Raw genomic sequence first — 235,358 nt, forward strand, 5'->3', positions numbered from 1 at the left:
GTGCAAACACTTTGGGGAATTAAGAATGGGTGATTTGTTTAACGTATGCAGCTTAGTGCTGGGCCTAATAACTGCTGTTGTTTGTTTTTAAAGCATATCTGTGAAAGGGATACTTAGCACATACATGTTACAAGGCGGTTTAGGTCCTGATCAGAAATTAGTTTGGCTACTTGCAACTTTCTACTTCTCCGCCATTTCTTTTATATTACAATGTAAGGGTTAATGTAATGCTAAAAGCTGATTAAAGCTATAAGAGAGGGAACTGGAAGCAGTAAAGTCCATCGTTCTATAAATACAACTATGTGTCCATCATCTGTTGCACCCTGTCTTCTGTCCTGCTCCCATACAGCTACCCTTTGAGCCTGCTAGCCTGGGGTCAAGCACTGTCTGACCCTGTCACTTCACATCATGAAAACCCCCGAATCTGCTCCAGCCAAACCCTGTGGCTGAGGTTTACATATTTAATACATGTCCTTAAAAAACAGTTTAATTCTGTAGACTAATTTTCAGGAAAATCCTGATTTGTCTGACAATCTACAGACTAGTGTTTCTGCTACAAATGGTAGGGGAAAAAAAGTAATCCGAAGGCATTTAGGGCATCAATAAGCTTGATTAAGCAGATTTGCTGCTGAAAAAATAACATTGCAGTATGAGCAAACAACACAGGGAAGGCTGAGCAGCAGGAGCCAGGTGAGGACAAATGGACACTTGTTCACCTGGTCCTCCATCACACACAGATGTGCCTTGACAGCCTCACCTATCCTACAGACAGAAATGGACAGGCTAATACATGGAAAGACCACTGGTAGCCTGCTTGACATTATGCACTCAACCCATCAGAAACATTTAACAACATAACTGTAAATAGCATCTAATGCTGGCCATAGTGAAGAAAAGAGTTGTGCTCTTCCTGCTCTTCATTTCACATCACACCACTGGCATTTGATTTACTTTCCACTATTCTTCTGAGACATCAGGTAGAGAAGATTGAGAAGGCAACAAAAAGTTGTCATCAGAGTAACAATCCACTTTTTTTTTGCAAGTAAAAAGAAAAAAGTAATGAAAATCAGTGCAACTTACGGTCATCCTCTTGCTGACATCTGACCACGCATAGTAAAACAACTTGGGATGCTACAAGTAGCAGAACAGTCCTTGAGTCCACAAAGCTGAACATGTCTAAATATTAGACACGCACTAGCTCGGGTGAGAATTGAAGGGATGGAGACGAGTCCCGGCGTTCAGTCAGTGGCGTGTTAAAGTTTGTGTTCCCAGAGACTTATGGCACCATGCAGTCAAACCCTCCAAAATCTAAGTGGAATCCAACGCGGGGCCCCAGCTGGTACTCTGCACCCACGGCGTAAGGGCAAGCACCGCGGTTTTATGTCCACTGTGCCTTGTATGGATCTTCGTATATTCCAAAATACCAGTCCTTCCCCCAGACCCCCTGTCAAGCTGAAACCTGAACCTCATCTCCCTCCCCTCAATCCAGCAGCATCTACTCTCCCAGGGTGTTTCTTTTTTTTTTTTTAACTCAAGCCCTCCTTCCTTTCTTGCCCTGCTTGGCCTGGCCTGGCCAGGCCAAGAGATGCACCTTCACTTTCACATTAGAAAGGGAGCACAGGTCCAGATACTACTCCACCACATGCCATGGTGTCAGTGGATTCAAAAATCTCAAAGCTGACTGAACAAATGGTTGAAGAACTTTCAGATGAATTTTAAGGCAAATTCTCTGTGTTACAATGGTGTTATTTAATAAAAGTAATAGCTTTCTTGTAAAAAACTAAAGTATACATTAATATTGAGGTACATATGTACACATACATGATAACATTATGAAGAAAATTATGATTTACTGCTTGACTGGAATTTGGAAACTGTATACAGACCAACTATAGTACTGTCGAATGACCAAAACTATGTTGTACATCGCTTAACACAACTAACTAACTAACTAACTAACTAACTAACTAACTAACTAACTAACTAAACACAATAAAAAAAAAAAACTTCTAGAAATTCGTAGATGTTTTCTAAACCTGGTCTTTCAAGACTTGGGTCAGACTTTTCTAAAAACATAGCTTGATCTCTATAAACCAAACAAAGTATAAGAAAATAAGTATAAGAAGAAGTAAATACTCTTGCAAAGTCATTTTTTACTCATAATATTGTTTTAGTCTGTTAGAAACCTTAGTATGAAACCAATAGTATGTTGATTGCATACTATATCAGGTAAAATATTACAGTATGCAACACTGGGCAATGAGGTAGTGACGACAATGTTCATAACAGACGTAGACGGACAGCTTGTAACATCAGTAACGCTTCAACTGTAAGTATAAGATTTAACTTTGCTAGTCGTAATATATATTTTAAATGAATTCAGACTTTGATTCTGACAAACCGTTGTTTTGGTCACATGAGGTTGTCACGGGTTACCATAGTTTCACGTCTCCAACCGGCAAGGAGGCTCTCGGGAAGTGACGACATGAATTACTGCTCAGTGCGACCGAAAAGATGCATTCTACTGTTTATTCACACAAAAGTATGTCGAACGATAGTACACATATTGGGTATGTAGTGCAGCGTATGCGATTTCGGACGAAGCCTATAAGAAAAATAAGTGTATATAACTGGCAAAGTGATTTTTTTCACTCATAAAATATTGGTGAAATTATAACAGACACAAAATCATTGTGTGATTAAACCTAGTTTTCATCTAATTGCTGTGCACATTAATCAAAGTTTTACCTGACTGCTAGAAACCTTTTTTATATATGTATATAAGACATCTCAAATACTCTAGCAAGGACGAAAAAAAGAAATGTTAATTTTCCTCGAATAATGAGGTCCCATGTGCAGTTAAACTCTCAGGTTATGGGAACTCAACAATGGGTCAGCGGGTTGTTTGTTTCGGTCTAGTCTCTTGGATTATGGATTAATCCGCAGACTTTAGACAACCTTAAAGTGTTGAGCCAACCAATCAGCAGAGCAGTTATGTGGTGTTCACATGGCAGTCAAACTTTGTCTGTTTGGACAAAGACCACAGACAAGAGGTTGTGAGATCCCGATAAAAGAACAATCCAACTGTGGCTCACATAGAGGGGAATTTCCCCTGAGATAGAAGTAACATTCAGTAGTTTAATAATATATTCATGTCTGTATTTCAACTCCCCATATGCAGTGTAATTGCCCAGTAGGTCTTGATTTACCTTCATAGCAACACTCCTGACAAAATAGCACATACTGTATATGCCAGAATTATGTATTGTGAAGCTGAGCCAGAAAGGGGATGAAACGTCTGTGTGATCTTTATCATGTACCTCTCTCTAGATAGCCCAGGTGAGTGAGCTTGAAAGGGGGTCTTTGTCATGAGGAGAGGCACAGTAATTCCAGGGTCACGACCTTCTGGAGAGCCTCGCTCATTCCACATACAGGAAAGAAAGATTCAAAGCCACCATCTTAGCTTTCGACTACCAGGTACATTGGAATTATGCTTCAAGGAAGAAGTTGGTGGAAAACTACTGCGTGCTTTTTACTCCACTTTTCTTGCTGTCCTCGTCCTCTGTAACTATAAAGAGTGATCCTCATAGCTTTAGGCAACACAGCACAGTATCCTGGTTTCATAGGATCTTCTGATTATAGTGATCTCAAGTTGACCAGGACAGTGATGATACTGATGAGTACGGCAACAAAACATTTCAGGAATTTATACAGCCAGTTACCCAGCTGAATAAATAACCTGTGGCCTTTAGACAATACAGGGAGTATTCAGTGCCACACTGGGTCTATTTCGCCGTGTCAGGTCACGTCTTTGCTACTGCGTCACCTAAAGAAAGATGAAGTTGCAGTTCTGTTGGAAGGGGCTTTAACTTGGGAATGACTGAGAGCCTGTTATATTACAGATGTCAACATAGGTAGGCTTTAAAAGCTCCTCTCTTTAAATAGTAAAAATAGCTCGAGGAACCAAACCACCCAGAAATCACAGCAAGAAAGTAAAAGGAGACAACAAAGATCAGCTGATTATGCCTCATCACAAGAGGCAACACTGAGAAAAAACAGAAATCAAGATGAATCTAGAGATGCTAAAGAAATTACTGCCACCATTTATAGCATCGTACAAGTGCCGAGGATGTATAATCTCAAAACGACAGCCCAGTTGAGAGCTGTGGAGCAATCACTCAACATTCATCTGCCACTGCACTCTTTAAAACTATGTAACAGAAATGTCACTGAATACTGGTGCAACTACAGATCTGTGTCAATGTACAGCAGGAATACTGGGCTCATTTCAGCTCTACACATCCCTTTTCTCCGGTGCTCTGACTGTATACTGCCTTCTGCCGTCTCCCAGCATACACAATAGGCCTCTGTGTGCACGGCCCGCGGAATGCTGCGAGATGGCAGGGCAGTGGGATAGCTGCATGGTGAGGATGGGGGTTGGTGGGTGAGGAAGGGTGTGGAAGCTAGGAGGATGAAGGAGGAGGGGTTGGTTTGAGGGAAAGGGAAGAGATGGCAGTGTAGGAAGGAGGGTGGTGATGGGGGGGGGGCTGACCTTTCACAACTGTACGGGTGCACAGAGGCTCCAGGGGTCTAGAGGGTGTCCAGGTTTCGGCACAGTGACCGCAGCAGAGGGGTGGCTGTGGTCCTCTGTGTACACACAAACTGGTGACGGGAGGGTAGTCAGCCCACCTGGGGGAGAGGAGAGCACAGACAGACAACGTCTCACAATGCATCCCAATCCTCCTGAAAAACTAACTGTGTCTACATGTTCCGGTTGTAATTAACCAAAAGGCAATCATCAGAGGACAGATAATAAGATGCTCAAAGAGCCTCGTTGCTGTGATAAAATCACAGTTGTTGTGACAAAAGAAAAAAAAATACCTTCAAGAAATAAAACCACAATTTGATGATAAAAATAGAGAATATTTAAATACTGTGATTTACAGTAATTACCAATGCAACAAGAATAAATAGCCACACTAGCGCCCCCATGAGGCTGTACTGCTCATTACACACCTGAAATCACTTGTTGGATGAAAAAATGCAAATGCAAAAAACAACTTTGCTGGGGCAGAAAATGTACAGATTGACTTTAGGGCAGTGCAAGAGGAAGGGCCACATTATTATCTATATCAAAAGACTTTATCCATTGTGCATGCAATCAATGGACATTTTAGGACATCTAAGGCTCAATTTGTCAGCCTCAACTTTACCTTGTCAGATCTGGCTCAACTTTCAGCTCAACTCCTGAAGGAAATACCTGGCTCTTTACCTGCTAAATGCTCCACTATGTTCAGCAGCTAGTCCGTCTGCTATTGGCTGAGCAGGTAGAGTATAATGGGTTTTTAGAGCTTTTTCCTCTGAAAACAGCTGCCTGCTGCTATGAGAGTGGTGAGAGAGAACCAAAACAGTAGTTTTGCTGTCCGGCTTACTTTGCAGGCCGACAGCTTAACATTGAGATGAAACCCACTAAAGCTCCTGAATCGCCCAAATCTGCAGCTAGCCTCGGAGCTGAAGAGAATTCACACTGTCATGATACATTGTTATTGTGAAAATATTGCTTCTTCTGGTCACTTTGGAAATTGTTCATTAGTTGTAAAGGTAGGATTCATCTTCTGGGGGCCATAATTGTCCCCAGACAATGAAATCTAGACAGACAGACAGACAAATAGACAGATGGATAGATATATAGGAAGGTAGATTGATAGGAAGGGAGGTAGGGAGGAAGGTAAATGGATAGATGGATAGATAGATAGATAGATAGATAGATAGATAGATAGATAGATAGATAGATAGATAGATATATGGATAGGTAGATAGATAGATAGATAGATAGATAGATAGATAGATAGATAGATAGATAGACGGATAGACGGATAGAGATGATATATAGATGGATAGATATAACCTTTATACCCTCTCCCTCTTGCGCTCTGTGTGTATGAGTGTGTGTGTGTGTGTGTGTGTGTGTGTGTGTGTGTGTGTGTGTGTGTGTGTGTGTGTGTGTGTGTGTGTGTGTGTGTGTGTGTGAGAAGAGATTGGAATTCCTTTCTCTCTGGGTGGCTCAGGGATAATGGCCCTTACCCTTTCATTTGAGAGATGCATTAAGTAATGCATTAAATCTCTACAAGCATTTAACAGTTTCTAATAAGGAGCTTAGTCTCACCATGCACTGTTCTTATTTCATACCTCTACTTGGTGTCAAATTATTACCATGCAGACAGTCTTACATAGAACAGTGGAGCGGGTTTTAGGCTTAACGGAAGCTGGAAATGGATTAAATTAAGGTGTTTTAGGCGCTTTGTCTCTGCGGTGATAAAACATTCAGTCCAACATGAGTGGTGTGTGGTAGCCTGAGTAGTATTTTCAGGCTCAGAGGGGCTTTGGGTGATTTGGAAAAATATAAGCATAATCAATCCTATGAAAATGGCAGTGTAATTGGTGTAATGTGCATAAGTAATGTGTCCCAGTGCTTTCAATTGCTTTAGATCTAATAAATATATCTTACCATGTTTATTACAGCACATTTTCTAGCATAAACTGAATGTTCTAAATAAGCTTTGAGTAACGATTGATAGTCTACATCTTCGGCCATCTCATTTTAAGATGTTAACCAGTCTGTATCTTACATTTGTTTTATGATCCCAAAGTAGAATTGTTATCTCATTAATCCGAATGCTCATCCGACCATATCTCAGTAGCTACTACACCTTTTCCTTCCTAAAGTCCCCAAAACTGGCTGTCCAAAGCAGTGTCTAAGCCAGGTCTTTATCCAGACCTCCAGATTACTGAGCCTGAATCAAAGCACCAGACCCGGTATGTTTCTTTTCCTGTGTGAGGTGGAGGGGGGAAGAGGTTAAGTTTGTGCAGGGTTGGTGAGTGCAGCGAGGGGGGCTTTCTCACACAAGATGGAGGATGAGGGGACAAAGGTGGCATTCATTGGCCCAGGAATGGAAAACATTTTCGTCTGAAAACAGAGAAGCTACAACCGGCAGAGGTAGCGCAGGGAGGCCATGGGTTAGTTAGCATGCACCCATTTGGAGAAGTCGCACGCCCAAAAATGCAGAGACCACCAGAACCTAGCGAGGCCTCGTTTATTTGGTAATGGAGATAATATCATGTCACCCTCTAAGGTCTGATTGGAAATGAATAGTGCACAGTCTGCAATCATTAGGAGGGTAGAATGTGAATGATTAGCATGTGTGTGCTGTGAAAATGAACATGGGTGTGGTGGGCTATCAACAGGAACTCTCGATTGATTTAAATTGCTTTCATAAGAACCGCCTTGAAAAGAGTAGTAGGACGAAAATGAAAAATAGTTTAAAAAGTGAGATAAATAGCAAGGGATTCAAATTTCCAACCAATTAGCATGTCCTAAAAAGCCTCCATGACAGTCAGCCACTGTCTCACCGAGGAGCATCTCACACAGCAGCTGACATCAAAGACAGGAAGCCAGGGCTCAATCTCAAGAGATCACAAATAATACAATAAAGTGTGTTTGAAGCACCAGGAAACCTGCCAAAACACACTCTATGGAGAGGAAGGATCTCAGACGCATGACTGTGATGTGTCCTCTCAACAAAACAACAGTCAGAGAACACAGACTGACCTGAGAATGGGGTCCTGGAGTGAGTACGCCACCTAGAGGACAACACAGTAAGGTTTCAGTGTGTCAGTGTGGGAAACTCACCATGGGGTGTCGCCATCTGACGGCAACACCCCATGTTCTCTAGTGACTATCTGACTTACATTATTTACTACCAACAACCACACACGTTTACACCAGTCCATGTTTAGATTAAGTGACTAATAACAGATTAAATCTAACTAATGACACACTTCACACACTATCATAGAGGATTTTATAATGATTCCTGTTTTGATACCGACAACTGACTCACCGAGTGAATGTCACATTGGAGCACAGACATAGATCATGAAATATATGTTTTTTTAAATTATTATTATTACTGTCATCATTATTATTACTACCGTAACTATTATCACTATCATGACCATCATCATTACAATTATTACTATTACAGTTTTTCTCGATTGTTTACACACATTTTCTGAAAGCATGCCTCATACTCTCAGAACTCTACACACAAATCAAAAAAACACACACACAATGGGCAAAACCCCTCAATTCTCCTGCAAAATTAAACTTTACATTCAAAACAATGTAATTTCTTCTCAAAATGGTATTTTGTTTTCAAATGACACACACAAACCATCATATGAATAGACATTTATAAGAACCAGTTGAACACTGATGTGCTCAATGTAAAACACTATGATGAATGGAAAACACTTCTTCTCCATTCATCATAATGACTTAGGCCTTGTTTTTGTTCAGTGTTACACTTACTACAGACAGCACATACATAAGTGTGTTGTAAAATATTTTAGAATATTGTTTTTATACTCAGAACACACAAATACACGGCAACAAATATATTTTATTTTCCCCACAAAAACAATGTACACAGTGTACATCCCAACCAACACAAAGTTGCACATACAGTGGTCTACATACAAAACAACAGAAGAATTTACTGTATACAGTTACAGTAAAAAAAACGAAAAAAAAACTATGCTGCATCCTCTCTTCTGTTTCGGTCTGGCCACAGCACCTCATCCACATCACAAGCAATGTTTTCCCTGGCCAAGCAGCGGGGGAAATATCGCTTAGCATGTCGAATCCAGCCATGAAAAGCATCAACTGATTGCTAATTGTAACACTGTGTGACAGGTGTTTGCCCATGTGATGAGTCAGTGTGCATAGTAGGGCAATTGACTTTAGAATTTTGAATGACAGTGTGTTCCTTGTGAAAACGAGATTTTCTTCATGAAAATTGTGCCAAATGCAGAGAATTGTGTGTAGTGTTCTGAAAAAAGTGTGTTTTAGAACTGCAATTTGAGTGTAAAGCAGGAATTGTGCTTGTAGTTTAGCAGAATTGGTTCAGGGGGTTGGTGCATGAGTTACATGTTGTGGTCATTGTGTGTCAAGTACCAGTATTTGTGTGTAAACAATTGAGAAAAACTGTAATAATACTAATAAAAACAACAGCATAATGTAGTAGCAGTAGAAGTTCTGCTACAGCAAAAGCTTTGTAAATCTACATAATTAACAGCATAAAACGTCGCAGAAAGAAAAATACATACAAGAGCGACAATGTGTGAATATAAGTTAAATTACAAAACATGAAAAATTCCTAATTTCTAGTCATTGTAGCTGACATAGGTAATGTATAAAAAGGTAAAAAGACAAATGCATGTATACTGAATTTTGATGATTGATGCTCCCTTTAATATAGTGAGTGAGTGAGTGAATGAGTGAGTGAGTGAGTGAATGAGTGAGTGTGCAGTAGAGTGTGCAGAGAGCTGCGTTAGTCACGGGAGCACATAGTTTTTCTACCGTGTGACACAATGTAATTTGAAACTTGTTTCAGTAAACGTTTCTAAACTGGATTACATCTCACGTCATTCTCGTCAGACTGAAGTTACTGTGCCTACAGCTCGTTTGTGGCTCATTTTATGATCCATACGGAATTTCACTACAAATATAAAACAAATATAAAGATACAAGATATAACAAGATTTTCAAGTATACTGTTGACAGATTTCCAGGCGTTGAATGGTCTAATTTCTGTGTTAAGAGTTAAATAAACTTGTTTGCTGGTCCACACTTGTCCAGTGTATGTCCGTTTATGTTAAATACTGTAGGGCTGCAACTAACGATTATTTTCATTGTTGATTTATCCGTTGATTATTTTCTCAATTAGTTGTTTGGTCTATAAAATGTCAGAAAATGGTGAAAAATGTCGATCAGTGTTTTCCAACAACTCAAAGATATTCAGTTTACTGGCATAGAGGAGTAAAGAAACCAGAAAATATTCACATTTAAGAAGCTGGAATCAGATAATGTCTACTTTCTTTTTCTTAAAAAATTACTCAAATTGAATGATTATTAAAGTAGTTGCTGAATAACTTATAGTTGACAAATAATCGATTCATTATTCATTTGGAGAATAAAAATAGTTTGTAGATATTTGAGCTCTTTCCAGCATTTTAACCCAATTTAATCTCAGTCTACTTTGAAATTTGGGCCACAATTATCACAACAGTTATTTATATAGATACTGTCCAGAGTGACATTATTCATCTGTCCTTTTTTCTATGAATTTTGAACATTCAACATTACACAACACATTCATACAACTCTGTAAATCCAGAGGACAGATGGTATTTTTGTAATGGGTTATGTATGAATAATTGTGATGTGTTTTGTTTTTTGTCAGATGTGTCCTACTTGTCTGTCTGTTTATGGTAACAGTATGTATATTGTATGTGTACTTTTTCTCAAACTGAGCTGCCTATGGATGCAAAATGAATTTCAGTGCAAACTGACAATAAAGTTGTATCTTATCGTATCGTATTGTATCGTAACGTAACATAACACCCTGCAAGTTTTTTGAAAGAGCAATAAGTGAAAAAAAATCGGCCACCACCCAAATGCTGGTTAAAATATGCAAGTGTCTGCTAGATTTGCTTCACTCCTCACCCGCCAAAAAACAACAATGGTTATCTACTGAATGGCTGGTAGATTTTGGAGTCCACCAGCCACAGTGGCAGATGGACAAAAAAGTTAATTTCCAGAAACACTGTAATCAGAGACTAGACTAAACCCAAGTAGGAATATGCCTGAAGTATGAGCGTGATTTCCCCCCCTTATGAATCAGCAGCTGCAAGTCATACCTAAATCAAAGAGGGTTTGGTTTCAGTAACTGCTGGTTATTGACCCCACAGTCAACATGCTGTCTGTGTCACAGCCCCGCCTCCTGCAAGCAGCCTGTACTTGATCCAGTCTGTAAGAGAGCAGCTGCTATTAAAGCTCTGAGGACCAAGGGGGCATCGGTCACAAATATCTCTCTAGATCAGCTAGAGAGAAAAACAAAATAACTCTTCTGAATTATTAATGATTAAGCCCTACTTATCACAATGCACTGCCTGAAAAGTCTGAGGACAGCTAACCCGGGACTCTTGCAACTATTTAAAAATGCAGGGATCTCTGCCAGAGCTGGAGCTGACAACATTGTTCTGTCCAGGATGCAGCAACCTGTTCCTCCTCATCTCCTCCTCTCCTGCTGGGCATCACCCCACCAACACAGAGGCCTGCACGACCAGAAAGGCTCTGAAGTGGACCAAGTACACCCCAAGTAGGTCACACTATAGGCTGTCTCTAAACCAATACATCACCACTAATTAGTCAAAATATTATTCATAATTGTACACATATTATATTCTATATATATATATATATATATATATATATACTTAAATGTCTGTCTTAATACCTCCATGGTCTGACTGGGTTAGGACATAAATGGTGATAGTGTTAGTCAGTATCAATGCGTGTAAAAAACATTAATCCTAACCTCACTCCCCTCACTGTTTCTTGTTCAAAAAGATAAATAATTGTTTTTAAAGCCAGAGTTATGGTTCGTTTATTTAAGTTTGTGTTGTAGAAATGGGAACATAAGATTGGAAATGTACTAGTATCAAGAAAATGACACTGAATTTCAGAGAGTTTTGGAAACAAGCTGATATGCATTGGAAATAGAGGAATTGGTTACACCATTAAAGGGTTGGTATATCTAGTATGGAGTATAGTGACTGACTGGGTCAAGTAGACTAGGCTGTCTCTAAACCAATAAATCACCACTAATTAGTCAAAAATATTATTCATAGTTGTACACACATAATATTCTATATACATATACTTAAATGTGTGTCTTAATACCTCCATGGTCATCTCATAATTCATGCTGGTTACTAACTCCTGCTACCATATCATTCATCACATATTGTATATTGTGCAGTAAAAGCTTAAAATAAAGTTTTTAGCTTGAGCATGTGACTCTGAACTGTAACATGACTAATTATAACTTTTGTGTTAAATGTTTTGTGTGAATTACAATTACTATACTACTATTATATGTTATATATTAAGTTTAATTCATACACAAAGTAAAGCATAAAAACTTAAATTTGTGGTTTTAAAAGGTTGTTTCCTACTGACCCAGCAGTTGGTTGCCCCAGCAACCTCAGCTCAGGCTAATGCTAAGAAATAGCACATGTCCAGCCAGCAACACATGAGGTCACCATATTTCTGACTGGCTGTCATCAGAAAATGTGACCCCGCTGTGCCTGTGTAATAAATGAGGAAAATATGTGACAGAAAACCGCATAAAACTGAATTGTTAAAAAAAACATAAATGCATTTTAATATTTTTAATTTAAAGATATATTTACAAAAATCTAAAAGAAGAAGAAAAAGATAGCAAAGATGCTCTATCACAAAGATGACGCATTATAAGCGCCAAGGAGAGGAAAACATGCACATTCTCAAAATGTTTTGTGGTGCCGGGAGTAGATCCCCTCCAATATGTACTTTTAAAAAAAAATGAATTGCTCCCGTACACACTTTTCTCTGCCTTATTTGTCAACGTTTCGGTCAACAAGGACCTTCATCAGGACATTAAGAAGATAAAATTGTGGTGTGTGTGTGAGGTTAACAATATTTCAAAGTATATGTTTGTATGTTTAAGGTATGCCCAAGCAGTAAAGGGGCCTGAGACAACATGCTGTAAAGGAATCCTCTTTTGTATGATAGTGTTTTATAATCAAACAGTCATGGCAAATAGGCCATGGCCTCTCTCAAACACACACTTTATGATAATAACCAGGTCAATAGCTGGATATTTGCCAGTATTTTCACTCCTGCCCATGTTATTGACATAAACGTTGACGTACTGCTCATGGTTTCGGCTTGATACATTGGAGCCAGTCCAAATTCAGAGATCACAACATTGTGTGTGTTGCTTGTCTTGGCAGAAGTAGGTTGATGTCCAGTATGGAGGACCTACTTTTCTACACCATCACTGAAGGCAAAGAGATGATCCCCTTGTCCCAGTTCATCTCTGTGAGTCAACAACACACTCACGCTTCCTCTGTCACGCCAAGGACTGTTTTGACTTTCCATGACATATGTGGACATACACACAACACAAACTCTGACCTACAGCAGTATTGCATATCGGAAAAGCACCTGAACCTTGGGGAGTGATATAGGAGCCCACAACAGGAATCCAGAGCGTCTCCAGCTGAATGCAGGGTCAAGTTTAAAGGGACTTTCTCATGTAATAGGACTAAATATAGTAGGTGTGACACTGAGGTAATCAGTATCAGAGAACAACATGCATTTTCACAGAGTGTACTTATTTGTGGGGTTTAATTACGATAAGTATCTGTTGTACCAGCAGACGTAATGATAACCTCATTAGCTTAAAGGCTTTTCATTTAAACAACACAACCTAAGGACTTACTTAGTGACTACTGAAGAGATGTCAAGATTCTGTTAACCTGTGCCACAGTTGATACTTTCACAGTCCTATATCGTACATATATCAGAAGATGAACAGGACATAGACTGTGAGGTGTTTTTGTGCTCTCTGATAACTAACAAGCTAATGCAAATCATCACACCCTCATTTAGCTTCACGTGGTGCGACCTTTTAGACAGTCACATAAAAAAAAAAAGGCAGACATGGACATCTGGTAACCTCGGTGTCTATGGCAACTCAGTGATTTTAAGAAGGAGCATGCATTTAGGAGAAGAGACGTGTGTCAACACAAGTGGCTTGTTGTCGCGCCACGGATGACTGGATGTGTTTGTAGAGGTGACCGGGTTAGGACATAAATGGTGATAGTGCTAGTCAGTATCAATGCGTGTAAAAACATTAATTCTAACCTCACTCACCTCACTGTTTCTTGTTAAAAAAGAAATAATTGTTTTTAAAGCCAGAGTTATGGTTTGTTAATTCCAGTCTCTGTTGTAGAAATGGCAACATAAGATGGGAAATGTACTAGTATCAAGAAAATGACACTGAATTTCAGAAAGTTTTGGAAACAAGGTGATATGCATTGGAAATAGCGGAATTGGTTTATTCACCATTAAAGGCAGGGTTGGTATATCTAGTACAGAGTATAGCCACCGGCTGGGTCGAGAGTAGCGACCGACTGGGTCAAGTGTAGCGACCGGCTGGGTCGAGAGTATTGCGACCGGCCGGGTCGGGTATTGTGACTGACCGGGTCGAGAAACCGACAGAGTTGAGAAACCGACAGAGTTGAGAATAGCAACCGAATGGGTTGAGAGTAGAAACCGACTGGGTCGAGTATAGCGACCGACTGGGTCATGAATAGAAACCGACTGGGTTGAAAATAGCGACCAAATGGGTCGAGAATAGCGACCGTCTTGGTCGAGATAAGCGATAGACTGGGTCGAGAATAGCGACCGACTGGGTCGAGTATAGGTCAGATCAGATCATCATTTCAGCACTACATGACAATATATAAAGGATACTTAATTATTTCATTAGGTAAGATATATTAGGTAATAAACTCTACATATAGCTATCATTCTCAAGGCCCATCTATGTTTGTTTTGTGCGGTTATACAAAAACTGCTCACAAACCTAAAGAGAAAACCTTCTCGCACATTCAGTTGAAGGATAAAACTCTAAAATAAGCTCACAAAAAAACTATGAGGGCAGCCCCGACTTTAGCATTTCCTGCCCTGAAGCTAAGAATCACTCACAGATATTCAATAGCAGCAACAGCGAGCTCGCAGCCATGTGCTTGTTGCTCACTGAACCAGTTATCAGTGGAGATGACTCTTGAGCCTCTCCGGTCGAGAGGGTCGTGCACATGTTTTTCCCCAAAATAGATGCACATGGCTCATACAGTGGCTGTCAGCTTGATGTGTGACTTACGAGAAGGATCCGGTGTACACTTGTATTTCCCGCCTATTCCCACGTGGGCACCCCTGAGCCATTGAAGTCCCCTAACTATATCCATCTACACATGCTTGATATCCTGCCAATTGACATTACATACAGTACACACTGCTGTGCATGACACCAAAGTGTTTTATAAAGTTTGTCATGTACAACTCCCCCTTTTTCTCCCTTGCGTATTAATTTGCTCAAAACCACCTCTCCTCCAGGCTTTGAGAAAGACGGGTTTGTTGACATCTGACCCTCGGCTGCGTGACTGTGTCCGTCAGATGCGACAATCCTCACGTGACTCTGTTGGGCCAGTCATGATGGACCAGAAGCTCTTCAGAAGGTGAGAAAAGCTTTGTTTATTTATGAAGACACAGTTAAGCACACACACAGTTGAGTATTCAACTTTTACCTGAATGTGAAAAGCAGACACAACACCATCTGTTTGTTTAAAAAACACTTTAATGTTGTTCCTAATAGGCTTCTTCTTACTTAGAAATTACATAATCAAATTTGTTCGATGACAGCGTGCAAGGTTAGGTAAGGTGAAGGGTCTTTCACACTTTTTTTGCGGTAAAGTAACAGGTGTAACAGGAGGAGTAGTCTGGGGTCAGCGCTATTTGAGTCCAAGAGACTGACGGAGACATGTGTTTTATGGCTGACAGCTGCTATACACCAAACTCACATGCACACATGGCAGCCAAAGCAGTAGGGGGTGCAGAAAGACAGAAGGAAGAGCATCATTCTGGTTGAGCTCCAGACTATCGCAATTATATTAGTTTACTCAACAGATCTGTAGAGTAAGCTACAGTAAGCTCCATGCAGACGGTATCGTTTGTAGGTGTAGTTCACTCAATCTCATCCTTTGGCCTGGAACAGAAGAGGGTTACACAGTCTGGTAGTCTTCGTCGAATTTAATTGGCCTAGGCCATCTTTCTTTGCTTGTTTTCTTTGATTTGCGAGGTTATCCTTTCCTGAAGAACACTTAAGAGCTCACTATAAATAGGCTACTAGAGATAGAGAGAACTATTTTTTTTTAGGAAATGACCCATATGAATAATGTAAGCTCTCTCCACTCTCTACTCCTGGTGTCCCAAAACCTCACGCTATAGCATCGCCTTGGATAAGTGAGGGCTGCAGGCTAGATATTTTGGTTCAGACTAGCTGTGACAGAATGCACATTCCTTTCCTTGAGAGCATACAGCATTGCTGACAATTATAGCAATGAAAATCTATAATAACTATGAGGATCTGCAGATATGTGCAGGTGTGTTTGTTTACCCTTTTAGCTGGGTATTTATTGGTCTGAAGCAGGTGACTTTTATTCCAGTGTGATGAAAAAAATTATGAAAGACCAGTTGAGCATTTCAATTAGATATGAATTGATTGCGGTTTCAGTTATACAAACATTTCTCAGGCAGAACCAGACACAGTGATTGAGGCCGTAGTGTTTGCGTGTTTGAGTCAAATAAGCTAAATTCTTTCGACTTTGACTTAATTTCAGAGAGAAAAGGGGATATTTTCTCACTTACCTCTAGTGGTTTCTAGGGGTGTACCGATATATCGATATGTATCGATTCAATGATCAATGATCCAATATCATTGATGCATTGTAAAAACATCTATATACTGTATATCGTCATCTTTAAGATACGCCTTTATTTTGAAATTCTCATGCGCAGCACATCTCCTTCCTAAACATTCAAACAGTGCTTAAACATGAGAAATTTAAAAAAATGTATTCACTTTGTTAAAAAGAATACATTGTTTTTCATTTAAATGTTTGGAAGAGCCCAGTAATAAAATTGTCAAATCATATTTTTAGTTGTTTTTTGTGAGTTGATATAAATGTAACTGATAGTGTTAAATGGACATATGATATCATCTCATATCGATCGCAGGCCCCTCATTTGAATCAAATCAAAATCGTATCGTGGCAGACATTGTGATATTGGCAAATTTTGTGCCGTTGTCCAAAAAAATCGATATTGATATAATATCGTATCGTGATGATACTTGAGATTTACAACTCTAGTGGTTTCTGGACATGCAGATATGTTTTTACTTGCAGAGGTTTGAGATATCCGTCTCAGAGATTTCAGCCTCCACACCAATGCAATGGCGGTGAATGAAATATCATTTGAGATTCTCATAAAATTACATTTTAATAATCTACAGCATGATGTCTTTCCTAAAACGGTGTCCCTGTTACTCTGGATAATCTACAAGACACACTGTCAACAATTTTTACGGGGACTATTTTTTCAGTAGAAGGTAGTTTAAATGAAAACTAGAGGTTGACTGATGGTGGTTTTTTATAGGCCGATATAATAACGACAGTTTGAGGCAGGAAAAAGCTGATAGCTGATTAATTGGCCGATATCTTCTTTACTTCTGCAGCAGCCTACTCGGCTACTTTTGTCCCCACATGACTGGTGGCGGCTATGCAGCGGTCAGCCACTATCAAAGTCCAGTTCCGCCGATAACGAAAGTTTGTAAAACGTCCTATCGGCACCAATTAATCGGCCAAACCGATAAATAATAAGAATTGTATTAATCAAAGTAACCAGGGCAAAGACATCAAAAGACATTTCTTAAATGCACATTTTCAACATTGGACACCAAAAACTAAATTGAATTCACTTCCATGGTATCCAAGTGGCGTTAGAAATCTTAAAGGCTGACATCCCAAACTCTGGGTAAGTAAAACTAAAATTATCTGTGTGCTTATAAACCACTAGGGGTGAGAAGAAAATATGTTGTTTTTCATTTTTTTTGTTTGGTTTGGGGTATTTTTGGTAATCGCGGGATCTCTTGTTGTGAAGTTCTTTGAAATTCTCCTCATGATGTCTGTTTTATAACGTCTCCTGTGATAGGTGTCTTGGCAACAACATCATGCTGCTGACTAAGGCTTTCAGAAAAAAGTTCATCATTCCAAACTTTGATGAGATGACCCAGCAGATCGACAGGATGTACGACAGCGCACAACAGCAGGAGGCAGGACAAGTAAGTAACGTATTAACACACACATACTGACTCATTGTCTGCTCGTTCATTACAGCAACACTCACGTGTGTCTTCATGTAGGTAGCTGACTACATCCCTCAGCTGGCTAAGTTCAGCCCTGATCTCTGGGGTGTGTCTCTGTGCACAATAGATGGACAGAGGTACGGTAACATCTTCACTTTAATGTGTGTTTCCATTCTGAAAAAAACTCCACCGTGTGCATTCCCTCACTAACACTCCTCCATTTTTTGTTTTGTTCCCATGCTTCTCCATTACATCCTCATGCCATGCAGACACTCTGTGGGTGACACCAAGGTTCCCTTTTGTCTGCAGTCGTGTGTGAAGCCTCTGGAGTACGCCATCGCTGTGCACGAGTTCGGCACTGAATACGTTCACCAGTATGTGGGCAAAGAGCCCAGTGGGTTCAAGTTCAACAAATTGTCACTAAATGATGAAGGTAAGTGATGAGCGTAATGGAGACCTTCACTCCAGTTATCCTCTCTACACAGGAACAAGCACTTACAACTGTGTACATAAATGTATGATTAATCAGAAAGCAAAACTACCCAAAATTCATCTTCTCCCCCCCGAGTATGTTATTGAGAAATCTTGGCAAGTCTTGATCAGTAATTTCAACAGACTATGGTTGTTGGCAGAACAAAGATAGTGCAGCAACGAGCCCTAATTTTACTGGAAAAAAGCCATCCAGATGGACTTTTATCCAAATTGTGCACCATTTTATTACCTCACCTTTGTAGCCATTTGCTAATACATACTCCACTCTGAAGCAAACCAAATTGCACTTTATGTGCTCAGTTTATTAGCTGATGTTACTCTAAGTTCCCCTGATGAAATATCACCTCTAATCCCAGTAGTTTATTGCTCTGGTGGTTAGGGGCAAATTAATGATAAGATGCTCTCGTTTCTTGTGCAGATAAACCACACAACCCGATGGTGAATGCCGGGGCTATCGTCATCAGTTCTTTGATTAAGGTAAAATCAAAAGGCTTGTCAGCGACGAATACATTGATATGATAGTAGATGCAAATGTTTTCATTTTAGAATATACTCCCTAAACATACGACAGAGTTGGTTGTCATTAATGAGGATGTCAGGGTAAAAAACAAATAAATGCCCAAAAATAGGCTCTCTGTTTTTAAATCCAGACCTTGCTATGCACCGTAGCGTTCTGCTGCAGCCTCTCACTGGGCGTAAACACAGTTCAAAGGGGCAATCGTGTAATCCTTAAAAAGTAATGATGAAAAGCAAGAATCTAAACAGGATAACCAGACACAAATATACCTGATTGTTTTGTTTGCACACCGACAATATTTGCACTATCTGTTTATACCATGTTTATTTTATAGCTTATTTTGTAAATTGTACATTTTTATTCTTATTTTATTCTAACGTTTATCTATTCTTTGTTATTATACTGTTTGCCTCGCACCAATAAGCCAAAGAAAATTCCTCGTGTATACCCCTTACACCTGGCAATAAACACCTTTCTGATTCTGATTCTGATTCTGAAATGAGGCACTATAATATCAAGTATTTTTTTAAAAACAGCTCCAACCTACATCCTCACTATAAGCAGGAAATTGTGCAAAAACAAGCGCGAATTCACGATAGCTGTGACCACATACGCGCATGCATTCACACACCTCCCACAAATATAGACGTCAAATGGTTCATGATCTACACCAGTGAAAGAGGAACTCTTTGCTGAGTGCAATGATGCCTCCCACAAGAGGCTACGACAAACGGTTAATGAGTTTGAACATGGTACATGAATCCGTTTAGAAATTATACACCTATTTGTTATAGACCACTGCCAATTGGCATGAACACAAACACACATTTGCACACCCACGCCCTTGACCTGCCAAATTTTAGCCGCCAAAGGGTGTGAAATTTTTGTGGACCAACTGACTGAGCTATAGAGCTGCTGGCCGCAACTAAACGATGTACAGGGATCTGTTTCACCAAATTTGCTAAATGAAAGCTGCAATGGGCAACATGAGATCACTTCCTCTCGTTTTAATTTTGACACATTTCACTCATCAATTAAATGCTGCGCTTGCGATCAGTGCATGGGCATGTGAGAGCCCGGAGGGACTCACAAATGTTTTTGAAATTTGCTAATAAAAATCATTTTGAAACGTGACGCTGTCACTATTTGCAATCTGCGTGAAAGCAGAGCTTGCAAATCATTGCTTTGGATATGCAGGTTTGGGGTAAAAACCATGCAGTGCAAATATTTTTCATACATTCAGAGGATGTATGGCTTTTCTAGGTCTAGATTGACAATAAGGGGGTTTCTGAGGAGTTTCCAGAACAGAAGTGCTCGCCATCCAATCACCGTAAAATGCAATTCTTGCAGAAATCTCCAAATGTCAAAAGTTTTTGATACCAAATCACACCATGGCTTTTCTATGGTGTTGCTCAAGGTCTTGGTGTCTTAATGTGGTATTTTGAAGAGATTTTTATCAATTCTCAATTGGTAAAAAATTATTCAATTTAGCACCAAATCTGTGTAACAAATGGTATCAACCCAAAGAATGCTCTAACAACTTAAGAAACATAATAGAGCATTACAATGGCCATCATATACTTCTATCATAATGTTCTAAACCCTTTTACACTTTCACAATTTGTTTTTATTAATTAATTAATGTTTATTTCTGAATTGCATCTCAAATTAATCTTCAGGTTCCCAGCTTTCAGATGATGTGCACCACTTCTATGTGACATCTACTGTTGACCCGCTATCTACCCCTAAAGACCGTGTTCCCCCTAAAAAAGACAAAAACGGGTCTATAGTGCGCCTCTCAGGAGCTGAATCTATTGGTGATGTCGTACTATCTAATCACTCATCTATTGGCTGGTCACTTACCGCCCGTAGCAGCTGGACTATGGTCATTACCACCTGACTGACCAGCCATCAAAGTCATCTGTGAGCTTTGGCCTTATTATAAAACATGAAGGGGTGGAGTTTAGCCATATATGGTTGTTTACTTTTTTCCTCTGTGGAGTCCTGACGTCTCTCAACTGACTGAAGAGACACTCTGGACTTTTTATCATATGTGGGTCAGGTTCAGCAATGAGGGAGGGACTCTGTGTGGGAGCTTGACAGCAGGGGCGTGTGTGTGCTTCTGACCAATTACAGCCCTCAGAACAGAAGGAGTGATAGCCACCCTCGCTTGTGTGTGTGTGTGTGGAGGGGAACAATATTGTTTGAACATAGTTTGTTACGATATTTGCATATAATTTATATACATACTCAGGAGGCTTGATATTTTACACACAGGACAGAGACAAATACAAAGCTGATAAAAGCTGTTTTTCTACAATACTCACACCCCAGTGGGAACAGCTATACCTGCAAAAGTTTAAATGTCACAAATGTATATGTTTTGTTCAAAGACGAGTTGTCGGAGCACCAGAGAGCAACCGCCTGGAAAGAAATAACATCAACTCCCTTATTGGCCATGATGTTTTTCCTGAGGTTATCCCTCCTACTCACAGTAATATTTGATATGATCCTTAACATTTATAGGTAGAGTCATTAAATGTGAATGTGACTACGGCCCCCATTTGTCAACTTTACAACTTGGTAATAATAATCCCTTACTGGTCCGTGAAATTCAAGCACAGCCATAAACAGCACGAGGCCACAGTGCCACGCGGACTGACAGGCACAAAGACATCATGTCCATGTCATACCTCGGCACCCACCCAAGACTGGACTCAAAACTATGCTTCGGTGTCAGAGCACTCAAACACTGCCACCTATAGGGACTCACTGACTGTTGACATAAAACTGGCATCAGAAAGTCATTTGTTTCCTCTCTGTTGACAGCCTCATTCCAATAAGGCAGAACGGTTTGACTATGTGAGTAAATGCTTTTCATTTTCAAAGATTTTCTTGATTCCATGTATTTGTTTGGTCTTCCTACTGAACCATGTGTAAATATGACGTTATTGCAGGTGATGGATTTCTTGAAAAGCTTGTCTGGGACAGAGTATGTGGGCTTTAGCAATGCAACGTGAGTACTGTGCTTCAAGAAATTGTTGTCCTTTTCACGTGAAATGCAACTTTCCAAATACCTGTTATCTTCTTGCAGTTTCCAGTCAGAGAGGGAGACCGGTGATAGGAATTATGCAATTGGTTATTACCTCAAAGAGAAAAAAGTAAGTTTTTTATTTTTAACTGCAATCAACTCAAGTGCTTGTTCGGTGCTCAGGTTTTCAGAGAGTATGTGCTGACCCTAGGGCTGTCAAGGTTAACGCGATAATAAGGCGTTAAGTTAAATTTATTTTAATGCCACTAATTTCTTTAATGCATTAACGCAACTTGCGTTATTTTGGTTGTTGCGGGCTCAGTTTTAAAGCTCAAATGAAGATACTGGTATCATATGAAACTAGAAAACCTAAGGAATCCATTGGTACCAACCATGTCATACTAGTCATGAAGAGGAAGGAGGCTAAATAACGCTCCAAACTTAGGCTACATTTTGGCAAGGAAAAACTGGCATGGCCATTTTCAAAGGGGTCTCTTGACCTCTGACCTCAAGATATGTAAATGAAAATGGGTTCTATGGGTACCCACGAGTTTCCCCTTTACAGACATGCCCACTTTATGATAATCACATGCAGTTTGGGGCAAGACATAGTCAAGTCAACACACTGACAGCTGTTGTTTTTATCCCTGCAGTGCTTTCCTGACAATGCAGATATGATGGCAGCCCTTGACTTCTACTTTCAGGTAAGACTCTTTGTCTTTAACATATTCTATTCTGTGGATGAAACTTTTAAGGTTCAAGGAACAGTTCAACATTTTGGGAGATAGGTTGACTCACTTTCTTATCGAGAGTTAAATGAGAAGATTAATATTACTCTCATGTCTGTATTATAAATATGAAGCTAGAGCTGGGAGTCGGTTAGCTTAGTTACGCATAAACCGTCTGCTGGTTGGTCGACAGGACTCCAGGAAGTCACTGCACCCAGCCAAGAAATAGTCATGTTCGTGTTATTACGGTTTTCATATATTTCAATTTTTCAATATAACATGTTAATTCGCCAGGTTAGCTGTTTCCCCCTGTTTCCAGTCTTTATGCTAAGCTAACCTAACCAGCTGCTGGCTGTAGTGTGATTTAATGGCAATAAAGCAAACAAGAATATTTCCCAAAATGTCAATCTATTCCTTCAACTGCTTTTCCAGTTGTGCTCTATTGAGGTGACGTGTGAGTCAGGAAGTGTCATGGCCGCCACGATGGCCAACGGGGGTATTTGTCCAATCACAGGCGAGCGTGTGCTGAGCGCCGAAGCCGTTCGCAACACCCTGAGCCTCATGCATTCCTGTGGGATGTACGACTTCTCCGGACAGTTTGCGTTCCACGTGAGTCACCTGGAATTCAAGGATCTGTTTGAATGCTTGTTGCTCTGAGTGGTAGCATGTCATGAGATGTTGAGACTTTTTGCTTGCTCCTCTTGTTCAGGTGGGCTTGCCCGCTAAATCTGGCGTTTCAGGTGCTGTTCTGCTGGTCGTCCCCAACGTCATGGGTATGATGTGCTGGTCTCCACCGTTGGATCGCCTTGGAAACAGTGTTCGTGGCATTCACTTCTGTCAGGTATGCAGTCGCCGTCACAGATTTATTTATTTGTCTTTATCTAATTTGTCTGTGTCTGCATGCTTCAAATATTAATCAACTTTTGATTCATTAGGACCTGTTGTCTCATTTCAACTTCCACAATTACGACAACCTGAGACACTTCACCAGGAAACACGACCCCAGGAGAAGATCAGATGAAGATCCAGTAAGTGTAGAGGCTGCAATTCTCATTTAGGCTAGAAACATTGATCGTCTTGAACTTCTTTGGGTGACTTAGAAATAATGCAAAAGAATTTTTATGTGAAAAGTTTACGAAACAGTCCACTATCATATGGTCATGTTTGCCTTTTGATCATCAGAACAAGTCAGTGGTAAACCTGATGTTTGCAGCCTACAGTGGTGACCTCACTGCTCTGAGGAGGTAAATAAAATCAAAAACATTGCCTTTCATTTTTCATCACAAAGCTCCGAATACAGCTGAAACGGTTGGATGATGCAATCTTAAAGGAACAATCTGACATTGATATACTTGTTCACTTTCTTGCCAAGTGGTTGATAAGAAGATCAATATCACTTTCATATCAGGAGCCAGGAGCAGGTTAGCTTTGCTTTGAATGAAGACTGAAAGCAGGGGGGAAAAGCTAGCCGGGCTCTGTCCAAGGGTAAAAACTTAATCTATTACAGTATAGCTTGTTTTTTTTAATCCATACAAATGAAGTTTAAAAATGACAACCCTAACCCTAACCCTATTTTACGGAGGTTGGTCCAGGAACTAACCTCCCATAAAATCGCAACTTGACCAGTCCTTTTGTAGGCCAACCAGGAAGTTAGCATCGCTCTGGTTCCCTCGACAAAAAGCCAATGGGATTTTTCAATTGGGTTTTGGATTATTGCAGAAAATAAGCTCACGTTTATGATACTGACACATTTTGTTCAGCAAGATAATCTTCATAAATGCACACCACTTTTATGATTTGTGATTTGTGATTTGTGAAGTGTAAATGCAATCGCCAGAAGTAAAGAGCTAACGTTAGGCCATAAACAAACTACACCACGGTCGCATGAACACGAGTATACACAACGAGGCTGTAAAGGCGGACGAGCCGGCGTGATGAAGTTTTGTAGACTCATTTACTGACGTATTTTATACCGTAGAATAAAACGTTAAAATCTTTTATCAGAGATCTAACTAAAAACCCATTCAAAAGACCCATTGACTTCCCGACAAGGAACCGGAAGTGCTAAAATGCCAACTCATTTCCAGGTTTAAGGACTCATTCCTGCACATCTCTATTATTGAGCTTTACAGGTGTTGGAAGGCCCTCGGACAGAGCCAGGCTAGCTGTTTTCCTTCTGCTTCCATTCTTAATGCTATTGTAAATTAATCTCCTGGCTGTAGCTTCATATTTACCCTACAGACATGAGAGTGGGAACTCTTGGCAAGAAAGCAAACATATTCCCACAAAATGCTGAACTTTTAAGAGTTCATTCTCTACTTTTCAAAACATGTCTGCTTTCATATTAATAATCTCTCTGCTTGTGTAATTATAGAGCTACTCAGCAGAGTTTCTGACAGTTTGCCATCACTCGAGTCAACCTCTCCATGTATGCTCTCTCTCTTCTGTTCTCTTTGTTATCCCTCCAGGTTTGCCCTTTCAGCTGTGAACATGGAGCAGAGAGACTACGACTCTCGCACAGCGCTCCACGTCGCTGCTGCGGAAGGTGACACTTCATTATTAGTTCATTTATTCCTCAATAATCCCCGCTTTGATATGCAAACAAGAATAAATGAAATGTGGCGTTGCTCACTTTTGCCTTTCAGGTCACGCAGAAGCTGTTGTCTTCCTAACTGAAGTGTGTAAAGTGAATCCCCACATGAAAGACAGGTAGGGATTTTAGATATAAACATCTGATATTAGATTAAAAAAATGGTAGAAAAATGTGTCCATCTCCATATTACTAATCATAACAATCCATCCATCTCCATATCACATTGTGTTATCTATCAGATGGGGGAACACACCTCTAGATGACGCCATGCAGTTTGGACATGATGTTGTTGTTTCAGTCCTGCAAGAGTACCAGCGCGTGTGCACTGATGTCGAGGCGCCGTGCGACACAGAGGAGCAGAAGACCACGCTCGATACGCTGAAGAGCATCGTCTAAACCACAAGGGATCATAAGGGTTTGTGATGGAGATGAATCTGTTTTATTATGAGAGGACTGAAAGGGCACAGGACGACTGAGAGACCTGATGAATGAATGAGTTTATCTTAAATATGGTAATAGATGTTACATAATATATTTGTTGAAAAGCTATTCAGTGCAGGATGAAGTCCATTTGAGATGTTTTTTTCCTGCAGACTGGAGAAATTGCTCAACAATGTAAAGTATCAACAAAGCACTAAATAATCACTCAATCTGTTGTTTATGTGGAGGAAAGATAACATTAATTTAAGCCATGATTTGGCTTGTGTTGCAATATTAATGAACTGTTTTTGTGCTCAGCTTCTGATAGAAAATGCCACTGTGATGTAAATATCTGATATATTGTGCCTATTTATTGTTAAGATATGGAAATATATTTTGCTTCATCAGTACGTCAGTTAATCAGGGGATTTTTATGCCCCCCTGTGTAATAACTGTATAAATATTCCCAAAGCTGCTTCATTAATTATTCTAGCTCAACAGGAGGTGATTCAGTTGCACTGGAAGGACTGTTTCATTGTAGTTTGTGCCAGTTCATTGAGGCTCATAGGCCAGTTTATTCACTGCTGATACCTTGTTTTGATGTGGTTTTCTTTTTAGCTCTTTTTATTGTGTATCACAGAAACATCTGCATGTTTCTGGTGCTGGGAACAGTGCACATTTGTGTTACTCTAGCACAAAATATATAATTCAATTTATGCAAATGACTGTTGCAGACTAGACACACAGATGTGTTTGAAGTGACTTTTTGATATAAGCAAATTAAAGCTTTTGCTTGTTAGTATGCAGTGTACTGAGAAACTCAGACACAACTCAAAAGTCATGTGATAAAAATGTAATATTCTACAGTTTAATCATCTCAAATGAACGCATTTTATTCATTGTATTTTATTTCATTTAACTCAGTGAAAGGCAGTGAAACGATTCCTCAACATGACTTTAGTCTGTCACTGTAAATATGTATCATCCTGCTGTAAATAAAAGAGAAATAAGCAGTTTCAGTGATTTTATTAAACAATATACAGTATGAGCATGACACTGAAAAAGATTACGTGGGTAATACCAAACCACAGCATATAAACAAACAAACAAACTTGGCAGTTAATGTTCCTCTCAAAAACGACCACACATCCTTTTCACACCTGAGAGGTAATACATGAGGTACACACAAAAACAGCTTCTGTGATATGAATGCCTGAGGCTGGATGACATACTCAAAGTATGAACTTGCATTGTCATTATTATGAACCACCTGGACCATGGGAAATAAACAAACACCTGTAATTAAGCTGTAAATGACTCCCTACAAAGATATTACTTTCTTTCCCTGCACCGTTGTGATAAATGTTGCCACGGTACCAAACAAGCCCGCGGCCATCACTATCATCGCCATCACAGTTCATCCTGCTTCACTTCAGGCCTTCAGGCTCCTCCAGACCAGAGTGTGTGAGCAACTCCCCGTCCCAAAGTCCAAACGCGGGGCAGAGGGGACTCTTGAACTGGACCCTGATGGTGTGAATGATTGAAGGTTTTCCGATGTCCACCAGCGCCAGAAGGCCCGCTTCGTAGTCGAGCAGGATGCCTATGCGGTCCGACTTGCCCACCAGCGTCACAGGAACTATCTTATTGCTGTGCATGGCAAACCACTTGCGCTTAGCGTAGCCGAACACCCAGGAGGAGCTGTTGGTGCCCACGCAGTCCTCTCTGGGCATCAGCGCCTCGGCCACACCCAGACGAAACTCTTGAGACTTTTTCACCGTCACCTCCCAGTAGTGTCGTCCGCCGCTGATCTTCTCGTCGCCAAACACGACGGCCCAGTCCTGGAAACGCTCTGGGTTGTCTTGCACGCGGCTGAGGACCAGACCCAGCATGCGGTAGATGACGGCAGTGTCTTTCTTGAAGAGGTCCAGGCTGCTGTGAGCTGTCCGCTCATCCAGCCTGAACTGAAGATCTACAGAAAACAACAAAAAATTTTTTCAGTTTGATATTTGATAATGGAAGCCTCATCACCCAAATCTGTCTCTATGCTTGTACTCTTCTGTGTCTATAAAAAAATATTGGAATTTCTTTTACTTTTGGTCATGTTTTGGGCGGCATTTACAGGTTCATGAGACAGTGTGCAGTGAAGTGGAAGACTTGACACGCAGAGAGAAAGCAGTATATGACATAAGACAATGGCAACAAGCGGAAGTTGCCATTTACAAAGTAAGAGCGCGTATGAGGACGGTGCTGTCTTCCGCTCACAGAATATGAAAAAACGGGGCGTTTTTTCGTTTCTGTCTTCTAGTGATTTTAGTTTTAGTTTTTAGAAATACAAAATAAAAAATCAACCCATTTTTGAAGTTTAGTTCATCCCTGTTTTTGTACCCTGATAAAGAAAAACGTCTTGTATTTCAATATTAATTTTTGTATTTTAAAACGAAAATCAAATAACCACAAATGTTTTGTTTTTTAATTATCCGTTTGTGAAAGGAAAATCAAATGACCAAAAGATACACTGACCCCTCGGATATGTTATAAACCAAATCGGATCAGATTTAACGTGGAGTGGTTCTCCAAGAAATGACTAACTGTTAGCTAACAGTTAACTAACTAGTTAACTAACTACTTAGTTACCTAGTTGCCTACTTAGTTGCCTAGTTACCTACTTAGTTGCCTAGTTACCTACTTAGTTACCTACTTAATTGCCTACTTAGTTACCTACTTAGTTGCCTAGTTACCTACTTAGTTACCTAGTTACCTACTTAGTTACTTAGTTGCCTACTTAGTTGCCTACTTAGTTACCTACTTAGTTACCTAGTTACCTACTTAGTTGCCTACTTAGTTGCCTACTTAGTTACCTAGTTACCTACTTAGTTACCTACTTAATTGCCTACTTAGTTACCTACTTAGTTGCCTAGTTACCTACTTAGTTACCTACTTAGTTACCTAGTTACCTACTTAGTTGCCTACTTAGTTGCCTACTTAGTTGCCTACTTAGTTACCTACTTAGTTACCTAGTTACCTACTTAGTTACCTACTTAATTGCCTACTTAGTTACCTAGTTACCTACTTAGTTGCCTACTTAGTTGCCTACTTAGTTACCTACTTAGTTACCTAGTTACCTACTTAGTTGCCTACTTAGTTGCCTACTTAGTTACCTACTTAGTTACCTAGTTACCTACTTAGTTACCTACTTAATTGCCTACTTAGTTACCTACTTAGTTGCCTAGTTACCTACTTAGTTACCTACTTAGTTACCTAGTTACCTACTTAGTTGCCTACTTAGTTGCCTACTTAGTTACCTACTTAGTTACTTAGTTACCTAGTTACCTACTTAGTTACCTACTTAATTGCCTACTTAGTTACCTACTTAGTTGCCTAGTTACCTACTTAGTTACCTACTTAGTTACCCAGTTACCTACTTAGTTGCCTACTTAGTTGCCTACTTAGTTACCTACTTAGTTACCTAGTTACCTACTTAATTGCCTACTTAGTTACCTACTTAGTTGCCTACTTAGTTAGGTGTTATTTCGTTACAGCATTGTTTGTTTGTCGTGTCAGGACGTTAGCAGGTTATAACGGGGAGAGGTCCAGAACAATAACAAACATGAGTCACTAGCTGTCAGCCTGCTGGGACTCTGACTGACCTCTGAGCTGCTGAACTCAGAAGCTCTTTGTCAAACTCGTACTAAACATTGACTCACTGCTGCTCGTCGAGGTGGAGGTGTAGCATCTCCTCTCCGGCAGACGGACAGCCCGGCTGTGTCTGACTGACAGGGAGGCGACAGATCGTCCTGCCAGGAGACAAAGACGGGCTGCTTTAACGGGCATCGCCATGTTGTTCACTGCTGCTGCTGCTCACATGTTTTGGTTCTTTGTGGTGATCAGGAGGTATCAGCAGCAGCAGCTCACTCTGCTGCCTCCTGCTGGCCTGGAGAGGAACAACACAGACCATCCACACACCAGTGAGACCAGGGGTCAGCAACCTTTACTATCAAAAGAGACATTTTAGGCAAAAAAATAATAATAATTCTGTCTGGAGCTGCAAAACATTTGAGCATTGTGATGTAGGTAACACAGTTTATAGTCTAAGTATATAGTATATAAGTCTAATGCAGGGAGGGCCAAAGTGTAAAATGTACTACAGAGTATTAGGACCACATTGAGGGGAAAAAAATCTAAGATTTCCAGAATAAAGTCATGATATTACGAGAAAAAATAAAATAACATGGAAAATTACTACTACTAATATTATGACTTTATTCTCATACTAGTACGACTTTTTTTCTCGTTAACTTCTGGCTTTATTCTCATAATATTACGAATTTTTTCCTGTAAACTTCTGACTTTATTCTCATAATATTGCAACTTTTTTTCTCGTTAACTTCTGACTTTATTCTCGTAATATTATGACTTTATTCTCGAAATCTCAGATTTGTTTTTTTCCCTCAATGTGGCCCTAATACTCCGTCGTATCGTTGTATATTAGACCTACGGCAATGATGAATAAAAATTAAAATGTAAAGAAAAAAACGATTATTCATTTCCATTTTTATAAATCCACAGTGAGCCACTGGAGAGGAGCTAAAGAGCCGCATGCGGCTCCGGAGCCGCAGGTTGCTGACCCCTGAGTTAAGACACATCAGCACCAAGGACAGCATGAAGACAGTCTCAACATCTGCAACCGTTTCACTTTTCAGTAAGTATAAACCCCAACTGATCCACACAACTTTATTTAAAATTATAGTGGAGATGGAAATTCGGGGGAAAATGTGTATAAAATGATCCACAAGACATCTAGAATTCAATAGAACGGTACAGCCTTAAAGGGACTGGTTTGTAAGAATCAGAAATGCTTGATAACAGCGACACCTGTGGCCGTTAAGTCAACGAAAGTCAGCGTCAGGCTCGAGCTTGTTCTCGCTAGAGCAAGAACAAGCTCGAGCCCGACGTGTTGAGCGATGCTTGTTCATGTCTATGTAGACATAGACATGAACGAGCATCGCTCAACACAGTGAGGCGACACACGTCAGCTAAAACCACAATATCCTCCGTGATTTAATTAAAAAACCCTCAAAACCCCATTCCGTGCGTTCCAATACCCATACTATTTATGATGCCAGAAAAATATTTAGTATGTTCCAATACATAGTATGTTAAATGTAGTATGCCAATAAATACCAGGATGAAGTACGCAAGCCAGCATCCTTTTCTGGCTATTCTGACCCACAATCCTCTGTGCAGCAGATATATGAGCAAGAGGGTCAAAGATCAAGGTGCAATGTTATGACGAATTAGTCAATTGTCCCAATTGTATGCATACTGCATGCAACAGTACGTACTTTGTAAGGGCAGCTGCAGTATCTAATAAAAGTAAAAAGAAAATGTGATTTGGAACGTAGCCATAGAGTTGATGATCAGCATTTGGCTGTAAACAAAAAGCAATGGGGATCCATATTAACTAAGTGCCAGCTTCAAATGAGGGGACTGTGGGTTAGGACAGCTGTTGAATACTTAAACTTCAAACTCGTATTTGGATTCGATAACAAAAAGTATCTTTTGGTCTCTGCTATATTATTACAACTGTTTGTTACTCTACAGCAGTGTTGGAGGACGTGTTCAGATCATTTACTTTATACAGAACTTGAGTAAATGGCTTGGTTACAGTCACATGTCAAAAACCTTTGGGAAAGTTTGCTTCAGCTTCATAAATATATTAAATGTAATACAGATTTCTGCATTAGTAATAGCTGTTTATGCTGGATTTGAGATAAGAATTGCTCCTGGGCACAGTGGCAAATGTAGTAGGACTTTTAATGTCAAAGATAAGAATATTTATTTCATGCTGATGCATTTAAGATGGGTGATGCATCTTTCATGACATGTAATAAATATTTTGTCATATTAACAAAGCTCGGTTCAGCTTTGTTGCACAGCCAGATCCATTTTTCACAGCAGTATCCAGCTGGGGAATAAATGTCATTGTTTATTCATGGTCCAATCTAAACATGGCACATATCATTATTTTCCTTTGTGGTGCCTGATGATGACTTTGTTTTAGAGAGTGGCTGTTTAGACTCCATCATCTCTTCACACTTCTGATAAACATGTAGGGTCCCGTTCAAATCTCTCTCTCAAATTCAAGACTGAATTCAATTAATTCAGATTGTTCACCTGCTCGGGGACTGGGGATGAAAATTAGCTTTTAGCTATATCTCTGTATAATGCATCAGATTTCAAGTATTGAAGTTTATGTTTATTTTACATGGTCCCTGTCAAATAAACTTGTAAATAAATAAATGAAACAAGCAAAAAAGACAAGTGATGACAAAAAAAAACATATAGCACTACACTATACTGTACAACATTACTATTCTACATGGTACACTATAAGGAAAGAAACAAATCAATGAATAAATTGTAATTGTTTTAGCAAAACCAAAAAACTGTCGGACTGTTGGTCACACAAAAACAAGCTTTTTAAATATGTTAACTTGGGCTCTCACTGTTTTAATTTTATAGACATTTCATGGATCACATATTATAGATTTTATTTAGACGTTCTATAGACCAAACAATTACTTGATGAATCGAGAATATAATCAGATTAACCGATAATGAAAATAGTTATCAGTGGCAATCATAATATATATTACAAGATGGGACATAGTTTAATAATGCAATGCTAATGATGCCCATAGAAGAAAACAGATAACATATAAATCAAATCGAGAAGGCAGGCTTTGAGGGAGCTCAGTACAGTTTTGTGTGTTGTTTTTCATGTTGGCTGTGACATGCGCCAATAGAAATATATTTTCCCCCCAAAGTAAATACTGAATTATGTTTTGGTCTTTTGTATTCTTGGTATTTGAGTTTTATTATCTTTACAGGCTGCAGGGAGTGTTGCTCTGTCCCCATCTCTTATTGTTGGCATTATGTTGACACAGTCTGTTTACTCTGAGTTGCCAGATCTGTCTGGGTCCACCAGTCTCAGAGGCCAGGTATTGGTCACTCAGTCTGTTTTTGGTTAAAGGGACACTCCACCATTATTATTATTTTTACCCAGAAAGACAGATGTAAGATATGCTGAATGAGAGACTGTATTGAGTTATAGACACTATGGAACAGAGGCATGACGCAAGACATTTTTAAGCGACCAAAATGTTACAATTAACTTTCATGAACTGAAAACACACTGTGAAAGGGTTAATGTTGTAAGAAGAAAACACTAACAACACCCAGACCAGACAACACCGTGGTAGTGACCTGCCAATCACAAGGTAGCCACACCCTAAACCATACCCTGCTTTATCTGTCTATTTGACTCTAAATGGGACCATAATTTATCAAAATGAACATCATGCTGTATTGAAGAAGACTTGAAACTAGCGATTGAGACCATAAACTCTGGTTTACAATGTTTATTGAGGTAATAAATAGGCTCATTTTCTCATAGACTTCTATACAATCAGACTTCTTTTTGCAACCAGAGGAGTCGCCCCCTGCTGGCTATTAGAAACAATGCAAGTTTAAGGCACTTCCTCATTGGCTTCACTTTTCAGACCCAGAGGTTGCCCACTGGTTGAAAGACCTTATCAAATTGCATTATGGGAAATGTAGTAAAACAATTGTTTTTGTAGCTTATCTAATATAGTCAGGATATATCTGCCTCTGTTGCTTTGATTTTGACCTTTCTTTCTTTTAATCCATCGCTCATGAGACCAATAACTTTATGGAATCACAATACTACATTGTTGTTGTATTTTTTTTTGTATGTACCTATTGCACAATTTTCTTCCTCTGGGTGTCCCTCTCACTCTCTCTCTCTCTCTCTCTCTCTGTTTTGACTCTGGCTGCGGTTAAGATGTGAAACTACAGTAACTCAGGAGGTGAAGAGCAGCGCGTCAGTCCACCCTCCTCTTCTCTTCTCTCTCTCTCTCTCCTCTTCCTCTCCTCTGCCGTCCGCTGCTGCTGCCAGGCAGACACACAAACACGAGCGAAAGGAAAAAAGCTCACGACTCACCACCAACCAGACCAGAATAACAAACCATCTGACTTCCCAAACACGTTTATCTGATTCCTGAGTAAGAGAAGGATCTCCATGACTTGACCTGGAAATCTGCGGATTTAAACGGACGCGCGTAAAAGCGCAGCCACAGAGGAACTCTTAATAAATGAGCTATAAAGTGTCAAAAGGGATTTTTCTTCTTCTCCTCCTCCGGGTCTCCTCGGTTTCCTCTTGTTGGCGTGCAAGAATGATCCGTGCTTCACTGGACTCGAGCAGCGGATTCACAGGCTGATGAAACACTTTGTCAATCCCTTCTCTCTCTCTCTCTCTCTCTCTCTCTCTCTCTGCTGTACTGCAACCCAGTGAGAAACCTGCACAACATCACAGTATTGTGCAGTGGTGATGGACCATCTTGGTTATGCATGCTTTTCAATCAATCACACTGCTTTTGCATGAGTGCTTTTGTGAAATGCATCACTTGTGCTCGTAAATTGCTGCTCGTCTGACTTCTTTTTTAAGAGGATGCTCAAAATGTTCCTCCATCTGTCTGCATGAGGAGGGATGGCGACCAGACCAAGTCCCAGAGAGGTTTATCTCTGCACACCTGTTCAGATGGATAATGACAGTGGATGCTACAGGTGAATGAATATCAACTCAGTTTGAGTGTTTTTGAAGCTGTTTTTCTGACTCTCGCAATCGAGCTTGTTGCACACAGCGACGATGGATCTCAAAGTAGAAACCGAAGAGATGGACTCCAGTCAACCTCCGCCCATAGAAGTTTTTGCGCACACCTCGACTCTGCACGGGATCTCTCACATTTTCACATACGAGCGCTTCTGCATCAAACGCTGCCTGTGGGTGGTGTTTTTCTTGGGCTCTCTGACTATCCTGCTGTTCGTGTGCGTGGACCGGATCCACTTCTACCTGGAGTACCCGCACGTCACCAAACTGGATGAGGTCACGACCCCGATCATGACGTTTCCCGCGGTCACGTTCTGCAACCTGAACGCGTTCCGCTTCAGCCGCGTGACGCGCAACGACCTGTACCACGCTGGAGAGCTGCTGGCCCTGCTCAACCAGAGGTAACCACTATAGGCTATTTAAAACAGGTTTTTAAAAAAGTGCAAAATTTAGCTCATAATTCCTGTTTAAAGCTGTTTTCTACTGCATTCTACTGCTTATTCTTTATTATCTGTATTTTCATTCCCTTAAAGGGTAACTTCGGTATTTTTCAACCTGGATTTTCCAATGTTTTTGTGTCTTAAGTGACTAATGGGGACAACATTTTTTTTAATTTGTCCAGTATTGAGGGATAACGCTGTAACCGGCAGCCGCGAAACAAGCTGCGAGAGCAAATGAGCAACGTCAGTGTAACGTTACGTCCACTAAAAGTGCTTGATTTTGCCACTGACAGGCTCAGATTGTTATTATAAGTGTATGACAACATTATGGAAAAGGACCCTACAGAGAAATAAAATGGTTTTCTTTACCTTTCGCTTTATCCGTGGTCCAAAGTACTTAAATACTTCTGTACTTTAAGGATGACTTTGGTATTTTTCAACCTGGACCCTATTTTGCTACATTTTTGTGTCTAAGTGACTAATGGGGCAACCCTTTTTGAAATTGGTCCAGAATTGAGAGAAAACGCTGCAGCATGCCAGCCGCTAAACAAGCTGCAATGTAATCATATGGGGCAACTTGGCACCTTCATTTTCTACCACTGACACGTTCAGATTGTTATTATTATGGAAAGGACCCTACAGAGAAATAAATTGATTTTCTTACCTTTCGCTTGATCTGGTCTGTTTGTTATTATGTCCAAGTCCCGCTCAAGGAGGAGTCTCGTTGTGAAATCTGAATATCCGTATACTCTGACTCAAATAAATACGTGTGGCCATCAATTTCAAAGACCTCATCCACATTGTTGAAATCATCTAAATATTCAGCCATGACTACGCTTTCTGTACTCCAACACAACAAACTCTGTCCGGCCGGCACTCCAGACACTTATAATAACAACCAGAGCCTGTCATGACAAAAACAAGCACTTTTAGGATGTAAATGACAGTGCCAACTTGCCCCAATAGCACCATATTGCAGCCCCTGAGCAGCTGCCGTCTACAGCACTCTCCCTCAATACCAGTCTTAGAAATTGTTGTCCCTATTAGTCAGTTAGACACAAAAATATGGGAAAATAGGGTTGAAAAATAACAAAGTTACCCTTTAAGTTCAAATAATTTCCTCATAGAAAACCTCTACCCTCTCGTAAATATACAATATATAGGCTATATACAGTATAATAAAAAGTTTCATATTGCAAATATCAGTGGTGTAATGTAACTAAATACATTTACCCAAGTACTGTACAAACAGGTACCTGTGCTTGAGTATTTCCATTTTGTACCACTTTATACTTCCACTCCACTACAGATCAGAGGGAAATATTGTACTTTTTACTCCACTATCAGATTTATTTGACAGCTATAGTTACTAGATACTTTGCAGGTTAAGATGTAGACAGATCTTGGAATGCTCTTGTAAAATACTGTTACACATTGAGCTCAATAATCTAAAATGTAAAAAAATTGGCTCCACATCAACAAGCTACAACCGTGAAATGCTGCTTACTGCATCAGTAATATAATACTCTAACACTCACAGGGGCCAGCTTTCTGCATTTTGATAATTTAAATAAATTTGGCCAATAAGGAAAGGTACTTGTAATGGAGTATTTTGACAGTATTGTATTTGTACTTTTACTTTATTTTAGTAAATGATCTGAATACTTCATCCACTGGCAATTGTGTCTCACTCATGCAGCAAGCTCTAATAGTTTCTACCTTGTTGAGTCTTTCAGTGCTTGGAGAGCAGGCTTGTCAGGCTTGAATTAACTGAGGCATTATAATCAGAGAACGGCAGCCGCCTTGTCGGTGCAGATGAGGACTCTGGATGCGGGAGCTGGCAACCGCATGCACTGTGTATGCACAGGAGGAAAAGATGCAGGGAGTCTGCTTACTTTGATTACACGTGAAATGGCAGATGCTCAGGGTATCTTTGTCAGTTCATGTTTCTGTAAGTTCAGTGGAGCTGCAGAAAACACAACTCCTGCACATTAAATCCAAAGATTTTACTACTCTGGATAGTTTGAGTTGATTTAAGATCATGCACATGGCTGTCAAATGAGCAGAGGAGAAATATCTCACAGAGAGAGTGGCTTTGAAATATGTTTGATAATGTTGCTCTCCCTGTGGTGTTTTAATAGTCTTCAGGTCAACAGAGGCAGTGATAAAGAGACAAATCAGTAAGATGGTGTCATTTGCCACATTTTGTGACCAGTATCTGTCATCTGAGTGATCAAGAACTTAAAAAAGAAGAGTAAAAGCTCAGATGATTTGAACCTCTGACAGGCTGTCAGTTAAAGAGATCAAAGACAGGGCTCGCAGCACGCAGCGCTGTAGACCTCTGGTGACTTTGCTTTTATGAGGGTATCCAAAAAACTTCTATCCTAAATCTTTAATGAAGATCCCAGACTGAATACTAAAATTAGCAATTTTTTTCAGCGACGCTGGTGTGACTGATGATCAACACTTGCCATCTGGATTTTTTTTTAATAATGAATACATTTTCTAATCTCACATTTCCAGGCAGCGGTTCACAAGGATGCCTTTTCAAAGTTGGAGACCAAAGCATAAATGGGGCTGAGTTTCCTTCTCCATGTACTCATATCAACTCTTACGCTCTGAAGTAGGTTTAGTGCTCATTATCCTGCCTCCCTTGGCAAGGCATAGAGGTGATGCAACGGCACACTTAGCTGTTATACCGCCGGCCAGAAATGAAAGTGCCTGTGGCATGAAATCCATTTAAGACTGTTCTCCACCCACTTCCCATGTTTGGAGTCACTGGTCTGGGAAATGTCTTGTGGCATGATATTTAAGCTGCACACATCCTGAAGTGTCAGCCTTCGCCGATCCCGTCGGCTCATTCTTAAGGGATTCTATCTCATAAGTGCCTTCTTGGCAGGTTCGTCCACTACACAAACAGTGGGGAGAGAGTGCCTCTCCTCAATTAAGTTCTCTTTCAATCAAACAAAAACACTCCCCGCCTCTTCCATAATGAGGCTTAGCTTAATCTTAATGTAACAAATATAATCCATGAACTAGTTTCCAAACCTGAATGAGGCTATTGATTTGATGCTTGGAAGATTTCACTTAGACGATAAATGTCCCTTTGCCCTCATGAAAATTAAAAACAAAAGGATTGCTGCACCTACTTCTAATTTTTATAAGAAATTTAATAGTGGCGGTGTAATTATACATAATACATTACCAGCTCTTGTTTAAATAAGAATGTACCTCTTTCTTATTCACATAATACATAAACACACATGGGGTGCAGTAATAGTATGTCACAAAAATGATCAGTAGAAGGCCATATTCATACAAGAGTGGGTACATTCATATGAGAAAATTTCATTTGAGGCTGAAAAAAAGAACTCAACGCAATCTGCTCTTTGGTGAGTCCATTAAAATGGTGACATTTTTAATAATAGCGCAGTGGGAGATCACAGCGAGGGTAGGGGCTGGGTGCATTTACAGCTATTCTGCTCTCTTTTGATACGAGGCAGCTTGGTCAGATTTCTGTGAGCTCCATTAAATGAAAGGAAATTTCCCAGTGCCACCGATAATGCGGGGTGTGATGTGGGTTGTCTGGCTCCCCACTCAGCTACTCGCAGGCCTTTTATTCTTAATGTAGTGAGAGAGAAAAAAGACTACGGCTGATGATACAGACAAAATCAAATATCACAGTGTAACTGAAAACCAAGCTATCAATAATGTGGTGATATTTGGGGCTCAGCTGTTACCATGCAAGAAAACCATTGAGAACCAGTGGGCTACCATCGGGTCTGAGAAGTGAAGCCAATGTGGAAGTGCTTTAAACTTGCATTCTATTTAAAAGCAGGGGGCGACTCCTCTTGTTATAAAAAAAAAAGTCTGATTGTATAGAAGTCTACGAGCAAATGACCCTACTTCTCACTTGATTTATTACCTCAGTAAACATTGTAAACATGAGTTTATGGTCTCAATCGCTAGTTTCAAGTCTTTTTCAATACAGCATGATGTTCATTTAGTAAATTATGGTCCCATTTAGAGTCAAATAGACCATAAAGCAGGGTATGCTTTAGGGCGTGGCTACCTTGTGTGTGCGTTCCTTTTTTTTGGTCCTTTTTGGTCGCCTAAAAATGTCTTATTTAGCGTTCAGTTGTACTTAGTTCCACCCTCTCGTGTCACTGCTGGTTGCAAAAAAACAAGATGACAATGGCCAAAATGACGAATTTTAGGCTTCAAAATGGCAGTCCCCAAATCAATGGGTGACGGTAACTATGTCCACTTCTTATGTACAGTCTATATTTAGAACTTATCATTAGAGATAAATATATGATGAAACATTAGGAAAACATTCATTGTTCATTTCGTTAAACAATCTAATAATTAAGAACATTGTATCACTATTACTGTAAATACAACCTTAACATCTCAATATTATGATATCCTATATATACATGTATTTTAAATATGGATAACAAATATCCAAAACAAACCTTACAGTTCATTGTGAAGAATCTCTGACACACAAACATGAGTAACAGTCTACAGCCATGCTAGTTATGTTAACGTGTGACAATGCTAACAAGCTGATGTTCAGCAGGTGTAATGTTTACCATCTTAGTTTAGCGTGTTAGCATGCCAACATTTGGTATCTAGCTTAAAACGGCTTTATTTTATATTTTTTATTATAAATATGTATCAGATGACAACTTTAAAATAATGTGATAATGTGAAAGGCGTCACTTAGTGATAAACCTACAAAGAGTTATGACATCGGTTTTATGGAGCTTTATAGTGAGTTTCAACTCATTGTTTAGCTGTACGGCCCACAACTTTTCTGTTTTGGTTAACTCTCTCTACTCTCATAGCATCGTTTTCAGCAAAAAAGCTCTAAAACGGCACAGACACAGTTAGCAACTAGCTGGTGAACATAGTGGAGCTTTTAGCAGCTGAAGATCCATACATTTCCCTCAGGAGTTGGTGGAGACCAAAAACAGATCTAAAAAGAGAGTGAATATTGCGAAGCAGCCAGAAACATGACTCCATATGAATGATAATGTCGTTCTGTAAGTAATATATCAATGTTGTGTTCACAGCTTGTTTCCGCTGCTCCCAAGTGGCCAATAAAATATCAGTTATTGCAGGTTTAAACACAAAGTACAGCTGAGGCTGATGGGAATGTTATTAGTTTAGCAGGTATTTGGTCATAAATCAAAGTATTGGACAAAGAAATTATGGCCTGATTATTAAATTGGGGAAAAGCAAAGTGATTATAATTCATCCTGAGGGGGACACAAATGTCTGTACCAAAATTCAAGACAAACGATCCAACAATGGTGGCGCTAGATGTAAAATTCAAAGAATCATGAAAGTAATTAGAAAACATCATCTGGGAAACATAAATGTCTATGTCATAGATTTTGTGGTAATCCATCATGTAGAGGTTGAGATATTTGTCAGGATAAGTGAAAACTTTGACCTGCTGGTGTCAATAGAGGAAAAGCCAGAAGATCACCAAAGTCGCTAGGATTCATTGTCTGGGTACCATAAATGTCTTTACCAAATTTCATGTCAATCCGTTATGTTGTTGATGAGATATTTGTGTCTGGACCAAAGTAGTAGACCTTCATTGCCATACTTGGACCCACGCTAAAACAAACAGCATGAAAAACGTCTAATGCTACATGTTATTGTTTACTCTTTTATGTCGGATTTTGATCAAAGTAAAGCATGGCTTCATTTATGGAAATATATCTTTCTTGTATTGAAAGAAGTGACAGAAATGGTGAGCAGAGATACTTGTAATGATTGAATTCAGTCAGAGTCAAAAGTAACAGGATTCCCCTAAAAAAGACTCTTGAAAATTCCCTTTCTTCTTGCCCTACCTTTTAATATTTTAGTCAGACTTGCTTTTATGTTTCAGATTTCATATGAAAGTTTAACTAAATGTTGTCATGGCCAAAATAATCCAATCAACATAAACACAAACACATTTTTCTCCAAGTCTGAATCCAGTTAAGTGAGAGTTGAAGTGTAGCCTGCAGCTGCTACATCGACAGTGAATGGACGACTGTCTTTATGGGCCCGTACAGTTCTTGTCTGAACTTTATTATGTACTGTACAATAAAGCGTTACACTCTGGTTGTGCCATCAGTTCAAAGCCAGAAAATGTCACAGAAAACCATCTATATATTTTTACAGTCGGTTTCCTGTCTTTTGTGATTCATTCTGGACTGTATTAGTTTTAGCTTTGGTTGAGAGGAGCAAGAGTTCAGATAAAGACTCATAAACCTTCCTGAAGTGTGCAAAAAAATGTTTCAAGGCTGAAATTCACTTTATGTGAAGTCTACTTTATCATCAGGCGGTGATTATTCACTGTGAAGACGGCCTGCTCAAGGAAATTCATCCATCCATACCAACCTACGAGGCATAAAATTTGCACTAGAAATGTATTGAATACTTCTTTGACCTCTCTTTCTCTCTGTCTGTTCGGCCAGGTATGAGATCAGGGACATACATCTTGTGGAGGAGAGCGTCCTGGAGAGCCTCAAGGTCAAAGCCGATTTTCATAATTTCAAGCCGCGACCCTTCAACATGCTTGAATTCTACGACCGCACAGGCCACGACATCAACGAAATGCTGCTCGCCTGCCACTTTCACGGCACCGAGTGCAGAGCGGAGGACTTCAAAGTGGTGAGTTGTCTCCCGAGAACATTTGATCTAATCGTGATTAAAGGATAAGTCTGGTGATTGTCAAAAAAATCCCATTAAAGACCAAAACCAACAATGACAATTCATCCTGCTAACAAGTATTGTGTGTGTAGCCAAAGCCTGATAGAGCTTGTTCGTCTTTTGAAACATTTGAATTCTTCAAGCTTTTTGTGAAAGGAAATATAAACTACAATGACACTGCAGCCATTGTGCACATTTTTTTCCATTATCCAAAAAAGGATAAATCCTCTTTTTGGACATATTTGTGGAAACAGCGTCCAAGCTTCTGGCCTCTGGGTGGCATTTCTATAGCAACAGTTGACTGATATTTGAGAGCTGTCGTTGCTAGGATGTGGAGGAGCACATCATAGCCCTGTAAAGGTTACAAATGCTGATACAATACATTTCTTTTCCCTCTTTTTCTACAAGCCCAGGTAGCGAACTGAGGGGTAGGTAGTTTAGCGTAGCACTCCACACAAATAAAGACCGTTTCAACAGAATTGCATTAGTAGGCAACAACTTGGGTCCATGTTTACTTCCTGTCAGCTGATGTCATTCAAATACACTGCAACAGGAAATATGGTGCCTTCAAATGGGGTCGTGTTTACTGTGTTCATGAGAAGAGTCCATATGAAAGCCCCCCTCTTGTGGTATTCATGACCTCGTAAGTGGAAAGTTTCTGAAAGATCCGAGTTCACGAGTTCACCTTACTTCAGCGGCCCGGGTTCGAATCCAACCCAAAGCCCTTTGCTGCATGTCGTCCCCTTTCCTCTCTATAAATCTGTCCTATCCAGTGAAGGCAAAAAAAGCCAAAAATATAATCTAAAAGAAAAAAAAAGAAAGAAATGGCGGAGGCCATGGAAGTTAATATATTGCAATTTTTATATATATATTGTTTTTCTTCGTAATTTTATATCTCTGAGGAAAACGTTGATACTGTATTACTAATTTCACCCCTTAGCGATTTAAGAAGTCCGTCCCTTTACAACATTCAACATTCGGGAGGATGCGCCCTGCTGTTATGTTTGTATTCAACTATGAAAGATGAAGCAAGTGAGATGTTGTCAGTTGGAACCAAAATTTAATTATTTATAATGAATCAATTATTATTATGTAATTACAATTTTGACCAAATAAGCACTCAAGTCAAAACAAACACCAAGGATATTATGCGGATTTCTCACATCAATGAACCACAATGAACGTGTGGGCACTGTCGTTTATTTTGAGTTTATCCCATATACATGCATGCACCAAATCCGGCGCTGAAAATAGTCCGCAACAAAAGCACCGTTTAATCCTGTTTGAGTAACGTTTGCTCAAATTTACAGTGCCCTTTTCTAAAAAAAAAAAAAAATTCTGACCTGTTTTTAAAGATTTACGTCTTCGGTTGGAACAAATGAGTTTGGGATTTAGTGCCACAGACAGACAGATGTGGGGATGTACTGTGAGGCGGATTAACACATTGTTGACACATTGTTAGTTTTGGTCTTTTCACAGATTATTTTTTTAAATAAGAAAAATATAGAATATCACACCAGCCTTCTCCTTTATAATTAAGGTCATTTTTAAAACATACTGTGCATTTTATTCTGTGTTTGAATAGTAGAGTGCAGACAACACACACTGTATAAATCATAGGATTATCTATTTATAGTGAGTTAAAGAATGATGAACACAGCAAAGAGAGAGCAAACCGCTGAGCGAACTGAAGCAAAAGACATTTTTCTAGGTTAGTTTGATAACCTGGGGATACCTGCTGTGTTTTTGTCTGTGGATGCTGCTGGTTTCAATCGAAACCGTCTCTGGTGTAAATATGTCACCGCACATGTTGTTGTGTGAATGCGTATGTCTTTTATTCCCAGAACATTTATAATACAAAATCAGAAATGCACTTCTATGATTGATTCTGAACGTCAGGGTGTGTTTATCAGTCTGCGTATGAAATATGTTTTTCATCTGTGCCAACAAGTGCTTATTCAAATTTATGATCAAACATTCTTTTAAGCTTTTTATTTATTTAATTGAATCCCCACAGCTCCGAGTAAATGTTTACATCTACCTTTTCATCTTTTTTATTATCATTTTCTACTTGCAAAACAAGGGTGGGGCTGGCATTGTAAAGCAATTTCTTTTGAAATTAAACCCTTGTGGAGAAAAGATGTGGAATTATGCAGTGGAGCTGGTCAAAGAAATGTGTTTAATAAGCTGTGGGGGAAAAATCGATACAGCATAGTAGTGCGATATTTTCCGTGGCAATTTTGTATCGATACATGGACGTCATGTATCAATCTTTGATTATTCAAACTATTAACCTCTTACTAATCCGGTCGCTATTCTGTCTTTCAGAGGTTGTAGCGGGTTCAGTCTTAAAGTTAGAGTAAAGATACTGGTAAGATATGAAACTAGTAAACCTAAGGAATCGATTAATAATCATGTCATGTTAGCTTGTTGGGAAGAACGCTAAATAACGCTCCAAAGTTACATTTTGGAGAGAAAAAACTTCCATGGCCATTTTCACAGTGGTTCCCTGACCTCTGACCTCAAGATATGTGAATGAAAACTGTGAGATGAACAGAGTGAAAACTGTATCTTATTAGATAAAACAGATGTTGACAAACTGGATAATTTACAGTTGAAAAAAGGTAATATATCGTAATATACCGTATCGCAATACTCAGTATATCTCAAAATGTTTAAAATCGCAATAAGATTGAATTGTGAACTAAGCATCGTGATGATATCGTATGGTGGGGCCTCTGGTGATTTACACCACTAGTGTTTAAACAGTCCACTACATATGCTTGAGTGACTGATATTGACTGATAGTGACTGATACTGACTGACATGTAAGTCTTCCCTGCAGCAAAAAGCAGTGTCTGTAATGTCTCCATGCCATAAAAGCCGGCTGTTGCTGCTGGCACACCCAGACACTGTTGCCAACGGTCACTGGCATCAGACGTGGTTTTTAATTTGCAGCTGAACATTGATCATTCCACACAGCAGCCTCACTGAATAGATTGGATTAAGTTTAATGGTAGTTTATCCTTGCCCATGAAGATTCCTGTTTATCTTCAGTGGTTGTAGATCCTCCTATATATATTTATATATATATATTAAAGCATCAAATGGTTCTTACCTTGATTTAAGCAGCCGAGCTGGCTCAGAGCAGGCTGGCCTAAGAGATTTATTTTTGGTGGTGGGGAACATTAATACACACATTCATACACAATGACACCAAAGAGGAGCTCTACACGTGGCCACTTGCTGTAGCAGCTGCACTGAAGTAGCTTTGAAGTGATATTTCTGCTCAGGGGCAATTTTACTATTTTTCTCACTAACCCAGTGAAAGCAAAACTACTGGAAGCCTTTTTTATGTCTCTGTATGCAGTTTGAAGTAGTGATATTAGTCTGGATCAACTCAATTATTAGATGTCTCTGGTAGCAGCGACTCTGACTCTGTGTTTTGATTTCTTTGCAGCGGCTCCTCTATAAATTTAGAATTCAATTCGGGACTCTTGTGGTCTTTTTTTAGAGCTCTGCATGGTCAGAAACCTGCCTACATGTACACTAAAGGAAACAATGGCTTCGAGATTGTGGCTCCTGAACTGAACACTGCAAACACCTTTTTAAAATGCAGCTCAAGACTTATTGGTTTACTGCTTTTGTTTTGTAGTTTTGGTAACACTTCATTTTACAGGTCGGCAAATTTCATGGTAATCAGTTGATAATTAGCAAGTAACCTATTTGAAATTTCTTTGGAATTACTGCCAAATTACCCCAATATATTTACCTCAAAATGTATCGAAAATTAATTTATTATAAACATCATTTAATAATGATATGCTAAAATAGCATATAATGGTTAAAATAGGGCCCTGAGGCTTTAGAAGCGTCTGTGCGCTGCTCTTCATCGGAGGTGGAAAACCAAAACTAATAGAAGACACTTCTGATCTCACCATTGTGTGACTTATTGTCTACACAAATGTAACCTGGTAGCTAATGTCATGATTCAGGGAGTTTTTTAAGACATTTTCAAGAAGTTATTTGCTTATTATTATCTATTTATCAGCAGACATGGAAATAAAACATATCAATTAACTTTGTATTCTTTTCCTGGAAATGTATTAAATAAATAACCAGCTATTGGGAAATAGCGGAATATAATTATTAAATAATGTTTATAATAAAGTAATTTTTGATCAATTTTGAGGTAAATATATTGGGGTAATTTGGCAGTAATTCCAAAGAAATTTCAAATAGGTTACTTGCTAATTATCATCTAATTACCATGAAATTTGCGGAACTGTAAAATTAAGTGTTACCTTAGTTTTTTATCTACTTATTTTATTTTGTTTATTCACACTCATATTGTATCTGTAATATACGATCAGTACACTCTATCCTTACACCCACAGTTGATTGTCTTTTTTTAAGATTGTTTTTGGGGCATTTTTGTCTTTATTTGACATTGTAGAGACAGAGACTATAATGAGGGGTATGACATGCAACAAAGGTCCCAAGGTTGGAATCGAACCCGGGTCGTTGCAGTAATTTGGCATGCGCCGTAACCACTCAGCTACAAAGACGCTCTGATTCAATGTCTTTTGCTTTTGTGTTTTATTTTGAAGAAAAATTGCTATAGAAATAAACTTTAATTTCTTAATTATGTGATTGAAGGCATAGAAATACACCTCCTATAGTGCTGGGGGTCTAACTTTTTATACTCATATGTAGGTACACTTACAGCCTCATGCAAACTTATGTGATGATGATTCCAATTTCCGTATGACTCTCAGTGAGTCACAATTCTACCTCAATAAGCCCTGCAGAGTTGAGGTGTTCAGTACATGTACGGATATGGTACGAGCAAATCTTCAAAGTGAAGTGACTGAATCACTGTTGTTACTGAAAGAATCAGTAGCTTTTAGCAGTGGAGCTCCGCTCACGGGTAACTGACAGCACCGTTGTCAGCTCATTTACAGCTTATTAAAAGACTGTGATAGTTATTACTTGTTCTCAGTGGTTTTTATGGACGTATTTCAGATTTTTTATGGAATTATGGTTGACCGCTGTCAACCCCCTTCAGTCTTCCCCATAGTTCAACACAGTGGCAGGAAATTGCTTATCTGGACATCTATAACACTACATATTTGATTGAATCACCAGAGGTCTGTACTATGAAGCAGGATTTGGGGTTAGCGAGGTAACTTCAGGGTTAACCCTTGGTTTTCAGTCCTACGACGGTGGTTCACTTCTTACCGGGGCAGATCACCATTTTAACTTATGCTGAACACCTGGAGCAGGTTATGTTCGAGATAAGAGATCAACTCGTATAAAAGCACCACCTACAATCAGAGCTCGGTGATCGGATCGTCGGATTGGATAAGTCTGTTAATTTACACATTCACACATCGGCAATTTTTTCTTTTGCCAGCTGTCCTTCCTGCATTTGGCAGCTTCAACTGTGTTCATTTTAGCCTGGATTATGTGTTTAACTTCTTTGTATTTGTCTAATATTCTACTTTGCTCTTTGTTTGTAAAATCTGCCACTCTGCATACAGTAGATTTGTCTATATTTGTGATTGGTCATATGCTGCAAACACCGCCCCTATCAAATGAATGCGCTCATAGCCAGATTGTGAAACCCTGGGTTGACTTACTGAGTTGATAACCACCGTCGTTGGACTGTTAGCGGGATCACGTTTGTTAGGTTTAGTTAAGCCAGATAATGAGAAGATACCCTGGGTATGTTGAATTCACTTCGTAGTACAGACCTCTGGTATTGTAAGGCGAAGTGTTGTCTGTAAATAATCAACCTGTTAACAGCCAACTATTTGATCTTGAGGCGGAGATTTAGTTGGAGACGACAGTCCGATGTTGCTGTACTGCAGCAACCTCCAACTCAAGCTATAGCTAAGCTAATTTATCCATCAGAAGTAACTGTCACAACATCATTTAGCGATTTACCACACTGACTGTGAATATTCACTTATCATCTTATGTGCGTCAAGTCTCAGTATGAAAGCCCCGGTTAACCTGCTACACAACAGCTTTTCTCCCGTTTCTCTCCATCCCTCTACCTGTTAACCTGTTAACCTGTAAACTGGAATCTGTGCCTGCTTATGTGCACCTTTTCCCTGCCTCTTTCTGGTTTGCCAGTGGATTCTCAGCCACTTGTGTTTGGACTTGCTACCCTCACCAGTAAGCCTCTGTACCGACACTTTTGCCATTAAATCATTCAGCTGTCCTTATCTGCCTCGACTGTCTGCGTTCCTTCCTCTCCTCACCCTCGTGACAGTTTCTTGTACAGCTGTAACATGTTAATTTCCCCTCTGGAAATAGCATTGCACATACTGTATATTTTCACCGCGGCAAAGAGAGCAATGGTGTCGGAATTGGTAGTCAGATCTACGCATAGTATTTGGGTAGCGCTTATTATTTGTTAGCAATGTTTTTATAGCAGATATGTCATAGCAATAATCTACGTAATTGTGTGGAACTGCTGATGATCTACTCTCTGAGACTTTGGGTAAGTCTAAACTTGAGATAAATTCTGATTAATTTGTTATTACTTGTGATATTAGGAACTTAATAAATACATACATTACAACCTGTAGTTTAGTTATAGCAGCAGTCCATCTATATGGAGAAGTTTAAATGTGTTTTTGGTACCTTTTGAGCACACTAAAATCCAGTGGTGGATGAAGTACCTGAAAGCCACATTTGAGTAAAAGTACAGTATTTATAGTACACAAGTAGATATAATAACAGTAATATTACTTTGTTATTAGGGCTGTCAATTGATTAAAATAGTTAATCGTGATTAATCTCAAATTTAACGCACATTTTTATCCGTTACAAATGTACCTTAAAGTATTTAATACTTTTATCAACATGGGAGTGGACAAATATGCTGCTTTATGCAAATGTATGTATATATTTATTATTAGAAATCAATTAACAACACAAAACAATGACAAATGTTGTCCAGAAACCCTCACAGGTACTGCATTTAGCATTAAAATATGCTCAAATCATAACATGGCAAACTCAAGCCCAACAACAGCTGTCAGCGTGTCAGTGTGCTGACTTGACTATGACTTGCTCCAAACTAAGTGTGATTATCATAAAGTGGGCATGTCTGTAAAGGGAGACTCGTGGGTACCCATAAAACACATTTTCATTCACATATCATGAGGTCAGAGGTCAAGGGACCCCTTTGAAAATGACCACAACAGTTTTTCCTAGCCAAAATTTAGTGTGGATTCCGATGGATTCCTTAGGTTTTCTAGTTCCATATGATACCAGTATCTTCCCTTTGACTTTAACTGAGCCCGCTACAAGCTCCGGAAGATCGATTGCGTTAATGCGTTAAAGAAATTAGTGGCGTTAAAACGAATTTACATGAATTAACATGTTAACTTTGACAGCCCTATTTGTTACATTACACCACTGCTGAAATCTAGTAATATAGTTTTTTCACAGCAGACATTTTGACATGACACAGAAGGAAAAGCAGCAGGTGTAAATGATAAGATGAATTATGGCTGAACTGAGCTCTACTTAGCTGCTTCACTTTCAAGGTCCTGGTACTGTGCATGCCTGCTCACTGTCTGGGAACGGAGCCATCGTTTATAAGTTGTTCCTACTACAACAAGTCAAAATGTCTGCTGTGAAAAGATCTATTAAGATAACGTGAGCCAAGACCACCTTTCAACCCACCCACTAGAAACATAACAAGGCCTGCCATGAGTGTGTTGTCCTCGGAATAAGAAGAGAAAAATATTAAATCCTCCAAACAGAACAGTCTCTTGCTCTGAGAGGTGACGATCGTGGCTCTGTGGCGCTTAAATGATGCAGTAGTTGTTGGCTGAGCCGAGGGCTCTTCTCTTTAACCCAAACATTACATCATGACTTTTCCCTGACAGCCTTCTGGTTCTGAGCACATGCTCCCAAACCTTTGGTTAATGCTGCTTCAATAATTCATTTCAGCAGTGGAATATGAAATGCACACATGTTAAGCATGTAAATAGTTGTTTTTAGTGTATGTGTGTGTGTGTGTGCAGTCCTAACACCCACTCAAGCATCTTCTTGACCTTTCCGTGTTTTTGTCTACTTTGAGGGGGATGGATAATTTATGTGGTCGTTAATTTATGTAGCTCACAAGTCCAGGACAGGTTCTTAAACTGTCCCCCATGTCCTCCTCCTCCTCTCAGCTCGCATCTGTGATGGAGCAATTTCTCTTCTCTTTGAAGAGCGGCGCGGCGTTCAGGAAATTGCATCTGGCCAGAACATAGTGGCAGCAGAAAGGTGTTCCCCCTGGAGAGGTTTAAGGCCTTTATTTCTCTCCTCTCAACTCCCCTTTGTTATCTACATCACCGAACAGCTCCAGAAAACTGGAAAACGCTCTTCCTTTGAAGACCGTCTTTGATGCATTGCATTGTTAATCTTTTCATTGTTTCATTGCAAAGTGCATGATGAATAAGGAAAGAGGTATATCCCAGCTGACTGTTCCTTGTGAAAAGATCAAAAGAAGAAAAAGAGAGGCTGATAAGAAACTATTTCAGGCTGTATGTGATAAGAATACAGATTCAGCACTCAACTGAATTGACGGGATCACATCTTTAAAAGTCACACCATATTATGTGGAAAACAATAGAGTGATCGCAAGATGCCTAGAGGGTAGTCTTTTGATGGCACGTAGAGACGTAGAGAAAGTTGACAATACGTTTGAATCTCCTGTCACAGAATTACAAATGTACCTGTTAATTTTTCTGCATCTTCACCACTAATATTTCCTGTGTTTTAATATAGCGGTTTTATGAACAGTGGCACCAAAAAGGGAATTCGAATATTTGTTTGAACAACCAATTTAAACCTCTACCGCGTGCCAAGCGTGTAGGATAACTACGGTGGCCCATGTGAAAACGCAAATGGCCCTCTCTATGTGTACGTGGGAAGTGAGTGGTGAAGCAAGAGAGAGAGAGTTGTGGCGAATGTGTGTGAGGGAAAAGTGAGGTAGTGGAGCAGAAAACAGAGTTAGCTTAGCTCTGAGAATATCAAGTGAATGTACCGTGGAAGAAGCGGTGTGTGCAGAAATAAATGCTGCAGCTTCTCAAGACCGACAGGTTTCCCATTTCTTGTTTCCTGGCGGCTGAGTGGAGTGACAGGGGTTATCTTCGGAGCGAAAAACGTTATCGACTCCGGCCCAAGCAGGAAAAGTTAACACAGTGGTTTGTCCGTTCTGAACTAGAAACATGACGGCCGGCTCCGTGAAGAGAACCCACTCCCTATGTAGATATGAAGGGCTCATTCTAAGCTAATGAAAACACAACAACTCTTATTTTCAAGTGATTGTTCACTAAAGAAAACATACTATTAATATATTATATTATTATATTGGTATAATAACAGTCCATTTCTGCCTATTGATCCCCATAATTGTTACACACTGTTCCCAGTTAAAAACAGGATTCACTTGACTTGATTCTTCTGAGATTTTAAACTTCAGTTTAATTCCTTCAAAAATAATTCTTATTCTTCCTACCAAAATGTTTAAACCACCATCTCAGGTGATTTGGGGACAGGCGCTTGCACACGCACATACACACACAACCACTCCAGACAATTGGAAAGCAGACAATTGCTATGCCACCATGGAGAGGCTCAACATGCAACTCCCATACTGCAAACCAGCCTGTGATCAGCACCACGGAGTGGCATGATGTTCTGAGCTGAACTTTTGTCAGACGCCCAGCTGTTTCTATTTATTCCGGTCACTCACCTTGAAATCGCCTCAATGGACGAGGAGCGGCTTATTGGTGAAGCTGAAATGAGGAGTTATCCATACCAAAACTCCTCATCTCACTACAAAAACTTAAATAAAGTGGCAGCAGGCTGGAGGGAGATTGCCAGGAGATCGACTGAAAGTTTCCTATTGCTGGCTATATTGTAAGTCATTTCCAGTAAATATTACAATATTAAACATATATGTTTTCTATTTAAAAAGAGCAAACGTAGGATAATAAGTGGTTAGGTCTCCAGTCTGATCTCGAGCGCACAGCTGATAGGTAGCCTCCTTAGTTTGTTTACATGATGTAACAGAAGCGCTTATAACGTTGACACGGTGTAGGAAGGTGATTTGTTTTCCTCTCGTTGTTGATGTTGTGTTTTTCCATGATATTCCTTGGATAATTGAATTCAGTTCTATAAGACTGTAAAAAGGAAAACCAATCAGGCTCATGTGAAAAGTTATTGTTCCTTCACTCATTGAAACACTTTGAGAAACGGAGAATTGACTCCGGCAGTTATTACGGAGTTATCGAATGCACCCAGCGCTCCCCTTCTGCTCCTCAACAGTTGCAGAGAATCATCGCCGCTAATTGGACTCGGAGGCATTTCTGAAGTAGACGGCAAACTGCGCTTATAAAAACCCACTCACCAGTGAACTCCAGTAAAGTAGAACAGAGCGTGAATCCCACTCGTGACGAGCGCTTCTCTTGGTCTGATGCTTGGCCCTCTTTTGTTTGTCAAACTCGGGCTTTGACAGCTCTACCCTGGGAATAGATGTGTGTCTGTGAGCTCCCAGCACACTGCTACCGTGACAGTTGTGTTATAATAACTGTACTCTGATCGCTGCTGTCATGTCTCAAGAAGGCAACACGCATTTGTAGATTTTGTAGACAAAATGTGAGACATGCTGTGCCTCAGAGAAGAGACAAGACAGCTCGGTGGTATGAGAATTACTGCATATTGTATCACCTTTATCGTTGGCAAGCTGTGCAGCTGTAAATGTATAAAGGATTCTGTTTAAGAAATGCTGATGTAACAGGACCACTCTTCCATGTTTGAACCCGTTCACTAAAAAAAATCTGCATTACATTACGATCGACCATTTCCCAAAGCATTGCAGTTTTAAAACAGTCACTGCTCACAGTTACATAATGCAGCAGAGATAACTTTGACAATAAATAACAGAAGATTAGACTGTTGTCAGGCTATTAAATAGGCGTTATCAGTCGCTATAAGCCCCATAGATGTGGGTCAGTTGGGGCCTACTACACCCATTAGTAGGTTTTATCTTCTATTCACATGGTAGATCACCGAAAGAAGGTATGAAAGAACACGACAGCAACCTCTAGCGACCGTAGTAATTATGACAGGAGCAGAGGCCGAAGTCAGGTGCTGTAGTATAGACACCCTGAAACTCCATCAGGTGTCGGGGGCGATGGATGGGAGTGGGATACGAAACACAAAGCTTTCACCCAGGACGCCGGAGTTTGCATCCCATGTGAAACCACAGTGTTTTTCCCTAAACTTAACTGGTTTTTTTGCCTAAACCTAAAGAAATGAAGTTGTAGTTTTGTTGCCTAACCTAAAGAAGCCTTTTTGTTTGTGTTCAAAAGTTGACCTTTCATTCAGTTTCACAACATGTTAGAATGTGTTGCTTTTAAATTTCACTTTCACTTTTACAATGTTATAGCCGTGTTAGGCCCCTAATGACCCATCTATCGCGACTGATAATGCCTATTTAATGGCCTGATAACAGTCAAATCGGGTGCAGATAAATACGTAATGTTGACAAAACATTTGGATTACTTTTCTGAAGTTTCAATATTTTCAAACTATGTTACCATGAACTGAGTCCAATGGCTGTCTGAAAGGTGGGAAATCTAAAATGTATGGTATGCTTTGGAAAAATGGTCAGCAGTAATGTAAAATATATCCTAACCCTCTAGCGATGGAATAAAACATAAAACACCGCCACTGTGCTCCCTTGAAATCCCAAATACGGTTTCCTTTCTGCACTGTGATGTTGTCATTGGAGTGCAGGATTGCAGTTGCAAACACATCCAGTTTGCTTTCATGTCTGGTTTCCAGTTAGACTGCTGTAAAGTTCATGTAGCCCCAACCTGAACTCTCTAAAAGCAACCCAGAGGGTGATGATGAGCTTAGATTTCTCTGACAACTCCGGCCGTGTTGGGAGCTGGAAAAGAACCGGCGGGGTGGGGGGTGGGGGCATCCCTTCTTTCCCCTGGCAAGAATATACTTAGGCTTGCATTTCCTCCGGGTTTTGTGGCCTGAAGCGACAGATGTGAAGCACAGCCACCACCCACACTGCCCAGCGGCGTGCGGGTCAGCACAGCTGCGCTCCACATCTTGGCTGCTGAACCTGTCGCATCCTCCTGCACTGAGCCAGCAAAGTTATGTCACCTCTCGGTCGCAGTGTTTATCTTCATTTTTCCCCCTCTCTCTCCCTCCTTCTTAAGCAATTTTCTGCATTCTTCCTTCGTCTCAACCCCTGCGCAGTACATCCCTCACATCAGCCCCTATGGGCATGACAATCCTCATTATGTTTTCATGTCATGCTCTCTCCTGTCTCTCTCTCTCTCTCTCTCTCTCTCTTTCCCTCCCTCACTCGTATGCCCTTTCCTTTGTTCTCTTTGCTCCCATCACTCCCCGACTTAGGAACCTTGACTTTTCAAAAACAAAAAAACAAGACAAAAATAAATCTTGATGAAGAGAGGTTAGGTGGAGATATTAAGTACACAGAAAATCACTTTATACTTAAATGTATTCCCACTGTGAAAAACAAATGAGCACATTTAGGATTAAATTAATATCCGCCGCACCGTGCTGAACGAGGGCTATTTAGTGCTGACCACCTCCAAAGACTGATTGAGGGGCAGAGTAACCACATTACCCCGATCAGCAGGTGAATACTCAGGCCTCATAATGGAGAGTAATCCTGTACACGAAAGCCAACTGTCAGCAGCGAGACTGCCAAACGCAGCAGGAGAGCTCAAGTGCAACTTTATCAAACATATTTTAAAACAGGGATTTTAATAAAGATCCACCTCCCTTACATCCCCGCAGATTAAACCCATCATGCATACAACTTAAAGCCTTGTTAAATTACAAGATATTATGTGAAACCCCAAACTTGGAGAAGACCTCTGTAGTCTTTTCCATCCAAATGTAGCTCAAATTTGAAACAAATTTCCAGAAAATGTGACTTAATGTGTGTTTCCATCCACTACTGTTATGCAAAATATTAGACGTATTGAGATGAACAGCTGGTGGCGCTACTTCTCCAGTTGGGTGCCATTAAACAATTACAGAAGAAGAGTGCATAACAAGATGATGTTCTTAAAAAAGCGCCAGTCAAACCTTAATTTGAGGAATGTTATTAGCTAAGCCTGTTTCAATGGCACCTAATCACTTTTTTTAATTGATACACCAGCTTTTCCACCTCAGCCAAGCGTAAAAACAGCAATATTTTGACTTTTCTAATTGTTTTTACTCAGTTTCACTTTGTTTTTAAATGTAAAAATTTAATTTGAAAAGTTTTTAATTTAATTTTTTAATTTAAAATTCTCCACTTTTCTCCATTTCTGTCTCTTAATCAGCCCTTAAAGGAAAATTGTGTAACATTTCAAGGATCTATTAGCAGAAATAGAATATAATATTCATAACTATGTTTTCATTAGTGTATAATCACCTGAAACTAAGAATCGCTGTTTTCATTAGTTTCAAATGAGCTCTTCATATCTACATAGGAAGCGGGACCTCTTCACAGAGTCCGCCATGTTGCAGTAGAAATGCTCCCAATCCCGCATTTAGCACCTTTAAGACCAGAGAAACTGAGGATTCTTAAGGACTAGTAGGGGGAAGATTAGTGCATCGTGTGCAGGTAAAAGGAGAAGGAAGGATGGAAGAAGACAGGAGAGGTGCAGTTTTGTCATGAAAAGCAAAAATCAGCTTTCACTGGGAGAGGGATCATCTGCAATCACTGAACTTCAAAACAGCACCAGTTGTTTTAGAACACTAATAGCCTATTCAATGCTTTAACTGTAACTCCCTCTCTAATAACCCCAAACAAATCTGTTAATCTTAAACCCCCGAGATATCTCATCCCGCGTTGTTAAAGGGCGAACAGTCACACAGCATCTCCATGACTCCAGCTGGTTTCTAGACAGATCAGTAATGCTGCTCATGCACGCTCTATTTGCCTGGGCCTGAGAGGGGGAAACGCTTTTTATGAAGACATTTCGGACCGGGGAAGAAGGAGGAAGAAAAAAAAAAATGCAGGGCTGAAAATAGCGCGGGTTGGCTGCACTGCTCTGCACATGGTTTATTTATCCTGAGGATTAGTGCAGGTGACTTGAGGGCCGGGCTCTGTGTGGGCTGGAGGCAGGCTCACAAAGGGCTAGCTGTGACTCAGACTGCTGGATGGAGTTTAGGAGAAGGAATGATGCCACAGTTCAGACCACTACGCTCCTCTGTACTCGCCTGACCCTAAATCAGGCTAATTGTTTGTTTCCAGGGGCTGGCTGGGAGACACAAAGGGCTCTTGAGAGATGCGACAGCGAGATTGGTTACTCAGAGGTGGAACGTAACTGAGCACATTTACCCAATGCTGCTATTCAACTATATTTCAGAAGGAAATATTGTATTTTTAATCTACTAAATTTATCTGAAAACTATAGTTATTTTTCAAATTAAGATTTTGCATAAAAAAAACACCAGTGGTCTCCAATCTTTTTTTATAAAAAACAGTTGTCTAGTTGGGGCTCATTGTAATGTTTCAGATGTCTGTTAGCTGTTTGCATTTCCACCAAAGACACAATTCCCCTCTAAATTTCTCAGATGGTTTAATTTAAAATTTTGGGTCCAAAGAGAAAATTATCCAATATTTCACATTAAAAGCATGAAAAAATCACAACTCCTCAAATGTATTTTGTGACTCTTCAGAGGGAGCACGACATCTAGGTCGGGAACCATTAAACTAAACTACCTACTGGTATATAAAGTAATTAGAACTAGCTCCACCTCAACCTACAACAACTACTGATGCATTGATGCATCTGTATTAACAGTCTAATAGTGTAATATATAATAATATATCAGTCACGGGCGTCAATACTTTACTTTCGATACTAAGTACATGATACTTCTGTGCTTTTACTTAAAGGACCAGTGTGGAACAATTAGGGGGATCTATTGTCAGAAATGGAATATAATATTAATAAGTATTTTTCTTTAGTGTATAATCGCCTGATAATAACAATGGTTGTGTTTTCGTTAGATTAGAATGAGCCCTTCATACCTCCATAGGGAGTGGGTCCCCTCTTCACGGAGTCCGCCATGTTGCATCGCCATGTTTCTACAGTAGCCCAGAACCGACAAGCCCAATACTGTTAAAGGGATAGTTCGGGTGTTTTGAAGTGGGGTTGTATGAGGTACTTATCCTTAGTAGGTATATCACCTACAGTAGATGACAGTCGGCACGCCCCCAGCTTAGAGAAACAGACAAGAGTACCAACACCGCAGCAAAGCAATACAGTGCTGTGGAGGGGGGCAGCAGAAAAAAAAATATTTTAGCCACATAAAAGAAAGGCTCACCTAAAAAAATCAATATTAATTTGAGTGCATGACAAAAACAGTATAGATAAGTTTCACTTTCGGTTCAGTTCACCGTCGGAAAATATTCAAAAAAAAATTTACACTTAAATGGATATACATTTTTTTAGGTGAGCCTTTCTTTTAGGTGGCTAAAATAAGTTTTCCTGCCATCCCTGTCCACACCACTGTATTGCTTTGCTGTTTCTCCAAACTGGGGGCGTGTCATCTACTGTAGGTAATACACTGACTATGGATAAGTACCTCATACATCCCACTTCAAAACATCCAAACTATTCCTTTAACTTTTCCTGCTTGGGCTGGAGTCGATAACGTTACTTGCTGCCGTCGCCGCTGCCGTCGCCGCTGCCGTCGCCGCTGCCGCTGCCGTCGCCGCTGCCGCTGCCGTCGCCGCTGCCGTCGCCGCTCTCTCTCTCTCTTGCTTCATCACTCACTTCCCATGTACACACACACTCTAGGTACTGGCTCTGCTACTGCTAATCTTACAAATGACTCTAGAGAGGGCCATTCATGTTTTTCGCGTTGGCAAACGTAGTCCTCCTACACGCTTGGCACACAGGAGAGGCTTCAATTGGTGCAATCTGCAACCTCACCGCTAGATACCACCAGATCCTACACACTGAACCTTTAAGTAGGATTTTGAATGCAGGACTTTTACGTGTAATAGAGTATTTTACATTGTTGTATCAGTACTTTAACTTAAGTAAAGGATCTGAGTACTTCTTCCACCACTGTGGGTAGAGCAGTGTTTTGGTCTGAGGTGGATCAGGATGGTTAACATCTTTGACATGATGTGCTGTGATGTGCAGGAAGTTATTGTTTAAACCCACTCAAGACAGCATTGAATGTTTCTATGGTTACCATGTCAGACCGAGTCACAATCACAAGACTTTCAAATTTGATGTAACGGCACAGCCATGAAAACATGACATACTGGATTTTAACATTTTCTCTCAGTATGAATGTGATATTGCTTTAATGAAGCGCAGTGACACGCAGATGCAGAATATATGAGATATTGTTAAACAGAGTGGAAGAAATGAAGCTACGTAACAGGAATTTAATGTTTAGGAACATTAGGAACATTTTTGTGATTTAAAATAGGTTATCCAGTCAGATGCAAAGGAATACACACACACACACACACACACACACACAAACAACAACTCCTAATAGTCCTGTATTGTCGGGGAACATGCACTGTAAACACAACTGAACGATGGCAGACAGCACTAAACCTGTAAACAATCAAATAATCCTGCCACAGTACAAACAGCTCCGACAGAGACGCAAACACACAGAGAAGAAGAGAGAGAGACAGCTGCAGAATAAACACGCTTTTATGTCTTTTTGTGTAAACCGCTCAAAAACTGTGCAGACAGACGGGGGCTCAGTGTGTGACGAGGTCGGAGGAATGGACGCAGGGCAGGACGAAGTGAGAAAAGACAGATGGGAGCAGTCGTAGTGACAGGTGAGGATGTAGACTGTAGTCACTGTAGGTGTGAAACTGTGCAGAAACGAACTGAGCGAGTCAAGGACAAACGGATGAAAGAAGGGGGAGAGAAGAAAAGAAAATGAGCTAGAGGCATGTTATTTAGAACAAAAAATGAAGGTTATAATGAGGAGGTTTTGAATGGAGGGAGAAAGCGGCAGGAGATGAGAACAAGTAGGGAACAAGGACGGCTCTTTCTGCATGTCTTACCCTGACACTGCTATAATGAGTCATTTATTTTAATGTGCAGGGAAGATCCTGCCCAAATTTACTCTGCTCATATTAAAGGTTTTTATTATTGTCTGAGGGAAAGTAGGAGATATTAATTTCTATGCCAGTAAGATCAGACACAGGTGCACACATGCAACACACACACACCTAAACACAGATAAAGAGTTGTTGCAGGAGGCCGTCGCGTTCACAACAGCAGCAGCCTCCTGGGAAAACAGCCGGGAGACTGATTAGTATTTCCTGGATGCGCTTTTGCACTTTTATATCAACCTCAGACTGGCATTTCCACCGCAATTACTGAGCTAATCAGTTAACCAGCGCTGGCCTGCAGCCTGAGTTTAGGCAACATTTCTTTCCGTCGTTGTTCCTTTTTAATGTGTCTGCGGGAAATAACGGCACGTCCGCCAGAGCCACAGTTCACGGGCCCGTGTGTGTGTGTGTGTGTGTGTGTGTGGTGCATTGTTGATTGGTTGAGGCCTCGGTTCCTCTGAATGCTGCACTTTCTTGAAAGATTATCATTGTGACATTTTATGATTATCGCACAGAATACAATGCAGGCTGACAGGAGAGTTGGGAGACAGATAGAAAGACATTTACAGGCTGACAGGGAGGAGGAAAGGACAAAATGTCCTGGGGGACTGTTCAATAACTATTAATAAATGTCTGAGGTTCACTTATTGGCTCAATTAAAAAGTATTTCACAAGAAAAAATAACATTTTCTTTTTCATTAAATGCAGCATCTTCACCTTTACAAATTGTACTGACTAGAAATCACGTATGATTGCAGTTCCCCTCAGCTCTACAGAGCGTTTTAGCATCTTTCCGCTCATTGTTTTGATTTTACGGCCTTTAACTTAGCTGTTTTCGTTCGCTTATGTCTTTCATTGAGGTCCTTTTTTTTTCTAAAGACTGACGAATTCACAAAGAATTGTGCTCTTGCATTGTACAGACTGTACAGAGCTTTAAATTACGTCAAAATCTCAAGATGGCAGCTCCCGTATCCGGGATATTTTGGCTTCAGTTTTGTACAGTGAGAGGAAGTGGAGACGCGTCATCCATCTATATATACAGTCTATGCTGTAGCACCATGAATTGCGCTTTTACCGCTCTCTGCCCCGTCTCAAGGTCCGATTCATAAAAGATATTGCGCTAATAATATTACATCGCAGCGGAGTGCAATTTACCCTTTTTTGCGTCTGATTCCGATTATCCATGTGACAAAGTATAAATGCTGACTTTGCGCCAAGAACACAGTAGGCAGAACAATGGGAGAGAAAATATTTCAGACTGCGAGCTACTGCTTCTGACCGACGAGGTGCAGAGGCATTCCTCGAAACGTCAGAGAGACAACGTGTTTGGGATTTAATATTCCAGTCTGTCGGTGCTGTTGATGTTTTCAAATGCTCACCTTCAGACTGTAAAAGAAGATGGCATGATTTGAAACGGAGGACAAAAGAAAATATATCCTTAAACCTTTATAAATGCGCTTCAGTTACCACCAACTCTTGGAAGACGCTAATAATTTCACTGTAACGACGTGTGGCTATTTACGCTGATCTTGGTGAATTGGACTATTTTTGCAATGAGGCTCATTTTGCATTGAAAGCAGACAATTGTGCACCAAATGTCTGCATATTACCTGATTTAAATACATGCAAATAGCACAGGAGCACAGAGATGCTATTTACTCGGAAGCATAGTTAGGGGTGCGTTTCACTCTTTTCGCTCCCTACAGTACTCTACCTGTATAGCAAGTTTGCTATATCAACTTTTTGCAATGTCAGTGTCTTGTTTACAGCTTGTAAATAAATCAATTCAGGTTCAAACGAAGGAAAAAAGAAAAGTCATATAGTGATGGAACAGCTCCCTTTAAAGTCCATAAACAAGTGGTTTATAATTCAGCTTGCCAAAGAAGCTCTTCTTTGCTCATCTATTGATTACTGATTATTACAAGTACTCGTGTGTTTCTTTCAATACCACATGCAACGGAAATCTTATTTACATTGCAGCCCCGCTATACGCGACCAATTTGCTTAAATTTGCGTCCATCCTACAACCCCTCCCTACCCCCTTCTCTACAAGCTCTACACAAAGATGTTTAATTTACGAAAAAGCAACAGTACAAACCGTTTTCTGTCAGATGGATGATCATAACATAAATGAATGAGGGAGAAAAAGCTGTTAAAACATGTATGCTTTTCAAAAAGTGGATTCTGCTCTGAACTCAGCTTAACAATATCATTGAAACTAAGACATTGGCTGAAAAAAATATGTTTTTACATGGAGAGATTATCAAATCCGATCATTAGTTTCGCTTTAGCATTTCCTGGTAGTACACACAGTTCCGAGCCGTTGCTTCAGCTTGATGTTTTTAAATTGTCATGCCCCCCTTGTCGCACCGCCAGCTTGGTCCGCATCGCAGGTCATCCCAGCATGTTTTGTGCAGCAAATTAGTCGCTTCCTTTACACATTGAATGGGGTCGAATTTTGCCACCAGTCTGGTCGTGTATAGTGGGGCTGCACCATTAGTCCACTTAATCTCCATCTGTAACTGCATTTGAACATGCTAATATTCTTTGTTACTCTGTGACTTCATAAGATAAGATAAGATAAGATAAGATAAGATAAGATAAGATAAGATAAGGTATTCCTTTATTAGTCCCGCAGTGGGGAAATGTGCAGTGTACAGCAGCAAAGGGGATAGTGCAAAAAACAAGAAGCATCAGCTAACAGTAAAAAAGAGCTAAACAAAGTGTAACAAAATATGAACCATTTAAATAGAAGGAAGTATAAAAATAGGAGCAGTATATACAGTATTGACAATAAACGGACTATTAAAAAATTGCAGAAGTAGAAAATGGTATTGCACAGTGAGAATGAAATGAAATTCCACATGAAAGTATTGCACAGTATGAATTACACCTGAGTAGTAATAATGATAATGATATTGCACAGTCATTATACAGTATAGTGCAGTTATTGTCAGTTTTTGGTGTGTAAGTGTAATAGTGTCATACACTATTGTCAGATGTGAGGAGCTGAGATGGCTCTGGATTGACACCGAGGACAATTATGTGGGCTCATCAGACACGTAAAAAACGATCACTTCTTTCATCAAGTTGAGATATAAACAAAGAGAGTGGAGAAACGATTTATCCTTTTTTATCTTTGAACATCAAACCCATCATTGGGATGAATAAACATTTTTCTCCATTTACCTCCCACAGTAAATATGATGCAACTCTTCTCTTTGTATAATGAAATGAAATTACACACATCCCTCATGCCACTATGCATTGACATTATAGGTAAAGCAGGCATCACCACTTAGTGAGTGATGTTCAGACAACCACCCGGAATAGAGGACATCAGTCACTGCGGGAGTGACAGGCAAATCTGGAAAAAAGCAAATTGGCTTTGCGTTCGTTGTTTACTCTCTGCTGGTCATTGTTTCTCTGCTGCTCTGATAAGTGGAGCGGAGCTGAAGTTGAAGCCGAGGCATAGTTGTCAGGCTCTCTTGGTGTCCTCCGGTTGACAGGGACACACCTGTTTAAAGTAGCAGCAGCAGGAACTTATTATGCTGCTCCAGTCGCCAGTCTTCCTCGCCGGGTGCAGATGCTGCTGTCTGCCCCGCAGGACCCCGCCGGTCCAGCTACTCTCCGTCCTCTCCACCTCAATGGCACTTCAGTGCTCAATTAAGGGAATCGGGCAATATGTTTTCAGTCAGAACTGCAGAAAACAAGGTTGATGGAACGGTGCGTCACTCTTCTTAGACGGCCTCAAGTTGTAGTTTTGGCTCTAATAGCCTCTGCCGTGACTCAGAGATTCTGCCTTTTAAATCTTGTGAGCAGCCTTCAAAGCATAGCAAGTGTTTGTCAGCAAAGTGATGCAAGAAACTTCCCCAAGATGACCTGATATTAGGAGGTTATGAAGAGCTTACGCAACTCAATACAATCTCTCATTTGACATTTCTTTCATCAGTCTTTCTGAAAAAAAATTAAGCTTGTTTTTTCCTGGGGTTTTACTTTCAATATTCTAGGACAAATCGGTATCCTTACATCATAATACATCCATAAAACTCACCAACCTTCTTTTCTAAGGCCATTTTTTCCAACTTCGTAGCTGTAATCTCTGCTGCCTGCTCCGGAACAGGTTATGTGTTCAGCGTAAGCTACCATGGCGATCTACCCCTGTAAGAAGTGAACCACCGTCGTAGGACTGAAACCCTGAAGTTACCTCGCTAACCCCAAATCCTGCTTAGTAGTAGAGTCTTCAGGAAACCAAAACAATGAGCTGAAAGACTCTAAAAAGCTCCATAGAGCTGAGAGGAAGGGTGATAATTCTCTGTGGGTTTGTCATTACGAGCGATCTCTTTCACATGAGTAGTCATGTGATACACTATTAATCTAAAAATATTGATTATAGGGCTTTATATAAAGCATAAGAAATAGCTTAAAAATAACTTTTGAGCTTAAGAGAAATTATGTGTGTGTGTGGGTGGTGGGAAAGGTTAATTAAAATAGTAAATAACTAAAGACAATAACCTACTTATGGAAGGCCACTGAGCAATCAGAGCATTAATCCTCACACTTGCAAATTGATTTTGTCCTGATGGTCCCTCTCATTATAACTCTATTGTTGCTTGGTAACGAGGGAGTGATTGGGTGCATGCATGTGTATGTGCGTCTCTTTAAAAGAGTTATCAGTGACCCGCGTTATCACCTCTGACACTTTATTAAGGACACTGTTGTTTTAATTATACACTGATATCAGCGAGTGGAGATAATTCTGAGTGGCATTCATTATGTGTTCTATTAGCATGTGAAGACAGACAATGAGTTCCACTTTGTGAAAGTGGGCGGCGCGGGTTCAGATAGGAGAAGGGAGAAAGGATTGCATAATAAATAGGAGAGGGCGACAGAGAGGCAGCGGGAGAAAGAGGGAAACAGAGAGAGAGGTGACGGGAAAGAAAAGGTCAGATGCGGTATAGACAACATCGATATAATAAAACTTTTCTCTCAGATTTGTAAAAGATCACACTGGTGAATTTAGAGTTGTAAACATAAACTGCATGAGCTAAATGGCTAACAAGAGCACTCCACAAAGTTAAATTAAACAGCTTCTTATCATAGACTGTATATATAGATGAATGACATGTCTCCACTTCCTCCCGATTGTACAAAAGTGAAGCCAAAATATCCCGGATACGGAGGTCGTGTCTAGAAGGTAACATGCAAATCGCAAAACTCTCGCGATATGGTTGAGGTTCGGCGTTGACCTTGAATAGTCGAGATTAGGATATGTCGTCAGGCAGCGAGTCTCCCCATCTTTATACACAGTCTATGCTTCTTATCAAACACTTCAGTTATTAATCTCACTGTCATTGTCCTTTGCAACTACGCAGCATCCTTCCTTTTTTGCTGCTTGTATTATTTCTCCAAAGCAAGAATATAAACTAACAATATTTCCTTAATAAGACGGGCTGGACATCGGAGAGCCCTACGATTTCACAGGTCAACGGTGAATGAATCAGATTGAGCTGTGCGTGAAGCGAAAGAAGCGAGGTCTATTAGCGTCAGGAAGCGAATGTGTCTCGCCACGTTCCACATAGAAAATGAATAGGAAATTAATTTCGGTCTGACTGCACCATTATAGAGTTGGTTGCAGAGGTGTTTTTCCTCCCATTTCAAATTTTCTTTTAATATTATCTTCATTGTTGCACACAATGCCATAGTTGCTGAATTCACCTAAAGTTGACCCAGAATCTGAGAGTGAATTTATTTAAGCTGCACACCGTGTCCTCAGTTTTATCAACAAAGTCATCGTTAGCTTCCACCCTTAGGGCTCCTAAAGGGACACGTAACATACTTTTAAGCTCAGTGATTGTTACCGAAATGCACCTTGGCGGTCGTAACCTTTTGTGTTTAGGTACACAGAACTGCATATTTTCTAACGCAGTTTTTCATCTTCTGGACTGATGATTCCCCGACTGTGAGTCACCGAAAATGCCTGTAAAGAAAATGAATGGGACTTCCTGAACCTGTGGCGGCCAAAATATCCCTCCTAGTAGCTCCATTAGCACATGGAGCCTGTTGTGCTCTTGTCACAGACGGAATAATTGAAAACACAATACCAGCTTATTTTTATTCATCATCCCAGAAGGGACAGGACATATAACCCAGCATGCATTGGGATACCCTCTGGACCTTCATGCTGTGAACCACCATACTGTGCAGAACATTAATATATTACAAATAGGGCTGTCACCGTTAATGCGATGTTAATGCGTTAACGCAAATTTGTTTTAACGGCACTAATTTCTTTAACGCGTTAACACAATCGATCTTATAATAGATATATACATACATTTGCATAAAGCAAGCATATTTGTCCACTCCCATGTTGATAAGAGTAGTAAATATTGAACAAATCTCCCTTTAAGTTACATTTTGAACAGATAAAAAAAAGCGCATTTAATTTGCGATTAATCGCGATTCAATATTTTGAGCGATTGACAGCCCTAATTACAAAATATACAGCTTAAAAAAAACACCTTGCAGTAGTCCAGAAAAGAAAAAAATGGAGCAGGGTTTTTCATCTTGTTTTCAGGAAAGTTTAGATGAAGGGTTTAGATGTACGCTCACTGTGGATACTCACCTGTGCACTGCTGCTCTCAAATGCTCAGACAATGTCAGTTAAGGACATACGTATGAAGGAGCCAGTCGTGGCTATGCTGAGGGGAGTTTATATAAGAGTTTATTTGCAGCCAGGCCTATAAAATCACTGATGGACAACAACAACTAATATGTTTCCATGTTTCTCTTCGTTCCTTCTCCTTTCCCCTCAAGAGAACTCAATCCTCAGCAGTACTGAGCTAGTTGTCACGCTGCTGGCATTAACAGTCTCACTTTTGAAATCTGATGTTTTTTATAAGAGTTGAATTCAAACTTCTCTTCTATTTCTAACATGCCTCAGTATCACATGCAGTTGCAAATTGTCAATATGCAGAATGCTGCTCCAGAGAGAGCGCCGTGTGTTTCTGCTTTCTCTCTGATTTGTGCAGCAGTGAGGCGCTCATCAAGTCATCATTTGATTGCATCGTGTGTTTCGATAAAAAAAGATGCCAGCGTTTTGAATGATGCCTCTCATTAGCTGCGCCTCAGACCTGGGCTGCTCCTCCAGACGAGGAAGATGGCTGCAGTATTTCTTTTATTTTCTGTCCCTGTAGGATACTTTGAAAACATCTTTACTCACAGAAAATGAACAAATAAACTCACCGATGCACTCTCACAATAATAATCTGACACCTGTTGTAAAATGGGTGTTTAAGATTACAGTGAAACTCTGTCTAAACGAGCTGTTAGCCTCCCAATATCCCCCTTTTTTTAGGTCACCATGGCAACCTCAGCCTGTTAAGAGGCTGCACAGACCTGACCCTCATCGACACTACTCACTTGCTGTGAGCTGAGTGGGATTTCTAAAATGAACCAGTTCCCAGTAAAAGTGAAAAGAGAAAAGCGACGCAGCCAAAGCATTTTTTTCATCCACCATTTAACAAACTGATAAGAAAAGAATTGAAATCCATAATGGCCATTCGAGGGAGAAAAATCAGGGGTAATAATTTATCGGAGACAATCGTTTACAGATGCAAATCAATTTCATATCCATTTGTCACAGATTGGTATGCCTCTGTTTATAATTGCTGCCCTCTATCATTTACTGGTTGTGTGAAATATTGTTTGAAATCATTTTCCTTATTTTCAACAGCTTCCAATTATTTTTGAATGTTTTGCAAATGGCTTCAGATAGTTCTGCTATTTCATTTTGCACTCTTTTGTGTGTCACATCTTCGGTGTTTTTTTAATCAGCTCCGTGTCTTGTTAGTGGGACTTTCCCATCAGGTTTCGTTTCCAGCTTTAAAGGGAAACTTTGCAGATTTTCAACCAGCTTTGTATCACTACAATGTGGGTAATATATGCAGATGAACAACATACAACCTCCCTCCAAGCTGCACCCAGAGCCCCCCAGAAAAGTCTGCCGGACGATGGCACCGGCAATGTGGAGGGAAGCCAAACATTGTTCATTTGCACATACCACCCACATTGCAACAATAAATGGAGGGACAGTTTGGGGCAGTCAGCGAACGTCCGTCAGCCTAGTTTTTGCGGTGTATCCAGCACCGTCAGGTCTAGTCTGCCCATGTTGGATTTTTTTTGGCTGATTTAGCGTGTTGGATCGGCGGCGGAGCTCATTAGTGAGAGAAATCACTCTTATTGGCAGTTTAAACGAATCAGTAAACGACAAGAGAAACGGAAGTGAGGAGAAAAGTCAAGAGGAAAAACATAGAAGGCTCTTCTCATTTTTCATCTTCATCTCATCTGATCATTCCAATACACCGATATTTTCACAAGGATATGGCCATCTGGAATGAAGCTAAGTGGTGAGTGAGAGTGGTTTGAAAATGGTCAGCAAACGCCGCTTTGTTTCATGTGCGTATCATACAACGGCTTGTATATCCGCAGTCCTCCAGTCGGTCTTCCAGTTTTCCTTTTTGAACGACAAATACAGACTACCACTACCTGCTGGTGTGGAGAGTTATTTCATGTCACGAAGGTGCAGAACATACGTGGTAGTTGCCAAGACAAAGGCGACGTGAGTCAACGCAGCTGGTGGCCTTTATCACCGCTAGTTCTTTGATGTTGGGTTGGTGTGTCAGGGCCTTTAAAGTCCAACTCAAATTAAATTGCATATTTTTTGTCTGCCACAGCAGCATACATATCTGCTCTGTAAATCTCTTGTCCTGTGGTCTCCTTTGAGAACGTTTTTTTTGTTTCATGATGGCGCCATCTTTTTTCGCATTAATTCAATGGAACACCACAAGTTTTCCGTCTACATAGATGGACAGTCACACTGACTAACAGTCAGACAGCATCCTGCTCCTCGACAAGAGAAACTTACTTGCAAATGTCACGTCCGTTTAGAAGCTGGTGTGGTGCTTAATCTTCAACACCTCTGCTAACACAGGATCTGCGAATGGCTTGTAAATTAAAGCACAAGTTTGTTTGCTTTTTCTGTTGCTCCCCTGACGGCACTCAACCAAGCTCCCAGGAAGTGTGCCGAGCTTTGAAGCCAATTTTCATAGTGGCTAAACCGTGGAATTACAACTTCCGTGTCCATCACGTGATGCCACTGGGCCCAAAAAACTTTTCCCATAGACTTGCAACGGGAAAGAGACATCTGTAAATCAGCAGATCATTTATTCTTCAGGTGAATCAACTTCCCAGTACAAACACTTGAAAAGCCCTTATTTAAATCATTAGCTGAATCCAGAGTTATTTTCCCCGGCATAATGAACTGCTCAGTTCATGTGAGCGAGCCAAGACTGAGCAGTTGGGAGGCGGGGTAAAACGAAATGTTTGTACTCTTGCTCTTTTGGAGGATCCGGGTAATTTTATACTCAGTAGTTGAGTAGTTGAGGTCCCTTTATACATCTATGTGCTCAGCCTACCGACACGCCCCCTTCAGCCAGCTGAGATGAAAAGGAGCATTTCTGATATTTATCCAAAGACCTTTTTTCCTTCCTTTTAGAAAATACATAACTATTAACAATACATTAAAACATGTTGACGCTATTTTGCAGAAAGGGGTGATTAATGTGATTTCAGTTGGACTGAAAGTAAAGTTTGTGTGCAGTATTTGCTGTTTGTGTCATTGCCTGCTGTCCCTTTATCTCTGACAGCACACAGCAGGATGTGTCCCCTCCTCCCCCAACACACACAAATACACATCCATCTAACCAACAAAAGAAACAAACACAGCGGGAGACAAATAAAAAAAAGGATTGATTCTTTGAAACACTGTGCACAACACAAAAATTAATGGCTGAACTATGGCTCATTCCTCTTGAAAGTAAAACAGATTTTCTTTCAGTTTCTCCAAAATAGAAGTAGCAAAAACAATCATAGGAAGCCAGAGGGTATGGACATGTAGGCTACTGATGCATCTTTAAACAGAAGATGACTTCTAAAACGTATCTTCTAATATACTTTTGAGCTCTGCTTCTGTAAAAAAGTATGATGAGGTCTTTAATAAAACTCCCCGTGGCTCTGCTATTCAATTGATAGAAGACTCATAAGCGACAGGGCATATAGTTATAGTCTGTTTAATGATTGCTGCAACTGCAGTAAATTATCAAAAATGGTACATTTAAAGCTGCCATAACTGAGTTTTTTGGCCTCTTAGGGGCAGCAGAAAGTTGATTAAGATTTGAAGTTCACATGGCGAACTTGTTACCAAACTTACAGATCCAGCAGTTACGGAGCAACGTAGTCTTTCTGGCCACCTGATGAATATAAGTCCAATATTGACTCTCGGCAACACTTGCTTATGCAAGAAAACCACTTTATGGAAAAAAAAAAACATGGTTGGGCTTAAAATTACTACGTTTTTACCTTGAAAATGTGACTATATGTTGTGAACACGGGACACAAACAGTCAGCTGATTGTAAAGTGAAAGTGAAATGTAACGCATGGGACATGAACAACGGTCTCCTGGATGAAAGCCCTGTGTTGTTGGACCCATCCACCTCCCCTCCCGCCTGCTCTGTGTGTCTCTTTCACTCTTTAAACTACATCACCATAGTCCTGGCGCACTTTCCCTGTTCGTCTATCTGTTGCTGCAGATGGGTTTACATTGTAGTTGATGGAAAGCCCGGTGCGTCATATACCTGCTCTAAAGGGTGCCTTGTGCTGCGGTATCAAATGCCGTCAGCCATGGCAAAGCATCAGTATTTGACGCCCTGGGAATGAGAATGGGCTGGTCAATCATGACATCTCACCCCTTTTTATAGCATCAAATAACTAATTAAAACCAAACTTATCAGACGAATTAACACTTGAACATACATCAGCGTGATAAAAACTACCTAAAATGACAGAAACCATCTTTGGTAAAAATGTATTTGACGTGTACTTTGATTTTTTAGTTTGGCTCATGTCCCATCCACTAACATGAAGGAGGTGGGCTTTATGACCTATACTGCAGCCAGCTACCAAGGGGCGATCAAGATATTTTGGCTTCACCTTTGGGAGCTGTCATGTCGTCCATCTTTATATACAGTCTGTGGTCTACAGTGGGTCTTAAGAACTTGAAAATGACGCTAAAAGTGCGTTGAGAGTGAACCTAAACAATAGGTTTCGAGCCAAACAGCTGATAGTCGCTATAGGGCTCCGTAAAGCTGAAGGGAGTCAAGTGATTCTCTGTGTGTTCATCTGAGCAACCATTTCCACATTGTTACATTATTTTCACATTGTTGTAATTGATTATAGCCGCTTCAAAGCATTTTTCATTCATTTAATTATGTCCTGAAGTTGTTAAATTAGTTTGCCCAACATGTTGTTGCTATGCAATCTGCCGTATATTATGAAGGATTCATTTGACAAACGCGGTATTTTGTCCGACATGTTGACCTTTGCGTGCGCTGTCTGTTATCTCGCCTCCCGGCTTGAATCTTCCCTTGTTGTCGCTTTGAGATCGAGCAGGTAGTGACGGCGTGAACGTTGCACGTTCGGGAGTCCGAGTTGCTTACATGCGCCATCTGCAAAATGAATTAATCTCTCGGTGTTCAGCAACAGCATGTGACAGGCTGGGAAATCTAAAGCCTCAGCGCATTTCTCTCAGCAGAGTGTGAAATTTGTCACACGGAGGAGGTTCACTCCAGGGGAAGAGCCGCGGGGCCTTTTTTCCCTCCTGACAGTTTTCCCGCCCCATAAACTGCACCAAAAAGTGACAGCAGTCCCGTAATGAATGCATTTATTAATTGAGGCTCGTCCCACCTTCGCTGGGTGGTATTTTGGGAATAGCAAAATGAAAGACAGTTGATGAAAGAGGGGGTTGTTAGCTGCAGAGAAGCAGAGAGGTGCTCCTCTCCAGCAGCACCTCTATCTGTCTCTTGATGTTTTATAACTAATGAGGGTGATGGCTTCCTCCTTTTCCACCACTGGGATGCAGTCCCTGGTGATCAAATTGGCCGGTACACAAAAGCTCGGGGCTGCAGTGACTCTTCATGTCCAGTTTCCATCCCGGGGCAGATCTACTGTACGAGCTGGCCCGAAGCTCATCCCCCTGAGGAGCACAGCCACTTTATTTCAGCCACTCAGATGTTGAATCATGGAGCTATTCCTGACATAAATCTATGAGTACTCTATTGTGCAACTGAACTATATATATATATGTGTGTGTGTGTGTGTGTGTGTGTGTGTGTGTGTTTTACGAGGGGTGTCCAGAGGGAATGGAGATGCATGTATGTCACGCATCATCCGTCAGCGCTTCTCCATTGTGCATCTCTGCATGTTTGTGTACTGTTACCCTCTGACATATTACCATATGTCCATTCTTACTTACGGTCTTCATCTCACCAAAGAACATACTGCGTTTTACTTATTTATGTGGCTTTTTCCTAGGAAGCCGTCTGACTGTTGCACAGCATCCACAGCATTTCTTCTTTAAAGGGAGGTGTCCATTTTATCAAGTGCTCAGCGCACACATAGGAGCACAATGGCATCACTGCACCTCAGCGACACTGTGAGGAAAGTGGTCGTGGACTCTTGTAAAGCGGATTTGACTTAACTTATTTTGTCTGCTTCAGACGACATGGGAAAAAAAGCCATTAAAAGTAACTTTAAGCATGATACACAATTTAATTAAGCGGGTGAAGACGGTATCGATTGAAGTCAGCGTAAATTATGAGAAAAGTCAGGATGAATGGGCAAAGTGAAACATGCAATTTCGAGAGCCTTCTGGGGCCATTAGAGAGTTCAAGTCAGGTGTCGGGCGAAATGACAGTCTTTTGGCTCGCCGAAATGAATTTCCTCCATCCTGCTGGAAGGTGATTACGGCTCATTATTATACAATGCATATTATTAGACATGCACCGAGGAGACATCCACACACATTTAAATATTCGGATGATCACACATATACTGACAGACGGACTGATTGACACACACATACACACACTGTGCCCACCAACAAACATCTACCCATTGTAAGGCAGAAATATATAATTTATTAGCTAGTAATAATCATTCCCAGATAACCTTTTGTCTTGGTCTCTGCAGCCAGCAGACAGGCTGAGTCTGGAGACTAATTTAAACTCACCTGAAATGACCCGTCATTATTATTATCTCACAGAGATAATTCCATCTGGGCTCTGGTGTACAGTTAATTTGCTTAGCCTATAGCAACCGATGTCTACGATAATATAAACATAATATAACATATATAATATATTTGTCTCAAAACCTGCGACAGAAGCACAGAAATTGTTTCATTCCTAGTTTATTGGGTTACCGTGGTAACAGCAAGTGTGGTTTAATTGACCTTTTGCGGCCGGTTTTGGTCCTGATCGGATCACACAGCCTTTACTATTAATTTCTCATGTCCACATTTTTGAGGTCATATGACCTGACACCACCACATCCACCACATATATTAAAGATTATAGAGCACTGATGTTGACTTATCAGTACGATGACATTATTTGCATTATTCATAAACTGTGTAATGTCATCAATGTTTTATTGATAATAGAATTTGGAATAATTAGCACAAAAATAAGCCTATGTCCTAGAAAAACTGGAGAAAAAACCTGGTTGGCCTGTGTGATTCATGCAGATGCATGCAGGAAATTGAATAATATTTTGCATTAAAACAATAATTTGTCCATTTGACTTTCTTTCATATTATTGTTTAGTTTTTATTTGTTGACGAAAAATGTAGTAGAATTTTTTGTGTAGTTTGTCATAGTTTTCATCAACACTGCCATTGAGAGCTTACCTTGCATGGCAGCTGGATGCTCGCCATGTCACGTTATCACGCGAGAATCGCGGGATCATATATCACACAAAAACGTGTTTGTGTCCGGCAAGCCAGAGCACGGACCAATCAGCGTCCTGTGAGGAGCTACTGGTAGCTACTGGCAGCTACGGGCTTAGGTGCTTAATGTGTGTGACGCGATACGGAGAGGCGACTGTTTGTTCAAAACACCAATGGCGGCTCCTGAAAAGGTTAGCATAGATGCTGCAATAGCATCAGTTATATCGGACATTTATTTTAGTATTTTCTTCATTGAAAGAAGAGCAAAGAATGGCACTGAAGGCTTTTCTCGATGGAAAAGAGGTTTTCTCTCTTCTCCCGACTGGATATGGCAAGAGTTTGATTGACAGATGGTTCATCCAATCACCTGCCAAGTATTCTATGAAAGTGCCTGCCCTTTCCAAACAGTTTCCAATGACGGCTGGCAGATCAGGTTAATTGATAGCACTCTGACAGAGAGCATTAGGGCACCACCCTCTGCAGGATCTGAAGGCCTTGCAGAGAGTGGTGAGGGTGGTGCAGTCAGCACAGCACACCGTCCAGGCTGCATTACCACATTTACCGCCAACATTACAGGATGAAAGCCAGAAAAAATTGTTAGGGACACCAGCCAATCCAACAATGGCCTCTTCTCTCTGCCGTCGCCAGGGAAGCACTACTGCACCCTGAGGGCAATCTCAGAAAGGCTGACGAGACGTTTCTTTCCTCAGACTGTCAGACACCTTTACATGGACTTTCCTTAGAGACTTTGTGCTCAGCCACAATATAAGGTCTGGTTTATTAGAATTTTTTTATTCACCTCACTCTTGCTCATCATATGGTCGTGTTAAGTCTCAAATTCATATTATCATGTCACTCTATTTTAATCTATTGCCTTTGTTTGCATTGCATGTAATAGGGTTGACCCCGAATAGTCAGCTCTGCGACGGTTGAATCCAAGGAGCCTGATTCGACTGCCAATCTCACAATTGAATCGTCGCAGCGACGGGAAAATGTGGTTACGAAAAAAGGATCATTTATACATAACAAGAACATAAGGCTACTGTTTCAAATCAAAGAATAGGCCTACATTTATTAATCAGAGCACTCACATAGGAATGTAGCACTATCAGGGCACCAAATATATTTTGAATTTTATGAACGATTTTCTAGACTAAAATTAGCTGGGGGAGGTGCATATAAGAGCTGTTTGCGGCTTGTCTCTCTCTCTCTCTCTCTCTCTCGTTGACCGTGCCTTTGCTTCCCTGTCGCTTCCCTTCTGTCTTTGGATTGCCGACCATTTTCACACCACCCTCACCCACCACTTAGCTTCATTCCAGATAGCCATGTGGTTGTGAAAATATCTGTGTATTGGATAGTCAGATGAGATGAAGATGAAAACCTAAAAGAGCCTTCTGTGTTTGTCCTCTTGACTTGCTTTCCTCACGTCTGTTTCTCTTTTTGTGCACTGATTCGTTTAAGCTGAACAGCCAATCAGAGTGATTTCTTTCACCGACGGGCTCCTCCGCTGATTCAACACGCTGAATCAGCTAGAAAACTTCCAACATGGGCAGACAAAGGCCGACGGTGCGGGACACACCACAAAAACTAGCCGACCGACGCTCACTGACTATCGCCCCAAACTGTCTGACGGCCGACCGTCGGCTTGGTGCGTCAGGGTCTTTAAACAGACGAGGGTCAATGAGCAAAAATAACAAACATAATTTTACGATCAGTCGACTATAGGCAAGACTCGACCAATCAGATTCGACTATGTAAATTCTTAGTCAAGGACACCCCTAGCACGTACTCATACTACATTTTGTACATATTTTTCTTGCACAACCTAAACATTGCACTTGACACATGAGAATTTAATCCTAGTTAACCCTGCTGTCTGCCACTTAAAGTGCCCTCAGCTGTAGTAAGGCCCGACTGGGCCCGGGGCTGTTTATCCTTCGATGTTTACTCAGCTGTGTATGACAAGAGGGCGGTGCACACTGGAGTTATAGGGCAGCTACTGTAGCTGCTGCTGTGATGGCCTCGCTGCCTGCCTGCTGAGCGTGGGTTCTTCTGCATACGACTGGCACAAGCAGGCAGGCAGGAGATTTGTAGGCGACGGTGACGACTGGGACATGCAGAGGAGGTTGGCACAAGGGACGGAGAGAGAGGAAAGGGAGGGGGTGATGAAGCTGAGATTAATGTTACATGTCACAATTTGCAAGCAGTGCAAGTACTTTTAAACTGCCATAGAGCTATTTTATTTAATGTAATTAAATCGTAAAAAATATACTGTATAACTGCACCACATTACTGGCTGATAGCGAATGTCTTCGTCCTCCAAAGCAGCCATTTACCATCCCACTCTACTTTTGGTCACTTGGGAGCGAATACGAGGGAGGCTGCTAACTGCAAGAGACTCTATAGCAAATTGAACAGCTCTAAATGAATGTGAACCGACAATTCTAAGACATTTATGTTGCTCATCCAAATTCACAAGACCATTTCCATTATTCACCAAGAGGCTCCTGCACTGCAGGAATTTGAAAGTATCATTTCTCAGTAGTTATTTGAAGTTGCTTTTGAACAAAAATGTCCCTCCCTCTTCTTTTCGGTGAATAGTCGGTGGGAGGAATCACGGGGAACCTTCCCTCAGGGTGTCATTTCTTCTTGGTGTGTGGTGCTACTGCAAGTCCAGCCACCATAGAGACCAGGGATTGCATTAAAGCAACAATTAGTTGTCCTCAGAAACAGATAGTGGCCCCGCAGGCTGTGCTGCCTGTTGTTTTGTTGTGAATCTCCTCTGTTTTGCTCAGAAAGGGTCTCTCTTTAATTCTCTGCAGATTTGGATCCCAGAGTGCCTCATCCATCTAAATGAAATGAAATATTGGTGCCAATTTATAGTATTCTTAGATAATTTCCATTGCTGATTAATCTGCCTATTATTTTCTGGATTTATTCATTAATCATTTGGGCTATAAAATGCCAAAAGTAGTGAGAAATGCTCTTTGAAGTTTCCCAGAGCCAAAGGTGTCGTCTTCAAACCGTCTAAAACCCAAAGATGTTGAATTTACTTTCATGGAAGAATAAGAAAATAAGCAAATATTCACGTTTTAGAGGCTGGAACTGGAGGATTTTTGCCATTTTTGCTTAGATATCCAGTATATGATTGAAAAATAGTTTCTGATGACTGACTAACTGATTTATCGACTAGTTGTTTCAGCTCTAAATTGGTTAAAAGTTGTAACTAATGACTTTGTTAATAAATCATTAAGATTTTACATGAAAAACATATCATTTTATAAATCCGAATACATTGTTATAGATTAAACCAGTGATTCCTAATTTCTTTCTTATGATCCTTTACAGAAAAGCAGTGTGTAGTTTGGGGCTCCTTGTCACGTTTCAGAGGAAATGTCTGTAAAAATGTGATATATACAGTACCTGTAATAATATATCAGTCGCAGGGGCCATTTTTCTGTGTAATGACTACTTTTGCTTTTGATATTTAAAGTACATTTTGCCATAAAGACTTCTGTACTTAAGTCGGATTTTGAATGCAGGACTTTTACTTGTAATGGCGCATTTCGCCTGTCCACCAGAGGATAGCGTGTCAGTGACACGTTTTGCCTTGCCGAGGCGTGAATATTACACTCGTGTATGCAGTACTGGCAGGGGGGCGACAAAACACATAGGTTTAGAAAACAAAAACCCTTACTTAGGTTTAGGATAAATGTCCTGATTGTTAACATTAAAATAAGTACGTAACCTAAGTAAAATACATACGGAAACAACATCACTACGGAAAACACGTGACTAACGTAACTTACGCAACAAAACTCCAGTCTCGAACACCGGTCTCCCCTCCCGCCTGCCATTAGCGGTCTTTCTCCCCTTTTATTCTACATCATTACATTGCAGTTAATACAGACTACATGACTACATAAAGTGACACGCCTAAAGCAAGAACGGCGTTCTTATTGCACACTTTTGCCTTGTGCATTATCTGGTCATTTGCATTCCTTTTCATGCAACCAGGCTGGGTTATGCATCCATACAGACTATAAACAACGTCTTCACCTCTTCTCTCACCTGCCAGATGTTGTGGTCTTATATTATAACGCCTGCCTGATTTAACCCATATCTCAAATTCACTCTGTCATGTTGAGATAGTGCTAAGGTCAGCACAGTCCAGATTTTTAGATGGAGGCAGTTCTCTGAGGCATATATAACTTAAGTGAATACACACTTCCATTTTTCTTCATATGATATGCTCCCCGCTCTCCTCCGGTCTCCTGAGGTGGCCCTTCTCCGGCGTTATGATGCTATCGTCTCTGAAGGTGATAGGTACTGAGAGCCCGGACGGTGTCTGAGAATAGGATGAGCGAGGAGGAGGACTGTCTCTACTGGCCTGTGAAATATTCATCAAATGAAGCAAGGGCGGGTGGGGAAGTGCGGCAGGAGATGGAGAGGGGTCCACAGGGAAAAGAACATCATAGTCCAGGAGACACAAGGGAGGGAAGAGTGATGCAGACTAGGGAGGAAGGAAATGTAGGAGGGTTAGAAATATTTCTATTGTGTGGGAGCTGGTGGTTGAAATCCCAAATATGATAGATAAAAATTCCCCTCACAACAGTGGGGGAGGTTTTTATGATATTTCATCTATAAAGCAGCAGGTAAAGTAAGACAGAGACTGATGATGGTCTCCTAGAAATATTGAATTCTGACATTTAAACTGATTTCAAACTCATTTTCCTCGAGCACTGGAAAGGTTTAGCTTACAGCTCATGTCCCCTGTTTTCTCCTCTGTTGTCAATAACGTCAGGAGGACCGGCCGTCCGAACCGATTAGGCGATCATTACACGGTTCTGCCCTGCAGCCTGCACCACCCCAAGGTGTCATCCCCCAGTCAATGCTCTGGACATGACGGTCTTGATTTGCATGATCAATTAACACTCATTATTCTGACTTTGACCTCCAGAAAAAAATACAATGGTTCAAGCACTTTACAGTTCTGCAGAATACTGGTCAAATATTCAAAGTATAAATTGGCTGTGTGGACAAATCCTGATATTGCTAACTCCCAAGAAATACACTATTCACTCCTGTTTTGCTAAAAAATACACTGCCAAGCTGTTTTAGGAGATTTTTCTGCTTTTTTAGTCAGCCAGCGGCTCTTCAGTAGGAGTGGGAATCACCAGAGGACCCACAATACAATATTATCACGATACTTAAGTCACGATACGATCTTATTGCAATTTTAAACATTTTGCAATATGCTGAGTATTACGATAATATATATTGTGATTTATTACCTTTTTTAAATGACAAATTATTGCAGTTTGTCAACATCTGTTTTATCTAATAAGTTACAGTTTTCACTTTGTTCATCGTAGAGTTTTCATTTACATATCTTGAGGTCAGAGGTCAAGAGACCCCTTTGAAAATGGCCATGCCAGTTTGTCCTCGCCAAAATTTCTGAGCATTATTTAACATTCTTCCTGACAAGCTGACATGGTACCAATTGAATCCTTAGCTTTCATATATTACCGGTATCTTCACTCTAGCTTTAAAACTGAGCCCGTTAAAACCTCAAAAAGACAGTATAGTCAGATTTTGGTGATCGTCTGACATTTCCCCTGGCACCACCATGAGGTTGACATTTGTGATTTTGAGTTAAATGCCTCAACAAATAGATGGAAAGTTTAGGGATCAGGAAGGTTATTATTACAATCCATCCTGAGGGGAACATGAATGTCTGTACCAAATTTGACGGCAATCTATCCAATAGTTATTGAGACATTTAAATAAAAAACAAAAATGTCAAACTCACGGTGGCTCCAAAGGAAAAGTCAGGGGATCACCAAAGTCACTGAGCTTCATCCACTGGGGGCCATGAATGTCTGTACAAAATTTCATGACAATCTATCCAGTAGTTGAGATATTTCAGTCTGGGCCAAAGCTGTGGACCGACCTTTCTGAGTGTTTTGAAACTACAGGCAGATACTCATGCAGCTGTTATCTCTGTAGTGTTTTGTCAGAGCAGGAGGGCCTTTGGTCTTCTTCCTCTAATTAAGAGAAAGTTTCTGTATGAAGCTTTTTAGTTATCCATACTCTCAGAGGAGCCATGTGGTTCGCTTCTACCTACTCTATTTTGCCTTTGGTCTTGACTACTTTATTTTGACAATCAGTGACTCAGGGTCTGATTCCATGTTCAGAGCATCATTAATACACACACACAAACACACACACATACACGCAAACACAAACTCCACTGTGCCTCTGGCTTTCAATCCCCTATAGTTTATTTTCGCTTTGGAGAGGCGCTTTGTTCCATCAAGACTGTTTATTAGCGTGGTGAGTCAGCTATTCATTCAGAACCAAACCGCGGAGGGGGAGGGGAGGATTTGGCTCTGGTGCTTTTATACCTGAATTCTTTTTACCTTTGTGCTGCAAACGTTAGTGATCGGACTCCCAGATCACCCATCGCAAAGAGTGTAAACCGTAATCAGTCACCAGTTCACGTTGGCTTTATTAGCGTGTAGCTTTGCTGATTTCCTTTGGTTTTAACACACATCTGAATAATCATGCAGTCAGCAGTGTTGCCAACTCTTTTCCAATGAAACTAGCTAGCACTAGCTCCAGAAGTTACTAAAAGTTGCCATATGACATCATATGCTCATTTGCATATTGGTGACGTCACCCCACATAATTTGCATAAAGCTTAGTGGTTGTGTCAGCTGACTGCCTGCCTGTGCACGGTTCAAGAGGAGAGGAGAGACCCCAGCCGTGCACTGTGATGACTCTGAGCACCACACATGGGAATGAATGACAATATGATATATTTCTCACTTTTTCCCTGATGTGGATAAATCAATAAATTTGTCGCTAAGAGGGTCTGAAAAGTCGCTAAATTATCTAGCAACAAAGTCGCCAAGTTGCCAACACTGGCGGTCAGTTGTTGACTGAAACTATTGGATGGATTGCTTGGAAATTTTATACAAACATTCATGTTTCCTCTAGCGCCATCATGAGGTTGGCTTATTCTATTGGATGGATTGCCATGAAATTTGGTACAGATATTCAAAAATGGGAATATGGTACATGTTAGCTTAGGAGGAGGAGGAGAATAAAAGTTCAAGTCAATAAATTAGACGTCAACCACATTCTTTGGAGATGTAAACAAATATTTTGTTAGTGGAAATCCAAACACACACCTCCAACCATGATTTTGCTCCAGTGAGGTTTTAAATGATGGGTGGGGTTAGCTCGTCACCGAAAAAATCACATTTGATCTTAAAAATATTTTTACATTTTAAAGGACCAGTATGTAGGATTTAGTGGCATCCAGCCTTAAGGTTTCAAATTGCAACCAACTTAATACCCCTCCGCTCACCCCTCCCTTTCCATGCATGTCTGGGAACTACGGTGGCTTTCAGGTAACGTAAAAATGCAAAAGCCTCTATCTAAAGCCAGTGTTTGGTTTGTCCATTCTGGGCTACAGTGATCATAATCAAAACATAGCATGCTAACATGCAAAGATAAGATGTTGACCATGGTAAAAAGTATAGCTGTTAAACATCAGCATATTAGCGTTGTGATTGTTATGTTAGAATGCTGATGTTAATCTTTTCTAAATACAGCCTCTCAGAGCTGCTGGCATTGCCGTATACACTCTTGGTCTTATTAATATTAATCCCTTTATATACTTCCATAAAGTTTATTCATGTGTGAAGGCACCCAGTACAGTTTTTCCAGGTCAACTGAAATCCTGGTCGGATTAAGAGTCCTAAATTACCCAAGCTGCACAATAAGATGCAACAACTGTGGATGTATTTTAGTGCCGGTCACTGTGGGCTGCTGCCTGCTCGCTGTTGCATTTAAATAGCATTTTCCCAGTGATAGCTGTTTAAGCATACAACATAATAACAGTGAAAGTGTTGGCACTTAACGGAGACGGCTGTAAAATCTTTGGAAAATGGGGAATAAAACAGCAGAGCACTAATGGATTGAATTTGCCCTTACCTGCTGAGACATCTTTTAGCAGCTCACAGATTGCAAAGACTTCGCTAAATGGATGGGAAAGTGCACAGATTTGTGTTTTAGAGACTTTTTCAAAACCTGATGTGGCTCTAAAAACAGATATGTATAATTATGTGCATAATGATTAATTACAGCAGAGCTCTGTTGAGTGCTTTTCTATACACGGGAAATTGTGTGTGAGTGACAGCTTTATTGATCACAGAGCTCTGACGATTATAGTCTGTGTAAACTGCAGTCAGCAAGTTATGTTTTAAATTCTGTGTTAAAAAAAGGATTGATTTTTTGAAGTACCTTAATTACGGTAAAATAGTGTTGAAAGTGTACACATGTCACAATTAACAAGCAAATTAAACTGTCACTTTTCGAAATCAGAATTTCTCTTTGTCACGTACGTATCTTCCTATATGATCCATATGTTGCAGAAAACCTTTTTCATACGTGCACAATAATTTATTCATTCCTCCTAACAAGCAGAACAAGCAGCCGCAGTATGCATGCTGTGCATTATACATGTTTGATGACTTCATTCTTACCACCTCTGTCACATCAACTATTCAACGAGAGGCAGAGAACAAGTGCTACACGACGTCAGCTCACTTCAGTGTATCGATCCAGATGCTGCTGAACATCATGCTCCCGTCACATGCATGGATTTTACATTTGTGTAAAGATTTATTTATTTATGAAGTACAGTAAGTGCAGCCGCTGTATGATTTGACACATTTATGCGGAGAAAGGGCAGAGCCTCTCTGACAGCCGGGTTACTTCTAACAGATGTTTAACGAGCCGGCCGGGTTCACAGATCAATACGTGTGAATGAATGTGCAGTGGAGGCCAACCTGCAGCAGGTTGATGAAAGAAGATAAGATAAGAAAAGAAAGAATGGATAGTTTAAAAGAGGCTGTGTTTACTGGATGGTTGTTAGCCATGCTATTTGCTTAGCTCCAGGGATGGCAATGTCGGTCTGTTGGTCGGTCGGTCCACCACTTTGGTCCAGACTGAAATATCTCAACAACTTTAAAATGGATTGCCATGACATTTTGTACAGACATCCATGGCCCCCAGAGGATGAATCCTAATGACTTTGGTGATCCTAACTGACTTTTCATTTTGCGGCAGCATCAGGTCACCATTTGAATTTATCTATGACCAAATAGCCTCAGCTATATTTTGCATTTAGTGGGATTTAGCAAATGTTAGCATGCTAAACTAAGATGGTGAACTTGACAAACATTATGCATTCCATTTACCTTGGAAATCAGAAGTAGGATCTGGGAATAACGTCACACACGAGTTGACTGCGTATATTACTGTAGCTTTTCTTTTTACTATTGATGCGCGGAGCAACCATCTTTGATTTTGAGGTCAGGGTTGATGAGGTTTGTCCGACTTTCCGAGTCGGAAATCCGAATTCAGGGGGCATTCAAGTTGAAATTTCCAACTGGGAACTCGGAAATTCTGACTTCTCAGTTCAAATGGAAAGCAACATTACAGCTAAATATCAGCATGTTAGCATTGTGAGGATGTTTAACCACTGTGCCTAAAGGGTTATGCTCAAACAGAATTTGTTCGTACAAAATAAAAAGTGTGGAAAGTTTTTCAGAGCGGTCGCACTTCAAGGCGGAGTGAAAAGCTGGTAAATAGTGCTTTACCAGTGCACATTTTCAGACAGTCTCTCTTAGAGGGAATTCGTAGTCAGTGTTTCCAGATCAGATTGACCGTTTCCAGCCCAATCACAACTTAAAACCTGCCCAATTCAATAAAAAACAGCTCAAATCATAACCTTGTCAGAAACTTGTGCAAAACCATGAAATCATTACACGCGCAATAGAAAACACAACATAAGCATGCAAAGCTTCTTATCTGCATCAAATAACCAAATATAAAATGTTAGATAAACAGGCTATCGCAACAAGAGTGCAGTCAGGCAACCAAATACACAAATGCCCATGTCATTATCAATGATGTTGACGTCCAATATCCCTAACAACAATTGAATACAACTCATGTCAATCAAATATTTCTCAAATCCCATCCATCCAGCCATCGACTATCTGTAACAGCTTATCCTATTCAGGGTTGTGGAGCCGATCCCAGCTGACATTGGGTGAAGGCGGGGTACATACACCCTGGACAGGTTGCCAGACTATCACAGGGCTGACGGAGACAAACAACCATTCACGCTCACATTCACACCTACGGGCAATTTAGAGTCAACCATTAACCTAACCTGCATGTCTTTGGACTGTGGGAATAAACCGGAGTACCCGGAGAAAAATTATTTCTCAGATTGAATGAGTCAATAATATGAGTGAGTGGACACAACGAAGTTTACTGAATTTTGTAAGCGTTTTTGACCATAAAATTACAGTTTGTTTGGTAATATTGTTTCAGAATATTTGCAAAACCCCAGCAAATGTTGACAGAAGCATTTGGAGGGGTTTCTCCATTTTTACACCAAATTTCATCTATCAGCCGAAGGCTATAATTCCAGCCCAACTTAATCAAAAGTAGCCCAATTGGGCGGAAACCATCCCAATCTGTCAACCCTCTTCGTAGTGTTGCACTCGGTTGTTCACGTGAAAAATGACAGAAAAAAGAGATCCTGAGAGAGAAGTTCAAACCCTTTCCTACCTCCACACAGCTGGCCAATCACAGTGTGAAGTGTGTGTGAATGTTGGGTCGTTGGCTTTGGAAAGTTACAGAAAATGGTCGGACACAGATCCCCCTGATTCTGACAGAATCTACAGAGATGCGACCATAGCTGTAGACACGTGTTAAATCCTAAGTCTTGTTATAGGTGTGTAAGTGAGTGTAAATGTGTGCACCCATATTGTTTGTGGCTCGCCGTGCATTTAATTTACCTTTCTTTATGGCACTGATTGTTTTTTCCCCACTCAGATCGATGTCTTGCTTCTACAACCAGCTGTGTCTCACGGACTTTACACGATAGATGGCCAAAATGTTTAAATTGCCCTTGGCAGGCCCCAAACTCTCTCTCAACAATTACTTGGTTGGTTTGTTCTTTCTAATCATAGATATGTCATTCTGTGCCATAACGCTGAACAATAGCCAGCTCCGAGCGTCAGCAGCTAAACTCCCCCTTTCTCTCTCCCTCCCTCTCCCTCTCTTTCTGTCTCTTTCACTTTACGTCCCTGCTCTCCGTTGCTCCCTGCTCTCCCACTCTCTCCCTGCTTGGGTTATGTGACTCATACGACACTAAACGCTCTAATGCAAGATTAACTCTTCGCCAAAGAAATCTCAGTATTCATCCGTCTATTTACTATCGAGCACTCATGGCTGTTTGAACATGTCATGTGGGCTTTTGCTGATATCTCACACAGCTTTCAATCTAACAATCTTAGCTTTTCTTTAAAAATTAAGGCTGCATTCGTACTGGCTGGAATGCTTGGTCTCCATGGTAACATCAGGACCATTATAAAGTGCCATAAAGAGCATGCGAGGGAATGTCTGCCAGTCTCCATCACCTCACTGGGTTGATTGTGTAACTCACAAACCTCACAGAAAGACTTCCTTTTTCCCTCTTTCCTCTCTTTAATTCTCTTCCTGTCACACATCCTTCTTTTCTCTCTTACTATACCTCTGTCATATACACACATGTTCATACACACATACCAGAAATAGAGTCAAACACTGACCCCCAGTGGAAATGCATCGGTAAGAAACCTTTTGCAGTTTTGCAGAGCTAATAAAAAAAAATCTCTCTCATGTGTCTCTCAGGTCTTCACTCGCTACGGGAAGTGTTACACCTTTAACGCCGGCGGTGATGGACGCACTCCCCTCATCACCACCAAGGGAGGTATGGGTAATGGACTCGAGCTCATGCTGGACATTCAGCAGGATGAATACCTGCCGATCTGGGGAGAAACAGGTGAGGAAGGGGGAAGGCATCATTCACTTCATTCTGTGGCAACGAGTCACAGTGTGTGTGTGGGCAGGTGTTGATACCTCAGAGAGTGAAACTCAGCAGTGGTGGTGGCATTATTCAGATCCTTTACTTGTGTGAAAGTAGCAATACCACACTGTGAAAATACTCCACTACAAGTAAAAGATCGTGTTATCAGCAAAATGTACTTTTACTTATCAAAAGTAAAAGTAGTAATTTTGCAGTTGTCAGTGTTTTACTATTATATATGATGTTTTTGGATTAATATTACTGTTGTATTAATGTGTATGTTGCATTTTACTGCTGTAGATGTTTAAGGTTGTGCTAATTTTAACTCCTGTGTATACTGTTGGGTAGTTTAATCTACAGCGATGTATCATATTCTATAAGATTATTACATGTTTGTAGTGTCACTGCTTTTCATGAACTCAGAAAAACAACCATTTTTAGCTCAGTGACTTAGTGATAATTTTCTCAACCCATAAAGGAACATTTTAAACCTGCAATTCATAAGAAACAATCAAATTAAAAATCAACAAATCTGGAGATACATGGTTTCCACTGGACAGGAAGGGTATGAAATATAGTAATCTGAAAAGTAACTAAAGCTGTCAGACAAATGCAGTGGAGTAAAAAGTACAATATTTGCCTCTGAGATGTAGTATAAATTTGCATAAAATTAAAAAACTACACTTGAGCAAATGTACTTAGTGAGACAAAACTCTGCTGAGTGTCTGTATTCATTAGTGAAACACATTTTCAACGTGATGTTTCACTTTGATTCAACATTCTTTTATCTTCCTGCAGATGAGACTTCATTTGAAGCTGGGGTCAAAGTTCAGATCCACAGTCAGGACGAGCCGTCCTTCATCGACCAGCTCGGGTTTGGAGTGGCACCCGGGTTTCAGACGTTTGTTTCCTGCCAGGAACAGAGGGTACACACTGTCAATCATCTTTATAAACATGTGGCATTTGGGTTTGCCCAACCTGGGGTTTGTCTAAAACCTGAATGATCATCTGCTTGTGTTTCTTGCCATGTTGGTCTTCTTTTTAGCAATATCGCTTTGTTTCTAAATCTCAGGAATTAACTTGGTGAATACAATTTTACTATTACTGAGAGGAGGAATAAATAGCCAAAAGTATAAAAATGAGCGATGTCATGATAAACCAGCATTTTCGTTTAAAGTCATTTTAAATCACTTGTCAATTTATACAGAAATACAATAAAACTAAATTTGATGCATGAATGCATCTTGATGAATGCAGCACAAAGGGATTTACAATGTAGCAACAAAAATGGGAGAAAATGAGTGTTTCTATTATAAAAGATTGAAAACAGACAGCTGCTAGTTATAGGCAATATTGAAAAGATGCATTTTGAGTTGTCGTTTAAAACTGTCCACTGAGTCAGCAAGTCTAACGTTTAAAGGCGGTGTTCCATATTATTGAGGGGTAGTAGCTAAAAGTAGCATACCTAAAGGTTTTTGTGGCGACCTTGGGAACAGTTAGAGTTTGTGGAGGATCTTAGAGTTTGTGGAGGATCATGAAACATTAGGCATTCTGTGAAATAAGAGGGGGCGAGCCCATATAGTGCCTTAAAAACCAGTAGAATGATTTTAAAACCAGTTCCAAGAGATACAAGGAGCCAGTGTAGATTGTGTAAAACAGGAGTTATATGATCTCTCATCTTAGTTTTTGTTAAAACCCTGGCAGCTGCATTCTGAATGGTCTGTAGTTTTGCAATGGCTGCTTTTAGTAGGCCAGTATATACTGCATTACAGTCAAGGCGACTGGAGACAAAAGCACGAACAAGCTGTTCTGAATCTTTCTGCCTCAATAGAGGTTTCACCTTTGCTAAAAATGATAAAACGCTGTTTTTGTCAATTAATTAAAATGTGCCTTAGAATTGAGGTCAGAATCTAAAATGACACAGAGGTTTCTTAATTGTGGTTGTTTAGCTGATTTATTCTTGTATTTGCATGATTTATTCTTCTGGAATTGGCAGCATCCTTTTTTTTAATTCATGGATGTTTGTCCTTTATTTGCTTTAATTTACTTTTAAATAAAAGTATGTGTTGTATATATAGTACTGTATATATATTTATTTTTCTTCTTAAAAAGTGTCAGTAATACTATTTATAAGTGTGGAAACGGCTTGTGTATAGTAAGTGATGTGTGTTTGTTGCAGCTGATATATCTCCCTCCTCCCTGGGGAGACTGTAAGGTGACGGCGATGGATTCAGACTTCTTCGACAGCTACAGCATCACAGCCTGTCGCATCGACTGTGAAACGCGCTACCTGGTGGACAACTGCAACTGTCGCATGGTGCACATGCCTGGTAGGAAACCACTTACTTACTATGCGTTGTATAAGAGTTAAATTAATGAGAAATGACTGTGAGTGTGTGAGTGTGTGTTGCTTTGGCTGCAGGCGATGCTCCCTACTGCACCCCCGAGCTGTACAAAGAATGTGCTGACCCAGCTCTCGGTAAGGAAAAGGCTTCGTCCACGTCTGGTCTGAGTCTTTAAGCAACAGATACAAAACACGCACGCACATACCCACATCATCCAATGATATCTTAAAGTCATAGCCGCATTGATCTGTTCAAAAGGTCAGACCGAGCTCTGGTTTTCTTCTCTGCAGACTTCCTGGTGGAGAGAGACAATGATTTCTGTGTGTGCGAGACGCCGTGCAACATGACCAGATACAGCAAAGAGCTGTCCTTCGTCAAGATCCCCAGCAAGGCCTCTGCTAAATATCTGGCAAAGAAGTACAACAAATCTGAGCAGTATATTAAGTAAGAATCAACCATTTGCATTTTTGTAAAACGCAAACAAACACTCTTAAGTATTTCTTTTATATACGTGAATATTTTTTATTGCAAGAGTGCACACATTTCCATTTGCTTACATTGCATTATTTCTGTAATTCAAGATAGTTTTTTGCTTTAAAGGAAAAAAAGAACCATATATAAAAGAAAAAATGGCACATAATTATATATTTAATTCATAAACATATTTGATAGAAAAACACAAAACAAAAAAGGAACATACTAATAATGTGTAAATGTATTACCAAAAAGAAAACTAAATTAATTATGATAATAATAATAATAATAATAATAATAATAATAATAATAATAATAATACATTCATTAAATTCATCCAAGCAAAAATGTGTCAATTTAAGTCCCTCTATTTAGCATTTATAAGCAGTATATGAATATTTAATACATGATTTTACTAGAATGTAGTTAGCAAACATAAGCATATGCAAAGATAATTTGTCAATAATTATAACATATTTTATTATATTGTCAGTAATTATCTGTTTGTGCCCACAGGAGGTGTATAGTTAATGACAAATACATTAATAAACATTTATATCTGCTTACAACTACTTTATAGTGTGTTATAAACCATATTAAATGCTTATTAGTGCTGAATAGAGTGATTCAAGTGTTTCCTGAAATAGAATACTAATGTCTTGACTTGCTCGCTTTTCTTCTCAGAGAGAATATTCTGGTGTTGGACATCTTTTTTGAGGCTCTCAACTATGAAACTATTGAACAGAAGAAAGCGTATGAAGTGGCTGGACTTTTAGGTACATTAGTCCGTTATATACTGTCGACGGATTATCTTTTGTCTTTATGGTAGATGATGTTTTTCATCAGCTTTCATCTGATTATTCCAGGTGATATCGGTGGTCAGATGGGACTTTTTATCGGGGCAAGCATACTCACCATTCTGGAGATATTTGACTACCTTTATGAGGTGAGACTAATATCCTGCTGCATGTAAGTATTTACCTAATACAAAGTTAAAGCTACTGGACCATTGAGGACACTGAGGTCATGTAGTCCTCTGGGAATGGGGGTGTTTTAACAACCATAAGGGATGTAAAAATGTACACATGGTTGTATTTTATAGGCAGATTCCACTAGTTTTTTTTTTTTTTTGCGTGGATATGTAAGGCAGGAGTTGCTTTGTGAGTGCTCTGATTAGAGGGCGTTTCATGGTGTAGATAAGGCCCGACCGGTCAACTCTATGTCAGTATTGGCCTTGCAAGGTTCAGGGCTGATTTAAAACAGTAAATGGTGTGTTGAGCATTTTCAACCAATGAAATGATGATTTTCATAAATTTGGTAAGAAATGTCAACATTAACACCAGCATTGATGTGTTCCATCACAGTTCAGTCATATCAAAAAACACGTTAAAGTATGCAGTACCCAGTGGGCAACCAGGTGTGAAAAGTGAAGCCACTGTTGAAGTGTCTTAAACCTGCATTCTTTCTAATAGCCACCAGGGGGCGACTCCTCTGGTTGCAAAAAGAAGTCTGATTGTATAGAAGTCTATGAGAAAATGAGCCTACTTCTCACTTGATTTATTACCTCAGTAAACATTGTAAACATGAGTTTATGGTCTCAATCGCTAGTTTCAAGTCTTCTTCAATACAGCATGATGTTCATTTAGTAAATGATGTTCCCAATTAGAGTCAAATAGACCATAAAGCAGGGTATGCTTTAGGGCGTGGCTACCTAGTGATTGACAGGTCGCTACCACGGTGTTGTCCGGTCTGGGATATGTCCACGTTTTCGTCTTACATCTTTAACCCTTTCACAGTGTGTTTTCAATTCATGAAAGTAAATTTTTACATTTTTCGGTTGTCTAAAAAATGTCTTATTCAGAGTTCGGTTGTACTTAACTTAAACCAAGATGGCGATGGCCAAAATGCCGAACTCAAGGCTTCAAAACGACAGTCCACAAACCAATGGGTGACGTCACGGTGACTACGTCCACTTCTTATATACAGTCTATGGCAGTACCTCTTTAATTGAATAAAATATGAAAAATCATTAGATAATTAGAAACATTTCAAATTGCGTTGTGGATACCTCAGTATTTCTATCAGAAACAATGCTGTCCCTCTTTTCCTACGATCCTTGTTGAGCCATAAATGGCAGTTTGTCGTGGTGACCTGCTCTGTTTTTAACCCTCTCAGGTGATAAAGTACAAGTTGTGTCGCTGCTCTGATAAGAAGCACAAGCACAACAACAACAACAACGACCAGGGAACGGTCCTGAGCTTAGACGACGTCAAATGTCACGTCAGTAACTTTCACTAGGCTTCTGCAGACGCGAGGAGGGAGCCGCTGCACTCTCCCGTCTCTGAGCAGTTTCATGGACTTTGTTCGTTGCAGTTTTCCAGACTGCAGGAGCAAACGGAGCGAAAGTGTCTTAACTGTGCCTGGTTAAGGTTTGTGAGGTAAATACAGCATGTGGCTGAAGAGAGGAGAAGCCACACAGACAGCAGGACAGCAGAAACCAGAGATCAAACATGTTGTGATGAATTCAAAAATGTCAGAATAACTGCATGGTCATCTGTAAACAGCTTCTCAAGACATAGTAACAGATACAGTAAATGGGGGCATGAACTGAGCTGAGGTTCATCTGTGTTCAGTAAATCAGCATTAGAAATCCCAGCTGTGTGGTGGTGTTTGTCATCTGATGTGACAGGTTTGTTTTCATTTCATTATTATTTTAGTTTTATATTGAGGTATTTGCATGTCAGTGCTGCACATTCTTTACTTTTGTCTTTGAGGTTTGCTTTCACTCTTTTGTTCTTGACTTTTCCCCCCTTTCTTTCCACCAACTTTCCATTTTTATATTCATGGCATCAAACCTCATCTTATGACCGACGTCTTCCCTCGTTAAAAACCTGAGCATTTTGCCAATATACTGTACTACCTCATCTTGCAGGGTGAGAGCGCCCTTAAGAATTTACAAGCCAAGCAAATTAATAATGAAAAAGGTCATTTCCATGTATGGAAATGAGTAGAACAGGTTGAAAAAAATATATCTGGCCTTAAAGCGAGCCCATGTAACATTTGCTGAGCAGCAGTTAAAGGTCTTTTTATAACAGAAGACGTTTTGGAGCGTCACAGTAGGAAAATCAAAGGTGTAAATAATTAAATTAATGATGAATTCTATTAAGCTGCTTCAGTTGCAGGGTCTTTGTGTTGTGTATGTCGGCTCGCTGTCACACTGTCATGCCATTATTAATAGTGTTAATAATAACACCTGTGTTCTTCCTGCTATGACTAGTCAAAAGGTCTGCTGTGAAAAAGGCCACAATTACGGGACCATTACAGGATAATAGTAAATGCTAGTATGTAGTGTAGTGCAGCAGTATCTTGCTCAAGTTTGCTCACATTAGCCTCCATAAGCTACTGGTCACACCAGACCACGTAAGGCTAGTAGCAGCAAAATCCCTGACTGTTCTGAACTGAATTGACAATAGTTCAACTTTTGGGAAATAAGCATAATTGCTTTCTGGCAGAGAGTTAGATGAAAAGAGTGGAAACAGCTAGCCTGGCTGCGTCAAATGACAACAAAATCTGCCTTTAACCCTAACCCGTAAAACCATAACGTGTCATTTTTACTCTTTGAAATTGTTCCCTTCGGACAGAGCCAGGCTAGCTGTTTCCCCCTGTTTCCAGTCATTATGCTAAGCTAAGCTAACTGGCTGCTGGCTGTAGACATTCTCCACTCTCTCTCTCTCCATTAGAGAACAAAAGCACGTTTTACCCAAAATGCTGAACTTTTGCTTTAAAGCTGCAGTTGGCAACTTTGAGCAAATATGATAAAAAGTAATTTTTTATAAAAGTGTCACTATATCCTGACAGTAGTGCATGAGACAGATAATCTGTGAAAAAAATCAGGTTCCTCTGTGTCTTCCGGTGCTCATTTGCATTGCGAAGGAAAACAACCAATCAGAGCTGAGGAGTCTCTGCATCAGCTGTCAATCACTGCTCACGAATCTTGTGAACTCCAATGAAACTGTCAAACTAGGCAGCGCCGATCAAATATGAATCAATATTCTGTTACTGTAATGCCTATTTCTCACCTCAAATGTTTTCAGAAACATATTTTAACGTGCTCTTTAGCTGTAAAGTGAGAGTTTATGACCCGGCCGCCATATTAAAAACAGTTGAGCCAAAACCAAGCACCGCCCAACGGCTGCTCAACTCTGATTGGTTGTTTTCCTTTGCATGCAATGAAATCTTGCAAATGCCATTATGAGCACAGGATCACACGTAGGAACAGATTTTTTTTCCCACAGATTATCAGTTTCATGCACTACTGTCAGGATATAGTGACAGTTTTGTAAAAATATTTTTTTCTCATATTTGCTCAAAGTTACCTACTGCAGCTTTAAAACACTTTTAGTATTTTGAAGAACAAACAGTTAAATGAGCTAAAACAAGTATCTTAACATGAAAAAGAGATGGATGGATACACAGCCACAAAACTAAATGTACACATACAGGTATATACAACCAGGTGCTACATACTGTATGATTTGCCTTCAAATTCCCTTTCAATGACAATCACTGTATACAGAGAAATTAAAAACATAAACTTGTATTTCCTGGAGAGAGTACAAAACAGATATTGATTTAAGGGAGTGTCTTACATTTTTACATGTTCATCACATTTAAGGAAATTTTCCTTCGGTAGGTTCTAACATGGCAAGATCAAATTAATGAGTATAAATATGTTGAATGTGTTTTGCCATCTTCTAGGGCTCTAAACTGCATGTAGCACTGTACAGTAGGCATCTCTAAACGTGGTCCATTGATGAACAAGTTAATCTGCAGTTCATCATCTGTCTGTGTGTTTGGTTGAATATCGTGAGCATGTATTTATGTGTGCGCGTGTGAGTGTGTTACTAATGTTGCCCCGACATCTGCAGCAAAATCAGAAGCTGATAAAGGAAAAATTCAAACTGCTGCCCTCATATCCCAAAACACTGTATCTGTTATCAGTTAGGAAACATGTCGGCTCTGGCGGTGCATGTTTAATACTGTCTCTATTCTGACTCTGTTTACAAAAATCAAACAATATTCTGTTGGCGTTAATCTACTTGCACTCATTCCCATTGAGCTCAATGTTATTCTTAACAGGAAATGGGAATTGTATAGCGTGTAGCTGTGTAGTGTTATTATCAAGCACAATCATTCCATCAACTGCAACGTAATGTAAATATTGGATAATAATCTCATTGTATTAGCATAGTCTGATCTGAGTAATGCTGTACTTGTTGTATTTATTTAATATAAAATATTGTGTGTCTTTTTCTGTACATGATTGTAGGTTTATTTATGAAAAGTATATTTATCAAATATTAAAGTACGACGCTATTTCTATTCTTTTTGTTTGTATTGCTACAGTCACAGCTGCTTCTAATGTATCATCAGTAAATTAAAAATGAACATCTGGATTGTTGTTTTCCAGCGTCCACTGCATGAGGTCATGCATCTCAATACAAGCCATGCTTTCAGGTTTTATTTTTTGCCTCCATTTTTAATTTTCCATTTTTTTTTTTAGATACGAAAGGATGATTATTTTAGTCTGGTGATGTATAAATAAATAATGGAGCAGTTGTTATATTAAATTACATTAATTAAACGCTAACTTTATGTTACTTTTATTCACTTCAAGGTGTCCTGTGTCATCATTTATACTAGAAATTAAAGCTAGGAATATCTTTCTTTTCAGTGTATATAAGTTTCTGTACAGATTTTCTGTACATTTAAAAAAAAGAAAATTCCATGATATTTTGTACAGACATTCATGGTTCCCAGATGATGTACTTTGATATTACTTTGGTGATCCTCTGACTTTTCCTCTTGCGCCACCATGAGGTTGACATTTGCAGATTTGAGTAAAAAAACTTTTGGAAGGATTGGAAATTTTGTTCACACATTCATGTTCCCCTCAGGATGAATTGTAATAACATTGGTGATCCCTTTACTTTTTATGAAGAGCCATCATTGGGGATCAAAATATCAATTTGTCTAATATAAATAACTTGCAAATGTCAGCATGCTAACACACTAGGATGGTTAACATTGTAAACATTATACCTGCTAAACTGTTTGGCAGGTATAATGTTTAATTTTAATGGTGACGTTAGCATTTAGCTTCAAAACACTGCCGTGAGATGGCTCAGTGACTTTATTAGAGTGCATTGCTTCATTAATTATCCAGAGGTCACTGATGTAATCTTCAACAAGGCAAATGAAGGTTGAACCACAAATAAAAGCTCATTTGACTTTATGATCCTAATGTTTATGGTGGGGATATAATCATGAAAACTCCAATAAAATATTTTCCATAAGCTGGATTTTGCTCATATAGAAACCAGACTGCTGAATCTGGAGTTTTGTTCCTTCCTACTTTTCTGTTAGTCCCAACTCTTATACAACAAGTTCCCCTTTTGTGTGAGTCCTCCAGACCAAAAATGATTTCTCACACAGTGAACTTTCTGTGCTCGCTCTCGTGACTCTCTATGTGCCGGTTGTATTCTGCACAGTGACAACTCAGCACAAGCTGTGTCCTGTTAGCGTCCTGTGGAGAAAGCAGGGAGAAGACATGTAATGGGGGAAATCCACAGTGCTTTATTTAAGTTAAAGTAGCAATAACATACAATAAAAATACTCAATTACAATTAAAAGTCCAGCATTCAAAACTTTACTAAGTAAAGCACGATTTGCAAAATGTACTGTAACAGTTAAGCAACATTTTATTGTGTTGAGGGTGGAGCTTTTAACAACCTTATATAACATTAGGTAGGTTAATGTATAGCAATGCATCATCATTCATACAATCAGTCAGTCGCCAGTTTATTAGTGTTATCATGAGAAGTATTTCTAATATGTACTGGTTACACCAGTGGTGGAAGAAGTACTCAGATCATTTATTTAAGTCAAAGTAGCAAAAATACTCGATTATAAGTAAAATATAAGTAAAAGTCCTGCATTTAAAAATGGACTTAAATAGTTTCAGCTAAATGTACTTAAAGTATCAAAGGTAAAAGTATCCAGAATGCAGAATGGTACCTTTCAAAAGCTTATATTATTTTACACATTAAAGTTGATTATTAGCATTTAAGCATTAACTTGTGAGTAGTTTTACTTTATTGGCATTTCATCAATTTACTCTACAAGGTAACTTTGTTCTCTATGAAGAAAAAATATATTTTTTGGATGATATATTTGAATCTATGAAGTTACTACAGCTGTCAAATAAATGTAGTTAAGTACAAAAGCACAGTAGGCCTACAGTATATCCTGCAGAAATATAGTGGAGTAGAAGTATAGAAAGTAAAAATGGAAAGTACCTTAAATTGTACTTAAAGGTCTCATATTGTGCCCATTTTCAGGTTCCTACTTGTATTTTGTGTTTCTACTAGAACATGTTTACATGCTGTAATGTTAAAAAAAAAAAGTTATTTTCCTCATACTGTCAGCCTGAATATACCTGTATTAACCCTCTGTCTGAAACGCTCCGTTTTAGTGCATTTCAACAGAATTGCAATGGAATTGCCTTGCTAGGCAACAGCTTGGGTCCATGTTTACTTCCTGTCAGCTGATGTTATTTACATACACTGCAACAGGAAAATAAACTGGGACACATTTAGAATGTTTACGTTTAAAACCGTGTAATGGTCTAAATATTGTGTATTTGTGACATCACTAATGGGCAGAAATCCTAATGGCTTGTTTCAAACGCACAATTTCTGAATACGGGCTGTGTGTATTTATCCGTATATTGAGCTTTTTGATAGTTTAACAGTATTTATTTCACACTTAAACCTGTTTTATAAGATACAAGACTTGAAAATCTCACTTTTTACAATATGGGACCTTTAAGTACAGTACTTTCCGCCACTAAGTTTATGTACTAGTACCTTGATAGTAGTACACTTATTACATAAAGTATACTTGGGAATAAACTTGAACTATAATTAAGTTTACTTGACGTAAAATAAACTTGATGTATACTTCTTTTTTGTTGCAGAAAATAGAAGTACTCAAGTAAAGTACAAATACCTCAAAAGTGTACTTCAGTGCGGTACTTAGTGTAAGCCTAGATGTGTCTGGTTAATAAGATTAGTCCACAAGATCTGTGCACATTCAGTTATCACACCATGTATACTACTAATAACAGTCTGCAGAGTTCACATTGTGACTTTTGTTCTCTTTACTTTGAGCCTACTAACCTCTAGCCGGCTGGATGAATGAATGACAGGACGTTTTGAAGGGCGGGTCAGTGTCTCCTCATCGGATAGGCCAATAAGACCCGAGCACACTTTGCAGCTCTGTTGTTGCATAACTGCATCCTGCAGGTTCACAGTCAGCCTCGGTTCAACCTCCATTCATCGCTTTACCTCTTCACAATGGCAGCTCCGAAGAAAGTCTGCATCATCGGCTCTGGGAACTGGCAAGTTGACATGTTTATGTATTGAACTGTTGCTGTTAAGCTGGTAAACATTACTAACTTTGTGTGTTTAATGATGTGAACCTGGTGAACTGTAGCTAGGCAACTTAGCATCACTGGGCAACCGGCCAGCTATCGTTAACTAGCCTTCATTTAACCATGATTAGATACGTTTTACCTTTAACTACTATATAACACTTAGTTAGCTGCAACATGAGCTAGTTTATGCATTAATTAGACTGCTAAGAAACCGGCTGAGTGGACAGAAAACTGGCCACATGTCAGTCACGATTACTGCGGTTCTGCCGTCATGTTAGCTATTTAACGTCAACACCAAACCCCATTCAACAATCTCATAATTTAAGGTTACCATGTCGACCTCAAAGTAACAGAGTTGTAAAACATGATTTTTAAACCATTAATTTAATCTTTTAAGTCCTCTATTAAATTCGGCTTACAGCTTTCAACCTAACAGATACATTTTATTAGTTAAAACCTTAACCTAAACCAACATAAAATCAGCAGAGATCTCAATGGAGTTTGACATACTGTGTCAACAACAGAAATACATGTTAGCTCCCTCTCCTTAGCACCTCTACAGTGGAAATATATGTTTGTTATTTTACAGCCACCATCTAATCACACATCTACAATGGGCATGGCTTTACATTCCTCCCAACAGATGCCTCGAATACATGGTTTTCTCTGGTCAACAACAAACCCCATTCATCAGTCTTATAATTTATAGTTAACTACTTCAACTTCAAAATCCCAGAATGGTAAAACATAATTTCAAGCATTGAATGAATTATGTAAGTCTTCTTGTAAATTCTGAATATAGCTTTAGTTTATTGACCAAACAGATGTATTTAACTAGTTTAAACCTCTGTTTTTATACATAGTAGCTGTTGTTTGAAAGAAATTTACAGCACATTGATGCTTTATGTATTGTTTTTATGCCAAATTAATGTGTTGGCCCCGAATTATTATTATTATTATTATGAAGAATGCCCTAAAATCATGTTTAACCCCTATGTAACATCATTTTTGAGTAAACAAATGTAAAAGCTACAGATTTCTCAATGCAGTTTGGCACAGTGTTGCCTCCACGTATCAAGGGTACAGTAGGTGGCCACCTATTTCAGCTTATCTTGAGGGCAGCCTGCCAGAGGATTGAAGTGCAGCAACTTTAGAGTGAACCAGTAGAAAACACATGAGGAGCCATGGTGATCACACTATGAGTCACTTATTAATAACTCTGTGAAGTGTTTAACATCAAGACTTAAAGGGGAACACCGCCTTAATTAGGAATGGCCTATGGCCTAGGAGATTTCAATTAATATGAACATGAGCTCCTCTCTCTCAAAGCCAGAAACCAGAGAAGTAAGCCTCAAACTTGTGATGTCATAGGGTATAAAGCCTGGAGCTGCTCCATAGACAATGAATTGGAGACTGATTTTGTGGACCCGCAGGATGTTTGTTTTATTTTGTATACCTAAATGAGCTTTATTTTACTGTAGTGATTTGAAACAGAAAATGTTCCCATATGCTCCGATCATTCCCCAGGGGGCTCTCAGTGTCATCTAGAAGATCTCTCCATATTCATTGTTTATGGAGCAGCTACACACTTTATACCCTATGACATCACAAGTTTGAGACTTAGCACTCTAGTTTTTGGAATTTAAAGAGAGTTGTTCATGTTTACTAATATTTTTTGGACTCTCTTCGATCATAAATACATGTATGGATTTTGAAAATGGGCGTAGTTCCCCTTTTTAAATGCACCTCTGCTTATCATAAATGGATCTCTTCTCCACACTGACTGTTTTCTTGCCGTGATGTTACTTTCAGTTTACACAGATTTTTAAATGCAGTGGGAATTTCAACATGGTTTATTTATGTAAATGAAATACTATTCTGTATCTATTAACAATGCAGGGGTTCTGCCATCGCCAAGATAGTGGGCGCCAATGCTGCTCAGAATTCAACCTTTGACACCACTGTAAAAATGTGGGTGTTTGAGGAGACGGTGAATGGGCGCAAACTGACTGAAATAATCAACACGGACCATGTAAATGTCAAGTACCTTCCTGGGCACAAGCTGCCAGAAAATGTGGTAAGAAACTATTGGTTTCTCCTCATTTAACAGTAATTCAGTGTTCTGCCTTTGGCTTTACTGTCTGTTTAGTGCATGGATGTACCGTAGTAACCAAAATGTTTAATGTTTTGAGCCCTTGAGGCATACATTGTATCTGCCTTTGTTCTTGTTGCAATAGCTTCCTCTATCACAGCCTCCCTTTATAGACTACTATAGAGTCTGTTTTATAATGACTTCAACCACTAAAACATCAGTTTTCTTTAATATAGATCATATCTCCTTCAGCATCATCCTCACCCTCCTTTTCCTCCACAGCTGGCCGTCCCAGACCTGGTGGAGGCGTCCAGCGATGCAGACATTTTGGTGTTTGTGATCCCGCACCAGTTTGTTGCGAAAGTGTGCGACACCATGAAGGGCAAGATAAAGACTGATGCGCTGGGGATATCCCTTATCAAGGTTCAACTTTGCTCTTTGAATTTCTCACCTTTTCGTGTCTGAATATTGGTGTGACGCCACTTCATGTTGCCTCATACAGTCTGTGTCCAGGTTACAGCAGCCGTGAGCCAGTTGTGCAGTGTGGCCTTTGACCCAAATACCAGCTTCCTATGACTTAATGTAAATACGCTGCTTGTGTGTGTGTTTTTGTTCCTCCAGGGCGTAGACGAGGGGCCCGATGGACTTAAACTCATCTCTGATGTGATCCAGGAGAAGCTCGGTATCGCCATGAGTGTGCTGATGGGGGCCAACATCGCCAATGAGGTTGCTGATGAGAAGTTTTGCGAGACCACCATCGGTTAGTCTGATATGCGTATTTTTGATTGCTCAGCATAGGGTTATTGTTTAATTTAGACAAAGTTGCACTTTGTTCAAGATTTTTAAAGTTACAATAAGCAGGTTTAAGCCTAGAAGCAGGAAGTATGTTTGTCGCGGTTTGTGTTCTCCAGCTTTCTGCAGCGTCAGCATGAGTGGACAGTTTAATCTTGCTGTGTAAATGACAGCGTGAGTTGGTTCAGTTTGACATTTGTTTTCTTCACAACCCAGTGTGCAGCATGCTTCATGGGATTTACTATTTGTGCGTGACAGGATTAATATTTATTGGATCAGTGCTGGCAAATGTAACATGTTTGAGGCCTTGCAGCGTTACTGCTGTGCTCTTAAACAGGGGTTCTCAAACGTGTTGGGGCCAGGGACCCCGTACAGGGTAGAACATTTTTCCAAGGACCCCTCATAATCATAATAATTCATCGTAATCCACAATCAGAAGTAAGCATATGCTTACTACCATTTGTACTCTTAGTCATTAGAACTATTTGTATTGTAAATTATGTTAACATAATTACTTCAGACCTATTTCATAGTGTTAAACAGAAACGCATTTAAATTGAATCATATATATACCACTGTCTTAATGAATCCAGACATTTAAAATGACCAGTTTAATGCTGACTCTCAGTAGAGGCTTCAACTTTAAAACAATGAACGTATTGCTCCTTATTCAAATCATTGGCATAAAGCTCTGAACAAATCATAACAGAAGTTATCATAATCAATCAGTGTTACAAAACACATCATAGTAATTAAGCTTATTACTTCAGAAAATTTTGATTGGAATATTTGCATTACAGTGAGTGAAGTGATTGTGAATGCTTGTTTTATTGGCGCAAATGGTCCCCATCTGTAGATATGCACTTTTTAATGATACAGCACAATTCTATCATTTATTGCAAATTATTTTGCGGAGAGTGCCACGAACTCCACTCCAAAAGAATTCAAAGTTACTGTGTTTTAATCATGACTCTTAATAAAAGTCTACCAGTTTTAAATGGTGGTGACAACAAGTCATCTTCTAAAGTTATTTTTTTTTCTGCTTGCAGGGTGTAAGAATGAAAACCACGGGGCTCTGCTGAAGGAACTCATGCAGACCAACAACTTCCGAGTCACTGTGGTAGAGGAGTGTGATGTGGTGGAGATCTGTGGAGCCCTGAAGGTGAGCTTTTATTATAAAACACAGCTGCATGCAACAAAAATGGGGTTTATGCCAACATAATTCAATAAGAAAAGCATCTGCAGATGGACTCACGAGCACAGTCACATGAGTGAACTGAAACAAGTGAGCCCCGAACACAAAAATAGTCAGGCCTTTATACATACTAATACAAAACACACAGATAAGTGCAGAGTCATGAAAAAATAGTAAAGTGAATCATTATCCTTAAGTCAGCACAGAACAGACAACAGAGCATCACAAGATATAACGAGTACTTCAGCCCTCTGTTGTTTACAGTCACAGAAGACAAAACTGTCTGGTCACTGTTTTAATGCTTATGGTGACAAGGTCTGCTATGTGAGGCAATGAGATTCTTTAAAGGTACATGGTGAACTTTGGCCTACTCGGATATGAAAATTTCCGTTACACGAGCATGACAGCTGCAAAACTCTCAGAGGCTCTGTCTTTGTACACTGAGCAGAAGAGAGACACAAATCGAATGTACTTGGTTACATCCCATCACGGCAGTCCTGTCAAATATATCTTTGTGAAGGTAAAACTACTTTAATATATACACAACATTACGCCACCAAGTGTAGTTTTGCATCTAAGCAGCAACACTGAATGAATAAATCTGCCTCTGGGAAACATGCCCAGCTCCAAATGTTTAATAAAACACAAAGCAATGTACTTACAAATTGTTAAAGGCCCAGTATTTACAGATTCATATTTAATTTAACATGCATATTTAGGATGAAATATGTTTCATGGTGTTGGTTTGTGAGTTTAAAGCCATTAGACTATCATAGGCTTCACACACTTTAATAAAAATGTATAGATGTAACTTATCCCACGTATAGGATTCATCTATTTTTGACTGTGTCAAACAAAACAAAAGTATTTGAAGACGTCATCTTGGGCTTTGGGAAATTGTAATGGGCATTTTTTCACTATTTTTTGACATTTCATGCATTCTGTCCAGAGTGTCCCGGTGTGTCTTCAGCTCTTTGCTTACACTTTTCTCTCCTCGTCCGTCCTTCAGAACATCGTTGCGGTCGGAGCAGGTTTCTGTGACGGCCTGGGCTTCGGAGACAACACAAAGGCAGCAGTGATCAGGTTGGGCCTGATGGAGATGATTGCATTCGCCCGCATTTTCTGCACTGCTGGTACCGTGTCCTCCGCAACCTTCCTGGAGAGCTGCGGTGTGGCCGACCTCATCACAACCTGCTACGGCGGCCGCAACCGCAAAGTAGCCGAAGCCTTTGTGAAGACGGGGAAGGTGAGAGCTTAGATTTTCAAATACATTTACCCTTTATGAGAAAATTAAATCTGTCTGTCTGTCTATCTATCTTTTTTTCCAATTATCATTTATATTCCAATTATGAATTACAAACTTTTTTAACTTTTTTTTAACTCCAATAGAGTGCTATATATAAATATATCAAACTTCAAAATGAAATATCGCCATTTTATCAGCATAAAAAATTGAATATTGTAAAAAATCCTGTATGAAATGCAGCTCAGTTTAAACATGTTACACCTTGTATATAGTGCAGTTTCTAGAATTAGAAAAGCATATCTAGAGAGACCGAAGGACGCAGGGGGACTGGCACTACCACATTTTCTGCATTATTATTGGGCTTCCAACATTCACAAAGTTATTTACTGGGTACCAAATTTCTATCAGGGCACAGGACCATTATGGGCTGAGATGGAACAATTTGCTTGCAATCCAGTATCCTTACCATCAATGCTTTGTGCACCACTACCTCTCAGCAGACAGTCAACCCCATTGTATGGGCTCACTGAAAATATGGTCCCAGTTTAGGTCACACTTTAAACATAAACAGGCGCTCACTTTAACTCTAATGGGCTATTTCCACCTTCATTAATAGACTCTGCATTCCAGCTATGGTTCAGGAAGGGGCTACGATGTATAAGGGATCTTTTTCCAAACAATAACTTTGTCTTTGGAGCACATTGTTAGAGAACATGACATACCTAAATCAAATTTTTTCAGGTATTTGCAAGTGCGTAGTCTTGTCAGAAAGCTTTTTGTTTCCTTCCCATCTCGCCCAATAGCTGTTTGGATTGAGGAATTTTTGCATGTTCTCCACGTGTTAGCATGAGTTTTCTCTGGGTTCTTCGGCTTCCTCCCACAGCCCAAAGACATGCAGGTTAGGTTAATTGTTGACTCTAAATTGCCCATAGGTGTGACTGTGAGCATGAATGGTTGTCTGTCTCTCTGTGTCAGCCCTGTGATAGTCTAGCAACTTGTCCAGGGTGTACCCCGCCTTCGCCCAATATCAGCTGGGATCGGCTCCAGCCCCCCCCCCACGGCCCTGAATAGGATAAGCGGTTACAGATAAGCAAATCTAAATTGCAGTGAATTAGGCTAATATAGCAGTTTTGCTAGCTTAAACACAATCATACCAACTTTGAAATTCAGAAAAACTATAAAATTACATTATAATATTACTCAATATTAAGTACAATATTAAGCAAAACACTGACAAACATTGTGCCAGGTACTAAATAAGGAAAAAGTACATTTTCTGTTGTTTTGAAGACACACTTTTACTGTGAAGACAAACTGCTGTTTTGTGATTTTTTCGCTTCCTACAGTTACAACTCTTTCAAAATAAAATCTTCAACCTTTTATATAATAACAAAAGGGACAAATAACAACCCTCACCCTTAAGAAAATAATTATAAAATGAATAAACGTGAAAATGGAAAAACTTTTTTAAGCACGCTGGACCATACTAGAGGTAATTTACAGTCCGCTACATACTGAAATATATTTGGTCCAGAGGTATGCGAGTTGAGGAAAGTTGTAAAATTGAGTGCATGGACCATCTCTCTTTTTCCATTTAACAAGAGTTCACACGTCATGTTTTTCTTCTCAGTCCATTGAGGAGCTGGAGAAAGAGATGCTGAACGGTCAGAAGCTGCAGGGACCAGCAACAGCAGCTGAGGTCTATCTCATCCTCAAGCACAAAAACCTAATTGACAAGTAAGTTAAGCAGCAACACAACACAACACAGAGAATCTCATAGATATTTACAAAAGACATAAATCCAGCATTATTTTTGCACTGAGCAATACCTTCCTCCTCCTCCCAGGTTCCCACTGTTCAATGCAGTGTATCATATCTGCTATCAGGGCCGTCCAGTCGCAGAGTTCATAAGCTGTTTGCAGAACCACCCAGAGCACATGTAAAAAACAACAAACTGACCAAGTGCCTTCTTAATGGAGAACATCACCACTTCTCACCGGTTACCCATCAGAAATAGACGGGGATGATCAGTCACTTTTCAGCTGTCATGCAACTGAACGGCTCCAGCCAGTGAGTGTAGTTCATGTTCACTTTTTTGGAGAGGTTGCTATTCTAGTTTTACCACTTTGTCCTTAACATTTAGTTTGTTTTTTTAAGTGCTTTCTTTCATTTCCTGACATATACATGAAAGTTGAAGGATATTTGTTGAAGGGTTTGCTTTCCCCATGTGATGGTCAGATAGCTCTTTTTGCCTGAGATATGTTTTTTTCTCTGAGCCAGATAAAAATCAGAATGCATGGTGTCACTTTTCAAGACGGCAGCCAAATTAAAAAACACTAATAAAGAAATCCAGACTTTACTGGATATCAAAATGATCATAATTCAATATGAATTTTTAAAAAACATTTGTTGACTCCTGTTTGAGTCGACCCTTGACTGCCATTTGGTTAGTAACATGTTTGTACGATGTTTATATAGCACTACATCATGCATTCAGATTTTGGCAGGGCCAACCACTCAGGGCAAAGATCTATTGACAGCCTTCTGTAGAGGGAATTATCGTTATCTAACATTAATGTTGCCGTCCAGTGAATGCTTATCCATTACCGCAAGTTATATAATCATAGATGTAATACCTCATTTAATGTATTTGTATGCTCTAAAGTGTCTTAAAAAAATTCACTATGATATTTCCTGTCTTGTACTGTATATTAATATACTGTTGAACGCACAGCAACTGTTTTTAACATAAAAAATGCAAGTGCCTTAGAATGCACGGTTGCTAAGTCTTGGCCATTGTCTTTCTTTTTTTGTCCAACCAAAGACTTAAGTACTTAACGTCCGTCGACTATTTCATTTGTCATTGTGACCCTGCCTGATCCCGTTTTCACTTAGTTATGGCTAATGTGTGTTGGAAATTATGTCAGCATTTGTATGCGAATAAACAAATTCTGTCGTCAAATCATCGCTGGAATCATTTTTCACCCTCTCGTATTAGAAAGGCAATTATCTCTATTGTTTTAACTCTACAGCACCACAGTGGGAATCTTGGTTGGAAGAAATACTGCTGGAATATTCTGTTTTGTGTACGTGAAGAATAAAACCGTAAATTAAAAAAAGCACAGAATAACAAACTGATGCTCTAAAAACAATGGAAGAAGGTTCAAAGTTAAGTGATTATATAACAATACTAGCTGTGCATCATATCCAAAATGGTTCTGTTCAAACTCAAATAAGTCTTAAACCTGCAGTAGGCAGAATGGTTTTGGCATCATTGAGCAAAAATTCCATAAAAATCTTTCAGCATATTGTAATTCAAGTGTTCTGAAAGATAACTAGACTACTGCACCTCCTCATGGCTCTGTTTTCAGGCTTTAGAAAATCTAGCCCGTGATGGGAGACTATTCACAGGTCATTTCAGAAAGAGCGTTCCTATCGGCTGTGCTCCGGCTGGTGGGCGGTGCTTGGTATTTCTTGAAGAAATCTCAACATGGCTGCCTGGTCACAAACTTTATCATTTTACAGCTAGACCGCACTACAAGATGATTCTGATGACTTTTTCAACACTTTTTTCAACATATTATACTATGACTTTTTATGTGATAAAAAAGTCATAGTATAGTATGTTGAAAAAAGTGATTAAAAAGTCATAGTATAGTATGTATAGTATGTGATAGAAAAGCCATAGCATAGTACGTCAAAAAAAGTGATAAAAAAGTTATACTATAGTATGTCGGGGGAAAAAAGTCATAGTATAGTATGTTGTAAAAAGTTAAATAAGTCATAATATAGTATGTCGAAAAAAGTCATGGTATAATATGTAAAAGAAAAGTGATAAAGTCATAGTATAGTATATCAAAAAAAGTGATGAAAAAATTATAGTATAGTATGTCGAAAAAAAGTCATAGTTTAGTATGTCGGAAAAAAAAAAAGTCAAAGTATAGTATGTTGAAAAAATTGATAAAAAAGAAGTCATAGTATAGTAAGTCCAAAAAAGTGACAAAAAGGTGGTGGTATAGTATGTCGAAAAAATAAAAGTCATAGTATAGTATGTTGAAAAAAGTGATAAAAAAGAAGTCATAGTATAGTATGTCGAAAAAAGTCATAGTATATGTCGAAACAATAAAAAAAAGTCATAGTATAGTATCTCGAAAAATAGTCAGTATAGTATGTCGAAAAAATTAAAAAAGTCATAAAATAATACGTTGAAAAAAGTGGTAAAAAAAAGTTGGTATAGTATGTCAAAAGTGACGTTTTTCAACATACCACAATGTGACTTTTTTATGACGTTTTTAAACATCCTATACATCACTTTTTTTACATCCTATCCTATGGCTTTTTTCAGCACGCTATGCTCCGACTTTTTTATGACTTTTTGAATATACTATACCATGACTTTTTCATGATGTTTTTCGACATACTATACTAACCCTAAACGGTGGTGTTTTGAAGCTGATGTCTCCATGCATTGCGCACTGTGTGTCCAGCAGTACCCGGCTGCAGGTCATTGAGTAATACACCTTCCGGAGGCCCTTTCGGCCTCAGACCCCCATGGATTGCATTGGAGAACACTCCGACACAAGCAACAGCGGCGATGGCTCTGACTTGTTCGTCTCGATAACATGACTCGGGAAGGACTCGGACAGACATTTCTTTGTTCTCGGCTGAGATAGATGGCATAGCTCTGCAACACGTCTTTCGGTTTATTAATAGGCATACATTTTTAAGTATGCTGTTATTATACATTATTGTTATTGTTATTGAATAAAAAGCATTTTCCAAAAGGTTTGGAAAAACATTCATGCATGTTTGTAATCCCGAGGGGTTTCAATAGTTCAATATTTGTGTCTATGTACTTTTTTAATGACATTTTTTATGATATTATTTGTGACATACTATACTATATTTTATGGCATACTAAACTGACTTTTTATGACATTTTTTTATGACATACTATACTATGACTTTTTTATGACATACTATGACTTTTTGAGGGTGCAAAAACTTTAAAGGACCAATATGTAATATATTTACTGGAATAGATCATAAAATGACCATAACATGTCATCAGAGATTAAGGAAACATGCTGAATTGAAGTACTGTACAATGCTACAGCCAGTATGTTCTCTTTTGAAATGTGTGTTTGTTTTGAACAGTGTGATCCCGTCCACTGCCCATTTCAACACTCTGTTGCCACATATGAAACAAATTGGCACACAAACAGCCTTCTGCAGCCATGAAAGCAAGCACACACACTGGATCAACAGAGATAACGTTAACGTTAGATTCTACCCGACCTTGAAAGCCTCCTCACATCTCTCTGTGGTCTATGTGCAGCTGGGTTGTCAAGGCAGCGAGAATTTGACACACAGCCGGGGAAGTGATTCCGTCTGCCACTGGCCAAAGGCTAACACAGTCGTTTCTAGAAGGTAACCCTCAATTGCATCAAAACACTAGCTGTCAGTTCTACGTACTGTTCCTTTAAAACAACTTTCATCAAAAATGGTCATGTTCTAGGAATGATGTTGGCCTACATAACTTTTCTGACTTTTTTTTTACATTGTTATGACCCACTATACTTTGACTTTTTTATATTTTAATGGCATCCTATACTATAATTTTTTTTATGACATACCATAGGCTACTATGACATTTTTATGACATACTATACTATGATTTCTTTAAGACATGTTTATGGCATACTGTACTTTGACCTTTTTCATAACTTTTTTGGGACATACTATACTATGACTACTTTATCACATTTGTATACCTCCGCACCGTGATAATCATGGCCGGAGGCATTATGTTCCATCCCATTCTCACGAAAGCAAAATCTCATAAACGCCTGGAGGGAATTTATTCAAATTTGGCACAAATGTCACAATTCAAGGAGGAACTGATTATATTTTGGTGGTCAAGGTGACTGTGACCTCACAAAACAGATTTGTACTCAAGAATTAATATGCTAATTATGACAATTTCACACAAATGTCTAATTGGATAAAATGATGAACTGATGACATTTTGGACAGACATGGATGCATCTTGACTGGTTGGTGTAGGCATACAACCACGAGGCGGTAAATCCAGTTATCTTTGTAGTTTTTAAAAAAACTAAAGAAGTAAGATACATGTATATCATGTTAATTAGTGAGCTTGAGAGGCGATGGTATTTTTGTTAAATCTTGCACAGAGACATGCTATTTGTTTCCCCCTTCTTCTGGTCTTTAAGCTAAGCTAAGCTCCAGGTGGCTTCATATTAAATGTACATATATGAGTGTTACTGATTTTTCAATCCAACTCTCAGCAAGAAAGTGAATAAGCGTATTTCTCAAATTGTCAAAACTATTTATTTTAAGATTTTTATTTAAATGCTGATACATCTATCATAACATAATTTAGTGACTTTGAAGCAATAAAAACATGAAACATGTTAACAGAGAAGCAAAACTAGTTTATTACAAGTAGTGGAAATGTAGCTAGCTTTATATGTGCAGTTAACAGCAGTATTAAATACGTCGTTACAAAGACATTCACTGTTGACCTATGGCAGACACCGCTGCTGTCTGAATATTTTGAAATATGGATGGAACATCAGCAACTTAAATAAAACCTGAAAACAAATGTAAACAAAAGGGAATGAAGCTCTGGGGGAGGCTACTAAACAAGACAGAGAGCTTGTTTTGTTTGTCCATAAGGACACTTGAGACTATTCCAGTATGAATGCTTTGAAGAGAAACTGCCTGCATTGCCCTTTGTAAACCATAGAGTCTATTTATCTTAAAGAGGAGGCAAAGAGAGAGTACGCAAGTTGTTAAAATGAAACTCCACTAAGTGTGATTAATAACAGCAGTCAAAGCATAATGGCATTACAATCATAAAGGTTATTAAGAGTGACAGCTGGTGAACAATCATTCCTGTTGTTCCTCATCTCTGCTGTGTTCAGTTACCATCTTTGGTACGGTGCTTGCACTGAGTGAGCATGACTCAGCTGAGTGTTTTGTTGTTGTTGTTGTTGTTCTGCTCTTGTTAATCAGTTATTCCATTTAACATCCTGACAAATTAAGACCTAATTAATAGAGACAGGGACATGGAGCTAGTTCATCAGACAGTTAATTGGTTCACATAAATATCCTGGTTCAAATTTTTTGTTCCCGCTCCAACTGACTTGGTCCCACCTCTCAAATAAAACATGGAAAGTTGCTGTGAATGTATGAAGACACATAAAAAGGTACTACCAGTACAGCATACATTTCTTTTTGAATGTCTGATGAACTGGCTCCAAGGAATAATTGCCATACCTGAGAAATAATAGCTTGGTCTGCTACTGTGATGCTGGATCCACATAGTGGAAACGCCTCCTTCCTCAAAAGACACTCTAGTATTGGAACATGACATGGCTCACTTACCCCTGCTGCACCCCTCCCACTATTCTACCTCTACTCCTCCCATCACAATTCACAGTCTGTGAGGGTTGACCCATTTGTAAGTGCCTGCATAGCGGAATCCAACTTTCTTTGAGAGGTCGTCTGCTTCTGTTGGGCCCCGGCTGAGAAGAAAAGAGAAATAATCACTATCAACACTCAGTATTAAACCACTCCTCCAGGTGATTGTATAGAGAATCACATTTCCTACCTTCCATATTTGTAAGAAATAGGTTTGGGCTTCTCTCTGTCTATGTGATGAAGAAGAGGTGTGAAGATCCTCCATGCTTCCCTTAGTTCATCACTGCAAAAGACAAACAATTCAGCATGTGGTGGAGGACATAACAACAGAGCTGTAGATTAAGGTTTGTACAACCCTTTCCTTAATGCTGAGGCAGACAAAAGATGCACTATGTCGCCATCTAGTGTGAAGAACTGGAAGGTTTACTGACAGGTTTAGTATACAAGTAGTAACATGAGACAACACTAGTGAAAAACAAAGACAGACCTGCGTACAAAGTGCATCTGACTCCCACAGAAGACGTCCAGGATGAGACGTTCGTAAGCGTCTGGAAGCTTCACATCCTGAAAACAAGACACAAATTTTACATTGTTACTTTTTTACTGGAAAAACATGGATAAGAAATTGACGATGTGATATATAGATAGCTTTATTATCTTTCTTTGTCATGCTATTTATATCACTTGCTCTAGGCGTAAACAAATCAACTTGAACCTGCCTTGTATCTACTCTTGTAGGTGAGGTCCAGCTCGGTTTCCTCGGGGCTAAAGTAGACGCCGGGTTTCTTGCTCATCATCTTGGCATAGACTGCCTCGTTGGGCTGCACACGCACTACGAGCTCATTCCTGCGACACTGATCTCCAAAAATGTCCCCTGGAACGTCTGTGAACTGCAGCCGCACCTCAGCTTTCCTCTCATTCAGAGCTTTTCCACAGCGAAGGATGAAAGGAACACCTAAGGAGCGAAACATTTTAATGTCAATGCATTATGAAAGAGCATGGGAGAATGGGAGATCAGTGGGATTTGTTTTGTAAAGGGCACGGTGTGTTTACCATCCCAGCGTTCGTTGTGCACATAAAGTACAGCGGTGGTGAAGGTGGCCTGAGTTGATCCTTTAGGAACTGTGGGATCATCGAGATAACCCTGTTTGGCGTCTCCCTCACCCTCTGGATCCCCCACATACTGACCCAGCACCACATCTGATATGGACACTGGAGCGATGCACTTCAGCACCTTCACCTACAAGCGGGAACACAAGAGAACAGATACCATCCATTAGAAACAAACCATATCTCTCCATATTTGTAGTAGTGTTGGTGTAGTAATTAGTAGTAGTTAATAGTGAGGAGGCGTTGAGATTGTCGGGGGACTCTGGGAAACGATTTTGTACCTTTTCATCCCTGACATCATCAGAGCTGGTGGAAGCTGGTTTCTCCATGGCAACCAGGCAGAGTATCTGGAGCAAGTGGTTCTGCATGACATCGCTGATCAGGACAAAAGGAACAGGTGGTCAGAAAAAAGACAGCTGATGGCTGTGATCATGTTCATTCAAATTATAACCGATAGATGTGTTAAAATTGGTAAAGTCTATCCATCATTTAAAAGGTAATTTACCTCGCAGTGAGCTGCTAATGATTATTTACTGATGAAAAAATAACACTTTACTTTAACTTCCCCCAATTTAACATTCATAAGCAGTATATAAACAGTTGAACGGCTTTGTTGAATACTCCATTCTAATTGGTCAATCACGGCATTCAACGGTCTGTTATTTCTTTATACAGGCCGTTGCTATGGACACAGTTCCGATGTCAGACTCTGGAGGACCATTTTTGTGTTAAATTATTGATTTCTTAAGTAAGTAGCCATGTAATAAGTGGGATAATGTACAGCGAGCAGGTCATTGTTATGAAATAAATCCTTTCAGAGTCTTGCGTCGCCCTGTCGGGGTTTATTTCACAACAATGACCGGCTTGCTGTACATTGTCCCTTATTTGATAAATGGTTTATAACACACTATGATGTAGTTCTACACAGATATAAGGACATTTAAGTGTATTCAATTAAAATTTCTGTAAACTTTCTATGACGCCCATGTCTATAATGCATTATAAAACATACTTATTATGCATTATAATCCACTTATAACACTGTATAATTATAGTTATAAGCACTCAAATATCCATAATTAAGGCTGTCAATCGATTAAAATAATTAATATTGATTAATCGCATAATTGTCTATAGTTAATCACACTTTTTTATCCATTCAAAATGTACCTTAAAGAGAGATTTGTCAAGTATTTAATACTCTTATCAACATGGGAGTGGAAGAATATACTTGCCTTATGCAAACGTATGTATATTTGGAAATCAATAAACAACACAAAACAACAAATATGGTCCAGGTACTGCTCATAGACTGTATAAAATATGGTTAAAAATGGTTATAGATAAAACATAGGTTTCTGAAGAGCCATAATATGATTTAAACGGGTGAGTTTTATAAGAATTCTGTTCTGAATACTGTTACAGTATACAGTAACTAAAAATACAGTGTTTAAGTATAGAAGCTCCCGTTACTGCTATCTGCTCATTCTTATACAACTTCACTTCAAACCTGGGTACAAAAGCATTCAACTTTAATATTACAGTGCAAAGACAAACTTCAGGGATTTTTTTTCTCCACTCACCGGATGATGCCAAAATCATCAAAGTAGCCTCCTCGTCCCTGAGTGCCAAATGGTTCTTTAAAGGTGAGGACAACACAGGCCACACTGTCCCTGTTCCAGATCGGCCCGAAGATTCGGTTCCCAAACCTGCAATGAGCATCATATCAGTCTCTGCTGAGCGGCGTGCACACACACACAGTGCAAAGACATCTGTTCGTGACAACATGCATGAACAAACAACAACTGTTCTTGGTTAGAGGCCAATTTCTGTTTTCTTTGTATGATATTCAAAGCGGCTTTTCTAAACCACAAACCAGCTGAAACTGAAGTGTTATGCATAATTCAATTTACCTTTAAACCAAAAAAGAAAATTCTCTCTGCCCAAACAAAGAATTACAAAGCTCAGAGAGAAATACCAACAACTCTAAGAAGAAAGATGTGCTGGTAGTATTGTGTGATTTGAGTTTTATTCATCAGGACGCAATAGGCTTTTTATGTGATAGTTGTAACCCACTACAAGAATTACTTCCCAAGAAATCAATCAAACAAAATCACAATAATCTATCCCCGCCCCTGCACCTTTAGGGGAAAATGGAAAAGAAATAAAATATAATAAAAAGGTAGTTTTAGCTTAGGTATATCCTCCATATTCTGAGATATACTAGGACATGTGTGTGCTGAGATGTCTGTGCATCTTGTACAATTTTCATTGTATAATATTAGTTTTAGTGTATCTTCTTTCATCGTATTTCAAACAAGTTAACTAAATTCATATGATTTATCTTCTCCATTTTGCAAAATGACTGGTGCAGTTGTATTCAACCTTTTTTTTTTGTTATCTGCTTAAGTGCTTCTACTCTTATCATTCCAAAGATCAGCTGCTCTCTTAACAAACTGGGGTGTTGTGCCCAGTAGTAATTGCTCTGGCTCCAAAAAGAGTGTGCACCTAAATGAGCAGGGTTCCCACTCTTTTCTAGGGATTATTTTTGCAGCATACACTAATATGTTCCTCTCTGTGGAAGTCTGGTTTAAAAGATGTGCAGTTTATGGCTATGACTTATCTATGAAATCATTACTTACGTGCTTAGTAATTATGGCAAATTGATCATAAAATAATAAAATAATAAAAAAAACTACCACAGTTACCAGCCAGCAGTGACTAATATTTACATCTGAAGGATAATGTAAGATAAGATAAGATATTCCTTTATTAGTCCCGCAGTGGGGGAATTTGCAGTGTACAGTCCAATATTAATGCAACACCGGCCAGGAAAAGAATATATGGGTTTTATTGGCGTTGCTCTTCCCACATCTTCGCCAATAATTTCATGTAACCTCATTAGAATATGTTGGTGAATAATATGTGTTTTTAAAAAATCTTAACTTCATTTTCAAAGACTACTCTCTTCAACATAATGAACTTCTTTTCCATGTAATACAGCTTATAGTCTTCCATACTTTTGGTGATATAGTTACATTTACCTCATTCTCCCAAATGATTTCCACAATCCGACATATCTGACCCAGTATATTTTTGTATTCATTCTATTGGATGTTGTTATTATTTAAACTATTAGTGGGTGTATCTCCTTTACTGTTAACTGTAAATTCAGGTCAGCCAGGCTCTGAGACTCTGTGCCTCTACACATGTTCACCAGCAAACATTTGACAATATCCTATCTAATAAATCAATGGATGTAAAATAAGCAACCATATGTGAAGATGGTTTTCTCACCTGAGCACCATGAGGTTCTGCACCATTTCCTTGCCCAGGTAGTGATCTATACGGTAGATTTGTTCTTCAGTGAAGAGGGAGGAGAGGTGAGTGGACAGCTCTTCAGAGCTCTGAAGGTCGCGTCCAAACGGCTTCTCTACGATCACCCTGTTCCAGCCTCTACACAACATACATGCACACACACACAGAGAAGAAAAGGAACAGGTCAAGTCCACTTTGATTGATAGGTTATGGTGCTGTTTAACTGTAATGCATTATACAGAGAGGTGTTTCTCTTATTCAGCTTACCCTCATTGATATAAATGGAGTGGATGAAATAAAAGAAACACCAGTGTATGTCTGCACCTATGGAAGCACCCAGCACTTCCATTGATGCTGGTTATGTTGCAAGACAGACACCCAAATACACAACTCTGAACCATGGTACCAGTGCTGTCTTATGTGATGTAAAATCTATAAATCACATTTTATTGGAGGGATTGTTTTGTATGCACTAAAATGCAGTAAAACAACAAAGCTTTATATAAAAAAAGGATGAGATTTTGGCACACTGTACATCTGCTAGCAAAACGACAAGTAAACAGTGTGACAAAGCAACAGTAAGTAAGAGAAGTGTACTGACTTGGTGCTCATACAGCCGTGCTTGATGTTCTTGGTAACATCGTGGTAGACGGTGGGTGGCAGCGCCAGGTAGAAGAGACGGTTTGCCTCGGGTCCTCCGGGAAGAGACAGGATGTGCTTGTCGAGTTTGGAGAAGGAACTCTGCTCAGTGTATTTCCCGCTGATATACGTGTTCCTGCTGAAGAAGGCTTCCAACCGCTCTGCATCTTTATCGGTCACCTAGAGTCACACATGTGCATGGATTTAATAAGGATGTTTAAAAATGCAGTGAAAAAAAACACCAGGAACTGAGAAATGGATGATAAATGAAATACATGCAATGGAAAGATTTATTGTGTTTCTAAAAAAACTTGTGGTCTAAATGGACTGATTATACTGTATAACCCCACTGAGAGCTGATGGCCACTTGGTGGCAGCAGAAACAAGCTGTAAACACAACACTGACATATCATCACCTTTTAAGTTCACATGGCAAATTTGCTAGAGGGTTTTTAGACCTTTTTCGCTGAAAACAGCTGCATGCTCTGGCCGAAAATGACGCTATGAGAGTGGCGAGAGTGAACCAAAACAGTGAAGTTGTGGGCTGGACAGCTAAACAATGAGCTTAAAGTCACTAAAGCGCTGTAAAGCTGAGTGGAGCTGCAGATTAAGGTGATAATTCTCTGTAGGTTCATCATCGCTTTAAGGGTTAAGCCAATGGAGAGAGGAAGAGGAGCGGAGGGGATGGGAGGGAGGAATGGAAGATGGACCTGCACACATTATTTTCTTGCTTTGAAAGTTTTTTATTTACATAGTGTTTGCATATTTTTTTTTAGGGCTGTCCAAAGTTAATGGGGTAGCGCGTTAATGCAAATTCGTTTGAAAGCCACTCATTTCTTTAATGCATTTAGGCAACCTGGGATTTTTAAATCTTTTTAAAGCTAGACTGAATACTGGCATCATATGAAACTAGAAAACTTAAGAAATCTATTGGTACCAACCATGACATAGCTTGTCCCAAAGGAGGTTAAATAATGCTTCAAAGTTGTGCCTTGACCTCTGACCTCAAGATATGTGGATGAAAATGGGTTCTATGGTTACCCACGAGTCTCCCCTTTACAGACATGCTCACTTTATGATAATCACATGCAATTATGGGCACGTCATAGTAAAGTCGGCACACTGACACACTGACACCTGTTGTTGCCTGTGGGAATGCAGTTTGCCATGTTATGATTTAAGCACATTTGTTATGCTAAATGTAGTACCTGTGAGGGTTTCTGGGCAATATTTGTCATTGTTTTATGTTGTTAATTGATTTCCAATAATAAATATATAAATACATTTGCATAAAGCAAGCATATTTGCCCACTCCCATGTTGATAATAGTATTAAATACAAGACAAATCTCCCTTTAAGGTACATTTTGAACAGATACAAAATGTGTGATTAATTTGTGATTAATCGCAATTAACTATGGACCAGTTTTACCTTCAGATATTGCAGGCAAGAAGTCCGAATGGCATCAACTGTCAAGTCAGAGCGAGCAAATCCCACAAAATAGGTCTGCTCAGGGAGGAGGCCGTCTCTGTACAACCACCTGGGAGAACAGAGAAACATATGGTTTAAACTTCAGCAGCTCAAATCCAGATTAGAGGAGTATCTTTCCTCGGACTCTTTCACTGGGGTCAGAGGTTCACTCACCATAGAGTCGGGTAGATTTTCTTCTTAGCCAGATCCCCCTACAGGTGCAAACACACAATCAGAAATATGATTTCACTTTATAAATGTAGGTCTCAAACATGATCATTAAGTGTTGATGCTGTGTTTTGGAGTTACTGTGCAGCTTATCTAACAAGTGTACTTTGCTAGAGTGGTAATTATTTTCCGTGACCCAAGATGCTGCAGCACTACAGGTCACAACGTCTGGCAACAGGTAAGTAGGCTGCTTTGGCTTATTTAAGAATTGCGCACCTTAGTAATTCCACTGAGAGCAAGTGCAAACCACCAACAGACAGTGTGGAAACAAAAGACGGTCGTGCTGCCAAGTCATGTTGAAGAACCTGTTGCTACTACTACTACTAGCTATGACACAAGAGGAGCTTAGAAATCAGAGACGACCTGAGGAAAACCTCCAATCAATACAAGGACAGGACTGGACATTAGAAGTCAACTTAATTAAAAGTAATTCCCATAAAAGTATATGGTTGGCCTAAATCAAAATCTGACTCTATTCCTCAGCTGGGTAGGAACTCAACTCAACTTATAACCCTGCATCTTTGTTTAAGACTGTTTGTTTGAAATAACTGTAGATGAGGAACTAAACAGAAAAGTGTCTTTAATGTCACACTTAGGTTAAGAAGTTAGCCATTCATTTGTATGTGCAACGTCCTACAACATAAACAAAGGACAAACCTGTTGAATACTCCTTTCATATCATCATGAAGCTGAACAGCTATAACTATTGAATTAGTAGCAGTGAGTAAATGTTTGAAAATATGGTGTGAACTGTATGTAATCACTTGAAGATAAACATGAAAAACTAGCTTGCAGTGCAGCCTTTTAAAACTGTTGCAGCAACACACATATCTACACTAAACAAGTACAACCAGAGCGAGACTGCACACAGCCCAGCCCTTCCCCTGACCTGCCGGTGTTACACACTGAAAGAAAAACGCTGACTGTCAGTGACACTGCAAAAATCAGCGACACCGCGACACTCTCTTCTCCCAACTGAGCAAACAGTGAAAGAGAAAAAAGGACACAGCCAATGACTGACTGTAACTTGACTAGATGTTCTAAAAACTGAAAAAAATAATCTTTTTATCGCATGCAATGGCAACAAAAAAAGATCTGAAAATGGTTCTTTTGAAAAATTATTTTGTAGAAAATACAGTTTGAGCAGCGAAAGCAAAGCAGTTTACATTTTCTCATAGATACAAACATGTTTCTGTATTTTTTTTTCATTTACAATCGTGTTACGCGTGTCTAATTTAAATGATAGAAACAAATGAATGAGAAAATTACATATCTGGACAGACTGAAGCCCTGGTAGAGATGAAGAAGGAAAAGAGACAAAGATTGTGTAACAGAGAAATGAGGAAACAAGTCTAAATAGTTTCAGAAACCCGTAAATGGTTTTAGTTCCTGAACTCGACACCTGACGAGTATGAGGAAATAGTAAAACAGTGAAAAGGAGACATTTCTTATCACATTATTGAACAACTTATTTAATTTATTTTAGCAATGAAACAAAATTAACTTTCATTATGATTAGGCATGTGCATTAAACGCCAATAATCTTCAAATAACAACCAAACTGAGTCTGTGACAGTGAGTGTTACAAACAATCAAATCCTGTATTGCAGAATTTAAATAAAAGTGTTGTTGAATTTACCAACGTATTTTTTTAATTCAATTTGAGTAAGGTTGTTATACAACTGTCTGTATTAATACAATAAGTAATCAATGATGCATTTGAGGGTCGTGTTTGATTTAATTCATTAAATGAAAACAAAAAATGTTTCTGCAAGAAATATGTTTATGCTAAGCAAAGCAAGGTTTTAGAAAGAATATTTTTGTTACGGGACCAAAACTCAGGTATTACATTGATGCTGGTTTTTGAATGATACCCAGTCAGATGTATCACACACACTATTGAAATAAGCAAAGAGGAACCTTGAGGTTTTCATTGCCTCATTTTCAACCTTTTGAAAGCTCGGATGACTGCTTGTTTGCATAAGCTTGGAGAAATCAGTTTCGACATTTCCTTAATCACACACATCGTGTGCAATTATTGCAGTACTTTTAAAGATTTCAACACACTTTCTTAGTAATTATGGCCAACAATTCTTGCCTTAACGGCCTGTGCTGTAAATGTGCCAAAAATAACACAGAGAAAAGTTACATGTTCCTGGTTGCTCCGAATAGATTCATTCTATTCTGAATCACGCAGTAAATTTTGTGATCAAGACCATTCATTAAATTTCTCAAATGTACACTGCATTATCAGTTCCAATTCTTACACCTTATTTATATAAATGACTGTCTAGATTGCGACTCCCCTCCCCTGCTCTCACCGATGCACCCATGATGATGAAGACGTGAGCGTCGGACTGATGGAACTCTTCATCTTCATGCAGCTCCTTCCTCAGCTCCCCAAACACCTCAGAGCGAGAGAGGGGGATTTTGTTTGTCATTTTTCCTAAAAAGCAGACAAAAAGAAAAAACAGTAAAAAAAAAAAAATTTACCAATGTTCTTTTCATGTTAAATCGACCATCACGAAAACAAACACAGACTGTACCCTACCTAACGGGACTCTACCGTTGTCTCCAGGCGGAGGTGGAGGTTCTGCTTACATACAAACAACAACAATAAAAGGAAAAGTTTTAGCTCCATAACTACAAACCCTGTTTAACTTTACATTTCTGCTGACCTGTGTTGCATGCATGTTTTACCGTTTTAGTGCTTTGGATAAATTTTTTAGTCAGTTGCAGGATGCTATTGATTTCCATTTATTTCTGTATGTTATGACAATCAGTTAGCAGCCTATTGAAGATCGCAGATTAATAGAGAGAAAAATGTAAGAAGAAAGTTTGTGAGTCCTTCAGTCATATGTGAATTCAATGGACTTTTGCTCATGGCGGGCAGCACCCTAAATATCCCTATATAATCGGTGCAGTTTATGTGAAGCAGTGCAGTGTCTGATTTGAAACATCTGCACTGACATTGGTCGTTGTGTAAGCGACAAGTTCTCATACCAAGAATAAATAAAAAGAATGGTGCTTAAATGATTAGGTGATTAATCAATTAGATGATAGACAGGACAGAAAATTAATCGTCAACAATGTTGATAACAATTCATCATTTCAGTACTTTTGCAAGCAAAAGATCCAAAAATTCACTGTTTTTAGCCTCGTAAATGTGAGGATTTTCTCCATTTTATAAAATTGTAAAGTATTATCTTTGGTTTTGGAAGGTTGGTCAGACAAACAAGACATTTGCCAACATCACTTGGCATAGTTCACCATTTCGGATATTTAAAAAGACACAAAATACACTGCTCCTGTTTTTTTCAACTGATTAATCAAAATAAATAAATAAATTGACTGATTTACCTGGAGCTGCAAAGGTTAGTTGATTAATCGATTGCAATTTATTGTTTTAAAGGTCCAGTGTGTAGGATCTGGCAGTGAGGTGAGGAGATTGCAACCAACTGAACTCTCCCGTGTGCCAAGCGTTTTGTAGAGTTACGGTGGCCGACGCGAAAACGCAAATGACCCTCTGTAGAGACATTTGGAGCAGAGCCAATGCTTCAAGTGTGTGTGCATGTAGGAAGTGAGTGGTGAAGCAAGAGAGAGAGCGGCGGTGATGGGAGCAAGTAACATTATCGACTCCAGCCCAAGCAGGAAAGTTAACAGTGTTTGGTTTGTCCGTTCAGGGCTACTGCATATGGTGGTGCAACATGGCAGACTCCGTGAAGAGGACCCGCTCCCCATGTAGATAGAATGATAACGAAAACAAAACGATTCTTATCAGGTGATTATACACTAAAGAAAACATACTTATTAATATTATATATTCCATTTCTGCCAATATTATATATATAAATATATTTGTTACACACTGGTCCTTTAAGTCATTTTTTTAAAAAAACATACTCAAATTATCTGATACCAGCTTCACAAATTATTTGCTGGTTTCTTTAATCTTCCACGATTGTAAACTGAATAGCTCTGGAGAACTGGGATAGACATTTATAGACTAAGCAATTAATCAAGAAAATAATCAACAGATTAATCAATAACAAAATAATTGTTAGCTGCAGCCCTATAATGGATGCCTGAAACAACAGTATTACATTCTCTATATATTATATTTTACTCCTATATTTAACCTCTGAACTATTTTATGTGTTATGTCTTACAGTATATAATGGATATTCTTAACTTGTATGCTCTTTATTTTTTTTACATTTTGTTGTTGCAATGTTGGAGGAAGCCTGAGAACAATATTTTTTTCCCAACGGCTGCTTCCCTGTAATTGTTGTGCATACTGGAAATACAGGAAATAAAAGATTAAATCCTTAAAACATAGCATTATTGTTTGAAAATAGTCTGCTGTTATGTAAAGTATGTATTTTACTAGATGGGTTATAACAGGAAAAACCAGTGGCACTGATCCTTTACTTCCTCCATCATCCAACATTCAAAGATTAGGAAGGAGCAGCACATTTGAGCGATAACAAACTTAGCTTTTCTTTGTGACTCATTTAATGTGGTAACAATGAGCCAAATCAGGAAGTACTTGTTTTTTTCTTAACCTACTTCTTTATTTCCACCCTTAAACTAACTAAGCCTGCAGGCTCAAGAGACAAATCAAATGTCTGAATTAACAAACATTAACAGCTATGAAAGGTTACATTATAGGACAGATAATAAAGCACTATACTCATTTTTAACAGTCTCTTCTGCACTATATTCTCTTTTAGTCCTGTATCACAGCTGTTACCCTGCACTATATTCAGTTTTAACAGTTTTCTTCATCTCCTTGTATTCTTATATCTGGTATATTTTGTTTTGATCTTTGCACTACTAACTTTTTTTACTTCCTTTTTACTAACATGTTTTTGCACTATGGAACTGTGATGCTGGAAACTTGAATTTCCCTCTGGATCAATAAAGTTACTATCTATCTATCTATCTATCTATCTATTATGAGCATCACCCCTGACATAAAACAACACTGAAGAGTTGACAGCACGTTGTATTAATATCAGCTGGCCACTATAGCTGCCAGACTTGGCCTGACTCACAACAAACTATAATGATATTAGTCAAATCCTCCACACAAATCCCCGTGTTTAGAGGGCTAAACGTGACTGCAGAGAACTGTGATAAAAGCTGCATACTAGCAAATCAAGATAACACGTGCTGACATGTTGTTGTCTTTTTGGACAGTTTAGCTACTAACATCCAGGATGAAACAACAAGGAGTATGCTGCTATAAAACTAGTTGTTATCTCGCTGCCTGCATGCTGGGCTAGCTAATACCAAAACAGCCAGCCCTTAAGCTTCACATGCCGTGTTGATAACATGACTTGAAAAGCAACACATCCCAAGATACTGCTATCAAACAGCAGCTAGCTAGCTTACAACTAACTGACGTTATCTGTACATTCAAACGGTAACCACGGTTACCAACGGTTAACAACGGTTAAGTTACTCACAACGTCCGTTAACGAGATGATAACCTCGGCAGTTAAACCCTCAACCGACACCGTACGGGGCTTTAACGTTACACTCACTCAACAGCAGACAACCAGTCGAGGTTGTGGGTTGTGGTGCGTGTCTGCGGAGCCCTGCCTACTTCCCTGTTCAAGTGACAAAGAAGAAAACGAGGTTATTATTGGTTTGAGGAGAAACTCACCAGTGCTCGCACGAGTTCCCATCACTGTCGATCCAGTGACGTCATCGAGTCTGCCGGTTGGGGCGTGGTTTAACAGTATACGCGCACCCTCACATGCACACACACACACACACACACACACACACACACACACACCATAAAGCCCATACTGAAACCAGTGATACAATGAGATTATTATCCAATATTTACATCTTTTTAAAGTTTTCTTTCTTTATTTCCTTATTTATTTATTTGTTCATTTATTTATTTATTTATTTTTCTTTATTTTTTTCTTTATTTTTTTTTATTTCTTTAATTTATTTTTCTCTCCATTTTGTTTTATACATATTTCATTATATTTTATTTGTTATGAGGAAAAGGAAGGAAGAAAAAAAAAAGGAAAAATGTGTGTGTGTGTGTGTGTGTGTGTGTGTGTGTGTGTGTATGTATATATGTATATATGTATGTATATACATATATGTATGTATATGTGTATGTATATGTGTATGTATATATGTATATATATATATATGTATATATACATATATACATATATATATATATAACAAAAAAACTCCTCAACTGGCCGGGCATGGGCCACGATGCCTCAACACCAACGGGGCTCCTCCACCATCTCCTCTCTCCTCCCTCCAACGTTTTCCTATGGATAGAAAAGGGCATAAGCCCTGAGCTATCAAACCAGGCTCACGAATTTACGATACGATACAGACAGCCAGGTGGATGGAGGAAATGTAGTTCATTTTTCCCAACAATGTGGGTGTGTATGAGGAAACAAAGTAAGAAATGATGATGAAAGACAAGAAACAACTCAATCTTGTTTTATTTTTTATTTTCTTTAAATACAATCTCTCAATTATTGTCTCTTTCTTTTTTTAAAGAAACATAAAAAAAATTAGGGTTGTCAATCAATTAAAATATTTGATCACGATTAATTGCACAGAGGAATTGCAAGATTTTAGCTACATCATCTGAAACACAAATATGCAGAATCCGCATCACTGGGAAAACAAATAAATAAATAAACAAAATTAAAATGGTTTCTTCATCATGGTCTAGTTTGACATTTATGAAGGAGCTCAAATGGAACCGCAGACATGATTTTTGTTATATTCTCTACACCCAGACCGGAGACAAACTGATTTATCTGTCCGAAATGTATCTTAAAGGGAGATTTGTCAAGTATTTAATACTCTTATCAACATGGGAGTGAGCAAATAAGCTGCTTTATGTAAATGTATGTATATATTTAACAACACAAAACAATGACAAATAATATTGTCCAGAAACCCTCACAGGTTCTGCATTTAGCATAAAAAATATGCTCAATTCATGACATGGTAAACTCAAGCCCAACAGGCAATAACAGCTGTGATTATTATAAAGTGGGCAGTTCAGAGGTAAAGGGACCCCTTTGAAAATGGCAATGACAGTTTTTCCTCGCCAAAATTTAGCGTAAGTTTGGAGCGTTTTTTAACCTCCTTCCCGAAAAGCTAGTATGACATGGATACCAATGGATTCTTTAGGTTTTCTAGTTTCATACGACACCAGTATCTTCACTTTAGCTTTAAAACTGAGTCTGCAACAACGCATTATTATTGCGTTAACTTTGACAGCCCTAAAAAAATATATTTAAAAAAAAAAGATAGGCTCATTTTTGGAGTCTGTTTTAAAGGAAAATGTTGGCGATCGTCTATTTCCAGTGGTGGAAGAAGTATACAGATCAAGTACCCTACTACAGTAATACCACAGTGTGGAAATACTCTATAGGTAAAAATCCTGCATTCAAAACTTTACTTGAAATAGCCTATCAAACGTAGAAGTAGGCTACTCATTGTGCAGTAAAATGGTCCCTGTCAGTCTTTTACTATATGTTTTTGGATTAATATTGCTGCTGCATTTTAGATGATTGAGGTTGTTGACTTATTTGTCGTGTAACTTCTGTACTTAAGTAACGCCACTTCCGTAGTTATTTTAACCCAAACCACGATCTTTTCCTAAACCTAACTAAGTAGTTTTGTTGCCTAAACACCACAGGGGCTCGTGCTTGTGCACTGATCCCTCCCGTTGCTGGACATTCGTAGGAAAATGCATGAAAAATAAGAAAATAACTTTTCGTAAGATATCAAATATTGTATGAGGATACATTGACACAGGCAATAATAGGTCGTAGGAGCATTGATGATTTTGGTCTGCTCATGGCATTTGTTGACCATTAGAAAAATATAAAATATCACAGGTCTTATCATTTAATTGAATACTCACATGCCCAAATGCACATTGACAGAAAGAGTTATTATGATTCTTCCTGTTGATACTGGCCGTCAAGCGTAAAGCCCTCCTGGTGCAACTCCTTGTTCTGTGCAAAAATGCCTTTTAAAGTTCAGCCGAAGCTAATATGAGGCTTCAGTTAATCAAACCCAGAGGGTATTTTCCATACAGTTACAAAACTCCCTCTTTTTCCTTCGAGGAACAGAGTTTTCTTTATGAGTTGTGGCAGGAATATTAACACAAAAGAGGGAACTTCGGGCTAAAAGGGCCATAACTTTGTAAGATATCACTTGATAAATCAGACTGCTGAAGGGTCTGGGTATCATCGGATAATCCGTTTTTCCTTTGGAATTCAGAAAGGAAAAAACGTTTTTTTATTTTTTCGTTTTAAACCAAAAACGAGAAAACGGCCGTTTTCAAAAAATGAAAAACGGCCGTTTTCAAAAAATGGGAAAATGGAAAACGGCCGTTTTCAAAAAATGGAAAACGGCCGTTTTCAAAAAATGGAAAACGGCCGTTTTCAAAAAATGGAAAACGAACCCAAACCGGGCCGTTTTTTTGTTTTTGCGAATTCCTTTTCTCATTATTCGTTTTGAATTGAAGAACGGAAGTCACGTGGGTTTTTCGTTTTTTCGTTTTAAACCACAAACAAAAGACGGAATCACGTGGTGCTCTGTTTGTTTTTTGTTTCCAAACGAAAAACGGAATCACGTGGTGCTCTGTTTGTTTTTTGTTTCCAAACGAAAAACGAAAAAAACTAATTAAAAAAACGATCCGATTTAGTTTCTTCAAGTTTCTTTCTGTCATTTTTTCTTTTCAATCGAAGTGCGGAGAACGGCAGTCACGTGACCAGGAAGTGAAGGCAAACATGTCAAAATAAAAGCCAAGAAGATAGTGTGGTCATTCTATAAAAGTGTAACATTATTTAAGCACAGGATCAAAGTAACAGTAGAAGATAAATAGGCTAAATAAATACACAAATAAATACATACATAGATATTTTTTTGTTTTGTTCTTTTCATTAACACATGAATGTCTTTTATCCAAAAAGTGTGTGATAAATTACAGGGAGGGTCTCTACAGATGTTATACAGAACTCTCACATAATTGACACTTTTCTCTCTCACACTCTTACTATGGGCTGTTTCTTTATGTCGGCAGGTGAGAAGCACTATGTGGCTATTCCTTTCAACACACATGACACTTCCACCTGATCCCTTCACTCCATTAGGAAGGCTGTAGCCGAGTAGTTCTACATCATGATAATGCTGATTTTTCAACCAGCGATTATGACATTAATGCCAGCTAGACAGAATAAAGCTCTGTCTATCATGACAATAGTACTGGACTGAAGGCCACTTCATCAAAATCATGGAAATTCACAATAATTAGGCCTGTGCTAAAAAAGCCGACGCAAGTAAGCCAAATGATCTGTGGCCTATCGCAATAACCTCCATATTGTGTAAAACCATGGAACGAGTTCTTGCCAGCCACCTGACCAGCACAGTGCTAGATCTGCTCCAGTTCGCTTAAATAAGAGCAACAGAGGCCCAGACGACGCTGTGCTGACTCTGCTTAACACAGTCACAAAACACCTTATGCATCCTAAAGGTTATGCCAGAGCTTTATTCGCGGATTTTAGCTCAGCTTTTAACTCAATGAAGACGCATATTCTCCTGAAAAGGCTCCTTGATCTCAACATCAACACAGGGTTAGTTCTGTGGATCGGAGGGTCTGTGTCAGGGAGAACATATCAGACGTGCTGCCCACAAGGCTGTGTTCTTTCCCCTGTGCTATTCTCTCTTTTTACTAATGAATTTATGATCAATGAGAAACATTTTAGACTGTTCAAGTATGCGGATGACATGGCCTTAGTTGACCTTTTACAGGAAACAGGCCCACTAGGTGAAGCTGCCTATCTGGCCCACACTACAGCCCTTCAAACACGGTGTCACACTAGCCAGCTAGAAATCAATGTGGCCGAGACGAAAGAATTAATCATGTGCTGCACAAAACAACATTTGATCACAGAGCCAGTTTCACTTGATGGCCAACATGTTGAAACTGTGGGACACTTTAAATACCTCGGTACAGTCCTGGACACTGAAGGAACTGGCCTTCTACCTCCAAGAGGTCAAGGCCCAGTTACGTGTTGGTTAATCTTGTGTGACAAAGAGAATTTCCAAACAGATGAGTTAAAGCATAATGATTCAATTTATTCCGAACAATCAATGTTGCATAAGTAAAAATAAAAGAGTTTACAGATATCTGGATCCAATCAACGTGTCCCTGACAACATACAGTGCATGGGTCAGTTCGCGAAGTCTGAACCCCGAGCTATCCCTGATCCAGCCTATTCATGGTTTACACAATAGTAATATTCATGAGATTATGGCACGTGATGTTTTTGCTGCATATCTTCTTCTTTGTTATCTCCTTCTGACTCCTTTCTCTCTTTGACCTTGCAAAAAGAACAGAACGTGCCTCCTCCCTGTCCTCGCAAACACTTCATGCACAACAAATCCAACAATCAGGTTATTTCAGGTCATTGTAAGCACTTTTGTACATAATAAATCCAACACTAGCTGGCATTAATGTCATAATCGCTTGTTGAAAAATTAGCATTATCATGATGTAGAACTACTCGGCTACAGCCTTCCTAATGGAGTAAAAGGATCAGGTGGAAGTGTCAGGTGTGTTGAAAGGAGTAGCCACATAGTGCTTCTCACCTGCCGACATAAAGAAACAGCCCATAGTAAGAGTGTGAGAGAGAAAAGTGTCAATTATGTGAGAGTTCTGTATAACATCTGTAGAGACCCTCCCTGTAATTTATCACATACTTTTTGGATAAAAGACATTCATGTGTTAATGAAAAGAACAAAACAAAAAAATATCTATGTATGTATTTATTTGTGTATTTATTTAGCCTATCTATCTTCTACTGTTACCTAGATTCTGAGCTTAAATAATGTTACACTATTATAGAATGACCACACTATCTTCTTGGCTTTTATTTTGACATGTTTGCCTTCACTTCCTGGTCATGTGACTGCCGTTCTCAGCTCTTCGATTCAAAAGAGAAAATGACAGAAAGAAACTTGAAGAAACTAAATCGGATCGTTTTTTTAATTTGTTTTTTTCGTTTTTCGTTTGGAAACAAAAAACAAACAGAGCACCACGTGATTCCGTTTTTCAATTCAAAACGAATAATGAGAAAAGGAATTCGCAAAAACTAAAAAACGGCCCGGTTTGGGTTAGTTTTTCATTTTTTGATTCAGAAACGAAAAAATAAAAAAACGTTTTTTCCTTTCTGAATTCCAAAGGAAAAACGGATTATCCGATGATACCCAGACCCTGAAGGCTCTTATTAGCTTCGGCTGAACTTTAACAGGCATTTTTGCACAGAACGAAGACTGGATTTATTCCCCATCTTTTACATTTGAGCTGCACTAGGAGGGATCTTTCACAGCCAGTATGGACAGGAGGAACAATTACAGGAACCAATATCTCTTTGAATATACATAAGGGCTTGTGAGAATTGTATTAAGATATATTATTTTAAATCTTAAGTTAAATGTTAACTACTATTCACATCCATGACTGGAGTCAGACGAAGATCCAGCTTTGGTTGACTTCGGTGGATTTGCAGGCAGTCAGAATCACGTTTCCTTCTGATAATGTCAAACACTTCCCCGACAACTGGTTCAACAGATGGTTTGTCTGAAAACAACAACAATGTGAACTGTAAGAGGGTTACATTTATGCGAGAGGTAGAGGGTTGAGACACAGAATGAGGAAATGGAAAAGTATTTCCCTGTGCAGCTTGGGACAGTGTTGTAACATGAGTTGCTTCAGAGTTTGAGTTAATGTAGAAATACATGTTGTACCTGTGTGTTGTAGATCCAAACTTGCTCAGACCCCGCTGTGGTTACTTTTCCCTTCACTTGACAGAATTCAAGAGACACCCGAGCTCTTCTAGGGTTTGCATTTAAACACAACTCAATGCCGGCGCTGAGCCGTACCTCTTGCTTGGATGTGTACTCAAAATACTACAAAATCACACAGAACAAATGGTATTTTAAGGATGTGCAAAAATAATACCCAATCACATTACCATCAGTACAGTTTAAACTGTATCTAACACAGTGACTGCAGCCTTTTTTTGGTTTGTAAGACCCTAAAATAAAGTAAACTTGTGACCCGACATTACAGGATATGAACTCAGTGTGGAAACAATTTCACCAGAGGGATTTTTCCTTTTTATATTGCTGTATTTGAAGTCCTGAAGGGCTGAAAGTATTCCTTATTTTAACTAGAAAAGTGCCAAAAATTAACATAATTATGTGTAACACAGTTTCTTATCCCTTTATTCATTCACCCCAAGATTTTTATGACCCCCACCCAGATTGGGGGCCACTGATCTAACAGAAGTTAGCGTACCTGTGCTTCACCCTTATCTATACATTGGAACTTTCGAAGAGGCTCCCATCGCCTTTTTGTCTTCTTCACATCCAGGCGGCACTTCCAACCAACGTTTTGCAACTGCAGAAAAAATAATAATAATATAGTAACTGGACAGCCAACAGTCTGGATGTCCATTTAATGTAACTTCTGTCTTGAGGTTTAGATAAAATAAGAGAAATGATGTTCTGTAGAAAAATCAACCCATTTTGTTTTGTGGGTTGATTCAAAGTTAAGACATTAATGAGTGTAATTTATGTCAACAAACAGCAAAATTTGGGGCATTGGAAAATTGTGCACACTTGTATGTTTTAGAAATACAAACTGTAACATCCCACTGAAGATGATCAGATGTTGATGAATGATAAAGTAGTTTACCTGTCCGTGCATGACCGGCTTGATGTCAGGCCTGTAGGCCTCTGGATAAATGTTCTTCAGGTACCACGAGAAGTTCTCGCACTTTAATCTCTCCCTGAGTTTACGACGTTCAGAAACATCTCCAAATAAATTCTGAGGGGAAAATGACAACGATAAGGCAGGTCATCCAGCATCATAAATATAATGTGACTAACTTCCCGGGTTGTAGAGATATTGTGCATTTGTACTAACCTTTTGAAAAATGGTGGCAGCCTGTCTGTTTGTACGATAGAAGACCCATTTGTAGTCGTCCATCCAGACCTCAGCCATGCGGACAAGGTTGCGGGTGATCATAAGGCCGCCTTCGGGGAAGTTGTGAGGGCTCTTAATGCGGAAAATGTGCCCTACAACAGAACAAGGAAGAATCTCCACCTGACCTCCACATTGCCAGACCTGCAGTAGAGAAGACACACGGCACAAGGTAAGACTGGAGCTGTTAACACTTTAAAACATAATATTAAAAAAAACATTGAAAACCTCTTACCCTGAAGGACATTTCCAAATTCTCACCTCCCCAGAACTCCATCTGGTCATCATAAGTCCCGATATGCTCAAAGTATGATTTTGATATAGAGAACAAGCCACCGGCAAAAGTAGGAGTTCTACAAAATCAGACACAAATCAGTCACTATCATTGACCATAACTGTGATCAGTTCGTTGGTTGGTGTAGGTTCAGCAACACCCACCAACAATTGAGTATCGATGGGGAGATTATTGAAGTGGTAGATGGAACAATAATACATGCCAAACTTTCATGGAATTCAAATAGAAAGGTCAATATTTCATTCATAAACTGAGACCGTTTAGAGTGGACAGACATACAGTATATTGGTCCTCTTCTATCGTTCCTTTGTGGATAGCATTTTAACTTTTTGTTCTATTGCCTGGTATTATTCATTGTTGGTGACTAATAAATAAACAAACTTCATAAGATAGTGAAATTTAGATGATACAAACAGGATTGTGAAGCTTCGACAGAGCTAGAACTGTGTGTATTATACCTGATAGGATATGTTTCATTTGGCCTTTTCTTCTCCTCCTTTTCGGAGATGATCTCCCATCCAAAAGTGAGCCTCCAGTCAAAATTCCCTCGACTGTGAGTTTGCGGTTCAGGGACTGGCTTCTTGACCTTTAGGTTACTGTGGTCAATACTGACAATATTTGGGCACACAACCACTTTAGGCTGCTCTACTATCCGAGCGAGAAGAGGCTCCAGCCATCCAGAGAAGCATTCGCCTACACAGGAATGTAGAAGACATTTGTCAGTCAGTAAAAATAGTTTTCACAATCAGAGGTGTAGCTGGGAAGTTATTGGTCCAATGTGATTGTTGTAGGCGCCCCCCCCCCCCTAGTTTTCAACTTTCCCCTTTCCACCATTGACTTCTACTGTGTGCCGAACATTCAGAGAAACACTCCACCAGATACTCATTTCTTTACACTACGGTCATTATTTTGATCAACAGACACCAGTTCAAAACAACCAACTGAATCTTGCTTGAAAAAGACAACAAGCATTGCATTATGGGTAGGTCTGCTAGGTATCTGTACTTGATACTTTTTAGGTCTCGACTGAAATAGCCCAGTATCAAGTAGTATCTAAACGATACCTACATTTAATCCTTTTTGTTCCCAGATCTAGAATAAAATGACTTTGTATGGTTTTGCCTGCAGCCAATCACCAAAGCGTTCTTTGATTCAATACGACGTGTGATTGGCCCACTACTGCAGCAGCTACAACCTATACAGTCTGTGGTGTAGTGAAGTCAAGCGTGGTGTATTTGAGTTGGCAGTTCAGCGTGCCAAGATAGTTCTTTGGTTCTTTATTTTGGGTATAAAATAAAACATAAGAGAAGAGATATACAATAACATAAAGAAATGCACAGGTGGGTTGACAAAACCCTGAGGGCTTGTAAAAGGAACCCACCTAACAATGTAATTAAAGACAGCTGTATTACAATTTACAAACAGACACACGAGATGTCACCAAAACATTCCAAAGTATGGCTATACTACACGCCGGTGGCACCTGATAAAAATAAATGTGGTGGTGGCATTTTACGCAACTGAATGCTTCCATTCACATGATGGGTATCGAATGAAGTAGAAAACTAGAATTACCGCATCGCAGTTGTATGCCTCCACCAACCAGTCAAGTTGCAGTTTACATCCATGTCTATCCAAAATGTCATCACTTCATCATTTTATCCTGTTGGACATTTGTGTGAAATTGTCATAATTAGCATATGAATTCTTGAGTTATGGACAAAAACGTCTATTGTAAGGTCACCGTGAAATTGACCAATCTATGTCTAATAGACGTTTGTGTTGAAGAAATTTGCTGCAGATGTTCCTGAGATATCCCCTTCACAAGAATGTCACCAACGTAAGGTCACAATGACCTTGACCTTTAACCACCAAAATCGAATCAGTTCATCCTTGAGTACGAACGTACGGACCGACAACCCGAAAACATAATGGCTCTGGCCACGGCTGTCGCCAATGCGGAGGCATAAAAAATATCAAATTAAGTACTCTATTGGTATTGGTATCACTTTAAGGATACTGGAATTGGTACTGGTATTATTATTTTTCATACAATACCCATCTCTAGTTATGAGACACATACAGTGGGAATCCAGGAAGGTGAGGACCTCTCCTCGTGCAGCCTGCGCTCCCAACAGTCTGGCTGTGATCAAGCCTTTCCTCTTCTTCTGGCGTAAAACATGCACTATATTCAGATGCTGCACATAGATTTCCAGACGGGTCTTAAGGTGATCTAAAGAGAGAGGAGTCAACAAGTCAATTAAGGGAATGAGAAATACAGGTAAAGCAGGTAGTACATAGTGGGTCTTAGGAGCTTTTTAGCTGAAAACAGCTGCCTGCTATGACTGGTAATGACACTATAAGAATAATACATACTGAAATGTATTTTAACAGTGTGGTATTGCTACTTTTACTTTAAGTAAAGCATGTGATCACTTCCTCCACCACTGATATACAGTATGTGCATGATTTAAAAGTTTAAGAGTTTAGAAATCGCTGATATATAATATGAACAGAAATATATCTGTCTATTAATTTGGATCCATCTTGACGTACAGCATTGGGAAGACACTCACCATCCGTGCTGGCATCATCCACTAGTAAGATCTCTGTGAGCAGGGCTGCAGGCGCTGTGTGCAAGACACTGTAGACCGTCCTCAGCAGGGTGGACCAGGCTTCATTATGAAACACTATGATGATGCTGGTGGTTGGGAGGCCGGGACAACGCCAAAACTTCTGTTCCACGCATCTGTCAGAGGCAAACTGAAGGTTAACAGGTATCAGATCTGTAACAAGATGTACACTACCGTTGAAAGGTTTGGAGTCACCTACCACAAAAAGCTGAATTGGGTACAGTCAGATGGCTGCATGCTCTATTTAAATGGTCTTTCATGCTTTTAGGTTGTACAAAGTCCTCTTAACAAATAGATGTTATTTTTGTTTCAGTATCAAGTGCACAATAATGCCTATAACAAGCTGTACTTGACAGGCATGTTGCTTTAGCAAAGCTCTTCTTAAAACTTCACAATAGAAACAGAAGGTAAGTCTGAACACACTATGGACTGCCCAAATCACAGTTTAAACCTGTCTGACCACTGAGCAGACTGCAGCAGGCCCAAAGAAAAATGGCTTCCCAAAGATATTTAGAGCCCAATTGCACCAATATGGTTCAATAATGACCTTGCTTCACTTGCACTTGTCTGGACTGGAAAACAAATTCAATATCAAAGGGTATCTGGGGAAGAAATGGTTCTAACAGCATTCTCCCATGTCATGCAACACTGCATAGGGACAACAACTAAAAGGATGGTTTAATCACTTCGCTAATTATTCTTTGTTTGGGGCCAAAACTATTTCAAATGTAAATAATACATGAAGAAAAAGGAAAGAAGAAAAACATAAATGTAACAGTAGAAGGCCACTGACATGATTCTGAGATAATGAACAACGGTCATGCTTACTCTGGTGGCCGGGTGTCTTCACCCAGATCACGGTGCAGGGAGATACGATCACTGGCAAACTGGTTGAACTGGTGTTTTTGAAACCCGTCTAATTTCTCTGCAACTTCTACACCAGTCTTTCGACCCATCATAAAGGCTTTGCCATGTGCACCTGGCTCCCTGAGATCTTGGGGAGGCCTCTGGAGGTGAGGCTTGAGCTCGTCATCAGTGTAAAAGCCAGGTGAACAAGTGGAAGTTGGCAACAGACCAACAGACCGGAGGGTGGCTCCTCTGACTCTGTGGCTCACAGTTAAGTGTGATGTGTTGTTGTAGGATTTAATGAATAGTACAATCAGCAAGCAGGAAGCTGCCACCTTTATTAGACGGGTGCGTCGACAAAACATACGCATGGTATTCACAGGGAAAGGCTGACCTGAAACAGAGCTGAAAAGAGACCACATGAAAATAAAGCAATGAATCTGAATATACCAACACTTTAGATACCAAGTACTATTTTCTTTAATTGCTTTTTTCTTTTTTTTTTCTTCTTTTTTTACAGGCCCTCAAGTCTTATAGCCATGACAACAATAAATATGTATATCCATAAGGGTAGATTTAAGATTTAAGATACTGAGTGTGTACTGAAAATACTAACAATTTTGTAAAATGTGAAATTCATACATTTTGCATATGATAAACATACCTTGTGTTTGTGTATTTTGCCTTACATGGCTAAAGACACTTCCATACAGACTTCATGGAACAATAAAAATGTGAGAAAAAAAAATTGACATAGAACTTGTATGAAAGTGGCCTTAATCATGCAAGACATTGTTTTAGTTCAAGAAGTAGACAGTTGTAGAAAGTTAAGACATAAGACAAGTTTACAATTTTACAACAATATTTGGAGGTAAAATGCCAAATAAAGAAGATAAATTAGGCAACACATTGTCATAAAAGGCCTGTGTAGACCTACCAAGTTCTGAGCTAGCAAAGGAAATAGATTTTAAAATTATATTTAAAATATCTTTTTGAATCAGTACTTACTGTATTTTGGTTGCCCTCCTCCTGTGCTCTCCTTTATTATGTGCCACGCAGTTTTCTTTCAGTCATGAAGAGAAATCTGTTTCTGGTGTTCATATAAACTTGTATAGTACAGTTGATGTTTTTTCAGTCAACACAGGAGAGACACACTCATGGAGAGCAAGAATGCCAACTGCTCAAACCGGTCTAGAGATCCTCGTGTGAACATACCTGCAACTCTGCATTGCTTTACAAATGACACTATTAACACTATTTTCAAGAAGCATATTTGGAGGTGGAGGAGTTTAAATACCAAGTCCAGGCTAAATGCATACAATCATGGCAGAAGAAATCTGTCAAAAGCCAAAATTGAGAACTTACTGTTTATTCAAGAAAGATTACAAATGTCAAAAAAATATGTTAAATATAATTTGCCTAAAAGTCCACTTTGTGCACAGTTAAGATATGTGGTATATGACCAATACATATTGAAACAGGAAGATACAGAGGTGCAATTGAAGACGGAAGACTGTGTCAATATTGTGAACTAAATGAGATTGAGAACGAAATTAATTTTATTTTGTCCTTTACATCATGATTTGTGTCAAATATTTTTAAAATGTTCATATTCCTGATTTAGATTTAGATTTTGGTATAGAATCTTAATGAATATCTTAAAAACTAAAAAAAAAAAAAAAACACTTGAGAGTGACAATAACTTTGGCTCTCTATTGCAAAAAAAAACCCCACAAACAAACATTAAATGTGTATTTATTTATTTATTTATTTATTTATAGTTTCAACTTTTCCCTAAGGCAGGGGTCAGCAACCTGCGGCTTTTTAGTGGCTCCCTGTGGATTTTTTAAAATGGAAATTAATAACTGTTCTTTGTTTACATTTTCATTTTTATTTATCATTGTTGTAGGTCTACGCCTGCTGCGGTACGCCGGTACGCCGGTACGCCGGTACGACGGTACGACGGTACGACGGGCTGGTCAGCAAGTACAGCAGTCAACTATGACTTGTTGCAGCTTTTGTTTGAACATGTTGAGAGAGGTGAGAGCTGTTAGTTTGAGCGTGTTTTGTAGTGAGTTCCAGTCATTTGCAGCGGCAAAATGAAAGTCATAGGTTTATGAGAAAAAAGTCGTAGTATTATGAGAATAAAGTCATAATATTAAAAAGTAGTACGTTTTTTGTTATTTTTTTTTTTCTTGGAAACTTCTGACTTTTTTCTCGTAATAGTCTGACTTTATGCTCATAATATTACGACTTTTTTCTGGTAAAGTTATGACTTTATTCTCGTAACATTACGACTTCTTTCTCGTAACATTATGACTTTTTTTTCTCTTAACATTACGACTTTTTTCTTGTAACATTATGACTTTATTTTCGTAACATTACGACTTTTTTCTTGTAACATTATGACTTTATTCTTGTAACATTATGACTTTTTTCTCGTAACATTACGACTTTTTTCTCGTAATATTCTGACTTTATTCTCGTAACATTACGACTTTTTTCTTGTCATCTTACGATTTCTTTTCTCGTAAAGTCATGACTTTATTCTGGAAATCTCAGCTTTTTTCCCTCAATGTGTCCCTAATACTCCGTAGTACATTTGCACTTAGGCCCTCACTGCATTAGACTTATATACTATATACTTAGACTATAAACTGTGTTACCTTCATCACAACGCTAAATGCTAAAATGTCTCTTTAGACAGTAAAGGTTGCTTAGAGACCTCTGACCTAAAGAGACACTGTGGGTGGGCGGGGCTTGCTGCCATGGTTACACCAAAACCCAAAGTTGTGATTTATTTACAGGCTGCCTCTTTCTCAGTTTCTCTCTCTTTGTTTCTCTGTGTCTCGGTTTCAAGGTGGTTTCTCGGGTCGGGGCTAACTTTGCCGCATTATGGCCTTCTTCGGAGTGACAAACCTGGGTTATCAAAACCCCATAGGTGATAAGATGATAGTGAATCCCAGAGGAGCGTCTCATCCTCAAGGTAAGAGGAGCTGCTGATAGTCACTGATAGACTAACCTAAAGTCAACTGAAGCTACACACAGTGAAAACAGAGCCTGCAGTCTGCTGATAGATAACTTATTTAACAACATTCAGGCTTTAAAAACAGCAACGTTAACAAGCAGGCTAGCTTATATAGGATATGGTTTCATGGTTGTTGTTTTTTGTTTTTTTTTACATTTATCCCTTTGATATTGCAATATATTGTTATTAATTTATTTTTTTTGTTTTGTTTTTATTGACACAACAAACATTAATTACTTCTTTATTGTTTTTCTTCCATTTACATGCATGCATCTTTTTAAATATCTAACTATATATTGTAATTTGCTTAATGAATTGTATATATGTATATATATATATATATATATACAGTTTTTGTTTTTATTTTGTTCTTTTTTTTCTTTTTCTTTATTATTGAATTGACGCTTTGGCAATATTGTTCACCTGACAGTCATGCCAATAAAGCAAATTGAATTGAATTGAAGTTGCAGTTTATTGCCCTGCAGGCCTTTACTCCAACTAACAGTATAATAGTAACTTATAGTATAGTGGTTGTGGTGGAATCATGTAACTAAGTACCTTTACTGAAGTAGTTACTGTATTTAACAAAATTTTTCAGGTACTTGTACTTTTAGTATTTCCATTTTATGCTACTTTTTACTTCTACTCCACTACAGTTTGTACTTTTTACTCCACTGCATGTATTTGATAGATTTAGTTACTTTGTGGATTTAGATTATTAATACAAATATAAATCAACTAATACATTCTGATACATCATTATAGGTTAAGCTTCCAAGCAGTATTAATATAATTATAATGACCCACACCTTTACTGGCTGCAACATTAAAGAAATGTACACATCAATGCATCACTTATTATAATCCAGTAATAGGATATGATTCTGAAATGCCATATCTATCTATCTATCTCTCTTTCTCTCTCAAGAAATAGTCCGGAATTACCAACATTTTCTCATTTGGGGTTGTCATGCATAAATCCCATCAAATACTAGGACCTTGTGCTCAAATGCATGTCTTTTAGGGACCTCGATGCTGTATAGAACAATCTATATTTTAGCATTTTTATGAAATCTCAAGTAATACACTCTAAACTTTAACTCGAGTCTCTTGTATGTTTTTGTAATAGCCACGTGTATTAATGTAATCAAATGAATGATCAGTCTAATCTACTACTATCGTTATATATCTCTTTACAGATGGTGGGATAAACAGCAAAGCAGGACCGCCTCCATCTCATCAAGAACAACAGCGACCCCTCAGATGCACAGACATATGCAGCGTGCAGCACCACCGGCCTCCTCCCTATAGCACAGACATACACCATGGGAGCTATGAGCAATACAAAGAGATGGTCAAACGGATTCAAACACCCAGATGTGAGTTGACATTGAACAATTTGACATTTAGAGTCCGATGGATTACGTTGTATCCAAACCACATCTGTGTTCCTGGTGTCCGTCTGCTCTATTCTCCAGCCCCTAACCAGCTGTACATAATGCCTCTAACGGACAACCAGCAGTATGGATGGATGATGTCCAGGAGTCCTGAACCATGGACCCAGGTCAAACGGTTTCCCCAAAAGAACAGCGAGATGACAAAGTGGGTAACATTTCCAAATCAAATATTGTGTTATTATTTTTATATAAATACAAGATAGATCTCTGTGAATTTAATCCACTTGTTGCTTTCACAGGTTTGTTAAAGAAATGTCAACGACAAACCCGGCGTTCAGCCTGTTCTGAGACAACTTTTCTTCTTCAGTTATTATTATTTAACACAACAGAAGCAGCATCAGTTTTGATGTGAATTTGTGAGATTAAACTGATAACAGATACACTTTTTGATTCTTTCACTAATGTGTTTTTCTTTTAAATCTAGTTTTATGGTAGCCTGTTGTTTTTTTTTAACACGATCTATGAGTAAATGCCTCTCAAGAACAATACTTCTTAATATTTTTATCTTACAACTTTTATTAAGGAAGTCTTAAACTTAAACAAATAATTCAAATCGACTTACAACCTTTCTATTTTACAAGTCAACTGTTCATACATCATAATGTAAGAAGTCATCTTGCCATCTCTTGTTGTTGTTTTTATAGCTTATTTTGTAAATTGTACATTTTTATTCTTATTTTATTCTAACGTTTTATCTATTCTTTGTTATTATACTGTTTGTCTCGCACCAAAAAGCCAAAGAAAATTCCTCGTGTATACCCCTTACACCTGGCAATAAAAACACCTTTCTGATTCTCTAGGGGTCAGAGTGGGGTTGTCCTGCCCCCTAGAGGATATGAAAAGAACTGCATCTAAATTTTAGGAGATAATGGTCTTCATGTGAATAGTTGTTTAGTAACTGGACCATGTGGAGTTCTTTACCTGATGCACAGCAGGTGACCTGGTTGTCTAAAACTGAGAGACATAACAGTGCTTGCAGATGGTTGCTCAAATTTACAAGCAGCAAAAATCAAGAAATGTCGAGCTGTTCAGGAACATTTCATCACTCAAAGAAAGCAAAGAAAACATGTTTTACATTTTTCCTCCTGAAGAAATATTTTGCTGATATTTCAGTGCAGAAAGACTAAATCCTGAAGGGGTCATGATGGACACAGGATTGTTTTCTCAGGTCACCAGAGACACAGGAAGTCAAAGAAATTCTCAGGCTGGATTTGAGCACTAGCTACTGAAACGAAATGTCCCAAAATTACTTCATTACAAAAGTAATGCCTACAAAAGTGGCAGATTAGTGTGTCCAAATTCAAAAAGGCTGTTACTTACCATAACGTGCCTGTAGATGGTGCAAAGTGGCACTCAGTGGTACCGCTGATCCTGCAGCTCTGAAACTGGATATTGGTTTGGTTTCCGGTGCTTTCCAGTGTCCTTGTTTTGGTGGGTGAGTCCAAACAAGGTGGCGACTCTGCAAAAAAAGCCTGAAGTATTCTTAACCAGTCTGTTTATTTCACATCTAACTTTGAGAATATCTTGTTTGCAGGCTTGAGTTGTCTAAAATCCTTTATAATGATGCTGATAAGGTTTGATTCTGTGAAGTAAGTGAAACTTTGTGCACATGGAGTGGCCTGTGTGAGTAACTCTAAACACACCAAAAGCAGGGATGTTGTTCCCAGTTACAGGGTCATTGGATAAAGTCAGTATTATAATATTATATCATAATAATGACTTAATTTTAAAAGCTTAGAAGAATCTAGATGTGGTTATTAAGTTATTGCATAATGTATGACGGTCCTCTGTTCCTTTAAGCCACAGGTAATACATATTTGCAGTACATCTAACAACATTAGTAAATATATCGACACGCAAAACAGCCATTGATTTTTTTTAATTTTTTTTCTTCAAGGGGAAATGTTATTTTTCTCTTTGTCATAGTCCTCAACTCTTGTCCTTCAACTTTGCAAAAAAACACTCCCCTTTCAACTCCTCCAACTCAGGGAAAATACAAATAAAAACAAAAACAAATAGGGAAGGATTCATCAGGCCTGAGCAAAACACTGTTTCAGTAGTATGGGGGACAACTTTCCTCCCGTCTCCTGTCCCCCCCCCCGCCCCCCAAAAAAAAACATCCCAAGTTAACAATCAACACAAGTCTATGGACAGCCAATAGAAATAGAATACATACAATGCACATTTTTATAAACTCATGTCCAAACTCTTTGCTTATATGAATCACTCTTCATTGGTCACAGTTCACGTGAGAGTTGGTGATCTCCGTTACATTACTGTCCTCTGGTGCCCGCCCTCCCCCATCATTGCACAGGAGGGGACCAATAGCACAAGGCTGCGCGAGCTGGCTTTGGTACAAACATGATCAACTGTTGGTTGCCATTGTGGAGTGTGGCGGAAGAGCTAAATCAGGGCTGATTCTCTCAATTACAAAAGCTGAGGCTGGAGATCGTTGCAATGATGAGAATGTGTACTGGAGATTATTCTCGACAAGCCCTTATCCCTTTTTCTCCGTCCAAACATCAGCAGTCCAGGCACTGTTCCTGTTCACTGATATATACTATGATTTGTTTTATATTAACTTAAGGCAATCAAACTCAGCTATTAGTACTTCTACTGAGTGAAGGGGGAAATAATACAATAAATATGTTTATTAATTCTGTCCTGTTCACACAGTGTCATTTGTTACTACCGAGAGGTGAACGTGTGGGAGGGAGAGGTCACCTTAAAGCCTGACGGAGATTTACAATACTGCAGTAGTGGCATAAATAAAATAAAAAAAGCACAGTGAATCATCTGTATATGTGTGTGTTTACTGCTATGCTTATGTGAGCATACACCACTCGGGTTCTGCTGCAAAGGCAGCTAATGGTTATTACTTGCTATACATGATCACACCTATCGCCAGTTGAAATACTGTATTGTACATTTCGGATTAAACAGCAGAATTTGTCGGCTGCAGTTGATCAGTTGGTACCAGTGAGCTTGAGCTTTACAACTGGCGTTTTACAAGAAAGCGTGCTGGTCTTTGATCCTTTTTCATTGGAATGGAATCATCATAATAAGCATAATAATTAATCAGAATCATCATAATAATAATAATAATAATAATAACAACATTAAGAATATACAAATGATGGATACAGAAGTGATACAAAATACCCTACGTTTAAAACAAACAAAAATGAAAACAAGATCAGACATGCTTCAAAGCGGTTATGTTTGGCAAGAAAGCAGTTTTTCGTTGTATCATAAAAACCTCACAGTGAAAATAGTTATGCCCCTTCAGGATTACAAAGCACAGTATTCAGTCAAAATCAATATATATTTCTTTCCTTCATCTATTCTTCTTCATAGAAGAATCAGGCTGTGTGGTACCACTGCGTTGAAATCCGAGGTCCCCCCCCCCACCCTCTTGATGGCTCTGGATCTAAGTTCCTTCATTTCCATTTGCACCCAAAAAAAATACTTCTCTGTAAGGGAAGGAGCAGTCGATGATAATATATACTGTAACGGCTGAAACCAGCTGGCTGCTCAAGCTCTAAGGAACCAATCTGACATGAAATGAGGATGAAGAGGATCCCAGCTGGAGCTGCTTCTATTCCTCAGAGATAAAAATATAGATTTCATATATCACCTTCTAATAACATCCTTAGTCGTCTTTAGTCATTTTGTTTAGAGGTTGAGGCAACATCATAATTTAGAGTTAAAGTGATCAGCTCTCTGCTGCCTGAATGACAGACAAAATAAATTAATTGTACATATTGTATGAAAACAATGAAGCAGCCTGTGCCGCCAGCAGTTGGCCAAAAAGACAGAGGGTTCAGGCCTTCTGCCTAAAAAACAGAGGCGGTGATCATTGCTGACTTTAGCGAGAACATATCAAACATGTCTTGCCTTGCTTTTAGTAAATACTTTAGTCTTTGGTCAATATATTCCTCTTCAGTTTATACATATATTCATACACACACAAATATGCAAGTACATACACACTTATAAACGTGTAATAAACTGGATATTTGTGCACGTATGTATTCACACTTTTTCATAAAGGACCTTTTGCACAAAACATCGAGATCAAAATAAATAATTAATCCAGAAACAAAACATGAGTACCTGTTCATAATTCATGTGAAATAAAAAAAAAAATACCAGAAGAAAACAAAAGTCAAAGTAAAAATAAAAAGTAGCCTTATGTACAGCGTTAATCTTCTTTTGACACAGGCTAAAAGGCGTAGTTTTAAATAAACAGACTTTGCATCTTTCAAGAAGCCTGAGAGAGAGGCTAGACATGAGAAAAACACGTGTCCTTCAACATGTGTGTGTGAGCCAAAATGGCCATCAAACGAGAACATTTTCCTCTCATCAAGAACACTTTCCTTTTTGTCTTTAAAGTTTTTTTTCCTCTTTACTTGGGATTCAAGTGATGGCGTCTCTAGTTTTTTAGCCGTTCGCTCACACTGTGAGTCCTCGCTCAGCGGTGCTGTGTCCTTGCAGTGCGGGTCATCCCAACATCTGCTGCTGCCACGGCTGCTAACTGTTGGGCGGCCCTTCGTTCAGGAAGTAGGTCGTCATTTCCCCTTTACCTTTGACCTTAACCACCCCACGATGCTCCAGCACGTACCCTTTGTTTGCAAGCACCTGGTAGAGGTCTGTAGTCACCTGGGAGCAGAACGGAAAAAGGACAGATTTATATGAAGCTGTGTAAATATTTTTCAGATAAAATTAAGGAACACATTTTTTAATGAGGAAAACTACGACTGTTTATTATTTTAATTTTCTCATTTAAAATTTTGCAGGTGAACGGTTACTCATTTCAGCTCTTATGAGACAACAATAACTAAGTACTGTAACCTTCATTCCAAAAATAATGACAGTAAAAATCTCCATTTAAATCCGCTCTAATCAATACCGGTATTCACACATAGTTATTGGGGGCCAATTTCTGTGACAAATTTATCATCAAAATACAAATGACTAATCATAAAACTATCTTCCTCAGCTGCTGCCTATTGGCTTGGTTGCACAACATTTTTGGACTGAGCTGGCTGCTTGGGCGGTTGTGAAAAAGGTAAATTATCTCAGCTGTAAAATCAACAGTGACTCAATGTGACGCAAGAGTTCTTACAGTAATCTACCAGGTATTCATCAGACACTTAGCGGAGACTTTATCAGACACACCTGTACAATCGAATGCGGTTCTGCCTTTAAGTCTACTATTTGTTTGGCAACACCTGGAAGCAGCTTGACATCCGTATTCTTCATATACGTATGTTTACATTCTATACATAATTTTGCATTTATAATATTGTGCCTCTCTGAATATAATATACCACCTTTAACTATGATCTCAGCAATAAACAGAATTGAATGCACAGATTTATGACAATCAACAAAAAATCAACATTTTAAACTTCGGAAAAATATAATGGAATTGCAATATATTGTACAGGTGTACCTAATAATACGTTATTCAAACAATGTTTCATAAGTATTGTTGTTGCTATCTCAATTTAATTCTTAAATGTATTCATATTCAATTCTGATATAAAACCGACAGCTTGACTTCACTTTAGAAACCTATTTAGTTCTGAATTTTATTAGTTGTTAAATGACGCCTACCTGTATGCAGTCAGGTACACCTGTGCTGTCCATACGACTGGCCACATTGACTGTGTTTCCCCAAATATCATATTGAGGCTTCCGCGCACCAATAACCCCAGCTACCACTGGTCCAATGTTCAGACCTGGGAATTAAAGACAAAAACATTTCACTGCATCAACAAACCCGTTTACCGTATTAGAAAACTTTCCAAACATTTGAATGTCGCCTACCTATCTTCATCTGGAAGTTGTTGAAGGAATGCTCGTTGATGTATTTCATCTGCTCCCTCAGTCTCATGGCGTAGTCGGCCAGTGCAAGAATGTGTGAACGGCCCTCCTTGTCGTAGGTGGAGTCATTGAGACCGGACGCCGCCATGTAGGTGGAACCGATAGTCTTGATCTTCTCTAGCTGCCTGTACTTCTCTTCACTGATGATCTGAGAACAGATAGTGATCACATTTGTGCACATTTCTTTTTTTAAATTAGCAGTTAGCAACGGTCAAAGGGACGACACACTGAGCTTTACAAACAAACTTTACCTCGTCAAAGTCAGCAATGATCTCGTTGAGCAGCCGGAGACACTCCACTCCCTCGTTGTTGGCCTCTAGCTCCACGTAGAATTCAGAGAAATTGCTGATGGAGGCGAACATGACGGCCACACACTCACAGGACTGGTAGTATAGCTCGTCGTTACGCCGTTCACGTGCCAAAAAGTGAGCGGCTACGTCCTTAGGCAGAATATTATGGAGGAGGCGGCGATTGTAGGCTTGCAGTTCCTCCATCTCCTCCTTCTCCTCTGTGGCCTGGGAGTGAAGGTTCTTTGTTAGATATATTCAGCGTTTATGAATGCTGTAATAAAATGTCTGGCAGGGTCGAGGTATAGACAAGACTGCAGATATTCTATTAATAAACTGTGAGACAGCTCAATCATCTTCATCAGCTTCTGCAGAAATGTGAAGAGACTGGGTTTGTAGTTCACACGGTCAGATGACACCCTCTGGTGGACGCTGTACATACCTGTAATTTCCACAGGAAGTCGAGGCGTGCGGTAGATTCGACCTGCTGGGCGTGCAGGTATAGTGCCAGGACAAAGACTGTGAGGATCACTGGAGTCATGACCCTCAGGGACACTTTGGTCACAACAAATGGGCTGCAAAGTGACGAACAACACGGTCACATTAATGGACAAAAGCTTTGAGATGATAGAATCAGATAAAAAACACTGAATGTAATCTTACCACTGGGTTGAAGTTTCATTGAAACTGGACCTAAAATTAAAAACATTCAAAAAAACATTCTGGTCAATACAAATAAAGCAAATAATCGCTATAATATTATAATAAAAGTGTCTCTTTTGAGTCTAAATAGAAATTTTAATTCTTACCATTCAGCACTGGTTTCATTTAAATCACTAAAAAGGATAAAAACAAATAACATTAGAACACATAATGGAATATACATTTAACTAGAATAATATTATATATTCAAAGTTGCTTTAATTCATGGCACAAATAGGTCTAAACATCCAAGTCAGGCTGGGTATTGTTTCAAAACGTTTGATATTGATGCCAGTACAATACCTTAGTTTTGATACTTATACCAAAATACTTTTTTGATACCTTTATTTTACCTTTATATACCTATATTTTAACATGCTCATATTCCCTATGTGAGCATCTTAAAATATTTTTGTCATGATACAAAATACTGCCAAACTTGCTCAATGCATCAGGGCTGATAAAAACATATTTAATCTAAAGTCTAAAGTTGGAAACGTTTACGGATTTAGATAAGAAAATTTCTGATAAAAAAAAAAAAGTAAAAAAGACTCCGACCAAGCATTCGATGCCAACTTTCGATTCCCTTGATACACATTGATAGTCAGTCCGGTATTCAAAAAGTATTGAGGTTCAATACCCAGCCCTACAATCAAGACAAGAAAAAAGCTGCCTGTTTTTTATACATAGAATATTATCCTGTGCCCCCCCCTCCCCTCTGCATTAGCACCCACAGCCTGTAGCCCTTACATGGCATTGGCGGTGACAAAGAGGTCTGCGTTGTCGAACAGTGCTACTTGTGGCCACTCCACCAGCAGCAGGAAGGTGAGCTGGATGAGCAGCATGAGGGCCAGCTTCCCTATGCTGCTGATCTGCAGGAACACCGAGCAGGCCAGCAACGTCAGCAGCACACTGTAGCTGAAATACTGGAGAGCGGCGTCACAAAGAGGTTTATTATCAACAATAGATCTCAGAGAGAAAAAAGCACAAATGCAAATGTGACATTTTATTTTTTTGAAAAGGATTGACCAGTAGCGTGGGGGAACACAAACGGTGAAGTGGCGACATAACAATGAACTCACCTCGGGAAAGGGGCAGGAGGGGCCTTCACTAGGACAGATCTCTAGACCCCCATCAATGGACACATTCAAGCTGCGGATCAAACAGGGCGTCACCAGCGTCACGGAGGTGTTCAGCTTCTCGGCAACACATTGTGCCAAGCTCTTGGTGTCACAGGCAAACTGCAGTGGAGCCAAACATACACACACACATGTATTCAGCATGATGTTCAACAGTTTGTGTACTGTACGGATATGCTGTCTCCTTAATCTCACCATATTAACAAAGGCAGAGATGAAAACGAGGATAATGGACAACACTCCAACCAGGGTGCTGTTGGTGCGAGACTGGACAATCTTCTTTGAAACAGTCTGCATTGCAGCTGGAAAGAGCTACGAGAGGAGGGAAAAGAGACGATTTACACGTTAATCACACAGTGAATGCACATATTAGCAAAATAGCTGTTTGTGTGTGTTCTGAAAAGCTCCGCTACCTTGATGCACGAATATATGGCACAGATGAAAAGGATGTTGGCGAGTATGACGAAGATACTGATGTAGATTCCCAGCATGACCGGGGTACTGCAAGATAAAATACATAAACATGGTTATAGAGAAACATTTAAGGGGCTCTCACAGCTAAAGCTGTCAACTCTTTTGCATGCGACTGTGTAAGAGCAGATAGATGTTTATATTCTGAGCATGAATTCAAAAGCTCAACTTATATGAATTCATCTGCTGATTGTGAAATGTTAAGATCTAGTTTTTCTAAGTTTTATATACAAGTGATGAACACACATATGTATATTTATGCAAGACCTTTCACTAAAAGTGAAAAGCTGATGTGTTGAGCTTGTGTCCTACTGTATTTTAGCATTTCATTAATAAAACGTGACACTAGGATTGTAACGGTATACCGATATCACTGATGTTATTTTTCATTCAGTAGTTACATGCATTTTTTTCATGTTTATATGTCTGTTTATTATTATAGGATCATTGTAACTGATAATAATAATAATAATAATAATAATAATTCTGAGATGGTTCTGAGAATAATTTTGTGTGTGTGTGTGTATATATATATATATATATATATATATATATATATATATAAAAGCAAACTTAAAAACATACTGGTGGATCTACAGTATGTGAACAATGTGAAGTACTCACTGTGGAAAAATAACAATCTGTATGAAGGATATGAAGCAGAATACTAGTAGAGTACACGCAACATAACCTCCAAAACGATCGTCCACCTTCTTGGAATACTGCAACAGGAAACAGCAGAAGAAGAGAGTCAGATACAAACATGAATTATATCAAAGATGCTCTATAACAAAGATGACTTATTACAAGCTCCGCCAATGGTTTGAAAGAGTATTCACTTCCTGTCTCCTAAGTGGGCGTGGTCATGGCGTGTTTGCCTCCCAACCCCCCTCCTCGTTTGGAAGTATTGTGAACATTGTGTGGATGGATGAAAGTAGACTGGATAATATTTGCATAATGTATTTATATTTTCTATTAACAGACATATTTTGCATTACAAAAATTAGTTAGCTAGGCCGTTAGTGAACGTTAGCTGCCAGATCTCGCCAGAGTGTGTTGCTGAGAGAGAGAAAGGTCTCGAACCAAGTTGATTTTCTCCTGATTTGTCCGTCTGAAAAATGTCAGAATGTTCTGAAGATATGAATCTTGTGAAAAATGGGTCCAATATTTACTTTGGTGACTATAGGGTGAAAGACACAGTCATAATCTGTGTTCATGTTCACTTCTCCCATTGGAGTTAATAGACTCAGGACATGCCGCTAATCTCCTAAAGGGGCGATACAGCGGCAAAACCCACGTGACACAGATACAGGAAACTGACTCTCAGTGCGCCGTCTCCTTTACTGAACTGTGTCTGATTATATTTGAGTTGAAGAAGCACAGATGATAATCAGGGGTTTTAGTCTGAACCTTTTTCTCCAGGCTAGCTGTCTGGAAGGTGAGCAGGAACTTCTTAACGTGGTCTTTTCTTAGCTGGTCAATGCTGCGAGCGTCGATGGCTCGCCCCAGAAACTCATCCACCTCGTCCTCCGGGTTCATGGCCTCCTGAACACAACGGCTGCAAAAAGATACATGTTGTTAATGACATCCAGTGAAGCACATGTCACGTGACCACAAGTACTCATCAAGAGTCAGTACTCACTTGTCTTTACTGGAGGTCTCATCAATCCCCTGAAGAAGAAAAGAGACACAAAATATGACTGTCTCAGAAAAGCTGCAGCCCGGCGCTATCACCGTGAAGGAGTCTACTGTTGCTCATTCTCACCATTTGTCTGAAGACTTTGGAGTCTTTGGTCCTGGAGAAGGTTCTGTCGGGGACCCAGCGCGGCATCAGACCCTCATTAGAGTTGGCTCTCGTCCGCTGCATCTTCGCCATCATCGCCTTCTCCTCCTTCTGCTCAGAGGGAAGAACATGAAGGCTTGACCAACTGTTCTCATGCAACACAGTCAATGACAATACAAGTGACTAAATACACCAGAAGAGCACTTTTTCATTTTATTATCACGCCCACGAGGGGAAGTGTGCAGTCAGTTCAGCATCTAGAAAGATTTCTTCATTCACAAATCTGTCCACTCTCTCTGTTTAGATTGTGCCTCCTTCACCATTCTTTATGTTAGTTATTCCAACCTGCACTTCAACACCACCAGCTTAAAGCTTCTAGACCCTTAGCTTAGTTACTCAGTGGGGATGCGTCTGTCACTGCCAGTCCTTTCTTTCTACGTAGAGTTTGCCATTTAATTTCATTATAAATTTAATTTATATCTATTTCAGACAGAAAAGAAGGTTAAGAAGCGTGTGCTCATTTGTAAACAATAATAATAATTCACAATTAAAAGCCAGTAGCCGTGCCGTGCAATTCACTGCATTTTCCACAACACTGTCCTACAAATATTTCAGAATAAAAGCCTTGTTTTAACAATTGAAGGGATTCTATCCACAGAAAAATGCTAGAGGGCTTTTATTTTGAAAAAGAAACTGGAAGTGTTGAGTTAAAAATAAATTTTGAAATTGTAGTACTGTTGCTGGTATGATGTCGATATACTGTCAAAAGATAATTTTCACTATTTTTTGTTGCTGTGAAAATTAGGCTAGACCTAATTAATATGTGCAGTGAAATGCAGGGGTGGCCTACTCAAAGTATGTGCTAAAAGTAATAATAATAATGGTTAAAATAAGGTTAAAAAATAAGGATTAGAAGAAGGGAATACAAAGGATAACATTTCAAAATAAAACAATTATGAATATATTTAATATAAGTATTAAAATGCATATTTTTGTACAGCAAAAATGCCAACAAGATGCCATAATAAACCTGTTATATCTTTATTAAGCGGTGTGTGTTTTTGTGCACTGACCCGTTTCTGGCTGCAGCCGAGAACCAGGAAGGTCTCAATGCTGTTCTCCTTCAGATACGCGTTCCTCTCACCTCCAAAGCCTGGTTCCACCTCATAGTCTCCATTAAGATACTGCAAAGTGGCCTCAGTGACGTGGATCCGCCTACAGAAAGACACAAAGACTAGGAATTACATCAATTATAATTTTTCGTGCTTTTCGAATACAGAGAAGTATCTTTATTATCTGTATATTTACTAATAAATTATTAAGTATTTTAAGTGAACCTCCTTCACTTTATTGGTTATAAAGAATCTTAAAGTGTCTTTGTAAACATGTTTTTATCAAATAAAGGAAATACTATTCACCACCAGTAAATGGTGTTTACAGCTATTGTACCCTGTGATCATTTTTATAAAAGTAAACTGTACATGTATGTGTGAACCTGTGTTTATTTCCCTCACCCTGCTTTGCCTCCCGCCTCCATGTGATTGGCCAGCGTGACATCGTTTGACCACACGTCAAACTGCCACTTCCTGAGTCCCAGCACGCCGCAGTGCACACGCCCGCTGTGGATCCCAACGCGCATGTTAACGTTGACCCCCGTCACCTCGCGCACCAGCCTGCAGACACACAGCCCAGGAGATCAGCATCTCCTCCGCAGCGGAAGGACAAATCTTTGCACAAGACACCAAACAAACTCCAAAACAAACACACGTATGCAAAAACTATTTCCACTCACGAGATCGCCTCTATCATGTCGACGCCCATCTCCACGCAGCAGTGGGCGTGGTCGGCCCGGGGTTCAGGCAGCCCGGACACACAGTAGTAACAATCACCCAAAATTTTAATACGCAGACAGTGATTCTCCTGAGAAAGAAAGAGGGAAAAGGGACGACAGAAGATGAAAGTGTTAGTGTCTAAAAGGACAAAAAAAAATAAAGGAATAGTTGGACATTTTGGGAACTGTAATATCTGTCTGTTGTCGTCAGAATGACGCTTCAGCCAAGATTAGCTCGTGTAAAGACTGGAGGCGAGGGGAAACAGTAAACCAGGATCTGGTTACATAATCCGACTATCAGGAAGTCAAAAGCTATGTCCCAAAATGTCAAATTACTCCCTTAAGACTAGTTTGTATGCATCCGCCAACAAGTTGCAGTTTACATCCATGTCTGTCCAATACGTCATCCCTTAATCATTTTATCCTGCTAGACATGTGTGTGATATTGTCATAATTAGCATATTCATTCTTGAGTTATGGCCAAAAACATGATTTGTGAGGTCACAGTGACCTTTGACCGCCAGAATCGAATCAGTTCATCCTTGAGTCCAAGTGGACGTTTGTGGCAAATTTTAAGAAATTCCTCTGCGGCGTTCCTGAGATGTCGCGTCCACGATAATGGGTCGGATGTACGTACGTACGGACAACCTGAAAACGTAATTCCTCCGGCCATGGCTGTCGCTGGCTTGGAGGCATAAAAACACAACAGACAACAGACGCTGTGGATCCTTACCGATGCCAGCTTGTCGAAACGGGCAAAGAGTTCATTGAGTGTCATGACCAGCTCCTGAGCCGTGCACTGAGAGGCCAGGCTGGTGAAACCCTCGATGTCTGCAAACAGAATACTGAGGACGAGATAAAAGACAGAAAATAAAACACTATTAATGTTTGACTAAACTTATCAAGCATCCTCACTTAGGTTCAGTATGGAAGTTTTAGCGTTAGCAACTGTGCAACTCTAACGGACACTGATTATATTTCCATCACTACGCAGCAGCAGCAGCACTAGTATGTTGCAGTATGTTACTATCAGGGCTGCTGACCTTGAGAGAGGCAGGAAGTTTGACCTTAAAGTCTTCTGAAGGAGATCTGTGCCAGTGTGTGTGTGTGTGTGTGTGTGTGTGTGTGTTTGTGTGTTTGTGTGTGTGTGTGTGTGTGTGTGTGTGTGTGTGTGTGTGTGTGTGTGTGTGTGTGTGTGTGTGTGTGTGTGCGTGCGTGTGTGTTTGTGTGTGTGTGTGTGTGTGTGTGTGTGTGTGTGTGTGTGTGTGTGTGTGTGTGTGTGTGTGTGTGTGTGTGTGTGTGTTTGTGTGTTTGTGTGTGTGCAGTTTGTTTGCTCAGTGCTGTAATTGAATGTGTGCTGAAGCTCTCTATCTTTGGGGATTATCTTATCTTGGCTGCTGGTGATTAAGTATTCCCTCACTAGTGTTAATTAGCCTCCACTCTGCCAAACCACTCTACCCTCTTATGACTCTATGAGCGCGCTTGTGTGTGTGTGTGTGTGTGTGTGTGTGTGTGTGTGTGTGTGTGTTTGTGTGTGTATGAATGTGTTGTGAATCATTCTCAGGAAGAATTACGGGGGAAAAAAATTGTTTTGTGTTTTTTATGGGATTAAGCAACACATATTTTAGGTTTTGAGGATGATGTGACATCATAGTACACCATATCATGTACTCAAATATTACTAATACTACTACTATAACAGAAAACAAGGTTGATAAAGTAAGAGAAATTTTAATTCATGGATAAAGCACGAACTCAAGCCCTGAGGCCAAGTGTCCCGGCTGACCTGACATTGTCGTGTTTCTGGATATAGATTTTATGGAACATCATGTCTTCCTTCTTGGCATTGATGTCAGCCTTCATCTCCATGGCAACGTGCCTTGGCAACACTGAAAGCAACAGACGTTCCTGTAAAAAAAAAAACACAAAAAAAGGAAACAAAATAAAGATTGTGTCATTCACAATATTATTGTCTATGTGCAATGTGTATTTCTTATTTTAGTCACAAGGCAACATGTTTTAGACTTAAAGGCACATTATGTAATTTCTGCCGCTAGGAGTCTCTCAATCAAAACAATAACAAAAGACAGATTTTGATGACGCCGTGATTGCTAATGAAAATCTATCTGACATGACTCAGGCACAAATCATATTCACGAACATGTAATGTATTAAAGTTAAATATTCTAAATATAACGTACACTTAAACTGATATTGTTTCAGGTGGGAAGAAATTCTTTGTAACGTCGGTCAACACAGGAGTCACAGGATCTGTTTACTGATTGTCTGCAGGCCCTCTCTGTCTGCATTTCGCCACTAAAAGCTAAACTTTTCCCAACTTTTGTTTGGCTGCACTTCGCGGGAGCATGCCGACCGTCATCTACAGTACATACATACTGTACATACACTGACTATGGATTAGTACCTCATACAACCCCACTTCAAAACACCCAAACTATTCCGTTAATACGGAGTGTGTTGCATTAAGGGTTGTTTGTAGCCTTCATGTTGCTAGACTAGCAAGTTAATTCAAGTCCTTTTATAGTGTGTATTTTAGAGTTAATCCAGTTCAAACTATGAGAGTTTCTGACTGCTTGTGCTCATGTTTTGCTGCCAGGAAGGAAACAAATTCCTGATGTCTTTCCTGCAGAAACTGGACCAGGGACCGGATCATCTCTCAAACAGACAACTGCCAGTAGCGGCCTCCAAGAGCCCAACAGGAGAGTGAATATGAGACTGATGTGAAGAATTAGCTGCACTTGAAAACCCTACTACACAAATGTGGGATTATTATTTATTTATTTTTACGAGAGAAAAGGCGTCAAGGTTGAGGACTCTTTTTCCAAAAATAGGTGTTGGAAATAGGTCTTATATTCTGGCCAACATGGTTATACTGTATATACATAGAGACAATAGTGTATATATGCATATGTGTGTGCAGGCCTACCTGTTGTTGATTCTCCCTCTGCAGATGTAGTCTGGCCTGGATGTATCCTCTGGTCTCCTGGAAGGCTTGTCTCTGAGAAACCTCAGCGGGGTAGTGGGTACAGATACCGATGATGTTAGTGCACAGGAAGATCAGGACATTAGCGCTCACCTGGAGATACAAGAGAGGAGAGAGGGAAGAGGTCGTCAAGCTTAAGATATAAGGCCGGAAGGAGGATACTGCTAATCCTGCGAGGTAACTCAGGGAGTGATTGGATCATGATTTAAGCATAAAGGTAAGCAGGTGTAATATTCTGCAATATTCTCATAAAATAAATCACCGATAGTACTTTCTCATCAGACTACACATTCATTTCTCATGTACCAGTGTTGGTGTTATTGCTTTCGGGACAAAATGGTTTCATGAATCAAAACTTCATTACTGAGAGAGAAAAGCACACAAGATGAACACGTTTAAATTGTGTAAATAAATATTTGAAAAAAAGTCAGGATGTAATTTGTTTTTGTGGATTCAACCTTAAATCATAGTAAAACTGGTTTCATTGACAGTAAGATAGATAGATTGATAGAGATACAGAACAACTCAAGTGCTCGACTTTACGGGAAAATCTTTACAAAAAGACATAAAAACATGAACTGGTGATGAGGTTTTATTGCACTCTTTGTAAGGGTTACATTATTGATTATCTTTTCTCAAACATTTCTGTTCCCCATCTCTCTCAAGAGACTCAAGACAAACTATACGTGCACTAAGGCCCCTCCACACACTCTGATTTTGGGCTGTCTGAGACGAAAGTTGACAATCCTGAGAGAAACTTGGCTGATTTGGCGACCAAAAACAAAGACAGAAATTAAGGACCAAATTCTCACAATGTGACTGCAGCTCCTGCCCACGTCTATAAACCAACTAATCAGAATACAACATAACATGACGGAGAATACACTGGACGGTATAACATTTCTCAAGGGACATTTTGAATATTTTATGGGGTGAACATAGAAATCAAAATGATGAAGGCAAAACGAAAAATAGTTTGTGGCATTTTGGCCAAACATGGTTTATTGCTTTGCTGCATTTTCAGGTGGATAATGCAAGCTGACGACGTGCTTCTGCTCTCAACATCATAGCGCTACGATTCACCACACAGGCATCGCACAATCTGACATAACTCAAATTGATGTCGTACAGTCTGACACAGACTTCTACCAAGATTTTGTTAGCCCCATCTCACTTTTCATTTTTATTCAGAGGATGTTTTCGGCTGTAGATCAGTGAGTGAAATGAAACAGAAACATGTTTATCCAAATATTTGGGTCAAAGCTTTCTATAGATATAAAATATTATTCACAATCTTTTAAACACACCAGTTTAAATTTGCTTTGTCTTTCACAAATCTTTGTGATTAACCTGAACTCACTATACTCAATGATTACACTGAGATGAGTTGTGCACCAGGTGGAAGTCCAGAAATGATACACCCTGTATCAAACACCAATAAGAAGCAAAGAAAGAGGCTTGAAGCCTTAATTCAAACAAGGTTTTGCTATTTTACCCTGCAGATATCCCATGAGATCAGTTTCCAAAGAAAATATTTTGTACTTCTTTTCTTTCTCAAGTAGTTATGATCAATACTTAAACAGTGTGTGGCCAGAATCTTTTACACACTGACATCTCCTGGGTAAAAATGGAAATACACAAAAGGCCAAGGGGTTCTGGTAAAGCTACTATCACAACCACAATCACAATGTTTGTTAATCAAGTGAATACAGGTTCATTTATTTATGTGGAGGGGATTCACATAGTCTCATCCAAAGAACTCTAAATCTAGTGTAAAAGGATCTTCACCACTTTCATGTAACATGTTATGTGCAGAATTCATATATTAGCTATAATCAATAGTCTCTATTGTCTCACATGTAATTTGTGATCCAAACTCCTAGTGTTAACTCTTGATATAAATACATGTACAATTTCCTGTATTAATATTCTAAATGTTCTAAATCTGGACAGATGTTTAAATCATTGCAGCATAATACTTCTAATACGATAACATTCACTATCTGATAAAGTAACTGAACTGACAGCACATGTTATTATACTGTATATTATTAACATCAGACCTTTGAGAAGTGTTTGTTGTTTTGTTTATTAGAACTTAAGAACCAAATGTCCTTTAAACCACACTCACAACATAAATCATTGCAGATTAGAGGGTGGGTGCTACGCTTCTGCGATGATCAGCTGTAACCGCCGTATGAGAGTAGTGCAGAGCGGCGGCCCTGAGCTACCCAGTGGGACACGTTCACGTGCACTAACATGCACTAAAAGCAGCGTGGCCGGCCCGGCTATGTTAACAACGCACAGAGCTCAGATTACAACGGAGGGAGAGAGTTCATTCTCTGCTCAAGTAGACATTACTCCTCTATATCTTTACGTAGCAAATAGATGTTTACTGCTATATTAATGCCCTGAATATTGTATAGAACACCTTTAAAAGCTCCACATATTATTCCAAAACTATTTCATCAAAAATCGTTGCGGTATCTGGCATAAAATTATTGTTTGTTTGTTATTTATTTTAAAATATAGGAATACTTACATTTTAAATTCATTAAAATGTTTCATATCAACGTATTTTTAAATCAGAAATATCAATTTAGGGGCTTTGTTAAAAGCATCTAGATATAGAATTAGAAAGGTGAATACAGGAGAGAACTGTTGATGCTTTAATAACACATTTAAATAATAAAGAAAACACAGTAAGACCTCTGAAATTGAGAAATGTAACAGAACAAGTCTAATTGGTTGTCGGAAACTATTCTCTTTTTCCAGCCCCAAAGACCGGTCTGGAGAAAAGTTAAGTTATCTCAAGTAGCCCATGTTGAATGTACGATACTTCAAACATTTTTGACAGGCCTAACAAAAACAACCTTTTTTTTTCTTCTGCTTTTATCAAAACAATCCAACTTGGTTTCCAGAATTATTTTTAACACCCTTATTCAGCATGATCCAGGTCACTTTGGGTCCCTTAAGTACCTTTCATTGTTAAGATAGATTCTTCTTCCTCAGAAATTCGCGTTTGACCACCATGCTTCCTTTACTTTTTGAAATTTCCCCAGAAAGTTTATCCAAAGGTGTATGAAAGCAGTCTAAATGTTATATTTCACAATAACGGGCCTTCAGTTTTGAATTGATCTGTGTGTATCTTAACATAAGCTTCTGCTCCACATTGCGTTTGAACCTTGTTTATTCAGTGGATTTCCTGCACTTTTATTTTATTATGCCGTAGTGAAGTCACACTCAAATTTCAATAAATATTACTGTTGTTTACGGTAGAACAAGAGATGATAAAAAAAACATGGTGCAAACTTTCTGTTCTAATATTAAATCAAAAGAAATGTACATGTAAACAGAAGAGCATGCATTAATGCGAATATACAGTGTACACGGTGGCTACAAAAGGACTAATGAGAATAACAGAGGATAAAGGTGACCCAAGGTGACATAGTTTACAGAGTACAAGAATAGAAACAGATGGGTAATGGAAAGATGAGTTCAAAAAGAAAGCAAACAAGGCGTGGGGTCAAAAATAGACCAGCAGCAGCATAATGGACGACACAGATAACATGGAAGACTGACAGATGTTGAGGGTATCGGAAGGAAATAAGTGGAAAGGAGCAGGATGAGGAAGGAAAAAGACTGAATGTGAGCATGACAAGAGTGAGACGAGTACGAGTGAGATGTGCAGAGAGAGAAAGAGAGAGAGAGAGAGCAGGACAGATATGGGCCACAGTGACATTAGGCAGATGGCTCCGAGCGCTCAGCTCTGTTTACATTACTCTCACTGATCAAGCAAAAACAGCCGTGAGACAAAAGTGAAACCTGCAGCAGCGCGATGTGTGTTTGCAGGTGAATGCCTCCCGTCAGTCTATACGTCTGTGTGTGTGTGCAGACTTTGTGTGTTTTCTCTCCAAATGCAACGAGCTGCAGCTACTGTAAGTATTTATCTGTTGAGATTCACTTAACATGCGTATCACACTCCATGCGTCTGAGCTCACAGGCTCAAACTAATTGCTTGCTTTTCTCAAGAGGGCAAGGGCTAGTGGGTTTACAGAGTACACAGTAAGGTCCTGTGTTTACGCAACAGCACTCCGCCTCTTTAGGAGCTCTGCTTGGCAGCGTTTACCTGCTACCTGTACATGCTCCCGGTGCAGGGCCGCGGCACCTGCTCCTCTGAGCTCAACAACACACTCATTTGTCTAAACTCATCACTTATTACCTTATCCTGCCCAGCCTCTCTCTTGTTCCTCTGGTTTGGTCCAGCACCATTATAATCATACCACTACGCATTATGATCTGCATTGCTCACTCCCTCTGTCAGGTAGAGTTCATGACTGAGTTACCAATATGATTACGGCCCTACTAAAAGGGTTATGTTCAGTTTGTGGAGACAAAAATAAACCGGGAATTGAACATCACGTCACTGTAACATCACATAGTTTGTTTTTTTGCCATAAAAGCAGTCGTCATTTCCCCGGGAGGTGGGTGGAGAAGGGTAACATGATGGAAGCAGCCAGCCAGTCTGTGGAGAGGACCTCAGCTTAATCCCGGGATATCAAAATAGCATTATGTAAGAGCTGCTCTGATCTAGACAGGACAGGCAAAACAACAGTACACACAACATAGATTAAAATGTATTTTTCTACAAAAAGCCCCCGAACAGCTTAGGGAGGATGTGCAGGCTTAATCAATAAATGATCAACATGGCTCTATGGATGCATTGCTGAATAAATGACCACCTCTGTGCTTAACAAGAACGCTGCATGCCTGAAATACCTCCACAATGAAGTTAAAAAAACTCTAACGTACATTTAAACGTACATTTTACTTACTGTAATAAAGTAGGTGTTAGGAAAACTGTGAGATATGATCTGTGATATTTAGACTGTTAAAGAATGAAAAAGGTATTTTAAACTATCATGAGGGATCCCAAAGTTTACAGAGATAACAAATAAATGTGAATGAATTTTGGGGAAATGTGCATAAATCAAAACTATTACCTTTTGATTGAATGGTGCAGCTGTAAAACTCATGCAGTCCCTCAGTGTAAACTGTGTAAAATCATATAGCTTCAATGAAGAGCTGGAACGAGCTGATGCAGAAATATATGTGACACTGTCTCAGATAGTGTGAACTAAGTTAATTTAACAGCCTTAAAGCTATTTAAGGGGGGATTAAAGTGGAAAACTGGATGTTAAGGGGTTAACAATTGCATAATTCTCATAAGAATAGTGAGAATAAGAATGTGTGAGCTGTGTTTGTGGCACTCACTCAATCGATCACTGTGGGTACATTAGTTTAACATATTGTAAGGATACTTTAACTGAAACATTAGGGAAGTTCAATTCTGCCACAAATAAAATCTAACCCCTTATGGCCTGATTTAACTTTTTATTCTTCATAATCATGAGATACTATTATGAGATACTTTATTTAGAGCATACGTTAAATGACTTAGTATCTTATAATTATGCTGAAACAAGGCTAAGGCTGCATTCAAACCAGATCAGGCAGTGCGAAAAAGCATTCATTTTTAATGGGGGTAGTGCGTTTGGGCTGCGGCGGCCACAGGGGTGCCATAAAAAACCATAGCGGCCTGTGGCGGAAGTGTAGAAACAGAATCAACTTTTCGAGAAACGCAACCTGACGTCACACTGCCAATCACGTAACCGGCGATCCAGAGCTGTACAACCCAGACATGAAGGGAACAAAAGACGTGATTTGTTGCACTTGATGTGCCATTAAAGTGACTCTCCCACACCGCCGCACCACCCTGCGGCAAATAGCCGCAACGCCTGATCTGGTGTGAATGCAGCCTAACTGTGGGGCTGCTCTTCGGCACAGCTGTGCTTTGAGCTAAATGCTCCCAAAGACAATGCTAACATGTTGATATTTAGCAGGTATAATGTTTATCATGTCCATCATCTTAGTTTAGTGTGTTAGCATGCTGACACTTGCTAGTTACCACAAAACACAAAGTACAGCTGAGGCTGATGGGAATGAGTTTTGCATGTATTTGGTCATAAACCAAAGTATTGGACAAACCAAAAAAATGTTAATTGCATTGATGGTGCAAGAGGAAAAAGTCAGAGGATCACCAAAGTGATTGCAAATCATCCTGAGGGCGACATGAAGGTTTGTAAAAATGTCATGGCAATAGTCAAAACCACAAATGTCAACCTCATGGTGGTGCTAGAAAAAAAGTCAGGGATTACCAAAGCTAGTAAGATACACCCTCCGGGGACCTTGAATGTATTTACAGAATTTCAGAGCAATCCACCCAACAATTGAGATATTTCAGTCTAAACCAAAGTGGTGGACCAACATCCCCAAAGCCACGCCGCTAGCATAGCTCGTGGTGGTGTAAAACGAAAATACAGGTGTCTAAACAAAGAAGTGGCAAATGCAAAAACGATATCCACCAAATGCCTCAGCAGCAACACTGCACCCTCCTTCCTCATCCAAACACAACACTCACCACCACCCTACACCTCACGAAACCGCTCTGAAGCTACTGTCTCAGAGTTGGACGAGCAGACGAGGATGAGAGGGGCGCTAATGGAACATTCAGAAACTTTATTTATAATTTTTCCTCCTCCTTTATGATGGATTTTAGCAGCCATTTACTTTAGCAGGAAGTCTCTGGTCCTGACAGTGAGTCTATAAACATTGACTTTTAAGGCCATCAGGCCCCTTTTCAGACTGGGAAAGAGTATTATGTGAGAAGGAGAGAGCAATGTGAGAGGACGTGGACAAATGGGACATTTAACAGCAACCTACAAGACAGACACAAATGTAACGTACTTACATAAGATTATTTAAAACAGATATAGTCAATATTTTTATCAACAATGGATCGCATGGCGACTTGTATGTGAAAGGGGCCGTAGCGATGAACCCACAGAGCATTATCACCCAATTCAGAGCATCTTTTAGCTCATTGTTTTGGTTTTCTGACCCACAATGTTACGTTTGTGATTCACTCTCACCGCTCTCATAAGTTAGCGACTAGCTTGTGAACACAGTGAAGCATTTAACAACTAAAGAGACAGATATTTTCTCAGGAGTTGGTGGAGACCAAAAACAGAGCTAAAAGAGAGAATATTGGACTTAAATATGCGAAATGTCCAAAAACTAGGGCTGTCAATCAATTAAAATATTTAATCCAGATTAATGCATGATTGTCCATAGTGAACCGTGATTAATCACAAATTAATTGCACATTTTTTATCTGTTCAATATGTACCTTAAAGGGAGATTTGTCAAGTATTTAATACGCTTATCAACATGGAGTGGGCAAATATGCTGCTTTATGCAAATGTATGTATTTATTTTTCATTAGAAATCAATTAACAATACAAAACAATGACAAATATCATCCAGAAACCTTCACAGGTACTGCATTTAGCATAAAAAATATGCTTAAATCACAAGTGCACGATACAAGTGTATCGCGTTCACTTTGACAGCCCTACTAGAAACACGACTCCAAATGAAAGCTAATGTTGCTCCATAACTGTATGTGTAAATAAGCAACTGTTTGCTAACACCAAACCAACTAAAGTTGATTATATGTCAGTGTTGTGTTCTCAACTTTGTTTCCGCTGCCTCCAAGTGGCCCTTTAAAAATATCTGTTATTGCAGGTTAAAGGGTCAACATAAAGGAAAATGATCAACAGGAAAAGCAAAAATAGTCTGTCTGTGCAATGAAGTAATTAAACAAGCCTCTCCAAAACAGACAGTAGGATGTGACTAATAGTCAGCACTCACAAGCCAATTCCATTTCAAACCAAACAATCTTAATCAAACTGGCTGAGGTTTCCGGATAGTGCACACACAGTGCTTCTTGCAGAATGTCAGCTGAGTGTCTCTTTTCTTTTTTCTCAGCATGTTCACACAGCAGTAGGTGACCCGACCCCTCCTTTAATCCCCACATCCTGCTCTCCATCCCACTTAACAATACTCAGCCAACACCCAACACTGATCACAGGAAGGTGTGTACGTGTGTGTGCATACATGCAAATGCACAAAATTAAAAAGGTCAGGGAAGATCTAAACATTTTACACAGACACCTGGTATTACTACTGTACCGCTTCATTTACTCAGAGCCCTTACAAGTCAGAATGGAAAGTTCAGAGGCTTCAAATGAAATGAATTTGCAGACCAAAAGCTCTTTCAGGACATGCAATTTACACTTTAAATCCCTTTAATCAGATCCATTTTCCCCACACACAAGCTTTGTCTCGTCAGTCAGTTTAGAAGTTGTTGATATGCAGAAACAAGCTGTGCTATAATGTTAATGCAGGTATTATGTTCACTTTCCAGACTTAATATTCCCGTTAGAGAGCTCATTCTGAAGCCAGCAGTCATTACAGCTCTTATGCGTGGAAGATGGAGATGTGATGATGGTGGTGATTTTATATATATATAACTCAATGTTGTTGAAGAGTCTCTCTCTCTGTGCTTCTTTCTCAGTCTTGTGAACGGTTCTGCTTAGTGTTGGCCCGAGACTCACACCCACGGAGGCTGTGAATTATCAGAGATGGCAGCGCAGCTTTCACTTACAGACGTAGGCAAAATTGTTGGTACTCTTCCGTTAAAGAAAGAAAAACCCACAATGGTCACTGAAATAACTTGAAACTGACAAAAGTAATAATAAATAAAAATTTACTGAAAATGAACTAATGAAAATCAGATAGTTTTTGAATTGTGGTTCAACAGAATCATTTTAAAAAACAAACTGATGAAACTGGCCTGGACAAAAATGATGGTAGCCCTAGAAAAGATGTAAAATAATGTGACCATAGGGACATGTTAAACTAAGGTGTGTCCTGTAATTAGCATCACAGGTGTCTTCAAACTTGTAATCAGTCAGTCTGCCTATTTAAAGGGTGAAAAGTAGTCACTGTGCTGTTTGGCATCATGGTGTGTACCACACTGAACATGGACCACAGAAAGCTAAGGAGAGAGTTGTCTCAGGAGGTCAGAAAGAAAATTATTGACAAGCATGTTAAAGGTAAAGGCTATAAGACCATCTCCAAGCAGCTTGATGTTCCTGTGACTACAGTTGCACATGTTATTCAGAAGTTTAAGGTCCATGGGACTGTAGCCTACCTCCCTGGACGTGGCCGCAAGGGGAAAATTGATGACATATTGAAGAGACGGATAATACGAATGGTAACCAAAGAGCCCAGAACAACTTCCAAAGAGATTAGAGGTGAACTCCAAGGTCAAGGTACATCAGTGTCAGATCGCACCATCCGTCACTGTTTGAGCCAAAGTGGACTTAATGGAAGACAACCGAGGAGGACACCAAATCATAAAAAAGCGAGACTGGAATTTGCCAAAATGCATATTGACAAGCCACAAAGCTTCTGGGAGAATGTCCTTTGGACAGATGAGACAAAACTGGAGCTTTTTGGCAAGTCAAATCAGCTCTATGTTTACAGACGCAAAAATGAAGCATACAAAGAAAAGACCACTGTACCTAATGTGAAACATGGAGGAGGCTCGGTTATGTTATGGGGCTGCTTTGCTGCATCTGGCACAGGGTGTCTTGAATCTGTGCAGGGTGCAATGAAATCTCAAGACTATCAAGGCATTCTGGAGCGAAATGTGCTGCCCAGTGTCAGAAAGCTTGGTCTCCGTCGCAGGTCATGGGTCCTCAAACAGGATAATGACCCAAAACACAGCTAAAAACACCCAAGAATGGCTAAGAACAAAACATTGGGCTATTCTGAAGTGGCCTTCTATGAGCCCGGATCTAAATCCTATTGAACATCTGTGGAAGGAGCTGAAACATGCAATCTGGAGAAGGCACCCTTCAAACCTGAGACAGCTAGAGCAGTTTGCTCACGAGGAGTGGGCCAACATACCTGTCGACAGGTGCAGAAGTCTCATTGAGAGTTACAGAAATCACTTGATTGCAGTGATTGCCTCAAAAGGTTGTGCAACAAAATATTAAGTTAAGAGTACCATCATTTTTGTCCAGGCCAGTTTCATTAGTTTGTTTTTTAAAATGATTCTGTTGAACCAAAATTCAAAAGCAATGTCTCATTTTCATTAGTTAATTTTCAATAAATTTTTATTTATTATTACTTTTCTCAGTTTCAAGTTATTTCAGTGACCTTTGTGGGTTTTTCTTTCTTTAACGGAAGAGTACCAACAATTTTGCCTACGTCTGTAGCAACTATCACCCACATTCCACAGCCTCCCTCCAATGACCTGCCGTCCCCCACCCAGGTTGATTCAGGGAGGGTGCAGCGTGGGGACCGGCTGAGGAGGGAGGGGGTGTAGTAGGTGAGTAGATGACTTTGTCTTTACAGGCTCATTATGCCGACATACCACAGTCAGAACATGCTGTATTCTCAGTGTGTTCTCACTCTGGTTTGTCCCTTACAAATTGTTTTCACGAGCAATAAATATAATATGTCAAATGTCACATATATAGTTAATAATGTATATATATACAGTATATATATATATATATATATATATAAAATAAGTTCATCCTTGAGTCCAAGTGGACGTTTGTGCCAAATTTGAAGAAATTCCCTTTGGGTGTCCCTGAGGTATTGAGTTCACAAGAAAACGTGATGCCTCTGGAAATGGTAGTCAGGCAAGACAATGTAGAAAAAGAAAAACATACGCAGACATATTAACAAACAGGCAGTTGCACAAAGTACAGGCCAAAGGCTTATCTCACTGTGACGGGCTACAATGACAGAAACAGATACAAGATAATAAATAAATGTGACTTACTCCCTTTAGAGTAACATTCAGGATGCATGTATTGTGAATCTTAATTTCTCAAATTTTACTGTTCTCTCCTACTATGCCAACAATAGCTATCATAGGATCTGGCTGAATTACCATTTTGAAAATATCTGACAGTGTTTTGAAGATTGGACTCTAATGAGTGGACAGATTGGGACATTTCCAAAATGATAAAATGAGACAAATACTGTCTACACTTTTGTTCTTGTGTTTTTAACATCTTCAAAAATCTTTAAATGCCAATTATCGCTCATACTTAAGCCCCATGCACACGTCTTCAACATGTGGAGACATCCAAAACTTTGCCAAGTTACGGTTGCTAAGCTGTGATTGGACAGTCGCTGTTCTGTCAATTAATCAGCTAATCCTCTCTGCGCTGCTTTTACTTGGAGCCGTCTTGGACTCCTGGGGTCACTTAAATACACTGAGGACAATATTTCATGCTCACATACAGAAAACTGTGTGAAGAACAAGACTCTGAATTTATAAGAGCTTTTCCCAGAGGGAGCAATGACTGATGGGATATTGTTGTTGAAACGGGGCCAGCGAGAGCACAAGTCAGAGCTCATCGGCCTTTGAGGAGCATCTGGAACTCCTTAGAACATCTGTGTTAGATCAGGCTCTGTAAAACACACTCCAGCACCCCAAACACAATGACGGTGCTTTACTCGTGACAAAACACAAGAGTCTCCCCCGTAGGTTGCCCCTTATCTTTCCTCGAGAGCGGTCGGTTATTTATTTCCATATTCTTTCATTTCATTTATTTTTTCCTGCCTCCTCCCGCTCCGACTCGCGCTCGCTGTCACTTTTAGCCTTTTGTGAAAGAGTCTGTGTGTGTGCGGTGCCAGGCAGCTGCTGGGTTTGTGTACTCAGCCTGAGCCTCATGTCTACACACAGCTCGCACTGCCCTTATCTGAAATGACCAGAACCACATCAACAGATAAAGAGCGGAGCCCCGCCTGCTCACTCTGCCGGGTGGTCTGTACACTGTCTGGAGGTGAGCGTCGACCAACTGAGACGCACTACAATCAAACATTTGTGTCTTACAGTGGAAAAATAATCTTTTAAGCTGCGGATGAAAGGATATTTTGGAGCACAATCACCTGTACAGTCTTGTCATTTATGTAATTTGTGATGAACAGCAGGGAAGAGTTTTGTCCTTTCTCAGGAAAATATTTTCCAGGAAAACATCAATCAAACTGTTTAAGGGTATTCTTAGTTTCTAAAATCTGTCATCATTGCAACTGACATGAAACAGTGTCATTTAAACAAAACTGCACCAGTGTGACATGACATGTAATCATTTTTGCTCCAACATATAGTTTCACTTCAATTTCACTTATATTTTTGTTTCCATCACAGCGAATAGCAAGTCTCTTTTGATTTATATCTTACTTGCTCTTAAAATATAAATGCAGACTGTGGATTCCCACCATAGATCTTGACATGCACGTATAAGATTCAAGAGTTTTATTTGTCACGTACTCATACAGGATGTGCAGTGAAATGTATAACAGGGGAATAAAACAAAAAAAAGGGAAATGTTGACTTGTGTAAATATCATGGATATATGTCCTCTTTTACATGGACAGATTGTGACAAAGTCCAGTCCACGGATCCTTGTTTCTATCTATTTGTGGTAAAGAAAGAAACAAAAAAAGGTTAACATGGACTGCTCAGATCTGTGTCCAAAATCCTCCCCTCATTCACTGTTTCCTGTAATAAACACTCAATAGTTCACTCTGTATGATAGTTAACTCCATAATGAGCAGTAAATTGAGCTTTTGCATTGTGTGATTGTTAGCAGGAAGTACTATAGTTTTTTTCATTCCATCATGGGAATATTTAAAGGCACTATATGGAGCATAAATTTCACACTAAGACAGACAGCAAATAGTGCAGTTTAGAGTATATACAGAGTGATTTCGGACATAGCCTCAGTCTGACATCCAGAAATGATCTACACAGAGCTTTGTAGTAAGTAATAGTAGATTCAGTTTACTGTAGACTACATTAGCAGATGGACTCTTTCAATCTGTGGAGGAAGTACTGTATTTGTTGTGGATTTTAAATACAAAATATGAGTCTAAACAAAAGTGTGATACATAACAAAAGAGCAGGAAGTGGGTGGCTGATATGTTCCTTTAAAACAGGAAATGGTGCAAATGTTTTGGCGATTGTTACTGCTCCCCAAAGTGCAATCTATTCAGAAAGACAGTCACAATATATTTTATTGCAACAAACATGTTTTTTTAAAGCTAAAAAAACACTGATTCTCTTTTCCCCTGTCACCACTATCTATCAACATAAAAGTATGACTGAAGATTTCCATAAATAGTTCTATTTGTTGACTTTTCTGCATTTCCTGTTTTAGACATCTTTGAGTATTAGACGCACTGAAACACAAGACTATATAAATAATGCACAGCCTTGTCTGGAAGAATTACTTGAAATGTAAAGAAGCCAGTTACCCTGATCAAACTGACCAAACTCCTTTTTCCTCAGTCCCGTTTCTGTAAACATGGACAGGGACATGCCGGGGGTCCTAACACTGAACAACTACACACCACACACATTTCTGCTGGCAACCAGGCGGGTGTGACTTCTGTGGAGAGAGTGTGACTATTAAAGTATTTTGGCATAGGAGTTGCAAAACTGTTTTTATTTAAAGAACAATAAAATCTGCATTAAAAAAAAAACAGGAGCTTGAGAAAATTAAAACCTTTTTTTCACAATATCACCAAGTTTTTCTGGAACGCACGGGACCCCTGCAAGGACGCCTTAATTCTGCAGTAGGCAGTATATTTTTGGCATCATTGGGCAAAAATTCCATAATAACCTTTCAGCATATTGTAATTCAAGTGCTCTGAGAGAAAACTAGACTTTCTGCACCTCCTCATGGCTCTGTTTTCAGGCTTTAAAAAATCTAGCCTGTGACGGGAGACTTTGGCCAATCACAGGTCATTTCAGAGAGAGAACGTTCCTATTGGCTGTTCATTCAACAGAGGCAGCTGTCAGTCCGATCAAACGGTCAAACTAGGCAACGCTGATCAAATACGAATCAATATTCTGTTACTGTGATGCCTATTTCTTGCCTCAAATGTTTTCAGAAACATCTTGTAGTGTACTGTTTAGTTGGAGTTCGCGAGTGGTCGACAGCTGCTCAGAGACGGTAAGGCTCCAGCTCGACTTTGATTGGTTGTTTTCCTCCAGTCTGTGAAATCTTACAGATGCCATTAGGAGCACCAGAAGACACAGAGGTACATGATATTTTTTTTCAGATTACCTGTCTCATGCTCTACTGTCAGGATAAAGTTACTGTTTTATATAAAATAACTTTTTTTAATCATATTTGCTCCATTTCTACCCACTGCTGCTTTAACGTGCAGCGGACGGACAATAGGTTCATGGATTACTACTGTGATTAAACAAAAAGCCTCAAAGGAATTATGTCAACCTTACAGGAATGTAACGGAGTTGTAATTAGCATTAAAAACAATGATCTGTGCCAGAAAAAGAAACTCGTAGAAATAACAGAACCATACAAGGTCAATTACTCAAGCCAGAGAGATTTCTTTCAAATCTTCGAGGCCTAAAAACACACCCTGTACTGGAGGGCTACACACATGCACAGTCGACCAGAGATAAGCTTAACTGAACCACACAACATGGCAAACAACATCCTATATGCACCCCTCCCTCTCCATTCCCCAGCAGCACCTCCACTCATATGACCTCTCCTCTGTCATCGCCATGTTTAATTATGGACCGTCTCATTTCGACAGCAGGGGGGAGGAAAACAGAGCACGAATCCATCCGAGCAGCAGTGTGTCTAGAAAGCTCGGACCCCTCCGACACCGAGGTCCTCGAGCTTTCAGATTTCTCAGAAGGAGAAAGTGAACAGCAGAAATCAATTTTGACCTGATTTTTTTTTTTTTTTTTTTTTTTACTTGAAGCAAGCAACGGTTACCAAACTGTACACCAGCAGGCTGAACTGGGTCTGCTGGCTGCTTGAGTCGTAGTTGTTTCCATGGCAACCGCTGGACCAACTGAACACAAGCACTGAGGGAGACACTTAGCAATGCTGTTTATTCCCCATCATTCTCAGAAGTGATGCTAAACTGATAACTCGTTTTCCGGCGCTCTTATTGGTCCACAGATTGGCGGTGGGGGTATGGGTGTCTTGAGTATGTGTGTGTGTGTGTGTGTGAATCTGCATCCACGTAATCCTCATATAAGCAGTTACAAACAAGTGAAATGTATTTATATGGAGAAACAATTTCGAAACACAATCACATTCAAGTGTATCAATGCTTACATTTGTATCTACTACAGCCTCTCTGGAGCCTTTGAGTAAAGCTGTGGTGTGTGTGCGTATGTGTGATCCCATCAGTCAACAACCATCCTGGTCGTGAGCAAAGTGTACATGTGACAGGTATCCTCGTTAAAATGCTGCTGCCGCGTTAAACACAAATTATTTATCAAGGAGGCTGTGGAAAAGGACTGCGTGGGGAGAATATCGGATTCTCCTCCGATCACACACCGCCTCGCCGCCGCCTCCTCCTCCTCCACTTATACTGGGTGTCTTATTCTATAGCTGCGGCTTTGCACAGGTGATCATCACACGCTGACACTTCCTCCACTGGGATCCAAGTACTCCCCATCTTGATGCATGATGCACACACAAGGTTATTCCAGCACCGGGAGGCTGCTGTGAAACTGTGAACAGCTGATACAGTGTGAGATTTGCTCTCATTAAAATGCTTTTTTTTTTTTTTCTCTCTCTCTGTGTAACATCCTGGAAAATTTGAGAATTGAGTAAACAGCCATTTGGAAAGTTTGACGTTAGACCAGAGTGGACTAAGCGCATTACTACATAAGCAGCGCAATATTATTTAAACACTAGTCCCTTATCTTATCTACTGAATAAAACACTTTAAACACCTAGCGGGAGCTTGACAAGGAGACCTGTGAAACATATTGACTGTCCCCTGACCCAGAATCCACACAGAGGCCTGATTTGCCCTCTTTGCTGTTTAATGAGCTTTTAGGGGCTTTACCCGCCATCTCTGCTGCGGTCAAAGATTAAAGATCCATCCCAAAATGCATTAGCTTACGCACCACTGACACGCAGCGGAAAAAGATAAAGATATCGTTGTGAATATACAGTATTAGCCTTCGGGGTATGTGAAAACCGCAGGCCCATGTGTATGCAGTGAAAAGGAGGTTAGAGTGACCTGCCTGTTGCTCTGACGCAGGCTCTGATAAGACTGTCCCATGTGATGCAACAGTTAGCAGAAACGCCAAGGGCTGGGTATTTTTAGGAACCAGTCTTTGACCTCTCACAGCACTTGTGTCAACAGCAGCCATACAACAATGCTTGTTGTAGGGGGGACCATAAAGCAAATAACGCCAGGGGTGGGGAATGTACAATCATGAGGAGTTTCATTGACAAAAACATCGGCAGTGATCAGTGTGTGAGAAAAGCAGTAGTAGAAAACGTGCTTGTAGGGATGTCACGATACCGGAAATTTAGTAGTCCATACCAATACCAGTGAAATTCATACCGATACCCAATTTGATACCACAGTAAAAACAAAAGTAAAACAATAAATACTTAGAGCTAGTGTTAGGAAGTTAAACAGGTCATAATTCCCTCTCTAATATCTAGTTAAATTGCTGTGAAAACACCTATTTCAAACAACTGAATTTATTTAAAAACAACATTTTACACATCATGATAATGTTTACCTAACGCCCAATTTTCTCGACTGAGCTCTTTCTCTCTCTTTTCTCTAGAGCTTGAAAGCATCATAATGTAACTCAATGCAACCTCTTTTAACAGCTGTTAGCTCAACCCGGTCTTACTCCCAACTCCTCAAATACCGCAGACGCACGGAGGCACCCTTTATCGACAGTATGTGGCGAAAACCGGGCTTGCAACTAATTCCAATGTAAACCCACCCGCAGTGTTATTCGACGGTCGGAGCAAATGACGCAGTATTAATAGCGTGAGAGTCAACTCAGGGTGGGAGGAAGGGGAGGTGGATGGGTCAAACAAACATAAGACTTTCAACCAAGAGACCGCTGTTTGTGTGAAACTAAAAGTAACGCTGAGTCGGTCGTTAGTCACGTGACCCGTTGCTATCGTCAGTCCCGTTAGTCACGTGAGTCGCTAATCAGTGAAGTTATCGTCAACCATGGTCGTTTCCTAACCCTAACTAAGTAGTTGTGTTGCCTACACTTAACTTGTTTATTTTGAAAGGACACTATGCATGTAACGAGCGTTTATTAACACGTTTTCTGAACAAGCGGCGGTATTTGGTGAGTTGGGAGTGAGAATGTGTTGGTTAGCTCCGTTATTTAGTCAAGCAGGACTATGCTGCCCAACAGCTGCTAACAGATAATGTTAACTAGCTTTCCTGCCGATTTCAACACGGATTTGTTGTTCACAATGTAGCATGAGTTTAGAGTGTCCTTTATGACGGGGCGCTGCTAGTCTCGATCCCTACGGTACCTGCGATATTGTAGAAAAACGTGTACCGTCACGTTTTCAGAATTTTGGCATTGACTTGGTGCTGAATCGGTTCTCGTGACATCCCCACGTGCTTGGGCTTTACTGGAGAATTTTTCTTTTTTAATCGTGTACAGAAGCACGCACTGTACTGTACATGTCAGTATTGACACACAAATAAACACCCACACACGCAGGCAGTACAATAGTTTTTGTGACGTTACTTCTCAAAGAAAACAAACAGCAGCAATTCTGACAAACGTTCAATAGAGACTAGAAGGGAAGGTGACAACCACAACAAAGCATGGGATGGTGTGTGTGTGTGTGTGTGTGTGTGTGTGTGTATTGATGGGCGGGACATGCACATGTGTGTGTACTGTACTGCTATGGCTAATTGATTTCAGCTGAGGAGTCTGAGGATCACAGACATGGCGACACAAAAAGACACGAGGAGCAACAGCAGAGTGAAGCTCACATGCAACAGGACGTCTCCGTTACAAAATACATATTAAAGCTTTGACAGATTGGTGTTTGTTTGGAGAGTAGTCTTGCGTATAAACAAGGTGGTACAAACACACTTATATAGTGTAGTTTATGGCGTTAGCGTCGTACAAAAAGACACTCAGAGTGAAGCTAAGAACAGACTCTCGGTTCTACTGTACGCAGCTGTAAAAACACACATATCAAACAACGCCAAGAGCAATACAGCTTAGGAAACAACCAGATGGACTGCATGTGTTTTGAAAGGTTTCAAGGGATTAAGGGCCATAAATTTCAAGAACATGAAATACTTCTCATGTAGCAGACAGAAACCATTGGGATGTGTGCCAGAGCCTCAGTTAACTCTGGTCTTACATGACAAGAACAAAAACAGGAGAACAATAATAGCCAATAATACCCATTTTCATGTACAAAGATACAGAAATACAATTTTGTAATGTGGGATTTTTTTGATTATATTGTAGTATATTTTGACCAAGAAAATATAATTCAATTTCTTAAGTAAACTATTTTTACTACTGTTCTGTTTCCTGTTTATATTCTTTGTGGATGTCTTGAATTAAATTGGTCTTTTCTTTTATGTTTCGAATAAGACTTCATGGTAATAAATGAATAAATGGCCTGTCAAGCCATTCTGTCAAGACTTTTATCATTTTCATTACAGTCTTTCATGTGTCTGATTTGGAGCACTTGTGTTGTGTTTTGGACTTTATACTGTAAGTCACTGACAATGTCATTTAGTAGTTTACATTTAACAGGGCAGCTTGCCTGTCAAAATGTTTACAGAGGTTCTCAACCAGGGTCCGGGGACCCCCAGGGGTCCTTGAAGCAGTCCCCAGTAAAATGGGGAATAGTTTATTTTCACTATTTAATTAACTATAGAAGTGAGCCCAATGTGAGTCATAAGAGTCATAAGTGTGACTATTCTGATAATAGGTTTCACTCCTCCACGGTTATCTCCTAAACTGTAGTTGACAACTATAGAATTATGGTCTTAATCATATTTAACAACCAAAATCGTATCAAATGGAGGTCCCTGAAGTGAAATCTCATCAAATGGGGGTCTGTCACCTAATGTTTATCAATTTAAGGGTCCTTGGCATGAAAAAGGTTGAGGTTAAACAAGTTGTAATATTTTGAACAGAATTTAACAGATTATATTACATTACATATTATATAGATTGTATGCCATATTGCACAATAATTAAAACATCATTGGTCACAAAACAACACAAAGCTATATAATGTGAAGGCCTTTCACCTTTAAAGCTCCTAAGAACTTGGTTATCTTAAATATATGTGTGTAAGATGAGTTATTTATGACTATATAAGCAACAATCACAATTTAAGTTTCTATATAAACTTTTAATTTGATCATAAAGGATGTCTAACAGTCAAAAACTCTGTCAATCTGCTTCATCAAGAGTATGTGTTTGTGTGCCGTTCAGATTTGATGGACAGCGACTGGGCAACATAAGCGGACATATGTCACCTTTTGCTAAACAAACCCCCACTTCAAACATCAAACAAGTGAAAAAATGTCAGAGAAAACTACAAAAAAAGAAGAAAATCTCTCAGGGTTAGTCACCAAAATTGTTGTTATATAAAATTGTGTTTTTATGTAGGACATGGTTCACAGGAAGATTGTTTTTTAAGGCCTTTAAATGCAGTTTATTGCACTTCTCTTCAGTGGTTTTATGGTCGTCGCAGAGCTTCCGACCCAGATGTGGTGATCATGACACACAGACATTGACCCCTGACCTTTTGCCCAAGTGTTTCTGAAGCAGTTAAGTCGGGTGAAGAAGTGTCCATGCTTCTGAACATGCTGTCCATAAATGTTTGTGTATTTATGAATTGCTGTGTATGATCCTCATATCTCAGGCACTTCTGCTCTTACTGTAAATGAACTATGAAATTGACATAAATAGGAAAATACAAGATTTTTGGGAAAGGGTATTCTAAAACTACCCATGGTCCCTGATGTAACCCAGCAATCCACTCAGCTCATGAAACTACAGTCTGATATACAAATAAGACGATGATAGATTCATCAACTCAACTGCCCAGATTCTTTCTCAATTCCCCGTTTACACCTGTAGTGCCAGCACACAGAAGTCGGCAAAGAAGAGACAGAAAAGAGGATCTGCATTTAGATCATTCCTCATATACAGCACAACTTCATCATTATCTGTACCCACCAACTGAAACCCAGTGAGGTTAATGAGTTAGTGGAGAAAGAGGAAATACTTGCACACAAGCACGAAGCAGTGATTGATGATACTGTTTTACTGTGTCACATATAGTACACAGGCGACCTTAGGAACAAACAGCATTGCCAGGGACGCAGCTTTCTCATGACATTCACTCACTTAATGATGGCAAACAATGTAGGAGCCTGAGATGGATTGTACTATGGTATATCATGCACGATGTTACAGAGTACACAGGAGTTACTGAGTTCCCACGAATCCCCAACCTTGTCCTGTACTTCTAATGAACGATCACAATATTATAACAAAGGGATCTGTCTTTAGGGTTGTTGTTGTCCGGCTGACACGTGAGGGGATGTGTTAGTTACTGAATGCATACCTTACAGTAATGGCAGAGACATTACAGTGACAATCAGTGATTCATCATTAAGTCCTATATCCCTCTATTGTTTTCATTTAATGGCCTTCCTATTATGTTTTCCATAACTTCTCCCCAAGGAGACGACAGTTGCAAAACAGATATGGCTCTACAAACAGCGAGCAGCCACCATACTGTGCGCCCCCCCACCACCACCACCAGTCGGCCTTACCCTCGTCACCCCACCCTTGGAGTAAAGTACAAAGCGTCCCTTGTGTGAGAGCACAGAAACCTGAGTGATACAGCTTTATATCATGGTATTCTCCCACTGTCACACAGCAGCACACACTGACACACACACATACACATACAGGCGTCCAGCCGCGGCAGTTCATTCAGCCCGCTGACCTTCAGCGAGCCCCTAGGTCCTTGGCATGACGCACAAATAACACACTGTACAGAAAGACCCATAAGCCGCAGAATACATGTAAATACGACATGGTGACGAAAACACACAGCAGAGCAATATACAGTATACACTGCACCAGTTCACACGGTATAACACCACCCTATCATAAACATCATGACAGAGGAGACATTTTAAAAAGCCCCCGATAACATATCACTATATATAATATATATCATTATTTTCAGTTTCCTGATGTATTTAATTACTTATCAGCTACTTTAACCTCAATGTTTCCACTTAAAATAGCCTCAAATTTGGATGAAACATGTTTTTAGGCCTGCACCTCACAATTATTTTCATTATCGTTTAATCTGCTATTAGTTTTGCGTTGTTTCTGTTTGTTTGGCAACTACATCACACTTAGTGAGTTCATATGAATTCATATTCCGGATGACATTTGTTAATGGTTGAGCAGTTACATTAAATGAAAAATGCATCCTGTGTATGATTTCTAAAATGACATATTTGGTGTGTTAGAAAACCTTGGGATTTAAAGCTGCACTACTCAATATTTTTAAATTAACAATAAAAAAAAATAAGATAATGGTTGCTTCTGTAATTTCATACTAACATGCTATTTAGTATGCTAAAACAGTATGTGAGATTTATTAGTATGTCTTAAACCCTTAGTAGGAAACCAATAGTATGTGAATTGCATACTATTTCGGGTGAAATATTATGTATATTATTTTTATGTATTATATATTATGTATATGTATAGTATGCAACGCTGTTACACTACGGCGGCATAAATATCCCACGATGCAATGCAGTAATGACGACATGATCATAACAGACATTGTTTGATCACATGTGGTTGGCACAGGTTACCACGGTTACACGTCTCCAACTGGCAAGGAGGCTCTCAGGAAGCGACAACGTAAATGACTGTTCAGTGCGTTCGAAAAGATACATACTACTGCTTATTCACACAAAAGTATGTTGAACGATAGTACGCATATTGGGTATGCAGTGCATATTATGCCATTTTGGACGCAGCCTATGTGTGTGTGTGAAAGGTGAGTGACGCACTATCAACCCACTCTGAAGTTCCTCAACTCAGCAGTGTGTTTAGCATCTTTCCGCTCATTGTTTTGGTTTTACGGCCCGCAACTTTACCGTTTTTTTACAGCTCTTATCGACCCTGTTTTGAGCAGCTGCGGGCAGCTGTTCTCAGCCAAAAAAAACTATAATAAACCCACTGTACAGACAAAGCTAGTGACTAGCTGGTAAACACGGTGAAGGATATAGCTGTTTCAGAGCCAGATATTTCCCTCAGGAGTTGGTGGAGACCAAAACAAAGCTATAAGGACAGCGAGTGGCCACGAAGACAACTCAGGATGAATGCTAATGTGACCTCCTGTCTGTCTGCTGGATGCGTAACGACTGAATCATGTAGACTAAATGGAGAGACCTCGTTTTTGATCATGTGTATTTGTAATATGGCATCAGCAAGACATATGCAATGCCCAGAACCTGTTCATTCTATGAGAGACAGCTAGGCTGGATGCAGGCAATGTAAATGTCTCCACTGCCACTGCCTCTTCTTACTCTCATGAAAACATGCTATACGTTAGTTGCACCAACTATAACAGTTTGCTCTAGACCTCATCACTCCCGATCCTTAAAATAAAGTTATCCGGATTAGAAGAATGCTTAGCTACACAACATGCAATTGTGCAGATGGACCCACTAAAGGATCTGTGAGTCAGAGGAGGAGAAACATAAAACTCGATCAGAGTTAACATAAACTTATCGGAAAAACTGTAGGATAAAATGCTGATATATATATATATATATATTTATATATTTATATATAAATATATATATATATATATATTTATATATAAATATATATATATTTATATATTTATATATAAATATATATATATATATATATATATATATATATATATATATATAGGGTCTGAGAGATAACAGAAAGGGAAAAATAATGTAGAACTGTCACAATAGTTTCCACCCTGTTCACCATCAGTGTCAGTTCAGGTAAACCTGTAAACGGTCAAACAGACAGATATCAACCTTTCTTACCTGTTTCCAGAGGAACTGGTCTTCCTGGTTGATCTGCCAGCTGGTGACCACGTGTATGATGGACAGAACTGCTCCACTCAGCACCGCCGCTCTCATCCTGACAGGCAGCAGAGTGTAGATGATGTAGATGAAGAACACGGACCACCAGATGCCCTCTGAGGCGCTCCTGGGTGCCACCATGAGCACCCCGAACACCTGCACGGTCAGCAAGACCCCGATCACCAGGTAACTGACCATCCACATGTAGTCCTGGTGGAAGCCGTTGCGGTTGCACACCACCATGAGAGCCATGAAGAGCGCCATCGCCACCGACAGGGCTGACGCGTAGGCCACGTGAGGGGCAGCGTGGACACAGTGGAAGGTCAACATGATGCCGCACACGATCACAAGTACCCCCATGAGCATGGTCAAGGAGCTCTGGTTCAGCCTGAAGAAGTAACGCTGGTATAGGCGCTCCAGTTTGCGGGACTGGAATTTTTTAGACTGGAACACCCGCACCACCCTGAGCCAGCAGTCCGCAGCCGTCACCACCCCTGCTGCGCCGTTGGGACCGTCGTCGCCCATGTCCCCGCTTCCTCCGTTACACCCGCCTTTCCTCCCTTTCAAATCCCCATCCTCGAAGCCCAAGTCAACCGATTTCAGCCCCACCCCTTCCCCGGGAGCCCCTCCCCTCTTGCCGTAGTGGTCCTCCTGCCATCCGCAACGGACGCCGAAGTTGCCCCCGCCTCCCACGGCCCCCGCCACCCCTCCGCGGTGGTGGTGCTGATGGAGGGGGGCTCCAGAGGGGGGCTCCATGGCATCTGGGTCCCGCAGACAGCTCATGTAACGCGGGTTGCAGAGAGATGAGCCTCCCTTCCGTTTGGACTTCTTGCCATTGCGCTCCCCCCACGCAGTCTTGCGGTCGTCCACTCTGGCGACTAGGAAACCACTGAACCAGGACATTCTGTGTGAGCAGAGAGAGGAACGTTCAGTGCAGGAACAGGTCAAAGACAGATAACAGCTACAGCGCTGATACCATGTGGGAGGAGGACCATTTCCTCCTCTATCCAGGAGTTGTTCATTTACCTGTTGGGGTTCTGGTACATGTCCCAGCCCTTTCCCTTGCAGCCGGTTCACTCATTTATCCCCGTGGACACAATATTGAAGTAGTGAGGAGGGGTTTGTAGAGGCCACACTGCAGGGCCACGGGGTGGGACTGACTGGATGGGGTCAAGAGGTGATCAGAGACCAAGGTTAATGAGAAGACCAGTCTCTGCTGCCAGGCCTATCTCCGCGGCTTCTGCTGGGTCTACAGGAAAAAACAAAAACAGAGTAGATTGTATAAAAGCTGATGCACAAATAGATATGTGATGGTGTCGTGGCTCAAATTTAAACAGTGGTTGGAATCAGGTGAGAAACACAAGATCACAATAGTAATGTGGATGTCCAGTCTGTCGTTGATGTTAATACTCTAATACTAATGAACAGGCCTGACACACATTTAGCTCTTTCAATAGCATGTTAGCAAAGATCTCCTTCATCCCAAATCTGACAGGAAATAAAAAACATCATTGTCATGAATCCCATTTCCTGGATAACCGGACACACTTGATATTTCATCTCATAAAAACTGGACTGATTAATAGGAGTAGAACAAGCTACTTCCAGGACTAGGGGGGAGGATGGGAACCAAAATAGCTTGAAGGCCGGGTTTTTTAAGGTGAACCAGAGCTTGACTCGATTTGACCCCCCGTACAAAAACACACCCTCTGGTATAAACACACTACAGCGTTTTGGAGTCAGTTGGGCTGAAGATAAAGAGTTACTCCTTCGAGCTCTGTTTATTATCACAATCGATGATAAAAGACGAGCAATAAATACAGATAAAGGCCACTGGACAACAGGACACTGTCAAGACAAATCTCGAGACAGCATGACGGGATCTGTGGGCCCTGCGGCATTAAACCAAAAGTTGTTTGGAAATTACTAGAAAATCGAGCTACTTCCCTTTTAGCATTATATCACAGAGATACACGTAATTGCATCAGTCTGTTGTTGCTGGATGAAATATACTGTATATGTGAGCACCAGAGAAGGACAGAAGTGTCACCTGTGAATGAATTGAGTTTTCTGATATTGCTTGTTCTCTCTTGCCAATGTATGTGTACTTTAAGTTGTGTCTTGTAAGCCCGTGTGGGCTGGGCACCTTTGATTGTATGACAGTCATTTGTGTATTAGTAGGGATGAACTAAGTCCTTGTTAAAGCTGCAGTGGGTAGAATTGGAGCAAATATGATTAAAAATAGTTTTTTTTTTAATAAAAAGGTCACTTTATTCTGACAGTAGTGCATGAGACAGGTAATCTGAAAAAAATCATGTGCCTCTGTGTCCTCCGGTGCTCCTAATGGCATCTGCAAGATTTCACAGACCGGAGGGAAACAACCATTCAGAGCCGAGCTGGAGCCTGCCGTCTATGAGCAGCTGTCAATCACTCGCAAACTCCGATCAAACGGTCAGACTAGGCAGCGCTGATCAAATATGAATCAATATTCTGTTACTGTAATGCCTATTTCTTGCATAAAATGTTTTCAGAAACATCTTGTAGTGTACTGTTTAGCTGTAAAATGAGAAAGTTTGTGACCCGGCAGCCATGTTGAGATCAGTTGAGGAAATACCAAGCACCGCCCACCAGCCGGAGCAAACTTTCTCATTTTACAACTAAACAGTACACTACAAGATGTTTCTGAAAACATTGAAATATGCATTACAGTAACAGAATATTTATTCATATTTGATCAGGAGTTCACAAGTGTTTGACAGCTCCCTCTGTTGAATGAACAGCCAATAGGAACACTCTCTCTCTGAAATGACCTGTGATTGGCCCAAGTCTCCCGTCAAGGGCTAGATTTTTTTAAAAGCCTGAAAACAGAGCCATGAGGAGGAGCAGAAGTCTAGTTTTCTCTCAGAACACTTGAATTACAATATGCTGAAAGGTTATTATGGAAATTTTGCCCAATGATGACAGAAACGTTCTGCCTACTGCAGGTTTAATTGGACTGTGTATGGACCAAACAAGACTGATCTACATCATATACAGTTCTTTTGTGTTTCTATTATCAGTTACATTTATTCAGTCATGGTGGGCCGCTGACTCCATTTTCAGTGCCACAGCGATGCCTGCCCTCATGATACCTCACTAGAGAATGACCCTATAAAGTTGGGATAAGAGAGCACTGGTATCGGATAACGTGAGGTATTTTATATGGTGTGCGAATGAGGACAAAGTACCAAGCAATAATAGATTTTAACAGGTCAAAGATAAGCACAGTTTGTGTAGGTATATAGAGCCTATATTGAATACCCTTTTCCTGCCTTTTAGTAAGAGATGTTGTGAATGAGGAAATAAGAGTGATTTAATATGACATTTAAAAAAAAAAGAAATGCTATTCTATACAAGCCGTAGAGAGGGATATAAACAGTACATACATACACATCATCCAGGGCAAAACAGGACATTATCACACCAAAAGCAGAACTATGAATAATGATATTGGGATACCGGGAGAGGAAAAAAGTCAGATGCTGCATCCCATTTTATGAGGCTACATTGTGGTTGTGGGTATAGTCCTGACAGAGAAAATCTAAAACATTTGAATATCATTCCACGTGTAGAAATAGATGCACAAATGCGTGTTTATCACTTTACATGTAAACCTTAAAATACGTATTTACAGAGTAAGTTATGTGTATTTGCAATTCGCCCTGTATTTTTGTGGATGTGACTTTACACAACACAAATACAAAAATAAATGTTTGTTGATAGTGAAATATTTGCAGATCATGGTACACATTTGTGGAATGTCTTCTGTGGGTTACAACTAATAAAGTTAAAATAAAAAATTCCATAAAAGATCCCCTTAAAAAAAGTCTCTAGGGATTTAAAGTGGGCATTTCTATGATATTCAAATTGCATTTTTTATGCTGACCTGGTCACATTTATTTATAGTACCTGCACCTCCAATATTACTATAATAACTCTACAGCATTTTTTGTGTGTATAGTAGTAGTTAATATAGTTTAGTAGTGTGGTTGTCCTGATGGAATTAAAGGTCCCATATTGTATATATATGTCTTTTATATTATAAAGCAGATTTAAGTGCTATATAAATACTGTTAAACTATCAAAATGCTCAATATACGGAGAAATACACACAGCCCGTATTTAGAAAATGCACGTTTGAAACAAGCCGTTGGGATTTCTGTCCATTTGTGAGGTCACAAATATACAATATATATAAATCATTACATGGTTTTAAACATAAACATTCTAAATGTGTCCCAGTTTATTTCCTGGTTGCAGCGTATGTTAATAACATCAGCTGTCAGGAAGTAAACATGGACACACACCGTTACCTAGCAACGCAATTTCGTTGCAATTCCGTTTAAATGTACTAAAACGGAGCGTTTCAGACAGAGGGGTAAATACAGGTATATTCAGACAGACAGTATGAGGAAAATTAAAGTGTTTTTTTTTAACATTACAGCATGTAAACATGTTCTATTAGAATCACAAAAAACAAGTATGAACCCGAAAATGAGCACGATATGGGACCTTTAAACGTCATGCTACCAGCTGATCTCACCAGGCCTCCAGACACCCCTGAACTCCACACAGTGCAGAGAGACACACAGACTGGCATTTTCACCGGAGAGGCAAAAATAGCATTTCCTCGCTATATTTTTTTCATGCATGCGCCTTCTCTGGCACGTATCCGTCCAAGCAGTAGCCTATCCCTCCTCTCTGGCAGAGGATCGACAAGATTCAAGGAGAAACCAGCCCCCCTCTCTCTCTCACACACACTCACACACCTCCTCTCCTCTCCTCCACCACCTCCACCTCCACCACCTCCTCCTCCTCCTCTTCCTCTACCTCCTCCTCCACCTCCTCCTCTCCTCCTCCACTGCCACCTCCTCCTCCTCCTCCTCCTCCTCCTCCTCCTCCTCTTCCCCGGCTGCGTCCCTCGCTCCCCTGCACAAGGTCGACCAGCTTGTACCCATTTGTCGCGGTGTTGCCAGTCGCTTGGTGTGTGTTTGCATGCATGGTGCTTGGCTGTACTCTCCGGTTTCCCCCCACTAGCGTTAGAGAGAGGAGGGAGGGGTGACTGACTATTCCTGGGGGACATTTTCAACCGGACAGCCGCTACTCTCTGGCGTTAACAAACAGCCACAAACAGCGAGCATAAAGTCATTCATTGTGTCCAGTTAGACAAGCTGTGCATGCATCTCTCTCTCTCTATCTGTGTGTGTGTGTGTAGTGGTGTGCAGTTGTCATCCAGATGCAAAAAAAATAGATAAATTAAGGGGAAATCAAAGATATGCATGTGGCATTCTTTATTTATTTTTTTACATTTCCTTCATCATGTGAGGATGTTTGCAATCCAGTGTATATAAAATGCCATGCACAGCACAGGCAGGCCGTGTGTGTGTGTGTGTGAGTGTGAGTGTAAGGGCCTGCATTCAAGCAGCGTAGGCTTCTTGTTACATAACACCGTGGCCTATGTGACAACCATATAACGGGGACCGTCATAAAAAACATTCCCGGTTTAGTAGTCTAAGTTAAGACACATATATACACATCCGTCTTGCAATTTATTTATTTTTTTTGTGCACAAATGTCCTTCAGCCTGCAGCAAAAGCTCACACGCTCACACACACACACACACACACACACACAGATTAAGTGTATTGACAAACACGAGTCTAGGGGTAAATAAATAAACAGATATAATAAACATGCTGCTGCACATTCCTCAGCATCAATCAGTCAGCTGATGGAGGACATGGATAATACTCATCATGCAAGTGTTTGTATAAGTAGGGTGTATATACATGGAGGTGTTTAAAGTTATTAAAAAATGAATCATTATGAGCATCAGATGCAGCCTCTCTGAAAGCAGCCTGTTATAATGACACCCATCAGGACTGTCAGTATAGAGAATAAGAAACTTGCATGATGCTCTTTTTTTTTTTTTTTATCCCCAGCATAGATATATGTGTTGTTATTGGCCAGCCAGTGGTTAAACATGTACTGACCGTGTATCCTCCTCCACCTCCTCCACCACCTCCACCACCAGCAGTAGCAGTGTGTTGAAGGCCTTACAGCAACTGTTGCCAGCTATGTCATTCACTCCTGCAGACGTGGTGTGTTGACAGAGAAGAGGCTCAATGCAACAGCGTTGGAGACGTCTGTGTGACAGCTAGGAGAACATATATTATATATGTCGGCCTGCAGTGTGCAGCAGCAGCAGCAGTCAGAGAGAGAGAGACGGACTCACCGTGATCATCTTCTGGTTCTCTCTCCCGGCAGCACCGCAGCGGACTATCCGGTTCTGTGTTGTTGTTGTGGGTCGGACTGGTCCGGGTGCAGCACCATCTGTAGCCGAGCTGCTGTCCTCCTGAGGATGATGGTCCTGGTTAAAATGTGTCACCCTGTTGGTGGATCTCCTCCTGTCTGTCGTCTTCTCTCTCTGCTCCACTCCCTTTCCTCTCCTCCCCCTGACCCTCTCGGCTCCAAGCACCAGCTGTCAAGACGGCGGGAAATACAAACAGCGCACTTCCGGTTAGTGCTTTTCAAATTAAAACTCCTTTCACAACCAGCTACTGCTGAAGGAAGAACTTAAAGGGACTGGTTTTTTTTTATTGAAGATAATTCATTTACAAACATTAAAGGGACTGTTTGTAACTTCTTACACGTATAAATCACCCGGGTCGGTTTCCCATGTGCGCTCGCGTGTGGCTACGCTGTTCAGACTCAGACTCCAACACAAACTACACGGAAGCACCAAAATTTGCAAAGTTATATCTAGTGAAGCCTGTCTGTTAAACAGTGTCAACTCTTCCTGCTCCAGCCCCCCAACAACAGCCAGAAGACACAGGGGAGACCGTAACATTGGGCTCCAGGGCCAGAGTCTCTGCTCTGCTGCTTGTCTTCACTACACACCGTGCGCGTTCTCGCGCTCTACCTCACGTGCATGCACACACACTACACACTGCAGAAGAGTTAGTTTAGCTCTGAGAATATCTAGTGAATGTACGGTGGACGTTTGTGCAGAAATAACTGCTGCAGCTCCTCCAGACCAACAGAGGTTTTCCGTGTCTTGTGAAGTGACGGGGCTCTTCGGCGAGTAACGTTATCATCTCCCACCAAAACTACGGTGTCTCCCCTGTGTCCGCCGGCCGCGGTCGGGAGGCTGAGGCAGGAAAAGCCAACACTAGGATCAGATCTAAATCATGTTCATGGAGAGACCGTCTGGTCAGCTAACATTACTGCCAAGCACGTGAAATATAGAGTGATATTGTGGTTTTAGCTGACGTGTGTCGCCTCACTGTTTTGAGCGATGCTCGTTCATGTCTATGTAGAGCGAGCAAGCGCGAGCCCGACGCTGACTTTCGTTGACTTAACGGCCACAGGTGTCGCTGTTAACAAGCAATTCGGAAAGTTACAAACAGTCCCTTTAAGGCATTGTAATCTAAACTCATTACTTCTAACATACAAGGCACAATTGGATAGGAGAGATAATTTAAATTATAAAAAATTAAATATATAATAACAAAAATAAAAGAGGGTAGAAAATAATTGAAGTCACAAAAAAGAAAATGCATAAATAAATAATAATAATAAGACTGCACTCTTCCATAGTAACTCTAGGGGTCATCATCATATATGTTCAGTTCTTCATAAGCTCTGAGGAGAGACTTTGCATGTTGTCCTTTCATTAGTCTTAAAGCGCTGAGATGATTATCCACAAAGTCCCTTTTGAAAACAGAAAATAGGGGTTTCATTTTCCTTCATTTGGATGCATGGATGAAAAAATTTGCCAAAATTTGTCATTTTTCGGCTTTTATTTTGAAATCAGATTTCCGGTGTGATGCTGTTTAACTGTGTCTGGTTTGACGAAGCTCTCCTCGGCCCAGCTGCTCACACCACTTCTCTCTCATTCCCACTCTCAGTAACTCGGTACTCCCTCTAGCGGTGCAGCCGAGTCTCTGCAGCAGCCCGGCGGCCAAACACCACCAGCTGAGATCTCCAGCAGGAGCCCCAGAGGGGAAAACAGTGATGTGGAGGAGGATAAGTCACATTACAACTTCATTCTTATTTACTGAATAGAGTTTGTAAACCTTGTAAAAGGCTGACTGTGACACACAGCAGCGGTGGAAGAAGTACTCACATCCTTTACTTAACAATTCCACAGTGTAAAAATACATACATATTACCTGCAAAATATACTAGTGTATGTGTGTATATGTGTATGTGTATGTGTATATGTATATAAATATATATATATATATGTGTGTGTATGTGTGTATGTGTGTATATGTATATGTATATATATGTAAATGTGTATATGTGTGTATATGTATATGTGTATATATATGTGTGTGTATATGTATATTTGTATATGTGTATATGTGTATACATGTATATATATGTGTGTATATGTATATGTGTATATATGTATATATATATGTGTATATGTGTATATGTATGTGTATATGTGTGTATGTATATATGTATATCTGTATATGTGTGTATATGTGTATGTGTATACGTGTATATGTGTATATATATGTATGTGTGTGTATGTAGGTATGTATATATATATATATATATATATATTTATATAAAATTATTATTTTTATTTTCTTCTCTTCTTATTATTATTATTATCATTTCATGACTTATTTGTGGATACTCCCCCTGTGTCGTATTCTCTACAATTTGAATTTTATATATGTGTATATGTGTGTATATGTATATGTGTATATGTGTATATATATGTATGTGTGTGTGTATATGTATATGTGTATATGTGTATATATATGTATGTGTGTGTGTATGTAGGTATGTATGTATATATTTATATAAAATTATTATTTTTATTTTCTTCTCTTCTTTTTCTTCTTATTATTATTTCATGACTTATTTGTGGATGCTCTCCCTGTGTTGTATTCTCTACAATTTGTATTTTATGTATCCATGATTGAGAATCAGTTAGGTCTTTTGTGGCCAGCTGTGGCTGTCTGTGTGTATGTTGTTGTCAGGTATGATTGAATGATGTGTTGTTTCATGGGTGAGTGTTGTTCAGAAAAACAAAAATGAACTTTCCCTGTATAGAGACTGTTCTATTGATTATTGACAGAAAATATACTATAGTATCAAAAGTAAAAGTACTAACATTGCAAAGTGTGTTAAATCATGCAGCCTTCAATGTCTCGCATGATGATATATCCTTTTTTATCATATGTACACAAGATAATGATTTGTATACACACGTTATTATCATGTGCAACAATCTAGAAACTATTTTTTCAGGACTTCAGGGGCTCTCCTGTTAGTTAATTTACAACTTTATACTATACTTTTATAAGTACATTGATGACCTCACGTAAATCCCATCATAAAGCTTTGCACAGCTCCAACCTGAGTATAACCAGTAACATCACTGAAAACACCTGTAGGGGTATGTGGGGCCTTTAATCTATAATAAATGATCATATTTAATAAGCTGATCACAAGTTTTTAATGTAAAAATCAGCAAAGTAAGTAGCTGTTAAGTAACTGCAGCAAAGTAAAAAGTACAATATTTCCCTCTAGTGGAGTAGAAGTATAAAGAAGCATAAATTGTACATACAAGTACCTAAACATTTTTATTAAGTCCATTATTTGGGTAAATGTACTTAGTTACTTTCCGCCATTGTATTTACCCTTCCTCGACACCAATGCATTATTTAGTTTATTTATTTTGGTATACAGTATATATCGTATATTTTATCATAAATGTAATTTCCATCACTTGCATACAGCAAATGTGATCAGCTGCTGGGATGTGGTTTGTAATAGCAAACCGTAGGCTCAGTGGCTCAGTTTTGTCCCTTTATATAACTAAACCACTGATTAATATGTTGATACAATAGGAGAGACCACTCCAAGGTGTTTAATATTTTCAATTTTAGTTTAAAAATTTAAGTAATATAAGTCTCAAACGCAGAAATAACAAATCCATCGGTAGTGACCAACCAAATAATCACAGTGAATTCTTGTCATGAGCCAGGCTCATTACAGGGTCTGATTTGTGAGAAAAATCTAATGATTTAAATTGTCAGTGTCTGAAGTAAATCAGACATGATAGGGCCGTGTGTACAAAAGGTGACAGATGATAAAGGCCCTCTCAAAAACTGAAACAAAAATGAACATGTTACAGTGGATAAGCAGAACTTGCAAAAATAGATAATATGAGTTGACTGTCGGTGGACAGCACCAGGGTTGTCAACATTAGCAATGAGGAATATCACACACTAGGGTCAACCTATGAGGCAGGTCAAGGGTTAACAACCCGTCAGCTTGAGAGGGCCGAGGGACTGCAGTGAGACAGGCTGGACTGCTCAGAAAAGCAGTTTGGGCAACAAAGGCTGGACCATTCACGGGTCTGCCCAGATGCTGGAGCAACAGGTGAAGATGGCACAAAGGTAACCTGGTTCCAGATCTCTAAATCACCTCCCACATCTCCAATTTGTTGAGTAATTCAGATAGAAAAAACAGCTGAAATTAACTTGATGCGAGGCTGAATGAACAGAACAGAGTGGCAATTCAGTCTGATTACCAGGCTAGCGTACAGGAGGCAGACACAACAACAGAAAATCCAATGAACCACTGAAAACCAAGCAATGTAGAAATCACAGAAAGCAGCAATCTGGACAGGTATGCTGACCACTGGACGGTGCTGGACAGCTCCTGAACTGAACCAGCTCCAAAGATGCACTAGAAGGCACCAGACAGGAACTGGAGGCCTCAACAGAAGCACTGGCTGCCTCCCAGTGCTGATCACTACATGTGGCCATAACAATTCACAGAGCAAACAAATAGCTATGTGCATATGGCCAAAAAATAATCTTTAAAAAAATATTATGGAAGCCAGTCAGATAGTGTACTACTATAGTCTGGCGTAGAGTTTCAGGTGTAACTATACAGTCTATGGTGTATACCAAAATATACAAAACAATGTACAGTAGGTGTCGAGGCAGGGTAAATACAGAGGTGGAAATTAGCTAGGTGCATTTGCTTAAGCACTGTACTTAAGTACAATTTTGAGGTACCTACTTGAGTATTTCTATTTTCTGCTACTTTATACTTCTAATCCATAACATTTCAGAGGCAGATATTGTACCTTTTAACTCAACTACATTTATTTTATAACTTTAGATACTAGTTACTTTTGCAGATTCAAATTAATATAATCAACAAATAAATGATGATGTATTATTATAGGTCAATATACAACTTTATTGATTCCCTGGGGAGGAAATTCATAAGCTAGTAAAGTAATCAAAATTAGCTCCACCTTGCAGCTCCCACATTTAAATTATGTATATATGAATGCATCAATAATATAATAATATATATTATTCTGAAATGGGGAAATCTGCATAATGAGTCTGCCTACCTTTACGTTTGGTAACGTTACTTTAAGTAACCTATATTTAGATGCTAATGCTTTTGTACTTTTACTTACAAGTAAGTAAGTAAGTAAGTAAGTAAGTAAGTAAGTAAGTGAGTAACTGTTAAAGGTCCCATATTGTAAAAAAGTGAGATTTTCATGTTTTTTTATTATAAAGAAGGCTTAAGTCCTATATAAATACTGTGAAAGTATCGAAACCACTCAATCCAGAGGGAAATACACACAGCCCCTATTCAGAAACTCTGCATTTGAAACAAGCTGTCAGGATTTCTGTCCATTTGTGATGTCACAAATCTACAATATTTAGACCCTTGACACAATTTTCAACGTAAACGTTCTAAATGTGTCCCAGTTTATTTCCTGGTTGCAGCGTATGTGAATGTCATTAACTGACAGGAAGTAAACATGGACAAAGCTGTTGCCTATCAACGCAATTCTGTTGTAAGTCCGTCAAAATGCGCTAAAACAGAGCGTTTCAGACAGAGGGTAAATACAGGCATATTCAGGCTGACTGTATGAGGAAAATAAAGTTTGTTTTGAACATTACAGTATGTAAACATGTTCTAGTAGAAACACAAAATTCAAGTATGAACCTGAAAATGAGCACGATATGGGACCTTTAAAGATCTGAATACTTCTTCCATCACTGGGTAATTACCATACAATCCATGGTAAATACCATCAACAACTGAAGGAACACTCAGAGATTTGAGAAAATGTAACGTTACTTAAATACCATAGAAACTATTAATATTGCAGCAGGTCTGTGATGTGTGTAGCCTAACTTAGCCTTGTTAGTCAGCATAAAGACTGGAAGCAGGGAGAGACAGCTAGCAGCTCAAAACGAATGTTACAACATTAAGCAGCAATAACAACAACTCTGACTTACATGTATATTTTATAGGTGAAGAAATGGAAAAAACAGATGTAGTTTGAAGAGCAGATAGTTTACCAACATCGGCCGTGTTTGTTAGCTAACAGACAAGTAAATAATAACATTTATTTAGGAGTTGGTCTAAGTTGTATTTTTCCACTTATACAAAGCCTAACTGCCTATAGTCTTGCTGCTAAAATAGGCTAAAGCTGAATTGATACATGTTTGGACACTAGGGACAGACATGCTCCTGACATATTATAGCCTTAGAAGTTGTAATTCTAATTGCTAACGTGTCAGCAGATAGCTAACTGCCTAAATCGTACATCCAACAGACACAGAGCAACATTTTCCATTGTGTTTCCGGTCACCTGCTGAATGGTCTCAAAACACCTAGCGTTAGGTCAGAGGTCAGCAACCTGCGGCTCCAGAGCCACATGCAGCGCTTTACCTCCTCTCCAGTGGATCCCTGTGGATTTATAAAAATAGAAATGAATAACTGTTTTTTGTTAAAATTTTCATTTTTAATTATCATTGTTGTAGGTCTATGGTACGACGAGTATTAGGGCCACATTGTGGGAAAAAAAAAAATCTGAGATTTCAAGAATAAAGTCATAGGTTTACGAGAATAAAGTCACAATATTATAAAGTAGTAATTTTAATGTTGTATTTTCTCTTTTTTTCGCAAAGTTTTGACTTTATTCTCGTTATATTCCGACTTTTTTTTATAGTAAACCTATGACATTATACTCGTAATATTAAGACCTTTCTTTTCGTTAAGTTATAACTTTATTATCGTAATATTACGACTTTTTTTCTCGTAAAGTTATGATTTTATTCTCCTAATATTATGACTTTTTTTTCTCATAAAGTTATGACTTTTTTCTCGTAATATTATGAATTTATTCTGGAAATCTCAGATTTGTTTCCCTTAATGTGGCCCTAATACTCCCTCACTGCATTAGACTTATATACTATATACTTAGACTATAAAATGTGTTACCTTCATCACAATGTTCAAATGTTTTGCGGCTCCAGACAGATTTTTTGCCTAAAATGGCTCTTTTGATAGTAAAGGTTGCTGACCCCTGATCTAGGTAGTCGCTAACTTTCTGTCTGCAAAAAATGTTTCTGATTTATGCAGGACAACTAAGTTCCTAAAACTCCTGCACAGCTGTTTTCACTAACAGATGTTATGAAGAAGATGTTATGTTATGTGTGAAGAAGTCCCCCATCAAATAGTGTTTCCCTCCTGTTAAAATGATAGCGCCCCCCTCGGTAGTTCAGGTTAAGGATAAGGGTTGGTTGAGGTTTAGGTATAGGGCTGGGGGAAACACATATTGATGGGAAACGGTATTCGACACAACATCTGTTATGTTAGACCTCTTCTCATCAAGACTGTGTGGGAGTGCAGATCACACAGTTCATGATTAACAGCTCCCTCTGTCTGCTGTTAGTTTTGTTGCACCTGTTACTGACATTTTACAACATTATCATTGTTATTACAGTAGTTCATAGGGTTTGGATCACACAATCAAGGTCTAATCAGCCAAAATAATAATAAAAAAACACCTGTTGTGTGGGTGTGCAGAGCCTTTAAATATGTCTACACAAGAATGCTTTGCTGTGATTAATTGAAGATATGTGCTCGTTTTTTCTAGTCTATATTATCGACATATACAACTAACATTCCCAACTGTGCTGTACTTAGGCCTAAGTACAATTTTGAGGTACTTTACTTGAGTATTTCCATTTTATGTTATTTTACACTTCTACTATTCTATATTTTGGAGGCAAATATTTTAATTTTTACTGCACTACTACTACTGCAGCATTACTAGTAACTTTGCAGATTGTTAATAGAAAATAGAAACCAACTAATACGTTATGATATATTATTATAGATTAAGCTACCCAGAAGTATATAAAGTAGATGGAATTAACCCCAGCTTTACAAGCTGCAATTATAAATGATGCTTACAAATTGATGTATCACTCGTATAATGGGTACTTTTACTTTTGAGTATATATTTTGATGTACGTAGGCTGTATACTCTTATTTAAACAAGATTACTGTCACTTTGGGCTATGAGTACTTGTGATGGGCATTTCTCTCTATTTTCAGATGATTTACAAACCAAACAATTGATTCATCTCTAGAAAATAATCAGCAGATTAATCCATAATGAAAATAATCATCAGTTGCAGTCATATAAAAACGTTGTTAAAAAAAATAGCTTCACCTCAAACAACTACAACAATAAAATCATGCATGAAGAATAATAATCTAATGATATAACACTAATTACAGGGGGCATTATTCTGCATTGAGCACTTTTCCTCCTTTTTTTTTTAAACAGAGTTTATTTTTTAATTTTGTTAATACAACTCTGACAATCCACTGCACAAACATGTTTGGACTGATAGATATCCCACCAGCCCCCCAACCATGACAATACCCCGAGGGCACTCAAAAAAAACAAAAATAACAAGTTTACAAAAATAAATATAAATAAATAAATAAGTACACACAAATATACAAATAAAATAAAAATAATCATAGTAAAAAAAAATAGATAAATAAATAAATAAAACAAAATAAAATAAATAAACATAAATAATGATAAATTAGTCCTTTTACTTCTAAGTACTTTTACAATAATAATTTTTACACTGTGATATTACTACCTTTTATTTGTTAAAAGAAGAGTGTTTTATGTTATATTCTATGTGAATATTTTACTGTATTATGTGTGTACAGTATCTAGGCCTACCTCCCCTGTATTATGAATTTAAAGATCCTCTCTTTGAAGATTCCACATTATATTTGACTGTGGTTTACTGTTTTAAATCCTCTTTTAACAAACAAAAATGGCACACAGACGAGAGGAAATACAGTGTTTATATAAACAACACACCTCTAAAAACATAAATATTAAAACTATACACCTGTATCCTCTTTTGAAGTGATGTTTGTTTCAGCTAATCCAACCTCGACACCCCCATCAGAGCTTCACACTTAGTACGGACCATTTTTTCCATCTCGCTTTTTACATTTTTACCCCCCTCGATGTGGATGCTTATAACACACATTTTGTTCAGCTAAACTCGGATATTAATCGGGTTTTTTCCCCTCTATATTTTCCTCCCTTCATGCCGCTTCCCCGGCTGTGTTTTCCTGCATGTTAAGATGTATTTGGTGTCTCTTGTCTCCTCCAGTAACCAGTAACCCATGTCTGCTGTGTGCAGCCCGCCTCGCTGCGCTCTCAATAGATGGTGCAACTCAAAATGTCCAAATCGCCTGTAGACCCTCTGTCTGCTGTGGAAACAGGCTCTCAGTCGCACTATTTTCAGGTAAATACACCACACACACTATCCTTTTATTATTCTACATCTAACGAGTTAAGTGGAGAAGAGAAAATAGCTAATGTCTTGTGCTACTTGTTGTTGAGGGATTGAGGCGTTTGGCAGAGAGCTACTTTTTTATTTATTTATTTATATATTTTTTTCACCTCCGTCTTCACTGAAACTGCAGATTGATGCTTGATCGGTGAAAAGCCAGATCATCAAGTGGGCTCACACATGTGGTTATTATGCTTCTCATACACACACAGGATAAAGAAATCCTTACATGTTGATACATTTGCTGCTTGACTCTGATATGGCCTTTTTTTATTATTAATTTCAATGCATTTCCTTATGCAACTAATGTAGGAATACCAGCACACATCAGTATAATAATAATATATTCTGAATTGTATTGGTGTATAAAAGGTGCAGGCAAGACCATTACTCTGACTCACCTGTAGCCTGAATCTACAGGGCCTGCAACATCCATTTGATACATTTGCTGCTTGACTCTGCTTGATATGGCCTTTTTTTTTTTTTTATTTCAATGCATTTCCTTGATAACTAATGTAGGAATATCAGCACACATCAGTAATATATGCATGAATTGTATTGGTGTATAAAGGTGCAGGCAGACCATGACTCTGACTCACTGACTCAGTTTTTTTTTATTAATTTCAATGCATTTCCTTGAACTAATGTAGGAATACCAGCACACACCAGTATCATGATATATGCTGAATTGTATGGGTGTATATTGGTGTATAAAGGTGCAGGCAAGACCATGACTCTGACTCACCTGTAGCCTGAATCTACAGGACCTGTCAGCATGCTCACTGCAACATCCATTTGATACATTTGCTGCTTGACTCTGATATTTTTTATTGTTAATTTCAATGCATTTCCTTATGCAACTAATGTAGGAATACCAGCACACATCAGTAATATATGCTGAATTGTATTGGTGTATTAAAGGTGCAGGCAAGACCATTACTCTGACTCACCTGTAGCCTGACTCTACAGGGCCTGTCAGCATGCTCACTGCAACATCCACGCTTTCTTATTAATGGACTGTGTGTTACAAGAGGCCTGGGGGAAAAAATCTACTCCTGCATTACACAGGAGCATTATGTGGATCTGGATTCATTTAGAAAAATATATGTGGTATTGGCAAAGGCTGCTATGGTGCACCAGTTTTCACTAAATGAAGGCTTTTATTTTGTCAGAATTGGAAAGGAAAAGCCTTAAAAAAATCAGCATAGTGCAAGCTGGTTTCACGCTATCTGTATATCTGTCTTTCTTTATTCCCTCACATGTGTATGTCTCTTTCATCACAGCTGCCCAGGAAGTTGCCTAAACGCAAGAGCCGCTTCAAACGCTCGGATGGCAGCACGTCTTCTGACACAACATCCAGCTTCATCAAACGGCAGGTAAGAAAAAAAGAGAAGCTCCCGGAGCCATTTGTTGGCTTCCTTTTTCCCCTTATTTATGCATGCATTGTAGGCTACATCATGCATTGGTACATCACAGTCACAGGCTGATTATCACACTGGTTGTCAGTGGGAGGGATGAGCTGCAGCTTCTATGGGAAATGTAGGCCATGTTGTGCTCTAAAGTCAGCAATAAGGGGGTTGAGGATAACAGAACAGGTGTCTCTGCATTGTTTTGTCGGTTTGGTGCAGCACCTATATTTTTCTCAGGTAAAAGCTATTGGTGGGGAATCAAAGGTTCCTCTTTTGAACTATAGCTACAAAACGACATTTGTAGTTCTGCATTTATTATCCTTGCATCCAGTACGTGAATGTCTCTGCTCTGCATCTTCATCCAGAGAGCTGCCTCCTCAGGTTCAGTTGCTGTTTTGACCCAGTAGAGAGCAGCAAAATGCTTGAAAAATGGCATCAAAATCCCAACACAGCCCAGTTTCTTTTAAATTAATGCTTTCAGGTCAAGCACGTGCCGAACACTCAGATAGAGGTTTGGTGTTATTTAAGAGAAAGCTGTGACTGATTTCTAAGCTTCATGGTGTTACTGCAGGGATGCTATGAATCATAATGTCTCATTTAGATCAGCTGGTTTGATGTAGGCAGTTTTAATTTACCTCCATGTGCTTGTTTTTGAGGATGTATTCGATTTGATTTTGGGTTATCAGTGTAAAGCAGAGCTGATTGTAGTGTCACAGAGAGTCCAGCAGAGGGGATGACTTGATCCCAAATCAGGTTGTGAGGAGTCAAGAGGTTTCACCGGGCTACAGACGGACTGAGTATGCGGAGCTCATTCCAATACCGCTGCTAGATCCCCAAAGTTCATGAGCCTCGACACATCAAAGAGGGAAAGTCAGGAGTTGGGAAGGATTCAAATATCCCTCCCTTTAAAGGAGCCTGATGTACTAATGACAGAAACTACGAGACTCTCCTGCAGGCTTTTACACCGTCTGTAGATTATGTCTCAGTATCCACTTCGTAATCCGGACGTGAAACGATTAGACTAGAATAGGATAGAATGGATTAGAATAGAATAAAACTTTACTGTTCAGGACGGTTGAAAATGATCTTTGGCTCATCTGGAAGTTCATTATAACGTTAAAACATACACACATGTCACAGTGACAGTATGAAGTAGTTGATTAATCGATTAGATGATATAGACAGAAAATTAATCTGCAACTATAAAAATACCAAACACGCAGATTCTCAAATGTGAGGATTTGCAGCTTTTCTTTGTCATGGATCATAAACTGATCAGTCTTTGAGTTTTGGACTGGTGGTTGTACAAAACAAGCAATTTCATGATGTATACTTGGACTTGGAAAATGGAATTTATATTTTTCACTGTTTCATGACCTTTTGAAGACCTAAGAATTAATCAAGAAGGTAATCGGCAGATTAATCAATAGTGAAAATAATTGTTAGTTGTAGTGCAATTAGTCAATTAAGGGTACAGTGTGTAGAGTTTGGCGACATCTAGTGGTGTGGTTGCAGATTGCAACCAACTGAGAACCCCTCCACTCACTCCTCCCTTCCCAAGACTGTGATGTACAAGTTTAAATTCTTACCATTGAGCATTAGTTTCATTTAAATCACTAAAAAGAAAAAATATAACTTTATAACAAATAATGAAATATACAAAACTCTGAAATAAAATTATATATTCAAAGTCATATATGCTTTAAACAAATATGGACAACGTCCAAGTAGGGCTGGGTATTGTTTCAAAACGTTTGATATTGGTGCCAATACGATACCTCCATTTCGATACTGATACCAAAACAATACTTTTTTGATACCTTAGTTTAGGGAATGTTGAAATACTGGTGTAGTGTGCATAATTTGGGGGCATCTAGTGGTGTGGTTGCAGATTGTAACCAACTGAGTACCCCTCCGCTCACTCCTCCCTTTCCAAGACTGCGGTAAAGTGGCGGAACCACGGTTTTGCACTCTGTGGCTCACGTTACCGCAGTTTCACAAGCGTGTCAGAGAACTACGGTGGCCTTCAGGTAACGTAAAATCATGAAAGTCCCTCTCTAGAGCCAGTGTTTGATTTGTCCGTTCTGGGCTACTGTAGAAACATGGCGGACTCCGTGAAGAGGACCCGCTCCCTATATGAAGGGCTCATTCTACGCTAACGAAAACACAACGATTCTTAGTTTCAGGTGATTATACACTAATGAAAACATAGTTATGAATATTATATTCCATTTCTGCTAATAGATCCCTCGAAATGCAACACACTGTTCCTTTAATCGAAAAGTTGATCCCAGCTGCCTCACTTGGACTGGTGTGAGCAGTAGCTTATCATAGCTAATGTTGGCAAACATTAGAGAGATACAATACTATTGTGTGACTGACACAGCTAAGACTGTTACATTATCAGCAATTGCCCCTTAATTGTCTATAAAATATCAGAAAATAATGAGAAATGCCTGTCACAAGTTCCCCGGCCCAATGTGACATCTTCTTATTGCTTTTTTTTTTTTTTTTTATAGGCCAAACGGTTATCAGACGATTAGTCAATAATGAAAATAATTGTTAGTTGCACTAATATCAACTGTTATAATTTATATTCTAAAAAAGTAAAGCATCTCTGGTGAATAAAAGAAAAACATGAAGCAAGCCTGCTGCATTCAACAGTTTGTTTAATGTTTTGTCCACTACACTTAACTGTTTCTGTCATTATTATTATTTTCATCAATTAATCTGCAGATTATTGCCTTGATTCATTGTTTAGTCTATGAAATGTTGTGTAGTGGATAAAAGGAGTGAAAAACGGCCATCACAACTTCCCAAAGCCAAGAGTGACAACCTAGAATTGCTTGTTTTATGTGACCAACAGTCCATAACCAAAAAAAAGATTTGATTTTCTATCATATATGATACAGACAGGCAGCAAATTCTCATATTTGAGGAGCTGGAACCAGCGCATATTTGGCATTTTTGCTTAAGAAAATGACTCAAAACTATCTTTTATTTTCAAAAATGTAGCTGAAAAGAAAGTAGATTCATTAAAAAGTTCTTCATTAAGCGGGACTTATGCTCATTTTCAGCTTCTTTACTTGTATTTGGAGTTTCTACTAGAACATGTTTACATGCTTTAATGTTCAGAACTCACATTATTTTTCTCATACTGTCTGTCTGAATATACCTGTATTCACTCTCTGTCTGAAAACGCTCTGTTTTAGCCCAGTCTGCTCTGATTGGCTTGCGTGAATAATATGGTGCACCTTTGCAAAGGTAGTTCTCATGCTGTGGGCGATATATTCTAATGAGCCTGCATGTGACATAGGAAGGGGAGCCAAATCTGAATGGTTTGTTGAATCACATGTTTTCTGATCTAGACAGCCCACAAAAGACTGACTGGGTTGTCTTATTTCACAGTTTGTGGGTTGGTAGCAAAGACTGTATATAAGTGGACATAGTCACTGTGACGTCACCCATTGGTTTGTGGACTACCGTTTTGAAGTCTCCGGTTCGGCATTTTGGCCGACGCCATCTTGGTTTAGGCCATCGCCATCTTGTTATAATTAACTTTCATAAACTGAAAACACGCTGTGAAAGGGTTAAAGTTGTAAGACAAAAGCGTGGACAACACCCAGACCGGACAACACCGTGGTAGCGACCTGTCAATCACAAAGTAGCCACGCCCTAAAGCATACCCTGCTTTATGGTCTATTTGATTATAAATGGCACCATAATTTACTAAATGAACATCACGCTGTATTGAAGAAGACTTGAAACTAGTGATTGAGACCATAAACTCATGTTTACAATGTTTACTGAGGTAATAAATCAAGTGAGATGTAGGCTCATTTTCTCATAGACTTCTATATAATCAGACTTCTTTTTGCAACCAGAGGAGTCGCCCCCTGCTGGCTATTAGAAAGAATGCAAGTTTAAGGCACTTCCGCATTGGCTTCACTTCTCAGATCCAGAGTTAGCCCACTGGTTGGTAGACACTCCAGACACTCAAATGTATGTGCACAAGCACTGAAAAAGTGATTTTTTCATGATATGTCCCCTTTAAATTAAGTTCCACTTTAAAATTCACTCATAAGGTTTTAAGGCATGACATTCCTTTTTTAACCAAACGAGTCATTGCAAACATTATGAAAAATACCTCAGTTTCATGCACAGCACCATTAGCGTGAGGGAATGTGGAGCAGTCTAAGAGACGTTAGTGAGAAGTATAGAAAAAAAAAGGGCTGAGCAGACATCTTCTTCAGGCGGGGACATTAGTTATCCTGATCGGGGGGCTTAATGACAATCTCCAGATTCCCTGAGAATATTGCACGGCTTAAAATATTCATGATGCTCATTTTGAAGGCCTCAGGCGATGTGATGTGTGGGTTCATTGTTCACACGAGCACCTTTTTAGTCAATCATTATACCTTCTCTCTCTCTGCACAACAGGCACCCCCCCCCCCCCCCCCGTCCCCCGTCCTCCGTCCTCCCCCTAAAGGTGATATGATAAAGTGTTTCATGCAGAAGGAGTAGATTTCACAAACAGAGCAGATAGTTTCTTGTCTGTGATAGGGGTGGGGTGTCTATGGAGGAGCAGTGGAGTATGACTCATTTCTGCAGCAGGATACAATAAGCAGTATGCTGCCATAAGTGTGGATGTATGTGTTATATGTAGGACATGAGGGGTTGGAGCAGGAGCAGAAATCTTGAGCTGTGTGCGGCGATTATAACAGCTGCTCTGTTTTCCTCTCTACCTGTGCATGTTGAATTGGACTTTAATAACTAAGAATGGGATGTAAATTTAGAGAGGCAGTTTGATCAAGTGACGCAAAAAGCTGCGTTGGTCATTGTTGCGTGTGTGCGTGTGTGTGTGTGTGTGTGTGTGTGTGTGTGTGTGTGTGTGTGTGTGTGTGTGTGTGTGTGTGTGTGTGTGTGTGTGTGTGTGTGTGTTTGGATGGGATGAGGTGGGGTAAGAATAGAAAAGAAGGTGTTGCCGGCTCCAGTGCAGGTCGTCCCTGGTTAGGGGACGGGACACAGTACAGTCTGTCTGCATTTTACAGCATGTAGTGTATAGAGAGAGGGAGGGACCGGCAGCAGCAGCATCACCACATTAACTGAGTAAGTACAAATGACTCTCGACACAGTCGACTTCTCCTTCTCCCTGTCTGAAACTCCCTCTCCTCCCGTTTCCCTCCTTCATCTCTTTTGTGGCATTTCCATCGTATTTGTCGCCGCTCCTCTCTCTCTGTTTTCCTTTGTCTTCCTCGCCTCCCCCTCTTCAACAACGCTTTTGTTTCTCATTCCTTCACCTGCTTTACTTTTTGATTGCCGTCACCCCCGTGTGCACGCTTCACAGTTTCCCTCGCCGACTCTCGTGATTGATCAATTTGACATACAGTATGCCTGAACTTGACTTTGCTATTGATGTAACCACAGAGTGATTTATTGCGTTGTGTATCAGAGAGCTCTGTGCATGTGTAACTTGCTGACATTGAATTACGACCGCACAGTTAATCGAACACTTCTTGAAATTGGATATTTGGCTACTGGATTTTCAAATCACTGGAGCTTGCAGTTTTTTTTTTCTGGTGTTTCAGCCTCCTGAATAATATATTCTGCTGTTGTGCAGAATCTCCCTCCTGCAAAATAAACCCAAAGGAATTTGATTTTAGCATTAGTATGCACTCCCTGCATTTTATTTTAGATCATTTCAAATAACATACTGTTTTTTAAAATCAATTTATTACAAATTATATATATTCAATATTACTACCAACCGTTTTAAGGTGTGCAGTAGATATTTGAGTTGTGCTTTCCCTGCTATCCAGGTAGTTATTGGCCATGCTAGCGTCAGGGCTCTAGGGATGGCAACATTGATCTGTCGGTCAATCCACCACTTTGGTCCAGACTGAAATGTCTCAACAACTATGTGATGGAATGCAATGAAAGTTTGTCCGGACATTCATGACCCCCAGAGGATGAACTGCAGTAACGTTAGTGATCCTGTAATTGTTCATTCAGCGTCATCATGTCATACTTTGACCAAATATCTGCAAAAGCTAATGACATTCCCATCAGCCTCAGCTGTAGCTGTGCTGTACTGGGCCGGTAGGTTTCAACAGAAGTGTGTGCCGGATGGTCGAACATCTGCAACCAGTTGGTGTGCCACACGGTGTGTGTTTGTATAACGTCTCTGTGAGGAGGGTAGACGGGTTATCGGTTCACCAGTATTATTGGCTGATAGTGACATTGAACAGATGTATTGTAGTGGCAAAATTTTAGCTGATGAGGCTCCAGTTAATTATGTATACATGACAATGTAACAAATGGCAATGGATGTCTGGAGTCTTCAATAGTTTGACATTTTCTAGATGTGAGTGAAGAACTGTTGTGCTCCTTGACTCTAACAAACATATACGCCGAGTGTGATTTTTTTAAAACCTTTTGTGTATAAAGCAGTTTTATTTCCTTCTTTCGAAATTTCTAGAAGTTGTCTAGAAAGATGTGCCACAACAAAGTAGAGGACTTAAAAACATTAATCTCCATGTAATACCGCACGACTGTCTGTGGTTTCACAGTGAGATTAAACTTCGGTGAGTTTAAAGCAAGTGAATGACAACATGTCAACCCCTTCATTGAATATCCAATGAGTCATTTTGGACTATAACAATTGGAGGTACTTACACACGCATATAACTGAATAGTTTGAGTTATAAATGTAAATTTACAAACATTATTGATATAAACTAAAGTAACGTATGTGGCTATAATCAACACATTTATATTAGCAGTGAATCAGATTACTATGTGTAATGAGAGAATTATCACCGGACTCGTTTCGGCCTCTTTCAGCTCATTGTTTTGGTTTTCCACCTCCTAACTTTACTGTTCTTGGTTCACTCTCACCGCTCTCAACATGGTTGATTTCGACCACAACAGGCAGTTGTTTTCAGCAAAAAAAGCCCTGATAAACAAACTGTGCGTTACCTGCTCAGCACCAAACAGCAGACAGACAAAGTTAGCAACTAGCTGGTGAACATAGTGGAGCATATAGCAGCTAAAGAGCCAGATATTTCCTTCAGGAGTTGGTGGTGACAAAACAGAGCTAAAAGGAGAGTGATAATTCAACATCTTGACTTGGATTCTTCAGGTGGACACAAACATGACTCCAAATGAATGCTAATGTTGCTCTGTGTCTCTGCTGGATGTGTAACACTCTCAGCATATCAATTTGATAAGGTGATACTATGCCAGGGTTGTGTTTACAGTGTGTTGTGCTGCCCAGTAGTGCCCCCAAAATCAATTAACGCTGCTTTAATAATATTAATAACAGATTTATTTGTTGTCTAGAGTTATTCCTTGTATCAAAAGACCCGTCAATCAAGTTGAGAGTGGTACATGCCCATATTGCATTTAGATTTTCATTTGTTGGGTTTTGATAACATGTTGATCAATAATTGTAGCTTTAAAGTTGCTCTTTGACCATAAACTGTGTATGAGAAGTGGACGTAGTCACCGTGACGTCACCCATCGGTTTGTGGACTGTCGTTTTGAACCCTCAAGTTCGGCATTTTAGCTGTCGCCATCTTGCTCTTTTGCCGTTGCTATCTTGTTTTTGTTTTTTTTGCAACCGGAAGTGACACGAGAGGGTGGAGCTAAATATAACCGAACGCAGAATAAAACATTTTAGGCGACGAAAACGTTACAATTAACTTTCAAATGAAAACACACTGTGAATGGGAACGCCGTTGTAGCGACCTGTCAATCACAAGATAGCCACGCCCTAAAGCATCCCCTGCTTTATGGTCTATTTCGACTCTAAATGGGACCATCATTTACTAAATGAACATCATGCTTTATTGAAGAAGACTTGAAACTAGTGATTGAGACCATAAACTCGTGTTTACAATGTTTACTGAGTATATAAATCTAGTGAGAAGTAGGCTCATTTTCTCAAAGACTTCTATACAATCTGACTTATTTTTGCAACCAGAGGAGTCGCCCCCTGCTGGCTATTAGAAAGAATGCAAGTTTAAAGCCTTTCAGCATTGGCTTCACTTCTCAGACCCGGTTGCCCACTCTCTTTGACATTCTTCATCGTGGCTAACCAGTTAATTAACCTACAATTGAAGACGACATCTCTACATGTCTTCCTGAAAGAAAATTAGAACACATTTGAACTGTTAAACCACTGAACTGAAAATCGTGATTAAATTAACGCAGCAATCTCCCGCTGCTCCGTCCCTAGACTGTAGGATGACTTGGCCCTCTCGAGGACTCAACTAGCTGGATGACACACTTCCTCGTTGGCCCCTCCCTGCGGAGTTGAGGCCATCAGTGTTGCAGTGTGTGAAGAATAATCACAGGAGCAGAATAGGAAGGAACAGAGTTAAATTTAGCCCCCAGACGAGGAGATAAAAAACAAAAACAAGACATCCTCAGACGAGACGATAAACTCACATCATTACACTCTGCATTGCAGCTCAGCTTCACCTGCAAAAACACACACTGTTTTTCTGTTCTGGTGGTAACACTGTTTTGTTTTGGGATTTGACAGGTAGCCAATGTGCGGCAAGAGGTCCACAGCGTCATGTCCAAACATTAATAATGAACAGCAATCACAGCCCGGGCAGCTCTCTGTGTTCTAACATCATTAAACAGCTCCCTGACATAACGCCCTTTCCTTTGCGCCCACCACCATATTTATTCCACTTTTATGTCTGTGTGTGTTTGAGCGCGTTCCCAGTGAAGCCGTTACAGTGAGAGAAAATTCAGATTCATGTCTTTATCAGGCTCTAGCGCCGTCCTCCTAATCAGCCAGGTATGCTTCTCTCTCTGACCATCTCTATCCGTGTCTTCTTCTTCTTCTCGTGGTCTTCTCCCTCCTCCCTCCTCCTTCTGTGTTCCCCCTCTTTTCTTCTATCTGGGATGAGGATAGATATCTAGGTCTCACTCCACTCCTTCATAGCATTTTATTATGTTCTAATCTCATCTTCCCCTCGAGATAGCCTCGCTTTATCTTGTCGTATAAATCGTTTATACACTCTCCCGTCTCTCCAGCCATCCTTCAGTCACTCTCCGTCCTCGTACACATCCTTCTCTTTTCAGTATATCTTGTCAACGATATTCAACACCCCTCCCTCCCTCCCCTCTCTCTTTCTATCCATCCCGTTCTTCCTCCTCACCCTCCTTTTCCTCTCTCTCGGCGCTGCTCTGGCACTGGTGCAGTGTTGCCTTGCAGAGCTTGTGAGTGCTAGAAATCAGATCTAGTTATCTAACACAGACACACACACACACACACACACACAAATAAACGAGGAGAGGTGTTCGCTTGCGGTTTCTCTGGGGCTTGAAGTGGGAAAAAAAACATTTTGGATTGCATGTATGCATTGTGAAGTGCAGAGAAAGCTAAAGGTGGAGGTTGTTTTTCATGTAGGGCACTTTTTTTTTTTGGTATTTTGAGCCTGAATGTCCTTTTGTTGTGCCGTTGCTAATTGGTCCTCCAGAGGATTCGTTTGTATATGTTGGCAAGATGGATGACCAGGACTAAGTCACTGCACTCTGGAGGAGAGGAAAACCAAAGTGAAAACTGTATTATGTGCTCTTTTTTTTTGTTTTCTTTACACCTGGCTTTATTTGCAAGAATATGCTTGATGGTGTCGTGGAGTCGAGGTTTATCTGAGCATTTTCTCCTCTGTCTCATTCATCACTTCTTTTATTCTTTTTCATTTCTTGGTTGCCTTCTGTCTCACCTCTCTCTCTCTCTCTCTCTCTCTCTCTCTGTTGCCCAACTTGGTGTGTTTTTGCTGCAGCGGCTCTCTTTACTGACAGATTCAGGACTGAGTTCTTTCAGAGAAGCCAAATAGATACCAAATATAGGAGAGCTCACACACACACACACACACACACACACACACACACACACACACACACAGTGCCCAAATTGCATCTAAATCACCACTTCATATTCTTCCCCTTTTTATGTTTTTCACTTTGGAAATCGACACCATGGTTACTGTCTTATTTTCTCAATTTATTGATTATTCCTTTCGGCTATAAAATGTCAGAAAATAGTAAAAAATACCCGTCATTTTACAAAATCCATGGTGTCATTTTGAAATGCCTTGTTTTTTCCTGTCAACAGTGCAAAACCCAAAGATGTTCAGGTTACCATTATATAAGACCAAGGCTGCAACTAACTCCTAACTACTCTTTATTTTCATTGTGTAATCTGTTGATTATTTTCTCGATTAATCGATTAGTTGTTTTGTCTATAAAATGTCGATCAGTGTTTCCCAAAGCCCCAAGATGACGTCCTCAAATGTCTTGTTTTATCCACAACTCAAAGATATTCAGTTTACTGTCATAGAGGATTAAAGAAACCAGAAAATATTCACATTTAAGAAGCTGGAATCAAAGAGTTTTCACTTCTTCTTTTTTTTTCTTAAAAATTCAGGCGATTCATTTAATAGTTGATTAATTAATTAATTGATTAATAGTTGAAAGATAAGTGAAATAGTTTCACATTTGAGATGCTGGAACGAGTGAAATTTTTCCCATTTTTGCTTTAGAGAAGATTTAAATGATTATCAGAACCAATTAAATAACTAATAGTTTCAGCTCTAAAGGGTTATGATGCAGACATTTAAGTAAATAAACACAGGAAACCTTACACCTTACTTTTGAATAAAAAGCTGCGGCAGCACCTATCAAGCCATTGAAACCATTTTGACTTTGTGTAAAATGTCTTTTTATGTGCTATCTATCTGTCCCCATCATCCCTGGGATATGTCCTTAAACCTCTCTCTTACAATGAGAAATGATAGGCAGCATATATTTTGCTAATGAGGAGATGTCCTTGGAGAATAAACATGGGGAACAGAGGATGTATATATGTGCTGCACTGTGGGGGATGATGGGATGGATTGGGGCCAAGCAGGAGAGAAGAGGAAGCAGTTGCCTCCTTTGTGCTATATTTGGTCTTCCAGAGGATGGCTGGCTGGTGTGGGAGAGCAGCACATTGTGTTGTAGATACATGAATGTGTTCATGAATACAGACACGTATTTGCATGCACACCTGCACACAAAGACTGCAGAGCAGGAAGACAGATGAAAGCATGAACAGAAACAGTACATCTACCTACAGTATGTAACCTCATAGTAATACGGCTCAGTAATCTAGATGGTGTTAATGTAAGGAATTATTAAGTACAAATAATAATATGTCCACCTGTGACTCTCTCCCGTCAGGGGTCGGCTGATTCGTACACCAGTAGACCGTCGGATTCAGACCTGTCAGCAGAGGAGGACCGCGAGGCGTATCGGCGTGAAGCCGAGCGCCAGGCACAACTGCAGCTCGACAGAGCTAAGGTACGCCATACAGCGATTTACACTTCTACATACTGTAGCATTAAGTCAAAATATGTAGAGGTGAAGTCTGGGCCTCTACTGCTCCTAAGCTTAATGAAAACTAATTCTCTTTATTCTCGACGTACACTGAACTCCTCCAACTCGCATGTTTACACAAGTAAAACACACTGTTTAAATTGCAGCATCACTGATACACATGTTAAATATAAACTAGATACTGCTCTTGATGAGCACATCTGGCCAGGTGTTTGTCAGTGTAACAGACGAGAGGATGATCCATTTGCCTTTTGAAAACAGGGTGTGTAGTTGATCTGTCATAAAACTGTCGCTGTGAACCGACCTCTGCTCTAAACCTTCTATCTGTAAAGAATTATGAACCAAAGGCATAATTTAGTCAAACAAAAGAGTTTAAATCTACAGCACATCTGCAGCCGAAATGCTGGTTTTTAGTGGTGTAACGGTACGTTTTTACAATGATACGATACGATACGATTTCCATGGTTCCGATACAATTCAAGGACGATATTTGGCTCATCTAGAGCGATACGATACGATTCAATGATTTGAAATCAACTGCAGGACCCGCTGATTTAGTTCTCGAGATACAAGGCAGTGCAATATTTAACAAAAAATAAAATAAACCAACTTCTATTCAAGTTAAATGAACAGTGGTTTAACCTGCTGCTTCTGTTCTCATTTACAATATAAACGGTAGAGCAATAATACAGTAATCAACCGCTTATAGTGATCAAACAGCCTGGGACAGAATCATTCACAAACGCTGTTTAAATAGTCTGCTTATAGTAATCAAGTAGTTCGCTTACAGTGTTCATTTAGGGGTCTATTCATACATGAAAACATACGGAAAAAAACATTTTAAATCTTTGTTAGACTAACGTTAGTTGAATTTCTGTTTTGTTTTTTACTTTACTCACGTGATAATTTGTCTCGTGGACCGTCTGCTCTCCGGCTGGATACGTGAGGCTGATGCTGCGTGCACATAGATATCATGACGGGGAAAGGAAAGGAATTTTCTCTGAATGAAAAAAGCGAATTTCTTTCATATAACGTTTGCTGTCCTTAAATACAAGGTGCAAATACTTAGTATCGATACAATCGTCTCCCGTGAATCGTTACACCTCATGGTTTTATTGCAAACCATAGACTGTATATAAGAAGTGGACGTAGTCACCGTGCCGTCACCCATTGGTTTGTGGACTGCCGTTTTGAAGACTCGAGTTCGGCATTTTGGCCGTCGCCGTCTTGATTTTTGCAACCAGAAGTGACATTAGAGGGTGGAGCTAAATACAAACGAACGCTGAATAAGACATTTTTAGGCGACCATAATGTTACAACTCCCAGACTAGACGAAGTTGGTTGAACATTTCAGTTTTGAGCCTCATGTTTGGCGTATTGGTGTCCGTTCTGTGTTGACCACAGAATTGTCTTTATGTCCGAATGTGATCATCCGAGGTCGACCACATGATCGGCTGCTGTCAGATTGAATCAAAGTATATGTGTTGTCAGGAAAATAAGGAGTATGTTTGCTGCGCTCTTGTTTTGTAACGAAATGTTTTGTCTTTGGTTCTCGGGGCAAACATCAAAATCAAAAGTCTAAAGTTACCAGATTCATGACTCGTGTCCAAACCAGTCTTACACGTTTGTACTGCAGTTTCCATCACTAACGAGTGTTTTCCTCATTGTTCCAGTCCAAAGCTGTAGCATTTGCAGTAAAGACGAATGTGAGTTACTGCGGAGCTCTGGATGAGGACTGTCCTGTCCAAGGAGCTGCAGTCAATTTCGATGCCAAAGACTTCCTGCACATCAAAGAAGTGAGTGATCGTGTGTTGTTAATGATGATGAACCCCTCCATTACATAGAATGAGATATATGTGACGCGGTGCTGTTGTCGTTCTGAACTTAACAGAAGTATAATAATGACTGGTGGATCGGCCGGCTAGTAAAAGAGGGAGCTGACATCACGTTCATCCCCAGCCCTCTACGACTGGAGGCCATGAGACTCAAGCACGAGCAGAAACAAAGGTCAGTTCACAGTATCAAACATCTCAGAGGACTCGCACTCCCACAATATCAGTTTGATAATTTAGTTTGTTGCTGTTGCAGGAAAACAGGGGGTAACTCCTCCAGTTTAGGGGACATGGTGACTGGGAGTTGGAGGACCACACCGCCATCTGCAGGTGAATGTAAGTACTACAAATCCTTCTCTTATTTATGCTGGAACAAATAACTACTTTTCCCTCTGCTGTCTTCTTTTTCCTTTCATTGATTGTTATTTTTCTTGTTTTCACAAGCCAAACAGAAGCAAAAACAGGTAAGTTTTGGTACTTTATGATGACACAGCATCTGCTCATAATAATGTTTTTTTTACTTTTAACTTCAAGACACGTTATCAGGGTATCCGCAGGTCTTTAAAAGTCTTTAAAAGGCCTTAAATATTCTTTCTTGCCTGCCGTAGACATTAAGTTTAGTTATGTATTTTATAAACAAGCTGTTATGAGACGTTATACCTTTTATATTAATTTGTATATATCTATAAAGAAGTGCAAGTGTGACAGTGGATTGTGCATGTAGGTGTTTTTTCTGTGGCGTTATTATTATTATTTTCTATTATTACTGCACAAGCTAGGAAGATCATCGTCTCATAATTGGCAAGTGTCCATTTAGGAGAAACTTAAATCACTTGATTATTTTTTAATTGGTTTATCCAGCCACTTATCTGGGTCCAGGTCAAGTTAGTAGATTAATTATATTAATAAAAATCATATACAGCTGTAAAGTACTGACAAAATATATAATATAAATGTCATTAAATTCATGTACTTAATAAATAATTGTAGGCCTTATTGTCCATACTGGTTTTCTGCCTTTTTTTACAGTTATGGCTGTGAAAAAAGTATTAAATTTAATTCTATGTGGTGTGAAAAAGTCCTCAATTTAATGATTGTTTTTTAGCTTTTCACAACAAACAAACCCTAACACCTATCATCTCCCCTGCTCTCTCTCTGTTCTTCTCCCCCTTCCCTCCTCGCCGTCCCCTATTTCTGGCAGGAACACGTCCCTCCCTACGACGTGGTGCCCTCTATGAGGCCGGTGGTCCTCGTGGGACCATCGTTGAAGGGCTATGAGGTCAGCTTCTCCCCATTTCACCTCCAGCAGACCGAGAATCACTGCCTCACACTTCTCTCTGTTAAAACTGCTCCTGTACTGCTGCATTTTGTTGTTCAAATCAGAATCAAGGAATCTAAAATAAGGCCGTGGTGTTTTACTTCTGAAACCTGCTCAATGCATCGTCCTTTAATCTTTAAATTTAAGATATTATTTAACTTATTATCTTCTTATCTCTGTCAAGAGCTGAACCCTGGAGGAGAAGCAAACCGATACAGTTTTTTTAATGTTGAATTTTAGATGTTACATGTATTTTTTGGAGTAAATTGTACTTGTCGGAGTAGTTTTAATACAGCATACTCTCTCTCGAGTACATTTTAGGAGAAAAACTTTACATTTGCATACATTTGTCACATTATATTTATTTATTAATCATTTTTTTTATAGTGATGTAGCCTAAAATTTCAACCTGGTCGCACGAAAAGGCGTAAGAATGACACGATAATGTGCAAGTTAAAGCGTGCAATAAGAACGCCGTTCTTACTTTAGGCATGTCATTTGTACACCATGTAGTCTGTACTGACTGTAATGTAAATGCGTCCGCGTAAACATGCTACGCTCAGAGCTATTGACGTAGAATAAAAAGTGAGGAAGACTGATTATGGCGGTCGGGATGGGAGGTGGATGGGCCCAACAAAGTCTACCAACAGTCTGAGACTGTTGAGTTTCGTTAGTGACGTGTTTTTTAGTGACGTCCGTGACATTTTTTCCGTACTCGTGTTACGTTGTTTCCGAACGTGTTTTACTTAAGTTACGTACTTATTTTAAGGCCAACAATGGCGTTTTTTTCTAAACCTTACTAAGTGCTTTTGTCCCCTGCTGGTACTGCACCATCACACGCGTGTAATAATCGCGACACTGGTGGACAGGCAGGTCTATTGCACGTTTTGGCATGATACCCGGTTGAAAATTGATATGGCACATTCAAGAGATTAAGACTAGAAAAGATGTCCTGCTAAATATGGAACTAACTAGAAAATTATGAAATGCAATTTAATTGCAAATTGATTACAAATACAGTTCACTTCTTTACCTATTTTTATTATACCCCCGCGACAACGTAGTCGGGGGGTATATAGTGCTCCGCGTGTCCGTCTTGAAATTTTGAAATTTGGGCCAAAAACTGTGATTTTTTCCGACTCCAATTTTGTGTCCGGAGCAGAACTCAGACACAATTTAACTAAGGAACTTCAAATTTGGTCAGATGGTCGACAGTGTGGTCTAGTTGTGCCTTTGGGGGATTAAATGTCCAGGGTGCCCAAAATTTTTGAATTTTTTCCAAAACCTTTGGCCCTACTTTAGCAGCGGTCAAGCAGTGAGCGGGGGTATGTAAGCCATGCTCACTTTTGCCTTGTTTTCCTTTTACTCGTGAATTTAATCACTACTTTTTTCAATAAATACTTTAATACCAAAGTTGTTTTTTTTATAAAGTAACAATACATTTATTTGAGTAAAGTTTTTGGCTACTCTCCCCACCTCAGTATACATGTGTATGTACAGTAATACAGCCCAGAGCCTCTGCTTAGATTGACCTTTGACAGTAATGGATAGCATGTACATTTCACTGTTGATAAGTGTGATGATGTGTGGAAGGACGCTCTTCTTATATCTGGTTGTTTTGGTATCCTTAACATTAAATCAAAGCCAAACATCATTTCTTTTGGAGGTTTGTGTTCTGTGTGTGTTTAATAAGTCTGTTTCTTACCTCTCATCTTCCCTCCTAGGTGACAGATATGATGCAGAAAGCTCTTTTTGACTTCCTGAAACACAGATTTGAGGGAAGGTCAGTAAAATAGAGAAAATTACAGAATAATCTCTGTAGCTGTGGAAAGTCGGGCCGTTAATAAATCTGATCAAAAAGTCTCACGGCATATTCTTCCTCTCTGTATTTGCGGCAGAATCTCAATCACCCGTGTAACTGCCGACCTGTCTCTAGCCAAGAGATCTGTCCTCAACAAAAGACCCATAATGGAGAGATCCAACACTCGCTCCAGCCTAGGTGACTAATGTCCCCATGGAAATCTTTTGGTATTAAGAAGCGACGAGTTTAAACTCAAATCTGTCTTGTCTGTGCAGCGGAGGTTCAGAGTGAGATCGAGAGGATATTTGAACTCGCCAAAACCCTGCAGCTGGTGATCCTGGACGCCGACACCATCAACCATCCCGCACAGCTGTCCAAAACCTCCCTCGCACCCATCATTGTCTACGTGAAAGTTTCCTCACCAAAGGTACAGCAGGTTACTTCACTCGTGAATTCAGGCTGACTCATCTTCCTTTGGCCTTTAACGTTTTTTCTTCCCCGCTTTTCTCTCAGGTGCTCCAGAGGCTGGTCAAATCCAGGGGGAAGTCTCAGAGCAAGCACCTGAATGTGCAGATGATGGCTGCAGACAAACTCTCTCAGTGCCCCCCTGTGAGTGGAGGATTTCTTTCTACTGCTATTATGTTTGGTTGCTAATAACCCTAATAAACCTGTACAATCTGATCATCTGTTATGAACATGTCATGTTCACAAGGTGAAGAAGAAAATGGGTTGAGTGTGCAGCATCTACTGCAAACATTTGAGGTGTATTTTTTAGGGGAAGCAATGTTGGTCGCTCAGTCCGCCACTTTGGTCCAGACTGAAATATCTCAATAACTATTAGATGACATTTAATTTTATACTGCCGTTCATAGTACTCAGAGGATGAAGCCTAACTTTGGTGACTTTTTCTCTAGTGCCATTGTGAGGTTCACAGTTTTGGTCTTTATTGAAATATCTCAATAACTACTGGATGGTTGCCATGAAATTGGGTATACACATTGTCATGGGGGTGAATGCGAGGCAGCAAAGGAAGGACCCAAATGCAGCTGAGGCACACCAACAGCAACAGTTGAGGGGTTTATTGTAAAAATAAAAGCCCATGAGCTCACTGAAATGGGTAGAAAAGTCCAAACAGGAGATGAATCCACTGGACAGCAGGAATGGGGCAGGCAGGTACAGACAGGTCCAGGTAATAGGTAACAGATAACAGAGGCTCGATGACTCTAAACCACAAAGCAACATTGACGATCTGACAAGGAATGAGCACAAAGAGGCGGGCTGATGCAGGGCTAAGGAGGGAAAAGTGGAAACAGGTGGGCGGTGAAGGTCAGGTGACTGGGACTGGAGGGAAAAGGGGTTCCTGCAGGGCTGATGAGGGAAGGGGGAGAAGTCTGAGGGCATCTGGTGGACAGGTAGAGAATGACAATGAACGGGAATGTGGCTGGACGGAGAGACACAGAGGCAGAGTGTGACCAAGAGGCTGGGACACGGGTCATGGGGTATCGGGTAGAGCACATGCGCAGTGTAACTGGAGCAGCTGGTCTGCTTGTGCAGACTTGTGCATGTGTTGTACCCCAAAGATATGACGCGTTGATGATGTGTGCCATCTCCTCTTTTCACCCTCCTTAAAGTGTGACACTCTCATGAATGAATTGTGCTACTTCCGTTGACCTTTCATCTGGCGTCATCATCGGGTCAAAATTTTTATTTGTTCAATACTTGACTTCCCTTTGATATGAGACCAAATACCTGGAAAACTAATGACATTCCCATCAGCCTCAGCTGTACTCTGTGTTTAGTGCTAATTAGCAAATGTTAACATGCTGAACTAAGATGGAGAACATGGTCAACATTATACCTGCTTAAAGGAACAGTGTGTAACATTTCAGAGAGTCTATCAGCACAAAATGGAATATGATATTCATAACTACGTTTTCATTAGTGTATGATCACCTGAAACTAAGAATTGTTGTGTTTTCATTAGCTTAGAGTGAGCCCTTCATATCTACAGGGAGCGTGTCCTCTTCATGGAGTCCGCCATGTTGCTCCGTCATGTTTCTACAGTAGCCCAGAACGGACAAACCAAACTCTGGCTCTAGAGAGAGTCTTTTACGTTTCACCTGAAGGCCACCGCAGTTCTCCGACACGCTTGTGAAACTGCGGTAACGTGAGCCGCAGAGTGCAAAAGCGTGGTACCGCCAAGCGCCGTTTGACTTCTGTTGCTCCTAAAGTAGTGTTATAATGGAAAATATGGTGGCTGGGTGAGGCTAACAGCGTTACCACGGTTTTGCACTCTGCAGCTCACGTTACTGCAGTCATTTGATTTTTCTTTTGACTGATGTGTAAGATAATATGAAAAAAAAAACACTATTGCCATTGATATACAGTATTTCCCATTAACGTGGTGCACTGTTTACAAGCTGTACACCTTTACAGTGACACTTAATGATTTGGAAATTCAACTTTTGTGCCACTTGTATTTATTTTATCAGCAGCTGGAGGTAAAAATCATTTCTCATCTTTTTGTTCACTTGTAGGATATGTTTGATGTCATTTTGGATGAGAACCAGCTGGAAGATGCATGTGAGCATTTGGCTGAATACCTGGAGATCTACTGGCGTGCCACTCACCTGCCAGGCAACACCCCTCTGAACCCCTTATTGGAGCAGAGTCTGATGACCCCGCCTTCTGCCATCTCCAGCCTCCAGGTCAGTTTGTCCGACTTCATCCGTTTAAAAAAAAAAAGCAGTTTTAATACTATTTTATGACTCAATAAGTAGGAATCCTGTTTTGAACATGTTGTATGTTGTCACTGTCTTTACCAGCTCTTCCCATCTCAGATTCTCACTCCTTTGTTTTGTCTCCAGTTGTCTCGTCTGTCCTCTCACTCATCCATGCTTAACATTTTTGCAGTTTTCTGAAACACAGGAATTAATTGAATGATCGCTTACGAAACGGGGTGAGTAGTAGGGTTTATATATACTGTATATATTTATACAGTATATATATATTTATTTATATTTGCACCCCAACAATCCCCTCTTACACACCTGAACATGACACAGCGGCTGAGACAGTGAATGAACAGCATTTTATTCATTCGGATCTCACCACAGAAAAGATGACGTGTGTTTTTTTTTTTCTTCATTGCATCCCGCCTACTTTCCTTTAGTTGATGGTCTCAGGCGAATCACAAGCTTTCTGGGAGGAAATTCACAAAGCAGCTTCAATTTAATGACATAACTGAGAACGTCATGTTCGGAAATGATAAAACGTTGTATGTATTAAAACGCCAAAATCGGACCATTATTCTCTATTTTCAATCAGCGTTGAAGCTTTAGCCCAGCATGCTTTGTGAATGGTGCCCCCGCTCACAGTGGCACATAATGCTATCTTGAATGACAACGCTACTCCAAAGCATTTGATCAATGCTTAAATAATGTTTTCACCGGAACTAAATGCATAATTTACACAACACTAAACTGAGACCATAACATCAGTAACATTTTATGTTGTGGAATAACCTCCCGACCATCCATTCAACTGTTTCACCGGCATTTCTTTTGTTCACTGTCTGTAGTATTAATCTGTGTACATGCAGACAAAACACTGTAAACTAAAAAGGACTTTGAAGAGGCTTTACCAACACTGCAGCATGACAGTTATTAACACTGTCAACCCCCATATACAATTTTATATGTACAGTAGTTCTTTGTTACTTGCAGATTATGACCGCTGCTCCTTATTGTCATGATTTCCCACATCTTCACATTTTAGAAACGTTCTAAAACAGCATTTTAAAAGAAGAGTTAGTTAGTTGTCTCTTTGAACACTAAAAAAATAGAGACAGCACTCATAAATAGTTTAATATGAACTACCTCTGTTGACATGAACCAAATGCTTTTCACTCGAAAATGATCTGCAACAATTTTGTTAATCGATTAACTGTTTAAATCTTTTTTTAGCCTGTTTCTTATACTATAAGTTAGTCATGTGAACATAGGTGCTGCATTCACAAAAATCTGTGAATCACAGCCCCCTTTAATTTTTATTAATACTTGCTAATAAAATTAAAGGAAGCTGTGATTCCTTTTGTGATTTATTGCCAAGTGCTGTTGGTCAGCATTAACGCAAATTCCTTTTAACGCCGCTAATTTCTTTTACGTATTAACGCAACTTGTGATTTTTACCAACCATGTCATACTAGCTTGTCGCAAAGGAGCCTAAATAACGCTCCAAACCTGCGCTACATTTTTTGGTGAGGAAAAACGCCATTTTCAAAGGGCTCTCTTGACCTCTGACCTCAAGATATGTGGATGAAAATAGGTTCTCTGGGAATCCACGAGTCTCCCCTTTACAGACATGACTACTTTAGGATAATCACATGCAGTTTGGTGCAAGTTATAATCAAGTCAGCACACTGACACACTGACAGCTGTCGGGCTTGAGTTTGCCATGTTATGATTTGAGCATATTGTCATTGTTTTGTGTTGTTAATTGATTTCCAGTAATAAATATATACATACATTTGCTTAAAGCAGCATATTTGCCCACTCTCATGTTGATAAGAGTTTTAAATACTTAACAAATCTCCCTTTAAGGTACATTTTGAACAAATAAAAAATGTGCAATTAATTTGTGATTAATCGCGATTAAGTATTTTAATCGATTGACAGCCCCAATTTATACATGTATTTACATTTTTTCCAAGTCTGTCTTAAAACAACACTGACATGTCCATATGTAGATTGAAACAGTTACTGGTCGCTGTGATATTTCCTCTTGGTTGTTCTGGGTGTGCAGAGATTTCTTCCTAGAGCAATACTAGGAGATGGTAAAAAAAACAACAACATGAAATTAATGATAAAATTAAACATTTTTCTAAATATCCCTCCACTGCAGCTCAGCAAGGAAGCACAGTCTGTGAAAACACAAAAACAGATTTTAGATTTTACCTAAAATTTTATTTTAATTTTTTGCAAACCTTTAATGAAGTGTTAGTGTTTGCAGCCAGTGTGAACAAGAGGAACAATTGCAGCAACCAGTAACTTCTTCAGTGTACATGTGGGCATGTGATGTGTTGTTTTAAGATGCATTTCCTTCAAAGTCCTTCTTGATGTATTGTTTGCATTATTTTGTCTACCCTCTGTGTGTTTGCTGTCTATGAAAACTGTTACCAGAGAGTGTGAAGCTACTTTGAGATGCCGTCCTGTTTTCAGAGCTTTATTTTGATTCTCTTTCTTTCTTTCTTTCTTTCTTTTCCCTCCATGACGCCTCGAATCGTCCAGAACCAGAACAAGAACCAGCCGCAGCCTTGTGAGGCGGTGGCCCTGGTGGGCGAGGAGGAGGAGGCAGGTGAGGAGGCCCACTCCCCCCTGGAGCAGGACAGTCTCATGCCGTCTGACGAGGCCAGCGACTCCCTGTCTCGCGGCCGGAGGGGGAGCCCGTGCCACAGGGGGGGCGAGGAGGACGGAGAGGAGGAAGAGGAAGAAGAGGAGGAGGAGGAAGAAGAGGAGGATGAGTACGCCTCCCCTTGCCATGCTCGCACGTACAGGGACATGTACCCCCCTCACCGTGGGCACACCGGCAGTGCCCACAGTGCCAACGGGCACGAGTCAGAGGACAGGCTGCTCCAACGCGAAGCTCAGCAAGGTCACAACCAGAGAAACAACCGCCAGCGCAGCCGCCCCTGGCCTCGAGACACCTACTGAGGAACGAGGCCCCCCTCCGGCCTCCAGATCAGCACCGAGATAACCCTCCGACTGTCACACGTTCCCAAACATTTAGAAAAAAATGCCCCAAAATCAGCTCCAAATCAGTAAACAGACGCCCAGTTTATTACGTTGACAACTATTTTTTAAGTATTTAAAGTCACTCTCTTCCAGACTCCCAGCTTTTAATTTATCTTTAGGGGATGCACTGACCTCTCCAGGGGTCAAGTCATTCAGATTAAAGTCAACAGGGCTACTCACCTCTGCAATGGAAAGGTTTCAGGCTACCAGCTGTACGCAAACTTTAGCTGCTTCGCCTAAAGGTTTCTCTATTGTAGGATGTCTCATATACTGGCCTTAAAAACTCCTAAGACTTTTAAAAACTATCTTTACTATTGCATGTATGAGTATAATTATTTTAAGACTATTTGCACATTGACGTCAGAACAGGAAGTGAATGACCTTTACGGATTTAAAACTAACGTAGGAATGTCTACCGTTGAATCCATTTATGGGAAATAGTAATGCATTTGATTACAATGTATATACTGAATGGGCACCTGGTTGTGTTTCATCGCTACTATATTTGTTTGATTTTGTTAATATGGAATTTGTTTGTTGTTTCGGAGAAATGTCGCCACACAGTTGTTCAGTTGGTTAGAAGATGGTGAATGGACACACACACACACACTGAACGGTCACAGAGTAAGTAAGCGGTATGAAGCTGCAGTACAGTCAGTGTCACCTACAGTACAGTGCGTTCTGGGCATCACACTCGTCTTTGCTGTTGCACAATCACTCTCTAAGGAAGAAAAAAAATCTAAAAACGGGCACAGAGAATGTAAACACAACTAAGAAAAGGGATCTTTTAAAAGGGTGTTGCCAAACTTGCTTGTTTACATCGAATCATTCACATTTATTATCAAGCACATGCTGCACACGCTGCGGCTCCTCTCCAGATCTTCAGAGAATGTACGCTTGCATGCCTTTTTGCACCTCCAGCGCCACCAGCCGGCGTCTCCAGTCTCCAAACCCCAACCGATCGCCCTGTAATTCGATTGTAGCACGTTATTGATTGTAGCATCCACAGTTTCTACACTTTTCCCTCCCCCCTACCTTTGTATGTCTTTGCCAAACGTTGCGTTCACGTACTGCAGTTCGATTTATCAAAGCAGATCCTCAGGTGTAAGTCCTGCACACTCATCGCGCTCAGCCCCCACGAATGTGTCGTGCTCCCGAAAGGACTCGTAGCACCCGCGACACGATGTCATTCTAGTTTCCTGCACCATTATCAGTCTGCGAGCCGATGAGGAGTTTGGACGTGACGAGCAGCGACCCGCGTCACAAAGGAGGGGTCGACGCTGTTAACAGCCGGCTTTAGGGGTTACTGGTTTACTGCTTCCATGTCTCACAGGTATCTCTATCTAGTGTTCTGTATATTTTGAAGATGAAAAAAAAAAAAAAATCAGCATGATTGAAAAAAAAAAAAAACTCTATGCAAGTGTTGCATGAAATCTGATTGTTTCTTTTTACAGTTAAGTATTTCAGTAATGCATTTGATTCTGATTCTTCTCGTTGTCTTGTAGTGATAGTCTTGTCTTTGGGGCTACTCACTCCTCACACCACTAACAACACTATTACTAAAAAATAAATTAATCAGAATGCATCACTTTATTTATCCACAAACATTAATATTGGGGACATTTTTTTTTCTCTCTCCACAATTATTGGGTGGACGCGCTTTTAAAAGTCACTCACTTCAAAACTGTCCCGGTCCCAGATCAGACCTATGATTTATTTTTAATTTGTGATCAAAATGAATGAATTATTATTATTAAATCCCTGCATGATTTAGTTCACCAATTAGCTATGTTCATTATATTTTTGGCAGAGTATGTTTTTCAAAGCGGACCAATTTAGCAACTGATAAAGCAGTTGAGGTTTTTCAATTTATGAAGCACAATTTTTACAAGGGTTATAATTTAATTTCCTCTGTCTTATTCTGTATGCAATACGAAGCCTAACATTGAAAAACTTTAAACGCCTTAGACCATCTGGACTTCCTCTTTTTTGTGTGAGTAGATTTAAAAAAAAAAAAAAAAAAAAATTGCACTACTTTGTTTTGGGATGGTTGCTTTGTAATGCAATAACTGCACTAAATATAACCGTGTATCCACCAGACTACCACAGCGTGCTAGCGTGACCCAACACGCCTCTTCCCTCTATTTATCAAAAAGAGACAGCAAATGTGTAAAAAGTGAGACATTTCCTGCCTGATGCTGTATAGAATGCTTTCTATTTGAAAATAGATTTACAATGCTAAGTAAAATATGACTTAAAACAAAATAAACATGACATTTTATGTACTTTTAATTGTTTTGGTGTTTTTTTTGTTTCACTATAATACTATAGAGTCAGATCAGTCTCAATATTAATGAATGCACACAGGATTCACAAATGTATTTTATGATTTATATATAAATGACTGCACAAATAAATATTTTTCAATGCACACAAAAATAGTTATCGTATATAAATATAAAGAAAAAGGTTCACAAATATATTTCTGATTCACAAATATTTCTTGTTTTAAATAAATGTAATAGTTGTGTAATGCTTTTGATGAAAAATGCAAATATGTTTAAATATATATATTTGTGGTTTTCTATTACATGTATTTCTATTAAATTTATTTAAAACAAAAAATATTTATGTGCATCAGGAATATATTTGTGAACCTTATTTTTATATGTGGATTTTTTTTTTACATTTATATATAACATTTAGTGCATTGAAAAATATATTTTGTGGAGTCATTTATATATAAATCACAAAATAGACTTGTGAATCCTGTGTGCATTCATTAATATTGAGACTGATCTGACTCTATATGATACACTCAACTGTAAATCTACTCTTTAGCAGTGCCATGAACAGATATTTATTATCTCCAGAGTTTGACTTTTCCTCTAGCGCCACCATGAGGTTGACATTTGTGTTTTTTAGTTTTAACTATTGGATGGATTGCTACGAAATTTAGTGCAGATATACATGTTCCCCTTTAGGATTAATCAGAATAACTTTGGTGATCCTCTGACTTTTAATGTGTCACACAGTGATTATCTACAAGTCATTTAAAGCCCCTGAAAGCTTGGGTTCAATTCTTAAGCCTATTGATTCAAGGCAAAATAAGCAAAAATCAAAGTTAAAGGTAAGAAAAATAATTAATCCGTAGGTATTATTATTCATCAAGAGTTTCCCACTCAAAAGCTCACCTAATCCACTTTTTCAGGACTTTGTGGGTATTTTATTGACAGCCACATAACTGTCAGCAAATCTCATGTTTAAGTGTTGCTAAACTCTGATTGGTGCACAGAAATATAGGACATCACAAGCCCCGTTAAAATCAGTGAGAAAGGACAAATAGACAAATTTCTAATCTGGCGCTTTCTTAGCAGAACATATATAGCGTTAATGTAGGGAGCTTCATCGTCTACAGTGAATAAGAAAATGTCGTTCAGGGTCTTTAACAGGGCCCCCGGTTTGGAGAAACAGACAGGAGTTCCTGCACGGAACCAAAGCAATGTCCTGCTGTGGACGGGGCCGGCAGCAAAACATGTTTTAGCCACCTAAAAGGAAGGCTCACCTAAAAAAATCAATAATGTGCACTATATTTAGAATATTTTCACCGCTTTACCTTGCTGTTGGACAGCCCTCTCTGATGGCGAACTGAAGCCGTTGTATCCATCTATGCTCTCGCCAAAGTTACCAGACTCCATTGGAAAAAAACAGCAATTTTACCTTGCAGGACACGGGGGGGGGGGGGGTTGCTGGTGAATTCGAACTAACCATAGTCACAATAACACCATCAAACTAACCAATCGAGGCAGCGGTAGACCAGCAACTCCCATGTTCTGCAAAGGAGAATTACCGTTTTTTTTGGGTTGGTTTGGTGGAAGCATAGATAACAGCTTCAGTTCCCCGTCGGAAACATCGACTGTAGGGCTTTCTCACGGCAAGGTAACGCGGCGAAAAAAACAAACATTGCTTTGGTTCTGTGCTTTAACTCCTGTCTGTTTCTCCAAACTGGGTGCGTGCTGACCGTCATCTACTGTAGGTAATACACTGACTATGGAGAAGTACCTCACACAACCCCACTTCAAAACACCCAAAATATCCCTTTAAAACACAAAGATGGTGGTTGGCAGCTGTTGTCTATGAAATGCAGAGATAATCTGACTGGTTATTTATACATTCGGTACCACAGAGGTAAAAAAACCAAACGCACCTTTTAACATAAGGGCAAACTTCAGGCAGCAGCAGGAGTAACAGAGTTTTGATTAAAAGCCTTTACTGGTTACATGGCTTGTTCATAATTTATTATTATCAATCAGTCTTGGCAGGTAACTCAAAAACATACTGTACAATGTTTACCTTTATTTTGTGATTGTTTTTTTGCCTTTTGGAGCGTTTCTGATCAAAACTTTTTGGGTTCATATTTCTGAATAAATCCACATCATCTGCCAACACACCACCTGCGGTCCCAGTTATCCAAGCAGGACACACACGCACTTGAATGAACGCATTTAAAAAGGTCAGACTCAGGAATTACCTCCTGATTTGGTTTGACGGGATCAAAACCGTTTTTTGAAAATGTTTGGTGAACAAGCCATGTAACCAATAAAGTATTTATAATCAAAACTCCACACTACTCCCGTGCCTCTATGTTGGGGTGCTTTAAGCTTGCTCTTTTGTACATGATGGAAGATTTCAACCCCTTTTCAGCATCGCAAGATTGATCACAACACTATTGAAAAAGTCTTCAGACAGTTATGAGCCAAGATATCACTCAAATGTGCTGCATTCACTTCATACAAATGTTTATATTTAAAACGATGAATTGCAATTTAGTCAGAGGATGCAAAAGAAAATGACCGTCACTTCTGGCATTGGTCTCTTAAACAGTCACGAAACTCAAATTATGGGTAACAGAAAATTCATAAAAACATAGCACTTACTACTCATCTCCACTCACATCCTGGCTGGTATTTATCACATCTGATAACTGAAGAGTAGCATTTATGCAGTGCAGATCAGTTACATCATCTCTTCATGTTTACAGAAGCAAAACAAAACATCTACCACGGAGTACACAGTTACACATCTTTGAATGAGTACAAATATTCAAATTCACACTCGATGATCGATGACAAGCTGCCCACGCGTTTGAGCCTTAAAATCCCCAAACCAGTGCGGCGATGATTTCTGCAACGTTAACAGAGACTATAGCGGATCGAAAGCAAGGGAGGCAAGGTGGAAAAAGAACCAAGAAATCTTACCTGGAGATTAAATCCTGAAGGCAAAATAGAGACTGTTCAGCTACAACACGTTAAAACAGTTTGAGACCCTGATGTGTGTGTTCAGTGTATAAAGTCCTACTTGTGTGGAAACAGTTGGGCTAAATCAGGCAAAGATGGTCTCCTCGCGTCTCTTCTTGGTCAGGATGGTTCCAGGTTTGTGCTGAGCGTCCGGGTGGTTGGTCAGCTCCGGAGGGCAGTTGGAGACCGGGCTCTCCAGGAACGCCTGCTTCAGGTCGTAGAACACCGCCGCGTCCTCTTTGGTGAGGAAAGTCATGGCCACGCCGCTCTTTCCAGCACGACCCGTACGACCGATACGATGGATGTAATCTACAGGAGGAGGACAAGAACATGGCTTAATAAATACTTTTAATGAATTCTTAACTACAACACTGTTTTCCCCAAATAAATAACAAATTACGATGTTGAATGTAAAATAAAAACACAAACAATAAAGAAAAAGTAAATACTGAGAATGAGGCCTCTTACCTTCAATGTTCTTAGCCATGTCATAATTAAGCACCATGGAGACGTCATGGATATCGATACCTCGACCAGCAACGTCTGTGGCCACCAGGATGTCTTTGGCTCCCGCCTTGAGGTTGGAGAGCGCAAACTCTCGCTGTTCCTGGCCTTTGCCACCGTGCAGCGTGCAAGCATTGTACTGCGTGAAGAAGACAACCCGAGGTTAAATTTTGTTTTATGTTTTCAGCATTTTAGGAGGAAATCCAGCTCACTGACATGAGCCATTTGAGAAAGTGGAGTCCAGTGGTTCCCAAAGTGCGTACTAAGATTTTACTGATTAGCACTAAACAGAAAGAACAGTTGAGACTCATGGACATGGGTTATTATAGTTAACTGAAACGAAAACGAAAAAAAAGCAGTGAAAATATCTTAAGTAAACTGAAACTAAATAAAAACTATATCCTTTAAGAAAACTAAAAAGACAAGATTTTGCCTGGTTAAAAAAAAATTATTCAAATAAAATACAAATGAACGTAAATACATTTCAGTTTTAGTTTTTTTAGCTATAATATATCACAACCAAAAAAAGGAGACGGCATGAATTTCCGTCAACTCTCGTAACATTGAACCACAAAAATTGAACGGACTTGACATTCCAGGAGACGGCATTATGCCACAACTACTTCACTAAGGTAGCGTAAAGATTAAACATTACACAATATGGCCATATTAACACCATGTATTTTGTATGTACTGCATATGAAGCTACATACTTCTGTGAGTTGGCCCAAAACAGACTAAAAAGACTAAAACTAAAATTAAATATATGAAAACTAAAACTTTCTGAAAACTAAATTCGACCATGTTTGCACCAAATGTCTCCTAACTTAAACTTTAGCTTATTTAATGGACACAAACATTTAATGTTATAAAGAAAAAAAGTGTCGTTGCTTTAAAGACAGTTTTTCCCCACTTCTTTATAAACATACACGTCTTTGTTCCTTGATGGCACATTATATAAAAAGGCAGCTGTATTTGTACGTGATACAATAATAATAATAAATGTTGTATAATTCTGTAAAACCCAATAATAAAAGTTTTGGCCCCACTGGTCCAGTCTACAGCGACTTACCCCCATCTTCTCCAGAGACTTCGCCAGCACGTCACAACCCTTCTTCTGGTTGACGAAGATGATGATGGGAGGCTCGAAGCCATGCGACAACACCTCCAGCAGCTTCTTCCTGCGCGGCACACACAATCCAAAACCACTCAGTTTAACACTTTTAACAAAGATAAATGATACGTTGGATGTTTACAGTTTTACGTTTGTGTCTGTCTCACCTCTTCTCTCCCTCTGACATGAGCAACACCTTCTGTTCGACTCTCTCGTGAGGTTTGCCGGCAGACCCGATGTACACCACGGCAGGACGTCTCAAGTAGCTCCTGGCCAGCCTTTCCACAGCTGGAGGCATGGTGGCTGTGAACATGACCGTCTGAAAGGTGCAAAAGGATAAAGCTTGAAAACACAAATAAACAGTGCGAGTACCTGACACCTACACAACAAACCTACACATCACTCTTTTTTTATACATTAACACGTTTGAAAGATAAACATACTTGTCTGTATTTATGTTTTCCAGATTCAAAGTTCATCATCATTTTCTCGGGGTCCTCTGCTTCGTCGGTGTCTGGTTTCTGATTGGTCACTGGGATGTACTCCAGAATCTTCTGGACGTCGGGCTCGAAGCCCATGTCAATCATACGATCGGCCTCATCCAGGACCACGTATGTGCAGCGGCCCAGGACCAGGTAGCGGTTCTCCAGCACATCGATCAGACGACCGGGGGTGGCGATTACAATCTGTTAGAGAAGGGAAACACATGGTGGGTGAATGTGTGCGTTTTGTGTACGAAGCATTGTTACCTTTGTGTAATGTAATGGCGGAGTGGGCTTCCTGCCAAGAGACGCTGCATTAGAAAACAGTCTGTGTGTTTATCCTGACAGGCAACAGAGATATTTATATCCCCGAAAAGTATACTTTGTGCTTGAACTAACTAGGTGTACTGATATTTAGGGCTTAGTGTTGGAGAATATAATTAATAATTACTTATTTATTCAACATTTTGTTACAAACAAAATAAATCAAGACTGTAATTAATCACAGAGAGTAACAGAACAGACTTTAGTGGTATTTGCCGCTTGCTGGATGTTAATCATTTGTACTCGACTCCAAAAGAAACACGAGTGTAAATGCTGAATGTTTCACCTCACAGCCCATCCTGAGACGGAAGCCCTGGTCCTCCCTGGAGATTCCTCCAATCACGGCCACTGTGCGGATGCCGAGCGGTTTACCAAACTTAAGGGTCTCCTCTTCAATCTGCTGCGCCAACTCACGAGTCGGAGCCAGGATCACAGCGTAAGGACCCTGGTCTGAGTCCTCAATCCTGCATGAACAGCCAATCAGAGAGCAGAGGAGTGTAACAGACGGTTATGTGAGTAAAGAAAATGTAGTTATTAGCGGGTTTACTTGAGATTATTTGGGCTGTGTTACCTGTCGATCTTTGGCAGGGTGGTGATCCAGACGAGCAGTGGAATCAGGAAAGCAGCCGTTTTACCGCTACCTGTCTCGGCCACACCAATGATGTCACGGTTCTGTAAACCAATAGGAATGGCCTGCCTCTGAATAGGTGTCGGATCCTGGATTTTAAAAGAGAAAAGGCATTCTTAGTGATTAAATTTACTTGGACCAGTGAAAAACAAAGACTCATATTCCTCTTATGAAAACTCAGTGTGCCGACCTTGTAGCCACACTTCTCGATGACCTCCAGGATGTGGTCGGGCAGGCAGTACTCCTTCCAGTTCCTGATGGGGTTGGGGATCTTTCCTCCCTTGGTGGTGATGCTGTAGTCCTCTCTGAAGATTCGCCAGTCTCTGTCCGTCATCTCGTCCAGCTTCTTCTGAGACCAGTGTCTGTCGTCCCAGCGCTGCTTCGCTTCCTTCTTACGCATCTTCTTCAGTCTTACCCTGAGAGGAGAGAATAAAGATACTGTCAGTAAGTTGTTGAGTCATTACAAACTGTGTCTGCTTAGTGTCTGACAACCATTTTTGATTACATAAAACACATTTTTAGACTGTTTTATTTAATACACATACCATATTTTTGGGATTAGGTATAAAAACTTAAAACTTGCTTTTGAAAACCACCACTGTCCCCTTTAAAGCCACAAACAGAGCAGCTCATCTCCATGTTTTACTCACTCTTCCTGCTCCTTCTCTTCCAGCGTTCGCCTTTTCTCCATCAGGTCACCATAGAAACGTGACTGCTCTCTTTTCTGCTGCTTCAAGTCGATGCCGGCGATGAAGCCTCGTCCGTAGAGCTGCACGTGGTGCTTTTCTTTGTAACTGGGAGACAGATTGGGAACATCTTACTGTTCAGACTGGCACACATTCAAAACAAAACAAAGGACCTGCTTCAATTCAACAGACACACATTGCAGTGATACAATGAGTTCATATTTGCTCACATCGGGTTGTAGTCGACTGAGGTGTCTTCAGAGGCGTCCCACTCGAACACAAACTTCCTGTCATTCAGGTGACGAGTTCTCCGGCGTTTCTTGAGCCCGCCCAGGTAACGCTCCTGTAAAGATCAGATATTAAATTTAGTAAATTACAAATGTTGGAATTTAATACACAGTCGGATCGTGTTTGCAGTTTGCAGTGCTTGAATAGCAAAAGTAGGGCTGCACAATTAATCGAATATTAATCGCGATCACGATTTTGGCTTCCCTCAATTAAATGAACATGATCAGCTGTGATATTGTCGTTTACAATGCGTGCTCCACTCGTAGAAAACTCAGCTGCATATCATAACAAGTGCTTCCTAAACTAACAGCCAGTCACCAGGGGGTGATTGAGATGTGTTGGCTTCACTTTTGGGGAGCTGTCCTGCTGCTGCACACCCTACAGCAACAGCCTGCGAAAAACTTTCCTGAATGTTGCGGCTGTAGTCTAGAGTAGAAGAGTAATATACTGCATTACTCGTTTTGCAGGTCAGAGACAGTCATGGTGGCTGGCATTTCCTCCTTGTGCACCACGACCGGCTCTAGGTTAGCTTGGAAAGGCCTGGGGCGAAAGTGGCTCGCGGCTCCGACTTTGTGCTTTACAACACCTCTCATCCTCACCGCTCTCACTCCGAGGGACAGGGGTCCCTGTGCGACTGTCATCAGAGCGAGGGGTAGGCGGCGGTGTTAGCAGCCCACCCCACCCGTCTTGAAACACGGACCCTGTCTCATTTACCCCGCTTTGTGGGTGTAACTTTTTTGCTGTCATCAACATTCATATCTATAAAACCATGTGTTTATGATTAAATTGTTTACTAGAGTACAAAATTGTTTATCAAGCCTCTTAATTTGCTCTCAAAGTGTAGATTGAAACATTTAACTTTCAAACAAACGAGGGTGAATTTATTTTCATAATCAAAAATATATATATAGCAGAAAAAAATATTATAATGTCAGTGTTTTCCAATATCGTGCAGCCCTAACAAGCAGCTCTTTGGCAAAACTCAGGGATCCACTTTAAAATACAAGGACCTTGCTCTAGACAGGATTTAAATTACAAGAGGACCAGTGAGTATGGCGGTCCTAATGGGGCTTCAGACTCGGTTTAATGCAAATCTATATAACATTTAAAATTGGCGGTCACAGCCACCATTTCATCTGCGCACCACTATTTCTCCCAACTAACCTTGATGGCGTGGAGCTCTTTGCTTTTATCTTTCTCCTCTCTGAGCTTTTGTCGTCCATCATCGTCTTCATTCCCGTTGTTTTCTCGCTCCATTCGCTCTCTTCGCTCTCGTCTCTCCCTTTCCTGGGGGTCCTCTGTAAACACACACTCTCAGTTCCCATCATCATGCTTCTATAAACAGCATGCAGATTGTTTGAAACTGAATGAACCAGAGGCTGATACGCACCCAGCATTTTTCTACCCATGTCCTGGAACATCCTCCTCTTCTTCCTGTCATCTTCCAACAATTTCCTCCTTTCCTCCGTCTGTAGCTCCCTCCGTTTAATGGCCTCGGCTTCTCGCTCTGCCTTGGAGAGGAACTTGGGCTGAAAAAGGGCAAAATAAAAAAAGATGTGAGGAAAAAATAAAACTGGGTAAAAAAAAAAATCAAAAAGACAAATGTGAACCTCAGGAAACTTCTCACCTTTGCCTCTGCTTCCTCTTCTGCCTTCTTCTTGGCGAGAAGCTCTTCCAAAGATAAAGGTTGGACCTGAACAGAAGCAACACGGGTCAAAACACCCAAAATAAGAACCTAAGAAACGATGTAACGCTATGAAAGATTCAGCAAAACCAGATTTTACCTTCTCTTTCTTCTTTTTTTCATCTTCATCCTCTTCTGTTTTTATATCCTTTTCTCTCTTTAATTTGGCCTCCTTTGACTTGGGTGAGAGACTTCTACAAAGGAAAGTGAATTTAAACAAATGTCTTCAAAATAATAATAAACTCTTTCCTCGTTTGTTTTACTAATTTCAGTGTATAATTCCAAAACAAAATGTTCATTGTAACCTAACCTACTCATACACATCCAATGATTAAAAAGGAACCAGAAAAAGAAACATCTTTTATTAACCAACACCTTCGTAAATACAAATAAAAAACATAGCTACCGATAGTTTAGCATTTGACTGACATAAAGCATCCACGTTTGCTTGACACTTCTGCATTATTAATATAATTACTCCGATATGACATGAACGTAGCATAAATGTGAATGATTATACAGTTGTTTGAGAATCTTCAGAGTGGTGGACAAAACTTTTTTTGTTTTTTTCCGAAGAAGGTGAATCATCATTTACATGTCACGTGATCCTTCTTCAGCATTACCTGTCACGACGATCTTTATCACGTCGATGGCCATCTCTTTCCTTATTACGGCCCCTCTCTCTGTCCTTGTCTCTGTCACGCTCCTTGTCTCTGTCTTTGTCTTTCATGCGTCGGTCTCTGTCATTATAATACAAATCAGATGCAATGTTTACATTTTTTAAAAATAAGACAAATGCTCTGTGTGTGCAAAAATTTAGGGCTGCCCCCTCGTACTCGATTTGTCGACTAATAAGTTGTTTTTGTCTCAGTCAACTAAGATTTCTTTAGTTGATTATTCTTTTTTTTATGATTTTCATGCTGAATGACTACTTTCCAAGACACTATTGAGCACATCTCTGGTAAACACAAGATTTAAAGTGTTGTTTTTGTGTGATTCTTTGTGGAGAAACTCAGTTTTACAGATCTGACGATTAAATCGATTAGTCGACAAAAACATGTGACGTGTTATTTGACTAAGAATTTCTTTGTTCGAGGACAGCCCAACAAAAATCACAACAATTAGAACTTAAGTTACCTTTCTGGAGACTTGGATCGATTGCGTTCACGAGATCGATTGCGTTTGCGTAAAGGTGAGACTTTACGTTCTCGTGAACGGCTGCGCCTCTTCTCCCTGTCTTTGGACCCTGAGGATTCAGCCTCCTTCTTGTCTGTGGGGTCGGCTACCATCTGCAAACACAAAGAGCACGTTGTTACTGTTAACATCTGCTATTTGACATTCACTTGGCCAGGTTTTTTATAAAGAATAGCACTATTACTTTTGAGAAGCCATAAATTAATGAAGAGCCCACAGTTATGCTGTTAAATTTAAATTTGCTTTAACAGTTTTTTCTAACAAGGTAACCTTTGAGCAAACCTTCTTTTACAGATAAGACAGTGAGCACAATCCAGGCCATGTATAATACATGATGGTAGTTTGTACTTGGTTAGTGAAAAATGGGGTACTTTTTTGTTGTAGTCCACCAATCACATTCACTATAGTGCTAAGCATCAGCACAACAAAATGCGAGTTGTATGTTCCAACTTTATTGAACTCTTAAGTCCATACAACAACAAAAAAACACTGTATAGGCAATTGAAAAGATAAAAACACTTTACCAACAGAACATAAATACATAAACCGTTAATGTATTAGAGGTTCCAGTAACTTGTGCAGTCATACTACATATTTTGTTTACATAAATTAATGTGAACATGGATTGAAAGAAGACAAAGCATAAAAGAAGTCACATTTATTTTTTATTTTCTTTGTTGCCAAAAACAGAAGGTTGTTATGAGGAAATAACGAGGTGGTTATCATCCACCTCGTAGTAACCAGGTGGATAGGTGGGAGCCAATCATAAAAATGTAATTATGCAACACAAAAAGTATTACAAGCGATGGTCACACTAAACATGCGCCAACTACATCATTCTTTAACATAAATTGCTTGTGCCCAGCCAACATGGTTATGCGGGCCCCACATGGGTTATGCTGGGGGTTACTGGGTACCAAGTGGGTATGGGCCCAAAATGGGCATCTTATCTGGGGCCGACTTGGATCAACTAAGTAGGTCCCACATGGGCTCCCCATGTGGGCTACCCGTGTGGGTCCTATTGGGTCACTAATGGTAAATTAGTGCATGGGGCCAACATGGAAACTGTGGACAAACCCACTCATAACCAATATTTCAGGCCATGTAGTCCCCATGTAGTTCCCAAATAGAACTTAAACCTGGGGCCGAGATGGGTCTTGGGTATGTTGCCCAGACTGGGCCCATAAAACACCCATTGTGCTCCTGCATGAAACCCACAAGGACAATTGGCACGGGGTCATTATGGAGCCCATGGACAATCCATGGCCACATGGGCCCCACATACAGATGTTGGCTGGGTGTGATGGGTTTTAGCATATGTTTTACGTAATTAAATTATAATATAAAACATGTATTTAGTTTTTCGCGTTTTTTGTATTAAGTTTTACCTGGGGGACAATAAAATAGAAATTATATATATGAAAATTTGAAGTTGAATATTGTCTAGTGCTGTTTTTAGATAACAAACAATACACTGCAGTCTCTCAGATACAAACAAATCACAGTGAATGACGGTTTAAGACACGTGTGTCAGGTTTTTGGCTTGTCCGCTTTAATTTTACATCAATGTAATTCTCCTGCTAGTATCTGGAGGTAGCGTGCATTAATAGAAATAAAATCAAAGAATATTATATTATTAACCTAATCTTTTTTTCTTTTTTTAAGCAAAATCTCATATCCACAAATCCAAATTGAATAACTGTAAATCCTCATTTTTATTGTATTTGAAAATGAAACCAATCAATACATGAAGACTATTTTCTCCTCCAAAAACAAGAAGGCTATGAAGACAATGAATGTGTGCACATCATTTAATGTATTTGAATGAATGAATAATGTCATGTAATGGTTATTCTGTTTCATTTGTAAAAAAAAAAAAAAATGTGGACCTATCATGTACTATACATATTCTGCTAGATTTACTATAAAATAGAAATTATAGATGAAAAATTAAAGATGAAAATGTGAAGTTTATAGTTTACAATTTATTTATTATAAGTGCAATTACCTCTGTTTACATTACATCTATTTTTATATTTTATACTTCTAGTGTAACACTTCTGTTTATATTTATTTATCACATCTACTTTACCTGTTTTATTTGCTTTATAACTGTGTGTGTGTTTTACCTGTTATATGTTTTATCTGCCTCGTTTAGTCTTGTCAAGTATTTGTTTTAAAGCACTGACCAGAAGTGGCAACTGTGCATCTCGTTGTATTTAATAAAATGACAATAAAGCTTTCTATTCTATTCTAAAATTGAAGTTGAATATTGTCTAGTGCTGTTTTTAGATAACAGACAATACACTGCAGTCTCTCAGTCACACATAGTGAATGACTCCACGGTGTGTTTTACATCAATGTAACTCTCCTGCTGGTATCTGGAGGTAACCTGCATTAATAGTCTTACAGTAAACGTTTCAGACTTGTTTTAGTTTCATATTAAAGTGTATTATTGTTCAGAAAGCTCAGCGTGTCGCTTAAAGGACGTAAACAACTTAAAGTGATGTGATGCAGAATGAACAAGCTAGCTTCTCACGTTAGCTAACAACTTAGCAAAAAGGCTAATTATCTTCAATAAAACAGCCCAAACACTCAACACAGAAACCTCCCTCGAGTCAAACGGTTCCCCTTTATAAAACACAACAGAGGGAAGGTGAACTTAACAACATTTATAGCTTTAAAGCTTACCTTTATCACTTGTCAACAAAACAACTTGCGATGTTTGTACGCTTCAAGAAGACGCCATCTCTCTCCACACGAGAGAATCCACCGCAAGGGTTTGTGGGAGTCGTAGTACTGAGCGTCCCACACAGAGTGCAGACAACAGCTGTTTACACTACATTTCCCAGCAAAAGTGGAGGTATTTTATAAGGGCCCCGATTGTTTGGCACATGGACGTCAAAGTGCCTGATCAAAAATAACTTTAGACTGTGTGTGTCATTTTAGGCACGAGGTGGCAACCGTGTTACAAGTTAACACAATACTGATTTTTATAGTAAATCTAGCAGAAATTGTATAGTAAATTTTTTTTTACAAATGAAACAGAATACTTTATTTTTTAAAGCCAGATGACATCATTCATTCATTCAAATACATTAAATGATGTGCACACATTCATTGTCTTGATAGCCTTCTTGTTTTTGGAGGAGAAAATAGTCTTCATGTATTGCTTGGTTTCATTTTCAAATACAATAAAAATTAGGATTTACAGTTATTACATTTTGATTTGTGGATATGAGATTTTGCTTAAAAAAAAGAAAAAAAGATTAGGTTAATAATATAATATTCTTTGATTTTATTTCCATTACATTTATTGAAACCAAACAAAACATTATCTAGGCATGAAGTGAAATCAGTCAATATTATCAATAGTAAATCTACTCAAGTCCTTCCATAGCCTTTTGGCATATAGGTACAGTGCCAAACCAAGTGAAGTGTTTCTGGGAGTGCATCACAGAAAGAACAATGCACAGTGATATATTTTTTTCAACTTGACAAGATAATGATTAGCTGGGTGATATCTGTGTGTAATTTGAAAGGAGACTTTCCTTTTTTTTTTTGTCAATAAATACTTATAGGATAAATTCAAAATATTTTTCCAATTTCCAATTTTTGTGAAGCTGTTCCAGTAACTGTTAATTTACACTTGAAAGCCACACAGTGTATTCTGTGTATTTTAGGCAGTTAATGGCTAACGGTTAAACGTTGTTGGTGCGTTTTACAGTTTTAAGTATGGTGAAAGTATAATGTTATGCTGCATTTGTATGTCTTCAGTCTGAAATAACTGCAATATACTCAAGCTCATTAAATTAAAATCCCCACTCCCCTTCTTCCTGTAGTCAGCAGATTTTGTGACGTTAATGGCTTGTTATTGAAGCTCGCTTGCACACTTTATCTAATCTCTCTATCTATCTATTTACATGTATCTATCTACATGTATCTATCTATCTATCTATCTATCTATCTATCTATCGATCTACATGTATCTATCTATCTTATAACAATGTATCTTCTCTACAGAAAGACAAAAACAGCAACTTCATGACAATGAAAATTGTAAAATGCATTCATAAGAAAAAGATTAAAAGGCCTATCAGTCTATTGTTGACTGTAGTGCAGCCATGATGAAATATGTCTGTCTCCTCAGTACCATTTAAAGTCACCATCCTCTGCAGCAGATTAACATTCAAGAAGTGCTGTTCGTGCAGAGCCCAGACTATGTTTTTCCTGTAATCTAAACCATCCTCTGGTGTGTATGTGTGTGTATATGTTCCTGCAGACAGATAAAAGACATTTGAGATGCTGCTATGCCTGACTACAATCCGGATTGGCCCGAAGCTGATTCATATTCCGGACCTGCCTTTTCATCCACGCGGAGATCAAGAGAGATTTATGGAGCCCTTCTGAAGGTGAAACAGTTTCAGTAGAAACAGATCAAAGTTGATGGTATAAGAGAAAACACACTCACACACACACAAAGGGGAAAGATGCAGGGGAAGAAAACAATAGACAGGTTAGACAGTAAAAGTTTAATATTTGTATTTTATATACTGAACTGTGGTCATTAGCATTTCTTTGTTTCCCCTGATTTTCAAGTTTAGATACAAGTCTGAGGATGAAAGCTGCACATGAAATGAATAATGAATTACCTCAGCCTCATACAGCAATGTGCAAAGTGTTCTTTAATGGAGGGAAACTGTTTCAGGGTTACTCTCAGCACAGGTGTAACTAATAACATTAACAATGGCTCAGTTCCATTTAGGTGTCCCAGTAAGCCATGTCCGTGAACCAGCATGCCCTCAGACTTGAACACCTGAATGTCATGCAGCCATGATCAATGTTTTTGAATGTAATTACTATTAGATGCCGAAATGTCAGCCACGAAAAGGGTTCATTCTGTGAATCCTATGATTTTATTTTTCTTCATTTCATTGGATAAACTGTGACTCAGCAGACATAATCAGCCGGGATGAAAACGTCTTGACTTGTTCGATAAGCAGGCTGTTACCAGTAGGCAACGTTGAGCGAACAAATCCAACTGGCTGATTTCACATCAGCCATTTGACTCGCCGTTGTAGGAAAAACACAGGTGTTACTAATAACATTAACAATGCTTGTGTTGCTCTGGCTCAATCTGTTTTGGTATTGAGAGGAGGTCGTGTTGCTCTGGCTCTATCTGTTTGGCGTGAAGAGAAGGTTGTGTTGCTCTGGCTCAACCTGTTTGGCGTGGAGAGGAGGCTGTGTTGCTCTGGCTCTATCTGTTTGGCGTGGAGAGGAGTTCCTGTTGCTCTGGCTTTATCCATTTGGCGAGGAGAGGAGGTTGTGTTGCTCTAGCTCTATTTGTTTTGGCATGGAGAGGAGGTCGTGTTGCTCTGGCTCTATCTGTTTGGCATGGAGAGGAGGTTGTGTTGCTCTGGCTCTATTTGTTTTGGCATGGAGAGGAGGTCATGTTGCTCTGGCTCTATCTGTTTGGCATGGAGAGGAGGTTGTGTTGCTCTGGCTCTATCCATTTGGCTTGTAGAGGAGATTGTGTTGCTCTGGCTCTATTTGTTTTGGCATGGAGAGGAGGTTGTGTTGCTCTGGCTCTATCTGTTTGGCATGGAGAGGAGGTTGTGTTGCTCTGGCTCTATCTGTTTGGCATGGAGAGGAGGTTGTGTTGCTCTGGCTCTATCCATTTGGCGTGTAGAGGAGGTTGTGTTGCTCTGCCTTTATCCATTTGGTGAGGAGAGGAGGTTGTGTTGCTCTAGCTCTATCTGTTTGGCATGGAGAGGAGGTTGTGTTGCTCTGGCTCTATCCATTTGGCGTGTAGAGGAGGTTGTGTTGCTCTGCCTTTATCCATTTGGTGAGGAGAGGAGGTTGTGTTGCTCTAGCTCTATTTGTTTTGGCATGGAGAGGAGGTTGTGTTGCTCTGGCTCTATCTGTTTGGCATGGAGAGGAGGTTGTGTTGCTCTGGCTCTATTTGTTTTGGCATGGAGAGGAGGTCATGTTGCTCTGGCTCTATCTGTTTGGCATGGAGAGGAGGTTGTGTTGCTCTGGCTCTATCCATTTGGCTTGTAGAGGAGATTGTGTTGCTCTGGCTCTATTTGTTTTGGCATGGAGAGGAGGTTGTGTTGCTCTGGCTCTATCTGTTTGGCATGGAGAGGAGGTTGTGTTGCTCTGGCTCTATCCATTTGGCGTGTAGAGGAGGTTGTGTTGCTCTGGCTCTATTTGTTTTGGCATGGAGAGGAGGTTGTGTTGCTCTGGCTCTATCTGTTTGGCATGGAGAGGAGGTTGTGTTGCTCTGGCTCTATCCATTTGGCGTGTAGAGGAGGTTGTGTTGCTCTGGCTTTATCCATTTGGTGAGGAGAGGAGGTTGTGTTGCTCTAGCTCTATTTGTTTTGGCATGGAGAGGAGGTTGTGTTGCTCTGGCTCTATCTGTTTGGCATGGAGAGGAGGTTGTGTTGCTCTGGCTCTATTTGTTTTGGCATGGAGAGGAGGTCATGTTGCTCTGGCTCTATCTGTTTGGCATGGAGAGGAGGTTGTGTTGCTCTGGCTCTATCCATTTGGCTTGTAGAGGAGATTGTGTTGCTCTGGCTCTATTTGTTTTGGCATGGAGAGGAGGTTGTGTTGCTCTGGCTCTATCTGTTTGGCATGGAGAGGAGGTTGTGTTGCTCTGGCTCTATCTGTTTGGCATGGAGAGGAGGTTGTGTTGCTCTGGCTCTATCCATTTGGCGTGTAGAGGAGGTTGTGTTGCTCTGGCTCTATTTGTTTTGGCATGGAGAGGAGGTTGTGTTGCTCTGGCTCTATCTGTTTGGCATGGAGAGGAGGTTGTGTTGCTCTGGCTCTATCTGTTTGGCATGGAGAGGAGGTTGTGTTGCTCTGGCTCTATCCATTTGGCGTGTAGAGGAGGTTGTGTTGCTCTGGCTCTATTTGTTTTGGCATGGAGAGGAGGTTGTGTTGCTCTGGCTCTATCCATTTGGCATGTAGAGGAGGTTGTGTTGCTCTGGCTCTATCTGTTTGGCATGGAGAGGAGGTTGTGTTGCTCTGGCTCTATCCATTTGGCATGTAGAGGAGGTTGTGTTGCTCTGGCTCTATCTGTTTTGGCATGGAGAGGAGGTTGTGTTGCTCTGGCTCTATCCATTTGGCGTGGAGAGGAGGTCGTGTTGCTCTGGCTCTATCTGTTTGGCATGGAGAGGAGGTTGTGTTGCTCTGGCTCTATCTGTTTTGGCATGGAGAGGAGGTCGTGTTGCTCTGGCTCTATCCATTTGGCGTGGAGAGGAGGTTGTGTTGCTCTGGGTCTCTCCATTTAGAGTGGAGAGGAGGTTGTGTTGCTCTTTGTGATTTTGGGCTATACAAATAAAAGTAACTGACTGAATTGATTTGACAGTGTTTTCGCTTTTTACCTGAGCAGACCTCTTTCCAAGACTGTGGGCGTGTACATGTTGTGCACTTAAACAGAGGAAATAGTGAGTGAGAAGGATGAAGAAATCACACACACAGCTCTTGCCTTCACTCGTCTTTGTATTGAGTGAGGAAGAGGAGCGAGATCCCTCTAATGGAGCCCCGAAGTATCACCAACAGATCAGCGCGCAATCAACCTACACAGACAAGGATCTGCGTCACCTATCTTCATCATTCCTCTTTTTGTTTCACTGCATAGTGCTGCATAGTTTCAACGGTGACCAGTATTGATGCACATTTACATCCAAAAATTAAATTACATGCCCTGAAAATTATACAATAATAACTGAGACAACAAAGAAATTTGCTTTTCTCCAAATAAATGAATTAAGCCTGAAAATGAATTATTTTTGTCTGTCACATACAGAGAGTGTTTGATTGACATCTCCTTCACTCTCCAGGTTTGTTACACCTGTTAGGGGCGGGACAACTTACATCTTTATGATTTCCTGCCCAACTTTAACCTGAGTAGAGGTCTAATGAGACAGAATAAACCACCTGTGTGGGTGTGCAGGGCCTTTAAGTTGCTAGATATCATGTTGTTGTTTCAGGTATGTTCATTTGAAAGAGATGAAATAACATGGACAAAAACATTGTAGTTTTGTAGATGAAATATCAATAATATATATATATATATATGTATATATATGTATATATATATACATATATATATATAATATTAAACTGGTGGAAAGTGTTCTCTATATCTAAAAACTCTATTGTAAAATGTATTTTTGTGATGTTTGTGTTTTATTTATGATTACAAATGTCCTTCAACATTATACTCGTTCTATGGTAAGTGCTGTACTGTGGTGTTAATATATGGTTCTAACTCTCTCATACAGAACATGTAAACAAAACACAGAAACATAGTTCATTAATATTGTGTAGAAAGTGAATTGCAGTAACATATTCTCATAGATTTATTATCATAATTACTCATTACGCTTCATCACAACTAAAGAAGGAGTCATGAAAGTGTTGATTTATATCGTTTTGCCAGCAGTTTTAGGTACAGTTGCACATCAGGCACCAGAAATATCAAGGTGGTGTTATTTCTATCCAATGCCCATGACATGTTGTGTCTCTGCCAAGTGCTGACACAAGTCACTCACACACAGACACGCTGTCTTGATACTTTTGTGCTTCACCGTTGCCATGACTACCCTACGTTTACCATTAGGTGCTTGTCTAATACAATATGTCTATAGTTGCCCCAAGATAGTTATGCATAGAGGGAGGATTTAGAGTAAAATATGCTTATTAGCATTACTGTCATCATTTTCTTTTTGCCGTATTTTTGGTGTTTCTACAGTGAAATTTAAGCAGAAGTAGAATGACAAAAGGCAGAAGGATGTGGAGGGACACGACATGAGATAAACGCACTCAGGCACACACAATTGAAGATTTTCCAGCACAGAAATCCATTCAACTAACTAGTTATTCATCCTCAAGTTAATAGGTGTGTTTAATGTGCTTGAGGAGAACATTTTTTTAATTATAAGCCGGGGACGATGTCTTAAAAGGGAGGAAATAATTCTGTAAACAGGCAAAAATTCACATTTTAACCTGATGCAACTTTCTATATGCATTTTTTACAATCAAAATGTGGCTCTATACATGTTTTGTTTGTGTCACGGCCAGTTAATGATTCTTTAGGTCAGGAAGCTGAGCTGTGTTGTGTAGTGATGACAATTACTTAATTCAGATCACTAACAGCTGACTATTGATAACAGTTAAAGTAAGGCTTTGTGCAAGGAAAGAGATCAATAT

The 235,358-nt window shown here is 39.6% G+C and overlaps 10 protein-coding genes and 1 long non-coding RNA gene across 22 annotated transcripts; 5 read left to right on the top strand and 6 right to left on the bottom strand.

The window, feature by feature from the left end:
* The first annotated feature begins 10,862 nt into the window (after window positions 1-10,862).
* Window positions 10,863-26,673, top strand: LOC141772590 (glutaminase liver isoform, mitochondrial-like). Its single transcript, XM_074643733.1, has 18 exons — window positions 10,863-11,222; window positions 12,901-12,988; window positions 15,071-15,192; window positions 17,726-17,855; window positions 17,937-18,016; window positions 18,149-18,312; window positions 18,790-18,848; window positions 21,718-21,750; window positions 21,846-21,904; window positions 21,983-22,049; window positions 22,573-22,623; window positions 23,080-23,256; window positions 23,357-23,488; window positions 23,583-23,675; window positions 23,830-23,891; window positions 25,116-25,192; window positions 25,293-25,356; window positions 25,480-26,673. Exons 1-18 carry the CDS (start codon window positions 11,005-11,007, stop codon window positions 25,634-25,636), a joined length of 1,833 nt encoding a protein of 610 aa, XP_074499834.1. The 5' UTR covers window positions 10,863-11,004; the 3' UTR covers window positions 25,637-26,673.
* On the bottom strand, window positions 26,670-29,700 carry spryd4 (SPRY domain containing 4). The gene is made up of 2 exons (XM_074643737.1): window positions 29,365-29,700; window positions 26,670-27,629 (listed from the first exon to the last, which is right to left on the bottom strand). Exons 1-2 carry the CDS (start codon window positions 29,495-29,497, stop codon window positions 27,088-27,090), a joined length of 675 nt encoding a protein of 224 aa, XP_074499838.1. The 5' UTR covers window positions 29,498-29,700; the 3' UTR covers window positions 26,670-27,087.
* Window positions 29,507-92,939, top strand: LOC141772592 (acid-sensing ion channel 1-like). Of its 3 annotated transcripts, XM_074643734.1 has the most exons (12): window positions 29,507-29,637; window positions 30,227-30,359; window positions 33,525-34,750; window positions 41,272-41,467; window positions 84,275-84,425; window positions 85,248-85,375; window positions 86,629-86,779; window positions 86,872-86,928; window positions 87,085-87,238; window positions 87,953-88,044; window positions 88,135-88,214; window positions 89,444-92,939. In XM_074643734.1, the coding sequence occupies exons 3-12, from the start codon at window positions 34,389-34,391 to the stop codon at window positions 89,564-89,566; spliced, it is 1,494 nt and encodes a 497-aa protein (XP_074499835.1). In that variant the 5' UTR covers window positions 29,507-29,637; window positions 30,227-30,359; window positions 33,525-34,388; the 3' UTR covers window positions 89,567-92,939. The 3 variants fall into 3 exon arrangements, with proteins under 3 accessions (XP_074499835.1, XP_074499837.1, XP_074499836.1); XM_074643736.1 differs by lacking the exon at window positions 33,525-34,750; XM_074643735.1 differs by lacking the exons at window positions 29,507-29,637; window positions 30,227-30,359 and having other exon boundaries at window positions 33,510-34,750.
* Window positions 92,940-95,599: 2,660 nt separating this feature from the next.
* LOC141772594 (glycerol-3-phosphate dehydrogenase [NAD(+)], cytoplasmic) lies at window positions 95,600-104,052 on the top strand. Its single transcript, XM_074643738.1, has 8 exons — window positions 95,600-95,729; window positions 97,665-97,842; window positions 98,140-98,280; window positions 98,479-98,617; window positions 99,699-99,811; window positions 100,854-101,090; window positions 102,721-102,827; window positions 102,937-104,052. The coding sequence occupies exons 1-8, from the start codon at window positions 95,686-95,688 to the stop codon at window positions 103,031-103,033; spliced, it is 1,056 nt and encodes a 351-aa protein (XP_074499839.1). The 5' UTR covers window positions 95,600-95,685; the 3' UTR covers window positions 103,034-104,052.
* A 3,475-nt stretch (window positions 104,053-107,527) lies between these two features.
* On the bottom strand, window positions 107,528-121,027 carry LOC141772595 (glucose-6-phosphate 1-dehydrogenase). 8 transcript variants are annotated; one of them, XM_074643741.1, is made up of 14 exons: window positions 120,776-121,027; window positions 117,856-117,897; window positions 117,626-117,750; window positions 115,251-115,288; window positions 115,038-115,146; window positions 113,569-113,786; window positions 112,947-113,105; window positions 111,233-111,358; window positions 109,931-110,024; window positions 109,593-109,779; window positions 109,259-109,494; window positions 109,027-109,103; window positions 108,730-108,822; window positions 107,528-108,643 (listed from the first exon to the last, which is right to left on the bottom strand). In XM_074643741.1, exons 3-14 carry the CDS (start codon window positions 117,743-117,745, stop codon window positions 108,553-108,555), a joined length of 1,548 nt encoding a protein of 515 aa, XP_074499842.1. In that variant the 5' UTR covers window positions 117,746-117,750; window positions 117,856-117,897; window positions 120,776-121,027; the 3' UTR covers window positions 107,528-108,552. The 8 variants fall into 8 exon arrangements, with proteins under 8 accessions (XP_074499842.1, XP_074499841.1, XP_074499840.1 ...); XM_074643740.1 differs by having other exon boundaries at window positions 120,976-121,017; XM_074643739.1 differs by having other exon boundaries at window positions 117,856-117,900; window positions 120,976-121,004.
* A 3,126-nt stretch (window positions 121,028-124,153) lies between these two features.
* Window positions 124,154-125,818, bottom strand: LOC141772597 (uncharacterized). The gene is made up of 2 exons (XR_012594933.1): window positions 125,506-125,818; window positions 124,154-125,404 (listed from the first exon to the last, which is right to left on the bottom strand). It is a non-coding gene; the product is annotated as an uncharacterized LOC141772597 (long non-coding RNA).
* Window positions 125,819-126,756: 938 nt separating this feature from the next.
* On the bottom strand, window positions 126,757-132,572 carry LOC141772074 (polypeptide N-acetylgalactosaminyltransferase 6-like). Its single transcript, XM_074642736.1, has 10 exons — window positions 132,127-132,572; window positions 131,242-131,414; window positions 130,749-130,898; window positions 129,124-129,358; window positions 128,606-128,723; window positions 128,314-128,514; window positions 128,083-128,214; window positions 127,684-127,785; window positions 127,131-127,292; window positions 126,757-126,963 (listed from the first exon to the last, which is right to left on the bottom strand). Exons 1-10 carry the CDS (start codon window positions 132,564-132,566, stop codon window positions 126,850-126,852), a joined length of 1,827 nt encoding a protein of 608 aa, XP_074498837.1. The 5' UTR covers window positions 132,567-132,572; the 3' UTR covers window positions 126,757-126,849.
* A 2,337-nt stretch (window positions 132,573-134,909) lies between these two features.
* Window positions 134,910-137,009, top strand: spmip11 (sperm microtubule inner protein 11). The gene is made up of 4 exons (XM_074643749.1): window positions 134,910-135,130; window positions 136,372-136,551; window positions 136,651-136,774; window positions 136,869-137,009. Exons 1-4 carry the CDS (start codon window positions 135,040-135,042, stop codon window positions 136,915-136,917), a joined length of 444 nt encoding a protein of 147 aa, XP_074499850.1. The 5' UTR covers window positions 134,910-135,039; the 3' UTR covers window positions 136,918-137,009.
* Window positions 137,010-141,020: 4,011 nt separating this feature from the next.
* On the bottom strand, window positions 141,021-181,113 carry LOC141772598 (adenylate cyclase type 6-like). Its single transcript, XM_074643748.1, has 24 exons — window positions 180,936-181,113; window positions 175,688-175,910; window positions 174,623-175,565; window positions 151,682-151,831; window positions 150,521-150,642; window positions 149,468-149,579; window positions 148,696-148,823; window positions 148,418-148,576; window positions 147,977-148,118; window positions 146,886-147,014; window positions 146,763-146,791; window positions 146,531-146,678; window positions 145,745-145,842; window positions 145,063-145,150; window positions 144,845-144,961; window positions 144,593-144,751; window positions 144,261-144,436; window positions 143,618-143,644; window positions 143,472-143,501; window positions 143,251-143,383; window positions 142,773-143,036; window positions 142,465-142,669; window positions 142,252-142,376; window positions 141,021-141,291 (listed from the first exon to the last, which is right to left on the bottom strand). Exons 2-24 carry the CDS (start codon window positions 175,705-175,707, stop codon window positions 141,163-141,165), a joined length of 3,633 nt encoding a protein of 1,210 aa, XP_074499849.1. The 5' UTR covers window positions 175,708-175,910; window positions 180,936-181,113; the 3' UTR covers window positions 141,021-141,162.
* An 8,898-nt stretch (window positions 181,114-190,011) lies between these two features.
* Window positions 190,012-214,662, top strand: LOC141772601 (voltage-dependent L-type calcium channel subunit beta-4-like). Of its 3 annotated transcripts, none has more exons than XM_074643752.1 (15): window positions 190,121-190,344; window positions 191,676-191,768; window positions 203,043-203,162; window positions 204,872-204,994; window positions 205,090-205,205; window positions 205,287-205,366; window positions 205,475-205,494; window positions 206,232-206,309; window positions 208,073-208,131; window positions 208,247-208,347; window positions 208,425-208,576; window positions 208,663-208,758; window positions 210,687-210,857; window positions 211,063-211,108; window positions 213,438-214,662. In XM_074643752.1, exons 1-14 carry the CDS (start codon window positions 190,264-190,266, stop codon window positions 211,090-211,092), a joined length of 1,320 nt encoding a protein of 439 aa, XP_074499853.1. In that variant the 5' UTR covers window positions 190,121-190,263; the 3' UTR covers window positions 211,093-211,108; window positions 213,438-214,662. The 3 variants fall into 3 exon arrangements, with proteins under 3 accessions (XP_074499852.1, XP_074499853.1, XP_074499854.1); XM_074643753.1 differs by having other exon boundaries at window positions 211,078-211,108; window positions 213,438-213,590; XM_074643751.1 differs by lacking the exon at window positions 211,063-211,108 and having other exon boundaries at window positions 190,012-190,344.
* A 4,061-nt stretch (window positions 214,663-218,723) lies between these two features.
* On the bottom strand, window positions 218,724-228,973 carry ddx23 (DEAD (Asp-Glu-Ala-Asp) box polypeptide 23). Its single transcript, XM_074643750.1, has 17 exons — window positions 228,834-228,973; window positions 226,086-226,237; window positions 225,572-225,688; window positions 225,049-225,142; window positions 224,892-224,957; window positions 224,655-224,793; window positions 224,429-224,562; window positions 223,207-223,319; window positions 222,941-223,084; window positions 222,481-222,706; window positions 222,234-222,379; window positions 221,949-222,126; window positions 221,300-221,542; window positions 221,024-221,175; window positions 220,815-220,923; window positions 219,707-219,881; window positions 218,724-219,547 (listed from the first exon to the last, which is right to left on the bottom strand). Exons 2-17 carry the CDS (start codon window positions 226,235-226,237, stop codon window positions 219,324-219,326), a joined length of 2,412 nt encoding a protein of 803 aa, XP_074499851.1. The 5' UTR covers window positions 228,834-228,973; the 3' UTR covers window positions 218,724-219,323.
* Between the last annotated feature and the right edge of the window lie 6,385 nt (window positions 228,974-235,358).

The sequence above is a fragment of the Sebastes fasciatus genome, chromosome 8, assembly GCF_043250625.1.
Source record: "Sebastes fasciatus isolate fSebFas1 chromosome 8, fSebFas1.pri, whole genome shotgun sequence".
Taxonomy (NCBI): Eukaryota; Metazoa; Chordata; class Actinopteri; order Perciformes; family Sebastidae; genus Sebastes; species Sebastes fasciatus.

What these genes read in the sequence shown, in the direction of transcription:
- ddx23 (XM_074643750.1), bottom strand. Translation starts at nt 226,237, where the DNA reads ATGGTAGCCGACCCCACAGACAAGAAGGAGGCTGAATCCTCAGGGTCC. An exon ending in CATGGGTAGAAAAATGCTGG is followed by an intron (nt 224,563 to 224,654) that starts GTGCGTATCAGC and finishes GTGTGTTTACAG; the next exon opens with AGGACCCCCAGGAAAGGGAG. An exon ending in TCAGTCGACTACAACCCGAT is followed by an intron (nt 223,085 to 223,206) that starts GTGAGCAAATAT and finishes TCTGTCTCCCAG; the next exon opens with TTACAAAGAAAAGCACCACG.
- LOC141772601 (XM_074643751.1), top strand. Translation starts at nt 190,264, where the DNA reads ATGGTGCAACTCAAAATGTCCAAATCGCCTGTAGACCCTCTGTCTGCT. An exon ending in CTCAGTCGCACTATTTTCAG is followed by an intron (nt 190,345 to 191,675) that starts GTAAATACACCA and finishes CTTTCATCACAG; the next exon opens with CTGCCCAGGAAGTTGCCTAA. An exon ending in CTGCCATCTCCAGCCTCCAG is followed by an intron (nt 210,858 to 213,437) that starts GTCAGTTTGTCC and finishes CGAATCGTCCAG; the next exon opens with AACCAGAACAAGAACCAGCC.
- spryd4 (XM_074643737.1), bottom strand. Translation starts at nt 29,497, where the DNA reads ATGGCGATGCCCGTTAAAGCAGCCCGTCTTTGTCTCCTGGCAGGACGA. An exon ending in CTCCACCTCGACGAGCAGCA is followed by an intron (nt 27,630 to 29,364) that starts GTGAGTCAATGT and finishes TGTTTTCTGTAG; the next exon opens with ATCTTCAGTTCAGGCTGGAT.
- LOC141772598 (XM_074643748.1), bottom strand. Translation starts at nt 175,707, where the DNA reads ATGTACCAGAACCCCAACAG. An exon ending in ATGTACCAGAACCCCAACAG is followed by an intron (nt 175,566 to 175,687) that starts GTAAATGAACAA and finishes CTGCTCACACAG; the next exon opens with AATGTCCTGGTTCAGTGGTT. An exon ending in CCATATATTCGTGCATCAAG is followed by an intron (nt 144,962 to 145,062) that starts GTAGCGGAGCTT and finishes CTCCTCTCGTAG; the next exon opens with CTCTTTCCAGCTGCAATGCA.
- LOC141772590 (XM_074643733.1), top strand. Translation starts at nt 11,005, where the DNA reads ATGCACTGCCTGAAAAGTCTGAGGACAGCTAACCCGGGACTCTTGCAA. An exon ending in GACCAGAAGCTCTTCAGAAG is followed by an intron (nt 15,193 to 17,725) that starts GTGAGAAAAGCT and finishes CTCCTGTGATAG; the next exon opens with GTGTCTTGGCAACAACATCA. An exon ending in TCATCAGTTCTTTGATTAAG is followed by an intron (nt 18,849 to 21,717) that starts GTAAAATCAAAA and finishes CTCTGTTGACAG; the next exon opens with CCTCATTCCAATAAGGCAGA.
- LOC141772595 (XM_074643739.1), bottom strand. Translation starts at nt 120,997, where the DNA reads ATGGGAACTCGTGCGAGCACTG. An exon ending in CTTGCCTGCAATATCTGAAG is followed by an intron (nt 113,787 to 115,037) that starts GTAAAACTGGTC and finishes GTGTGACTCTAG; the next exon opens with GTGACCGATAAAGATGCAGA. An exon ending in ATTTCTTACAAATATGGAAG is followed by an intron (nt 108,644 to 108,729) that starts GTAGGAAATGTG and finishes TTTTCTTCTCAG; the next exon opens with CCGGGGCCCAACAGAAGCAG.
- spmip11 (XM_074643749.1), top strand. Translation starts at nt 135,040, where the DNA reads ATGGCCTTCTTCGGAGTGACAAACCTGGGTTATCAAAACCCCATAGGT. An exon ending in AGGAGCGTCTCATCCTCAAG is followed by an intron (nt 135,131 to 136,371) that starts GTAAGAGGAGCT and finishes ATCTCTTTACAG; the next exon opens with ATGGTGGGATAAACAGCAAA. An exon ending in ACGGATTCAAACACCCAGAT is followed by an intron (nt 136,552 to 136,650) that starts GTGAGTTGACAT and finishes TCTATTCTCCAG; the next exon opens with CCCCTAACCAGCTGTACATA.
- LOC141772592 (XM_074643734.1), top strand. Translation starts at nt 34,389, where the DNA reads ATGGATCTCAAAGTAGAAACCGAAGAGATGGACTCCAGTCAACCTCCG. An exon ending in GCCGATCTGGGGAGAAACAG is followed by an intron (nt 84,426 to 85,247) that starts GTGAGGAAGGGG and finishes ATCTTCCTGCAG; the next exon opens with ATGAGACTTCATTTGAAGCT. An exon ending in ATGTGCTGACCCAGCTCTCG is followed by an intron (nt 86,929 to 87,084) that starts GTAAGGAAAAGG and finishes TCTTCTCTGCAG; the next exon opens with ACTTCCTGGTGGAGAGAGAC.
- LOC141772074 (XM_074642736.1), bottom strand. Translation starts at nt 132,566, where the DNA reads ATGTGGTCTCTTTTCAGCTCTGTTTCAGGTCAGCCTTTCCCTGTGAAT. An exon ending in ATTTGGAAATGTCCTTCAGG is followed by an intron (nt 128,515 to 128,605) that starts GTAAGAGGTTTT and finishes TCTCTACTGCAG; the next exon opens with GTCTGGCAATGTGGAGGTCA. An exon ending in TAGATAAGGGTGAAGCACAG is followed by an intron (nt 127,293 to 127,683) that starts GTACGCTAACTT and finishes GTGATTTTGTAG; the next exon opens with TATTTTGAGTACACATCCAA.
- LOC141772594 (XM_074643738.1), top strand. Translation starts at nt 95,686, where the DNA reads ATGGCAGCTCCGAAGAAAGTCTGCATCATCGGCTCTGGGAACTG. An exon ending in ATCATCGGCTCTGGGAACTG is followed by an intron (nt 95,730 to 97,664) that starts GCAAGTTGACAT and finishes TTAACAATGCAG; the next exon opens with GGGTTCTGCCATCGCCAAGA. An exon ending in GTTTTGCGAGACCACCATCG is followed by an intron (nt 98,618 to 99,698) that starts GTTAGTCTGATA and finishes TTCTGCTTGCAG; the next exon opens with GGTGTAAGAATGAAAACCAC.